This window comes from Ranitomeya imitator, chromosome 2, assembly GCF_032444005.1.
Source record: "Ranitomeya imitator isolate aRanImi1 chromosome 2, aRanImi1.pri, whole genome shotgun sequence".
In the NCBI taxonomy this organism is placed as follows: Eukaryota; Metazoa; Chordata; class Amphibia; order Anura; family Dendrobatidae; genus Ranitomeya; species Ranitomeya imitator.
The window spans coordinates 810,529,036-810,797,041 of record NC_091283.1 but is presented as its reverse complement, the minus strand read 5'-3'; the positions used below and the strand labels follow the sequence as shown (position 1 = coordinate 810,797,041).

Genomic DNA, 268,006 nt, shown 5'->3' with positions numbered 1-268,006 from the left:
GTGGCAAATACCCCTAGGGGTGCCACACTAGCAATTGGCTTAACCAAATGACCTCTTGACTTTTGTGGGCTGCAGACACATACTATGCTTATGTAGATTACAAGGCTACAGAAACCTGTTTTCTGACAGACCAAGAAATTGAACTGTTTCCAAGCTTGATCAAATAACTGCTTCTCGATTTACGATCACACAGGTCACAGGCAAAGCCTGCATCCACATAGCCTGTAAGTTTTAGATCTCCTGTTGCAGATATCCTTAAATGTATGTCTTGAGTCTTTTTCAAGTATTAAAAAACCTTCTTAACGGCATTCAAGTCTTTTTGCCATGGTTTTTCCACATATCTGCAGAGAATTCCAATTTTTGCTATGATATCCGGTCGAGTCATAGTGGCTATGTATAGAAGCGCCCACCACTACCTGTCTGTATTTCTCATTGTTAAGTAACAGATCATCTTCTCCTTCTTGCTTAAAGTAGGATAGTTCCATTGAGGTTGGTGTACCTTTAGCTTCTGACATTTTAAGCTGATTTTGAATTGAGTTGATTTTTGCAGTTTGTATTAGAAGAAAGCTTCCATCTTCTTCTGTTTGGACCATAATTTCTAGATAATATCTAGAGTCTTACAAACATCTTTTGTATAGCAGCTTTAGCCATTAGAGTCCTGAATGTGGTCTGCTTAGCAACTGGAGAAAATGTGGCATCATAATAATCTGCATCATATTTTTGAGAATATCCTTTTACGACTAATCTTGCTTTAAATCTATGAGCCCTGCCTTCAGAGTCATACTTGGACTTAAAAGCCCAGTCACTTTTGATTGCTTTCTTGCAATATGGCAGTTTAGTGAGTTTCCAAGTTTTAAGTTGATGAAGGGACGTCATTTCCTCATTAATCCACTTCAGTTTTTCATGGACAGGTAGTTGTTGCATCTCATCCCATGACTGTGGTTCTGACTCAGGTAATATTTTGACAAAATAGAATAGACGCTTAGCTGGTATACCCTTGTTTGATCTCGAAGAACTCCTGACTTCAAATTCACCTGATTTTTCTGTTGCTTCTTTAGTGGTTGAAGACCCTAACCAAACTTCTACATCATTTTCCTTGTTATTTTGAAATCGTGACCGAGATTGTTGTTGAAATTTATACAATAACTAGATGGTGGTCCGATTCTAACGCATCAGGTATTCTAGAATATGCATGTCCACGTATTATATTGCCCAGCCAGGTAGTATATTGCCCAGCCACGTAGTATATTGCCCAGCCCCGTAGTATATTGCCCAGCCACGTAGTATATTGCACAGTCATGTAGTATATTGTCCAGCCACGTAGTATATTGCCCAGACACGTAGTATATTGCCCAGTGACGTAGTATATTGCCCAGTGACGTAGTATATTGCCCAACCACGTAGTATATTGGCAAGCCACGTAGTATATTGCCCAACCACGTAGTATATTGCCCAGTGACGTAGTATATTGTCCAGCCACGTAGTATATTGCCCAGTGATGTAGTATATTGCCCAACTACGTAGTATATTGCCTAGTGACGTAGTATATTGCGCAGCCACATAGTATATTGCCTAGTTACGTAGTATGTTGCCTAGTGACGTAGTATATTGCACAGCCACGTAGTATATTGCCCAGTGACATAGTATATTGCCCAGTGACATAGTATACAGCACAGAGCCACGTAGTATATTGCCCAGTGACATAGTATATTGCCCATGGACGTAGTATACAGCACAGAGCCACGTAGTATATTGCACAGCAATGTAGTATACAGCACAGAGCCACGTAGTATATTGGCCAGTCACGTAGTATATTGCCCAGTTACGTAGTATGTTGCCCAGTGACGTAGTATACAGCACAGAGTCACGTAGTATATTGCACAGCGAAGTAGTATACAGCACAGAGCCACGTAGTATATTGGCCAGTCACATAGTATATTGCCCAGCTACGTAGTATATTGCCCAGCTATGTTTGTCACAGGTTTAAAAATAAAAAATAAACATATACTCACCTTTCCGAGGGCCCCTTGTAGTCCACTCTTTATTTAGAAAATTTCAATAATATAACAAGAATGGAAAAAAATAAGGGTAAATATTTTCAGAAATAGTAAGAGTAGATAAAAACAAACATAAATACAATCGTAATAAACCACAACGATAATGCTACGAGGCTGCGGATTTGCGAACCAAAATGGTTGTAAGAAGAAGTTATAAAAATTTAAAAAAAAACACACGGGGCAGTTGTGGAGAGGGACATGGGAAGGAAAGGGAAGGGTAGGGAGTCAGAAAGTCCTGCTTAAAATATAGAGATTAACTAAGCGAATTGGGAGATCAAACTCAAATCGAGACATCAACATTACAGAACAGACTATATGTGAAGAAAAAAGAGAAAAAGGGAATAACAAAAGAAAATTGTAGGGAGACAGAAATCAAGGATTACCGGTTGTGCTTATTTGGTGGTCCTCTGAAGCGTTCAACCAGGCTATCCATGCGTTTAGAGTCTTTAGGTTTTTAGATCCTGAAAGTCTAATTTTCTCATATATACCGATTTGGTTGGATTCTTTTATCCATTCTTTGCAAGTAGGGGTTTCTACATCTTTCCAATGTCTTGCGATAATTATTTTAGCTGCGTTGAGCAGATGAGGTATCAGTGTGCCTTTTTCAAAGTGTAAATTTGAAGGATTCAGATTGAATAGAATGAAACTTGACGTTAATGGGATGTCTATGTTTACGGTTTTCTTTATATGCTCTCTAGCTATCTCCCAGAAACTTTTAATTTTTGTGCATTCCAACCAAATATGAGATGGAGAACCCTTCTCTTTGTTGCATCTCCAACAAAGAGGAGAGATTGAGCTGTCTATTTTATTCAATATGTCAGGTGTTTTATACCATCTTGATATGATTTTATAGTTAAGCTCTTGGAATCTCACTGAAGATGTTAAGAAGTGGATGTTTTTGAAGATTGTCTGAATTTCTTCTGGGAGAAATGTTGTATTTAGTCCTAATTCCCATTTTTTTAATGGGATCTCCTGTGTTTGGGTTAGGTTCTTATTTATTTTGGCTATCATTTTTTCCTTTCCTATTGTGTTCATAAATAGTTTAAGGATTGGGGGATCAGGTGCTGAGGTAGAAATGTCTGGGAGATAAAGTTTTGTTACTTCTTGTAGAGTTCGAATTTCTTCATCTTTCAAGTGAAGGTTTTTAGTGAGTGAGCTAATCTTGTTCTTGCTCATACATCTGTTTTTGTACACCAAGGAGTAAATCGGCAAGTTTCTGAAGGGAGTCGAGAGCCTGATTTTCCTCTTAAGAGATCTATAATTATTAGGGATCAAATGCAAGATAGGAGTGGCTTTGCATATATTTGGAATAAGATTCATTTATTATAATGTTATTATATTTAAATCTATTAAATGGGGTGGGCCATAGGTAATGTGAGACACCATCGTGAAGATCATTCAGCTCAAGTGGAACCCAAAGTTTTGTGGGACAAGGGGATTGCATCTCAATCACTCTTGATACGTGGGTTGATAGGTTGTTAATAGTTTTTTATCCAATGTCACAGCCAAGAGACCCTGGACAGGTACATTTTACCTAATATGTGGCAATGTTATTTACACTGGATTCTTTTCATGAGCACAAACTCCACGGGAGATAAGAGGTCACAGGTTAAAGCTGAAATCTTGCTAATAAGTTTATTGCCCCCACATGTCTCCACACAGGGGCTGAGATGGATTTGGGAAGAAACTGCTATAGGCTTGGGCAGAGAGTGATAGATGCTCCTCCTTCATCTCTCATTATTATAAGAGAGAGAATATTTCGGAGACCCAGTGAAGGTGACGTGTGATCCAACATGTGGCTTCTTTTGTTATCCATCTGCCTGGCAATCTCCCGCTCAACCTGGGCGTCATCACCAGAACCGTAAGATCCAGATTATGATTATTTGTAACACAAGTTACTATTTTTTAACATTATGTGCAATATATCACATTTATGTTTTCTCTGAAATTACTAGATTGAGGGCAGAAAAGTTATTCATAGATGATATGTTGGAAGTTATACTCAGAGGCACTGCTTCTCCTTCTGTGGTTTCACTTTATACTTAGTAATTTCACTGGAAAGTGTGCGAAACAGCTCTACACCAGAGGAATAAAATGTGTCCGTAGTGCCACATATTGATGGATAGTCTGTAAATGAATATCTTAACTGTTCAATAAGTAATAAGTTAATAAGTAGTTTAATAAAAATCAGCATCGTCAGTGCTATTGCCAAAACAGTGCTGTTTACAAATGTCTTGGCAGATAAAGTGTCATGTTTTTAAACTTGAACATGCTCCTTCGTAGGGTAAATGTTGCATTTTTTTGTGCAGAAAAACTGTTTCCTTTAACTTTTCAAGCAAAGTTGATGTGATTACATGAAAACTCCTACCTACTGTGTATCTAAAGATAAATACAAAGAAAAAATGGAGTTCTATACGGAAGGCGTTTTAAAAGAACAGTATTTATTAAAGAATCATTAAAAAATCGTAACATTAACAAAATACAAAAGAAGGGAAGACCCTAGAACATACACATCCAAGTCATAAGCACCCAGAAAACGTGTATAACATCATGGTATATATAACCATCAATAATAGCACACAATACTACGATGTATTTACTGGCTCTCATATGGACAAGTATCCTTCATACATAAAATTAGCAGAGAGACCAGTATATAGTGCATATCAGGAATCGAATTTCTTACCCATGATGAAGTAAATGGTGCTTAATGACTCCGGAGAGGCCCCTGACGCGCGTTTCGCGTTGCTTTACCAAGCTAGTATTAGAGGATTTTAAAAAGATCCCTGAATTTGTCACAAAAGATAATGTGACAAAATCCCAGCGACGAGCATTGCAAGAACTTGGTAATTTGGATGACATTGTCATCAAGGCAGCGGACAAAGGAGGGAACGTCGTCATTTGGCCTACGGTCAAATATGAAAAGGAGGCTCTGAGACAGCTGAATTGCAAGGACACCTATACTCGACTGTCTCACAGCCCCATAGAAACATATAAGTTGGAATTGGATGGGATCTTACGGAACGCGTTGGATCAGGGAACCATCAATAAAAAGGTATTTGATGGTTTGGTGGTAGAATTTCCTAAAACTCCCACACTGTACCTATTGCCTAAGGTGCACAAAGATATGACAAATCCTCCAGGGAGACCTATAGTCTCCGGGAATGGGAGCCTGTGTGACCCAATCTGTAGATATATTGACTTCTATCTGAAGTCTATGGTGGAGACATTACCCTCATACATCAGGGACACCACTGACATGCTAACTAAGTTAGAGGGGATGGTTTTGGAGCAGGACATGTGGTTAGTAACGGCTGATGTCGAGTCATTGTACACTTGCATTGCGCACGATGACGGAATGGAGGCAGTCCGCTTCTTCCTGAGGAACGGCAACTGGGATGGTCCGATCTGTGATTTTGTTGTGACCCTGTTGCATTTTGTTTTGACCCACAATGTCTTCCTTTTCAAAGATAGACACTACCTTCAACGATGTGGAACTGCCATGGGGGCAGCTTGTGCCCCAGCCTATGCCAACCTGTTCCTTGGTCTATGGGAGAGATCCATATTCCACCAGGATGTGGTCTCTTCCGTGGACCGGGTGCAGTGTTGGCATAGGTATATTGATGACATCTTCTTTATATGGCAAGGCAGTGAGATTGGTATCAAGGAATTCGTGGGTCAACTCAATTGTAATCCTCATAATATTAGATTAACTCACTCCCTCTTTGAGAAAGCAACGCGAAACGCGCGTCAGGGGGCTCTCCGGAGTCATTAAGCACCATTTACTTCATCATGGGTAAGAAATTCGATTCCTGATATGCACTATATACTGGTCTCTCTGCTAATTTTATGTATGAAGGACACTTGTCCATATGAGAGCCAGTAAATACATCGTAGTATTGTGTGCTATTATTGATGGTTATATATACCATGATGTTATACACGTTTTCTGGGTGCTTATGACTTGGATGTGTATGTTCTAGGGTCTTCCCTTCTTTTGTATTTTGTTAATGTTACGATTTTTTAATGATTCTTTAATAAATACTGTTCTTTTAAAACGCCTTCCGTATAGAACTCCATTTTTTCTTTGTATTTATGTATATCCGGAGTATACGTTATTGTCCTGATAGATACATGGGTGTTGACAAACGTCTTTTCCCTATAACACACCTAGTGTGTGTGTCCCATGTTATTTCTGTGGGTGTATTTTTGTGTATCTAAAGATGCTGTTTCAAAGCAATTTTAGTGTGTTTTTGTGTTTTTTCTCGATAGGCTTCTATAGAAGGCCTAAAAACTGGGAAAAACACGTGAAAAAAATAAGTACTTAAAAAAATAGTTTTACACTGCAAAATAAAAAGCTTCTCTGTACTAACAAAATGGATTAAAAATTTGGTGCTTCAAATCTGCACATAAAATGCATCAAATGAAGGGGAAAATACAGCAAAAAAAAAAAGTGAAACATATTGATCAAAGAAGGTTTTTATTACATTTTATGGAGCGGATATCTGTAGATCTACCAGATCTCAAATTCTGAGCTCTGTATAACCCTGCCCACACCACTGATTGACAGATTTCTGTGCACACTGTGCATAGACAGAAAGATGCCATTCAGTGGCGGGGGCGGGTTATACTGAGCTCCTGAATATGGAGGACTACAAGTCAGCAGGATTAATAGTCTTCTAGTGATAATCTCTGGCTGATATGATAGTCATTTTATCGAAACTACAGAAAACAGGCCAGTAAGTGACACATTGCTGGCATCAGGGTCTCTGTCTCTACAAATTTCAAAAAAACTGACTGTCACATCCAAACATAAACTAGGTCTGAGCAGGTGCTTATCTAGAGTCACCAACTCATATACAATCAAACAAATAAAGCAGCACTCTGTAGCGCCATAGCATGCAAACATGAATAATGAAAATTGAATTGCATTACTGCACTCAAAATATGAAAAATTGAGAATGCTTAGCTCATAAATTGGCCAATTAATGTGTACCTCTAAGCCACGTTAAGGCGATTCTCTTTTCTGGGACCTAACCTAATGCCAATCCTCTTAGACTAAGGTCTTCATCTGTATGAACCTAATGTGAATCCTCTCTTAGGCCGGGGTCACACTAGCGATGAATACGGACGAGTGCTATGCGATAAAACATTGCATAGCACTCGGATCACCGTTAATCTATGGGGCAGCTCACATCAGCATTTTTAATCTCCGCCGTTTTCAACATGCAAGTGAAATCGCAGCATGCTGCGACTGTCACCGACACTTGGCTGAGTCTCGGCTCACTCGCACCAATATAAGCCTATGGGTGCGAGTGAGACAACGCAGATTACTCAGATATCATCCAAGAGTGGTGCGTTATACGCTGACCTCGGCAATGGAGGAGATGGAGAAATTCATTTCTCCGCATCCTCCGCAGCTGTCCTTCGATCCTCTTTGATCAAGAGGCTCGGAGCACAGACGCAAGACACTCGGCTCCCGCTCACAACAGAGCAGGAGCCAAGGGTCATTAGCATAACGCATCCAATGCTCTTGCATCGGATGCCATACCCTAGTCTGACCCCAGCCTTTGAATGAAATCTATAACTCTGTGGAGGGGTAAGGACCTGCTGTGATTAAAAACGCCTGAGGCTAAAGGGCGGAGTGCTCAGTCAGAAGGGTAATTTCAAAAAACTGACCTTCACATCCAAACATAAACTAGGTTTGCACAGGTGCTTACCTAGAGTCACCAACTCATATACACTCAAACAAATAAAGCAGCACTCTGTAGCGCCATAGCATGCAAATATGAAATATGAAAATTACATTACTGCACTAGAAATATGAAAAATATCACTCTACATTGTGCAGCTTTATTTGATTGATTGGTCTCTTTCTCTACGTCATGCTGCTCTTAGATTAGGTGGCATAAACCTGGTGACAGATTCCCTTTATTTCTTTCTTTATTTCCATTATTTATTTTTTTTTTTTTACCACAACATAGTTTACCAATTTTAATGACAATATGTGTTTAAAATAAAATTAATGCACATGAGAAGACAAGGGGAGGAATTAGTTGGGAGGCATTTTTCAGATTTTGTATTTATTTATAGTTAATAATGCTACGCTTTTCAGCTATTAACAGTAGCAATAAATACACCTGTCTCGTCATTCTACTTGTTTTCTGATATATTGACAATTTTTTTTTCTTTCCTTACAGCTATTATGTGATTGCAACTCAGGAAAGCTTTATGGTGGGTGGTGAGCAGAAACTCTGCGTGATCTTCTTAGATTATAAGGGAGCAGTTGACATCAAACTAGAACTGGAGACAAATAACGAAAAAGTTGTTCTACTGAAGCATAGAATAGATGACTATCAGCATTCTGAGTGCTTCACCTTCCAGGTCAGTATACATTTCTAAAGCTAGCCAAAGTTGACACAATGTACAATGCATACTATGTAAAAGTTTTCCAAACATATCTAAAAAAAAAAAATACAGGTCATCAAAAAAATTTCCCACTGACGTGTCCGGAAAGAAAATTTGTGATGTCTGAACCTGAGAATCATATTGATTGACTGACATGTAGTGTATGTTGTACTGTCCGATACCTCGGCTGCTTTAACATCTACTATATAATTGTCTAAGGGTCACTTCCGTCTTTCTGTCTTTCTGTCACAGATATTCATTGGTCATGACTCATGGCCTCTGTCTGTCATGGAAATCCAAGTCGCTGATTGGTCATGGCAAAACGCCCACGACTATTGCCATGACCAATCAGCAACGGGCGCAGTCCGGCGGCAACATGGCCGCTCCTTCCTCCCCGCAGTCAGTGCCCGCTTCATAATGCCCTCCAGTCAGCACTCACACAAGGTTAATGGACCGCGTTATTCCATGGTGTAACGCACTCCAATAACGCTGCTATTAACCCTGTGTGACCAACTTTTTTACTATTGATGCTGCGTATGCAGTAAAAAGATCTAATGTTAAAAATAATACAAAAAATAAAAAATCATCATATACTCACCTTCCGGCGCCTTTCCCGCTCCTCGCGACGCTCCGGTGACTGGTCCATGCATTGCGATCTCGCGAGATGATGACGTAGCGGTCTTGCGAGACCACTAGATCATCATCTCGCGAGATCGCAATGCACTCTGGAGACCGGAGCGCGCGAGGAGCGTCGGTAAGCGCTTCCTGGATCCAGGGGCGAATGGAAGGTGAGTATATAACTATATTTTATTTTAATTCTTTTTTTAACAGGGATATGATGCCCACATTGCTATATACTACGTGGGCTGTGCAATATACTACGCGTGCTGTGCAATATACTACGTGGGCTGGGCAATATACTACGTGGGCTGTGCAATATACAACGTGGCTGGGCAATATACTACGCGGGCTGGGCAATATACTATGCGGGCTGGGCAATATGCTACATGACTGGGCAATATTCTACGTGACTGGGCAATATACTACGTGACTGGGCAATATACTATGTGCCTGGGCAATATACTACATGGCTGGGCAATATACTATGCGGGCTGGGAAATATACTACGCGGCCTGGGCAATATACTACATGGGCTGGGCAATATACTATGCAGGCTGGGCAATATACTATGCGGGCTGTGCAATATACTACGTGGGCTGGGCAATATACTACGCGGGCTGGGCAATATACTACGCGGGCTGGGCAATATACTACGCGGGCTGGGCAATATACTATGCGGGCTGGGCAATATACTACGCAGGCTGGGCAATATACTACGTGGGCTGTGCAATATACTACGTGACTGGGCAATATACTACGTGGCTGGGCAATATACTATGTGACTGGGCAATATACTACGTGGCTGGGCAATATACTACACGGGCTAGGCAATATATCACGCGGGCTGGGCAATGTACTACGTGGGCTGGGCAATATACTACGTGACTGGGCAATATTCTACGTGACTAGGCAATATACTACGTGACTGGGCAATATACTACGTGGGCTCGGCAATATACTATGTGACTGGGCAATATACTACGCACACTATGCAATATACTATGTGGCTGGGCAATATACTATGTGGCTGGGCAATATAGTACGTCACTGGGCAATATAGTACATGACTGGGCAATATACTATGTGGCTGGGCAATATACTATGTGGCTGTGCAATATACTACGTGGCTGGGCAATATACTATGTGGCTGGGCAATATAGTACGTGACTGGGCAATATAGTATGTGACTGGGCAATATACTACGCGGGCTGTGCAATATACTGCTTGGCTGGGCAATATACTATGTGGCTGTGCAATATACTACGTGGCTGGGCAATATACTATGTGGCTGGGCAATATAGTACCTGACTGGGCAATATACTACGTGACTGGGCAATATACTACGTGGCTGGGCAATATACTACATGGGCTGTGCAATATACTACGTGGACATGCATATTCTAGAATACCCGCTGCATTAGAATTGGGCCACCATCTAGTTGTATTATATGCATCCAAAGTTTAAGCATCCTATCCATTATCATTAATATAAAGCTCCCACCAGGACAGATGAAGCTCTCTTGGCCCCTAAAGCAAAAGGTACAAAATGTGTCACCCCCTCTCTCCAACTATTCTGCATTTCAGTGAGACACCACACACTTATGTCCATGCTTTTGACAACAATCACCGCTTTTCTGGGAAAGTCCCGAAAGCTGGACGGCAAATATATTGGGAATTAGTGAAACCATGCCCCAAAACTGAGACACATATTAGTATCATGCTTGTTGTTTTATCTACATTTTTATGTATAGTTTTGCTTTTTTTTCTATTTTTCAGCAAAATGTTGCTGCATTGTTTTTACCACTGCATACAAATGTATACCAGTGTTGTAAAACTTAAAACAAGCTTTATTGACCCTTTCAAGGTCCATGAAGTACCGTTACATAAAAAAAGCTGGTTTAGCTATATGGAGCAGGCTCAAGTGCTGCGACTGCTCCATGGAAGACAGATGCCGGCTGTATTATACATCTGCCTTGGACTGCAGTATTCAGAGCTAGTTCTGATTGCTGCTGTTCACCCCTGAACTAAAGCTATAAATCATTTACAGTAGCATTTAAGACACATGGTCCTGGCCATAAGTCTGGCCACTGCCTGCACTGTAAGGATTCTCCAGTGCTATGCACACTCCCAGCCACATTCTGACTAGACTGTTTCCAGTCTAGTCAGAATGTGGCCAAGAGTATACATATCGCATTTGTGCGGTCACATCACTGCCCGTACCTGGCCATAGCACAATAGAATCCTCACAGCTCGCAGTGTGCACAATGTGAGGATTCACAAGTCTACAGTCACTTAGAATGACTGCAGACTTGTAGCTTTGGACCAGACAACCTCTTTAAATGGTCTACAAAAACTTGGCACTCAAAATTCAAAGAAAAAAGTGGTTCATTTATTATGCATCCAGACAATAATAATTGAACGTTTTCGGTCCTTACTTGGACCTTCTTCAGAACAAACTTTTTTCAGAGTGAAGATTTATACATGTAGGTACAAAAGCAAAAGAAAAAATAAATCAAATTCTGAATCAAATAATGCACAGGAAAATATATAGAAAACAATAGCCATTATTATAGCTGATGTCAAAAGGATATAGTAAATATCTGTGACGGTTGCCACGAAAACCACGTCCCTAGGGGAAACAGACCGTGAAGGTGGTGTATAAAATACATAAAGTACATTTGTGAATGGTCTAAAAGAAGGCTATAAAGTGTGAAAGGATACTCTGTTATACTGAAAAGGATATATTAGTGCTCCATGGTAGGGGTATATTGTAGTAAACAAGAGTTCATAAGCCCCTATTCAGCGGTGTGGATATCTCCTTAAATATATTGTCTCATTGGGAGATAAAATGGGCCTGGAAAGAAAACCACAAAGAATATCAGATACGGCTGTGATCAAGAAGGAAAAGAAGGAGTTATAATATGTGCACATAAATAGGTTGTATAACTCCTATATTGAAAGGGTAGTCAGAGACATCTCAATGCAGGGAGAAAAAAAGCCAACTCATACATGTAAGGCTGCCATCACACTAAGGCCGGCGTCACACTAGCGAGTTTTACGGACGTAAGAGCGCATAAAATACGTCCATAAAACACGCCTAACAAACGTCCCAATTATTCTCTATGCCCCTGCTCCTATCTGCCGTATTTTACTGATCAGTATTATACGGCTTCCTACGGCCGTAGAAAATCGCAGCATGCTGCGTTTGTCACCATATTGCGCAAAAAAAACGCCAATGAAAGTCTATGGAAGCCAGAAAAATACGGATTACACACGGACCAGCAGTGTGACTTGTGAGAAATACGCAGCGGTGTTAGAGAGAAAAGCCGGCAATTCAGTGCGGTGTACAGTAAAATCACACTGACAGCTTACAGTAGAATAGGTAGAATAAATGTGTACACATAGAATAGTTATATATATATATATGTATATATGTCAGTGAGACACATATGTATATATATTATTATTTCATACAGCGCGAGATAGCTTTAAAGCCGGTAATTCAATTACCGGCTTTTTCTTTCTCCTTCGTAAACCCGACATGATATGAGACATGGTTTACATACAGTAAACCATCTCATATCACCACTTTTTTTGCATATTCCACACTAATAATGTTAGTAGTGTGTATATGCAAAATTTGGGCGTTCTAGCTATTAAATTAAAGGGTTAAATGGCGGAAAAAATTGGCGTGGGCTCCCGCGCAATTTTCTCCGCCAGAGTAGTAAAGCCAGTGACTGAGGGCAGATAATAATAGCCTGGAGAGGGTCCATGGTTATTGCCCCCCCCCCCCTGGCTAAAAACATCTGCCCCCAGCCACCCCAGAAAAGGCACATCTGGAAGATGCGCCTATTCTGGCACTTGGCCACTCTCTTTCCATTTCCGTGTAGCGGTGGGATATGGGGTAATGAAGGGTTAATGCCACCTTGCTATTGTAAGGTGACATTAAGCCAAATTAATAATGGAGAGGCGTCAATTATGACACCTATCCATTATTAATCCAATACTAGTAAAGGGTTAAAAAAACACAAACACATAATTTAAAAGTATTTTAATGAATTAAAAACAAAGGTTGTTGTAATATTTTATTCTACGCTCAATCCTTCTGAAGACTCTCGCTCTGTAACAAAGAAAAAAAAATAAACCAACAATATACATACCTTCCGAAGATCTGTAACGTCCCACCATGTAAATCCATCTGAAGGGGTTAAAATATCTTACAGCCAGGAGCTCTGCTAATGCAGCGGTGCTCTTGGCTGCAAAACCCCGGGGAATGAAGGTAAAGTAGGTCAATGACCTATATTTACCTTCATTTGCGGTGAGGCGCCCTCTGCTGGTTGTTCCTCGAGCGTGGGAGCTTTCTTAGAAAGCTCCCAGGCTCGAGTTCATATGAGGACAACCAGCAGAGGGCGCCCTCATATGAACTCGAGCCTGGGAGCTTTCTAGGAAAGTTCCCACGCTCGAGGAACAACGAGCAGAGGGCACCTCACCGCAAATGAAGGTAAAAATAGGTCATTGACCTACTTTACCTTCATTCCCCGGGGTTTTGCAGCCAAGAGCACCGCTGCATTAGCAGAGCTCCTGGCTGTAAGATATTTTAACCCCTTCAGATGGATTTACATCGTGGGACGTTACAGATCTTCGGAAGGTATGCACTGTATATTGTTGGTTTATTATTTTTTCTTTGTTACAGAGCGAGGGTCTTCAGAAGGATTGAACGTAGAATAAAATATTACAACAACCTTTGTTTTTATTTCATTAAAAATCTTTTAAATAATGTGTTTCTGTTTGTGTTTTTTTAACCCTTTACTAGTATTGGATTAATAATGGATAGGTGTCATAATTGACGCCTCTCTATTATTAATTTGGCTTAATGTCACCTTACAATAGCAAGGTGGCATTAACCCTTCATTACCCCATATCCCACCGCTACATGGGAATGGGAAGAGAGTGGCCAAGTGCCAGAATAGGCGCATCTTCCAGATGTGCCTTTTCTGGGGTGGCTGGGGGCAGATGTTTTTAGCCAGGGGGGGGCCAATAACCATGGACCCTCTCCAGGCTATTAATATCTGCCCTCAGTCACTGGCTTTACTACTCTGGCGGAGAAAATTGCGCGGGAGCCCACGCCAATTTTTTCCGCCATTTAACCCTTTAATTTAATAGCTAGAATGCCCAAATTTTGCATATACACACTACTAACATTAGTAGTGTGGAATATGCAAAAAAAAATGGGGATATGAGATGGTTTACTGTATGTAAACCATGTCTCATATCATGTCGGGTTTAGGAAGGAGATAGCTTTAAAGCCAGTAATTCAATTGCCGGCTTTTGCTATCTCGCGCTGTATGAAATATTAATATATATACATATATGTGTCTACTGACATATATATATATATATATATATATATATATATATGACAGTATATGTGTTTTTGTTTTTTTTTAACACATGGATCCCTTGTATAGCCGTATGTCGGTTTTGCAAGCCTGCGATAAAAACACGCAGTACGGATGCCATACGGATTACATACGGAGGATGCCATGCGCAAAATACGCTGACACACCCTGCCTACGGAGGAGCTACGGACCACTATTATGGGGACTTTTCAGCGTATTACGGCCGTAATATACGGACCGTATTGTCTTACGCCGAGTGTGACGCCGGCCTAAGGCTGCCGTCACACTAGCAGTATTTGGTCAGTATTTGGTCAGTATTTGTAAGCCAAAACCAGGAGTGGGTGATAAATACAGAAGTGGTGCATATGTTTCTATTAAACTTTTCTTCTATTTGTTCCACTCCTGGTTTTGGCTTACAAATACTGATGTAAAATACTGACCATATAATAATAGTGTGATGGCAGCCTAAGTCAGGGGGTCTGACATGGATTAAACAGTAAATTTATCAAACGTCCCAAAATAGTATTTAGCACACCTCAAAATCATACTTATAAACCAATATTCCCCAAAACATCATCAGGGGAAAAAGAGAGGCATAAACTATGCGTTCATTTAAAATCGATTTTAATAGATAAACTAAAATACAGAAAAAAATGAAAAAAGCAGGGTAAAACTCAAAGTACATACGGCTGGGAACAATAAATTCCACCGGGTAATATCATGAATGTAAACAGATATAATGACAGCAAGCAAATGACAGTGAAAATACACCAGGTAATATCATGGGTGCAATCATATATAGTAGCAGCAAGCAAATCACAGTGAAGAAATATTGCACAATTATTAATTATACAGGAAACTGAGTTCCTAAAGTGCAAAATCTATAAAACCTGATGTTGTCCTATATAGCCTGCTACACATAAAGTGCAAAGTGCCTGATGCAGAGTGCATACCAATAAACTAGTCTGTGGCATATAATTGCAAGGTGCTAAATCAATGGGGCCTTTAATATCCTCCTGCCACACATAAAACTCAAATGCCTAATGCACAATGCATATCTACACGCTGACATATGGCATGTAAAACAGAATATAAACTTACATAGTCAGTTATCCTGATGGAAAACGTTCCCCAGTGACCCCGACAGCGCCGTTTCGCCTTACTGGCTTCCTCAAATAGGGGGCATATGTGTCTACACCTAGCTACTCTATCCTTATATATGTAGCAACACAGCTGTAACCGGCGTCAGTGTAATTGATGGACTGCGGCGCATGCGCCGATCTCCAGACTCCCAGGTGAAAGTATGACTTCCGTCTTCTGCGCCTGTGACACGAGCTATGCGCAGAGCCGGAAATCAAGGGATGTCACTGACTATTTGCTTGCTGTCATTATATCTGATTACATTCATGATATTACCTGGTGGAATTTATTGTTCCCAGCCGTATGTACTTTGAGTTTTACCCTGCTTTTTTCATTTTTTTCTGTATTTTAGTTTATCTATTAAAATTGATTTTAAATGAACGCATAGTTTATGCCTCTCTTTTTCCCCTGATGATGTTTTGGGGAATATTGGTTTATAAGTATGGTTTAAACAGTAAGGCCGGCGTCACACTTGCGAGTTTTACAGACGTAAGAGCGCAGAAACTACGTCCGTAAAACTCGCAAAAAATACGGCACAATTATTCTCTATGCCCCTGCTCCTATCTGCTGTATTAAACTGATCAGTATTATACGGCTTTCTACGGCCGTAGAAAATCGCAGCATGCTGCGTTTGTCACCGTATTGCGCAAATAAAACATCAATGAAAGTCTATGGAAGTCCCAAAAATACGGATTACACACGGACCAGCAGTGTGACTTGCGAGGAATACGCAGCGCTGTTAGAGAGAAATGCCGGTAATTCAATTACCGGCTTTTGCTTTCTCCTTCCTAAACCCGACATGATATGAGACCTGGTTTACATACAGTAAACCATCTCATATCACCATTTTTTTTGCATATTCCACACTACTGATGCAAGTAGTGTGTATGTTAGGCTGCTCATGTCTGCAAAACCCCAGCGAATGAAGGTAAAGTAGGTCATATGAGGACAACCAGCAGAGGGCGCCCTCTTATGATCTCAAGCAAGGGAGCTTTCTAGGAAAGTTCCCACGATCTAGGAACAGCCAGCAGAGGGCGCCTCACTGCAAATGAAGCTAAATATAGGTCATTGACCTACTTTACCTTCATTCGCTGGGGTTTTGCAGACATGAGCAGCTGCATTAGCGGAGCTCGTGTCTGCTAAATATTTTAACCCCTTCAGATGGATCTACATCGTTGGACCTTACAGATCCTCGGAAGGTATGTATATTGTTGGTTTATTTTTTTTTTTTAATTTACAGATCGAGGGTCTTCAGTGAGTGGATTGAGAGTAGAATAAATTAATACAACAACCTTTGTGATTTTTTCAATAAATTATTTTTTAATAATGTGCGTGTTTTTTTTTTAACCCTTTACTAGTATTGGATTAATAATGGATAGGTGTCATAATTGACGCCTCTCCATTATTAATTAGGCTTAATGTCACCTTACAATAGCAGGGTGGCATTAACCCTTCATTACCCCATATCCCACCGCTACACGGGAATGGGAAGAGAGTGGCCAAGTGCCAGAATAGGCGCATCTTCCAGATGTGCCTTTTCTGGGGTGGCTGGGGGCAGATGTTTTTAGCCAGGGGGGGGGGCAATAACCGTGGACCCTCTCCAGGCTATTAATATCTGCCCTCAGTCACTGGCTTTACTACTCTGGCGGAGAAAATTGTGCAGGAGCCCACGCCAATTTTTTCCGCCATTTAACCCTTTATTTTAATAGCTAGAACGGCCAAATTTTGCATATACACACTGCTAACAGTAGTAGTGTGGAATATGCAAAAAAAATGGGGATATGAGATGGTTTACTGTATGTAAACCATGTCTCATATCATGTCGGGTTTAGGAAGGAGAAAGCAAAAGCCGGTAATTGAATTACCGGCTTTCTGCTATCTCGCGCTGTATGAAGTAATAATATATATACATATACGTGTCTCCCTGACATATATATATATATATATATATATATATATAGACAGTATATATGTTTTTTTTTTTAACACATGGATCCCTTGTATAGCCGTATGTCGGTTTTGCAAGCCTGCGATAAAAACACGCAGTACGGATGCCATACGGATTACATACAGAGGATGCCATGCGCAAAAAACGCTGACACACCCTGCCTACGGAGGAGCTACGGACCACTATTTTCGGGACTTTTCAGCATATTACGGCCGTAATATACGGACCGTATTTTCATACGCTGAGTGTGAGGCCAGCCTAAAGCATAACCTGTTGCCTGGGTTTGATGCATATGGGACCTTTGTGTCCACGTGGTATGTTAGCCCGGGTTCTGTACTGAAACCGTCATAAGATAATGGAAGCCCCCCCCTGCTTTACGTAGGGATATAAGGGGGGTCACATGGCCACACAGACTCTATAGCTTAATGGTCAATTTCGCATGGTTAATTGGGGGTTAATCCTGTGGTTGTTTATGTTTAATGTATTTTCTGTGGGTAAATCCGGCTCCAATCAGCTGATTTGGCGGTCTTTTAACGGCTGACTATTAGTTGTCAGCGCGTTGCTGTGCTGTCGCCGGGATATTTATGGCCATGTCCTGGCAGATGTCAGTCATTGTGAGGTACCGTTTTGAAGAAAGAAGACACCCGTCTAGATGGAGAACCTGCTTCAACAGATTCTAGCGAGAGCTGGGGAAGAGGACGGCGCCGAATGGTTGAAGACCTGCCTCAGTACAAGGCCCGTTACCTCTGCTCCAGAATCCGTCCTTCCTCCGTCGGACCCCAGCATTGTGCGGCAGCCTCTGAGCCCACCTCAGACGTCACCGCAGAGCTATCGCGGCAGCACCAGGAAGAGGAAGCCCCGGACCGCCTACTCTCCATCGCCGGCACTATTGGTTGTCAGCGTATTGCCGTGCTGTCGCCGGGATATTTATGGCCATGTCCTGGCAGATGTCAGTCATTGTGAGGTACCGTTTTGAAGAAAGATGACACCGCCCTCCCTCCCTTAATTTTTTGCCTTGTCGTGATGTTTATATTGTGGGAAAATCGCCCAGTCTCTGGGTGGATGGTTTATTGGTTTTGGAGTATTTGGGATTATACCTGATGAATTTATTTGGTAATGTTTGTTAATTTATTAATGAGTTACCCAAAAATAAATATCACAGCCTTATTTTTCCACTAAAAAGCTTTGTCATGTGTTTATTTATGTACGAATGAGGCTTGTGTTTCCATGTATATTGTAAGTCTATTATCCACTGTGGATGAGTGTGGGATTGAGGCTGTGCAGAGTTCGTTACCTGTGTGTAAGAGGAGTCAGCGCTTCTGCTTGCTGCAAGCTGCGTCACTGTGAGTCTGCGCTGTATTGCCGGCAAGTGCTTCCTGGTTCTATTAGGCCAGTTTCACACGTCAGTGGCTCCGGTACGTGTGGTGACAGTTTCCTCACGTATCGGAGACACTGACACACGTAGACACATTAAAATCAATGTGTCTCTGCAAATGTCAGCGTGTTTTCATAGACTGTGTGTCCGTGTGCAATGCATGGCGACATGTCAGTGTTCGTGGGAGCGCACGGATCACACGGACTCATTAAAGTCAATGGGTGCATGTAAACACGTACCGCACACGGATGCCGTCCATGTGCTTTTTTTAAAGTCATAGGGTTAAAATTGAAACAAATTGTTTCAATACACGGACAGCACATGGACCAGCACACGGAAAGCACACAGACGATAAACACAGACACACGGATAGCACACGGATGACACACGGATGGCCTACGTGCACACACGGACATATGGACACGGATAGCTCCGGGACCGTTTCTTCCGGTACCGGAAATATCTGGACGTGTGAGACTGGCCTTAGGGAGGATCTATGTTATGTGACTGATGAGTCATCACGGTCACATGGTCGCGAGTGATGTCATAGCGCACATGCTCACTGCGGTAACTGTGGCTATAGTGGACATAGCAAGGACTGGCGGTTGCCCTTAACCCAGTTAGGTGCTTAGCATTGTAGGATGACCTTGTAAGACAATAAAAGTGTGTTTTTTAAGCAAAAAGGAGTATGCTTGTGTAAGCAAACTGTATAATATGTGTGGACTGAAACTTAGTTCAGTGTGTGCGTCCCAGTGTAACTATGTAGAGTATGGTTGGGACAGTGCTGTGCCCCTAGTGTTCTCTAAAGGTATGACCTCTAATTTAAAGGGATACCTGTAAAACAGGGATATATGTCCTTTATAGAAGGAATAGTGTTAGAGCAAGACCGTACTATTAAAGTAGTGATAATACTCTACCATGGAGGTGATGAGGTGCCCAGGGTGAGAACAAGAAGGAGGGATTAACGGTTGTAATGGGAGAGAAGAGAAAGAGGTGTTAATCAAGACATTTGAAGCTCTCAGCAAACAGAAGCGCTGACTCCTCTTACCGGACACAAAGGTAACGAACTCTGCACAGCCTCAATCCCACACTCATCCACAGTAAATATTATACTTACAATATACATTATCTTATGACGGTTTTAGTACAGAACCCGGGCTAACATACCACGTGGACACACAGGTCCCATATGCATCAAACCCAGGCAACAGGTGATGTTTTACTGTTTAAATGCATGTCAGACCCCCTGACTTACATGTATGAGTTGGCTTTTTTTTTCTTCCTGCATTGAGATGTCCCTGGCTACCCTTACATATTATTATATGTATTAGGAGCTATACAACCTATTTATGTAAGGACCGAAAACGTTCAACTATTATTGTCTGGATGCATAATAAATAGTGATAAGCGAGTATACTCTTTGCTCGGGTTTTCCCCTGCACGCTCGGGTGATCTCCGAGTATTTGTTATTGCTCGGAGATATAGTTTTCATCGCCTCAGTTACATGATTTATGGCTGCCAGATAAGCTGAATACATGTGGGAATTCCTTAACAAACAGGCATTCCTCACATGTATTCAGCGTATCTGGAAGCCGTAAATCATGTAACTGAGGCAATGAAAACCATATCTCTGAGCAATAACAAATACTCGGAGGTCACCCGAGCGTGCAGGGGAAAACCCGAGCAACGAGTATACTCGCTCATCACTAATAATAAATGAACCACTTTTTTGTTTGAATTTTGAGTGCCAAGTTTTTTAGACTATTGATTACGGGCTGGATACCCGACTTGTGCACCAACAGCATTTCAACAACGGAGTGCCGTATTTTTCTTACATAACCTTTTTAAATAGGTCTCAATACCTTTTAATAATACCCTTACAAGGTACATTAAAGTACATTATGTAAAAAAACCACAGAGGCTAAAAAAATCAGTCATGGACATGTGATGGACACAGCGGTGTAAAACTTTGTGCAACGTTGTGTCCATCTCATGGCATGGGCAGATTTTTAACCCCAGAAGTGAACAAGGAACCCATATAGAAGTACATTGGAAATTAAAATACGGTACATTTTTTCATGATACAGACAGAACACAGAAACTAGAATAGAATATCCCTTAAACTTGTGAGTGGTCGGGTTTCACAATGCAAATATAAAAAAATATGCTTTTATTTCATTTTTATCAGGTCCCAATAACAGGGAGAGATGTAAACTTCCATGACCTTCATATATCTGCGCTTGGAGAAAACCTCAATGTGAGAGACAGCAAAGAGGTTATGAGTTTTATTGACAGAGGTATTCCATGCATCATTCACAGTGATAAGTCAACCTACAAGCCAGGTGATACAGGTAAGTGATTCAAGGAAATCAAATATATTATTTTACTGACATATATAACACCATTAATTCCACAGCGATTTCCACACAGAAAAGATATATATATTGGTATCGTGCTAGCAAGTAGATAGAAAAATATTTAGAATTGAGAGTCCTCCTCAGTAGTTGATACAAAGTGTCTGCCCCATCCTCGAGGATGATTGATGTGTGAGTGGATTTTCGGCAGTGTCCTGCATCTGTACGGCCTCCATTATATAATGCTGTGGAGTATCTGATAATGTCTGGAAATCACTGTGAGAAAAATATTTAGAATTGAGAGTCCTCAGTGGTTGATACCTTTTAATGGCTAACTGAAAAGATGGTAACAAATTGCAAGCTTTCGAGACTACACAGGTCTCTTCATCAGGCTACGACTAAAGCAAATACTTTGTATCAGTCCATGCCTGATGAAGAGACCTGTGTAGTCTCGAAAGCTTGCAATTTGTTACCATCTTTTCAGTTAGCCATTAAAAGGTATCAACCACTGAGGACTCTCAATTCTAAATATTTTTCTCACAGTGATTTCCAGACATTATCAGATACTCCACAGCATTATATAATGGAGGCCGTACAGATGCAGAACACTGCCGAAAATCCACTCACACATCAATCATCCATGAGGATGGGGCAGACACTTTGTATTAGAATTTTGTATGGTTGTCAAACTCATAATTTTACACTAACACCTTTTCAAAGGAATCTGTAACCAGATTTTGCTACCCTATCTGAGAGCACCATAATATAGGGGCAGAGACCCTGATTCCAGTGATGTATTTCTTAGGATATGTACACACTACATATTTTAAAAGCCAGCGTACCCACGTCATATTTTAAGCAGGAGACCCTTCAGGAAAATGCCAGTTGATTTATTGGAAACAGTTGTTAGTCTAATGTCTATAAAAGCGTTTAAAACCTTCAGCGTTCAACCCAAATAAATGTAAATATAAAACATCGGCAAAACGCATTTCTATCCAATGGAAATGATCACATGATATAGCAATACTATATCCAATAGGAGAAAAGAACATAGCATCAACCTAATCTAATATATAAAGCTGAGTGTGTGTGTGTGTGTGTGTCCGGGATTGGCATCTGCACCGTTGCAGCTACAGCAACAAAATTTGGCACTGGGCAGCCCCATATATGTGCATCAGTAATAGGCCATAAACCAGATGTTAGGGGTCAAGTTCATGCCTCTGCACAGGGGGAATCTCGGGCCATCTCCGCTGCGGTCTCCCATTCTTCTCCTGCCGCAGTTGAGTCTGCTCAGCGGAGACGTCGATCCCAGCGTCTCACTCAGTCTGACTCTGTGCTAAGAGTTACTGCTGCATTTCCTGCTTCTGCCATTGAAGTTAGTGCTGGGCAGCGGCGAGCGGACGCTTCTGGGGCTAAGTCCTGCTTTTCACATTCTGAGCATGCCCAGAGTAAGATCTCTCAGTGGAGATCGAAGGTCACATGATCAGATACTGCAGCTAAGGTCCTTGTAGGTGCTAGGACTAAATCCTGCTTTGCACTCTGAGCATGCCCAGGGCAAGATCCTTCAGTGGAGATCTGGGGTCACATGCTCAGGTACTGCAGCACTCCATTGGTCCATCTTTGAAAGGTCCTAAACGTGCTGCAGCTATTTAAGGCTCGCATGGCCGCACGGCCATGCGCTAGTATCAATTCATATATGTGCTTTGCGCCAGTGTGGTTATGTATGAGTATGTTCAGGGACGCGGCTGAATTAAGCCCCTAGAATACCGGCACCTCCGGTGAGGAGATTGTATGAGTGTGTTCAGGGACCCGGCTGAAATAAGCCCCTAGAATACCAGCTTCTCCGGTGAGGAGATTGCATGTTACATAACCACTGACTGCTATCAGCTTGGCAGTAAGCTTGTGCTCCTGTGAGGCTAACAGGGCACAGTGCTTCCCTTTCACGGCTACTCTGTGGTGTAACAGAGCTACCCTATACCGCCTAACAGTGCCGCCATTCGCTAGCAGCAGGTTCCTCCTGCACGATGGACCCCGGGCTGCGAACCAACCTTTCATAATAAGCATCTCTATTTTCTCGGTGCGTTCCGCTAGCCCTAACAGTATACTTGCGCCAGGGTCTGGCTAGTAAATGGCGGACGGTCAGCGTTTACAGCGGTACATCCAGCAGCTGGAGGGTAGGTTGGCGGCTTTCGAGCGCACAACCTCAGCTGTGGATGTTACCGCAGTCGTTGTTCAGGCTGCAAGTGTAGCTGCAGCCAGTTTGTCCTCTGCCAGCCCTGCTCCAACTTTATCCCATCTCCCGCTTCCAGACAAGTTTGCTGGTGACAGTAAGCAATGACGGGGATTTGTGAGTCAGTGCTCCATACATCTTGAGTTTCTGGCTGCACATTTTCCTACGGAACGGGCGAAAGTGGGATTTATTTTATCCCTTTTGTCGGGCAGGGCGTTGGAGTGGGCAACGCCGCTATGGGAGCGCAATGATCGTGTGGTGCAGAGTGCTCCTCTCTTCCAGGACGCTCTGAAACAGGTCTTTTTGGGACCTTGTGTCACCCACGATACCGCGCTCCAATTGTTGGCAACAACCCAGAGTTCATCCATGGTCAGCCAGTTCACCGTCCAATTCCGGACTCTGGTCTTGGAGCTGGAGTGGCCGGATAAAGTCTTTATTCCGGTGTTCTGGAGAGGACTGGCAGACCATGTGAAGGACGCCTTGGCCACCAGGGAGATTCCCGCCACACTGGAGGAGCTTATTTCTATATCTACCCGCATCGACCTCCGTTTTAACAAGCGGAGGTTGGAGCGGGCCCAGTGTAGGCAGAGGTTTCGGCTGGCTCCCACCTTTGCCAGACCGCTAGAATCTTCTGTTCAGGTGTCCGACTCCCATGAGGCCATGGAGGTTTCTCGAGCGGGACCTAAGTCTCAGACCGCTCGAGTACCCATGGTTTGCAGAAATTGCCAACAAGAGGGACATTATGCAAATAAATGTCCATGGCGGTTGGGTAAACTATCGCGTCTAGTAACCGTTGGAGGAGGTTCTCTAGACACAGCGGCATTTTCCTCCAAGCTGTCCTTCAAGGGGACAATCATATTAGGCTCTTACTCTCTCACAGTTGAGCTTTGTGTGGACTCCGGAGCAGAGGGGAATTTCAAGTCCTCGGCTTTTGCTCTGCGCCATGCAATACCTCTGGTGATGCTCGCCAAACCGGTGACTGTTCAAGTAGTGAATGGGTCAACACTTCCATCTCAGATCACACACCAGACTGTCCCTTTCACGTTAGCTATGTCCCCATCCCACCAGGAGATAGTTTCCCTTCTTGTCCTTCCCGAGGGAATGGATGAGATTCTGCTGGGAATACCCTGGCTCCGTTTCCACTCCCCACATATCGAGTGGTCCTCTGGGAGGATATTGGGTTGGAGTGAATCCTGTAAGGGCAGATGTGTGAAAGAGTGCGTTCAGGTTTCCACCACTGAGATACCCGCAGATCTCTCTTCTCTCCCCAAATACTATTAGTCCTATGGAGACGTCTTCTCCAAAAAGGCTGCGGAGACCCTTCCGCCTCACCTCCCCTATGACTGTCCTATAGATCTCTTGCCTGGAGCAGAACCTCCTCGGGGACGTGTCTATCCCCTCTCTCTTTTGGAAATGGAGGCCATGTCCCAATACATCCAGGAGAATTTGGCAATAGGGTTCATTAGGAAGTCAGTGTCACCAGCAGGGGCAGGGTTCTTCTTCGTGCAGAAGAAGAATGGAGAATTACGTCCTTGCATAGATTACAGGGGTCTTAACGTTATCACCGTTAAGAATAAGTACCCGCTGCCCCTGATTTCTGATCTTTTTGATAGGCTAAGGGGAGCTAAGGTATTTACCAAATTAGATCTGCGGGTGCTTATAACCTGATTCGCATCCGTGAGGGGGACAAATGGAAGACGGCATTTAACACCAGAGATGGGCACTATGAGTATCTGGTGATGCCCTTCGGGCTCTGTAATGCCCCAGCCGTTTTCCAAGACTTTGTCAACGACATCTTCCGGGATATGCTTTCCACCTCGGTCGTAGTCTATCTGGATGATATTCTCATCTTTTCTCCACCAGAGAGATGTTGGCAGAGTCTTTGACCTCTTATGGGCAAATTCTCTCTACGCAAAGTTGGAGAAGTGTATGTTTGGGCAGGAGTCTTTACCTTTCCTGGGCTATATCATCTCCACCCAGGGATTGGCTATGGATCCTGCCAAACTACAGGCTGTGATGGACTGGCAAGAACCCCATTCTCTTAAAGCGGTGCAGCGCTTTATGGGGTTCATTAATTATTACCGCCAGTTCATTCCCCACTTCTCAACTTTGGTAGCTCCCTTGGTAGCCCTCACCAAGAGGGGAGCAAATCCCAAATTGTGGTCTGAAGAGGTCTCCAGGGCCTTTTCTTCTATTAAGTCCCATTTTGCTAGCGCTCCCATCCTACATCGTCTCGATGTTGATAAGCCATTCATAATGGAGGTGGATGCCTCTTCCGTTGGTGCAGGAGCAGTCCTCTTCCAAAAGGATGCTCAAGGTCGAAAGCATCCGTGCTTCTTCTTCTCCAAGACCTTCACACCTGCGGAGAGGAGTTATTCCATTGGGGACAGGGAGTTGCTAGCGATGAAGCTGGCTTTCTCGGAATGGAGACATCTCTTGGAGGGGGCTCGTTTTCCCTTTTAACCCCTTAGTGACAGAGCCAATTTGGTACTTAATGACTGGGCCAATTTTTGCAATTCTGACCACTGTCACTTTATGAGGTTATAACTCTGGAACGCTTCAATGGATCCCGCTGATTCTGAGATTGTTTTTTCGTGACATATTGTACTTCATGTTAGTGGTAACATTTCTTCGATATTACTTGCGATTATTTATGGAAAAAACAGAAATATGGCGAAAATTTTTAAAATTTTGCAATTTTCAAACTTTGTATTTTTATGCCCTTAAATCAGAGAGATATGTCACGAAAAATAGTTAATAAATAACATTTCCCACATGTCTACTTTACATCAGCGCAATTTTGGAAACAAAATTTTTTTTTGTTAGGGAGTTATAAGGGTTAAAAGTTCACCAGCAATTTCTCATTTTTACAACACCATTTTTTTTTAGGGACCACATCACATTTGAACTCATTTTGAGGGGTCTATATGATAGAAAATAATGAAGTGTGACACCATTCTAAAAACTACACCCCTCAAAGTTCTCAAAAACCACATTCAAGAAGTTTATTAACCCTTTACGTGCTTCACAGGAACTGAAACAATGTGGAAGGAAAAAATGAACATTTAACTTTTTTTTGCAAACATCTTAATTCAGAACCATTTTTTTTTATTTTCACAAGTGTAAAAACAGAAATGTAACCATAAATTTTGTTATGCAATTTCTCCTGAATACGCCAATACCCCATATGTGGGGGTAAACCACTTTTTGGGCGCACCGCAGAACTTAGAAGTGAAGGAGCGCCGTTTGACTTTTTCAATGCAGAATTGGCTGGAATTGAGATCGGACACCATGTCACGTTTAGAGAGCCCCTGATGTGCCTAAACAGTGGAAACCCCCCACAAGTGACACCATTTTGGAAACTAGACCCCTTAAGGAACTTATCTAGATGTGTGGTGAGCACTTTGAACCCCCAAGTGCTTCACAGAAGTTTATAACGTAGAGCCGTGAAAATAAAAAATCGCTTTTGTTTACACAAAAATTATCTTTTTGCCCACAAATTTTTATTTTCACAAGGGTAACAGGAGAAATTAGACCACAGAAGTTGTTGTGCAATTTCTCCTGAGTACGCTGATACCCAATATGTGGGGGTAAACCACTGTTTGGGCGCACCGCAGAGCTTGGAAGAGAAGGAGTGCCATTTTACTTTTTCAATGTAGAATTGGCTGGAATTGAGATTGGACGCCATGTCGCGTTTGGAGAGCCCCTGATGTGCCTAACCAGTAGAAATCCCCCACAAGTGACCCCATTTTGGAAACTAGACCCCTTAAGGAACTTATCTAGATGTGTGGTGAGAACTTTGAATGCCCAAGTGCTTCACAGAAGTTTATAATGCAGAGTCGTTAAAATAAAAAATATTTTTTTTTTCCACAAAAAAGATTTTTTAGCCCCCAAGTTTTTATTTTCACAAGGGTAACAAGAGAAATTGGACCCCAAAAGTTGTTGTCCAATTTGTCCTGAGTATGCTGGTACCCCATATGTGGGGGTAAACCACTGTTTGGGCGCACGGCAGAGCTCGGAAGGAAGGAGCGCCGTTTTGGAATGCAGACTTTGATAGAATGGTCTGCGGGCATTATGTTGAGTTTGCAGAGCCCCTGATGTACCTAACCAGTAGAAACCCTCCACAAGTGACCCCATTTTGGAAACTAGACCCCCCCAAGGAACTTATCTAGATGTGTGGTGAGAACTTTGAATGCCCAAGTGCTTCACAGAAGTTTAGAATGCAGAGTCGTGAAAATAAAAAATATTTTTTTTTTCACAAAAAAGATATTGTAGCCCCCAAGTTTTTATTTCACAAGGGTAACAGGAGAAATTGGACCACTAATGTTGTTGTCCAATTTATCCTGAATATGCTGATGCCCCATATGTGGGGGTAAACCACTGTTTGGGCGCACGGCAGAGCTCGGAAGGGAAGGAACGCCTTTTTGGAATGCAGACTTTGATAGAATGGTCTGTGGGCATTATGTTGCGATTGCAGAGCCCCTGATGTACCTAAACTGTAGTAACCCCCCACAAGTGACCCCATTTTGGAAACTAGACCCCCCAAGGAACTTATCTAGATGTGTGGTGAGAACTTTGAATGCCCAAGTGCTTCACAGAAGTTTATAATGCAGAGTCATAAAAAAATATATATATATTTTTCCACAAAAAGGATTTTGTAGCCCCCAAGTTTTTATTTTCCCGAGTATGCTGATGCCAAATATGTGGGGGTAACCCACTGTTTGGGCGCACGGCAGAGCTCAGAAGGGAGGGAGCACCATTTGACTTTTTGAGCGCAAAATTGGCTGTCGTGTTTGGAGACCCCCTGATGTACCTACACAGTGGAAACCCCCCAATTCTAGCTCCAACCCAACTCCAACACACCCCTAACCCAAACCCAACCCGATCCATAATCCTAATCACTAACCCTAACGATAATCCCAACCCTTACCCCAAAACAACCCTAATGTCAACCCTAACCATAACCCTAATCAAAACCCTAAATCCAACACACCCCTAATCCTAATCTCAACACTAACCTCAAACCTAACCCTAATCCCAATACACCCCTAATCACAACCCTAACCTTAACCCTAATCCCAAACCTAACCCTAATCCCAAGCGTAACCCTAATGCCAACCCTAACCCTAATACCAACCCTAATCCAAACCCTAACCCTAATCCCAACTCTAACCCTAACTTTAGCCCCAACCCTAACCCTAGCCCTAAGGCTACTTTCACATTTGCGTCGTTTGGCATCCGTCGCAATCCGTCATTTTGGACAAGAAACGGATCCTGCAAATGTGCCCGCAGGATGCGTTTTTTGCCCATAGACTTGTATTGCCGACGGATCGTGACGGATGGCCACACGTCGCGTCCGTAGTGCACTGGATCAGTGTTTTGGCGGACCATCAGCACAAAAAAAGTTAAATGTAACGTTTTTTTGTATGTCGCATCCGCCATTTCTGACCGCGCATGCGTGGCCGTAACTCCGCCCCCTCCTCCCCAGGACATAGATTGGGCAGCGGATGCATTGAAAAACTACATTTGCTGCCCACGTTGTGCACAATTTTCACAACGTGCGTCGGTATGTCGGGCCGATGCATTGCGACGGCCCCGTACCGACGTAAGTGTGAAAGAAGCCTAACCCTAAATTTAGCGCCAACCCTAACTCTAAATTTAGCCCCAACCCTAACCCTAAATTTAGCCCTAACCCTAACCCTACCCCTAACCCTAGCCCTAACCCTACCCCTAGCCCTAACCCTACCACTAACCCTAGCCCTAACCCTAGCCCTAACCCTACCCCTAACCCTAGCCCTAACCCTACCCCTAGCCCTAACCCTAGCCCTAACCCTACCCCTAACCCTACCCCTACCCCTAACCCTACCCCTAACCCTAGCCCTAACCCTACCCCTAGCCCTACCCCTAGCCCTAACCCTACCCCTAACCCTACCCCTACCCCTAACCCTACCCCTAACCCTACCCCTAACCCTACCTCTAACCCTAATTTTAGCCCCAACTGCTCTTCTCCTGCCGGCCGGCAGATGGAGACAGATGGTGGGCGCACTGCACATGCGCCCGCCATTTTCTTTTGCCCAGAAGATGCCGGCGGCCAGGAGGAGCAGCAGGAGGATCCAGGGACACAGGTGAGTATGATAGGGTCCCCGAATCCCCCTATTTCTCTGTCCTCTGATGTGCAATCACATCAGAGGACAGAGAATTACACTTAGCTTTTTTTTTTTTGCGGTCGCCGGTAAACAGTTAATTACCGGCGATCACAAAACAGAGGTCGCTAAAACCGACCCCCGATCATGCTCTTTTGGGTCTCGGCTACCCCCGGCAGCCGAGACCCCAAAGATTTTAGCGGGGCCGGCCGGCAGGCGCACTGCGCATGCGCCCGCCATTTTCAAGATGGCGGCGCCCACCGGGAGCCACGAGGAGCATCGGGAGAGATAGGTAAGTATTGGGGGGCTACCTGGGACCCCTTTTCTCTATCCTCCGATGTGCGATCACATCGGAGGATAAAGAAATTAAAAAGAGATCGCGTTTTTTTTTTTTTTTTGCGATCGCCGGTAAACGGTTAATTACCGGCGATCGCAAATGCGGGGTGGGTTAAAAAAACCCCGAATCATGTTCTCTGGGGTCTCGGCTACCCCCGGCAGCCGACACCCCGGAGAAAATCCGACTCTGGGGGGCGCTATTTACTTTTTCCACAGCGCCGTTAATTAACGGCGCTGTGGTTTAAATACCCTTAGCGGCCGCCGTTAAAAGGCGTATCGGCGGTCGCTAAGGGGTTAAGTCTTCACAGACCACAAAAATTTGTTATACCGGCAAACAGCCCAGCGGCTAAATTCTCGCCAGGCCAGATGGTCCTTGTTCTTCTCCCGGTTCCACGTCACCCTTCTTTATCTCGCTGGGGAGAAGAACATTCGTGCAGACGCTCTCTCTCGCTCTGTTGTGTCATCTGAGGAGGAGGAAGGGGAGCCTTGGCTTATTGTCCCTTCAGAGAGCCTGAGAACCGTAGCGCCGGTTTCGCTAGAGTCTGTGCCTCTGGGTAAGTCTTTTGTGCCCATTAATTTGCGACCGGAGGTTCTCTCTTGGGCTCATTCGTCCAGGGTGGGTGGACACTTTGGGACAAAGAGGACATCTGAGCTGCTGGCGAGGACGTACTGGTGGCCACATATGGTCCGGGATGTCAGAGATTATATTCAGGCGTGTGTCTCCTGCGCCAAAAATAAATCTCCTCGTCAAAGGCCAGCTGGGTTACTCTATCCCTTGCCGGTGGCAGATAGGTCCTGGGAGATGGTCGGGATGGACTTTGTTGTGGGTTTACCCAAGTCTCGCGGCTGTACCATCATTTGGGTCATCACCGAACATTTCTCAAAAATGGTGCATTTGGTGCCGCTACCACGGTTACCTTCTGCACGGGCCTTGGCAGCGTTGTTCATAAAACACATCTTCCGCCTACATGGTATGCCAGACAAAATTGTCAGTGACCGGGGTCCCCAGTTTGCGTCTCGGTTCTGGAGAGAGCTTTGTCGTCTTCTCAGCATTGAGTTAAATCTCTCTTCCGCATATCATCCCGAGACGAATGGGTTGGAAGAGAGGGCCAACCAGACCTTGGTCACATACCTGCGACATTTTGTTTCAGCCAGGCAGGATGACTGGGCATCCTTGCTATCGTGGGCAGAGTTTGCACTGAACAATGCCGTAGCCGAGTCTACTGAACAAACCCCATTCCTCCTCAACTATGGTCAGCATCCGCGGGTACCTGTGCCTATGCCCGTGTCTTCCGCCGACTTCAGGGTGGCAGACTGGGCTGTGGAGGCACGGGATATTTGGGACCGCACTCAGGATGCCATTTGGGCCTCCAAGGAGAGAATGAGGTCCTCTGCCGATGCACATCGGCGCCCCGCTCCGACCTTTGCTCCTGGCGACTTGGTGTGGCTCTCCGCCCGTAACATCAGGCTGCGAGTTGAGTCCACTAAGTTTGCTCCTCGCTACTTTGGCCCCTTCACGGTCCTCGAACAGGTTAATCCTGTGGTCTATCGTTTGGCCCTTCCGCCACGCCTGGGTATCACCGACACCTTTCATGTGTCCCTCTTGAAACCCGTATATATGTCCCGGTTTTCCGAGTCATCTGCTGGGACATCGGGTTCGTCTACAGACGATTACGAGGTAAACGCTATTTTGGGGTGCAAGGTGGTACGTGGCAAAAAATTTTATTTGGTGGACTGGAAGGGTTATGGTCCTGAAAGCCTGCTGAGCACATTCGGGCTCCACAGCTCATTGCTGCCTTCGAACGTAGCGAGGCCCAAGGAGGGGGGCCCTGGGGGGGGGGTAATGTTCGGGGTCGAGTTCCTGCCTCTGCACAGGGGGAATCTCGGGCCATCTCTGCTGCGGTCTCCCATTCTTCTCCTGCCGCAGTGGAGCCTGCTCAGCGGAGACGTCGATCCCAGTGTCTCACTCAGTCTGACTCTGTGCTAAGAGTTACTGCTGCATTTCCTGCTTCTGCCATTGAAGTCAGAGCTGGGCAGCGGCGAGCGGACGCTTCTGGGGCTAAGTCCTGCTTTTCACATTCTGAGCATGCCCAGAGTAAGATCTCTCATTGGAGATCGAAGGTCACATGATCAGATACTGCAGCTAAGGTCCTTGTAGGTGCTAGGACTAAATCCTGCTTTGCACTCTGAGCATGCCCAGGGCAAGATCTCTCAGTGGAGATCTGGGGTCACATGCTCAGGTACTGCAGCTCTCCATTGGTCCTTCTTTGAAAGGTCCTAAACGTGCTGCAGCTATTTAAGGCTCGCATGGCCGCACGGCCATGCGCTAGTATCAATTCATATATGTGCTTTGCGCCAGTGTGGTTATGTATGAGTGTGTTCAGGGATCCAGATGAAATAAGCCCCTAGAATACTGGCACCTCCGGTGAGGAGATTGTATGAGTGTGTTCAGGGACCCGGCTGACATAAGCCCCTAGAATACCGGCTTCTCCGGTGAGGAGATTGCATGTTTCATAACCACTGACTGCTATCAGCTTGGCAGTAAGCTTGTGCTCCTGTGAGGCTAACAGGGCGCAATGCTCCCCTTTCACGGCTACTCTGTGGTGTAACAGAGCTAGCCAATACCGTCTAACAGTGCCGCCATTCGCTAGCAGCAGGTTCCTCCTGCACGGTGGACCCCGTTCTGCGAATGCACCTTTCATAATAAACATCTCTATTTTCTCGGTGCGTTCCGCTGATCCTAACACCAGATGCTTTGCATTGCTTGTGTGAACAACGCCACATACAGACTAGTATCGCTAATTTTTTTGTGCACTAATGCCAAACAGCCAACACTGGATTGACACTGGTTGTTTCATTGGTATTTTTTGCACCTGTGTGTTTGCCATCATTAATCGTGTCCATTGCACCCAGCTAGTGCATTCGGTTGGAAGCTTCAGCAGGCAAACATCTCTGCATTTTTCTTTGTGACTTTTTTTCAATTTTGTGGAGGATTTTTAAGTCCTCTTTTTGTGTTGGAGATGACAAACATGTATATACTGAGGGGAAAATGAGAGGTGTGAGGTGAAAATGAAAAGATGTGAGTGCAAAATGAGAGGAGTGAGGGAAAATAGTGGAGTGATCAGAAAATGACAGATGTGAGGTCGAAATGACAAGTATTAGAGGGGAATGAGAGGAGTGAGGGGAAAATGAGAGGCATGATGGGAAAATGAGAGAAGAGAGGTGCTATAACTAACCACAGATATTTACTATGCCCAGGCAACACCGGGCTCTTCAGCTAGTATATATCTATATACAGTGGGGCAAAAAAGTATTTAGTCAGTCAGCAATAGTGCAAGTTCCACCACTTAAAAAGATGAGAGGCGTCTGTAATTTACATCATAGGTAGACCTCAACTATGGGAGACAAACTGAGAAAAAAAATCCAGAAAATCACATTGTCCGTTTTTTTATCATTTTTTTTGCATATTATGGTGGAAAATAAGTATTTGGTCAGAAACAAACAATCAAGATTTCTGGCTCTCACAGACCTGTAACTTCTTATTTAAGAGTCTCCTCTTTCCTCCACTCATTACCTGTAGTAATGGCACCTGTTTAAACTTGTTATCAGTATAAAAAGACACCTGTGCACACCCTCAAACAGTCTGACTCCAAACTCCACTATGGTGAAGACCAAAGAGCTGTCAAAGGACACCAGAAACAAAATTGTAGCCCTGCACCAGGCTGGGAAGACTGAATCTGCAATAGCCAACCAGCTTGGATTGAAGAAATCAACAGTGGGAGCAATAATTAGAAAATGGAAGACCACTGATAATCTCCCTCGATCTGGGGCTCCACGCAAAATCCCACCCCGTGGGGTCAGAATGATCACAAGAACGGTGAGCAAAAATCCCAGAACCACGCGGGGGGACCTAGTGAATGAACTGCAGAGAGCTGGGACCAATGTAACAAGGCCTACCATAAGTAACACACTACGCCACCATGGACTCAGATCCTGCAGTGCCAGACGTGTCCCACTGCTTAAGCCAGTACATGTCCGGGCCCGTCTGAAGTTTGCTAGAGAGCATTTGGATGATACTTATGTGACGTCCAGGAGACCGGGATACCCAGCACCGGACCAATGGGGTCTGTCTCTTGAGGGGGATGTCACGGGTGGCTTGACCCGGTGCTGTGGCCTCAGGCAATGCACAGTGTAAGGGGTATCGTGAGGGGACAGGCACTTACTTGATCAGCAGCAGGTTCTCCCAGCGGTGACGATCCCGATCCTGGATAGATGGCTATTGTCCAAATGAAAGACTGAGGCACTGAAACGTTTAACCAGTTTACTTTAACATAAAAGGATTTACAACCAGTCCTGTCACCGGAGTCTGTATGGGAACTCTGAGTTACTTTGACCCTGCCGGGGTCTTCGCCTCTTATTGTGCGCAATCTCTGTGTGGCCCTGCTGCTGTATGTGAACTAGCTGCCGGCCCAATCTGTCCCCTCCGGGTCCTGGTTCGACGGGCAACCCAAGTCCTTTTATCGGCTTACCCCCTCCGGGAGTACCGCTGAACTCTGTGTCTGTTGCTGCGTCCGGCCCTAGTGAAGCTGATATCACCTCACGTTTTTCCGGTTGCTGTATTATATATAATGAATACAGCCACGGATCCGGTATCCGTCTTTGCGCCTGTTCTGGGTAGTGATTAATGCTACCCGGTTCTCACAATGTCCTTTTTCTCTGTCCCTCTTCTCCTCAGGCCGGTGATTTAGGCCTGGAAATCGCCACAGGGCTGTTAGAAATTCAGCTGCATGACCTCTCACTATCAGCTCCTTAGCCCAACTGCCATTTCTTCTCTCAGACCAGAATGGATCAAGGGAAGTCTCTGGAGCTCCCCCTTCTGGCCGGAGGTGGTAGTGCAGTTTTGCTATCTTATTATTTGTATTTATTGTCAGTAACTATTTTTGTGGCAAATACCCCTAGGGGTGCCACATTTATTTTCCACCATAATATGCAAAAAAAATGATAAAAAAACAGACAATGTGATTTTCTGGATTTTTTTTCTCAGTTTGTCTCCCATAGTTGAGGTCTACCTATGATGTAAATTACAGACGCCTCTCATCTTTTTAAGTGGTGGAACTTGCACTATTGCTGACTGACTAAATACTTTTTTGCCCCACACTATATCAGGTGTCTGATATATATATATATATATATATATATATATATATCAGACACCTGCTTAGATTAGAAAGGGTTACTATACACTATAGACTAGAATAAAACTCATTATATCAAGGGTACATATAATCAGGAGTAAAAGACATCATATAACAGGTAACATGATATAGCCAAGAAATGGCCATAATCTATATTCAATACCATGAGACATGGTAGGCCAGCAAAAAATATATATCCTTGCAGAGACAGAATAATGGGGAGGCACAATCACCTCAACACATGTTTCACTGCATTGAGCTTAATTCAGAAGGCGTGAAATAGCCGGATTACTTAACGGTAATGCTATTTTAAGGAGTCCACGACAGCACCCACTGGAGAGATAGGGATCCGCCCCAAGGAACAGGAAACCTACAGAAGAATAAAAGAGGCGGTCCGCCTCTAGTCCTCAGTTTAATTTTCAGAGTACCTGGAGGACCGCCAGTATTAGGCAAATATTTACAATATATATTTAAACTTATTTACTCTACAAAGGAAGTAATTCAATTGGTATGTATTAATTATTAGGTGAGATGTTACTGGGTGCTGTCGTGGACTCGTTAAAAGAGCATTACCAGTAAGTAATCCGGCTATTTACCCTTCGCCACGACAGCACCCACTGGAGAGATTTACAGAGACCAATACCTAGGGGGACCACCGAGCTGAGGATAGTCCTGCCAAAGTGTAGGTCAGAAGTTGATGAAAGATCTAGCCTATAGTGGTTATAGAAGGTAGAGGGAGCCAACCACGTTGCCGCCTTACATATGTCCTCAATTGGATCGTTTCCCTTTTCGGCCTAGGAAGAAGCCATGGCTCTGGTGGAGTGTGTTTTAATGCCGTCTGGAGGTTCCTTATTTTTCATAGAGTAGGCCAACCGGATAGCGTGGCTCTTGTGACTCTATAGCCTTTCTTTCTGCCCTGGAAGGATATGAAGATAGCCCTACACTGCCTCCAACTATTAGTTCTTTCAATATATTGTAAGACTACTCTCTTTACGTCTAGAGTGTGAAACTATCCATTACAGTAAATGGCTGCCCACTCTCCCCAGTCCCACAAGCTCGCTGCCTCGGGGTAATCCTTGACGCTGATCTCTCCTTCAAACCACATATCCAAGCCCTTTCAACTTCCTGCCGACTTCAACTCAAAAATATTTCACGAATCCATTCATTCCTCAACCCTAGTCCATGCCCTCATCATCTCTCGCCTTGACTACTGCAACCTCCTGCTCTGTGGCCTCCCCTCTAACACTCTCGCACCCCTCCAATCTATTCTAAACTCTGCTGCCCGACTAATCCACCTGTCCCCCCGCTATTCCCTGGCCTCTCCCCTCTGTCAATCCCTTCACTGGCTCCCCATTGCTCAGAGACTCCAGTACAAAACCCTAACCATGACGTACAAAGCCATCCACAACCTGTCTCCTCCATACATCTGTGACCTCGTCTCCCAGTACTTACCTACACGCCACCTCCGATCCTCACAAGGTCTCCTTCTCTACTCCCCTCTTATCTCCTCTTCCCACAATCGTATACAAGATTTCTCTCATTCCAGGCCGTCAAGTGGAGGTTGTCCACTTGGGGGTGGAAGAAAGGTCCCTGAGAGAGTAGGTCTGGGATTGAGGGAAGGACCCATGGATCTGTCACTGACATTGATCGCAGGCATGAGAACCACGGTCTCTTGGGCCAAAATGGTGCTATTAATATTATTCTGGCCTGTTCCTCTCTGATTTTCCATTTGACTTGAGGAAGTAGAATTATCGGAGGGAAGGCATAGGCTAATTTGAATTGTCAGGACATTTGAAGATTATCTAGAATGTCCGGGTGGTCTGCACGGGACCGAGATGCAAATTTCTGTACTTGTCTGTTTTGTTTCGTAGCAAACAGGTCTATCTGGGGCCTGCCCCATAATAATGTTATTTTGTGAAAAATGCGAGGATTTAGACACCATTCTCCTTGATGTAGAGTGTGCCTACTTAGAAAGTCTGCCTGTTGATTTCTCTCTCCTTTGATGTGGATGGCAGAGAGGGACAACAGATGCTTTTCGGCCAGGAACAAGATGTTCTCTGCGGAAGACATCAGAGCGTCTGACCGAGTCCCCCCTTGTTTGTTTAAGTAGGCCACTGTCGTAGTGTTGTCTGAACAGACTCTGACGTGGTTTCCTTGAAGCTGCGGAAGAAATTGACGTAGTGCATAGTTTACCGCATTTAGCTCTTTTAAATTAGATGAATATAGAATCTCTTGTTCATTCCATATTCCCTGGCAGAATTCATCTCCCATATGTGCGCCCCACCCATGGGGACTAGCATCAGTAGTAAACGTGTGGGATGGTTTTATTACCCAAGGGACACCCCCTGCTAAATGCTTACTATCTAACCACCATAAAAACGACGCTAGGACCCCCTGTGATAAGGTTATTTTTGATTCGAGGTGGCCAAGGAGTTTTTTCTGTTCCTGAAGAATTTGATGTTGCAATGTTCGGGTATGGAATTGTGCCCACTGGACGGCTGGAGTACAGGATGAAAGGGAACCTAGTAAGGACATTCCTTCCCTCAGGGACATTTGGGGTTTGTGAATGGCAGCAGTTACTTTTCCTTTCCCTCTATTAGAGATATTTTTACCTGAGGGAGTAGACATCTTTGTTTTGTAGAATCTAGATTGAACCCTAGAAATGTCAGGAGGGAAAGTGGGATAAGTCTGGATTTTTTGGAGTTGATGATCCAGCCCATGTCCTGTAAAGATGAGACAGTGTCAGCCAAGCGTTTAGCACACTGAAGGGACGAATTTCCGACAACTAAAAAGTCATCCAGAGAGAGGATGATTAAAGTGTCTTTTTGACGAAGGTAGGCCATCACCTCTAACATTTCTTTGGTGAAGATCCTTGGTGCCGTGGAGAGACCAAAGGGCATGGCAGTGTACTGGAAATGATGAATCTCCCCTTCGAGTTTTACTGCGACTCTGAAGTTTCTTTGATATCTGTTATGGACAGGGAGATGGTAGTAAGCATCTTTCAAATCAATGCCGCCCATTTTACAGTTTGGATAAAGGAACTTAATGGTGGATCTAATGGATTCCATTTTAAATTTATAATTTTTAATAAATGTGTTGAGTTTTCTAAGATTTATAATTGTTCTGAACAAACCATCGGGCTTAGGGATTAGAAATAATGGAGAGTAGAACCCACTATTCTCTTGTCCCCTTGGTACTTTCACTAAGACATTTTTATCTATGAGAGTTTGAATATCAAGCTCAAGGGCCTTTTGTTGTATCGGTGAGCTAAGGGTTGTTATAATGAACGAATCGTGTGGAATTTGGAGGAATTCTATTTTAATTCCTTCTTTAATGATATTTAGGATCCACGGATTTGATGTTATTTTTTCTCATTGAGGGAAGAAAAATTTTAGCCTACCACCTACTGGGGTGACCTGTGTTTTATTATTTATTGTCTCTGCGGAAGGGGGGTCCCTTAAACATACTACCCCTTTGTTTTTCTTCTTTTGTGGCCCACCGCGTTGGTCTTTCATTTTGTCTTCTTTTACCGAATGGCCTCCTTCTAAAAGTCTTTCGCTTTTTTGAAGTATCTCATCCAGAGCTTTCCCAAAGAGAAACTCACCCTCACACGGAATTGCACAGATTTTGGTCTTCGATTGTGTATCCCCTTTCCAACTCTTCATCCACAAGGCTTGTCTGGCATTATTAACTAGACCTGCTGATCTTGCTGCAAGGCTTAGAGAGTCAGCTGATGCATCAGCCAACAAGGCTGCTGCCCCTCTAATCAATGGTATCGCGTCCTGCAATTTCTGTTTAGACGCTCTTTGTTCAATTTGTTGATCTAATTGATCAATCCAGACAAGCATAGATGTAGCAGTACATTTACTTGCAATTGCCAGCTTCAATATGCCTGTGGAAGCTTCCCAGGATCTTTTTAGTGATGATTCCGCTTTCCGGTCTAGAGGATCAGAAAGTAGGCCTGCATCCTCAACTGGTAAGGTGGATTGTTTTGAAGTGGAGGCGACCACTGCGTCCACTTTAGGTATCTTAGTCCATGATATAAGCTCATCATCACTAAAGGGGTACTTCCTTTTGGAGGCTGATGGGAGAAAACCTCTCTGGTGTTGTTTCTCCCATTCTCTCCTTATCAATGCTTTGACTGCAGGGATTACTGGGAAATCTCTCCTTTTCCTCTCCGCTAACCCTGCAAACATGATATCTTGCGTCGTCTGGTCATCCTTTGTATCTTCACAACCTATTGTGTTTCTGATTGATTTTACTAGGTTGTCCACCCCCTCAAGGGGAAAACAAGACCGACCTTCAATATCTGATGGTGATGAAGATGAGGATGATGCGTGTGAGGAGTCCGAGTTAATTACGTGATCCTCATCAGACTCAGAGCTGGACGCTGTTTTTCCTTTACTGTTTTTTTAAGGGGTACGTCTCGGGTGATAGCTTGTAACTCTTCCCTGATTATGGCCCGTATATCCTTAACGGACATAGACGGACCCTGTATGGTTTCCCTAATACATTGGTCGCAGAGTTTTTTAGGGTAGGAGTCTGGGAGACGTTGCTCACACAACGCACATTGTTTATGTTTAGATTTTTGTCTCCTTTTGGCCTGGGGGAAAAATACTGTAGAAAAAGTGTCGGCTTAATAAGTAGAGGTTTTTTAACACTCACCCAGTGAAGCTCTTTGGTACCGGATCAGGTGGCTGAAGCGCCGTTCTGGACCTTGAATCCGCGGCATCACTTTTACGGCTGACGTCTGAGGATCTCCTGCTGGCTGAATCACCTGCTGAGCCCACCGTCTTGCCTGGAGATGACATCATGTTGCATCACCTGTGCGCTCGCAACCATCCCCCATTTAAACATAAAATCCGGTCTCCATTTTTAATTTTTTTCCCTTCTTGCGGTGTACTGCGCATGCGCGGACCGCTGTGCTGTATGCCCCGGAAGTGCTATGATCACTTCCGGGTAATAATGGAGACTTGTGCCGATCTGCACATGCGTGGCCGCTTTCTTACCCCAGCCTGCGCTCTGGAGCTGCGTCCTGGCTGCTGCCGCTGCTGGAGATCGTGCGGCAGACTCCCGGACCCCCATACATCGGCCGGTGTCCCGGAGTTATCTTCCCCCGCATCTCTCAGTGCAGAGTTGTTCAGTGATACCGGGTGGCCTTTCCCGGATCCGATGGTCACTGAGCCAGACAGACGAGGGGGGAGCCATCTAACGGAAACTCCCCCGATGCTGCATCTGGACCGCATCCCCTGCCGTTCCTGTAGAGACCGCACAGGCGGATGCCTTGGCCCAGGTATGTTCTTCTGAGAATCTGGAGAATCCAGAGATCCTGTCCCCTGGGAACAGGAAACCTAAACTGAGGAGGAGAGGCGGACCGCCCCTTTTATTCTTCTATAGCTTTCAGGCTCCTTGGGGTGGATCCCTATCTCTCCAGTGGGTGCTGTCGTGGCAAAGGGTAAAAATACTCACATCTCTAGAACCCTATGTTGAATATAAATAACAAAACACAAGAAATGGAATACTCAGTGGGAATAAAATAAGAAAAAAATAGTCACTTTTGACTTGGAGACAGGTTCGCTTGATTTAGTGAAATGGTTGTCAGCCTATTGTCTATTGAAGAGCACAAAACTTCAGGAGCACTAAACAAATGTAAATATATTGGCTGAATCAATATGACAAAACTTGTAATGTCTTGTAATATGCACTTTTTACAGTGAAATTTCATGTGATAACCGTGGACAGTGATTTTAAAGCTATAAATAAAAAGGTGAGAATTTTTTTTTTAATTACTGTTCAATGTCAATTTACCTTCTATAAAAATTGCACATTTAGTGTTTTAAGCGCTGCCTCCAAACTGTTGTTTAATCAGATATTCTAATTAGGGTATTCAGTTCACCATAGGTGTGGCCAAGAGGCTCAGGGCACCATTAAGCCCCATGGTTCTGCATGCACCGCCTCTCACTGGTGACTGATAGCATTGGCTTGCCTAATGTAAGCACTATCTACAGAGAAAGGACAGGGGAGCCAGTATAAGCTATGCAACTAGACTTGTAGGGGATATAGTCCACATGAAAATTGAACCTTCAGTGTTGTAATCACTGCTTCTTTTTTGAGTAATCAAAAGTTTAATTAAATATGCTAATTAGGATGCTCAGTGCACCCTCAGTATGGCCACAAGGCTTAGAGCACTGTTGCATCCACTGGTTTTTCATGTCCCCGCCTCCCTTACTGGGTAATGACAGCCATGGCTTGCTTTACCTTTCTCTCCAGACAGTTCTCACTCCAGGTAAGTCATTGCTGTCAATCAATGATAAAGGAGGCGGAGACATGCATAACCAGTTGCTGAAATGGTGCAGTGAGCCTCATGGCTACACCAAGAAGACCTGCTGTCCCAGGCATGGCTGGACTGGCCATCTGGTAATTCTGGCAAATACCAGAAGGGCCTGTCTGGTCATGGGCCGCCTTGTCTGCTATGTTGTTAACAAAATCTGTGTTCTCAAGACATCCATATTATTAAGAGTTGTGATGGAGCACAAAGTCGCTGACTCCATCACTTACCCCAGCAGGCCACAGGAATCCTTAGAAATATTGGTCTCGTAGTAAATCTTCCTTTCCTCTATCCAGGGTAATATTAGTAATATATTCCATGTGGTGCTTGGGGACGGGGACAACATGGGCCTGTGTGATTTCAAATGCCAGGGTTGAATTTCAGTCCCAGTCCGTACCTGGTGCCAGACCATACCTGAAACAGCAAGCAGAGGGGTTGGCAGTTGTAGTATGTACCACCAGATGGCTTATACCAGTGCCACAAATCAAGTTACCATATTCTGCCAAAAGCTGTAGCTACAGTACAGTACATGATAATAGGAGAAATGGAGCTAATTATTCCGTTATTGACCTCTGGTGTGCCACTACGGGGCAAATCTTGAAAGTGTAACGGTCGTTTCAGGAAAATTTGCAGCAGAATATCTGTATTTTCTTTCAGCTCCTCCCTTCTTCCCATCCCCTCTCCATAATATTTTACGAGCACCAGCTGTCATCTCCTCTCTTTCTATATCTTCTCTATTCTCTCCTCACGATTCATTACTAATGTAGAATTAATTCTACCTTCTCAGATATTATTTTAGGAATAGTATTAGTAGAAGTAGTGGTTTTTATTTCACATCATCTATTGCGGCTCTCTCTGTAAAATATGTACAAGAAATACATAAATACTATGCAAAAAAACCTGGAGAAAAATAGACTCTGATTTGTTGCGATGGATAACATTTTAAAGAGGTTATCCACCACTGTTTTGGCTGTATCCTTAAGATAAGTCATCAATGTCTGATCGGTTGAGGTCCGACACCCAGTATCCTCATTGATCAGCTGTTATCAATGTCTGCGGTGCCAGTCACTGGCCCGAAGTACTCACTTCTGGAGCTGGTCGTCTTCTGGTAGTGGCTGCTGCAAGGTACTACTCATCTGCCTCCCATTGATTTGAATAGAAGGTGGATGTGTAGTAAGTAGTAACCTGCCACGGCCTCTATCAGTAGATAAAGCAGCTTGTCAAGTGGATATTTTTGGCCAGCCACCGATAGCAGGTAATCGGCAGGGGTGCTGGGTGTGGGACCCCGACCGATCAGACATTGATGAACTATCCTAAGGACAGGTCATCAGTCAAAACATATTGGACAACCTCTTTAATTATTTCAGTACCCCATGGGAAGAAAAACAATCTATACTCACCTTCTGAATTAACTCATTTCCGACAATGTTCATGCTGCAATTTTGGGTGGGTCAGGTAACATTGCTGCAGTCAAACAGAGGTCATTGATTAACTCCAACTCATCCATTTGCCATCGCAGTGGATGTCCACTCTGATGAGATTGTAAGGGTTGCAGCTATTTAGAGGCCACTCAAGTGACATAATAATGTCACCTGACCGACTCAGAATAGCTGTGCCTAAAATCGCTGGATCAGCACCATTGTGGAAGGTGAGCATACATTGATTTTCTTTTCTATTGGGCCCAGAAGTGATTACCCTGATGTGGTCCAGTAGTGGACAAATCCTTTAACTTTTGCTTTTACCACGTTTGAATCATCTATTCATTATATTTTTCACATAAAGGTTATTTGCACCAAAGATTTATTGCAGCGATGCAACAATTAAATAAAAGACTAAGCACCACGGTATTTTCTAAAATTTCCTAATGCTTTGTGTCTCTAGCTGCCATGCAGTCCTTTGTACAGTATCTCCTTAGTTATAGACTACAAAAACATGTGTAGTCTGCCCCTACAATAATGTGTTAGTCCTTCCTGTTACCCGCCCCCGAGGAGGCAAATGAGGGAGACATGTCTGCAGGATTATCAGACCATATTATTATTATTATTCATTTTTATAGCGCCATTTATTCCATGGTGCTTTACATGTGAATGGGGCAAATATAGACAAGTACAATAAACATGAGTAAAACAAGGCACACACAAGTACAGGAGGAGAGAGGACCCTGCCCGCGAGGGCTCACAGTCTACAGGGGATGGGTGAGGATACACTAGGTGAGGGTAGAGCTGGTCATGTGGCGCTTCAGTAGATTGGGGATCACTGCAGGTTGTAGGCTTGTCGGAAGAGGTGGGTCTTCAGGTTCCTTTTGAAGGTGGGGTTAATTTGTAGTTTTAATAAATATTCTATAATAAATGCTATGCATGACATGTTACAACATTCATATTTTCTACTATTTGTATTTTACATGTAATAATATATTTTTTTCTTTTTTTTTTAGTTGCATGAGGTTGAAATAAGAGTAAGTATAACGCACATACTCCTAGAAGTATATATGTTATATTTCTGCATAATGAATTTGCACCAGTCTTTGGACTAGTGATAATGAGACCAGTTTTAGCCCTGTAAGAACTGATGTACCCCTGGCCGGATCACTAGAGCGCACATCCCGATCACCTTCATTGTCCCTGCCCTTCTCTGATGTTGTCACTAGTTTGAACTGTCAATCTTCAGCAGCGCACCGCCCCCTGCAGGCAGGAACCTCGGAGGCTGTCGAGTGGTGCACTGCAGAAGATTAACACATGAAAACAATCATCAGAAAATGACTTACAGTTTAGGAAGAGGGGCACTAAAAACACTAACAGCACCTCTATGGGCGTGATATCCGCTGATTCGGCTGCACTGCTCAGCACTAAGGGCATGCCATTCTGACTAGTGAAGCTAATTAGAATATGTAACAACACAAGATTAAAATGCTGATTTTACATTTATGGTAGCAACTGTCCCTTAACATTGGGGTTGCTATAAATCAGTGTTTACTGAAAAAATGCAGCACTGTAATTAGTTAATAAGGGTAGATACTGCGGTCAGGTTCCATATAAGAGGTTAATTACTGTAGGTTTAATTGTAACAGCAGACATTGCCCATGAACAAGCATGGTTGGCATTGTTTCTTGAAAGCAGCAGTCATTTTTCTTTAATCTTATACAAACGCTCCGGGCTCGGTTTATCATTGTATTTTCACTAGTTCTTTAGCATAAATACTTCTCAGCTAGTGACTTTTTGTTTTGCGTCGTTTTTCATGTTATCGTTTGTGGTTTAGTTAGTTTTCTGAACTTTTAAATTAATGTGAATTTTCCAGATATTTTAGACACATTTATAAAATTTGGCGCAACACTACTCTACTCCAGTCGTCCCTAGCTGACTTATTTTAACTAATTTTTGTGACATTTTGCCAAATGTGCAACTTTTCTCATTAAAAAGTTGGAAAGCCAGTTAAAGACAGTAAAAAAGGCAATTTGGGGCTTTGCATTTCATTAATTACGGTCAGTGTGATGAATTTGGTACAAAACAAATCAGCAAAAACCACAAGTAAAAAGTAAGAAACAAAAACCTCTGCTGATGATCAATTGGTCCTTTTAGAGAACCTTTCACCAAATTTTTCACGATGAACTGGACACACAATGTAATAGTTGCTGCTAGGGTTGAGCGAAACGGATCGGACAAATTAAAAAATCGCCGACTTTTGGCAAAGTCGGGTTTCGTGAAACCCGACCTGATCCTAGTGTGGGATCGGCCATGAGGCCGGCGATCTGCACGCAAAAGTCGCGTTTCGTATGACATTTTCAGCGCCATTTTGCAGCCAATGAAGGAGCACGCAGAGTGTGGGCAGCATGATGACATAGGTCTCAGTCCCCACCATCTTAGAGAAGGGCATGACAGTGATTGGCTTGCTTTCTGCGACGTCACAGGGGCTATAAAGGGGCGTGCACGCCGACCGCCATCTTACTTCTGCCGATCTTAGCATAGGGAGAGGTTGCTGCAGCTTCATCAGAAGAAGGGATATAGTTAGGGAGGGAAGATTAACCCCCAAACTGCTTTTGTGTGCAGCAGTCCTTTTTATTGCTGCCATACTTTTCCTAAGAGCATTGTAGGGAGATTGAAATTGTACTACAGTCCTTGTATTTTTCATATATCTTCCAGCCACTTTCTGCCACTTACATTGCGTTGTTATATACACTGGGCCTGAGTCTTGGTTCAGTCTCCCCCCAAAAAAGGTGAGATTCAAATTCTCACAAAGTGGATATACTGAAGCCCTGTTAATGTGTCGTATATCAGCCAGCCACTTTCTGCCACTTAGTTTGCGTTGTTCTATACACTGGGCCTGAGTTTTGGTTCAGTCTCCCCAAAAAAAGGGTGAGATTCAAATTCTCACAAAGTGGATATACTGAAGTCCTGTTAGATTGTCGTATATCAGCCAGCCACTTTCTGCCACTTAGTTTGCGTTGTTCTATATACTGGGCATGAGTTTTGGTTCAGTCTCCCCCCAAAAAAAATGGAGATTTAAATTCTCAACAAGTTTATATACACCTTCTACCTTGTTTTACAGTACCATAAAACGGTTGTTATTTCGGTTACATTTTCCAAAAAATGAGGAAGTCTGGTGGAAGAGGCCGTGGGCGTTGGTTGCCAGCTGGTACTGATGGTGGTGGTGCATCTGGTGGTAGTGGCAAGAGCACAATAGCACCTAAGGCTGGATTTGTTGAGCCAGCGTCATTGTCTGGCTACACAAGGCCTCAAAGGCTCCCTTTTCTGGGAGTAGGAAAACAGGTTTTAAAGCCGGAGCCCCATGAAAAAGTTTTGGCTTTCCTTGCTGACTCAGCCTCTAGGTCTTTCACCTCCTCTTCAGAAAGTTCCAAATATAAAAGCAGCGAGTCGTCAGTGGATGCTCCCGGTCAGGAACTAGACGTTTCCTTGTGTCCTTCACCCAAACCAAAAGTGAAGGATGTGTCAGGCGACACTACAGGTTACTTCATGGAGCTTTTTACAAATACCGTGCCTAGGTTGGAAAGGGAAATTGTTAACTGCCCATTACAAGATGAATCGGACATGGAGTGCACTGATGCACAGCCACAGCTAGATTGTTATGCTGTTCCATTGACTCAGATCACTACATTGCCCTCGCAGTGTACTGAGCCAGAATCTGACCATGATGAGACTATGGTGCCCCGTCCCGAACGTTATAGCACCTTACACGGTGACACAAAGGAAGGTGCACATGACATTGAAGAGGAGGTGATAGATGACCCAGTTGTTGACCCAGATTGGCAGCCATTGGGGGAAGAGGGTGCCGCTGCCAGTAGCTCAGAAACGGAGGAGGATGATCCGCAGCAGCCATCAACATCGCAACAGCTGTCATCTGGCAGACCCGTATCAGTCCAAAAACGTTTGTCAAAAACAAAAACAGTTGTAGGACAGCGTGGCCATCCGGTGAAAGTAGCACAGCGTGCAATGCCTGAAAAGGTATTCCATAGAAGGAACAGTGTAGTGTGGCAATTTTTTAACCAAGATCCGAATGATCAGTCAAAAGTTATCTGTAAGAAATGCTCCAAGACCTTTAGCAGAGGGAAGAATCTTCAAAATTTAAATACAACGTGCTTGCTTAGACATTTAACCAGCAGGCACTTGCAAGCCTGGACTAACTACCAAACGTCCCGTACCGTTGGTGCACCTGCTCAGAATGAAGGTAGTCAGCAACGCTACATTGCTTCCCTCACTGTAAGCCGACCAGTTAGGACACCACCAGCAGCAAATGTGGAGGTATCGTCGCAAGGCCAAAGCAGTCAGGGAATCACAAGGTTTTTGGTAAGAAACACTGTTTGTAGGCCAACATCAAGAATACCATCACCAACCGTCTCTCAATCCGCCATGTCCACCACCCCCACCGCTAGTTCCACCATATGCAGCTATTCCAGTCCAGCTCACCCTACAAGAGACTCTCGATAGGAAAAGAAAGTACTCATCCTCTCATCCACGTACACAGGGTTTGAACGGCCACATTGCTGGACTAATCTCGTTAGAGATGATGCCTTACTGGTTGGTTGAAAGCGAAGCTTTCAAAGACCTGATGGCCTACGCAGTACCACGCTATGATCTACCCAGTCAGCACTTCTTTGCGAGAAAAGCCATCCCAGCCCTCCACCAGCATGTCAAAAACTGCATTGTTCATGCACTGAGGCAATCAGTCAGTAGAAAGGTGCACCTCACACTAGTTGCATAGACCAGCAGGCATATCCATGGACGTTACGTGTCCATTACGGCACACTGGGTTAATGTGGTGGATGCAGGGTCCACAGGGGACAGCCATAGTGGGACAGTTCTGCCTAGCCCACGGTCTAGGAAATAGTTGGCTGTAGGCATTCGCCAACCCTCCTCCTCCTCCAGAAGCAAAAGCTCGTCCACAGAGTGCAGTCGCACGACCACTCCATCCGCAGCTGCCAATGTTGCACACAAGGTGTCCCATTATCGAACAGCTAGTGGTAAGCGTCAGCAGGCTGTGCTACAAATGAAGTGTTTGGGCAACAACAGACACACCGTGGAAGTACTGGCCGAGTACTTGCAGCAACAAACTCAGTCATGGCTGGGCAGTGTACATCTTGAGGCAGGCAAGGTAATCAGTGATAACGGAAGGAATTTTATGGCTGCCATAGCCCTTTCAGAACTGAAACACATACCTTGCCTGGCTCACACCTTGAACCTGGTGGTGCAGTGCTTCCCCAAAAATTATCTGGAGTTACCAGCCCTGCTCCTGAAGGTGCGAATACTTTGCTCGCACGTCCGCCGGTCGCCCGTACACTCCAGCCATATGCTGATCCATCAGCGATCGCTGAATCTTCCCCAGCACCGCCTGATAATCGACATTGCAACAAGGTGAAACTCCACACTGCACATGGTTCAGAGGCTGTGCGAACAAAGGCGTGCTTTTATTAATTTGTGGGAGGAGACACATACACGGGCAGGCAGTTTAATGGCAGACATGGAGTTGTCTGGTGTGCAGTGGTCAAAGCTCCAAGACCCGCAGGGGTCAGTATTGGGACCTGTTCTCTTCAACATATTCATTAATGATCTGGTAGAAGGTTTACACAGTAAAATATCGATATTTGCAGATGATACAAAACTATGTAAAGCAGTTAATACAAGAGAAGATAGTATTCTGCTACAGATGGATCTGGATAAGTTGGAAACTTGGGCTGAAAGGTGGCAGATGAGGTTTAACAATGATAAATGTAAGGTTATACACATGGGAAGAGGGAATCAATATCACCATTACACACTGAACGGGAAACCACTGGGTAAATCTGACAGGGAGAAGGACTTGGGGATCCTAGTTAATGATAAACTTACCTGGAGCAGCCAGTGCCAGGCAGCAGCTGCCAAGGCAAACAGGATCATGGGGTGCATTAAAAGAGGTCTGGATACACATGATGAGAGCATTATACTGCCTCTGTACAAATCCCTAGTTAGACCGCACATGGAGTACTGTGTCCAGTTTTGGGCACCGGTGCTCAGGAAGGATATAATGGAACTAGAGAGAGTACAAAGGAGGGCAACAAAATTAATAAAGGGGATGGGAGAACTACAATACCCAGATAGATTAGCGAAATTAGGATTATTTAGTCTAGAAAAAAGACGACTGAGGGGCGATCTAATAACCATGTATAAGTATATAAGGGGACAATACAAATATCTCGCTGAGGATCTGTTTATACCAAGGAAGGTGACGGGCACAAGGGGGCATTCTTTGCGTCTGGAGGAGAGAAGGTTTTTCCACCAACATAGAAGAGGATTCTTTACTGTTAGGGCAGTGAGAATCTGGAATTGCTTGCCTGAGGAGGTGGTGATGGCGAACTCAGTCGAGGGGTTCAAGAGAGGCCTGGATGTCCTCCTGGAGCAGAACAATATTGTATCATACAATTATTAGGTTCTGTAGAAGGACGTAGATCTGGGTATTTATTATGATGGAATTTAGGCTGAACTGGATGGACAAATGTCTTTTTTCGGCCTTACTAACTATGTTACTATGTTACTATGTTACCTCTGTCAAGTCCTTCAGTGTTTTGAGGAATGCACAGGGCTGGTAAGTGCAGACAACACCATCATAAGCATGAGCATCCCACTAATGCGTCTGCTGATGCAAAGTTTGACGCACATTAAGGAGCTGGCGTCTTCAGCAAAGGAGGAGGGATAGGGAAGCCTTGATGACAGTCAGCCATTGTCTACTGAGGGAACTCTCCTGGACGAGGTGGCGGATGAAGAGGAGGAGGAGGAGGATGGGGATGAATATTTATGGGAGGAGGATGCTTCTCAGGGGGCAATAGAAACTGTTGGCGTTGCAAGGTCAGGTACACAAGTGATTTGCAAGAAAGTGCTCCTCAACCCAGCACAAGCAGTGAATTGACACCTGGAACATTGGCCACATGGCTGAGTATGCCTTGCACATCCTAAAAAGGGACCCTCGCATTATCAAAATGATGACCGATGACGATTACTGGTTGGCCTGCCTCCTGGATCCACAATATAAAGGAAAATTACAAAATATCATGCCGCATGAGAACCTTAAGCAAATATTGGCTACCAAACAAGCAACTCTTGTAGACTGTTTGGTTCAGGCATTCCCTGCACACAGCGGCGGTGATGGTTCTCACACCAGCCGTAGGGGGCAACATGGCAGAGGTGTTAGAGGTGCACAAATCCGAAGTGGCGTTGGATAGAGAGGTTTTATGACCAGGTTGTGGAGTGATTTCGCAATGACCGCTGACACGACAGGTACTGCTGCATCGATTCAAAGTGACAGGAGACAGCATTTGTCCAGTATGGTTATGAACTAATTTTCCTCCCTTATCGATGTTCCTTCTCACAGGTCATTCCCCTTTGATTACTGGGCATCTAAAATAGACACCTGGCCTGAATTGGCTGAATATGCATTACAGGAGCTCGATTGCCCTGCTTCTAGTGTGCCTTCAGAAAGAGTCTTCAGTGCTGCTGGTTCAATACTGACCGAAAAAAGGACACGTCTGGCTACCCAGAATGTTGATGATCTAACCTTCATTAAAATGAACCAATCATGGATTTCAAATTATTTTGCCCCACCTTCCCCTGCTGACACGTAGCTTGCCTGAAAAAGGTCTTGCTTTTGGCCTCCTCTTACTGACTTCTCAAATTCCTCCATTTGCAGCTGCTGAATGTCCACCATAGGCCATTTTTATACCTCCCTAAATGGGCTGACTCCCCCCACAGGGCCGTGGTCACCACCTGGTGCAAGCACCCGTGCGAGTGCCGTTTGCCTGGACAGGTGGATGCGCCCACTCTTGGGCGACGGCACTGGCACAGGGTCCCTCACAGTACAATGAAGTGTTTCTGACGGTGGTGGTGCCCCACCAACGTCAGACACACCATCGTAATATGAGGGGCCCTGTGTCAGTACCGCCGCCCACGAGAGAGTGTTCCCCCCAGCTCAAACAGTGCTCTACCACTTGCAATACTTACCTCTCTTGTCCTCCACTGAACAAAGCAATGCCGCCTGTTTAGACCTGTTACCAATTTTGAACTGCATTTAGCCTACTTTATCATTAGGGCCTACTAACTGTGTCTGTGTCTGCCACTCATTACAGTTGTCCTCCAATGAACAAAGCAATGGTACATTGTCCCAGACCACTACATTCCCCTTGCACTCTACACAGCTAGAATCTGACCCTGCTGAAAATCAGGTCCCCCTTCCTGTTGTGAATTCCGCTCTTGGGCTCCCTCCGTGGTTGTAAGTGGCATTTTTGTGAGTTCTGCTCTTGGGCTCCCTCCGGTGGTTTTAAGTGGAATGGCTGCTCCTTGGATTTAGTAGTCTGCAGCTGCTTCCACTAATTGTCTTTCTGCTCGGCTTTTATTCCTGGCTCTTCCCTTCAGCCAGTGCCACTTGTCAATGTTTCCTGGCTGGATTCACATCTCTGCTTGGATTTCCCTGGTTTCCTGACCAGTTCAGCAAAGATAAGTCCTGGCTTGCTCATTTCAGTCCACATGTTGTGGACTTATTGTTCTGTGCATTCTATATTTTGTCCAGCTTGTCAATATGGATTATTTCTGTTAGCTGGAAGCTCTGGGAAGCAGATTTACCCTCCACACCTTTAGTCAGGTGTGGAGATTTTTGTAAACTCTGTGTGGATTGTTTTGTAGTTTTTATACTGACCGCACAGTATCCTTTCCTGTCCTATCTATCTAGCTAGACTGGCCTCCTATGCTAAAATCTGATTTCATTTCTGCGTATGTTATTTTCCCCTCCTTTCACCGTCAATATTTGTGGGGGGCTATCTTTCCTTTGGGGATTTTCTCTGAGGCAAGATAGGTTTCCTGTTTCCATCTTTAGGGGAAGTTAGATCTTAGGCTGTGCCGAGGGGTCTAGGGAGCGTCAGGTACCCCCCCCACGGCTATTTCTATTTGCGCTGCTAGGTTCAGGGTTTGCGGTCAGTACAGATACCACCTCCTTCAGAGCTTGTCCCATGTTGTTCCTAAACCACCAGATCATAACACCTTCCCTTATATTATACCACCTTACACGGGGACAAAGAGGAAGGTGCAGATGAAAGTGCAGGTTCCTTCACCAGGTGGGGGGGCATACTCGTTGGCACTGGCACAGGGCCCCTCATAGTTCGCAAAAGTGACTCTGGCAGTGGGAGGCACCACACGCCGTCAAACACACCGCCGTACTATGAGGGGCCCTGTGCCAGTGATGAGTGGGCCCCCCCTGCTTGCTCAGGATCACAACACTTGCAAAGTTGAAATACCTACTGTTAGGGCTAGCGGAACGCACCAAATAATAAGACAGATAGAGTATGGTGCGTTCGCAGCCCGGGGTCCTCCGTGCAGAGATGGAACCTGCTGCCAAGTAATGACGGACTATATGGCGGTAATCATAAGTATACACACGTGGGTTAAACTTCACCCAGCGTGAAGGAAGCGATCCTGTTGCGTCACAGGACCGCGATACCGCACATAGAGCGCGAGCAAGTAGTCAGCGAACTCAACCCCAACTAGGATTGAAGTCCGATTAGACCCTTGCTGGCACAACACCGCAACTGGGTGTGTAAGGAAACTATATAACGATATTAAGGCACAAGAGTGCATGCGGTCCCGCACTGACGAACGCCACTAACCACCCAGGCTTGGGTAAGGAAAGCACAGAGGAAGTGCACGGCGCCGTACTGGCGGTCACAGCAACTGGACGCTGTAATGTGTGATTCGTGCTGTAGGATAAGTCGGGCGCTAGATAGCAACCATACACCTTCCGCGAACAGACATTCAATAGGGTAGGGGTATCCAAGGACGACTTGCACTCACAACATACACACATTAACAATTGTACACTAGCGCATGGCCGTGCGGTCATGCGCAGTTTATATAGTTGCAGCACAGGAAGTGGCCACAGAAACTTTGCCCTTCCAAGACCTGCCAAGAGGACCAATGGAATGTGCTGCAGAGCCTGAGCACATGACCCTCGATCTCCAACGGGAGATCTTGCCCTGGGCATGCTCAGTGTGTGCAGACAAGGAATTAGTCCCAGAAAAGTCCGCTCGCTGCTGACCAACACTGGCTTTAATGGCAGAAGCTGAAGAAGAAAGCAGTAACTCTCTGTACAGAGTGAGACTGAGCAAGACGCTGGGACCGACGTCCCTGCTGAGCAGACTCCACTGCGGCTGGATAAGAATGGGAGACCGCAGCGGAGATGGCTCGAGATTCCCCCTGTGCAGAAGCGGGAACTCGAGACCCAACATTACCCCCCCTCCTAGGCCCCCCCCCTCCTTGGGCCTCGCCACGCTCGAAGGCAGCAATGAGCTGTGGGGCCCGAATGTTTTCAGCAGGCTCCCATGACCTGTCCTCTGGGCCATAACCCTTCCAATCCCCCAGATAGAACTTTTTGCCGCGTACCACCTTGCACCCCAAAATAGCGTTCACCTCGTAATCGTCCGTAGACGAACCCGATGTCCCGGCAGATGACTCGGAAAACCGGGACATGTATACGGGTTTCAAGAGGGACACATGAAAGGTGTCGGTGATACCCAAGCGTGGAGGAAGAGCCAAACGGTAGACCACAGGATTAACCTGTTCGAGAACCTTGAAGGGACCCAAGTAGCGAGGAGCAAACTTAGTGGACTCAACTCGCAGCCTGATGTTATGGGCGGAGAGCCACACCAAGTCGCCAGGAGCAAAGGTCGGAGCGGGGCGCCGATGAACATCGGCGGAGGACCTCATTCTCTCCTTGGAGGCCCGAATGGCATCCTGCGTGCGGTCCCAAATGTCCCGTGCCTCCACAGCCCAGTCTGCCACCCTGGGGTCAGCAGAAGACACAGGCATGGGCACAGGAACACGCGGATGCTGGCCATAATTTAGGAGGAATGGAGTCTGACCGGTGGAGTCGGCTACGGCATTGTTAAGTGCAAACTCTGCCCACAGTAGCAAGGATGCCCAGTCATCCTGCCTGGCAGAAACAAAATGTCGTAAATATGTGACCAAGGTCTGGTTGGCCCTCTCTACCAACCCATTCGTCTCGGGATGATATGCCGAAGAGAGATTCAACTCAATACTGAGTAGACGACAAAGCTCTCTCCAGAATCGAGACGCAAACTGGGGACCCCGGTCACTAACAATTTTGTCTGGCATACCGTGTAGGCGAAAGATATGCTTAACGAACAAGACAGCCAACGCCCGTGCAGAAGGTAGCCGTGGAAGAGGCACCAAGTGCACCATTTTGGAAAAATGGTCGGTGATCACCCAGATAATGGTGCAGTTACGAGACTTGGGTAAGCCCACCACAAAGTCCATTCCGACCATCTCCCAGGGCCTGTCCGCCACCGGCAGAGGATAAAGCAAACCAGCTGTCCGTTGCCGAGGAGTCTTGTTCTTGGCGCAAGAGACACACGCCCGAACATACTCTGCGACATCACGAGCCATATGCGGCCACTAGTATGTCCTCGCCAGTAACTCAGATGTCCTTTTGGTACCAAAATGTCCACCCACCCTGGACGAGTGTGCCCAAGAGAGAACCTCCGGTCGCAAACTGGATGGAACAAAGGTCTTGCCCGGGGGCACAGACTCTAGCAAAACCGGGGCCACAGTTCTCAAGCTCTCGGTGGGGACAATAAGCCGAGGCTCCTCCTCCTCTGCAGATGACACAACGGAGCGAGAGAGAGCATCGGCCCGAATGTTCTTCTCCCCAGAAAGAAAATGGAGGGTGAAATAAAACCGGGAGAAGAATAAGGACCATCTGGCCTGGCGAGAATTCAACCGCTGGGCTGTCTGCAGGTACACCAAATTTTTATGGTCTGTGAAGACTTGGAAGGGACAACGTGCTCCCTCCAAGAGATGTCTCCACTCCGAGAAAGCCAACTTCATGGCTAGCAACTCCCTGTCCCCGATGGAATAATTCCTCTCTGCTGGTGAGAAGGTCTTGGAGAAAAAGAAGCAGGGATGCTTCCGACCTTGAGCATCCTTTTGGAAGAGGACTGCTCCAGCACCAACAGAAGAGGCATCCACCTCCATGATAAATGGCTTATCAACCTCGGGGCGATGTAGGATGGGAGCGCTAGCGAAGTGTGACTTTATAGAGTTAAAGGCCTTGGAGACCTCCTCAGACCACAATTTGGGATTCGCCCCCTTCTTGGTGAGGGCAATCAAGGGAGCTACCAAAGTTGAGAAGTGCGGAATGAACTAGCGATAATAATTAATGAACTCCATAAAGCGCTGCACCGCTTTAAGAGAATGGGGTTCCTGCCAGTCCATCACAGCCTGTAGTTTGGCAGGATCCATAGCCATTCCCTGGGCAGAGATGATGTAGCCCAGGAAAGGTAAGGACTCCTGCTCAAACATACACTTCTCCAACTTGGCATAGAGGGAGTTTGCCCGTAGGAGGTCGAAGACTTTGCAAACATCTCTCCGGTGGGAGTCAATATCTGGAGAGTAGATGAGAATATCATCCAGATAGACTACGACCGAGGTGGAAAGCATATCCCGGAAGATATCATTCACAAAGTCTTGGAAAACGGCTGGGGCATTACAGAGCCCGAAGGGCATCACCAGATATTCATAGTGCCCATCCCTGGTGTTAAAAGCCGTCTTCCATTCGTCCCCCTCACGGATGCAAATCAGGTTGTAAGCACCCCGCAAATCTAGTTTAGTAAATACCCTTGCTCCCCGAAGCCTATCGAAGAGCTCAGATATCAAGGGCAAAGGATACTTATTTTTAACGGTGATGGCATTAAGACCCCTGTAGTCTATGCATGGACGCAATTCCCCATTCTTCTTCTGCACGAAGAAGAACCCTGCCCCAGCAGGTGACACTGACTTCCTAATGAATCCTCTTGCCAGATTTTCCTGGATGTACTGTGACATTGCCTCCGTCTCCGGGAGAGATAGCGGATAGACTCGACCCCGGGGAGGCTCAGCACCAGGCAAGAGATCAATAGGACAGTCATAGGGGCGATGGGGCGGAAGGATCTCCGCCGCCTTTTTGGAGAACACGTCTGCATAAGCCCAATACTGCTTGGGGAGAGAGGAGAGATCTGCGGGTACCTCAGTAGTAGCAACCTGAACGCACTCCCTCTGACACCTACCCCCACAAGATTCGCCCCATCCCAGGATTCTGCCAGAGGACCACTCGATATGAGGAGGGTGGTACCGTAGCCAAGGTATTCCCAACCGGACCTCATCAATTCCCTCAGGAATGATGAGCAGAGATATAATCTCCTGATGAGATGGCGACATGGACAGAGTAAAAGGGATGGTCTGGTGTGTTATCTGTGAGGGCAGTGTCGACCCATTCACCACTCGTACCGTTACTGGTTGAGCTAGCATAACCAGAGGAATTGCGTGACGTTGGGCGAAGGCAGAAGACATAAAATTGCCCTCCGCCCCAGAATCCACGCAGAGCTCTACCGAGTGGGAGAATGAGCCTAATAGTAATTGTCCCCTTAAAGGACAATTTAGAGGCAAACGTCGCCGTGTCTAGTGTACCTCCACCTACTACCACTAGACGCTGACGTTTCCTCGACCGCTGAGAACATCTGGTGGCTAGATGTCCTGACTGCTGGCAAACATGACAGACCTTGAGTGCACAAGCGGTCCGGGACTTAGATCCCGCTTGTGACACTTCCCTGGCCTCATGTGACTCAGGAACCAGGATCGGAGATTCCAGAGGTTTGGCGAAGGTAGAAGCCAGCCGAAACCTCTGCCTACACTGGGCTCGCTCTAACCTCCGCTCGTTAAAACGGAGGTCAATTCGAGTGGAGACAGTTATTAACTCCTCCAGTGTGGCAGGAACCTCCCTAGTGGCCAGAGCGTCCTTAACGTGGTCAGCCAGGCCCCTCCAAAATATGGGGATAAGAGCTTTATCCGACCAATCCAGCTCAGAAGCTAAAGTGCGGAATTGGCAAAATGACTGACCAAGGACTCACCCTGAGTTAATGCCAGCAGTTGGAGCGCAGTATCATGGGTGACTTGAGGTCCTAAAAAGACCTGTTTCAGAGTGCTCAGAAACAGCGGAGCACTCTGCACCACATGATCGCCACGCTCCCACAGCGGCGTAGCCCATTCCAACGCCCTGTCCGACAAGAGAAACACTATAAATCCCACCTTAGCCCGCTCTGTGGGAAAACGTGCAGCCAGGAGCTCGAGGTGAATAGAGCACTGACTCACAAATCCCCTACAAAATTTCAGAAAATTTTTCTGGCAGCGGGAGGCGAGAAAATGTCGGAGCAGGGGTGGCAATGGACAGGGTTGCTGCAGCCACGCTAGCAGCCTGTACAGCAACTGCGGTAACATCCACAGCTGAGGTTGCGCTCTCAAGAGCCGCCAACCTACCCTCCAGCTGCTGGATATACCGCATGGATTGCTGTTTGTCCGTCATTACTAGCCAGACCCTGGCGCTAGTGTAATGTTAGGGCTAGCGGAACGCACCAAATAATAAGACAGATAGAGTATGGTGCGTTCGCAGCCCGGGGTCCACCGTGCAGAGATGGAACCTGCTGCCAAGTAATGACGGACTATATGGCGGTACTCATAAGTATACACACGTGGGTTAAACTTCACCCAGCGTGAAGGAAGCGATCCTGTTGCATCACAGGACCGCGGTACCGCACATAGAGCGCGAGCAAGTAGTCAGCGAACTCAACCCCAACTAGGATTGAAGCTTTCTAGGTAAGTTCCCACGATCTATGAACAGCCAGCAGAGGGCGCCTCACCGCAAATGAAGCTAAATATAGATCATTGACCTATTTTTAGCTTCATTCCCCGGGGTTTTGCAGCAAGGAGCAGCCTGCATTAGCGGAACTCCTTGCTGCAAAATGTTTTAACCCCTTCAGAAGGATTTACATCGTTGGACTTTACAGATCTGCGGAGGGTAAGTATATTGTTGGTTTATTATGTTTTTTTACTTACAGAACGAGGGTCTTCAGTGACTGGATTGGGCGTAGAATAAAATACTCCAACAACCATTGTTTTTATTTCATTAAAATAATTTTAAATATTGTGTTTGTCTTTTATTTAACCCTTTCATTCAATTGGATTAATAATGGATAGGTGTCATAATTGACGCCTCTCCATTATTAATTAGGCTTAATGTCACCTTACAATAGCAAGGTGGCATTAACCCTTCATTACCCCATATCCCACCGCTACACGGGAATGGGAAGAGAGTGGCCAAGTGCCAGAATAGGCGCATCTTCCAGATGTGCCTTTTCTGGGGTGGCTGGGGGCAGATGTTTTTAGCCAGGGGGGGGCCAATAACCGTGGACCCTCTCCAGGCTATTAATATCTGCCCTCAGTCACTGGCTTTACTACTCTGGCGGAGAAAATTGTGCGGGAGCCCACGCCAATTTTTTACGCAATTTAACCCCTTAATTTAATAGCTAGAATGGCCAAATTTTGCATAGACACACTACTGACATTAGTAGTGTGGAATATGCAAAAAAAATGGGGAGAAGACATGGTTTACTGTATGTAAACCAGGTCTCATATCATGTTGGGTTTAGGAAGGAGAAAGCAGAAGGCGGCAATTAAATTACCGGCTTTCTGCTATATCGCGCTGGATGAAATATTAATATATATATATATATATATATGTGTCTCACTGACATATATATATATATATATATATATACCTATTCTATGTGTACACATTTATTCGACCTATTCTATTCTAAGCTGTCAGTGTGATTTTACTGTACACCGCACTGAATTGCCGGCTTTTCTCTCTAACAGCGCTGCGTATTCCTCGCAAGTCATACTGCTGGTCCGTGTGTGATCCGTATTTTTGGGGCTTCCATAGACTTTCATTGGCGATTCTCGGTCGCGAAACGCTGACAATCGCAGCATGCTGCGATTTCACTCGGATCCTGAATACGGCCGAGAAAATATCGGATGATGGGAGCTGCCCCATAGATTAACATTGGGACGAGTACTATGCGATTTTTTATCGCATTGCACTCGTCCGTATTTCGGTCTAGTGTGACCCCGGCCTTAGAGGAAAAGTATAAGAGAAACACGTCACCACTTCTGCATTTATCACCCAGGCCTGGTTTTGGCTTACAAATACTGAGGTAAAAAACTGACCAAATACTGAACGTGTGAACGTGCCCTAATAACTCCACAGCGGAGAGGCAAAATTAAAAAGTTCTGCAGCCACTATTACATCCTGTGTTCAGCTCTACATGGAAAATTTTGTCAAAGGACATCTGATCTCTTTCCATTCACTGGGAAAGGCTTAAAGGGGATGTCCAGGCTGGGGGCTCAAGTGTGCGGTCTAAGCCTAGACAAGCCCTTTCGTAAGCTCTGACTCCCAAGGCTGACAAAGTATTAGGGAAGGATCATCCTTCCAGTTGAAAAGGAGGGAAAATGGTCCCAGAATACTTAGATAATTAAGGAAAACTCAAAGCAAAATGCACACAAAATATCTGGGGTAATATGTGAAATATAATAGAGTAAAAGATACCCACGCCTCTGTGTGTGCTTACATGGATAGTTCAACAAGGACAATCGGAAAATACAATCAACAACAGAAAAATCACCCGAAATAAGTCCAGTGATAGAATAAAATCCAAAATTGTATTTAATAAATACCAAAATGATAAGAATTCAATATGTTTTTCAGTTTTCATTGCAATGTGCGACAGGATAGGATCAACTGGAAGGTTTGATCTGGTTCTTTTTTATAGAACCCTAAGCAGCTTGTAAGTAATAATAATAATAATTTACCTCTTTTCTATAGGACCCGAATGAACACCGTATAGCACAATGGCTGGATGTGACCACAAAGCAAGGATTTGCTGAATTCAGCTTTCACCTGGCCGATGAATTAACTTTTGGAAGTTATAAAATTAAGATACCTGATGGTTGTGATAAAGATTTTAAAGTTGAAAAATACGGTAAGGTGATGTGAAAATAAGTTAAAAAAAATGGATACAATAAAGATAACATATAATTATTGTGTATTCCAATTATCACAAAACTGACTAAAGGACAATTCTGTACTTTTATGTACTTTATGTTTGATACAGATGCACTTGGAGAGAAGAAATTGGGCTATTCTCCGTAAGACGATGTATTATGCACATATTCTCCATAATAAATACAGTACCTAGAGAAGAATGCAATGTCTTTCAGAACCCATAAAGTCCCAATTGTTCTTCCCAATACCAAAACTGTTCTGCCATACAGGGTCAATACACAGATCTCAAAATAAAGAGCTTTTCTTCCATGCCATGATATCCCACCCGCCTATCCCCATCCCCTTCTGAAAAAAATAAATAAATGAAAAAGATTAGCAAAAGTTTTTCAAAAATATCAATTGGGTTATGCAGGAATAAACTGTCAAATTGGATGTTTGTTCTAATTCCTGACCGGGCCCAATCACTTCAATGGGATGAAGGTGTAGCGATTTGTAATATCAGGTACAGCCACTAATAACAATATAGGGCTATGCCTTTAAGCAATTAAGGGGTTAAAACCATCCTTCTTCAATCAGCAGATTGGTGAGGGTTAGTGTTAGGGTGGGAGCCGAAATTCCACCATTCTGATATTATTCACCTATACTAAGGACATGGCCACAATTTGAAACTTCTGAATGAACCACTTAAAGAGGTTATTCAAAGTTGATGGACTTTCCTTACGGCACTACCAAAACCTGTCAGATGACAAATGGCCCCCAACGATGAAGTCAGGGGCGGCACAGGTGCCAACTACTGATAGAAACAGCCACCCACACACCTACCAAATTATGGAGGGGTTGGCTGCCTAGTTGAAAAACTGCACATAAATGAGGCTTGAGTAGAACGTCAGTCACACAGGTATGTGCGATGCAAAGTGTCCGGCTCACAGCCTATTGATGACACCCATAGTATTATCAGCACTATATACATGCACCCCAGTGCACCCAGCCAACAAAAAGGGGCCTTGCTGCATTCTGCAAAAATGATACAAATTTCAATAAAAGATGAAAAAAATAAGGAATACGATAAATACATTAAATGAGGTAATGGTTGATATTTTGGCCAAAATAGATAAGCTAGCAACTAGCATCAAGGGTCCTAATACTTGGCCAAAATATCAACCAATACCTCATTTAATGTATTTATCATATGCATTATTTTTTTTCATCTTTTATTTAACTTTTTATCATTTTTTTTGCAGGAATATAAAATTCCTGATCCATATGTTCCCCTACAAAATCTGTATGAGGATTCTAAGAATAAACTATGAATTTAACTAGTCTGGATAACCCAATAAAGTTTCTAAAAAAAAAATTACAATGCTGTTCAAAAATACACAATACACAGTAAGAAATATTTTGTACTACACTTTTTTAAATAAACATTTGAAAAACAAAATAAGCAAAAAAGCAAATGATGTTGCACAAAGGTTACATGCGGATAAAAATGAGAACTGGAGCATTGTATAATGGGTTCAACTTATCACATAAATTTGAGGCACCAGATATCACACGGTCATTGTATAGCACATGGCCATACCTAAATCTAAAATCGGTCCTGCTTTTCTGCTCTGTTGGTTGTTGTAAATATCTTGGCAAGTAGTAATGACTCAGGTATTAATAATGGCGTACTGCCTTGAGCAAAAAGTGTTATAAACAATAGTCAGAATTTTTAACAATTGACATTTCTACCCCATTTAGCTACAAAAAGATTTGAGTTAAATATCAGTGCTCCATCCGAAGTTGCCACGACAGACAAATCTTTTCATCTGGAAGTTTGCGGCAGGTAAGAAACACAATAATGTCACTGCACGACTCCAAAATCTCATACTTACCAATATAGTCACTACCGGTAGTAAAGTAAATCTCACATACAACACGTTCACACTCCAGGCCAGAAGGGGGAGTTCTGAACCCGGATTAAGGGGAACTTCCTTATATTCTGGCTGGAGGGGAAGTTAGTGAGCAGGCTGGGCCAGACAGGGTAGAGAGCAGATGGACTTGTAGAGTCAGAAAGTCTGAAGGAGCCGTGTAGTCCGAGGAACTACAGCTCCTGGAGCAAGAGAATGGAAAGATCGAACATCTTGAAGAAGGAAAGCAGGAGGAAGAAAGCACAGGAGAGAAACACCAGTGGAGCAGAGCTGAGAAGAGGCTACCTCTCTGGCTAGTGCATATTCCGGCAGCCGGAAGACCGTGGCCATGCTGAACTCTATAGTGGCATAGCTGAAACCGGCAGGACAGTTGGATTGTAGATCACCTGTCTGCATTTATACCCAGGAGACACAGTGATAATTATAGGGCCTGGGTCATGATAGAGACCCTGTAAAAAAGGCACGGTTTACCTGTCATATGGGTTGTGTCCGTTCCTTTAAGGGGGACAGAGAGGAACTGTGAGGACCTTATGTGAAGCCTTAGGCAGTAAGGAACCACATCACCACCGCACTTGGAGGAGGGTGTTGATCTCCACCTGGTAAAGGGGACTCTGGATTCGCTTCCAAGATGGCCAGACCCTGCCTGCCCTGTGATCTGGTACCCTGGACTGTGGTTGCCTGAAGCTACAGTAAACCGGGTAAAGAGTGCAAACCTGTGTCCTCATTCTTCACTGCACTTCTCACCACCTTCACTTATACACCGGGAGCCCTGGGGACCTTCTTCACATGTGGGAAGTTATACCACCTAGCTGCCATAACATCATCCCAGGGGACCCCTTCAAGCAGCGTTGGTCCCTACTGACCGAATACCACAGGTGGTGTCACGAACAATAGACTTTATTTACCACAAAGACCTATCCCCTTTTTCATGGGCGCCCATGGCCATGGACCAGGTCGCCGCCGTGACACGTCCCCTTATAGCACTGGACCCGATACCGAGTACCCCACGGCCCTGGTGGGTGACTCATTAACAGTATGGGTGTCTTGAGAACACCAAATCAGTTAACAACGTAGCAGACAAGGAGGCCCATAACCAGACAGGCCATTCTGGCATTTGCCAGAATTGCCAGATGGCCAGTCTGGCCCTTTTTGGGATTGATGTATTTCCTACTATATATTGTGTCAGAATGACTGCATAATCCTAATATTACAAAGAACTTTTTTACAGAGTCCAGCTAAGGAGTGAGAGACCTCATGAGTCCAAGTTTATTCAGTTCCACAACCCCAGTCTGACTGACAGTACTGCACGGTGTGAGATCTCAGCAGCAGCAGGTAGTAAGGACTCTGAGGATCTGTCAATCAGCCAAAGTGGGTGGAGATTATGTTTAAACTTTTACAAATTATTATACAGCTATTCTGACATTGATTCTCAAAGTAAGTACACTGACTCCATCAGGTCTGAGAAATGTATTTAAAATGTATGCAGTTTGTATTGCAGACAGATCAGGTTTAATGTTACAGATAACTAGTTTCAGAGGCAGATCTCATTCAGATGATTTTCATCAGTATTTGTAAGTCGAAATTAGGAGTGTCTCCAAAGCACAGAACAGGTGTCAATTTTTCATTTATGTTTTTTCTTTCTATTGTCCACCCCTGGTTTTGGCACACAAACACTGATAAAAAATCAGTGACTATTGAGCGACTTTTATTTTTTTAGGGTCGAGTTGGCCTTCGCGAAACCCGACTATCTCAAAAGTCGAGTCGAGTGAAATCGGCCGATTATCGCGAAAAGTCGGGGATCGACCAAAACACGAAACCCAACGCAAGTCAATGGGGAAGCATTGAGTGGAGGCTGTTATGAACTGGTGGTTCAGAAACACAATGGACCTGGTGGTTAAGAGCACACAAAGTGACCTGATAGTTACTAATAACATAGGACGAGCTCTGAGACGTGGGAACTCTGCTGACCGCAATCCCTAATCCTATCACACCACACTAGAGGTAGCTGTGGAGCGCTCCTGACCAGACCTAGGCGCCTCGGGCACAGCCTGAGAAACTAGCTAGCCCTGAAGATGGAAAAATAAGCCTACCTTGCCTCAGAGAAATTCCCCAAAGGAAAAGGCAGCCCCCCACATATAATGACTGTGAGCAAAGATGAAAATACAAACACAGAGATTAAATAGATTTTAGCAAAGTGAGGCCCGACTTACTGAATAGACCGAGGATAGGAAAGATAGCTTTGCAGTCAGCACAAAAACCTACAAACAACCACGCAGAGGGCGCAAAAAGACCCTCCGCACTGACTAACGGTACGGAGGTGCTTCCTCTGCGTCCCAGAGCTTCCAGCAAGCAAGACAAACCAAAATAGCAAGCTGGACAGAAAAAATAGCAAACCAAGAAACACAAGCAGAACTTAGCTTATGCAGGCCACAAGGACGATCCAGGAGAGAGCAAGACCAATACTGGAACATTGACTGGAGGCCAGGAACAAAGAACTAGGTGGAGTTAAATAGAGCAGCACCTAATGACTTAACCTCGTCACCTGAGGAAGGAAACTCAGAAGCTGCAGCCCCACTCACATCCACCAGAGGAAGCTCATGGACAGAACCAGCCGAAGTACCACTCATGACCACAGGAGGGAGCTTGACCACAGAATTCACAACAGTTAGGCCTTCGAAGCCTGTCTGCGGTCCCTCCTTCCACTAGGCCTCCACTGACCTGTCTACTGCTGCCCGTGTACCCCTGGAACCAATTATAAAGTGCCTACAGCCCAATTTTATTATGTTAGGCCTTCGAAGCCTGTCTGCGGTCCCTCCTTCCACTACGCCTCCACTGACCTGTCTACTGCTGCCCGTGTACCCCTGGAACCAATTATAAAGTGCCTACAGCCCAATTTTATTATGTTAGGCCTTCGAAGCCTGTCTGCGGTCCCTCCTTCCAATAGTTCTCCACTGACCAGACCAATGCTGGCCGTGTACCCCTGGAACCCAGCTGAAAGTGCATGGAGCCTACTTTTTTTCTTTGTTTTATATTTATAAAGCCCAGATGAACTACTCTGTACCACGGTTCAAGCTACCCAGTCATCACTTCTTTTGCGAGAAAAGCCATCCCAGCCCTCCACCGGCATGAAAAATTCTGCATTGTCTTAGCACTCAGGCAATCAAACAGTAGAAAGGTGCACCTGACCTGACAAGAGACGCATGGACCAGTAGGCATGTCCACAAAAAGTTACGTGTCCATTACGGCGCACTGGGTTAATGTGTTGGATGCATGGTCCACAGGGGACAGCCTACAAAGTCTGTCTGCAGTCCCTAATTCAAATTGTCCTCCGTTGACCACAGCACTGCTGCCCGTGTACCCCTGGAACCTATTTTAAAGTGCCTACAGACAAATTTTGTTATGTTAGGCCTACTACGCCTGTTTGTGGTCCCTCCTTCCAATACTCCTCCACTGACCACACCACTGCTGCCCGTGTACCCCTGGAACCTATTTTTAATTGCATAGAGCATCCTTTTTTTAATAGTAGGCGTACAAAGTCTGTCTGCGGTCCATAATTGAAATAGTCCTCCACTGACCAGACCAATGCTGCCTGTGTACCCCTGTAACCTTTTTTAAACTGCATGGAGCCATATTTTTGGTTTAAGGCCTACTATCTGTGTCTGTCAGCGCCACTCAATACAGCTGTCCTCCTTTGAAAAAAACTGAGCGTCAATAGTCTGGTTTTCAGCCTCTAGGAATTTGAAAACTGCATTGGGGCTACTACTTCGGTATTGCCTACTAACGGTGTCTGCCGCTCCAAGATGTTCCCCAGGTTTCCTCGCCATTGCTTCGGTCTTCTGACTCTCATTTAGTAGTTGTTGCAAACTACACTGCATTAGGCCTACAAATTGGGTATGGGGTGTAGAGACGGTGTGCTCCACTCCAAGGTGTTCCCCAGGTTTCCTCTCCATTGCTTCGGTCTTCCGACTCTCGTTTAATAGTTGTTGCAAACTACACTGCATTAGGCCTACAAATTGGGTATGGGGTGTAGAGACGGTGTGTTCCACTCCAAGGTGTTCCCCAGGTTTCGTCTACATTGCTTCGGTCTTCCGACTCTCGTTTAGTAGTTGTAGAAAACTACACTGCATTAGGCCTACAAATTGGGTATGGGGTGTAGAGACGGTGTGTTCCACTCCAAGGTGTTCCCCAGGTTTCGTCTACATTGCTTCGGTCTTCCGACTCTCGTTTAGTAGTTGTAGAAAACTACACTGCATTAGGCCTACAAATTGGGTATGGGGTGTAGAGACGGTGTGTTCCACTCCAAGGTGTTCCCCAGGTTTCGTCTACATTGCTTCGGTCTTCCGACTCTCGTTTAGTAGTTGTAGAAAACTACACTGCATTAGGCCTACAAATTGGGTATGGGGTGTAGAGACGGTGTGTTCCACTCCAAGGTGTTCCCCAGGTTTCCTCGCCATTGCTTCGATCTTCCGACTCTCGTTTAGTAGTTGTAGAAAACTACACTGCATTAGGCCTACAAATTGGGTATGGGGTGTAGAGACGGTGTGTTCCACTCCAAGGTGTTCCCCAGGTTTCGTCTACATTGCTTCGGTCTTCCGACTCTCGTTTAGTAGTTGTAGAAAACTACACTGCATTAGGCCTACAAATTGGGTATGGGGTGTAGAGACGGTGTGTTCCACTCCAAGGTGTTCCCCAGGTTTCGTCTACATTGCTTCGGTCTTCCGACTCTCGTTTAGTAGTTGTAGAAAACTACACTGCATTAGGCCTACAAATTGGGTATGGGGTGTAGAGACGGTGTGTTCCACTCCAAGGTGTTCCCCAGGTTTCCTCTTCATTGCTTCGGTCTTCCCACTCTCGTTTAGTAGTTGTTGCAAACTACACTGCATTAGGCCCACAAATTGGGTATGGGGTGTAGAGACGGTGTGTTCCACTCCAAGGTGTTCCCCAGGTTTCCTCTCCATTGCTTCGGTCTTCCCACTCTCGTTTAGTAGTTGTTGCAAACTACACTGCATTAGGCCTACAAATTGGGTATGGGGTGTAGAGACGGTGTGTTCCACTCCAAGGTGTTCCCCAGGTTTCCTCGCCATTGCTTCGGTCTTCCGACTCTCGTTTAGTAGTTGTAGAAAACTACACTGCATTAGGCCTACAAATTGGGTATGGGGTGTAGAGACGGTGTGTTCCACTCCAAGGTGTTCCCCAGGTTTCCTCTCCATTGCTTCGGTCTTCCGACTCTCTTTTAGTAATTGTTGCAAACTACACTGCATTAGGCCTACAAATTGGGTATGGGGTGTAGAGACTGTGTGTTCCACTCCAAGGTGTTCCCCAGGTTTCCTCTCCATTGCTTCGGTCTTCCGACTCTCGTTTAGTGGTTGTTGAAAACTACACTGCATTAGGCCTACTAGTTGGGTTGGGGCCTTCTATCTGTGTCTGCCGCTCCTTGCTGTTCTCCTACAGTGAACAAAGCTGTGCCGCCTGTTTACTACTCTTGCCAATTTTGAACTGCATTTAGACTACTTACAGATTTGGGCCTACTCTCTGTGTCAGCCTCTCATTCCAGTTGTCCTCCACTGAACAAAACAATGCCCCCTCGTTAGTCCTGTTAACAATTTTGAACTGCATTTAGCCCACTTTATTCTTTGGGCCTATATCTGTGTTTCCTCCTCATCCTGCCCATTGCCCAGCCAGTGATAGATGAGTCTGCTGGTACACTGACCCATAATGCAACATTCCCCGTGCACGCTACACTGAAAGATTGTGAGCCTGCTGAAAGTCAGGTCCCCCTTCCCGCATACCATACCACATTACACGGGGACAAAGAGGAAGGTGCAGATGAAGGTGCAGGTTCCTTCATCAGGTGGGGGGAGGAATACTCGTTGGCGATGTCACTGGCACAGGGCCCCTCATAGTATGCAAAAGTGTTGCTGCCGGTGGGAGGCGCCCCCGCCGTGCAAACACACCGCTGTACTTTGAGGGGCCCTGTGCCAGTGCCAATGCCAACGAGTGGGCCCCCCCTCTTGCTCAGGATCACAGCACTTGCAAAGTTGAAATACTTACCTCTCCCTGCTCCACTGCCGTGACGTGGTCCAGATGTCCTTGGCCCACTAATTGCTTGAACCAGCCCTACCCCCCACAACTTTAGCCAAATGACCCCCAATTTCAAATGCCTTACAATTATTATAAACTAAATTATGATTGACAAGCTTCAGTGGCAAGAATCGATGTTTTTGCCAATACAATGGGCTCTGTACATGTTTTCCTGGCCTCTACTCACTGCCGACTATGCTCCCCCATTGACTTGCATTGGGTTTCGTGTTTCGGTCGATCCCCGACTTTTCGCGATAATCGGCCGATTCCACTCGACTCGACTTTTGAGATAGTCGGGTTTCGCGAAACCCGGCTCGACTCTAAAAAGGTCAAGGTCGCTCAACTCTAGTGCTCACCGTAAAATCCTTTTCTCCGGGCCACTCATTGAGGAACACAGCACACACCCTTGTTTTTGGCTTGTTGCCTATGATGAGTGTTTTAGTCTTTGACATGTTGTTACTATGGTTAAATCTTGTTAATCTCCTACTGCTCGTCTACGAACTGGTATTATCCGGAGCCAGTAGGCAGTGTATACTGCAGAGGATGAGCTAACCCTTTTTGTATTTACTTAGTGTCAATGTCACGGGGCTACCGCGACAGAGTGATTCCAGAGAACCGCAGCGCTCTGAGCCTCGTTCACACACGATGAACAGAAGCTCTTCTCCTGAATTCTGACCTGGCTGTCTTGTGCCAGCAGGGCAGGAGTTAAACCTTGTTACTGAAGTTACTGAGAGCTATGTCTCTCAGCTGATTTGGTTTTGGTAATCTCCGCTCCTATATAGACTCAGCTTTGTCTACAACTGTTGTCAGTGATCAGTTTTACTGCCTGGCTTGGAGTGAGAAGGAGCATGGTATTACGAGCTTGGAGGTTTAGTTACAGAGATTGGTGTCTGCTGTTTTGGTTGCATGTTATACCTGTTTTCTTTCCTAGTTTTTTCCTTCTCTTCCCTTCTCTGTGTTTCCTCTGTTGTTGTGTGAGCATTTGGTGAGTTTGAGACATTTAGTTACCTTGTCTGTATACCCTGTTTAATTGCCGTATTTATACACTGGTGCAGTCCACCTCCCTTGGGGGGAGAGGGGGCCACTGATAGGGCCTGCACAGGAGACAGGGATACGCTGGCGGCTCAGGCCTCCTAACCATTATAGGTACCCCTGAGATAAGGGAAAGCCAGGGCCCCATTATAGTGGCAGGGAAAGGTGCGGGTCCCAGTACGCAGTCCTGCCCCTTTATCGCCGTAAACGGCGTGACAGTCTACCTCCTAGTGGCAGCCGCATACACCCATGGTCCTGTGTCACCCAATGAGTGGCTCGGAAAAAAGGATTTTACGGTGAGTACACAAAAATCCCTATTTTGAATTGTTAGATCAAAGAGACTGTGGTTCTCTGTCCAGACATTTGGACCTCTGTAGTCAGTAATTTCCATTCACATCAAGATGACTTATAAATTACTTTGATAGATGAATACATTAACACTGGACAGTGAGTTTATTATAGTGAGGATAAAACTTCTGAATTAGATTCAGCATGTACAGAATAACTGAACAACCCATGAAAAGGCATTAGCGTCTATAACTTGTGTCTTAATTTCCAGGTATACTTATGGTAAGCCGGTAGAAGGGTTTGTAGATCTTTCGGTGTGTTTACCCCGAAAAGAAGACACAAGTGAAACAAATTGCTTCTATCTTAAGGGAGAGAAGGTGCGTAAATGTTTGTAAAAAAATATATATATATTTGTTATTTTGTATTTGCCTTTCAAAGGAATGTGCCATAGTAATAAGACCTATTTTAAAATCGGATTTTTATCTTAAATCTATGGTATTTTTTAACATCATATATAGCTTAAAAACTCAGAAATCTTGCAATTTTCACACTGGTCACTAAGTCTAAATTGAAATTCATATTACTTTTTGTTTAGTTTTTTATTACATTTTGTTCCGCAGCCAAATGGATATAGGCGGTTTTAAACTCGCTCTAACTCGCTGGCTTTTACATTAGAGCTTTGTAGGAAAGCTCTGATCTGAGCAAAGATCATTGTGAAGTGACGGTGAGGATGTAGATTGTGATCATTTCCTAATGCTAATAGTGGATATTATATTATTTACTCTACATGCAGTCATGACCAAAAGTTTGAGACGCACCAATATTCAAGGCTTCTGAAGCCTTTTTCCCTGGCATCTAGATATCCACTTCTGGGCCAAATCCTGACTGATTACCGCCCATTCTTGTCTAATCAGTGCTTGGGCATTATCACATTTGTTTCTTTTTTTATTTTTCCACTCGCTTTTTGAGAATTCACAATTGGTTCTGAATAGGATTGAAATCTGTGGAATTTCCTGGTCATAGACTAAAATTTCAATGTTTGTTCACAGAATCACTTAGCTATCACTTTCTTTGTGACATAGTCTCCATCTTGATGGAAAAAAAGCATTGTTCATTACGAAATTTCTCCTGGATTGATGGGAGAAGTTGCTCTTGGAGGAGGTTAAGATCCCATTGTTCATTCATGGCAGTGTTCTTAGGTAAAATTGTAAGTGAATCCACTCCACGGATGAAACGCAAACCCACATGAGTGGTCTCAGGATGCTTTACTGTTGGCATGACACATGACTCATGGTAGCAGTCACTTTTTCTTCTCTGGTCTTTATTCTTCTAGATGACCCAAATAATCTGAAGGGCTCTTTATCAGAGAAAGTAATTATTAGTGACGAATGAGCACTAAAACACTTTAGTCCTCGTTACTGTAATCAATCAGGTCGGATACTCAGATGGGTTCGACTCAGGTAACGAGTATATTCAGGTCGCTACATTGTTGTCAGAGTATTATGCCACTTTTACGGCATGACATTTAGGGCAGAGGTGTCAAACTGCATTCCTCGAGGGCCGCAAACAGGTCATGTTTTCAGGATTTCCTTGTATTGCACAAGGTGCTGGAATCATTCTTTGCAGGTGATTAAATTATCACCTGTGCAAAACAAGGAAATCCTGAAAACATGACCTGTTTGCGGCCCTCGAGGAATGCAGTTTGACACCTCTGATTTAGGGTGTGTGCACACATTGCGGATTTGCCTGTGGATCTGCTGCAGATTTCCATCCGGTTTACAGTACCATGTAAACCTATGGAAAACAAAATCCTTAGTGCAAATGGTGCGGAAAATACCACGCGGAAATGCTGCATTGTGTTTTCCACAGAATGTCAATTCTTTGTGTGGATTTACACCTTCTCCTCAATAGGAATCTGCAGGTGTAAAAACACAGATGAAATCCGCACAAAAACCGCTGGAAATCCGCTGGAAATCCATGGGTCATCCGCAGGTAAAACGCAGTGCGTTTTACCTGCGGATTTTTTCAAAAACTGTGCAGAAAAATACGCACATGAATCCGCAATGTGGGTGTCAGGATCCTGTCAGCACTGGCGCACTGCCACGGCTGAACAAGGTGACTCACCCACACTGCTGGAGAGCCCAGAGTCAGATACTACAAGGAAAACTCAGACAGACGGGACCTGCACAGCGTGCTGAGTATGGTAGAGAACAGAAGGACCTACGATCATGTGACCACAGGGGGCGGGGCTTAGCGTCCTGCTGCTGGGGATGAGTGCAGGATTTTACAGGGAATCTGAAATAGAGGAGAGGGGAACTCAGGTCGGACAGGCGGGGGTCATACACGGAGAGGGCGGCGCGGTACAGAAGGGGCGAGCAGAGAATAGTCAGAATGTAGCCAGAGATCAGAAGACCAGAACGGGCAATAGATGGTACAGAAACAGCAGGCAGGAATCACAACAGGGACAGGACCAGATCAGAAACCAAACAGACAGACTTTAGTACTTGCACAAAGCAGAGGCACACCGGAGTCAGACACACTCAGCCAAGGGTCAGAGTATAAACAACAAGGATTGACCTCACAGTGAGGCTATAAAAAGCCTCCCAGGATCCAGAAAGAGGCCATTCCAGTTAACCCTGCAACTACCTGACCCGAGAGCACAGTAAACCATGACAGTGGGCACATAGCCTTAAACATCCAAAACCAAAGAGAAAATTTAATAGGAAAAAAATGTTAGAAAACATTCTGGATTACGGCTTGTATATATGGCAAATTAATAAAGGGAAACACAAAAACACTTCCTCCCCTCCTTAGGCTATGTTGCTGCATTTTTGCACTTTCTCATTGCTTTCAATCATGAAAAAACATTCACCGGTAAAATTATTTTAACATTTTACTACCTTGTCTGGGCATGTGGTGTGTGTGACATGGTCAGACACATCCTGTTTAATTTATGAAGGAGAGATTCTGAAACTTACAATTCCTATGTGGACAATGCAAGAACTGGCAAAGATTAGAATAAAGAAAGACTCTGTTACACCCTGTATTAGACATAAATGGGGGCCTCATACAAATTCTGATAAAATTGTTAGACAGTTGGAAACCTAGACTCAAAAAGCCTATGAACTAAGTGCAGGGGCTGTCAAAAATTAGAATTAGGGACTGCAATATGCCCTGAAAGACACGTAGAGGAGAGCCTCAGAAAACCTTTTTTTCCCATTATTAAAAGGTCAGTCTCCTATACTGATAAAGCCTGTGCACTAATGCAAGGCCTCGCAAAAATGTAAAGGAGGGACTGCAATGCACCCTAAAAGACACATAGAGGAGGGACTCAGAAAACATATTTTTACCCATTATTAGGGAGCGGGACTCAGAAAACCTTTTTCTCCATTATTAAAAGGTGGGACTCCTAGACTGATAAAGTCTATGCACTAAGTTCATGGTCTAGCAAAAATTTAAACTGCAATACACCAAGGAAGACACAAAGATGATGGGTTCGGTATACATTTTTTGACAGTTTAAAAAAGCGTGGGACTTCAACACTGGTAAAGCCCATGCAAAAAGTGCAAGGCCTATCAAACATTTCAAGGTGGGACTGCAATACACCCTGGAAGACACACAGAGGATGGCCTCTGAATATTTTATTTTTTACAATTTTAAAAAGGTTGTGACTTTTAAATTCTAAAAAGATTGTGATGTGTCCCTCTCTCACAACTATTGCCTTGGGCCACGTTACATGTTGCCTTCTTTTGTGAATGGCTGTCTGCAGATGATTACAACAAACCTGAATTTGTTCAAGAATTCATGGAAAACAACTATCATGTTGTGGCCTGTGCAAGAGATTTGTGTAACCAGAAGCAACAATCATCTCCATCTGATGATACTGATATGCGATAAAGAGAAATAGAACAAGGTGGGAAAAAGCAAGAACTTGACTTTATGCTAAAGTTGTTGACGTGCTGAGTGAAGATTATGTGGAAAGTGAAAATCTAACCACCAGTGCCGTTTTAAAAAATTAAAAACACCCCAAAACAACAATGGCCTGGAAATGGTCACATTCATTGCAACTAGTAAAGAGCAGAGGCTCAGAGCAGTTCATGGGAAGAGAGCGAATAGCAGTGCATCAGCGGACTGGCCCCGGAAGAGGAGGACCTACACGCGCAGGAAGTGTGTGGTGAGTCACTGTTCATGGCCATTTAAAAAAGATTGCACATTACACTAGTATGAACTAAATGAAAAGCCTGTAAAGAAGGGATTGTAATACACTCTGAAAGACATGTGGCCTCAGAATAATTTTTTGCTAATTTAAAAAACAGTGGGACTGTAAAGCCTGTGCACTAAGTGCAATGGCTGCCACAAATTAGAAAGAGGGAGTGCAATGCACCCTTAAAAATATGTAGAGGAGGGCCTCAGAATAATTTTATGGACAATTTTTAAAATATTGGGACTCCTAGACCCTCTCCCTTGACAGGCACAGATTACCCTGGTCCACGGCCACGGCCTATGTGTGCACCACCATCAGCAGAACATCTACTTCTCCTTCCCTTACTGCACACCTTGTGCATTATAAATTAGTTACATAATAAATGCCTACAAAATTTATGGTATTATTTGGGAAAATAAAATATGCAGCACTGAAAAGGACTTTTGTTTTAAGCTTGATACAGCAGTATGTCTATGAAAGGAATGGAAGACAATAAACCCTGACTGTATGCCTCTAATGTCACAGTATCACTCGTCGAGGAACTCTCCCTACAGTTAATGCAATTTACAGTAGTATTAATAGGGAAAAGAATAGATGTAGCCCTAAAAGGACACTTGGCGCGTATTGGAAGAACATGAAAAAAGCAGAAGAAAAAAGGCAAATTGGACATAATTTCATGCAAACCACAAAAATGGGCTAGAGAACCCTCAACTTAATATTTGGTTGCACACCCTTTGGAATAAATAACTGCAATCAATCACTTCCTATAATCATCATAAAGCTTCTTACAACTCTCAGCTGGAATTTTGGACCACTCTTCCTTGGCCAACTGCTCTAGGTCTCTCATATTTGAAGGGTGTCTTTTCCCAACAGTAATTTTAAGATCCCTCCACAGGTGTTCAATGGGATTTTGATTCATATTCATTGCTGTCCACTTCAGAACTTTCCAGCACTTTATTTACATTCATTTCTGGGTGCTTATTGAATTATGTCTGAGGTCATTTTTTACCTGGAAAACCCATGATCTAAGACGCAAACCCAGCTTTCTGACACTGGACACTACATTGCGACCCAAAATCCATTGGTAATCTTCAGATTCCATAATGCCTTGAACACAGTCAAGGCATCCGGTGTCATAGGCAGCAAAATAACCCCAAAACATCTTTGAACCTCCACCATATTTCACTATAGGTACTGTGCTCTTTTCTTTGTAAGCCTCATTCCATTTTCGGTAAACAGTTAAATGATATGCTTTACCAAAAATCTCTATCTTGGTCTCATCTGTACACAAGATGCTTTACCAAAAGGATTTTGGGTTACTCACGTACATTTTGGCAAAACTGCAGTCCAGCTTTTTTATGTCTCTGCATCAGCAGTGGGGATCTCCTAGGTCTCCTGCCATAACATTTCATTCAAATGTCGACAAATAGTTTGCTCTGTCAGTGATGCACGCTGAGCCTGCAAGACATCATGAATTTCTTTGGAACTTGATTGGGGCTGCTTATCCGCCATCTGTTTTGCAACAATTTTTCAACAATTTTGGTTTGTAAGATTTTTGATTATTTTGGGCACAGTGGAAAAAGGAACATCAGATCTTTGAAGACGGACTTATAACGAACCTTTAGATTGTTGATATTGTTGAACACTTATAGTTCTTAAGTCCTCAAACTATTCTCTTCTCCTCTTTCTGTTCTCCGTGCTTAATGTGGCACATAGACACAATACAAGGACTGAGTCAACTTCTCCCCTTGCTCCTCACTGCATTTTACCTGCGGATTTACCACGGATTTTCCGTGGAATTAGGCCAGGTTCACACTAGAGAGGAATACGGACGTATGAGAAGCGCAAAAACAACGCATTGCACACGGACCAATGTTTCTCTATGGGGCAGCTCCTATCTAGCGTATATTTCTCGGCCATATTTTACGGGCTGAGAAAATCGCAGCATGTGCATTTGTCAGTGTATTGCGCAAAAAAAATTTGCCAATGAAAGTCTATGGGGCGAGAAAAATACAGATTACACACGGACCATGTGTGTGATTTGCGAGAAACACGCATCGGTGTTGTATAGAAAAGCTGGCAATTCAGTGCGGTGTACAGTAAAATCACACTGACAGATTACAATAGAATAGATAAAATAAATGTCATTGAGACATATATATATATATATATATATATATATACATATATATATGTATATATATATATATATATATATATATATATATATAATACAGAGCTAGATAGCATAAAAGCTGGTAATTCAATTGCCGGCTTTTGCTATCTCCTTATCAAATCCAACAGGATATGAGACATGGTTTACATACAGTAAACCATTTCATATCCATTATTTTTTTTACATATTCCTCACTAATAATTCACAGGTCTGCGACTAAAAAGCTGTTTGATTATTTTCATCTAATTTCTATGTATTTTGGTGTGCTGAAAACGAAAAACATATTGAAAAAAATCCTGGACGTCAGGATTTGCCACAAAATGCAAAATTCTCTTCAAATTTAGTATATTTTTCTCAATTTTTGGTATTTTTTTAATGGTTTTTTTTAGGGTTTTGAAAGTCAAAATTATTATTAATTAATTCACATCAATGCATTGAAGATATACAATGCCAAAAAATATAAGTTTCAAAGAAAAAAACTTTCAGAGTGAACTAATGAAACCAGCATCAACATGTTGCAAGCTGAACGAGCAGGCTCTGACATGCTCGGGCTTGATTCAATTGTTTTATCTTGGTTCTCGCCTGTTCACACTTTTTCATCTCAGTTCGTGTTAGCTCATCATATTCAACCGTGTTTCCCAAAATTAGCATTATGTCTCAGCGGAAGTGTATTAATTCGCCTGACAGTTTCTGTTACATTTGTGGTGAATATCCTCAAAAAGAAGGGTGGTTTGCATTTAAAGAGGTCGTAGAGACATTTTTAGGCAATAACAAAGACCCTGTCTACAAAAAAATCATCGGAGGAATGCTGAAAGCATTTCAAGCTTTAGGTTGCCTGATGAGTTTGCAAGTGCATTTCCTCCATTCCCACCTTGACAACTTTCCTGAATATTTGGGAGCTGTGAGTGAAGAGCAATGTGAACGATTCCACCAGGACATTAAAGAGATGGAAAGAAGATACCAGGGAAGATGGAGCATTACAATGATGGCAGACTACTGTTGGAAGCTTCAGAGAGACATTCCAGATGCTACTCACAAGCGTAAATGTACCAAGAGAAGCCTCACAGGGAAGAAGAATTGATTTTAGTGTGTGTTAGTGAGCTCATTGCAGTTAAAAAATGATTTTCATGAAACATTTGTAATAAAAAATAAATTTTTATGAGTCTATTTTCATTTATTGTGAGGTATTGTCTTATTTAACATAGTTACTTAAATTGTCAGGAAACGTGATGTCCTATGACAAAACAGAGGTCATTTTCGGATTCAGCGCACTTAAAAACATAAAGATTACGTGGAATAACCAAGACAGCTCTTGAAAAAATTTTTTTTGCAGACCTGTGTATAATGTTACAAATGTATGTGTGTAAAATCTTGGAGCTCTAGGTATTAAAATAAAAAGGTGGTGCAGCTTGCTACATGAGTGGTGTACTCTGCTGAGTAGCACAAAATGCTACTAGGCCCAAAAGGATTTCCTGGGCTAGATGCAGTTAAAAATTAGTACTTAGATAGACAGGCGGTGTAGCTTGCTTTATGGGTGGGGTACTCTGCTGACTAGCAGACACTGAAGCTTTGGAGCAGACCTCTGAATCCCAGGCCATAGTATGAGTAAACAACTCTGCAGACGACCCCACCCACCTGGAATTGACGATGGCAACGTCATGTAAAACACAGCAAGGGGACTCCAAAAAGAGTCTCCATTTTTTCCAAAAATTCGGCCACAGACACCACTTAAGTGGCATCAATTTTGCCAGAGTTTTTTTTTAACGGTTGGTGAGGTGATTTTCAAAAATCATCAAGCTTTTAGTCTCCCCAGGATGACACAGGGGTAGAAAAGTACATACGGATCCAGGATTTGTTCATCCTGATGAACGTTAGTCTGTCTACATTGTCACTGGACAGCCGAGTGCCCTTATCTGTCAGCACACCACCAGCAGCGCTGAACACACGTTCAGAGAGAACGCTGGCTGCGGGGCACGACAAGATCTCCAAGGCGTGAGTGGCGAGCTCTGGCCATTTTTCAAGATAGGAAGCCCAAAATGACCAAGGGTCCAGTTCCACAGTCATGGCATCGATGTTAGCTTGGAGATACTCCTGTACCATTCTCTAGGCGTTGGCTATGCGTCAGACTTCTTGTCTCCTGTGGCCTTGCAAAGGATGGTCTTAAAAAATCTTGAAACGATTGGAAAACATTGCTGTTACTACCAGATACGATGTTACTGTTACGGTTTGAGTGATGACTCGATAGTCCCACGGTTGGCAAGTTAGAACTCAGAGATTCACTACGTGCACCACTGGTGTTTTTTGGAAAAGCAGATGTAAGATTCTGTAACAGTCTCTGCTGATACTCCTGCATGCGTGAATCCCTTTCTATGGCAGGAATTATTTCAGCAAATTTACTTTTGTACCGGGGATCTAAGAGTGTGGCAACCCAGTAGTCGGTATTACTTCGGATTCTGACAATCCGAGGGTCATGTTGCAGGTAGTGCAGCACGAAGGCACTCGTGTCTTGCACATCCAGGAGGACCAAGTCCTTGTTGTCTTGGTGGCGGCGAGGTGAGAATCATGCTTCCTTCCTCTGCCCTCTCCCCCCAACCTCGCACAACAGAAATTTGATCAAGGTCTCCCTCATCTGATGAGACTTCCATGCCCAACGCCAGTTCGTCCTCCACTTCTTCCTCACCTCCTGCACCTTCCTCAACAGTTTTGCTACTACCATGCGCCCTCTGTAATCCCTCTCCCCCAGCCTCCAATGCCAGCCACCTTGGTGCTGCCGACCGTCTGGACCTTGGAGATATTGTCCCTTCCGCATACGACTCCTCCAGTTCCTCCTCCTCCTCTTGTTCCACCACCTGACTCCGAATACTGTTTAAAGTGTGCTCCTGCATGTAAATCACCGGAATAGTCATGCTGATAATGGCATCGTCAGCACTAAACATCTTAGTCGCTATTTCAAAACTGAGCAGAAGGGTGCATAGGTCACTGATCTAAGACCACTTCTGCAGCGTGATTTGCCTCTGGATATCGTTGGCCCAGGCTATACGTCATAACGTATTGCACCAGGGCACGTCGGTGCTGCCACAGTCGCTGCAACATGTGCATAGTTGAATTCCACCATGTGGGTACATCGCATTTCAGCCGGTGAACTGGCAGGCCCAATGACTTCTATAGAGATGTAAGTCGTTGAGCTGCAAGATGCGAATGGCGGAAGTGAGCACACAGCGACCGTGCCCTCTGCGGAACCCATCTAGTCCAGGATAGTTGGATAAAAATTGCTGGACAACCAGGTTCAAAACGTGAGCCATACAAGGCACGTGTGTGACATTGCCCCGGCGAAGGGCCGCACCCAGGTTTGCAGCATTGTCGCACACGGCCTTCCCTGGCTGCAGGTTGAGTGGAGACAACCATTGATGGAACTCTGTCTCCAGAACGGACCACAACTCCTCAGCTGTGTGACTCACATTTCCCAGGCATTTCAATGTAAATGCAGCGCCCCAGAGTCCTGGTCATTGCAGTAATGTCATTCTTCCACCAGGGGGAGTGATGTTACGACTGATGGCACCAAAGGAGTTCACCCTACCAGGTATCACAAAACACACAACACACTTCACACTCCAGTCCACCAGGGGAAGCAAAGGTTCTATCTACTAGGCCACTCCTCACATTAGGGTAAAACTGGTGGGTTGGATAGAAAGTTAGGCAGAAGGTAGTAGGAGAAGCTGACTGGAGGGAGTAGGAGTAAGAAGGGAGAAACATCAGAGGCTCAGCAAGACAGAAAGACACGGAGCTGCACCTGTCCCACGTGCGGCAGCATCCTAAGAAAGGATAAGAAAGGAATTGCATTGTAGGGAGTGAGAAACGAAGTCATAGCACAAGGAGAACAAAAACCAGAAGGAGTCCTGTCCTGTGAGAGACTGTCTCCTTCTGGAGCGTGGACCGGTGGCCGGAACACAGAGGGAGTAATAGACTCTACGCTTTACTTCAGAGACCGGCAGGGCAGTCAATTCCAAGTTGGCTGTCCGACCTTAATACCTAAGAAGACATAGGTGGCAAATTGTGGAGGCCAGGGCGTCTCTAGAGTTCCTGTAAAAAGCCTCAGGCCATCCGTCATATGGGTTTGTCCGATCCATACCATCTGGGGGACAGAGAGGAAGACATAACATCTACAAAAGTTGTGAGGACCTTACCGAGTTGCTCAGCAGGGAGGTACTACAACACACGGCGCTAGTAGGAAGGCGACTGATTTCCACCTGGATAAGGGGACTCTGGAATTGTCATCAGACCGGCTGGACTCTGCCTACCCTGTCATCCGACACTCTGGACTGTGGATGCTGAGGCCTTCAGTAAAGGTAAAGACACTGCACCCATTGTGTCCTCGCTATTCACTGCACCTTACATCATCCTCCATCATCCTCCATCACCATCTATACTTCTGGGAAGCCATGGGGAAACACTTCGCCTGTGGGAAGGTATTCCATCTAGCTGCCATCACATCACCCCAGCGGACCCCTAAGCAGCATCGGTCACCCTGACCAAATACCACAGGTGGCGTCATGATCTCTGCCTTTTAAGTGGGCGCCCCTCATAGGGCCACGGTCCGGGTCGGGCCACCGTGACATCCTCGCTGAAGGAACTGAAGGACCCGGTACTGAGTACCCCATTGCCCTTACGTGGGGGCGCCGCATAAACACCGCCTGTTACCATTGAGCCCTGGTGACAGCATAGTAAGGAGGTGTGCAGGATTCCTTCTGCGCAGTTAGAACGCGGGTGGCATTATCAGACAGGCTTTGGGTGCAGGTGGAGGACCGAGAGGAGGTTGAGGAGGCAGAAGCAGTGGAGGAACTTCTAGATACAGAGGATCGACGAGCAACTCCTGGGGACGGCAAGACTTGGACAGCAGCCCCTTCTCCTGATGTCACCATAGTTACCCAGTGCCCAGTCACCGACATGTAACGTCCCTGTCCATGTCTACTCGTCCAAGTGTCTGTGATTAAATGCACCCAGTCACACACAGAGTTTCTCAAGGAAGTGGTGATGTTGTGTGTGACATGTGTTGTGAATTCTGTGGCTGAATTCACTCCTGTGGTCACAAGTGGTACTGCAGCTTCTGAGCTTCCTCCCTCAGGTGTTCTGGTGAGCTCGTTAACTGCTTCATTACTTAACTCCGCCTGATGCTGCTATCCTTGCTCCTTGTCAATGTTTCAGTGTTGGATCTGAGCTTCTCCTGATTGTTCCTGTGACCTGCTGCTCTGTATAGCTAAGTGCTTTTTGCTTTTTTGTTGCTTTTTTTCTGTCCAGCTTGTCTTTTGTTTTGCTGGAAGCTCTGAGACGCAAAGGGTGTACCGCCGTGCCGTTAGTTCGGCACGGTGGTTTTTTTTGCCCCCTTTGCGTGGTTTTGCTTTAGGGTTTTTTGTAGACTGCAAAGTTCGCTTTACTGTCCTCGCTCTGTCCTAGAATATCGGGCCCCACTTTGCTGAATCTATTTCATCCCTACGTTTTGTCTTTTCATCTTACTCACAGTCATTATATGTGGGGGGCTGCCTTTTCCTTTGGGGAATTTCTCTGGGGCAAGTCAGGCCTATTTTTCTATCTTCAGGCTAGCTAGTTTCTTAGGCTGTGCCGAGTTGCCTAGGTAGTTGTTAGGCGCAATCCACAGCCGCTTTTAGTTGTGTTTAGGATAGGATCAGGTGTGCAGTCTACAGAGTTTCCACGTCTCAGAGCTCGTTCTTGTATTTTTGGGTGTTTGTCAGATCACTGTGTGCGCTCTGATCGCTAAGCACACTGTGTTTCTGGATTGCCTTCATAACACCTGTCATTAGCAAACATAACAGTACAAGGAGCCAAACTAATGATTCTCAATAGAGGGAAAGAAAAAGTTCTGACATCATTTTTTTTTTTTTTTTTTCTGCTCTGTGTTCACTTTTTTTTTCCCCTAGACATTTGGGTGATTCTGGACACAGGTGTGGACATGGATATTCAGGGTCTGTGCTCTTCAATGGATAATCTCGTTATAAATGTACAAAAAATTCAAGATACTATTGATCAGAAATCTATGTTAGAACCAAGAATTCCTATTCCTGATTTGTTTTTTGGAGATAGAACTAAGTTTCTAAGTTTCAAAAATAATTGTAAGCTATTTCTGGCCTTGAAACCTCATTCTTCTGGTAATCCTATTCAACAGGTTTTGATTATTATTTCTTTTTTGCGCGGCGACCCTCAAGACTGGGCATTTTCTCTTGCGCCAGGAGACCCTGCATTGAGTTGTGTCGATGCGTTTTTCCTGGCGCTCGGATTGCTGTACGATGAGCCTAATTCAGTGGACCAGGCTGAGAAAAATTTGCTGGCTTTGTGCCAGGGTCAGGATGATATAGAAGTATATTGTCATAAATTTAGGAAATGGTCAGTACTCACTCAGTGGAATGAATCTGCGCTGGCAGCTTTGTTCAGAAAGGGTCTCTCTGAGGCTCTTAAGGATGTCATGGTGGGATTTCCTATGCCTGCTGGTTTGTATGAGTCTTTGTCTTTGGCCATTCAGATCGGTCGACGCTTGCGCGAGCGTAAATCTGTGCACCATTTGGCGGTACTGCCTGAGGTTAAACCTGAGCCTATGCAGTGCGATAGGACTATGACTAGAGTTGAACGGCAGGAATACAGACGTCTGAATGGTCTGTGTTTCTACTGTGGTGATTCCACTCATGCTATTTCTGATTGTCCTAAGCGCACTAAGCGGTCCGCTAGGTCTGCCGTCATTGGTACTGTACAGTCCAAATTCCTTCTGTCCATTACCTTGATATGCTCTTTGTCGTCGTTTTCTGTCATGGCGTTTGTGGATTCGGGCGCTGCCTTGAATCTGATGGATTTGGATTATGCTAAACGTTGTGGGTTTTTCTTGGAGCCTTTGCGGTGTCCTATTCCATTGAGAGGAATTGATGCTACACCTTTGGCCAAGAATAAACCTCAATACTGGGCCCAGCTGACCATGTGCATGGCTCCTGCACATCAGGAAGTTATTCGCTTTCTGGTGTTGCATAATCTGCATGATGTGGTCGTGTTGGGGTTGCCATGGCTACAAACCCATAATCCAGTATTGGATTGGAACTCTATGTCGGTATCCAGCTGGGGTTGTCAGGGGGTACATGGTGATGTTCCATTTTTGTCGATTTCGTCATCCACCCCTTCTGAGGTCCCAGAGTTCTTGTCTGATTATCAGGATGTATTTGAAGAGCCCAAGTCCGATGCTCTACCTCCGCATAGGGATTGTGATTGTGCTATCAATTTGATTCCTGGTAGTAAATTCCCTAAAGGTCGATTATTTAATTTATCCGTGCCCGAACACGCCGCTATGCGCAGTTATGTGAAGGAATCCCTGGAGAAGGGACATATTCGCCCATCGTCATCACCACTGGGAGCAGGGTTCTTCTTTGTAGCCAAGAAGGATGGTTCGCTGAGACCGTGTATTGATTACCGCCTTCTTAATAAGATCACTGTTAAATTTCAGTATCCCTTGCCATTGTTATCTGACTTGTTTGCTCGGATTAAGGGGGCTAGTTGGTTCACTAAGATAGATCTTCGTGGTGCGTATAATCTGGTGAGAATCAGGCAAGGAGATGAATGGAAAACTGCATTCAATACGCCCGAGGGTCATTTTGAGTATCTAGTGATGCCGTTCGGACTTGCCAATGCTCCATCTGTGTTTCAGTCTTTTATGCATGACATCTTCCGTGAGTATCTGGATAAATTCCTGATTGTTTACTTGGATGACATTTTGATCTTCTCAGATGATTGGGAGTCTCATGTGAAGCAGGTCAGAATGGTTTTTCAGGTCCTGCGTGCTAAATCTTTGTTTGTGAAGGGATCAAAGTGTCTCTTCGGTGTGCAGAAAGTTTCATTTTTGGGGTTCATCTTTACCCCTTCTACTATCGAGATGGATCCAGTTAAGGTCCAAGCCATCCAGGATTGGATTCAGCCGACATCTCTGAAAAGTCTGCAAAAGTTCCTGGGCTTTGCTAATTTTTATCGTCGCTTCATCTGTAATTTTTCTAGCATTGCCAAACCATTGACCGATTTGACCAAGAAGGGTGCTGATTTGGTTAATTGGTCTTCTGCTGCTGTGGAAGCTTTTCAGGAGTTGAAGCGTCATTTTTGTTCTGCCCCTGTGTTGTGTCAGCCAGATGTTTCTCTTCCGTTCCAGGTCGAGGTTGATGCTTCTGAGATTGGAGCAGGGGCGGTTTTGTCACAGAGAGGTTCTGATTGCTCAGTGATGAAACCATGTGCTTTCTTTTCCAGGAAGTTTTCGCCCGCTGAGCGTAATTATGATGTGGGCAATCGAGAGTTGCTGGCCATGAAGTGGGCATTCGAGGAGTGGCGTCATTGGCTTGAAGGAGCTAAGCATCGCGTGGTGGTATTGACTGATCATAAGAACTTGACTTATCTCGAGTCTGCCAAGCGCTTGAATCCTAGACAGGCCCGTTGGTCGTTATTTTTTGCCCGCTTCGACTTTGTGATTTCGTACCTTCCGGGCTCTAAAAATGTGAAGGCGGATGCTCTGTCTAGGAGTTTTGTGCCCGACTCTCCGGGTTTATCTGAGCCAGCGGGTATCCTCAAGGAAGGAGTCATTGTGTCTGCCATCTCCCCTGATTTGCGGCGGGTGCTGCAAAAATTTCAGGCGAATAAACCTGATCGTTGTCCAGCAGAGAAACTGTTCGTCCCTGATAGGTGGACTAATAAACTTATCTCTGAACTTCATTGTTCGGTGTTGGCTGGTCATCCTGGAATCTTTGGTACCAGAGAGTTAGTGGCTAGATCCTTCTGGTGGCCATCTCTGTCACGGGATGTACGTACTTTTGTGCAGTCCTGTGGGATTTGTGCTAGGGCTAAGCCCTGCTGTTCTCGTGCCAGTGGGTTGCTTTTGCCCTTGCCGGTCCCAAAGAGGCCTTGGACACATATTTCAATGGATTTCATTTCTGACCTTCCCGTTTCTCAAAAGATGTCAGTCATTTGGGTGGTCTGTGATCGCTTTTCTAAAATGGTCCATCTGGTGCCCTTGGCTAAATTGCCTTCCTCCTCTGATTTGGTACCTTTGTTCTTTCAGCATGTGGTTCGGTTGCATGGCATTCCTGAGAATATTGTTTCTGACAGAGGTTCCCAGTTTGTTTCAAGGTTTTGGCGAGCCTTTTGTGGTAGGATGGGCATTGACCTATCCTTTTCCTCGGCTTTCCATCCTCAGACTAATGGCCAGACCGAACGAACCAATCAGACCTTGGAAACATATCTGAGATGTTTTGTTTCTGCAGACCAGGATGATTGGGTGTCCTTTTTGCCGTTGGCTGAGTTCGCCCTTAATAATCGGGCCAGCTCGGCTACCTTGGTTTCTCCATTTTTTTGCAATTCTGGGTTCCATCCTCGTTTCTCTTCAGGACAGGTTGAGTCTTCGGACTGTCCTGGTGTGGATTCTGTGGTGGATAGGTTGCAGCAGATCTGGACTCAGGTAGTGGACAATTTGATCTTGTCCCAGGAGAAAGCTCAACTTTTCGCTAATCGCAGACGCCGTGTGGGTCCCCGACTTCGTGTTGGGGATCTGGTTTGGTTATCTTCTCGTCATATTCCTATGAAGGTTTCCTCTCCTAAATTTAAACCTCGTTTTATTGGTTCGTATAGGATTTCTGAGGTTCTCAATCCTGTGTCTTTTCGTTTGACCCTCCCAGACTCCTTTTCCATACATAATGTATTCCATAGGTCGTTGTTGCGGAGATACGTGGCACCTATGGTTCCATCTGTTGAGCCTCCTGCCCCGGTTTTGGTGGAGGGGGAATTGGAGTATATTGTGGAGAATATTTTGGATTCTCGTGTTTCTAGACGGAAACTCCAGTATCTGGTTAAATGGAAGGGTTATGCTCAGGAAGATAATTCCTGGGTTTTTGCCTCTGATGTTCATGCTTCCGATCTTGTTCGTGCCTTTCATGCGGCTCATCCTGCTCGGCCTGGGGGCTCTAGTGAGGGTTCGGTGACCCCTCCTCAAGGGGGGGGTACTGTTGTGAATTCTGTGGCTGAATTCACTCCTGTGGTCACAAGTGGTACTGCAGCTTCTGAGCTTCCTCCCTCAGGTGTTCTGGTGAGCTCGTTAACTGCTTCATTACTTAACTCCGCCTGATGCTGCTATCCTTGCTCCTTGTCAATGTTTCAGTGTTGGATCTGAGCTTCTCCTGATTGTTCCTGTGACCTGCTGCTCTGTATAGCTAAGTGCTTTTTGCTTTTTTGTTGCTTTTTTTCTGTCCAGCTTGTCTTTTGTTTTGCTGGAAGCTCTGAGACGCAAAGGGTGTACCGCCGTGCCGTTAGTTCGGCACGGTGGTTTTTTTTGCCCCCTTTGCGTGGTTTTGCTTTAGGGTTTTTTGTAGACTGCAAAGTTCGCTTTACTGTCCTCGCTCTGTCCTAGAATATCGGGCCCCACTTTGCTGAATCTATTTCATCCCTACGTTTTGTCTTTTCATCTTACTCACAGTCATTATATGTGGGGGGCTGCCTTTTCCTTTGGGGAATTTCTCTGGGGCAAGTCAGGCCTATTTTTCTATCTTCAGGCTAGCTAGTTTCTTAGGCTGTGCCGAGTTGCCTAGGTAGTTGTTAGGCGCAATCCACAGCCGCTTTTAGTTGTGTTTAGGATAGGATCAGGTGTGCAGTCTACAGAGTTTCCACGTCTCAGAGCTCGTTCTTGTATTTTTGGGTATTTGTCAGATCACTGTGTGCGCTCTGATCGCTAAGCACACTGTGTTTCTGGATTGCCTTCATAACACCTGTCATTAGCAAACATAACAGACATGCTGGTGTAGCGCAGGCACAACTTTCTTTGAGAAGTATTGGCGCCTGGGCATCTGGTACTGGGGCACTGCGACGGACATAAGGTCTCAAAATTCCTCTGTCTCCACCAGGTGGAAAGGCAGCATTTCTGTAGCCAACAGCTTGCAGATGGTGAAATTCAACCTCTTAGCTTTGTCATGGCTAGGAGGAAATGGTCTTTTACTTGTCCACATCTGAGGGACTGAGGGCTGGCTGCCGTGCTTTTGACGGAGTTGAGTAGGGTGTCCCCGAAAAACTGCTGGTCTGTGTGGAAGGTGCAGGCGGAGATGTTATGTTGCCTTGATCAAAATGTGGTCTTGATGTCAGAAAGCGCTCAACACCAGCAGGTGTTTCCGTGTTTCCACTTGCAAATGTCCTGACCACCTGCCAATCACATTGGCTGTTGCGGGTAAAGAGGTGGAAGGTCTGTGTCCAAAACCATGTGCGACTGCTGTCACCACAGTCACAGAGGATGAAGAGGACGCGGAGGCACTTGATGGGGCAGACGGTGGTTGACCCGGCCCACTAGGCCGCATTGTAGCACAGTGAGCTTCCCATTGCAACTTATGCCTCACATCCATGTGACGGTTCATTCATGAAGTACTCAAACTAGTCATTTTTTGGCCTCTACTGAGATTTTGGAGACAAATCTTAAAGACAACATGAGTTGGGTCATCCTTTGCGATATCAAAAAATGCCCAGGCTATGCAAGGCTTAGAGCTCATGCTACCTGAAGAGCCACCACGACTTCTGCTCAGAGGCACAGTTGGGGTTGAGGATGCAGTTGTTGACGTGCTTCCAGTACTCCTTCTCTGTCCAGGAAGGCGCAACCTAACATCGTCGTCAGACTCGTCACTAGCATCCTCCTCCTCTGCTGACCTCATGGACTGGAGGACTGTGGGTTGACAGTAAGTGCGGTCTCCAACCTCGTCATCATCATCCTTTGTGCTCTCACACCTGTCATCCTCAGAGCCAAACTCTTCCTGCCCTGACCGAAAAGTCAAGTTTTCGTTCCAATCAGGTATCTCAGTCTCATCATCATGTTCCTCATTGTCTCCACCAACAGGAGTTACAGTTTGGGAACGAGGGTCTACATTATGCTCAGAACTTTCTTCATCTGGGCCTGGATCTGACTCGCAAAGATTCTGGGCATCAGTGCAGATCCTTTCCTTGTCTGGATTCACAGCAGCTCTGGAGCAGACCTCTGATTCCCAGGCTATAGTATGAGTAAACAGCTCTGCAGACTCAACCATCTGTGCTACCCCATACTCAGACGGGTGGCTGGAGACTTGGGAGCTGTGAGGAAGCAAGTGCGATTGGGTTGACACCTCTGAGGACTGGAGTAGTTATGATTTTGAAGTTGACATGGAGGAGAGCCCACTTGAACGAGCACTTGATATCCGTTCAAGCACCTGCTGTTTTTGCTCCTCATCTGGAATTTTTATCTATGCTTGTAGCGATGGTCATAAGAAAGGGATCATATCAGATTGTCCACGAAAAGAAGTAAACATCTTACTTTAGCTGGAAGATGGTCTTTCTTCTGCAGATGTTACTGTTGCTTTACCACCTACCCCACAGACACAACTTTTTTCCCTTTCCAACACGCCTATTCCCCTTTCCACCAGCAGCAGGCCTTTTGCCTCTCATTTTGGTGCTTAACTAATTGGCAACTCTGTATCTGTAGTTGTTGGCACAAAAAACGATGGATGAAAACCGAGCAGAACTGAGTGGCCAAACTGTGGTACTAGGCCCAAAAGGATTTACTGGGTTAGATGCAGTAAAAATTTAGATACAGAGGCGGTGTAGCTAGCTTCACAGGCGGGCTACTCCGCTGACGTGCAGACACTGCTCCTAGGCCCAAAACTATTTACTGGGTTAGATGCAGTCAAAATTTAGATGCACAGGTGGTGTAGTTAGCTTCACAGACGGGCTTCTCCGCTGATGTGCAGACACTGCTCCTAGGCCCAAAAAGATTTACTGGGTTAGATGTAGTAAAAATTTAGATACACAGGTGGTGTAGCTAGTTTCACAGGCGGGCTACTTCGCTGATGTGCAGACACTGCTACTAAGCCCAAAACGATTTCCTGGGTTAGATGCAGTAAAAATTTACATACACAGGTGGTGTAGCTAGCTTCACAGGCGGGCTACTCAGATGACTACCAGACAATGCTACTAGCCCAAAAGGATTGGCTGAGCTAGATTACACCAAATGCTGTGATAAACACTTGCACAGCACTGGCACTGGCAATATCCTAAGTCATATTGCAAGACTCGCTAAAGGGTTGATTGTGACTTGTAGGATCACTACTTCCAACAGGTGGCGCTATAGAGTTCAAGTGCTCTTTCTCTCTGAAGAGGCAATTTACAAAAAGGGGAAAACAATGTAAACATTGCTGTTACTACCAGATACGATGTTACTGTTACGGTTTGAGTGATGACTCGATAGTCCCACGGTTGGCAAGTTAGAACTCAGAGATTCACTACGTGCACCACTGGTGTTTTTTGGAAAAGCAGATGTAAGATTCTGTAACAGTCTCTGCTGATACTCCTGCATGCGTGAATCCCTTTCTATGGCAGGAATTATTTCAGCAAATTTACTTTTGTACCGGGGATCTAAGAGTGTGGCAACCCAGTAGTCGGTATTACTTCGGATTCTGACAATCCGAGGGTCATGTTGCAGGTAGTGCAGCACGAAGGCACTCGTGTCTTGCACATCCAGGAGGACCAAGTCCTTGTTGTCTTGGTGGCGGCGAGGTGAGAATCATGCTTCCTTCCTCTGCCCTCTCCCCCCAACCTCGCACAACAGAAATTTGATCAAGGTCTCCCTCATCTGATGAGACTTCCATGCCCAGCGCCAGTTCGTCCTCCACTTCTTCCTCACCTCCTGCACCTTCCTCAACAGTTTTGCTACTACCATGCGCCCTCTGTAATCCCTCTCCCCCAGCCTCCAATGCCAGCCACCTTGGTGCTGCCGACCGTCTGGACCTTGGAGATATTGTCCCTTCCGCATACGACTCCTCCAGTTCCTCCTCCTCCTCTTGTTCCACCACCTGACTCCGAATACTGTTTAAAGTGTGCTCCTGCATGTAAATCACCGGAATAGTCATGCTGATAATGGCATCGTCAGCACTAAACATCTTAGTCGCTATTTCAAAACTGAGCAGAAGGGTGCATAGGTCACTGATCTAAGACCACTTCTGCAGTGTGATTTGCCTCTGGATATCGTTGGCCCAGGCTATACGTCATAATGTATTGCACCAGGGCACGTCGGTGCTGCCACAGTCGCTGCAACATGTGCATAGTTGAATTCCACCATGTGGGTACATCGCATTTCAGCCGGTGAACTGGCAGGCCCAATGACTTCTATAGAGATGTAAGTCGTTGAGCTGCAAGATGCGAATGGCGGAAGTGAGCACACAGCGACCGTGCCCTCTGCGGAACCCATCTAGTCCAGGATAGTTGGATAAAAATTGCTGGACAACCAGGTTCAAAACGTGAGCCATACAAGGCACGTGTGTGACATTGCCCCGGCGAAGGGCCGCACCCAGGTTTGCAGCATTGTCGCACACGGCCTTCCCTGGCTGCAGGTTGAGTGGAGACAACCATTGATGGAACTCTGTCTCCAGAACGGACCACAACTCCTCAGCTGTGTGACTCACATTTCCCAGGCATTTCAATGTAAATGCAGCGCCCCAGAGTCCTGGTCATTGCAGTAATGTCATTCTTCCACCAGGGGGAGTGATGTTACGACTGATGGCACCAAAGGAGTTCACCCTACCAGGTATCACAAAACACACAACACACTTCACACTCCAGTCCACCAGGGGAAGCAAAGGTTCTATCTACTAGGCCACTCCTCACATTAGGGTAAAACTGGTGGGTTGGATAGAAAGTTAGGCAGAAGGTAGTAGGAGAAGCTGACTGGAGGGAGTAGGAGTAAGAAGGGAGAAACATCAGAGGCTCAGCAAGACAGAAAGACACGGAGCTGCACCTGTCCCACGTGCGGCAGCATCCTAAGAAAGGATAAGAAAGGAATTGCATTGTAGGGAGTGAGAAACGAAGTCATAGCACAAGGAGAACAAAAACCAGAAGGAGTCCTGTCCTGTGAGAGACTGTCTCCTTCTGGAGCGTGGACCGGTGGCCGGAACACAGAGGGAGTAATAGACTCTACGCTTTACTTCAGAGACCGGCAGGGCAGTCAATTCCAAGTTGGCTGTCCGACCTTAATACCTAAGAAGACATAGGTGGCAAATTGTGGAGGCCAGGGCGTCTCTAGAGTTCCTGTAAAAAGCCTCAGGCCATCCGTCATATGGGTTTGTCCTATCCATACCATCTGGGGGACAGAGAGGAAGACATAACATCTACAAAAGTTGTGAGGACCTTACCGAGTTGCTCAGCAGGGAGGTACTACAACACACGGCGCTAGTAGGAAGGCGACTGATTTCCACCTGGATAAGGGGACTCTGGAATTGTCATCAGACCGGCTGGACTCTGCCTACCCTGTCATCCGACACTCTGGACTGTGGATGCTGAGGCCTTCAGTAAAGGTAAAGACACTGCACCCATTGTGTCCTCGCTATTCACTGCACCTTACATCATCCTCCATCATCCTCCATCACCATCTATACTTCTGGGAAGCCATGGGGAAACACTTCGCCTGTGGGAAGGTATTCCATCTAGCTGCCATCACATCACCCCAGCGGACCCCTAAGCAGCATCGGTCACCCTGACCAAATACCACAGGTGGCGTCATGATCTCTGCCTTTTAAGTGGGCGCCCCTCATAGGGCCACGGTCCGGGTCGGGCCACCGTGACATCCTCGCTGAAGGAACTGAAGGACCCGGTACTGAGTACCCCATTGCCCTTACGTGGGGGCACCGCATAAACACCGCCTGTTACCATTGAGCCCTGGTGACAGCATAGTAAGGAGGTGTGCAGGATTCCTTCTGCGCAGTTAGAACGCGGGTGGCATTATCAGACAGGCTTTGGGTGCAGGTGGAGGACCGAGAGGAGGTTGAGGAGGCAGAAGCAGTGGAGGAACTTCTAGATACAGAGGATCGACGAGCAACTCCTGGGGACGGCAAGACTTGGACAGCAGCCCCTTCTCCTGATGTCACCATAGTTACCCAGTGCCCAGTCACCGACATGTAACGTCCCTGTCCATGTCTACTCGTCCAAGTGTCTGTGATTAAATGCACCCAGTCACACACAGAGTTTCTCAAGGAAGTGGTGATGTTGTGTGTGACATGCTGGTGTAGCGCAGGCACAACTTTCTTTGAGAAGTATTGGCGCCTGGGCATCTGGTACTGGGGCACTGCGACGGACATAAGGTCTCAAAATTCCTCTGTCTCCACCAGGCGGAAAGGCAGCATTTCTGTAGCCAACAGCTTGCAGATGGTGAAATTCAACCTCTTAGCTTTGTCATGGCTAGGAGGAAATGGTCTTTTACTTGTCCACATCTGAGGGACTGAGGGCTGGCTGCCGTGCTTTTGACGGAGTTGAGTAGGGTGTCCCCGAAAAACTGCTGGTCTGTGTGGAAGGTGCAGGCGGAGATGTTATGTTGCCTTGATCAAAATGTGGTCTTGATGTCAGAAAGCGCTCAACACCAGCAGGTGTTTCCGTGTTTCCACTTGCAAATGTCCTGACCACCTGCCAATCACATTGGCTGTTGCGGGTAAAGAGGTGGAAGGTCTGTGTCCAAAACCATGTGCGACTGCTGTCACCACAGTCACAGAGGATGAAGAGGACGCGGAGGCACTTGATGGGGCAGACGGTGGTTGACCCGGCCCACTAGGCCGCATTGTAGCACAGTGAGCTTCCCATTGCAACTTATGCCTCACATCCATGTGACGGTTCATTCATGAAGTACTCAAACTAGTCATTTTTTGGCCTCTACTGAGATTTTGGAGACAAATCTTAAAGACAACATGAGTTGGGTTATCCTTTGCGATATCAAAAAATGCCCAGGCTATGCAAGGCTTAGAGCTCATGCTACCTGAAGAGCCACCACGACTTCTGCTCAGAGGCACAGTTGGGGTTGAGGATGCAGTTGTTGACGTGCTTCCAGTACTCCTTCTCTGTCCAGGAAGGCGCAACCTAACATCGTCGTCAGACTCGTCACTAGCATCCTCCTCCTCTGCTGACCTCATGGACTGGAGGACTGTGGGTTGACAGTAAGTGCGGTCTCCAACCTCGTCATCATCATCCTTTGTGCTCTCACACCTGTCATCCTCAGAGCCAAACTCTTCCTGCCCTGACCGAAAAGTCAAGTTTTCGTTCCAATCAGGTATCTCAGTCTCATCATCATGTTCCTCATTGTCTCCACCAACAGGAGTTACAGTTTGGGAACGAGGGTCTACATTATGCTCAGAACTTTCTTCATCTGGGCCTGGATCTGACTCGCAAAGATTCTGGGCATCAGTGCAGATCCTTTCCTTGTCTGGATTCACAGCAGCTCTGGAGCAGACCTCTGATTCCCAGGCTATAGTATGAGTAAACAGCTCTGCAGACTCAACCATCTGTGCTACCCCATACTCAGACGGGTGGCTGGAGACTTGGGAGCTGTGAGGAAGCAAGTGCGATTGGGTTGACACCTCTGAGGACTGGAGTAGTTATGATTTTGAAGTTGACATGGAGGAGAGCCCACTTGAACGAGCACTTGATATCCGTTCAAGCACCTGCTGTTTTTGCTCCTCATCTGGAATTTTTATCTATGCTTGTAGCGATGGTCATAAGAAAGGGATCATATCAGATTGTCCACGAAAAGAAGTAAACATCTTACTTTAGCTGGAAGATGGTCTTTCTTCTGCAGATGTTACTGTTGCTTTACCACCTACCCCACAGACACAACTTTTTTCCCTTTCCAACACGCCTATTCCCCTTTCCACCAGCAGCAGGCCTTTTGCCTCTCATTTTGGTGCTTAACTAATTGGCAACTCTGTATCTGTAGTTGTTGGCACAAAAAACGATGGATGAAAACCGAGCAGAACTGAGTGGCCAAACTGTGGTACTAGGCCCAAAAGGATTTACTGGGTTAGATGCAGTAAAAATTTAGATACAGAGGCGGTGTAGCTAGCTTCACAGGCGGGCTACTCCGCTGACGTGCAGACACTGCTCCTAGGCCCAAAACTATTTACTGGGTTAGATGCAGTCAAAATTTAGATGCACAGGTGGTGTAGTTAGCTTCACAGGCGGGCTTCTCCGCTGATGTGCAGACACTGCTCCTAGGCCCAAAAAGATTTACTGGGTTAGATGTAGTAAAAATTTAGATACACAGGTGGTGTAGCTAGTTTCACAGGCGGGCTACTTCGCTGATGTGCAGACACTGCTACTAAGCCCAAAACGATTTCCTGGGTTAGATGCAGTAAAAATTTACATACACAGGTGGTGTAGCTAGCTTCACAGGCGGGCTACTCAGATGACTACCAGACAATGCTACTAGCCCAAAAGGATTGGCTGAGCTAGATTACACCAAATGCTGGGATAAACACTTGCACAGCACTGGCACTGGCAATATCCTAAGTCATATTGCAAGACTCGCTAAAGGGTTGATTGGGACTTGTAGGATCACTACTTCCAACAGGTGGCGCTATAGAGTTCAAGTGCTCTTTCTCTCTGAAGAGGCAATTTACAAAAAGGGGAAAACAATGTAAAATATGTTTAGCTGTCCTTTGTAGTTATAAAAAAATGTAAAAAAGAGACATGTATATCTATTTTTCTTTCCATTTTTCCAATAAGCAAAAATAGTCAAAAATATCAGAACAAGAAAAAAATTGAGAGAAATTAAAAGGGAAAATGTGCCTGAAACTTCACAATAGAATCATTTTGCAATGTACAATGTTAAATATAACAACAATGCCCATGTGATCTTCCCTGTTAATTAACATTTATGAATGTTTTCTTTGTAGACTGACAGCAAAGGATGTTTCTCCAGATATATTGATCTTAAAAATTTTTATTTCACAACTGAAGTATTCAAACATTATTTTCAAGTCAAATCAAAACTGACAGAAGGCACCACAGGTAAGTGATCGGTGGGATACCCTGCAACAGTGATGACATTTTTAACAATAAAATTACCTTCACATAAAAATGAGTCGGTGACCCTCAAATCCATTTTAATTTACCTATACAGTAATATCAGAATTTATCCCGTATAAAAAATCAATCCAGCAAATCATCTGGAAAATAACTTTTAATAGGAATACAGTTAATGAACCTTGGGTATGGCTAAGAGCTCGGTGCACAGTTAAAGGGAACCTGTCACCTGAATTTGGCGGGACTGGTTTTGGGTCATATGGGCGGAGTTTTTGGGTGTTTGATTCACCTTTTCCTTACCTGCTGGCTGCATGCTGGCCGCAATATTGGATTGAAGTTCATTCTCTGTCCTCCGTAGTACACACCTGCGCAAAGTAATCTTACCTTGCGCAGGTGTGTACTATGGAGGACAGAGAATGAACTTCAATCCAATATTTCGGCCAGCATGCAGCCAGCGGGTAAGGAAAGGGTGAATCAAACACCTGAAAACTCCGCCCATATGACCCAAAACCAGTCCCGCCAAATTCAGGTGACAGGTTCCCTTTAAATCCTCTCATATTGTATGTTTAGAGCTGTCTTGCACTTTTGAGTGACAATGCAAATTTCCAAGAGTGAGTGCTGCCTGAACTTTACTTGTGTATGCGAACATTTGCACGAATGCTGCCTAAATCGGTCCGGCAGGTGCGAAAAACTAGCCTACCCACTATGTGCACCCAAGCAATGACACTGTGTCACGTGCTGCCCAGGCTCAGGCATTGTCAGTGTGCATGCACACCCTTGCGGGCTTAGTTCAGGCAGTGCTCACTCTGGCAAGCTAGAACTGTCAATCTGAGGCTGATGGAATCCTGAACATGTAAATGCTGCACCGAGCTCTTGGTTATGCCAAGGTTGCACTGAAGACCCCTCATTTGAATTAAGTTATTTTCTCAGGCCCTGTACTTTAACCCGTTCACCACATGCGCCGTACTAGTACCGCGCATGTCGTGTCTCCCCCTTTGATGTGGACTCCGGCACTGAGCCCACATCAAAGTCGCGACATGTCAGCTGTTTTGTACAGCTGACATGTGTGTGCAGTAGCGGCAGGTGGAATCACGATCCACCTGCCGCTATTAACTAGTTAAATGCCAATGTCAAACGCTGACAGCGGTATTTATCTACCGCTTCCAGCCACCAAGGTGGCACCGAAGACCCCTCATTTGAATTAAGTTATTTTCTCAGGCCCTGTACTTTAACAGGTACACTGCTTGTATGATTTACAGGGCTTCTCACAAAATTAGAATATCATCAAAAAGTGAATTTAAGTTCTTCAACAAAAAGTGAAACTCAAATATTATATAGAGTTGTTACAAACAGAGTGATCTACAGTATTTCAAGTGTTTATTTCTGTCAATGTTAATGATTATGGCTTACAGCCAATGAAACCCCAAAAGTCATCATCTAAGTAAAGCGTTCAATAAGGTCCCTTAGTCTGTTTCAGTAGGCTCCACAATCATGGGGAAGACTGCTGACTTGCCAGATGTCCAGAAGGCATTAATAAACAGACTCCACAAGGAGGGTAAGCCACAAAAGCAGGCCCAGATTAATAATCTGCTCAACTGGACATTTTCCCGCTGGGCCGAGATGTGGCTCTCCTTGTGGGCCATGGGCTGGCGGCACACGCTCTTCTGGCCGCTCGCCCGCTGATGCAGCCACCGGCCTGTTTTTCCTGCCGCCGGCCCTTCAAATCTGCTGGCACAGCAGTTTTACAGGTGCATGCGTGCAAGCAGCAGTCAGTGCTTGTGATGCACATAGCAGGGGTTAAGAACGTCCTGACGTAGATACGTCAGGACGTTGTTTGTGGGCGGGAAGAGCACGCTCTGCTCTCTCGCCCCTAGTTTCAGCAGTTGGGTCGAGTGTGAACATTATCAGGGACACACAGGGAGTCCCAGGAGCCTGGGAGGAATGGTGAATCTCCGGCAGAGCCGCTTCATCTACCCATCATGTACATCTGCGATGTGTGCACTGTGCAACACATGGTGGCATTTATTGCAGCGGATCAGGTGCAGTTTCTCTTTGAGATGTTAACCCTTTCCCTTCCAGCTGAGTTAATAATGGCAGTTGTCTTCTGTATCTGGAGGCTTCTTATCACAGAACAGGGTGGTCCGCAGCCATGAGGGGTCTGCTGTCATATCTGCCCTTATATTATGTGGTTGTTAACCCTTTATTGTGAGGATCTTTGTGTACGGAGTGGCCGCTGTCTGTACGAATAAAAATAGGTTTGATCTACTATGGTGGCCCTTAGGATGTGGCCAGGTAAGACGTACGCATGGATGGATGGTCAGACGCACGCATAAATGGATAGAGGGACATGCACATGGATGGATAGATGCATGGATGGATGGATATAGGGACTTACGTATGTATGGATGGTCAGATGCATGGATGGACGGACACATGTATGGATGGATGGATGGAAGGACTTATGGATGGATCGACGGATGGATGGATGTAGGGATGTACGTATGGATGCATGGTCAGACGCTTGTGCAAAGCAAAAAGTGGCTACTTTGAAGAACCTAGAATATAAGACATAATTTCAGTTGTTTCACACTTTTTTGTTAAGTATATAATTCCACAAGTGTTAATTCATAGTTTTGATGCCTTCAGTGTGAATTTACAATTTTCATAGACATGAAAATACAGAAAAATCTTTAAATGAGAAGGTGTGTCCAAACTTTTGGTCTGCACTGTATATATATATATATATATATATATGTGTATATATAATATATATCTAATATATAAAGCTGAATGTGTGTGTGTATGTGTGTATGTATGTATGTCCGGGATTGGCATCTGCACCGTCGCAGCTACAGCCACAAAATTTTGCACAGTTACACATCTGGACCCTGAGAGCATCATAGGCTATGTTGTGAGGCGAAATTTTAACCCCGCGCGTTACTATTCACCAAACAATTTTGCCCCTATCTACATAATGGGGAAAAAGTGAAAGGAAAAGTGTTGGAGGCATCGCAGCTACAGCCACAAAATTTTGCACAATCACACGTCTGGACCCCGAGAGCGTCATAGGCTATGTTGTGAGGTGAAATTTTAACCCCGCGCTTTCCAATTCACCAAACAATTTTGCCCCTATCTACATAATGGGGAAAAAGTGAAAGGAAAAGTGTTGGAGGCAAATTGACAGCTGCCAGATGTGAACAAGGGGGACTTAAAGAGTGAGAGCGATGGCACAAAAGAGTATATACCATACAGTTGCTAAGGTGGGGCCCCGACATGGGATACTCACCACACACGAGGATATGAACACACACACAAAATGCGCCACACACTACCACGTGCTTGAACACATATACCACCCTTAGCACACATTTCACCACACATACACCAACCTCGCCACATAATAGTCGAAACACAAAAGTCGCCGCTCAAAACTCGCCACGCGCAAAACTCGCCACGCGCAAAACTCGTAACGCGCAAAACTCGCCACATGCAAAACTAGGCTCACGCAAAACTCGCCACACGTGCAAAACTCACCTCAATGAAAACTCGCCACACGCAAAACTTGCACACGCGGAAAAATTGCCACATGCACAAAAGTTGCAACACATGCAAAAGTTGCCTCACACAAAACTTGCACATACTCAAAACGCACCACACATAAAACTCGCCACGCGCAAAACTCACCATGCGCAAAACTTGCTGCACACAACTTACTACACTAACCTGTCACATCCAACTCGACACACAAAAAATTGCTACACGCATGTCGCCACACAAAACTCATCTCACAAAAGTCGCTACATGCATGTCGCCACACGCAACTCAACACACACAACTTGACACATGAAACTCGCCCTAGAACACACACAAGTCTGGTATTATCCTTCAAAAATAAAAATCTGATTAATAAGCAGACAAACTACAAGAGCAACAACTGTACCATATAGGAAATACGGCAGCTTTCAGTCACATGACCTGTCTATTATGTGTATGTGTGAGCTAATATATACTGCCAGCGGGGAGGGCTTCCTCTTGGCTGGGGATTTATCAAGCTGCCAATTTAGCTTACAAATACTGAGTTAAAAATACTGAGCAAATAACGTGTGAACGAGGTCTATTACAGGAGGAGATGACACACAGATATATACTATATACAGGAGGAGATGACACACAGGTATATACTATATACAGGGGAGATGACACACACATATATACTATATACAGGGGAGATCACACACAGGTATATACTATATACAGGAGGAGATGACATACAGGTATATACTATATTCAGGAGGAGATGACACACACACATATATACTATATACAGGGGAGATGACACACAGGTATATACTATATACAGGAGGAGATGACACACTGGTGTATACTATATACAGGGGAGATGACATACAGTTACATACTATATACAGGGAAGATGACACACAGGTATATACTATATACAGGAGAAGATGACACACAGGTATATACTATATACAGGAGAAGATGACACACAGGTATATACTATATACAGGAAGAGATGACACACAGGTACATACACAGGGGAGCTATATACAGGGGAGATGACACACAGATGTATACTATATACAGGAGGAGATGACACACAGGTATATACTATATACAGGAAGAGATGACACACAGGTATATACAATATACAGGAGGAGATGACATACAGCAGGTGTATATATTATTTAAAGGGGAGATGACATACAGGTATATACTATATACAGGAGATGACATACAGGTGTATTACTATATATAAGGGAGATGACAAACATGTATATACTGAGGGGAAAATGAGAGGTGTGAGGTGAAAATGAGGGGTGTAAGGTGAAAATGAAAAGGTGTGAGTGCAAAATGAGAGGAGTGAGGGAAAATAGTGGAGTGATCGGAAAATGACAGATGTGAGGTCGAAATGACAAGTGTTAAGGGGGAATGAGAAGAGTGAGGGGGGAATGAGAGGAGTGTGGGGGAAAATGAGAGGTGTAAGGGAGAAAATGAGAGATGTGAGGGGGAAAATGAGAGGCGTGATGGGAAAATAAGAGAAGTGAGGTGCTATAATTAACCACAGATGTTTACTATGCCCAGGCAACGCCGGGCTCTTCAGCTAGTATATATATCTATATATATAATTGTCTAAGGGTTTTTCCGTCTGTCTGTCTGTCTGTCTGTCTTTCTGTCTGTCTGTCCTGGAAATCCCGCGTCTCTGATTGGTCGAGGCCGCCAGGCCTCGACCAATCAGTGACGGGCACAGCGACGATGATGTCACAAAGGACGTAGACATCCCTCGTCTCTGATTGGCCGAGGCCGCCAGGCCTCAACCAATCACTGACGGGCACAGCGACGATGATGTCATAAAGGACGTAGAAATCCCACGTTTCTGATTCAGCGACGGGCACAGTATCGACGTAGATGTCATAATGGTTGCCATGGCGACGATGATGTCATAAAGGTTGCCTCGACCAATCAGCGACGGGCACAATCTGCCGCGAATTCTGGAATCATCATTGTCCATATACTACGGGGACATGCATATTCTAGAATACCCGGGCCACAATCTAGTATATATATATATATATATATATATATATATATATATATATATATATATATATATATATATATATATATATATATATATATATATACACTGCTCAAAAAAATAAAGGGGACACTTAAACAACAGAATATGACTCCAAGTAAATCAAACTTCTGTGAAATCAAACTGTCCACTTAGGAAGCAACACTGATTGACAATCAATTTCACATGCTATTGTGCGAATGGAATAGACAACAGACAGAAATTATTGCCAATTATCAAGACACCCTCAATAAAGGAGTGGTTCTGCAGGTGGGGACCACAGACCACATCTCAGTACCAATGCTTTCTGGCTGATGTTTTGGTCACTTTTGAATGTTGGTTGTGCTTTCACACTCGTGGTAGCATGAGACGGACTCTACAACCCACACAAGTGGCTCAGGTAGTGCAGCTCATTCAGGATGGCACATCAATGCGAGCTGTGGCAAGAAAGTTTGATGTGTCTGTCAGCATAGTGTTCAGAGGCTGGAGGCGCTACCAGAAGACAGGCCAGTATACCAGGAGATGTGGAGGGGGCCGTAGGAGGGCAACAACCCAGCCACAGGACCGATACCTCCGCCTTTGTGCAAGGAGTTATTGGAGGAGCACTGCATAGCCCTGCAAAATGACCTTCAGCAGGCCACAAATGTGCATGTGTCTGCACAAACGGTTAGAAACTGACTCCATGAGGATGGTCTGAGTGCCCGATGTCCACAGATGGGGGTTGTGCTCACAGCCCAACACGGTGCATGATGCTTGGCATTTGCCACAGAACACCAGGATTGGCAAATTCACCATTGGAGATGCCTTGGAGAGCGATCTCCTGCCTGCAACATCCTTCAGCATGATCGATTTGGCAGTGGGTCAGTAATGGTGTGGGGTGGCATTTCTTTGGAGGGTCACACAGCCCTCCATGTGCTTGCCAGAGGTAGCCGGACTGCCATTAGGTACCGAGATGAGATCCTCAGAACCCTTGTGAGACTATATGCTCGAGCGGTTGGCCCTGGGTTCTTCCTAATGCAGGACAATGCCAGACCTCATGTAGCTGGAGTGTGTCAGCAGTTACTGCAAGATGAAGACATTGAAGCTATGGACTGCATTGCACGTTCCCCAGACCTGAATCCGATTGAGCACATCTGGAACATCATGTCTAACTCAATCGACCATCAGACGCCTCATCAGGAGCATGCCCAGGCGTTGTACAGTAGGGAGGGCAAACAGGCACGTGGAGGCCACACACAATACTGAGCATCTTTTCCTTGTCATGAGGCATTTCCACTGAAGTTGGATCAGCCTGTAATTTGATGTTCCACTTTGATTTTGAGTATCATTCCAAATCCAGACCTCCAAGGGATATTCATTTTGATTTACATTGATAATTGTTATGTTTTATTGTTCTGAACACATTCCACTATGCAATGAATAAAAATTTGCAACTGGAATATTTCATTCAGAGATATCTAGAATGTGGTATTTTAGCGTTCCCTTTATTTTTTTAGCAATGTATATATATAATATATATCTACTATATAATTGTCTAAGGGTCACTTCTGTCTTTCTGTCCTTCTGTCTGTCTGTCTTCCTGTCTGTCACGGATATTCATTGGTCGCGGCCTCTGTCTGTCATGGAATCCAAGTCGCTGATTGGTTGCGGCAAAACAGCCACGACCAATCAGCAACGGGCACAGTCCGGAAGGAAATAGCCGCTCCTTCCTCCCCCCAGTCACTGCCCGGCGCCCGCATACTCCCCTCCAGTCACCGCTCACATAGGGTTAATGCCTGTGGTAACGGACCGCGTTATGCCGCGGGTAACGCACTCCGTTACCGCCGTTATTAACCCTGTGTGTCCCCAACTTTTTACTATTGATGCTGCCTATGCGGCATCAATAGTAAAACAATGTAATGTTAAAAATAATAAAAAAATCAAAAAACCTGCTATACTCACCCTCCGTAGTCCGCCGAGCTGCTCGCGCCTGCCGCCATCTTCCGTTCCCAGCGATGCATTGCGAAATTACCCAGAAGACCGCTAAGTCAAGCGCCCTTGGATCACAGGGGGTGAGTATGTAACTATTTTTTATTTTAATTCTTTTTTTTTAACAGGGATATGTGCCCACACTGCTAAATACTGCGTGGGCTACATGGCTGCTATATACTACGTGGGCAGTACTATATACTACATGGCTGCTATATACTACGTGGGCAGTACTATATACTACATGGCTGCTATATACTACATGGGCAGTACTATATACTACATGGCTGCTATATACCATTTGTGGACAGTACTATATACTACATGGCTGCTATATACTATGTGGGTAGTACCATATACTACATGGCTGCTATATACTACGTGGGCAGGACTATATACTACATGGCTGCTATATACTACGTGGACAGTACTGTATACTACATGGCTGCTATATACTACGTGGGCAGTACTATATACTACATGGCTACTATATACTTCGTGGACAGTACTGTATACTACATGGCTGCTATATACTACGTGGGCAGTACTATATACTACATGGCTGCTATATACTATGTGGGCAGTACTATATACTACATGGCTGCTATATACTATGTGGGCAGTGTTATATACTACATGGCTGCTATATAGTACGTGGGCAGTGTTATATACTACATGGCTGCTATATAGTACGTGGGCAGTGTTATATACTACATGGCTGCTGTATACTACATGGCCTGTGTTAGATACTGTGTGGGCTGCGTTATATACAACGCATCGGGTATTCTACAATATGTATGTATATAGCAGCCACATACTATATAGCACAGGCCACGTACTATTTGTATGCTCTCTGGTCTCAGTCTACCACCCTACCCGTGCCCTCCGCTCCGCTGATGACCTCAGGTTAGCATCCTCAATAATCAGAACCTCCCACTCCCGTCTCCAAGACTTTACACGTGCTGCGCCGATTCTTTGGAATGCACTACCTAGGATAATACGATTAATCCCCAATCCCCACAGTTTTAAGCGTGCCCTAAAAACTCATTTGTTCAGACTGGCCTACCGCCTCAATGCATTAACCTAACGATCCCTGTGTGGCCTATATTAAAAAAAAAAAAAAAAAATTAATTAACTGGTTCATGCAGCTTTACATGAACACCCAAGCCTTACACTATGGCTGGTCCGAATAACTATAGCAATTGTTACCATCCACCTCTCGTGTCTCCCCTTTTCCTCATAGTTTGTAAGCTTACGAGCAGGGCCCTCACTCCTCTTGGTATCTGTTTTGAACTGTATTTCTGTTATGCTGTAATGTCTATTGTATGTACAAGTCCCCTCTATAATTTGTAAAGCGCTGCGGAATATGTTGGCGCTATATAAATAAAAATTATTATTATTATATTATTATTATTATATACTACATGGCTCCTATATACTACGTGGCCTGTGCTATATAGCATGTGGCTGCTATATACATACATATTTTAGAATACCCGATGCGTTAGAATTGGGCCACCATCTAGTATATATATATATATATATATATATATATATATAGTAGCATGGATAAAGGGTGTGTAGACGACGGGAGGTATGTGTCACATAGGTGGCTTGTCACTGTGATGTAGCCCGGAGTGTTTTCTTTATTGCATATAAACATGCATATATATATGTGTTTCAGGACCTGTGGTGATGTCAAACCACATGTCTAGTCATGTGATGGGTTCCTGGGTGTGGTTAGCTCCATATAAGAAAGGCTAATGCTTTACACAAGAGATTTGTGGAGGTGAAACCCTCCTGAGTGTGTTAAGGCTCCAGGACTGAGCCTGAAGGACTGGACACTTGCTTTTCTTTCCGTGAGCCAAAGGCTATTTGCTTTCTGTTATTTTGCTATGTGGTTTATGAAGCAATAAACCCTGTGAACTTTTAAAGGAACGTGCCTCCTGAGTGTCAGCCATCTCACCTGAGTGAGTGAAATCCCTACAATATATATTATGTGTGTGTTTTGAAGAATATTTTGTCTTAAATCCATGTGTAAATGGCAGGGAATTGCTGTATGTAAAAGCTCATGTTAAAATCGCATTGCATACGCTTGTCATACAGATACTCCATTTTAAAAATCGCACAGAAATCGCATGACACTCACATGGCACTCACATAGCACTCATCCGTTTTTTCGGTCCAGATATCGGACCGTTTTTTTCCTTTCATATGGGTATGAACCCTTAGAGCGGGGTCTCCCTTTCTCATAACCATGTCTTTTTAGGCATTTTTAGGTTGTGTCTGAGCAGCTCCAGCCTGTGGAGGAGGACGATGATTACAAGAAGGAAGCAATATGTATGCTGCGCTATGACTAACAGACAATTTGATGACGGTGCCCCCGGCCCCCAGGGATGGCAGTGTATCATTGTGCATGTGGCCTGCTTTGGCTTGTGTGCCAGGGCTGATTTTCAGTCCTGCACAAAAGGTCATTGCTAAAGAAGCTGGCTGTTCACAGAGTGCTGTATCCAAGCATATTAATAGTAAGTTGAGTGGAAGGAAAAAGTGTGAAAGGATTGTTAAGAAAAGACCATTCAAAAATTTGGTAGAGATTAACAAGGAGTGGACTGCTGCTGGAGTCATTGCTTCAAGAGCCACCATACACAGACGTATCCGGGACATGGGCTACAAGTGTCGCATTCCTTGTGTCAAGCCACTCATGACCAATAGACAACACTAGAAGTATCCTACCTGGGTCAAGGAGAAAATCAACTGGACTGTTGCTCAGTGGTCCAAGGCGTTGTTCTCAGATGAAAGTAAATTTTGCATTTCATTTGGAAATCAAGGTCCCAGATTCTGGAGGAAGAGTGGAGAGGCACACATTTCAAGCTGCTGGAGGTGTTGTGTAATGTTTCCACAATCAGTGATGGTTTGGGGAGCCATGTCATCTGCTGGTGTAGGTCCACTGTGTTTTATCAAGACCAAAGTCAGTGCAGTCATCTACCAAGAAATTTTAGAGCACTTCATGCTTCTGTTGTCGACAAGCTTTTTGGAGATGGAAATCTCATTCTCCAGCAGGACTTGGCACCTGTCCACACTGATCTTGGGATGCCACAGGTTGAAAATTACCATTTTTTTGTCTCAGAAACTCTCCTTACAAAACTCCCAGTCTGGGAAATACCTAACCCTTTTCTGTAGAAACTCATGAGTGTCTGTGCTATGCAGAACAGTTGCCTTGACTTGTTCCTCTGGTTTCACCAGTGCCTCTACCTGCCTGCTTCCATGCTGCCGATCCCTCCCCCACAGTGCTCCTGGCCTCTCAATCTGCAGATTCTCAGGATGGGTCGGTTACTTCGTAAATCACTTATCTTCCACAGCCACACCCTGGTCCTACTGACTTGGTAACTTGACAACAATAAGTTGACCTATTGGTAACTGTGCCTTATCATCATCTTCCTCCTTAGACAATATTTGTCGCTCCCCACCATCATCTTTTTGTGGCTGTTCTAAGATTTGTGCATCACTAAACAACATGTCCTCCTGTCTCTCTTGGAACATGCAGGGTGAGGGGCCACAATTAAGAAATGATGTATAGATCTCCTATGAGTGTCCTTATGAGGGATTACTAGTCTCCTGAGACTCACCATGGTGGGAGGAAGGAGGATCAGGGCGAGGATGAAGTGATCCAGACTTTTGGTTGGTGAGACTGGACCGTCTGGAAGACCTGGTGGTGCGGCCAAGCATGCTGGAAGCATCATCTGCTTTCCAACCGAGCTCCTGTTCACACTGCTCTGGCTTCAGAAGTTGTGTACTGTGCCTCCCTGTAAAGGAAACTATGCATTGTGTATGGGCGTGTTTCTTGCGCTTCAGCAACAGGTGTAGTTATACCTGCCCCACATCCTCGGCATCTGTATGCACCATCATCAGCACTTTCACTTCCCTGTACCTTACTGCATGCATTTTCTAATTGCCATGTCTCTTGAAATCCGTTTTTTAATATAAATACAGAATTTGATTACCCGCTGCAGTCAAAGTTTTTTTCTCTAGTAACCCCCCACGACAGCACACCTGGAGGATGTTACCCCTTTCCTAATAGGGACAGGAAATGACAAGAGGTTAAATAACCCCTCCCTCATCCTCCCCTCAGTGTTCTTTCCTGTCCCTACTTGGGATGAAGAGGTCATCCCAGGTGCACTGTGCCGGCAGCGGTCACCGGGGGGAATAGAGATACTTTGGCCGGGCAGCTGGGATCAGACTTACGTCCATTCCCCGTCGCTGTTCCCGTCTCCTCCGACTCGGGACTCCTTCGCCACCATTCCGCACCTGCTGGTAAGGTCTGGGGCGTTCTTCGGCTGGAGGCCTCTCTGAGCTCTCCAGCCCTTCTCCTCTTCCGCACGCGCGCGTGTGGGCACTTCCGGTCTGAAGCCGGCGGCCGGATATGACGTCAGACGCCGGCCGGCTTCACTGAATAGGAGGTTCCTCATGCGTTCCAGGCTGGAACGCTAAGCAGGCAGCGTGGAAGACGTCGGCGTTCTCCTCCTACGTTCTTCCGGACACCGGAGGAGGAGGTCCTCATCCAGGAGAATATTTTCGTGGGCCGAAGAACATGTTCTCTCCATATCTGCCCTACATATAAAAGGAGAGATAAACGTACAAGCCGACTTCCTGAGCAGGACAGAGGTCCATCCAGGGGAATGGAGCCTAAACCCGGAAGTCTTTCAGATACTGGTCAAAAGATGGGGACAACCAGAAGTGGACTTGTTCGCGAACAGTCAGAACGCAAAGGTAGACCAGTTCTTCTCGCTAGATCCGATGAATCCGGGGTTAGCTGTGGACGCATTGGTCCAGCCATGGACATTCTCACTAGCATATGCTTTCCCGCCATTGCCAGTCCTACCAAGAGTCCTGCAGAAGATAAGGGCAGAAAAACTCAAGGTGATCTTGGTGGCTCCACTTTGGCCCAAAAGAAGTTGGTTCGGGGCCCTCATCAGCCTAAAAATAGATGGACCAATAGCACTTCCACCAGTCAAAAACCTTCTCTGCCAGGGGCCAATACTCCATCCAGATCCCGAGAGGTTACACCTAAATGCCTGGCTTCTGAATTCTCAATTCTGAGGACCAGAGGGCTATCAAAGACAGTAATTAAGACGCTACAAAAAAGCCGTAAAACAGTTACTAATTCTATCTACCAAAAAATCTGGAAGACTTTTATCACATGGTGTGCTCCTGAACAACCTAACCCAGACAGACCAAACCTAGCCAGGATCCTGGATTTCCTACAAGATGGGCTGGAAAAGGGTCTCAGACCCAGCACCCTCAAGGTACAAGTGGCAGCCTTGAGCTCTTATTTTGACCAGTCTTTAGCTGATCATAGATGGGTGAGAAGATTCATGACTGCGGCATCCCGCATATCTCCAAGACCCATAAATATAGTTCCATCCTGGGACCTGAATATAGTCCTGAAAGGACTTACACTGCCACCGTTTGAGCCCTTGTCATCCATAAGTATGGATAAACTCGCCTGGAAGAACACCTTCCTGGTAGCCATAACAACAGCCAGAAGAGTTGGTGAACTACAAGCCCTGTCAATCGATGAGCCATACATGAAGATTCTTCAGGACAGGCTTATCCTGCGATTAGACCCATCCTTTCTCCCAAAGGTCGTCTCTGATTTCCACAAGTCGCAGGAGATAATTCTTCCGTCGTTCTATCAAGAACCAAAGAATGAGGAAGAGGAACATTTCCATACTTTGGATGTTCAAAGAATGGTACTCTATTATCTTCATGCATCAGAGAAGATTAGGAAAGATCAGAATCTGTTTATTCATCTTCTCGGCCAGAATAAGGGGAAGAAGACTTCCAGATCCACAATTGCAAATTGGATCAAAAGAGCAATCCTGGAGGCTTATCAAATTCAAGGCCTTCCACCACCAGAAAAGCTCACAGCTCATTCTACTAGAGCAACAGCTGTCTCCTGGGCCGAGAAAGCCAGTGCTTCCATCGAGCAAATATGCAGAGCGGCTACGTTCTCCAAACATTACAGGCTTGACCTGATGTCAAAAGAAGACTTAGCCTTCGGAGAAAAAGTCCTTAGTGCTGTAGTCCCTCCCTAAAATTACTCTTGGGTACTGCTCCAGGTGTGCTGTCGTGGGGGGTTACTAGAGAAAATAGAATTATTCTTACCGTTAATTCGGTTTCTAGTAACCCACCACGACAGCAGGAGTAATCCCTCCCTTTGCTTGATATATGTTCTGAAAAGAATAAATATAATTTGAAGCATTCATTCTCCTGTGGTCCTTTATAATAACACTGAGGGGAGGATGAGGGAGGGGTTATTTAACCTCTTGTCATTTCCTGTCCCTATTAGGAGAGGGGTAACATCCTCCAGGTGTGCTGTCGTGGTGGGTTACTAGAAACCGAATTAACGGTAAGAATAATTCTATTTTTTTAGTTTAATACCACCATTATGTACCACAGAGCACGTAACACTGTTTGGATGAGTAATTTACTCAAGAATAATTTCACAACCCTTTTTGTGAGTGTTACTTACAAACAAAATGCACCACAGACCACGTAATACTATATGGATGAAGAATTGAATGCAGCAAACATTTACAAAACTTTTTGGAAGTGTTAGATATCACATAAATGTACCCCACAGCACAGAATACTGTATGGGTGAGTAATTTAGAGCGAAAAAATGTTAAACGCTTTTTTGTAGTTTTAGATAACACATAAATGTACCCCAGACCATGGAATACTGTATGGCTGACAAATTTAATTTTGAAAAAAATGTAAACACTTTTTTGAGTGTTATACGTATATCACAAAAATGTACCCCAGACCACGGAATACTGTATGGCTTTAAAATGTATCCTTGCAAAGTGTTTTAGTGCTTTTTTGTACTGATAGATATCACAGTAATTAACCCCAGACCATGGAATACTGTATGGGTGAGTATTTATTTTAACTCAGAAAATTTTTTAAATGCTTTCTTTGAGTGTTAGATAACACAAAAATGTAACCCAGAGCATGGAATGCTCTATGAGTGAGCAACTGAATCCAGAAAAAAAATCAACACTTTTTTTGAGTGTTATATAACACCAAAATGTCCCACAAAGCACATACTCAATGGATCGAAGAATATATAAAAAAATTCACACACAAAAATGCTGAAGCTGTATATTTTGCAAGAGACTGAACAGCCCTAATCCCTGTCTACAGACTGTATTCTGCCACTGTCCTTGCTCCTGCAACTGTCTCTCCCTCCCTAGACAAAATGCAAATGATTAGGCCTTAGAAGGGCTGTGAGCATGATGGTTCAGCTTCAGCACCAGTATCAACACTACAGGACTTTGATTCGTTATAATGTGCACTCACAGGCTTGGACAAGCACTCTCTGCCTCCAATATGAACTGTCACAGAGCTGTGCACTGCCATCAGCCTTTTGATGAGATTCTCCGGTGGGTCCAGGCACTGACACCTGCTGGCATACTGGCCAGCAGTTGCCTAGGGCCCCCACTGCACCAAGGGCCCCCACTGCACCAGGGGCCCTCAGCCAGTGGCTATGGGGCCCCTGAGTCAAGGGGGCCCGCCCTGTGCCAGCGTAGCAGCAGCTGGAGACAGGATCCTGTCCTCGCTGCTAAAGCAAAATTAATATTCACTCTACCATTTCTCTTTAATAGCGGGCAGCGTTAGCCGCAGGCTGTAGCGAACACTGCCCACATGTAAATCCCTACCACCGCACGACACACGCGCGCGCGCACACACACACAAAGCACAGCACCACATAAAACTTAGCAAAAAGTCCATGTGTGCACATAGCCTAAGAACATCTTCTCTATTAGCACCAGTAGGGTATTTTGGAATGGAATTTTTTGACCAAACAACACCTATATGGACAAGCATGGACTGGCCGACAAGAGAACAGGAGAATCCTCCGGTGGGCCACCACCCTCTTATATGAGCAGTACTTGGCACAATATGCTTTAATCACTATGTACAGACAAAGGCGCCATCTTATTCATTTAACAATCTACCCAGTTCATTGTTAACTAAATTTATGACTGAGGATAACGTCACATTTGCATGTAGCTATAAAGTGGGGTCCTGAAGTCGGTTACTGTTGGGCCCCAGTCCGACACTGGCTGCGCCTGTTCCTTTATAACCCATGATTATGTCACATGGCTAGCCAATCACAGTAATGCCACAACCAAGACGGCTAGGGTATTACAGTGATGCGCAGGCAATCCCCACATGCTTATTAGCTGTGTAACAGGCGCCAAACATTCAGTTTTAAATCGAGCACCGAGTAACATAGTAACATAGTTATTAAGGTTGAAGGAAAACTTTGAGTCCATCTAGTTCAACCCATAGCCTAACCTAACATGCCCTACCATGTTGATCCAGAGGAAGGCAAAAAAAAACAAGTGGCAAAGAGTAAGCTCCACTTTGGGGAAAAAATTCCTTCCCGACTCAACATACAGCAATCAGACTAGTTCCCTGGATCAACGCCCTATCAAGGAATCTAGTATATATAACCTGTAACATTATACTTTTCCAGAAATGTATCCAGTCCCTTCTTAAATTTAATTAATGAATCACTCATTACAACATCATACGGCAGAGAGTTCCATAGTCTCACTGCTCTTACAGTAAAGAATCAAGTAACAAGTACATCCAAGCACCCAGATACTCGAGTGATAACCGTTCATCCCTGCTAGTTTTGTATCCTCTGGAACTCTTTGCTCTACGCATGTGTATAACAACTTGGGCATTATGACTTTACTGGTAGGTTGTGGCCATGATCTTAGTTAGCCATTATTTTTTCTAAAAAAACACTATTGAAAATTCCATCTGTTCTATCAGAGTGAAGCATTTCTTCATTTTTTGTGCTGGCGATAGGACTAAGAGAAAAACAGATTTGTATTATAAATCGTTACAGGATCTGCCATATACCAAAAGTATAGTAACAAATTCCTCAAATGTTGCTAATGGTAATACATGATCAAAGTTTACTCTCTCTCCCTCCAAAAATATGTATTTATTCTATAGGTCATAGTGAAGAATCATCAGCTGTTGTGGACGCCATACGAAGAGAACCAATTGAATTTATGGAATGTAAAAATTATTACGTTAGAGAATCTACATACCATTGCAAGGTAAGGTAAAATGAAGCGAATAATTTTATATTTTAAGAGAGAGAAATGCTTTTTTATATGGTTATGATGTAATACATAATAATAATAATAATAATTTGTATTTATATAGCGCCAACATATTCCGCAGCACTTTACAATTAAGCGGGGACATGTACAAACAACAAATTCGGTACGAGTTAAGACAATTTAAACAGTGACATTAGGAGTGAGGTCCCTGCTCGCAAGCTTACAATCTACAAAATATTTTATAACTGTAGAAAAAGACATGGAGTGTACATCCCATTATTCGTACTGTGATCTAATGCAGCTAGGCAAAAATTTACAAACTGAACATGAGTTTCTTAGTTTAAGATTCTAATCAGACTGTATGAAGCCCACTGCCATATCACGGTGAACCTCTCAGCGTGTATCTAGCCTGAAAGGTGCGGGGCAGTGCTCAACTCTGTCACAGAGAAAGTGCACCAGCATGGTGGACGACCTGGTTCCCCACAGCACCCATACTGCGAAGCCACATATCCCAATAGCCATAGTTTGACCTAATGCCGCCAGGCGAAAATTTACAATCTGAACATCAGGTTCTTACTTTAACATTTTGATGAGACTGTATGAAGCCCACTGCCACATACAAAATATACTATACAATATGTTTTTTCACTTATGAATGATCCAATAAAAATATGACATAATCATAATGTGGAAATTTGTTATCTTGGAATCCTCTACAAATATCAGTATTAAGGGGCTTTATAGCATTATTAAACCTCTTTGCTATTGCTCAGAGCTTAAAGGGTTTATCCAGGTTTTTATCCTATTCTTTGTGTGTACCTATGCTGCAAAATGCTGACAGTTTGTAATATACACCCTGTCAGCATTCTGCACTGTTACCTAGATACCACACTTCGGGATGTGAACAGCTCTCTCCTAATTCTGGAAGAGCTGGTCACATCCTGTCTATAGTTTTCCTGTCTGGCAGAGACTGGACGTAACCTCAAAACATGCCCCAAGTCTCTGACAAACCCTCCCTCTTCCTCCTGCTTCAGCATCCCTGTGTCAGCAGACAGTGTGAGCCAGCAGTGGCAGGACTCAGCTAATTGGACTAACCAGTCCGATCAGTGAGTGATCATGTGACAACGGCTCGAATCAGCAAGTAGAGCAAAATCCTAACAGGGTGCATATTATACATCTTTAGGACTCCACATATCAATGTTAACTCTCAGAATTACAAACGTGTAAATGACACCTATAATTAAGGCCTCCTTCACACATCCATGTTTCCAGTATGTGTGTTATCCATTATTTTCATGGATCCCACACATGTGCATTATAGCCTAACCTTGTGTTCACGCAAAACGCACTGAGACAGATTTGTTTTTTTTCTGGCAGCACAGATGACAAGAGCCTATACAAGTCTATAGGTCCGTGAAAATCGTGTATAACACACTGATGCCATCGGGGGCTTTTTCTAAATCACGTATTTCAGAGATTTACATGGAAACCCTGGTGTAAGGGCTTAGCCTTACTGCAATCTTTGGGAGGCAGAATGAACAATCAGCAGCATGTCAAAAATTGTTTTTATTTCTTTTTTTTCGCCATTTCTCTTGCCTCTTGCAGTATAAGTGATTAGACAACTTTATTCTTTGGGTCGGTGCGTTTCCAACAATACCAGATTTATATTTTTTTTATGTTTTGCTGCTGTCACACAATAAAAGAAGCTCTTTTTTGCAAAAACTAGTTTTTGCATAGCCATATTTTGAGAGCTATAACTTTTCCATATTTCTGCAGACAAAGTCATGTGAGGGCTTGTTTTTTGTGGGACGAGATGATGTTTTAATTAGTACCATTTTTGGGCACATGACATTTTTGATCGCTTTCTATTCCTATTTTTGGGAGGCAGAATGAATAAAAATTAGCAATTCAGGAATTGTTTTTTTTTTTTATGCCGTTCCGCGTGTGGTAAAATTGATAAGGAGCATTATTCTTCGGGTCAGTATGATTACAGAAATACCACATTCGTATCATTTTTTTATGTTTTGGCGCTTTTACGCAATTAAAACTATTTTAAAATAATAATTTTTGCATCACTTTATTCTGAGAGCTATAACTTTTTTATTTTTCTGATGAAGCTTTATGATTGCTTGTTTTTGCAGGACAAAATGACATTTCATGGTACCATTTTTTATTTACATTTGTCTTTTTTTATTGCATTGTATTCCACTTTTTGTTTTTCGGTATAAGGAAAAAGCATAGTTTTTTGCCAAGGTTTTTTTTCTTACTATGTTCACTGAAAGGGTTAAATAGCGGGACAGTTTTTATAGGTCCGTCCATTCCAGGCACAGCAATACCAAATATCATAAAGCCTACAAAAAAAATCCTCTAGGCCAACAGAGGACGCACCCCTAAGCCATAATATATGAACCACCAAACAAGCAAGGGGATGGATCAATGAGTAATATCCAAAAAGTGTAAACTAGTTCACAGTGTAATTGTGCACAAAATCCATACCGAATAGGGGTTTATAGTTGTTCAATACAATACTTTATTTAGGAAAATATAAATTCACACAGACAAAATAAGGAGTGAGTAAGAAATAACAGCTAAAACAGTCAGCACCTGCAATATGTAATGCTATACAATCATAAATGCAAAAATCAGAGTGCTAGGGAGGCCATGCTGAAAAAATGAATGGTCTTCATAGCCCAACAACAGTCTACTAGACACCCAGAATAACAAGTAACAGAAGCATTAATGCAACCCAGGGTAACCGGTAATGAGTCTCAGCCAGTCATGGCTATATACTAGTACTGTACCTTGGGACATGATGACAAGAGAATGCAGGTGTGCTGACAGGGCAAGATGGAGCTCTGATTTTTGGATTTATGATTGTATGGCATTACATATTGCAGGTATTGCGTCAGGACATTTGTGTTGTCCACCAGTGCACTTTTTTGCCATCTAGGTACACTGACTTTTTTAGCTGTTATTTCTTACTCACTCCTTATTTTACATAGTAACATAGTTAGTAAGGCCGAAAAAAGACATTTGTCCATCCAGTTCAGCCTATATTCCATCATAATAAATCCCCAGATCTACGTCCTTCTACAGAACCTAATTGTATGATACAATATTGTTCTGCTCCAGGAAGACATCCAGGCCTCTCTTGAACCCCTCGACTAAGTTCGCCATCACCACCTCCTCAGGCAAGCAATTCCAGATTCTCACTGCCCTAACAGTAAAGAATCCTCTTCTATGTTGGTGGAAAAACCTTCTCTCCTCCAGACGCAAAGAATGCCCCCTTGTGCCCGTCACCTTCCTTGGTATAAACAGATCCTCAGCGAGATATTTGTATTGTCCCCTTATATACTTATACATGGTTATTAGATCGCCCCTCAGTCGTCTTTTTTCTAGACTAAATAATCCTAATTTCGCTAATCTATCTGGGTATTGTAGTTCTCCCATCCCCTTTATTAATTTTGTTGCCCTCCTTTGTACTCTCTCTAGTTCCATTATATCCTTCCTGAGCACCGGTGTCCAAAACTGGACACAGTACTCCATGTGCGGTCTAACTAGGGATTTGTACAGAGGCAGTATAATGCTCTCATCATGTGTATCCAGACCTCTTTTAATGCACCCCATGATCCTGTTTGCCTTGTCAGCTGCTGCCTGGCACTGGCTGCTCCAGTTAAGTTTATCATTAACTAGGATCCCCAAGTCCTTCTCCCTGTCAGATTTACCCAACGGTTTCCCGTTCAGTGTGTAATGGTGATATTGATTCCTTCTTCCCATGTGTATAACTTTACATTTATCATTGTTAAACCTCATCTGCCACCTTTCAGCCCAAGTTTCCAACTTATCCAGATCCATCTGTAGCAGAATACTATCTTCTCTTGTATTAACTGCTTTACATAGTTTTGTATCATCTGCAAATATCGATATTTTACTGTGTAAACCTTCTACCAGATTATTAATGAATATGTTGAAGAGAACAGGTCCCAATATCGACCCCTGCGGTACCCCACTGGTCACAGCGACCCAGTTAGAGACTATACCATTTATAACCACCCTCTGCTTTCTATCACTAAGCCAGTTACTAACCCATTTACACACATTTTCCCCCAGACCAAGCATTCTCATTTTGTGTACCAACCTCTTGTGCGGCACGGTATCAAACGCTTTGGAAAAATCGAGATATACCACGTCCAATGACTCACCATGTATTAGGGTTGGCGGAACGCACCAAATATATTATTTATTAAATGGAATTGGTGCGTTCGCAACCTGGGATCCACCGTGCAGGAAAGTACCTGCTGCTAAATAATGGCGGCTCTATATGGCGGTATATACCAACTCTGTTAGCTTCACAGAGTAACCGCGAGAGGAAAGCTCTGTGCCCTGTTAGACTTTCACAGAGGCACAGGCCAACTACCCAGATGTGAGCAGTGAGTGGTCATGCATGCATACAAAACTCCTCGCTGGAGATGCCAGCATTCTAGGAGCTTATTTCAGCCGGGTCCCTGAACACATTCAAACACATGACCACATTGGCGCAAAGCATATAACATAAGACGATACTAGCGCATGGCCGTGCGGCCATGCGTGCCTTAAATAGCTGCAGCACATATAGGACCTGTGAAAGAAGGACCAATGGAATTGCTGCAGCACCTGAGCACGTGACCCCAGACCTCCACTGAGAGATCCTGCCCTGGGCATGCTCAGAGTGCAAAGCAGAACTAGTCCTAGTACCTGCAGGACCTTCCATGAGAAGGACTAAAGGGAGTCGCTGCAGTACCTGAGCAAGTGACCCTAGACCTCCACTGAGAGATCTTGCCCTGGGCATGCTCAGTGTGTGTAAATAAGGACTTAGTCCCAGAGAAGCCTGCTCGCCGCAGATCAGTGCAGGGTACAATAGGAGAGCCAGGAAAGGCAGTAGTAACCCTATGCACAGAATCAGCCTCAGCGAGATGCTGGGAGCGACGTCTCCGCTAAGCAGACCTCACTGCGGCCGATGCAGAATGGGAGACCACAGCAGACACGGATCGAGATTCCCCCTGTGCAGCAGAGGAAACTCGACTCCTAACATTACCCCCCCTCCTAGGGCCCCCCCTCCTTGAGCCCCACTACGCTCAAAAGCTGTAATAAGCAGCGGAGCCCGAATGTGCTCCACAGGCTCCCAGGTTCTATCCTCTGGGCCGTGACCCTTCCAGTCCACCAGATAAAATTTCTTGCCACGTACCACCTTGCACCCCACAATAGCATTCACCTCAAACTCATCCGTGGATGAACCCGATGTCCCAGCAGATGACTCAGAAAACCGGGACAAATGAACGGGCTTTAAGAGGGAAACGTGAAAAGTATCGGTGATACCAAGGCGTGGAGGAATAGCAAAACGGTAGACCACAGGGTTGACCTGTTCCAGAACCTTAAACGAACCAATGTAGCGAGGAGCAAACTTAGTGGACTCAACTCGCAGCCTGATGTTACGGGCGGAGAGCCACACTAAGTCGCCAGGAGCAAAGATCGGAGTGGGGCGCCAGTGTGTATCAGCCAAAACCCTCATTCTCTCCTTGGAGGCCTGGATGGCATCCTGTGTGCGGTCCCAGATGTCACGTGCCTCCACCGCCCAGTCTGCCACCCTAGAATCGGTGGATGACACAGGCATGGGCACAGGGACACGCGGATGCTGGCCGTAATTAAGGAGAAAAGGAGTCTGACCAGTGGAATCGGCTACGGCGGCGTTCAAGGCAAATTCTGCCCAAGGTAGCAAAGATGCCCAGTCATCCTGCCTAGCAGAGACGAAATGTCGCAAATATGTCACCAGAGTCTGGTTGGTTCTCTCCACCAACCCATTCGTCTCGGGATGATATGCAGAGGAGAGGTTCAACTCTATGCTGAGTAAACGGCAGAGCTCTCTCCAAAACCGAGACGCGAACTGGGAACCCCGATCGCTGACAATTTTATCAGGCATACCATGTAATCGGAAAATGTGCTTAATGTACAACACCGCCAAGGCCCGTGCAGAAGGTAACCGTGGAAGCGGCACCAAATGCACCATCTTAGGGAAATGGTCGGTGACAACCCAAATAACGGAGCAGCCACGCGTCTTGGGTAAGCCCACCACAAAGTCCATCCCGACCATCTCCCAGGGCCTGTCTGCCACCGGTAGAGGGTAAAGCAACCCAGCAGGCCGTTGCCGAGGAGACCGATTCTGGGCGCAAGAAACGCACGCCTGAATATAATCCCTGACATCTCGGGCCATGTGCGGCCACCAGTATGTTCTCGCCAGAAGCTCAGATGTCCTCTTGGTCCCAAAATGCCCACCCACTCTGGAGGAGTGAGCCCAGGAGAGAACCTCCGGTCGCAAGTTAGCTGGCACGAAAGTCTTGCCCGGGGGCACAGACTCTAGCGAAACCGGAGCTACAGTTCTCAGGCTCTCAGAAGGGACAATAAGCCAAGGCTCCTCCTCAGATGACACTACGGAGCGGGAGAGAGCGTCGGCACGAACGTTCTTCTCCCCGGAGAGAAAATGGAGAGTAAAATGGAACCGGGAGAAGAACAGGGACCATCTAGCCTGGCGAGAATTCGGCTGCTGGGCCGTCTGTATATACACCAAGTTCTTGTGGTCAGTGAAGACTTGGAAGGGAAAGCGAGCTCCCTCCAAGAGGTGTCTCCACTCTGAAAAAGCCAACTTCATGGCTAGCAACTCCCTGTCCCCGATGGAATAATTCCTCTCCGCTGGTGTGAAGGTCTTGGAGAAGAAGAAGCAAGGATGCTTCCGACCTTGAGCATCCTTTTGGAAAAGGACTGCTCCAGCACCAACGGATGAGGCATCCACCTCCAAGATAAATGGTTTATCTACATCGGGGCGATGTAGGATGGGAGCGCTAGCGAAGTGTGACTTAATCGAGAGAAAGGCTTTGGAGACCTCCTCTGACCACAACTTGGGATTTGCTCCCTTCTTGGTGAGGGCAACTAAGGGAGCTACCAAAGTTGAGAAGTGTGGAATGAACTGGCGATAGTAATTAATGAACCCCATAAAGCGCTGCACCGCTTTAAGAGAATGGGGTTCCTGCCAGTCCATTACAGCCTGTAGCTTGGCAGGATCCATAGCCAAACCCTGGGCAGAGATGATATAACCAAGGAAAGGCAAGGACTCCTGCTCAAACACACACTTCTCCAACTTGGCGTAGAGGGAGTTTGCCCGTAAGAGGTCGAAGACTTTGCGAACATCTCTCCGATGGGAGTCAATATCTGGAGAGTAGATGAGAATATCATCCAGATAGACTACGACCGAGGTGGAGAGCATATCCCGGAAGATGTCATTCACAAAGTCTTGGAAAACGGCTGGAGCATTACAGAGCCCAAAGGGCATCACCAGATATTCATAGTGCCCATCCCTGGTGTTAAAAGCCGTCTTCCATTCGTCCCCCTCACGGATGCGAATCAGGTTGTAAGCACCCCGCAGATCTAACTTTGTAAATACCCTTGCTCCCCGTAGCCTATCAAAAAGCTCAGATATCAGGGGTAATGGGTACTTGTTCTTAACGGTGATGGCGTTAAGACCCCTGTAGTCTATGCATGGACGTAAGTCTCCAGTCTTCTTCTGTACGAAGAGGAACCCAGCCCCTGCCGGTGACACTGACTTCCTAATGAATCCTCTTGCCAGATTCTCTTGGATGTACTGAGACATTGCCTCCGTCTCCGGGAGAGATAACGGATAGACTCGACCCCGGGGAGGCTCAGCACCAGGCAAGAGGTCGATAGGACAGTCATAGGGGCGGTGAGGCGGAAGGGTCTCCGCAGCCTTTTTGGATAACACGTCTGCAGAGGGCCAATAGTGCTTGGGGAGAGAGGAAAGATCTGCGGGTACCTGTGTAGTAGCAACCTGAACGCACTCCCTCTGACATCTACCCTCGCAGGATTTACTCCATCCCAAAATTCTCCCTGAGGACCACTCAATGTGAGGAGAATGGTAGCGAAGCCATGGTATCCCCAACAGGACCTCATCAATTCCCTCAGGAATGACTAATAGGGAGATTATCTCCTGATGTGATGGAGACACAGAAAGCGTGAAAGGAATGGTTTGGTGGGTAATCTGTGAGGGTAGTGTCGACCAATTTACCACTTGAACGGTTACTGGCTTGGCGAGCATCACCAAGGGTATTGCGTGACGCTGGGCAAAAGCGGAAGACATAAAGTTACCCTCTGCCCCAGAATCCACGCATAGCTCGACCATAAGAGTGGATGGGTCTATGATAATTGTCCCCTTGAAGGACAACGTCGCCGTGTCTAGTGTACCTCCTCCAACTGCCACTAGACGCTGACGTTTCCCCGACCGCTGAGGACTCTTGGAGGCAAGATGTCCTGACTGCCGGCAAACATGACGGACCTTATGTGCACGGGCGGACAGAGACTTGGATCCCGCTCGTGTCACCACTAAGGCCTCATGTGACTCGGACGCCTGGACTGGAGATTCCAAAGGTTTGGCGAAGGTGGGAGCCAGCCGAAACCTCTGCCTACACTGGGCTCGCTCCAACCTTCGCTCGTGAAAACGAAGGTCTATGCGAGTAGATACGGCTATGAGCTCCTCCAGTGTGGCGGGAATCTCCCTAGTGGCCGTCCTTCACATGGTCAGCCAGCCCCCTCCAAAATACGGGAATGAGGGTTTTATCTGGCCATTCCAACTCGGACGCTAATGTCCGGAAGCGAACAGCAAAATGGCTGACCATGGTTGAACCCTGAGTCAAAGCCAGCAGTTGGAGCTCTGTATCACGGGTGACTTGAGGTCCCAAAAAGACCTGTTTCAGAGTGTCCAGAAACCGAGGAACACTCCGCACCACATGATCGTTGCACTCCCACAGCGGCGTATCCCACTCCAACGCTCTGTCCGACAAGAGAGAGATTATGAATCCCACCTTTGCCCGCTCAGTAGGGAAACGTGCAGCCAGGAGCTCGAGGTGTATACCACATTGGCTCACGAAACCCCTACAGGACTTACTGTCCCCTGAGTATCTCTCAGGCAAAGGAAGGTGAGATAGGGTTGGAACAGAGGTGGCAGTGGGTAAAGCTGCTGCAGCCACGCTAGCAGCCTGAACAGCTATTGCGGTAACATCCACCGCCGAAGTTGCACACTCAAGAGACGCCAACCGGCCCTCCAGCAGCTGGATGTACCTCTGCAATCGCTGTTCATCCGCCATTACTTAGCCAGATCCTGGCACTAGTATACTGTTAGGGTTGGCGGAACGCACCAAATATATTATTTATTAAATGGAATTGGTGCGTTCGCAACCCGGGATCCACCGTGCAGGAAAGTACCTGCTGCTAAATAATGGCGGCTCTATATGGCGGTATATACCAACTCTGTTAGCTTCACAGAGTAACCGCGAGAGGAAAGCTCTGTGCCCTGTTAGACTTTCACAGAGGCACAGGCCAACTACCCAGATGTGAGCAGTGAGTGGTCATGTATGCATACAAAACTCCTCGCTGGAGATGCCAGCATTCTAGGGGCTTATTTCAGCCGGGTCCCTGAACACACTTAAGCACAATCTCCTCGCCGGAGGTGCCAGCATTCTAGGGGCTTATTTCAGCCGGGTCCCTGAACACATTCAAACACATGACCACATTGGCGCAAAGCATATAACATAAGACGATACTAGCGCATGGCCGTGCAGCCATGCGAGCCTTAAATAGTTGCAGCACATATAGGACCTGTGAAAGAAGGACCAATGGAATTGCTGCAGCACCTGAGCACGTGACCCCAGACCTCCACTGAGAGATCCTGCCCTGGGCATGCTCAGAGTGCAAAGCAGAACTAGTCCTAGTACCTGCAGGACCTTCCATGAGAAGGACCAATGGGAGTCGCTGCAGTACCTGAGCATGTGACCCTAGACCTCCACTGAGAGATCTTGCCCTGGGCATGCTCAGTGTGTGTAAATAAGGACTTAGTCCCAGAGAAGCCTGCTCGCCGCAGATCAGTGCAGGGTACAATAGGAGAGCCAGGAAAGGCAGTAGTAACCCTATGCACAGAATCAGCCTCAGCGAGACGCTGGGAGCGACGTCTCCGCTGAGCAGACCCCACTGCGGCCGATGCAGAATGGGAGACCGCAGCAGACACGGATCGAGATTCCCCCTGTGCAGCAGAGGAAACTCGACTCCTAACACCGTGGTCCAGCCTATAGCTTACCTCTTCATAAAAACTGATTAGATTGGTTTGACAGGAGCGATTTTTCATAAACCCATGCTGATATGGAGTTAAACAGTTATTCTCATTAAGATAATCCAGAATAACATCCCTCAGAAACCCTTCAAATATTTTACCAACAATAGAGGTTAGACTTACTGGCCTATAATTTCCAGGTTCACTTTTAGAGCCCTTTTTGAATATGTTTTTGTCTGTGTTAATTTATATTTTTCTAAATATAGTATTGTATTGAACAACTATAAACCCCTATTCGGTATGAATTTTGCGCACAATTACGCTGTGAACAAGTTTACACTTTTTGGATATACTGTAACTCATTGATCCATCCCCTTGCTTGTTTGTTGGTTCATACAGCGATACCAAATATGTGTACTTTTTTCATTTTTTTTTCTCATAAAAATACTTGTAAGGCTTGTAACTAGAGAAGGGCTAACCCAAACAGTAGAATTCGGGGGTCCATATCGAACACTAGTGTCTGTGCATGGACCGTGAACATGAACTTCTCCAGGAAGTTCATGTTGCTGCTCGGATTCAGCAGCTTGAACATCCATTGTTTGCCACTCAGTCATCTGTATGACAGCGCAGCAAACATGAGTTTTGATATATGATTATTACAACTCTCAGCCGTCAGTTTTATCATGGCTGGCTATCAAGAGTATATATATATATATATATATATATATATATATATATATATATATATATATATATATATATATACTGTATATATATATATATATATATATATATATATATATATATACAGTATATATATATATATATATATATATATATATACTCTTGATAGCCAGCCATGATAAAACTGACGGCTGAGAGTTGTAATAATCATATATCAAAACTCATGTTTGCTTATATATACATATAATTTAACAAAGTGTGGGGTCCCCCCATTTTTGACAACAAGCCAAGCTACAGCAGACAGCTAGGGGCTTGTGTTATCAGACTTGTAAGAAGTCATGGATATTGCCTAAATATAGCAGCCCACAGCCACCCCAGAAAAGTGCATTAGATGTGCCAATTCTGGTGCTTTGTCCATCTCTTTCAAGTGTCGTAATATTTGTGAGGTTGATGTCAGCTGCTTTCTGGAGGCTGCCATCAAGCCCAGAGGTTACTAATGGAAAGGCATCTACAATGCACCCCGATTACTAACCCCATAGTTGGATTGTAAAAAGCCAGAATAAATCCTTTAATTGAAATAATGACACAGACACCTTTATTTGAAATAAAAATAAAAAGCACAGTTATACCAACCTTACACCTAATTCACTAAAGCCCATGTCACCTGTAAAAACAATAAACAACCATAAGGCCGGCATCACACTCGGCGTAAGGCAATACGGTCCATAAATTACGGCCGTAATACGCAGAAAAGTCCCCAAAATAGTGGTCCGTAGCTCCTCCGTAGGCAGGGTGTGTCAGCGTATTTTCGCATGGCATCCTACGAATGTAATCCGTATGGCATCCGTACAGCAAGATTTTCTCGCAGGCTTGCAAAACCGACATAGGCACTTACAATGGATCCATGTGCTCCCAAAAACATAAAAACATATGTACTGTCTATAATGTATATATATATATATATATATATATATATATATGTCAGTGAGACACATACTGTATATATATATATATATATATATACTGTATATATATATATATATATATATATATTAATATTTCATCCAGCGCGAGATAACTTAAAAGCCGGTAATTCAATTACCGGCTTTTGCTATCTCCTTCCTAAACCCGACATGATATGAGACATGGTTTACATACAGTAAACCATCTCATATCCCCAATTTTTTTGCATTTTTTTGCTAATGTTAGTAGTGTGTATGCAGTAATGCTGCATTAGCAGAGCTCCTGCCTGTAAAATAATTTAACCCCTTCAGATGGATTTACATCGTGGGACATATCGACGGAAGGTATGAGATATTGTTGGTTTATTATTTTTTATTTGTTACAGGTCGAGGGTCTTCAGGTGGATTGAGAGTGGAATAAAATATTACAACAACCTGTGTGTTTATTTCATTAAAAGACTTTGCAATATTGTGTGTGTGTTTTTTTAACCATTTCATGCTATTGGATTAATAATGGATAGGTGTCATAATTGACGCCTCTCCATTATTAATCTGGCTTATTGTCACCTTACAATAGCAAGGTGACATTAACCCTTCATTACCCCATATCCCACCGCTACACGGGAATGGGAAGAGAGTGGCCATGTGCCAGAATAGGCGCATCTTCCAGATGTGCCTTTTCTGGGGTGGCTGGGGGCAGATGTTTTTAGCCGGGGGGGGGGGGGGCAATAACCATGGACCCTCTTCAGGCTATTAATATCTGCCCTCAGTCACTGGATTTACTACTCTGGCGGAGAAAATTGCGCGGGAGCCCACGACAATTTTTTCCACCATTTTAACCCTTTAATTTAATAGCTAGACAGCCCAAATTTTGCACATACACACTACTAACATTAGTAGTGTGGAATATGCAAAAAAAAAATGGGGATATGAGATGGTTTACTGTATGTAAACCATGTCTAATATCATGTCGGGTTTGGGAAGGAGATAGCAAAAGCCGGTAATTGAATTACCGGCTATTAAGCTATCTCGCGCTGGATGAAATATTAAAATATATATATATACAGTATATATATATGTGTGTGTCTCACTGACATATATATATATACCTATTCCATGTGTACACAATTATTCTACCTATTCTATTGTAAGCTGTCAGTGTGATTTTACTGTACACCGCACTGAATTACCGGCTTTTCTCTCTAACACCGCTGCGTATTTCTCGCAAGTCACACTGCTGGTCCGTGTGTAATCCGTATTTTTCTCGCCCCATAGACTTTTATTGGCGATTTTTTTTTTCGCAATACGGTGACAAACGCAGCATGCTGCGATTTTCTACGGCCGTAGAAGACCGTATAATATGGATCCGTTAAATACGGCTGATAGGAGCTGGGCCATAGAGAATCATTGGGCCGTGTGTTATGCATATTTTACGGATGTATTTTCTGCGCTCATACGTCCGTAAAACTCGCCAGTGTGACGCCGGCCTAATACTCATCTTTATGCCTAACCCACTGATGGCCATGTCACTTGTAAAAGACAGAAAATAATAAACAACCAAATCTTTCACCCATCCGACGTGAAGATTATCCATATTTGTCCCACGAAGATCCAGAAGATTTGGATAGCGATCACACCATTGATGCAACCGCTATTCACACCAGCTGGCTCAAACTGAGACAGGAGTAGGGTTCAGGTTCTGATACCCGAAACAGAACTTTTTTTTAACATGTCTGGCCAAACTTGACGGACTCGAACATCCACAGGTTCGACCATGACTAACCGTAATGTTTTCATTTTAAAAAAGATATTGGGCTTGTTTTTTGTGCCCTGAGCTGACATTTTTATTGGTACCATTTTGTGGTAGATGCAATGTTTTGATCACCTCTTATTGCATTTAACTGTAATGTTGCAGTGGCCCCAAAAATTTTATTCGGGCATTTTTGATTGTTTTTCTCCTTACGCCGTTTACCAATAAGATTATTTTATTTTTTGATAGGTCTGACATTTACGAATGCAGCAATACCAAATATGTGTATTTTTATTGTTTTATTTTCAATGGGTCAAAATCGGGGTAGTTTGAACTTTAATTTTATTTCTTTTTTTCATATTTTTAAAACAACTTTTTATTCAATAGTCCCTTTAGGACACTTGAAGCTGCAATCACTTGCTCACCTGTGCTATACAGAGCAGTAGTTCAGCACTGCTCTGTATGGCACCAACATTATTCTAATCATATATTACTACCAAAAGGCTGAACGAAAAGCTCCAAACTGACAGGCTGTGTTCCTATATCTTGGCACCTACAGTGGCTTGAAAAAGTGTTCAGCCCTTTTGGCTTTTTACCTATTTTGTTATATTACACGCTAAATAAAAAAAACAAAACTTTACAACTTCCAAATTAGAATGCAATTTCCTAAACACTAATAAAGTGTTGGATCGTGAATCCTATATAAATAATCTCACCAGATAAATTATGCAGAGCACACTTATATTCCCATATAGTGTAGATCATGGAGATTATTGAGAAAATCAAAAGAAGCATGAAACTATTATTTATACAGTAAAGTACTTTATTAATATAATATCAAAAGTGTAAACAATACAAAAATGTGAGACTTGTAAAAAGACAGACAGACGGGCTGTACAGAGAAATAGGCTCTCTTAGACCCAAAGTTAGGGAGATATAATTAGATATACTGTACATATGCATATTGTTATATAGGTACACAAATGTATGACAAATGTCTATATAGAAAATGAGAGCTTATTAAATAAGTATATATATACTAGATGGTGGCCCGATTCTAACGCATCGGGTATTCTAGAATATGTATGTATGTATATAGCAGGCACATATAATAAAGCACAGGACACATAGTATATAGGAGCCATGTAGTATATAGCAAATACTATGTGGGCTGTGCTATATACTATGTGGCTGCTATATACATACATACATACATACATACATATTCTAGAATACCTGATGCGTTAATACAGGCCACGCAGTATATAACACAGCCCAAACAGTATATAACACAGCCCACATACTATATAACACAGCCCACGCAGTATATAGCAGCCATGCAGTATATAACACAGGCGACATAGTACGTAACATAGGCCACGCAGTATATAACACAGGGCATGTAGTATATAGCACAGCCCACGCAGTATATAACACAGCCCACGCAGTATATAACACTGCCCATGTAGTATATAGCACAGACCCCCCCAGTATATCACACAGCCCACGTAGTATATAACACTGCCCATGTAGTATATAGCACAGCCCGCGCAGTATATAACACAGCCCACGTAGTATATAGCACAGCCCCTGCAGTATCACACAGCCCCCGCAGTATATCACACAGCCCCCGCAGTATATCACACAGCCCCCGCAGTATATCACACAGTCCCACAGTATATCACACTGCCTATGTAGTATATAGCAGCCACGTGGTATATAACACTGCCCACGCAGTATTTAGCAGTGTGGGCACCATATCCCTGTTTAAAAAAATAATTAAAATAAAAAAGTTATATACTCACCCCCTAGGATCCAGCGAACCTCCGCACATACGCGCGCGGCTGCCGCCATCTTCCGTTCCCAGGATGCAATGCATTGTGAAATTGCCCAGAAGACTTAGCGGTCTTCTGGGTAATTTCGCAATGCATCTCTGGGACCGGAAGCTGGCAGCAGGCGCGAGCGCATCGTCTGACGACAGAGGGTGAGAATAGCAGGTTTTTTGTTTTTTTTATTTTTTTTTACATTAGATCTTTTTACTATTGATGCCGCTTAGGCACCATCAATAGTAAAACGTTGGGGACACACAGGGTTAATAGCAGCGGTAACGGAGTGCTTTACCCACGGCATAATGCCAGCATTAACCCTGTGTGAGCGGTGACTGGAGGGGAGTATGCGGGCGCCGGGCACTGACTGCGGGGAGTAAGGAGCGGCCATTTTTCCGCCGGACTGTGCCCGTCGCTGATTGGTAGTGGCTGTTTTGCTGCCACCAATCAGCAACTTGGATTTCCATGACAGACACAGGCCGCGACCAATGAATATCCGTGACAGACAGACAGAGAGACAGACAGACAGAAAGACGGAAGTGACCCTTAGACAATTATATAGTAGATTAACATTCAAATAATGCTGAACCATAGATGCAAAAGCGGTCTAAAGACAGACAAATAGACATAGTAAGCTATCAGGAGAGCTCTCCCATTGTGTTAAATCCTAAAATAGCCAACATCTATAGGGATTGTTAGCCCAATAGAAGACGGGGGGGTTATTTTAGATAGCCTTATAAGGTAGAAGAGTACCTGAGGCCATGACTCCTGTGCAGAGGGGCATATAGTCACTACAGCACCTTGCTGAGCTTCACCTCAAAGCCCAGACCTTAATCCAAATCAGAATTTGTGGTCAGATATGAAGATTGCTGTTCACCAGCAGAAACCATCGAACTTGAAGGGCCTGGAGCAGTTTTGCTTTGAGGAATGGGCAAAAATCCCATTGGCAGGATGTAGAAAGGTCATACAGACTTATTCAAAGTGATTTGCAGCTATAATTGCCACCAAAGGAGGCTCTACAAAGTACTGACTTTAGGAGGGTGAATAGTTATGCACACAGAAATTTTCAGTTATTTTGTCCTATATGTTGTTTTTTTCACAATAAAAAGAAAAACAAATATTCACAGTGGTAGGCATGTTATTTATACGAACTGATGCAAACCGTCAAAATAACATTGAAATTCCATGTTGTGAGGTAGCAAAACACGAAAAATGTCAAGGGGGGTGAATACTTTCCCAAGCTACTGTATGATGACCATTTCTGATTGCATTATAGTGCTCACAGCCTCACATCAACTACATCCTTGTAATATTGTATGGATTCCTTTCACCAGAGGTGATAAAAGCTGAGGCTCTCTTGGAATTGTGGGGATCAATTTGGGGGATACTCATGGAGATCATTTTTGGGCTTTATGTCAAAAGGATATGCTGCTTGAAATGAGTTTGCTCAGTTGATTTATTTACTCACCCTCAGCTTCAAGCCAAAGATGAGATGGGACAACCCAAAGTAAATGAAGCTATAACCCTATATATACATACAAATGAGAATTCTAAAGTGACACATGTAAAACTGGTGACGGATTCCAATGGAATAGCAGAATTTACACTCAGTACCTCAGATTGGGAATCGGATATATTTATAAAGGTAAGTCAGTCAGAAGATCGTTATATAGAAATGCATTGAATTTATATGAAGAAGAACAGAGCAGATACGCTCCATTAACCCCTTCATGACCCAGCCTATTTTGACATTAATGACCTGGCCGTTTTTTGCAATTCTGACCAGTGTCCCTTTATGAGGTAATAACTCAGGAACGCTTCAACGGATCCTAGCGGTTCTGAGATTGTTTTTTCATGACATATTGGGCTTCATGTTAGTGGTAAATTTAGGTCGATAATCTTTGTGTTTATTTGTGAAAAAAATGGAAATTTGGCTAAAATTTTGAAAATTTCGCAAATTTTCAAATTTTGAATTTTTATTCTGTTAAACGAGAGAGTTATGTGACACAAAATAGTTAATAAATAACATTACCACATGTCTACTTTACATCAGCGCAATTTTGGAAACAAAATTTTTTTTGCTAGGAAGTTATAAGGGTTAAAAGTTGACCAGCGATTTCTCATTTTTACAGCAAAATCTACAAAACCATTTTTTTAGGGACCACCACACATTTGAAGTCAGTTTGAGGGGTCTATATGGCTGAAAATACCCAAAAGTGACACCATTCTAAAAACTGCACCCCTCAAGGTGCTCAAAACCACATTCAAGAAGTTTATTAACCCTTCAGGTGCTTCACAGCAGCAGAAGCAACATGGAAGGAAAAAATTAACATTTAACTTTTTAGTCACAAAAATTATCTTTTAGCAACAATTTTTTTATTTTCCCAAGGGTAAAAAGAGAAACTGGACACCAAAAGTTATTGTACAATTTGTCCTGAGTATGCCGATACCTCATATGTGGGGGGGGGGAACTACTGTTTAGGCGCACGACAGGGCTCAGAATGGAATGAGCGCCATTTGACTTTTTCAATGAAAAATTGGCTCCAATCTTTAGCGGACACCATGTCGCGTTTGGAGAGCCCCTGTGTGCCTAAACATTGGAGCTCCCCCACAAGTGACCCCATTTTGGAAACTAGACCCCCCAAGGAACTTATCTAGATGCATAGTGAGCACATTGAACCCCCAGGTGCTTTACAAATTGATCCGTAACAATGAAAAAGTACTTTTTTTTACAAAAATTTTATTTTGGCCTCCATTTGTTCATTTACACATGCACAACAAGATAAAATGGATCCTAAAATTTATTGGGCAATTTCTCCTGAGTACAGTGATACCTCACATGTGGGGGTAAACCACTGTTTGGGCACACGGTCGAGCTTGGAAGGGAAGGAACGCCATTTGACTTTTTGAATGAAAAATTAGCTCCAATCGTTAGCTGACACCATGTCGCGTTTGGAGAGCCCCTGTGTGCCTAAACATTTGAGCTCCCCCACATGTGGCCCCATTTTGGAAACTAGACCTCCCATGGAACTAACCTAGATGTCCGGTGACCACTTTAAACCCCCAAGTGCTTCACAGAAGTTTATAACGCAGAGCCGTGAAAATAAATAATCATTTTTCTTTCCTCAAAAATTATTTTTTAGCCCGCAATTTTTTATTTTCACAAGAGTAACAGGAGAAATTGGACCACAAAAGTTGTTGTCCAGTTTGTCCTGAGAACGCTGATACCCAATATGTGGGGGGGAACCACTGTTTGGGCACACGTCGGGGCTCGGAAGGGAAGTAGTGATGCTTTGAAATGCAGACTTTGATGGAATGGTCTGCGGGCATCATGTTACGTTTGCAGAGCCCCTGATGTGCCTAAACAGTAGAAACCCCCCTCATGTGACCCCATTTTGGAAACTAGACCCCTCAAGGAACTTGTCTAGATATGTGGTGAGCACTTTGAACCCCCAAGTGCTTCACAGAAGTTTACAACGCAGAGCCGTGAAAATAAAAAAATCATTTTTCTTTCCTCAAAAATGATGTTTTAGCAAGCAGTTTTTTATTTTCACAAGGGTAGCAGGAGAAATTGGACCCCAATAGTTGTTGCCCAGTTTGTCCTGAGTACGCTGATACCCCATATGTGGGGGTAAACTATTGATTGGGCACACGTCGGGGCTCGGAAATGCAGACTTTGATGGAATGGTCTGCGGGCGTCACGTTGCATTTGCAGAGCCCCTGATGTGCCTAAACAGTAAAACCCCCCACAAGTAACCCTATTTTGGAAACAAGACCCCCAAAGGAACTTATCTAGATATGTGGTGAGCACTTTGAACCCCCAAGTGCTTCACAGAAGTTTATAACGCAGAGCCGTGAAAATATTTTTCTTTCCTCAAAAATGATGTTTTAGCAAGCAGTTTTTTATTGGACCCCAATAGTTGTTGCCCAGTTTGTCCCGAGTATGCTGGTACCCCATATGTGGGGGTAAACCACTGTTTTGGCACACGTCGGGGCTCGGAAGGGAGGGAGCACCATTTGACTTTTTGAACGCAAGATTGGCTGGAATGGTGGCGCCATGTTGCGTTTGGAGACCCCTGATGTGCCTAAACAGTGGAAACCCCTCAATTCTAACTCCAACACTAACCCCAGCACACCCCTAACCCTAATCTCAACTCTAGCCAAACCTTAATCACAACTCTAACCCCAACACACCTGTTATGAGAGGCAATTCAGTACCAGAATGAACATAGCGGTCAGAGCATATACAGTGATCTGACAATAACCCAAAATCATAGAACGAGCTCTGAGACGTGGGAACTCTGCAGACCGCAATCCCTAATCCTCTACAAACAACACTAGAGGCAGCCGTGGATTGCGCCTAACTCTGCCTATGCAACTCGGCACAGCCTGAGAAACTAACTAGCCTGAAGATAGAAAATAAGCCTACCTTGCCTCAGAGAAATACCCCAAAGGAAAAGGCAGCCCCCCACATATAATGACTGTGAGTTAAGATGAAAAGACAAACGTAGATATGAAATAGATTCAGCAAAGTGAGGCCCGACTTTCTTAACAGAGCGAGGATAGGAAAGATAACTTTGCGGTCTACACAAAACCCTAAAGAAAACCACGCAAAGGGGGCAAAAAGACCCTCCGTACCGAACTAACGGCACGGAGGTACACCCTTTGCGTCCCAGAGCTTCCAGCAACAAAATAGACAAGCTGGACAGAAAAAATAGCAAACAAATAGCAAAGAAGAACTTAGCTATGCAGAGCAGCAGGCCACAGGAATGATCCAGGGATAAACAAGTCCAACACTGGAACATTGACAGGAAGCCAGGATCAAAGCATTAGGTGGAGTTAAGTAGAGAAGCACCTAACGACCTCACCAGATCACCTGAGGGAGGAAACTCAGAAGCCGCAGTACCACTTTCCTCCACAAACGGAAGCTCCCAGAGAGAATCAGCCGAAGTAACACTTGTGACCACAGGAGGGAGCTCTGCCACAGAATTCACAACAGTACCCCCCCTTGAGGAGGGGTCACCGAACCCTCACCAGAGCCCCCAGGCCGACCAGGATGAGCCACATGAAAGGCACGAACAAGATCGGGAGCATGGACATCAGAGGCAAAAACCCAGGAATTATCTTCCTGAGCATAACCCTTCCATTTAACCAGATACTGGAGTTTCCGTCTTGAAACACGAGAATCCAAAATCTTCTCCACAATATACTCCAATTCCCCCTCCACCAAAATCGGGGCAGGAGGGTCAACAGATGGAACCATAGGTGCCACGTATCTCCGCAACAATGACCTATGGAAAACGTTATGTATGGAAAAAGAATCTGGGAGGGTGAGACGAAAAGACACAGGATTAAGAACCTCAGAAATCCTATACGGACCAATGAAACGAGGTTTAAACTTAGGAGAGGAAACCTTCATAGGAATATGACGAGAAGATAACCAAACCAGATCCCCAACACGAAGTCGGGGACCCACACGGCGTCTGCGATTAGCGAAACGTTGAGCCTTCTCCTGGGACAAGCTCAAATTGTCCACTACATGAGTCCAAATCTGCTGCAACCTGTCCACCACAGTATCCACACCAGGACAGTCCGAAGACTCAACCTGTCTTGAAGAGAAACGAGGATGGAACCCAGAATTGCAGAAAAATGGCGAAACCAAGGTAGCCGAGCTGGCCCGATTATTAAGGGCGAACTCAGCCAAAGGCAAAAAGGACACCCAGTCATCCTGATCGGCAGAAACAAAGCATCTCAGATATGTTTCCAAGGTCTGATTGGTTCGTTCGGTCTGGCCATTAGTCTGAGGATGGAAAGCCGAGGAAAAAGACAAGTCAATGCCCATCCTACCACAAAAGGCTCGCCAAAACCTCGAAACAAACTGGGAACCTCTGTCAGAAACGATATTCTCTGGAATGCCATGTAAACGAACCACATGCTGGAAGAACAATGGCACCAAATCAGAGAAGGAAGGCAATTTAGACAAGGGTACCAGATGGACCATCTTAGAAAAGCGATCACAGACCAACCAAATGACTGACATCTTTTGAGAAACGGGAAGATCTGAAATAAAATCCATAGAGATATGTGTCCAAGGCCTCTTCGGGACCGGCAAGGGCAAAAGCAACCCACTGGCACGAGAACAGCAGGGCTTAGCCCGAGCACAAGTCCCACAGGACTGCACAAAAGCACGCACATCCCGCGACAGAGACGGCCACCAAAAGGATCTAGCCACTAACTCTCTGGTACCAAAGATTCCAGGATGACCAGCCAACACCGAACAATGAACCTCAGAGATAACTTTATTGGTCCACCTATCAGGCACAAACAGTCTCTCCGCTGGACAACGATCAGGTTTATTAGCCTGAAATTTTTGCAGCACCCGCCGCAAATCAGGGGAGATGGCAGACACAATTACTCCTTCCTTGAGGATACCCGCCGGCTCAGACAAACCCGGAGAGTCGGGCACAAAACTCCTAGACAGAGCATCCGCCTTCACATTTTTAGAGCCCGGAAGGTACGAAACCACAAAGTCAAAACGGGCAAAAAACAGCGACCAACGAGCCTGTCTAGGATTCAACCGCTTAGCAGACTCGAGATAAGTCAAGTTCTTATGATCAGTCAATACCACCACGCGATGCTTAGCTCCTTCAAGCCAATGACGCCACTCCTCAAATGCCCACTTCATGGCCAGCAACTCTCGGTTGCCCACATCATAATTTCGCTCAGCAGGCGAAAACTTCCTGGAAAAAAAAGCGCATGGTTTCATCACTGAGCAATCAGAACCTCTCTGCGACAAAACAGCCCCTGCTCCAATCTCAGAAGCATCAACCTCGACCTGGAACGGAAGAGAAACATCTGGTTGACACAACACAGGGGCAGAAGAAAAACGACGCTTCAACTCCTGAAAAGCTTCCACAGCAGCAGAAGACCAATTGACCAAATCAGCACCCTTCTTGGTCAAATCGGTCAATGGTTTGGCAATACTAGAAAAATTGCAGATGAAGCGACGATAAAAATTAGCAAAGCCCAGAAACTTTTGCAGACTTTTCAGAGATGTCGGCTGAGTCCAATCATGGATGGCTTGGACCTTAACAGGATCCATCTCGATAGTAGAAGGGGAAAAGATGAACCCCAAAAATGAAACCTTCTGCACACCAAAGAGACACTTTGATCCCTTCACAAACAAAGAATTAGCATGCAGGACCTGAAAAACCGTTCTGACCTGCTTCACATGAGACTCCCAATCATCCGAGAAGATCAAAATGTCATCCAAGTACACAATCAGGAATTTATCCAGGTACTCTCGGAAGATGTCATGCATAAAGGACTGAAACACTGATGGAGCATTGGCAAGTCCGAATGGCATCACTAGATACTCAAAATGACCCTCGGGCATATTAAATGCAGTTTTCCATTCATCGCCTCGCCTGATTCGCACCAGATTATACGCACCACGAAGATCTATCTTGGTAAACCAACTAGCCCCCTTAATCCGAGCAAACAAATCAGATAACAATGGCAAGGGGTACTGAAATTTAACCGTGATCTTATTTAGAAGGCGGTAATCTATACAAGGTCTCAGCGAACCATCCTTCTTGGCTACAAAAAAGAACCCTGCTCCTAATGGTGACGGTGACGGGCGAATATGCCCCTTCTCCAGGGATTCCTTCACATAACTGCGCATAGCGGCGTGCTCAGGCACGGATAAATTAAACAGTCGACCTTTTGGGAATTTACTACCAGGAATCAAATTGATAGCACAATCACAATCCCTATGCGGAGGTAGGGTATCGGACTTGGGCTCATCAAAAACATCCCGGTAATCAGACAAGAACTCTGGAACCTCAGAAGGGGTGGATGACGAAATTGACAGAAATGGAACATCACCATGTACCCCCTGACAACCCCAGCTGGACACTGACATGGATTTCCAATCTAATACTGGATTATGGGCTTGTAGCCATGGCAACCCCAACACGACCACATCATGCAGATTATGCAACACCAGAAAGCGAATAACCTCCTGATGTGCAGGAGCCATGCACATGGTCAGCTGGGTCCAGTATTGAGGCTTATTCTTGGCCAAAGGCGTGGCATCAATTCCTCTCAATGGAATAGGACACTGCAAGGGCTCCAAGAGAAACCCACAACGCTTAGCATACTCCAAGTCCATCAAATTCAGGGCAGCGCCTGAATCCACAAATGCCATGACAGAATACGATGACAAAGAGCAGATCAAGGTAACGGACAGAAGAAATTTTGACTGTACCGTACCAATGGTGGCAGACCTAGCGAACCGCTTAGTGCGCTTAGGACAATCAGAGATAGCATGAGTGGAATCACCACAGTAGAAACACAGCCCATTCAGACGTCTGTGTTCTTGCCGTTTAACTCTGGTCAAAGTCCTATCGCACTGCATAGGCTCATCGTACAGCAATCCGAGCGCCAGGAAAAACGCATCGATATTACTTAATGCAGGATCTCCTGGCGCAAGAGAAAATGCCCAGTCCTGAGGGTCGCCGCGCAAAAAAGAAATAATAATCAAAACCTGTTGAACTGGATCACCAGAGGAGCGAGGTTTCAAGGCCAGAAATAGCTTACAATTATTTTTGAAACTCAGAAACTTAGTTCTATCTCCAAAAAACAAATCAGGAATAGGAATTCTTGGTTCTAACATAGATTTCTGATCAATAGTGTCTTAAATCTTTTGTACTCTTGCCGAGAGCTGATCGACAAATGAAGACAGACTTCTAATGTCCATCGCAACACCTGTGTACTGAACCACCCTAATGTCTAGGGGAAAAAAAAGGCAAAACACAGTGCAAAGAAAAAAAAATGGTCTCAGAACTTCTTTTTTCCCTCTATTGAGAATCATTAGTACTTTTGGCTTCCTGTACTGTTATGAGAGGCAATTCAGTACCACAATGAACATAGTGGTCAGAGCACATACAGTGATCTGACAATAACCCAAAATCATAGAACGAGCTCTGAGACGTGGGAACTCTGCAGACCGCAATCCCTAATCCTCTCCAAACAACACTAGAGGCAGCCGTGGATTGCGCCTAACTCTGCCTATGCAACTCGGCACAGCCTGAGAAACTAACTAGCCTGAAGATAGAAAATAAGCCTACCTTGCCTCAGAGAAATACCCCAAAGGAAAAGGCAGCCCCCCACATATAATGACTGTGAGTTAAGATGAAAAGACAAACGTAGATATGAAATAGATTCAGCAAAGTGAGGCCCGACTTTCTTAACAGAGCGAGGATAGGAAAGATAACTTTGCGGTCTACACAAAACCCTAAAGAAAACCACGCAAAGGGGGCAAAAAGACCCTCCGTACTGAACTAACGGCACGGAGGTACACCTGTTGTGGATTCTGTTTTTGGGCTCCCTCTGGTGGTTACAGATGGTACTGGGTGGCATGTGTTCTCTGCTGTCTCTGGTGTCCACCTGTTCTATCAGGATATGGGAGTTTCCTATTTAACCTGGCTTTCTTGTCATTTCCTCGCCGGCGATCAATGTTATCAGTGTGTCTTGTTACCTCTGCTTTCCGCTTCTGTAATCATCTGGACAAGCTAAGTTTTTGATTTTCCTGTTCCACGTTTTGCTTTATTTTTGTTTTAGTCCAGCTTGCAGTTATGTGATTCCTTGTTGCTGGTTGCTCTAGTGGGCTGATATTACTCCTCATGTTCCATGAGTTGGCACATGAGTTCAGGTAATTTCAGGATGGTTTTTTGTAGGGTTTTTTGCTGACCGCGCAGTTCACTTTTGTATCCTCTGCTATCTAGTTTTAGCGGGCCTCATTTTGCTGAATCTGTTTTCATTACTACGTATGTGCTTTCCTCTCATTTCACCGTCATTACATGTGGGGGGCTGCTATTTCTGTGGGGTGTTTCTCTGGAGGCAAGAGAGGTCTTTGTTTCTTCTAATAGGGGAAGCTAGTCCTTCGGCTGGCGCGAGACGTCTAGAATCATCGTAGGCACGTTCCCCGGCTACTGCTAGTGTTGTGAATTAGGTTCAGGATCGCGGTCAGCTCAGTTTCCATCACCCTAGAGCTTGTTCTGTTTTTTGTGTGCTTGTCCTTTTGTGATCCCCTGCCATTGGGATCATGACAGTATCGCCGGCCCAAAAGTGGTAATCGTATTGGCTGAAGTAGGAGGAAAAGTAGTCTGAGGAAGTGTTTTTTTTTTTTTTTTTTTTTCCTTCCCTCAGAGTTTGCTGCCTAGCCTTAATTGCAGCCTGGCTGTGTCTTACCTCCTCTTAATCCTTGAATGGCTCTGACCTCAGCTGTTTATCATGGACGTCCAGAGTTTGGCTTCCAGCCTGAATAATCTTGCTGCTAAGGTTCAAAATATACAAGATTTTGTTGTACATGCTCCTATGTCTGAACCTAGAATTTCTATCCCAGAGTTTTTTTCTGGAGATAGATCTAGTTTTCTGAATTTTAGGAACAATTGCAAGTTGTTTCTTTCTTTGAAATCTCGCTCCTCTGGAGACCCTGCTCAGCAAGTCAAAATTGTAATATCTTTCCTGCGGGGTGACCCTCAGAATTGGGCATTTGCATTGGCACCAGGGGATCCTGCGTTGCTCAATGTGGATGCGTTTTTTCTGGCATTGGGTTTGCTCTATGAGGAACCTAACCTAGAGATTCAGGCTGAAAAAGCTTTATTGGCTCTCTCTCAGGGGCAAGATGAAGCTGAAATATATTGTCAGAAATTTCGGAAATGGTCGGTGCTTACTCAGTGGAATGAGTGCGCTCTGGCTGCAAAATTCAGAGATGGCCTTTCTGAGGCCATTAAAGATGTTATGGTGGGGTTCCCGGCGCCTACAGGTCTGAATGAGTCTATGACTATGGCTATTCAGATTGATCGGCGTTTACGGGAGCGCAAACCTGTGCACCATTTGGCGGTGTCTTCTGAACAGGCACCTGAGACAATGCAATGTGATAGAATTCAGTCCAGAAGTGAACGGCAAAACTATAGGCGGAAAAATGGGTTGTGTTTTTATTGTGGTGATTCAGCTCATGTTATATCAGCATGCTCTAAACGCACAAAAAAGGTTGATAAGTCTGTTGCCATTAGTACTTTACAGTCTAAGTTCATTCTGTCTGTGACTCTGATTTGTTCATTATCAGCCATTTCCGTCGATGCCTATGTGGATTCAGGCGCTGCCCTGAGTCTTATGGATTGGTCATTTGCCAACCGCTGTGGGTTTAGTCTGGAGCCTCTGGAAGTCCCTATTCCTTTGAAAGGAATTGACTCTACACCTTTGGCTATGAATAAACCTCAGTACTGGACACACGTGACCATGCGTATGACTCCCGTTCATCAGGAGGTGATTCGCTTCCTGGTACTGTATAATTTACATGATGTCTTAGTGCTTGGTCTGCCATGGTGACAAACTCATAACCCAGTCTTGGACTGGAAGGCGATGTCTGTGTTAAGCTGGGGATGTCAGGGGGTTCATGATGATGCACCTCCGATTTCTATCGCTTCATCTACTCCTTCTGAGGTTCCTGTATTTTTGTCTGATTATCGGGATGTTTTTGAGGAGCCTAAGCTCAATTCGCTTCCTCCTCACAGGGATTGCGATTGTGCTATAGATTTGATTCCTGGCAGTAAATTTCCTAAAGGTCGTTTGTTCAATCTGTCAGTGCCAGAGCATACTGCTATGCGGGATTATGTTAAGGAGTCCTTGGAAAAGGGACATATCCGTCCATCTTCATCTCCTTTGGGAGCAGGTTTTTTTTTCGTGGCAAAAAAAGATGGTTCCTTGAGGCCTTGTATAGATTACCGTCTTTTGAATAAGATTACGGTCAAATATCAGCATCCTTTGCCATTGTTGACTGATTTGTTCGCTCGCATTAAGGGGGCTAAATGGTTCACTAAGATTGATCTTCGGGGTGCGTATAATCTTGTGCGGATTAAGCAGGGTGATGAGTGGAAAACCGCATTTAATACGCCTGAGGGCCATTTTGAGTATTTGGTGATGCCTTTTGGACTTTCTAATGCTCCTTCTGTCTTCCAGTCCTTTATGCACGATATTTTCCGTGAATATCTGGATAAATTTATGATTGTGTATTTGGATGATGTTTTGGTTTTTTCTGATGACTGGGAGTCCTATGTTCAGCAGGTCAGGAAGGTGTTTCAGGTCCTGCGGGCCAATTCTTTGTTTGTAAAAGGTTCAAAGTGTCTCTTTGGAGTCCAGAAGATTTCTTTTTTGGGGTATATTTTTTCCCCTTCTACTATTGAGATGGATCCCGTCAAGGTTCAAGCTATTTGTGACTGGACGCAGCCTACATCTCTTAAGAGTCTACAGAAGTTCTTGGGCTTTGCTAATTTTTATCGTCGTTTCATAACTAATTTTTCTAGTGTTGTTAAGCCTTTGACGGATCTGACTAAGAAGGGTGCTGATGTTGCTGATTGGTCTCCTGCGGCTGTGGAGGCCTTTCAGGAACTTAAACGCCGGTTTTCTTCTGCTCCTGTGTTGCGTCAGCCAGATGTTTCGCTTCCTTTTCAGGTTGAGGTTGATGCTTCTGTGTTGTGAATTCTGTGGCTGAGTTCACTTCTGTGGTCACAAGTGGTATTGCAGTCTCTGGGCTTCCTCCCTCAGGTGTTTTGGTGAGCTCGTTGGCTGCCTTGCTATTTAGCTCCACCTGAGGCTGTCTTCCTTGCTCCTTGTCAATGTTCCAGTGTTGGATCTGAGCTACTGCATCTTTCCTTGGGCCTGCTGCTCTGCTAGATAAGTGCTTCTAGTTTGTTTTCTGTTTTTTCTGTCCAGCTTGCTATTAACTTTTGCTGGAAGCTCTGAGAAGCAAAGGGGTGCACCGCCGTGCTGTTAGTTCGGCACGGTGGGTCTTTTTGCCCCTTTGCGTGGTTTTCGTTTTAGGGTTTTTGTAGACTGCATAGTTCTCTTTGCTATCCTCGCTCTGTCTAGAATATCGGGCCTCACTTTGCTGAATCTATTTCATTCCTACGTTTGTCTTTTCATCTTGCTAACAGTCATTATATGTGGGGGGCTGCCTATTCCTTTGGGGTATTTCTCTGAGGTAAGTCAGGCTTGTATTTCTATCTTCAGGCTAGTCAGCTCCTCAGGCAGTGCCGAGTTGCATAGGTAGTGATAGGCGCAATCCACTGCTGCTTATAGTTGTGTGAGGATAGATCAGGTACTGCAGTCTACAGAGATTCCACGTCTCAGAGCTCGTCCTATTGTTTTTGGTTATTGCCAGATCTCTGTATGTGCGCTGATTACTGCACGCTGTGTTGCCTGATTGCCAGCTATAACACTTCTGAGATTGGAGCGGGGGCGGTTTTGTCACAGAGAAGCTCCGATTGCTCGGTGATGAAGCCATGTGCGTTCTTTTCTAGAAAGTTTTCGCCCACTGAGCGGAATTATGATGTTGGTAATCGGGAGCTTTTGGCCATGAAGTGGGCATTTGAGGAGTGGCGTCATTGGCTTGAGGGTGCTAGACATCATGTGGTGGTCTTGACTGATCACAAAAATCTGATTTACCTTGAGTCTGCCAAGCGTCTGAATCCTAGACAGGCTCGTTGGTCACTGTTTTTCTCCCGTTTCGATTTTGTGGTTTCATACCTGCCAGGTTCAAAGAATGTGAAGGCGGATGCTCTTTCTAGGAGTTTTGTGTCTGATTCCCCTGGAAATTCTGAGCCCACTGGTATCCTTAGGGATGGGGTGATTTTGTCGGCTGTCTTCCCAGACTTGTGACGTGCTTTGCAGGAGTTTCAGGTGGATAAACCTGATCGTTGTCCGCCTGAAAGACTGTTTGTTCCGGATAATTGGACCAGTAGAGTCATCTCCGAGGTCCATTCTTCTGCGTTGGCAGGTCATCCTGGAATATTTGGTACTAGAGACTTGGTGGCCAGGTCTTTTTGGTGGCCTTCCTTGTCGAGGGATGTGCGTTCTTTTGTGCAGTCTTGTGAAATTTGCGCTCGGGCTAAGCCTTGCTGTTCTTGGGCCAGTGGATTGTCACCTTTGCCTATCCCGAAGAGGCCTTGGACGCACATTTCCATGGACTTTATTTCGGATCTCCCTGTCTCTCAAAAAATGTCCGTCATCTGGGTTGTGTGTGACCGCTTTTCTAAGATGGTTCATCTGGTCCCCTTGCCTAAGTTACCTTCCTCCTCTGAGTTGGTCCCTCTGTTTTTTCAGAACGTGGTTCGTTTGCATGAGATTCCGGAGAACATTGTTTCAGACAGGGGATCCCAGTTTGTGTCTAGATTTTGGCGGACATTCTGTGCTAAGATGGGCATTGATTTGTCCTTTTCATCTGCATTCCATCCTCAGACGAATGGCCAGACGGAACGAACTAATCAGACCTTGGAAACTTATTTGAGGTGTTTTGTTTCTGCTGATCAAGATGACTGGGTTACCTTTTTGCCGCTTGCCGAATTTGCCCTTAATAATCGGGCTAGTTCTGCTACCTTGGTTTCTCCTTTCTTTTGTAATTCGGGGTTTCATCCTCGTTTTTCCTCTGGTCAGGTGGAGCCTTCTGATTGTCCTGGAGTGGACATGGTGGTGGATAGGTTGCATCAGATCTGGAGTCATGTGGTGGACAATTTGAAGTTGTCCCAGGAGAGGGCTCAGCAGTTTGCTAATCGCCGTCGCCGCGTGGGTCCTCGACTTCGTGTTGGGGACTTGGTGTGGTTGTCTTCTCGTTTTGTTCCTATGAAGGTCTCTTCTCCTAAGTTCAAGCCTCGGTTTATCGGTCCCTATAGGATCTTGGAAATTCTTAACCCTGTGTCGTTTCGTTTGGATCTCCCGGCATCGTTTGCTATTCATAATGTGTTCCATCGGTCGTTGTTGCGGAAGTATGAGGTACCTGTTGTTCCTTCGCTTGAGCCTCCTGCTCCGGTGCTGGTGGAGGGAGAATTGGAGTATGTTGTGGAGAAGATCTTGGATTCTCATGTTTCCAGACGGAAACTTCAGTATTTGGTCAAGTGGAAGGGTTATGGTCAGGAGGATAATTCTTGGGTGGTTGCCTCTGATGTTCATGCTGCTAATTTGGTCCGTGCATTTCATAGGGCTCATCCTGGTCGCCCTGGTGGTTCTCGTGAGGGTTCGGTGACCCCTCCTCAAGGGGGGGGTACTGTTGTGGATTCTGTTTTTGGGCTCCCTCTGGTGGTTACAGATGGTACTGGGTGACTTGTGTTCTCTGCGGTCTCTGGTGTCCACCTGTTCTATCAGGATATGGGAGTTTCCTATTTAACCTGGCTTTCTTGTCATTTCCTCGCCGGTGATCAATGTTATCAGTGTGTCTTGTTACCTCTGCTTTCCGCTTCTGTAATCATCTGGACAAGCTAAGTTTTTGATTTTCCTGTTCCACGTTTTGCTTTATTTTTGTTTTAGTCCAGCTTGCAGTTATGTGATTCCTTGTTGCTGGTTGCTCTAGTGGGCTGATATTACTCCTCATGTTCCATGAGTTGGCACATGAGTTCAGGTAATTTCAGGATGGTTTTTTGTAGGGTTTTTTGCTGACCGCGCAGTTCACTTTTGTATCCTCTGCTATCTAGTTTTAGCCGGCCTCATTTTGCTGAATCTGTTTTCATTACTACGTATGTGCTTTCCTCTCATTTCACCGTCATTACATGTGGGGGGCTGCTATTTCTGTGGGGTGTTTCTCTGGAGGCAAGAGAGGTCTTTGTTTCTTCTAATAGGGGAAGCTAGTCCTTCGGCTGGTGCGAGACATCTAGAATCATCGTAGGCACGTTCCCCGGCTACTGCTAGTGTTGTGAATTAGGTTCAGGATCGCGGTCAGCTCAGTTTCCATCACCCTAGAGCTTGTTCTGTTTTTTGTGTGCTTGTCCTTTTGTGATCCCCTGCCATTGGGATCATGACATACACCCTTTGCGTCCCAGAGCTTCCAGCAACAAAATAGACAAGCTGGACAGAAAAAATAGCAAACAAATAGCAAAGAAGAACCATTTTTGAAAAATCCGCAGGTAAAAGGCACTGCGTTTTACTTGCGGATTTACCGTGGATTTCCAGTGTTTTTTGTGCAGATTTCACCTGCGGATTCCTATTGAGGAACAGGTGTAAAACGCTGCGGAATCCGCACAAAGAATTGACATGCTGCGTAAAATACAACTCAGCGTTCCCGCGCGGTATTTTCCGCACCATGGGCACAGCGGATTTGGTTTTCCATAGGTTTACATGGAACTGTAAAGCTGATGGAAAACTGCTACGAAGCCAAATCCGCACCGTGTGCACATAGCCTAATTCTAAGGGTATGTGCACACGATGTGGAAAACGCTGCGGATCCACAGCGTTTCCACCACTGCGGGTCCGCAGCAGTTTCCCATGAGTTTACAAAAAACGCTGCGCACATGCTGCGGAATAAACTGCGTGGAAACGCAGCGGTTTACATTCCGCACATTTCACTTCTTTCTGCGGATTCCGCAGCGGTTTTACAACTGCTCCAATAGAAAACCGCAGTGAAATCCGCAGAAAAACCACGGTAAATCCGCGATAAATCCGGATTTTGGAAGATGGCGGCGCCCAGGGAGAAGACGGACGGACACCGGGAGGCCCGGTAAGTATAAGGGGGGGAGATCAGGGCACGGGGGGGGTGGCATCGGAGCACGGGGGAGCAGGCAGGAGGAAGGCGGGAGCGGAGCACAGGACGGAGGGGAGCGGAATAGATGGGAGGGCTGGGGGGGCGATCGGTGGCGGTGGGGGGGGTACACCAGTGTTTCCAGCCATGGCCAATGATATTGCAGCATCGACCACGGCTGGATTGTAATATTTCACCAGTTTTTTAGGTGAAATATTACAAATCGCTCTGATTGACAGTTTCACTTTCAACAGTCAATCAGAGCGATCGTAGCCACGGTCTAAACTGGGCTAAACTACCACTCCCCCTGTCCCTGCAGATCGGGTGAAATTGGAGTTAACCCTTTCACCCGATCTGCAGGGACGCGATCTTTCACCCGATCTGCAGGGACGCCTATGTGGCGTCATGGGTTGGATTGGCACCGACTTTCATGACGCCTACGTGGCGTCATGGGTCAGGAAGGGGTTAAAGGAGCAATTACAGTTACTACAAAAAAATTATCTAATCAATATATTTCAAGGATACTGAATTTAAAAAGAAGGGACACAATGTTCAGAAGTTCACGGTAACCTTTCTGTTTAATAATTATTGGGGGTCTAAGCCCATGTTCCAAACTTATTTTGGGCATGCTCGTAGATTATGTTTGTGTCGCCGCAGCTGCATGATTTGTGGCTGCTAGACAGCCTGAATACATGTGGGGATTCCCTAACAACAGGCAATCCCTGCATGTGTTCAGGTTATCTAACAGCTGCAAATCATGCAGCTGCGGGAACACAAACATAATCTACGAGCATGCCCAAGATACTCGGAGAACACCCGAGCATGCTCAGAAATCTCGCTCGTCATCACTAGTAGAGACATATTGGAAATTAGTAGATGAATAACAGAAATTTAGGCAGTTGGTTCCTGCATGGGCGGCACTCCCATTTAATGTTGGGTATAAGGAAACAAACTAACCTTATTTGACAAACTAGGACCAGAATAACAGTGATTGACTATAAAATCCCAGATTTCTTCTTTAACATGCTATATTGCACATGGCACTTAGTATGTGGATCGTAAAATGAACTTAGGCTCAAAATACGTCAACAAAGCTGCATATGAGCACATTATACTGTATAAACGTATATTAGTCAGCAAAAAAAACATCTTACACGCTGAAATTTACTTTTTAATAGTGGATTACATGTAGTCTACTGACATCTAAATATAAGACTATACATTTGGCAAAGTTATTTAAGAGTTTCAAACATATAAATCATTGTACTGTCCCTCCAAAATTTTCTGATGTTAGTACTAAGATACATAAATGTTGTAAAGACCCTGCTGTGACTTCTTTTCTCAGGCACGTTGTTCATCTGATGCTCAGGATGGTGATGTTGAGGATGACTCTTCACCCGGACGTATATTGTGGCTTTCACAATATGAGCCTAAAACTGAAAGCTCACTGAAAGTGCAAAAGCATCCGAGCGATTCATTCTGTAACCCTGATCAAACAATCACTGTGGAATATGATATCCATAGGAAAAACCTCAATGCTGACACCGATCATCTTGACTTTTTCTACATTGTAAGTATCCTTTTTCTTGGAATTATAATTGAACATTTTGTAAATTTGGACATTATAGTTTTCTTGTTTACAGGATCCATAACAAGTATGATGGGATTCTTATGATCCAGCCATGATTTATCATAGTAACATAGTAACATAGTTAGTAAGGCCGAAAAAAGACATTTGTCCATCCAGTTCAGCCTATATTCCATCATAATAAATCCCCAGATCTACGTCCTTCTACAGAACCTAATAATTGTATGATACAATATTGTTCTGCTCCAGGAAGACATCCAGGCCTCTCTTGAACCCCTCGACTGAGTTCGCCATCACCACCTCCTCAGGCAAGCAATTCCAGATTCTCACTGCCCTAACAGTAAAGAATCCTCTTCTATGTTGGTGGAAAAACCTTCTCTCCTCCAGACGCAAAGAATGCCCCCTTGTGCCCGTCACCTTCCTTGGTATAAACAGATCCTCAGCGAGATATTTGTATTGTCCCCTTATATACTTATACATGGTTATTAGATCGCCCCTCAGTCGTCTTTTTTCTAGACTAAATAATCCTAATTTCGCTAATCTATCTGGGTATTGTAGTTCTCCCATCCCCTTTATTAATTTTGTTGCCCTCCTTTGTACTCTCTCTAGTTCCATTATATCCTTCATGAGCACCGGTGCCCAAAACTGGACACAGTACTCCATGTGCGATCTAACTAGGGATTTGTACAGAGGCAGTATAATGCTCTCATCATGTGTATCCAGACCTCTTTTAATGCACCCCATGATCCTGTTTGCCTTGGCAGCTGCTGCCTGGCACTGGCTGCTCCAGGTAAGTTTATCATTAACTAGGATCCCCAAGTCCTTCTCCCTGTCAGATTTACCCAGTGGTTTCCCGTTCAGTGTGTAATGGTGATATTGATTCCTTCTTCCCATGTGTATAACCTTACATTTATCATTGTTAAACCTCATCTGCCACCTTTCAGCCCAAGTTTCCAACTTATCCAGATCCATCTGTAGCAGAATACTATCTTCTCTTGTATTAACTGCTTTACATAGTTTTGTATCATCTGCAAATATCGATATTTTACTGTGTAAACCTTCTACCAGATCATTAATGAATATGCTGAAGAGAACAGGTCCCAATACCGACCCCTGCGGTACCCCACTGGTCACAGCGACCCAGTTAGAGACTATACCATTTATAACCACCCTCTGCTTTCTATCACTAAGCCAGTTACTAACCCATTTACACACATTTTCCCCCAGACCAAGCATTCTCATTTTGTGTACCAACCTCTTGTGCGGCACGGTATCAAACGCTTTGGAAAAATCGAGATATACCACGTCCAATGACTCACCGTGGTCCATGATCATGATCCGTTATCTGACAAATATATGTTAATTCAAAGGCATTTGCTTAATTGCAGGAAAGCCTCCCATTTTTTTCTCATTTTTTGGTAATTTTTAATTGTTACATTATTAGTATTATTGAAAGAACTACCGTATGTTTTTTTACATTGATCATATTTAGCAGTTTTGTATAATACAAGCTTACCATTCAGTTCCAGAAATATACTTATCTCTATATTAGCCCTTACAATAGCATTTTATAGTTTGTTGTTTGATTGACACATTGCTTTTAGCATTTCAGCAAGTGTTCCCTTGAAGAAGCGAAGGATGGTAACGCAAGCAGATACATTGATCAGAGAGTAGATGTGTAAGACAAGATACAACTCTCCCACAAAGCTTGGTCCACAGATTTGGTCAGATACATATTAGAGAACTTAATTGCAAACATCCTAAAGTGGTCCACGATGACCAATAGATACTTGAAAGCTTGTAACGACCCTTCCATAGCAAGATAGTCCATTAGCATGAATGCTATGAGGTTGGAATCTGGGTGACTATAAAGTCCTTCTTTGGTCCCCTTCTTGCCAAATTACAGTTTTTGCACTACTTTCCAACATTGAGAATGACCTTCTATAACTTAGGATGATAGCAAAACTTCTGAAACTATCCGGCAATCTTTGTAGTACAAAGAGTCCCTTCTTTTCAAACATCTCAATTCCATACATTTCTAGGCAATACTATATGCTAGATGGGATTTCTTTCTTTTGTCAATTTTGTAAATTTAAACTGTCAATTCAACACGCCTTCGTAGATGGTTAACCAATTCCATTGCTTCACCAATTGCTTTACTATTTTTCATATGCCATCTTCATCTTCTTTATGTCGTTATATCCTTGTCACAAGCCACTGCATCCAAGCTTCAATGTGAAACTACTGTTTTTAATCGCCACTCTTAAAGAAGCACCACCATTGACGTTTTTATCCCCTGCATATATTTCAGTCATCCCATTATACGTATATTACAATTGCTCATTTTACCCTTCTACCCAGCTAATTCTTCTTCTAACTCATCTAAATGAGACCTCACTGAAAGGATCAGATGTACGCTTACAGATTCTAGACACTATTAACAACAGTGTTATTGTTGCTGAAGACTTATTTGAAAGATAATGAGTTGATCTTATTGACAATAAAGACATAAGAGAAAACTGACAACAATCATACTACTTCTGAAAAAAAATGGCCAAAATCAGCACAAGCCAACATTGCAAGATACAATTAAACCCTCATACAAAACCATGGCATTCGACTAGAAAAAAACAAGGATAAACCATCTTGAGAAGACAATTCTCAGCTCTCAGAAATGGGAGCCAATAAATGTATAAAGGCTGCAGATTAAGACATGAAATAAATGCGCAAAAGTAGCAGAGATACTGTACTAATTGGGAGAAAGGCAATCAACTGTAAATGGAAATTTATAGTAAAATACAATGCTTACAATTGAAGCAGAAAAAACAAGCCTGGTTGCTAAGAGATTTGCCAAAAAATATGAAGAAAATGACTCTCACTTCTACACAGTCCATTGATTTCCACTATACTCTTTGTTCTTCAACCTCAATTTCATTTTGACATGTCTACTTACAACTTACATTACTGTATGTCTACTTATGCTGCCATGAGAAGTTGGCTTCAAATATGGTATTGTTCATGGTGTTGACTGGAAACCCTTAGTCTAATAAACAGTATAAGGCTGGTTTCACATTTGCGTTTTGTGACGCTGCGTTTGTACCGCATATAAATGCATGCGTCATGTTTTCCTATATTTAACACTAAAAACGCATGCGTTTTTTTTGTACGCGTTTGGCCGCGTTTGACGACGCATGCGTTTTTTCGCTGCTTGCGTCTTGCCGCGGAAATGCAACATGTAGTAATTTCTAGAGGCGTTTATTTGCCACCAGGAAACGCATGCGTTCGATTGCACACGGTTTGCGTCAAAAAAAGCATTGCTGTCTATGTAAACGCATGCGTTTTTAAGCACATGCGTTTGGTTGCATTTTTTAACACATGCGTTTCAATAGAGAGAAACAAGTCTAGACACTGATAAGCTACGCCCCACCATCAAGGTGATAAAGGGATCCAATCCCTAACCCTAACCCTAAACCTAACCCTAACCCTAACCCTAGCCCTAACCCTAGGGATCCAATCCCTAACCCTAGCCCTAACCCTAACCCTAGGGATCCAATCCCTAACCCTAGCCATAACCCTAACCCTAACCCTAACCCTAGGGATCCAATCCCTAACCCTAACCCTAACCCTAGGGATCCAATCCCTAACCCTATCCCTAGCCCTAACCCTAACCCTAGCCCTAACACTAATAGGAAAATGGAAATAAATACATTTTTTTAATTTTTCCCTAACTAAGGAGTTGATGAAGGGGGTTTGATTTCTATTGATAAGGGTTTTTTCTAATGGATTTTTATGATTGGCAGCTGTCAAACACTGAAAGACGCTTTTTATTCCCAAAAAATATTTTTTCCTTACCACATTTTGAGAGCTACAATTTTTCCATATTTTGGTCCACAGAGTCATGTGAAGTCTTGTTTTTTGCGGGACGAGTTGACATTTTTAATGGTAACATTTTCGGGTGTGACATTTTTGATTGCTTTTTATTACGATTTTTGTGAAGCAGAATGAACAAAAACCAGCTTGTGAAATTTCTCATCATGCGTACCAAAAGCACAAACGCAGGAAAAAACGCATGTAAACGCGTACAAACGCGGCGTTTTTTTTAGCCGCATGCGTCAACGCATGCGTCTAAAAAACGCAGCGTTTGTACGCGTTTACATGCATTTTTTCCACCACTTGCAGATGCGTTTAAAACGCTGCAGATTTAAACGCAAATGTGAAACTAGCCTAACACAATTCCAATAACTTAGCTGTAACTACTCTTTGACTAGTTCTTATTCTTCAAATATGGAGCTTGTGTTAACATCTTTCTCTGAAGTTTCACTTTTTGTAGTTTTAGTTTAAATTCCTTTCCTATTTTGCTGTACTTCAAACATCTGCTTCCCCACAGATAATGTCTCCCCTTATGCAATCTCCTGGTGAAATATTGTCTTCCCCACAGTAGTTTCCATGGTATCACCTCATCTTTCTCTTTTTGTAGTGTAAGAATGTCTTATCAATTCTCTCAACATCCCTTTCAAGTATTCCATATGCGCATCCATTGACTTATCTTTCTTTAACACTACCTCTGGTGTTTGAGTTCATTATGCCTTTGTCTGCATCAACTGATTTCTTAAGCCCAGGGCAAATTGATCTGCCATGCAAAATCTGCATCCCGATACACTCTTGGATTTCTGTTGTCAGTCTTCAAGATACAGTAGCAGAAATATTTATTACAGTTCAACACCGCAGTTAAATCGCCAAACCTGAGAGCAGATAAGGTGGAGGTGTTTCTCTGCTCCTGTCATCACAATATGCTTTCCAGGTTATCCCCCTTGTACCCTCACTCTTGTTTCCTTAGACAGTTAGACTCTTCAAAACCTTCTCCCTGCGAGTGGTGGTCGTGTTTCGCCATCCAGGCAAAACCAACGAGTACCTTAATCACTTTGCCACCTGGCTTTCACACTTTCTATCCTGTGACATTCCTACTCTCATCATGGAGGACTTTTACATCCCCGTTGATAATCTAATCAATCAAATCTGTCACTCATCTTTTTTCTCAAATCTCCTCTTTTGGCCTTTCACAGCTTACTAACTCTTCTACACATGAGGATGGGAATACCCTGGACCAGGTCTTTTTACGGCTCTGCTCTGTGTATGACTTTACTAACTACCCTCTCCGACTTTCTGAACACAACCTTCTTTCCTTCTCTGTGAAGAACTTTCTCCACTCTCAGGATGTCCCCATTTACTGCACATACAGAAATGTACAAGCCATCAATTCTCTTCAGTTTATGAATAATTAAAATTTCCTCCTTTTCCTGTCCAGACATAGCATTGTCACATTATAAGAATACATTGCAGAGAACCATGGATGAAGCAACACCTGCTGCACGCAAAGCGACCTAGCAAAGATGACAGCAACCCTGGCACATGCTGCAAACATGGTTTCTCCAGAGTTGCTCAAGATTTGCCAAGCATCAGTGGAAAAAATCACTTTCCACAGAAGACTTCATTCACTATAGATTCCTGCTCAAAACATATAACTCTGCTCTCCGTATGACCAAACAAATTTACTTCATCACCCTCATCACATGACTAGTTGACAATCCAAAACGACTCTTTGAAACTTTACCCCTCTCCTCTTGTGTCCTAACGTACAGGTCCCCCATCACTAACCTCACTAATCTAATGATCTGGCCACTTAGTTCTAGAAAAAAAAATCAACCATATCCTGCAGGACATTTTTGCAAAATACCCTCAGAGCCTTGATCCACTTCCCTTCCACACCTCAAGCTCACTTTCCGCCTTTGAACCTGTTATGGAAGAAGAAAATACCCAGCTAATTGCTTCTTTTCACCCTACAACCTGCACCAGTGATCCTATTTCCTCATCTCCTACAGTCTCTTGCCTCAGCTATCAATGCCCACCTAGCTAAAATATTTAACCTCTCTCTTCCTTCCAGTATCTTTCCCTCTTCATTCAAACAAATGCTGTCATAACCCCTTTATTAAAAAAAATCTTTCAACCAGACCTGTGATGCTAGCTAAAGTCCTGTCTCTAATCTTCTTTTCATCTCTAAACTACTGGCACGCTTGGTCCAATCTTGTTTAATCCCCTATTTCTTGGATAACTCTTTTTTTCATCCTTTCCAATCTGATTTCTGCTCTTTACACTCAACTGAAACTGCCCATACTACAGTCTCTAACAATCTACTAATGGCTAAATCTAATGGTCACTACTCCCTGCTTATTCTCTCTACTGCATTTGACACTGTGGATCACCAGCTACTCCTCACTATGCTCCACTCTATAGGCTTCAAAGAAACTGCTGTCTTTTGTTTCTCCACCTATCTCTCTGATCTCTCCTTCACTGTACCTTTTGCCAGCTAATCTTCCTCTCCTCTTTGCCTGGTTGTCAGAGTTCCTCAAGGCTCAATCCTAGGTCCTCTACTCTTCTCTCTATGCACTGCCCCTATTGGACAAACCATCAGCAGGTTGGGTTTCCAGCACTATTTTTATGCTCTCTAATAGCATGTATTTCCTCTATCTGAAACTGAATCTCTCCAAAAATGAACTTTTTGTGTTCCCCCTTCCCTCTAATAACCTACCTATACCCAATATTGCGACTGCCAAATGCGGTTTAAACTCTGTCGCTCTTAATCATTTTCCTCTGAACTACTGCATCTCTTTATTAAACTGTCTCTCTCTAACCAAACTTTCTTGTCTCCAATAAATCCTGAATATGACAGCAAGGGGTCATATTTATGTCCAGCCACAACACTGATGCCTCCACATTGTGCCAGTCTTTGCACTGGTCGCCTATTCACTACAGAATACAATACAAACTTGTCTCTCTGATGTATTTGCGCATGCACCACCACAGGCTCAATTTTCCTGAAGACTGCTGGGATATCAATCTGAGCAAGAGCCACCCTCGGTTAGGATGTAGTTGGCCCAAATTTTAAAACAGGCGGAGAAGCCGGGGCAGAGCTGGAGACCCAACCCACAGTCCCACCTCATTGTCCCGCCCAAATGTACCGTAAGCTTATGAAAGGCATACTTCTAATGAGCAAACAATGCAGATTTCGTCACTGAGTGAATCTATTGAATCTGTATAACAGCGCCATTATGTCCATACCTTTATTTTAACATTCATAGTCCTGATAACTGTTAAACTGATATACTGTGGGTGAAATAATTATTTGATCCCTTGCTGATTTTGTAAGTTTGCCCACCGACAAAAACATGAACAGTCTATAATTTTAAGGGTAGGTTAATTTTAACATTGAGAGATAGAATATCAAAAATAAAATCCAGAAAATCACATTGTATAAATTACATACATTTATTTGCATTTTGCAGTGAGAAATAAGTATTTGATCCCTTTGGCAAGCAAAGCTTAATACTTGGTGGCAATACCCTGGTTGGCAAGCATATCAGTCAGACATTCTTTGAAGTTGATGATGAGGTTTGTGCACATGTCCGAAGGAATTTTGGTCCACTCCCCTTTGTAGATCATCTCTAAATCATTAAGATTTTGAGGCTGTCGTTCGGCAACTCGAAGCTTCAACTCCCTCCATAAGTTTTCTATGGGATGAAGGTCTAGAGACTTGCTAGGCTACTCCATGACCTTAATGTGCTTATTTTTGAGCCATTCCTTTGTTGCCTTGGCTGTTTGTTTTGGGTCATTGTCTTGTTGGAAGACCCAGAAACGACCCATTTTTAATTTCCTGGCTGAGGGAAGGAGGTTGTCACTCAGGATTTTACAGTTCATGGCTCCATCCATTCTCTCGTTGATGCAGTGAAGTAGTCCTGTGCCCTTAGCAGAGAAACACCTTCAAAATATAATGTTTCCACCTCCATGCTTGACAGTGAAGACGGTGTTCTTTGGGTCATAAGCAGCATTTCTCTTCCTCCAAACATGGTGAGTTGAATTAATGCCAAAGAGCTCAATTTTTGTCTCATCTGACCACAGCACCTTATCCCAATCACTAACAGAATTGTCCAGATGTTCATTGGCAAACTTCAGACGGGCCTGCACATGTGCCTTCTTGAGCAGGGGGACCTTGCGGGCTCTGCAGGATTGTAAACCTTTACAGCGTAATGTGTTACCAATGGTTTTCTTGATGACTGTGGTCCCAGCTGCCTTGAGGTCATTAACAAGCTCCCCCCGTGTAGTTTTACGCTGATCTCTCACCTTCCTCATGATCAAGGATACCCCAAGAGGTGAAATTTTGCACGGTGCCCCAGATCGATGTTGATTGACAGTCATTTTTGGATTTCTTCCATTTTCTTACTATTGCACCAACAGTTGTCTCCTCACCCAACGTTTTGCTTATGGCTGTGTAGCCCATTCCAGCTTAGTGCAGGTCTATGATCTTGTCCGTGACATCCTTGAAAAGCTCTTTGGTCTTACCCATGTTGTAGAGGTTAGAGTCTGACTGATTGAGTCTGTGGACAGGAGTCTTTTATTAAGGTGACTATGTAAGACAGCTAGTGAATAAAAACTTAGCACTCAACTTAAATATATATGCTGAAAATGTATTGTAGTATACACGAAGGCGTTTCCGTCTGAGACCTTCATCAGTTACGTATCACTAATGTGCAGTAGACAGGTATAAATTTGTTGTTCAGTATGTGTTTAGCCTTAGAAATATCCATTATTTGGCACCCATAAGCTGGAGAAACAAGGAGTAATAGTTCCTTAAGTAGACGTGCTTCCAGACACAGCATCCACTTTTAGTCTTCAGCGTTGGATGCCGTGTCTGGAAGCACGTCTGCTTAAGGAACTATAACTCCTTGTTTCTCTAGCTTATGGGTGCCAAATAATGGATATTTCTAAGGCTAAACACATACTGAACAACAAATTTATTCCTGTCTACTGCACATTAGTGATACGTAACTGATGAAGGTCTCACCAGACTGAAACGTGTATACTACAATAAATTTTCAGCATATATATTTAAGTTGAGTGCTAGGTTTTTATTCACTATTTGCATGATTTGGGAACCTAAACCTTAGCACCTCCCTCTAGTTGTGCTCACGCTGTTTTCTCTATGTAAGACAGCTGTCTTTAATGTAGGTAACAAGTTTATTAGGAGTGTCTAACTGGTCTATAGAAGCCAGAACTGTTAATGGTTGGTAGGGGATCAAATACTTATTTCTCACTGCAAAATGCAAATACATTTATGAAATTTATACAGTGTATTTTTCTGGATTTTATTTTTCATATTCTATCTCCCAATGTTAAAATTAACCTACCCTTAAAATTATAGACTGTTCATGTCTTTATCAGTGGGCAAACTTACAAAATCAGCAACAGATCAAATACTTAATTACCCTACTGTATAAGCAAGAGTAACCTCTTGAATACGTTTTTTCAAAGCTATATCTAAGCTTATTTTCATTATAGACAAAGGTTCCATTTCCTACCTCAGCTCTAGGTCTTTTTTCCTCTGGCTAAGTTTAACTAGTTTGTTTGAGCCCAATAGTTGACTCCCCTAGCTGTCCCACTGCCTTTAGTGATAGAAGTACTCCAATCATGAGAACACTATATTTCTTACTCACATGTTACCTGCTTTCTATGTTTTTACAGGTTGTAGACAAAAATGGAATTTTCTCTTTTAACGAACATGAAGTAAACATTAAAGACCATGAAAAAAGGCAAAGTAAGTAAAATGATTTCCTGCCAACAAAAACAAATGAACAGAACTTAAAAATCATGAAAAATGGATCCTGCTTAATTCCTGGAGGCAGAACAGACACTAATTCTTCTTGAGTATAAACACTTTCTGCAAACCAAATGTTCCCATCCATATGGGACAGCAAAATTAATAATCATGTTTATGCCTCTATTTTATTAATTCTGTCACTGTCTTATGTACAGTTGTAATTAAAAACTATTCAACTGTCATTACAAATAGAAAACAATTGAACAATAAGAGATACCGCGCTACAAGTGCCCAAGACCTAACTTAAAATAAATAGGCGTGTATGGATAGGACCATAATACCTTCCTAGTACCCTCTAAATGAGGTCAGTACGCCTAGCCTGGATATACAGTGCGGGATATAAAATACTTAAGTCTACCTGCGAAATAACCTGTTAAAATAGTAACTCCTATGCCATAAACTGATGCCGCAGTAGTGAATAGTGTCTGCTGAGTGGCAGATACACTTACCTGCCCAGCATGTGGAGGTGCATGAGAGGAGTCCGGCGGCTAGTCTCTATGCACGGAGCCGTAGAACTGTGCCCCCATGTAGCGATGCTCACTAGAGCTAAGGGTGAGCGTGCGTGCCCCGGTGCCCGTGATAGCAAGTGCTTGGCGGGGACAAGTGGAGCTCCGTGCAGCGCCAGAGACGTCCCGGCCGGAGGCGTCCCTGGATGCACGAGAAACAAAAAATGGCCGACGCTGCTGCGCAGCGTGTGACGTCACTGGCCTATGGAGCAGGGTCAGTCTAACCAACGCGTTTCGGAGTGTACCGCACTCCTTCGTCAGGGTGGGACCTCTATTTTATGTGCTAGTATAGCGCCAGTGTATTTTGTTATTTAATTGTCATTACAAATAGGTTTATTACCAAAATGTACACATTTTCTGATGTTTGCAGTAAACTAATCAAACAGGACACTAAATACTACAACAAACTAATATAACAAGTGGTTTGTGCAAATTCAACACAAAATGCCACTTTTATTGATTGTTTTAGTTTCAGAATTATACAACCATTCATGACAGGAGTCTTTAGTAATCTGTGCAGCCTCTTTTGCCAGTATCTGGCTGCTTCCCTGATTAATCTTAGTCTATTCCTCATGTGCAGTGGCCTACAGTTCACTGATTTTCAAAGGTTTCCATGCTGTAAATGCCTTGTTCAAATCCCACCGAAGATTTTTTATAGTGATTCAAGTCAAGTGACTGTGATGGCTTCTCCAGAATTTTCCAGGCTACTTCTGAAACCAAGCCCTGGTGGAGTTTGAGGTATACTTGGGATCATTGCTCTGTTGCAAAGTCTAATAAAGCACCAGCCTCAGCTTTGTCACAGAAGGTATGATGTTTTTAACTGAATCTACCTTGTGCTCCGCACGCTGCAGTCTTCCAGTTCCAGACGAAGCATAGCTGTGCAAGAATATCACCAAGCCACTGACATGCTTCGCTGTAGGCAGGGTTCTTTTCAGAATTTTACTTCTTTCTTTTGCCTCCAGATATCCAGCGGATTCATAGGCCTGACAAGTTCCCAATGTATTTCATTACTCCTCAGAGTCGAATGTTTGAACTATTGTGACTTATTTATATGTTTTTCATCATTTTATTGCAAATTATTCTTGGATTTTTGAATCAGTAGAGGAGTACATCTTGAATAATGGGTATGGAGACCTTTAGTTTTTAGAATGTGTCTTACTGTGCAGCCTGAAACCTCAGTATCTGCTGAAGCCAAATCTTGCCGCAGATCTTTTGTAATCACTGGAGGGTTTGGAACACTTAGATCCTCAGGAATCTGCTAGCAGCTGTATGACAGCTTCCTCTTTCTGACACATCCAGGTAGTATAGCAAGTGTTCCTTTACATTTCAACTTGCAAAGCATGCTTCTCATGTTTTTCTTGTCTGTCTAAAACTGGTTTCACACTTGCGTTTTTGAACGCATGCGTTTTTTTAAAAAAACGCATGGTACAAAAACGCATGTAAACGCATGTAAACGCTGCGTTTTAAAAAAAAAAACGCAGCGTTTACACGCGTTTACATGCGTTTTTGCATGCGTTTGCTTTTTTGGGGGATTTTCAAAAAAAAAAAAAAATTAAAAAAAAAGGTTACCAGACACAACCAATGGGAATAGAGAGGGTGTACATGATTGGCACTCAATATATAGACCCTAGGGGTACAGAAATTTTCAGAGCTTGCTACGGTTTCCGGTGTCATGATGGATCTTTCAATGGAGAACTTTTATTTCAAACTGGAGTTCAGCTTCAAGATTTTCCTTGCCTGTGTTTTTGCTTGGGAGCAAGACCGAAACCGCCAAAGATGGATAAGGAGACAGCGTCGGCGTTTTTGGAGGCACCCCATCATTGAAGTGCGTGAGACCCGTGGAGCATATCACACGCTCTATGCGGAGCTGAATGCCAACCCGGAGAAATTCCAGGATTACACCAGAATGTCTCAAGATTCTTTCCGGGATTTACTGTCTCGTGTAGAAGGTTCCATACGGCGACAGGACACACGGCTCCGTAGAGCAATTCCACCCGAGGAACGTCTGTTAGTGACATTACGGTACGTTCAAAAACTAAACCAATGACAGTCCAATTTTTTGGTTATGACATGTATTTTTTGTTGTTTTTTTTAACCTTTTTCTTATTGAAAAACACCATTAAGAGCCGACTTTAAATGTTTTTTTTGTTTCCTTTTCTTCTAGATTTCTGGCCACAGGAGAGAGTTTATCTTCCCTGCACTTCCAATACCGCCTTGGAATCTCAACCCTGTCCGGAATTGTTGTGGACACCTGTCGTGCGTTATGGAATGTACTCCGTGAGGAGTTTATACCCGTACCCACCGTGGACATGTGGCGGGAAATATCAAAAACATTTTTGAACGTGTGTGATTTTCCAAACTGTTTAGGGGCGGTGGATGGGAAGCACATCCGCATTGTTAAACCTGCCAGAACCGGATCTGAGTTTTTTAATTATAAAAAATATTTTTCGGTAGTGCTCATGGCAATAGCGGATGCGGAGTGACGCTTCATCGCCGTGGACATTGGAGCTTTTGGCCGTGGCAATGATTCCCAGACCTTCAAGAGTTCGGATATGGGCGGTCGGGTATATGGCAACAATTTTAATTTTCCCCCTCCAGAGCCTCTCCCCAACACTCAAGGCCCACCGCTGCCATTTGTTATGGTTGGGGATGAGGCCTTCCAGATGTGTGAAAATCTCCTGAAGCCCTATTCTAGTAGGGACTTGGACCACACTCGCAGAATATTCAACTACAGACTGACCAGGGCCAGAAGAACCGTAGAGTGCAGCTTTGGCATTCTGGTTGCTAAATGGCGCATTCTTGCAACAACCATCAATCTAAAAGTGGAAACAGTGGACGAGGTGGTCAAAGCCTGTGTGGTTCTACACAATTATATAATGGCTAAGGAGCGACCCCACATTGAACTTGATGAACCAGTTTCACACCCATTGCCAGATTTTCAGCATCACCCGATGCGGTCAACTGCAGCCGTTGGTCTTATGCGGGACCAATTTGCGGCCTATTTTGTGTCCGATATTGGATGGGTTTCATGGCAGGACAATGTTGTTTAAATGTCCTGTTGTATGTTAATGTTTACCAATTATTAAATACTGATACAAATTTTTCTAATTAATAAACTTTTTTGTGTTCACCAGGTCTCCTGTCTTTTTCCTCTCTAAAAAATGGTTGAACAAAGATGGGCAGTAGATATGTATATCATAATTTGTAATCCAAAACCAGGAGTGGGTGATAGTTGATGAGGTAATAATTAGATTTTTTTAATCATAATTGACCTCTGTTGCACTCCCTATTTTGGTTTACAAAGAATGATATAAACACGCATACTTATAATAATGTAACCAGATTTAAATTTATTTATTGGTAATCTTCTTGACGTCATTGCGTAAAGACTGGCACGCTCTCTATACCCGTCAAGTCAAGTGTAAGAAATAATGAATTCATGATGAACATATACATGATCATGAATTCAAAATTTCTTACACCTGCCCAGGTGAGGATAGATAGTTAGCGTGTGCCAACCATTGTCCCATCAGTTTGACAAACATTGTCACATAATGTGCTATATAGAATATGGTGAATATACAAGTCAGTAATCAACTAAACAGGTCAGGTGTCTATTTTGACATCTGACCGGTTCAGTTGAGTTCTGAACTTGATTGCCACCATTTTCTCTTTGTACAGTGACACTACACTAGTTAAAAATTAAAAATAAGAGTATGGAAATAACTACTATTTTTTTGGCCAACTCATATCTGTATACTAAAGAAACACATATAGATGTTGTCTGGTATTTTATACTACTGGAGATATGTGTAGGCCAAAAGAATAAGTGTGTGACGAAGTTTATTGGTGTGTATTGAGAGCGGTGAAAGACACAATAAACCAAACATAATTGTTGCAAATAAACTTTTTTTTATTGAGGAAAAACAAAACAAATTTATTTTTTGGCACCGCGCCGGGTTGAACCACGCCGGCTTGGGGTTGAGTGACGTAACTGGGGGATATTCAGAACTGAAGCCTGGCTCACCGTGGAGGAGGCAGAGGTGGCAGGAGAATGGGCAAGAAAACTTGAAGGGTCTGGAAGTTCGGGGATGGGGCTTAAAACATGAGGGGCTTGAGACACACTGGAAGGTTGAGACACATCGGTAGGTGATGGGGGAGGAATAATCAAAGTTTTTTGTTTTTTATGCGTTTTGCCAGTTTTCCGTTGGGTTTTCCGGGTTGGGGGAAGTCTTCTTGGGCTAGGTTGTAAAGTGTGGGCGGGAGACACGTCAGGACCCGGCTCCACAATTACACAGTCAGTCTCCATTGTGGAGCTCTCGGCAATGTCTGAGTCCAATGGGGGGAAAGATAAAGTCCCGCCTGGGTCCTGGTGCCTCGTTGGCGGGGGGGGAAACAAAAACCCTCCCAGGATCCTGGTGCCTCGTTGGGGGGGGAACATAACACCCTCCCAGGGTCCTGGTGCATCGTTGGGGGGGGGGAAACAAATCCCATACCAGTGTCCTGCTGCATTGCTGGTGGGGGGAACATAAAGCCATGGATGGGTCCTGCTGCATCGGGGTGGGTCCTGCCCGGAAAGGTATGGCTTGGTCGTGCTGCATCATGGGGGCCCGGTGCGATACGCCATGGATGGGTCCTGCTGCATGGGGGGGTGTCCTGCCCGGAAAGCAATGCCTCGGTCCTGCTGCATCGGGGTGGGTCCGGTCCGATATGCCAGGCCTCGGTCCTGCTGCATCGGGGTGGGTCCGGTCCGATATGCCAGGCCTCGGTCCTGCTGCATCGGGGGTGGGCCGGTCCGATATTGCATGGATGGGTCCTGCTGCATCGGGAGGGTGCCGGGCCGATAAGCCACGCCAGGGTCTTGCGTCATCGTGGTGTCAGCGGAGGATGTCCAAGCCGGAGCAGCGGTCGTCACGGTGGTGGCGGTGGGATGTCCAACAGCACTCGTCATCGTGTTGGCGCTGTAGTGGAGTACACCTGTAGAGGGAATAGAGGTGGCCGTGCAGTGGTATGCAGCAGAGGTAGGAATGGTGTTTACTTGTGACAGTGACGGCACAGTTGGATATGCCGCCACATTACGACTCTGACTCTGCTGCATAGCCTGCACAAAAGCAACATTGCAGGCCTGCATCACACTCAGCTGAAGATCAGGGCTAAGGTGTTCCGACATGCCCTGTTCGATTTGATTAAAAAAATGATGAGCTGGCTTCTGGAGGTCGGCTTTCACTTGATCAACGCTTTTGGCGACATCCTGGATGCAGCACTCTAACAGGTTATGGGACACATCCATTCTGTCACCTAAAGCCTTGATAGCTTCGTGTAAAACCGAGCTCAAGTGCAAAAACTCGGGCATGAGGGACCTATCCGAAGCCCTCTGTCGCTGCCGGGATGAGCCCGCAAAAATGGGTGCAGCGAAAGAGGACTGCGAAAGGGGAAGACCTGATGGGCCAGCCCCCTGGTCTCCAGTGAGTGTGGAAGACCCACCTGGTGCTGCGCTGCTGGATGGCTGGGACGGGTCCGTGGCTGCCGGCTGAAGGACCGCTCCAGAACCTGTGGCGACAGTCGTGCAGTGTGTGCTGTGAAAAAAGAAAACAGAAAATTAATACCAAACTATAACAAGACGGTACATCCTGTGGAATTAAAAAAATGACAGATTATGTCAATGCAATACAACCGGAGGCATGTGAGAAATACTTACGTTCTCATGAGAAGGACCGGTCTCAGGAAGGCCAACACACGGTGATATTTGTAGAGCCGGTGCCTTGCTCCGGAACCTCTAGCTGCACTCTTCTCTGCACGCAGGTCCTTGTTGAAGCGGTCCTTCATGGAACGCCAACGTGTTCTTACTTTGTCCACTGTGAAATAACAATAAAATATAATGGTCAGAATAAGGACTTTTGGCCGTGCTCTCGTGACTGTGTGTGATGACAGAAACTACGAAAAGTTTCTTTCATCACACACAGTCAAGAGAGCATGGCCAAGGTCTGTTGCTTCACACTACCGTGCAATACTTACCAAATGCATTACGGACCCGTGGCGGGGAATTCTCCCAGCCATCCCAGAACGCTTGGGCCACCTCACTCCACAAACGACGGAGAACACTATTGACGGCGTGCTGTTGATCCCGGCTGTCCCACAACGGGACTCGCTCCTGGACCAGACTGACCAGCAGGTCATTATCAATCCGGTCGTCGTCCCGTTGTGAAACCTAAAATTAAAAGAAAATCATTTAAGTTTGCTCAACCACATTTGGAAAAAATAAGACACGAAGATGAGAAAGGGCAGGAATATGAAAGACAACTTTCAGAAAAGGATGATACAAGAAAAATGTAAAGAAAAACAAGGGTACAGAAAGGAAGTTAAAAGAATATTACAATAAGGACAGTCTGCCTGGTATACATACCCGCTGCCGTCTTCCACCTGGACCTTGACTCCGCTGCTCAGTACCTCTCTGTCCCTCAGTTGAAGTGCTCTATAAAATAAAAAATAAAAAATTGCCTCATGTGTCGATGTGACAGTCAATACTTACCAAGCTGACGGACAAAAAAATTACCTCGCTCACGTGATCCACTTCTGATTGCCGTGGCTGGAACTCCTCATCAGACGAAGAAACCGGAGAAGACATTCTGATGTGTGTTGAAAGAAAAAAATAGAAGAAATTAGGACATGTAGATCCAAAAAATTGAAAATGAATGCATTGGCTAGGATATACTCACATTGCTCTGTGTCTTGTCCAAAAATGCGTCCGGGCAGGGTGCTGTCTTCTTTGGAGTCTGATGAGAAGTGACCAGAAACTTCCCCCAACCTTCCTTTTATAACCCTGCTGCTATGGGGGAAGCTTATCAGTGTCTAGACAACCTTATCTACAGTTAATTCAATCTTGCCAAAAAAAAAGCATGCGTCAAAAAAACGCATGCAAACGCATGTCCAAAAAAACGCATGCGTCCCCATTGACTCCAATACATTTTTTGTCCCAAAAAAACACATGTAAACGCATGCGTTTTTTTGGTAAAAAAAAACGCCCCTCAAAATACTACAGTTGCATTTTAGAAAATGAACGCATGCAGTTAAAAAACACATGCGTTCACAAACGCGTGCAAACGGGTACACCTAAAAACGCATGCGTTTTCAATGTTAAATATAGGGGAAAAAAACGCATGCGTTTTTTTTGTAAAAAACTCTGCAGACAAAAACGCAAGTGTGAAACCACCCTAAGGCAATTACCTCTTAACTCTCTCGACAACCCAAGAATACTAGTCAACTGGAGGCCACTAGTATTACAGCAGAGAAGCTCTAATAACTACTAAAGCCTCTTGTCATGTAGATAAAAAATAGCAATTGTAATTCCTTGCTTCCTCCATGGTTCTTGTTACCTTTTAATGGCTAATAACAAATAGCAAGCTTTTAAGACTACTAAGGTCACTTTTTCAGATACGGTTTCAAGGAAAATTCACATACTTATTACTGCACTATTCCTGAGTCCTGTTGTCTAGGAAATATAAAGAAATATAAGGAAAGTGAAGTGACGCATAACTATCAATATGGAATGTGAAGAAACTGTTGTAGAAGTAAATATTGGAGAACTTCATAAATAAGGAATTTGGGTATTTTATTGTCCACTGATGGAGGTCCGGTCAGGCGTTCTGATGCCCCAACGCGGTGTAAGGAGCACATCCACTATTTGATGTAGAATTATGTTAATCCATGTGTGACATTTATTCCATCCCTCACTGTGTCACATTCTGTCATTAGCTTGTTCTCCAAAAGTAAGTTTTCTTTCTGTGATTTTAAATTATCTTTCAATACGTATAACATCATTATTAGGCTGGAGTCACACTAGTGTATAAAACAATTGGTCCAATGTTGATGCAGAAAAGTAGGATGAGTGTCATCCTAGTGTCATGCAATTCCAATGCCAATTTTCTCAACTAGCATCCATATGACATCCGTATGACATCTGTTTGCAATGCATTTTTAACATCATCGTTTACATACTGTAATTTAAAGCTAGTTTTCCAACTAAAAAAGCAATCTTATATACAGATACAGTATAGATAGATAAATACAATACATAGAATAGATATATACAATAGATAGATAACCAGCCTATTAATATCAGCTCACAGCTGTCTGCTTAGCCTTTACTGGTTATTAAATAAGGGATACCCTAAAAAAAGAATCACATGGGGTTGCCTCTGTTTTTTATAACCAGCAAAGACTAAGCATATCAGCAGCAGCCTGATATTAATAGCCTGGGAAGGTCCATGGATATTGGCCACTTCACAGCCTAAAAATACCAGCCCTCAGGGACCCCAGAAATGTTGCATAGCGAGAACTGTTGTGAATTCTGTGGCAGAGCTCCCTCCTGTGGTCACAAGTGGTACTTCGGCTGATTCTCTCTGTGAGCTTCTGTTGGTGGAGGGAAGTGGTACTGCGGCTTCTGAGTTTCCTCCCTCAGGTGATCTGGTGAGGTCGTTAGGTGCTTCTCTACTTAACTCCACCTAATGCTTTGATCCTGGCTTCCTGTCAATGTTCCAGTGTTGGACTTGCTTTTCCCTGGATCATTCCTGTGGCCTGCTGCTCTGCATAGCTAAGTTCTTCTTTGCTATTTGTTTGCTATTTTTTCTGTCCAGCTTGTCTATTTTGTTGCTGGAAGCTCTGGGACACAAAGGGTGTACCTCCGTGCCGTTAGTTCGGTACGGAGGGTCTTTTTGCCCCCTTTGCGTGGTTTTCTTTAGGGTTTTGTGTAGACCGCAAAGTTACCTTTTCTATCCTCTATCTGTTAAGAAAGTCGGGCCTCAGTTTGCTGAATCTATTTCATCTCTACGTTTGTCTTTTCACCTTAACTCACAGTCATTATATGTGGGGGGCTGCCTTTTCCTTTGGGGTATTTCTCTGAGGCAAGGTAGGCTTATTTTCTATCTTCAGGCTAGTTAGTTTCTCAGGCTGTGCCGAGTTGCATAGGCAGAGTTAGGCGCAATCCACGGCTGCCTCTAGTGTTGTTTGGAGAGGATTAGTGATTGCGGTCTGCAGAGTTCCCACGTCTCAGAGCTCGTTCTATGATTTTGGGTTATTGTCAGATCACTGTATGTGCTCTGACCGCTATGTCCATTGTAGTACTGAATTGCCTTTCATAACAGTACAGGAAGCCCAAAAGTACTAATGATTCTCAATAGAGGGAAAAAAGAAGTTCTGAGACCATTTTTTTTTCTTTGCACTGTGTTTTGCCTTTTTTTTCCCCTAGACATTTGGGTGGTTCAGTACACAGGTGTAGCGATGGACATTAGAAGTCTGTCTTCATTTGTGGATCAGCTCTCGGCAAGAGTACAAAAGATTCAAGACACTATTGATCAGAAAGCTATGTTGGAACCAAGAATACCTATTCCTGATTTGTTTTTTGGAGATAGAACTAAGTTTCTGAGTTTCAAAAATAATTGCAAATTATTTCTGGCCTTGAAACCTCGCTCCTCTGGTGATCCAGTTCAACAGGTTTTGATTGTTATTTCTTTTTTGCGCGGCGACCCTCAGGACTGGGCATTTTCTCTTGCGCCAGGAGATCCTGCATTGAGTAATATCGATGCGTTTTTCCTGGCACTCGGATTGCTGTACGATGAACCTAATTCAGTGGATCAGGCAGAGAAAAATTTGCTGGCTCTTTGTCAGGGTCAGGATGAGGTAGAGGTATATTGTCAGAAATTTAGAAAGTGGTCCGTGCTCACTCAATGGAATGAATATGCGCTGGCAGCTATGTTCAGAAAGGGTCTCTCTGAAGCCCTTAAGGATGTCATGGTGGGATTTCCTATGCCTGCTGGTTTGAATGAGTCTATGTCTTTGGCCATTCAGATCGGTCGACGCTTGCGTGAGCGTAAATCTGTGCACCATTTGGCGGTATTACCTGAGCTTAAACCTGAGCCTATGCAGTGCGATAGGACTTTGACCAGAGTTAAACGGCAAGAACACAGACGTCTGAATGGGCTGTGTTTCTACTGTGGTGATTCCACTCATGCTATCTCTGATTGTCCTAAGCGCACTAAGCGGTTCGCTTGGACTGCCACCATTGGTACGGTACAGTCAAAATTTCTTCTGTCCGTTACCTTGATCTGCTCTTTGTCATCGTTTTCTGTCATGGCATTTGTGGATTCAGGCGCTGCCCTGAATTTGATGGACTTGGAGTATGCTAAGCGTTGTGGGTTTCTCTTAGAGCCCTTGCAGTGTCCTATTCCATTGAGAGGAATTGATGCCACGCCTTTGGCCAAGAATAAGCCTCAATACTGGACCCAGCTGACCATGTGTTAGGGGTCGAGTTCCCGCTTCTGCACTGGGGGAATCTCGAGCCACTTCCGCTGCGGTCTCCCATTCTTGTCCAGCCGCAGTGGAGCCTGCTCAGCAAGGACGTCGGTCCCAGCGTCTTGCTCATTCTCACTCTGTTCAGAGAGTTAGTGCTGCTTCTCCAGTCTCTGCCATTAAAGTCAGTACTGGTCAGCAGCGAGCGGACTTCTCTGGGACTAAGTCCTTGTCTGCATGTACTGAGCATGCCCAGCGTAAGGTCTCCCGTTGGAGATCGAGGGTCATGTGCTCAGGCTCTGCAGCACATTCCATTGGTCCTCTTGGCAGGTCCTAGAAGGGCAAAAGTGCTGTGGCCACTTCCTGTGCTGCTCCTATATAAACTGCGCATGACCGCACGGCCATGCGCTAGTATTGTCTTGTTATTATGTGTGTGTGTAGATGGATGTATGTCGAAGGATGAAAGCTCCTAAATATCCCTCCCTAGTGTTGTTGACTGTTCGCGGATGATGGTAGCTATCTAGCGCCCGACTTGCCATCTACACGATACACACATCTCAGCGTCCTATAGCTGTGCCTGCCAGTACGGCGCCGTGCGCTTGCCTTGCGCTTTCCATACCCGAGTCTGGGTGGTTAGTGGCGTCCGTTAGTGCGGCATCGCTCGCACTCTTGTGCACATATTTGTCCTAAGGTTCTCTACACACCCAGTTGCGGTGTTACGCCAGCAAGGGTCTAATCGGGCTTCAATCCCTTCTGGGGTTAAGTCCGCTGACCACTTGCTCGCGCTCTAGTGCGGTACTGCGGTCCTGTGAGTTAACAGGATCGCTTTCTTCACGCTGGGTGAGGTTTAACCCACGCGTGTATACTTTAGTGTACCGCCATATTGTCTGCCAATTACTAGCAGCAGGTCTCCACCTGCACGGTGGACCCCGGACTGCGAACGCACCTTTATCATCTGTCTTGGTGCGTTCCGCCAGTCCTAACAGAATACTAGCGCCAGGGTCTGGCTAGTAAAATGGCGGACGACCAGCGTTTACAGCGGTACATCCAGCAGCTGGAGGGAAGGTTGGCGGCTCTTGAGCGTACAACCTCAGCTGTGGATGTCACTGCTGTAGCTGTGCAGGCTGCAAGTGTAGCCGCAGCCAGTTTGTCCACTGCCACCCCTGCTCCGACTTTATCCCGTCTCCCACTACCTGACAAGTTTGCTGGAGAGAGCAAACATTGTCGTGGATTCGTGAGCCAGTGCTCTATCCATCTCGAGCTCCTGGCTGCACGTTTTCCTACAGAGCGGGCTAAGGTGGGATTTATTGTCTCGCTGTTGTCGGGCAGGGCGTTGGAGTGGGCTACGCCGCTGTGGGAGCGTGATGATCATGTGGTGCAGAGTGCTCCGTTGTTTCTGGGCACGCTGAAAAAGGTCTTTCTAGGACCTCAACTCACCCATGATACAGCGCTCCAACTACTGGCATTAACTCAGGGTGAGTCCTTGGTCAGCCATTTTTCCGTCCGATTCCGTACTTTAGCTTCCGAGCTGGAGTGGTCGGATAAAGCCCTTATCCCCATATTCTGGAGGGGCCTGGCTGACCATGTTAAGGACGCTCTGGCCACTAGGGAGATTCCTGCCACACTGGAGGAGTTAATATCTATTTCTACTCGTATAGACCTCCGTTTTAACGAGCGGAGGTTGGAACGAGCCCAGTGTAGGCAGAGGTTTCGGCTGGCTCCTACCTTCGCCAAACCTTTGAAATCTCCAGTCCAGGCATCTGAGTCACATGAGACCTTGGAGGTGACACGAGCGGGATCCAAGTCTCAGTCCGCTCGTGCACATAAGGTTCGTCATGTTTGCCAGCAGTCAGGACGTCTTGCCTCCAAGAGTCCTCAGCGGTCGGGGAAACGTCAGCGTCTAGTGGCAGTTGGAGGAGGTACACTAGACACGGCGACGTTTGCCTCAAAGTTGTCCTTCAAGGGGACAATTACCATAGGCCCATCCACTCTCACGGTCGAGCTATGCTTGGACTCTGGGGCAGAGGGTAACTTTATGTCCTCCGCCTTTGCCCAGCGTCACGCAATACCCTTGGTGATGCTCGCCCAGCCAGTGACCGTTCGAGTGGTAAATGGGTCAACACTACCTTCACAGATTACCCACCAAACCATTCCTTTCACCCTATCTGTGTCTCCATCACATCAGGAGATAATCTCCCTATTAGTCATTCCTGAGGGAATTGATGAGGTCCTGTTGGGGATGCCATGGCTTCGCTACCATTCTCCTCATATTGAGTGGTCCTCTGGGAGAATTTTGGGATGGAGTAAATCCTGTGAGGGTAGATGTCAGAGGGAGTGCGTTCAGGTTGCTACTACACAGGTACCCGCAGATCTTTCCTCTCTCCCCAAGCACTATTGGTCCCATGCAGACGTGTTCTCCAAAAGAGCTGCGGAGACCCTTCCGCCTCACCGCCCCTATGACTGTCCTATTGACCTCTTGCCTGGTGCTGAGCCTCCCCGGGGTCGAGTCTACCCGTTATCTCTCCCGGAGACGGAGGCAATGTCCCAGTATATTCAGGAGAATCTGGCAAGAGGATTCATTAGGAAGTCAGTGTCACCGGCAGGGGCTGGGTTCTTCTTCGTACAGAAGAAGACTGGAGACTTACGTCCATGCATAGACTACAGGGGTCTTAACGCAATTACCGTTAAGAACAAGTACCCATTACCCCTGATATCTGAGCTCTTTGATAGGCTACGGGGAGCAAAGGTATTTACAAAGTTAGATCTGCGGGGTGCTTACAACCTGATTCGCATCCGTGAGGGGGATGAATGGAAGACGGCTTTTAACACCAGGGATGGGCACTATGAATATCTAGTGATGCCCTTTGGGCTCTGTAATGCCCCAGCCGTTTTCCAAGACTTTGTGAACGACATCTTTCGGGATATGCTCACCACCTCGGTCGTAGTCTATCTGGATGACATTCTCATCTACTCTCCAGATATAGACTCCCATCGGAGAGATGTTCGCAAAGTCTTCGACCTCTTACGGGCAAACTCCCTCTACGCTAAGTTGGAGAAGTGTGTGTTTGAGCAGGAGTCCTTGCCTTTCCTTGGATATATCATTTCTGCCCAGGGTTTGGCTATGGATCCTGCCAAGCTACAGGCTGTAATGGACTGGCAGGAACCCCATTCTCTTAAAGCGGTGCAGCGCTTTATGGGGTTCATTAATTATTATCGCCAGTTCATTCCACACTTCTCAACTTTGGTAGCTCCCTTGGTCGCCCTCACCAAGAAGGGAGCAAATCCCAAGTTGTGGTCAGAGGAGGTCTCCAAGGCCTTTCTCTCGATTAAGTCACACTTCGCTAGCGCTCCCATCCTACATCGCCCCGATGTAGATAAACCATTCATCTTGGAGGTGGATGCCTCATCCGTTGGTGCTGGAGCAGTCCTTTTCCAAAAGGATGCTCAAGGTCGGAAGCATCCTTGCTTCTTCTTCTCCAAGACCTTCACACCAGCGGAGAGGAATTATTCCATCGGGGACAGGGAGTTGCTAGCCATGAAGTTGGCTTTTTCAGAGTGGAGACACCTCTTGGAGGGAGCTCGCTTTCCCTTCCAAGTCTTCACTGACCACAAGAACTTGGTGTATATACAGACGGCCCAGCGGCTGAATTCTCGCCAGGCTAGATGGTCCCTGTTCTTCTCCCGGTTCCATTTTACTCTCCATTTTCTCTCCGGGGAGAAGAACGTTCGTGCCGACGCTCTCTCCCGCTCCGTAGTGTCATCTGAGGAGGAGGAGGAGGAGCCTCGGCTTATTGTCCCTTCTGAGAGCCTGAGAACTGTAGCTCCGGTTTCGCTAGAGTCTGTGCCCCCGGGCAAGACTTTCGTGCCAGCTAACTTGCGACCGGAGGTTCTCTCTTGGGCTCACTCCTCCAGAGTGGGAGGGCATTTTGGGACCAAGAGGACTTCAGAGCTTTTGGCGAGAACATACTGGTGGCCGCATATGGCCCGAGATGTCAGGGACTACATTCAGGCGTGCGTTTCTTGCGCCCAGAATCGGTCTCCTCGGCAACGGCCTGCTGGGTTGCTTTACCCTCTACCGGTGGCAGACAGGCCCTGGGAGATGGTCGGAATGGACTTTGTGGTGGGTCTACCCAAGTCGCGTGGCTGCTCCATTATTTGGGTTGTCACTGACCATTTCTCTAAGATGGTGCATTTGGTGCCGCTTCCCCGGTTACCCTCAGCACGGGCCTTGGCGGTGTTGTTCGTTAAACACGTTTTCCGTTTGCATGGTATGCCTGATAAAATTGTCAGCGATCGGGGTCCCCAGTTCGCATCTCGGTTTTGGAGAGAGCTCTGCCGTTTACTCAGCATAGAGTTAAACCTCTCCTCTGCTTACCATCCCGAGACGAATGGGTTGGTGGAGAGAACCAACCAGACTCTGGTGACATATTTGCGACATTTCGTCTCTGCTAGGCAGGATGACTGGGCATCTTTGCTACCTTGGGCGGAATTTGCCCTGAACAACGCCGTAGCCGATTCCACTGGTCAAACTCCTTTTCTCCTTAATTACGGCCAGCATCCGCGTGTCCCTGTGCCCATGCCCGTGTCCTCCACCGATTCTAGGGTGGCAGACTGGGCGGTGGAGGCACGTGACATCTGGGACCGCACACAGGATGCTATCCGGGCCTCCAAGGAGAGAATGAGGGTTTCGGCTGATACACACCGGCGCCCCGCTCCGGTCTTTGCTCCTGGCGACTTAGTGTGGCTCTCCGCCCGTAACATCAGGCTGCGAGTTGAGTCCACTAAGTTTGCTCCTCGCTACATTGGCCCGTTTAAAGTTCTGGAACAGGTCAACCCTGTGGTTTACCGTTTGGCCATTCCTCCACGCCTTGGTATCACCGATACCTTTCACGTTTCCCTCTTAAAGCCCGTTCGTTTGTCTCGGTTTTCTGAGTCATCTGCTGGGACATCGGGTTCATCCACGGATGAATTTGAGGTGAATGCTATTGTGGGAAGCAAGGTGGTACGTGGCAAAAAATTTTATTTGGTGGATTGGAAGGGTCATGGTCCAGAGGATAGAACCTGGGAGCCTGTGGAGCACATTCGGGCTCCGCAGCTCATTGCTGCCTTTGAACGTAGCGAGGCCCAAGGAGGGGGGGGCCCTAGGAGGGGGGGTAATGTTAGGGGTCGAGTTCCCGCTTCTGCACTGGGGGAATCTCGAGCCACTTCCGCTGCGGTCTCCCATTCTTGTCCAGCCGCAGTGGAGCCTGCTCAGCAAGGACGTCGGTCCCAGCGTCTTGCTCATTCTCACTCTGTTCAGAGAGTTAGTGCTGCTTCTCCAGTCTCTGCCATTAAAGTCAGTACTGGTCAGCAGCGAGCGGACTTCTCTGGGACTAAGTCCTTGTCTGCATGTACTGAGCATGCCCAGCGTAAGGTCTCCCGTTGGAGATCGAGGGTCATGTGCTCAGGCTCTGCAGCACATTCCATTGGTCCTCTTGGCAGGTCCTAGAAGGGCAAAAGTGCTGTGGCCACTTCCTGTGCTGCTCCTATATAAACTGCGCATGACCGCACGGCCATGCGCTAGTATTGTCTTGTTATTATGTGTGTGTGTAGATGGATGTATGTCGAAGGATGAAAGCTCCTAAATATCCCTCCCTAGTGTTGTTGACTGTTCGCGGATGATGGTAGCTATCTAGCGCCCGACTTGCCATCTACACGATACACACATCTCAGCGTCCTATAGCTGTGCCTGCCAGTACGGCGCCGTGCGCTTGCCTTGTGCTTTCCATACCCGAGTCTGGGTGGTTAGTGGCGTCCGTTAGTGCGGCATCGCTCGCACTCTTGTGCACATATTTGTCCTAAGGTTCTCTACACACCCAGTTGCGGTGTTACGCCAGCAAGGGTCTAATCGGGCTTCAATCCCTTCTGGGGTTAAGTCCGCTGACCACTTGCTCACGCTCTAGTGCGGTACTGCGGTCCTGTGAGTTAACAGGATCGCTTTCTTCACGCTGGGTGAGGTTTAACCCACGCGTGTATACTTTAGTGTACCGCCATATTGTCTGCCAATTACTAGCAGCAGGTCTCCACCTGCACGGTGGACCCCGGACTGCGAACGCACCTTTATCATCTGTCTTGGTGCGTTCCGCCAGTCCTAACACCATGTGCATGGCTCCTGCACATCAGGAGGTTATTCGCTTTCTGGTGTTGCATAATCTGCATGATGTGGTCGTGTTGGGGTTGCCATGGCTACAAGCCCATAATCCAGTATTAGATTGGAAATCTATGTCGGTGTCCAGCTGGGGTTGTCAGGGGGTACATGGTGATGTTCCATTTCTGTCAATTTCGTCATCCACCCCTTCTGAGGTTCCAGAGTTCTTGTCTGATTACCGGGATGTATTTGATGAGCCCAAGTCCGATGCCCTACCTCCGCATAGGGATTGTGATTGTGCTATCAATTTGATTCCTGGTAGTAAATTCCCAAAAGGTCGACTGTTTAATTTATCCGTGCCTGAGCACGCCGCTATGCGCAGTTATGTGACGGAATCCCTGGAGAAGGGGCATATTCGCCCGTCATCGTCACCATTAGGAGCAGGGTTCTTTTTTGTAGCCAAGAAGGATGGTTCGCTGAGACCTTGTATAGATTACCGCCGTCAAATAAGATCACGGTTAAATTTCAGTACCCCTTGCCATTGCTATCTGATTTGTTTGCTCGGATTAAGGGGGCTAGTTGGTTCACCAAGATAGATCTTCGTGGTGCATATAATCTGGTGCGAATCAGGCGAGGAGATGAATGGAAAACTGCATTTAATACGCCCGAGGGTCATTTTGAGTATCTAGTGATGCCATTCGGACTTGCCAATGCTCCATCAGTGTTTCAGTCCTTTATGCATGACATCTTCCGAGAGTACCTGGATAAATTCCTGATTGTGTACTTGGATGACATTTTGATCTTCTCGGATGATTGGGAGTCTCATGTGAAGCAGGTCAGAACAGTTTTTCAGGTCCTGCGTGCTAATTCTTTGTTTGTGAAGGGATCAAAATGTCTCTTTGGTGTGCAGAAGGTTTCATTTTTGGGGTTCATCTTTTCCCCTTCTACTATCGAGATGGATCCTGTTAAGGTCCAAGCTATCCATGATTGGACTCAGCCGACATCTCTGAAAAGTCTGCAAAAGTTCCTGGGCTTTGCTAATTTTTATCGTCGCTTCATCTGCAATTTTTCTAGTATTGCCAAACCATTGACCGATTTGACCAAGAAGGGTGCTGATTTGGTTAATTGGTCTTCTGCTGCTGTGGAAACTTTTCAAGACTTGAAGCGTCGTTTTTCTTCTGCCCCTGTGTTGTGTCAACCAGATGTTTCTCTTCCGTTCCAGGTCGAGGTTGATGCTTCTGAGATTGGAGCAGGGGCTGTTTTGTCGCAGAGAGGTTCTGATTGCTCAGTGATGAAACCATGCGCTTTTTTTTCCAGGAAGTTTTCGCCTGCTGAGCGAAATTATGATTAGGGCAACCGAGAGTTGCTGGCCATGAAGTGGGCATTCGAGGAGTGGCGTCATTGGCTTGAAGGAGCTAAGCATCGCGTGGTGGTATTGACTGATCATAAGAACTTGACTTATCTTGAGTCTGCTAAGCGGTTGAATCCTAGACAGGCTCGTTGGTCGCTGTTTTTTGCCCGTTTTGACTTTGTGATTTCGTACCTTCCGGGCTCTAAAAATGTGAAGGCGGATGCTCTGTCTAGGAGTTTTGTGCCCGACTCTCCGGGTTTGTCTGAGCCGGCGGTTATCCTCAAGGAAGGAGTAATTGTGTCTGCCATCTCCCCTGATTTGCGGCGGGTGCTGCAAAAATTTCAGGCTAATAAACCTGATCGTTGTCCAGCGGAGAGACTGTTTGTCCCTGATAGGTGGACCAATAAAGTTATCTCTGAGGTTCATTGTTCGGTGTTGGCTGGTCACCCTGGAATCTTTGGTACCAGAGAGTTGGTGGCTAGATCCTTTTGGTGGCCGTCTCTGTCGCGGGATGTGCGTGTTTTTGTGCAGTCCTGTGGGATTTGTGCTCGGGCTAAGCCCTGCTGTTCTCGTGCCAGTGGGTTGCTTTTGCCCTTGCCGGTCCCGAAGAGGCCTTGGACACATATCTCTATGGATTTTATTTCTGATCTTCCCGTTTCTCAAAAGATGTCAGTCATTTGGGTGATCTGTGATCGCTTTTCTAAGATGGTCCATCTGGTACCCTTGTCTAAATTGCCTTCCTCCTCTGATTTGGTGCCATTGTTCTTCCAGCATGTGGTTCGTTTACATGGCATTCCAGAGAATATCGTTTCTGACAGAGGTTCCCAGTTTGTTTCAAGGTTTTGGCGAGCCTTTTGTGGTAGGATGGGCATTGACTTGTCTTTTTCCTCGGCTTTCCATCCTCAGACTAATGGCCAGACCGAACGAACCAATCAGACCTTGGAAACATATCTGAGATGCTTTGTTTCTGCCGATCAGGATGACTGGGTGTCCTTTTTGCCTTTGGCTGAGTTCGCCCTTAATAATCGGGCCAGCTCGGCTACCTTGGTTTCGCCATTTTTCTGCAATTCTGGGTTCCATCCTCGTTTCTCTTCAGTACAGGTTGAGTCTTCGGACTGTCCTGGTGTGGATACTGTGGTGGACAGGTTGCAGCAGATTTGGACTCATGTAGTGGACAATTTGACCTTGTCCCAGGAGAAGGCTCAACGTTTCGCTAATCGCAGACACCGTGTGGGTCCCCGACTTTGTGTTGGGGATCTGGTTTGGTTATCTTCTCGTCATATTCCTATGAAGGTTTCCTCTCCTAAGTTTAAACCTCGTTTCATTGGTCCGTATAGGATTTCTGAGGTTCTTAATCCTGTGTCTTTTCGTCTGACCCTTCCAGATTCTTTTTCCATACATAATGTATTCCATAGGTCATTGTTGCGGAGATACGTGGCACCTATGGTTCCATCTGTTGATCCTCCTGCCCCGGTTTTGGTGGAGGGGGTATTGGAGTATATTGTGGAGAAGATTTTGGATTCTCGTGTTTCTAGACGGAAACTCCAGTATCTGGTTAAATGGAAGGGTTATGCTCAGGAAGATAATTCCTGGGTTTTTGCCTCTGATGTCCATGCTCCCGATCTTGTTCGTGCCTTTCATGTGGCTCATCCTGGTCGGCCTGGGGGCTCTGGTGAGGGTTCGGTGACCCCTCCTCAAGGGGGGGGTACTGTTGTGAATTCTGTGGCAGAGCTCCCTCCTGTGGTCACAAGTGGTACTTCGGCTGATTCTCTCTGTGAGCTTCTGTTGGTGGAGGGAAGTGGTACTGCGGCTTCTGAGTTTCCTCCCTCAGGTGATCTGGTGAGGTCGTTAGGTGCTTCTCTACTTAACTCCACCTAATGCTTTGATCCTGGCTTCCTGTCAATGTTCCAGTGTTGGACTTGCTTTTCCCTGGATCATTCCTGTGGCCTGCTGCTCTGCATAGCTAAGTTCTTCTTTGCTATTTGTTTGCTATTTTTTCTGTCCAGCTTATCTATTTTGTTACTGAAAGCTCTGGGACGCAAAGGGTGTACCTCCGTGCCGTTAGTTCGGTATGGAGGGTCTTTTTGCCCCCTTTGCGTGGTTTTCTTTAGGGTTTTGTGTAGACCGCAAAGTTACCTTTTCTATCCTCTATCTGTTAAGAAAGTCGGGCCTCACTTTGCTGAATCTATTTCATCTCTACGTTTGTCTTTTCACCTTAACTCACAGTCATTATATGTGGGGGGCTGCCTTTTCCTTTGGGGTATTTCTCTGAGGCAAGGTAGGCTTATTTTCTATCTTCAGGCTAGTTAGTTTCTCAGGCTGTGCCGAGTTGCATAGGCAGAGTTAGGCGCAATCCACGGCTGCCTCTAGTGTTGTTTGGAGAGGATTAGGGATTGTGGTCTGCAGAGTTCCCACGTCTCAGAGCTCGTTCTATGATTTTGGGTTATTGTCAGATCACTGTATGTGCTCTGACCGCTATGTCCATTGTAGTACTGAATTGCCTTTCATAACAGAGAACCCGGCTGCTGTGACTGCGCAGCATGAAAGCCGGAATGATGATCGGTAACATCACTGATCATCATTCCGGCTCTCGTGCTGCCCTACTTGTGACCCATCAGCTGTCCACTGAGGATGGGTGTGGATTATTTTTTTTATATAAATGAGTAAAAGAGGGAAATTGTTTGACAGTTACTTTCCATTACTTATCCCAGAGCTTGATGTCAACAACAAATGCTGACATCAACCCCACAAACCCATTACCCCGATTTCCAACCCATCAGAGCAATTGGAAAGGCAAATAACTAAAATTGGTGCATTTAATGTAAAAGACCACATAACCATGGACCTTAGCAGCCTATAAATATCAGCCCACGCCTGTCAACTTTTCCTTTGCTGATTATCAAAAATGGGATGACCCCACATAATTTTTTTAGGGTCCCCACAATTTTGATAACCAGCAAATGCAATGCAAACAGCTGTGGGCTGATATTAATAGGCTGGGAAGGTCCATGGTTATCTTGCCAATCCCAGCCTGATAATATAAGCCTGCAGCTGTCTGCTTTCCCTTAGCTGGTTATGAAAAATAAGGGGGACCCTACATAATTTTTAAAAATGTGTTTATTTATTAAATAGGTGAAATAAGGCTAAATACCCTTTGTCACATGAAAGGCATTAAAGGGTGTTAGTTTAGCCCATGTAGGGGGCTTGTGACCTTAAATTGCAACATTACACTTATCTATTCTATCTAATCTATCTATTCTATCTCTCTATTCTGAAAGTTCGGGCTGTGAATTTACTGTAGTTGGCTGATGAAATGTTGGGTTTCCTTTGAGATGTGTGGGTAAAAATCACATGGCACACGCATGATCCTTTTTTCCTCGCATGAATTAACTTGCATTGGCGAGTGCAATCCGATTCTTGCATCCAATAACAGCATGCTGTAATTTTTGTTCTCAGTCTGATCTGAGCTGAGAAAAAACTCACAGATGAGCACTGACTCCTTTAATAATCTTGGTCAGAGTGCAATATGATGTTTTCTCCCATTGCACTCTTCCGTATTATACTACAGTGTGAATGAGCCCTTATTATTATACTTTTTATATTAAGATGCTGAATATTTCTGAGGATACAGTAATCAGAAAAAGTGGAATTTAAATTGTTCTTATTCAATTGAGTTATTGCAAACAGCAGAAAGTTTGTAAATGTTGCTAATAAACCAAATTTGGAGGGAGAGGTTGAATAATTTTGATTGCAACATAAACACTGATCCTGATTATAAACGTGAGAGAAATAAAAATCCTTTACAATTTTCCTTACATGGGTAGGCCAAGCTTTCATGTCTGTTTCAAGAGGGTCATGGGGATAAGTAACTGTCATTTATAGAATCCCTTGTGGACGATTGATTGCCCAACTGATTTATTTTCATTTTTCACATTTTTAGAGCTGCATGGTTCATTCTCTCTCAGTTTCCACGTGGGAAATTTCTTCCCTACACTCGAATTTCTGATTTTCTCCATTCTGCCCAATGGAGAGACTATTGCTAGATCTGCTTCTTTCTATGTTTCACCGTGTATAGAAAATAAGGTAAGAAGCTTAACTGAACAGATTACTTGCTTTCCAAACAAGGACAAATCAGAATACTAGGTCATAGCAGGACAAGACAATATAGCAAAAAGAGGGTAATGAACCACTCACTGAAAAAATGGGTGCCCAAAGAATTATATATAAATAGCAAAAAGGGAAACCTAAAATATAACGTTTAATAAATACTAATTAAAAAACTATACAACACAACATATAATGACAAACTCGTGTATTTGACCAACAGGTCAATCAGACAGGGAACTGATAAACAGTCCAAAGAGAAAAGATCAGTAGTCAATTTGGAACCCTACACAACCTTCAGGGCTTATTATCATAATATGCAGCCAGTCAAGTAAAGCAGAGGAAACCAACATTACAAATGTATGCTACTGTGAAAGAAATATAACTTGAGGTTCTATATAAGGTGAACGGGGAAAATACCGCTATCTCTCACCAATAAGAAACCTTCAAATACACGGGGATACACATAGAGCTATTGGAACAATCTCACCCAAATGTGATGCTGCAGCATATTGAAATGTGTTCCCCATGAGAGGCTCCCTGGAGATTTTTTGTATCGGTTGAGCACTCCATCAAATCCTGACCACGTACTGACTGCCGTGTCCCCTGAGGATTCTTCCCTGAGATGAAACGCGTTGGGAGGTGGTCTTTAACGCAGGAAGTGGTCCGGGAGTCCAACGGATCCTAGATGGTCGGAACCTGATCCATAGGACTCTTATCCTGACATGGGGAACACATTTCAATATGCTGCAGCATCACATTTGGGTGAGATTGTTCCAATAGCTCTATGTGCATCCCCGTGTATTTGAAGGTTTCTTATTGGTGAGAGATAGCGGTATTTTCCCCGTTCACCTTATATAGAACCTCGAGTTATATTTCTTTCACAGTAGCATACATTTGTAATGTTGGTTTCCTCTGCTTTACTTGACTGGGTGCATATTATGATAATAAGCCCTGAAGGTTGTGTAGGGTTCCAAATTGACTACTGATCTTTTCTCTTTGGATTGTTTATCAGTTCCCTGTCTGATTGACCTATTGGTCAAATACACAAGTTTGTCATTATATGTTGTGTTGTATAGTTTTTTAATTAGTATTTATTAAACGTTATATTTTAGGTTTCCCTTTTTGCTATTTATACATAGCAGGACAAGCCACAATGTCATCTGAGTAGATATTTCAGGAAAATAGCAAAAAGAAAAAGGAACCAGAATGGTCAATATTTATGTGCACATATTTTGGTTTAATTGTCAGAATTAAAGAGTACCTTTCACCAAATTTGTCATGTTGAATTAGATATATTACGTAATAGTGGCTCCATGGAGGAATAAAATATATATATATAATTTTTTTTATTTCATCTTTCTGTTGCGGTGATATTAGCAATCAAATATTTTTCACCTAATAGGTTAACTTTAATGGAGTCCAAGTGGGTGTTATCATACAGTTTTCACTAGGGGCGTGTACTTCTGCCTCTTGTATGTAAATGAAGTAGGACCTGTGATGATGTCATTAGGTTCACATGACCAAAGTTCACTGGTCCTGCCAGCCATAGTATGCAGCCTAGTATGCTGCAGAACCTCATAATACACCTCAGCTGCTAGGAAATCTGATAATATCCTGTCAATAAGTCTACTGCAAAATGATGTCGCAAAATGAACGTTCACTCATATACCCCGTGTCCATCAGTGCACTCTGTACTACTTCCTTCAATTCTTTTCTACCAACTACTTTTATGGAGACTTTCACATCCACCAATGTGACAATTTTTATATTTTCATCTAGTTAATGGCTTCAAACTACTGTACTGTGTAATGTATCTTCAGTGATAATTTAGTAAGCACACTCTGTTTGGCAGGGCCAGTCAACCCCGGTGATGTGAATCTGTAGACAATCTCACAGGTTCTTCAGCACTTCTATGTTGCTTGCGGCTTATGATTGGTCAGCATCATAGAAGAGGCAGAATTACATATCCAAGTGAAAACTATCTGTGACATAAAAAAACAAACAAGATAAGATAAGGAAAAAATTTTCTCCGCCCATATGACCGAAAACCGGTCCCGCCAAATTCAGGTGACAGGCTCCCTTTAAAGGAGCTTATTTTATTGTTTGTGCCCAACACTATAGTAAATGTATATCATAATCAGTCCTATGAATGCCCCAATCCCTTCTTAAGTGGCTGCAAAGCCTTATCCAGGTATCTCAGACAGTTGTATTACAAGTCTCAGCATGCAATGCTTTTTGAGGTTCAAAGGGTGTCTTTGGCAAGTACTAGAGACAGTTTACACTTCAAAACATATTGGCCCCAATCCATCAAAGTTTTTACCCTATTAAAATATCATAAAACATTTGGAAAAGTTGCAAAAATTTTGTTCAATGCAAAGTTGAGGAGGAAAGTCTTGCAACTTTTGTCATTTTCATGCAAGTTTTTGGGCATCTTTATCAAAATGAGTGGAACTGGTGTGGAGCTGGAGTGGGATACAGAGTGGCTAGTCACCAGCCTGTCAAATTCTTTAAAAGTGTGGCACTTCTTTCTCCAGAAATATTGTTTCAGTCATTGACAGTGTTAAGTCCTTCTCAGTCCCTGGCTTACTAGAGGTAGGGATCCTGAGTAAATGACACGCAAACAAGGTATTGTGTGATCATATACAGGGGAAGCCCAGGAGCACATCTCTCTCTCTGGGCTTTGCCCTCCCTTTATATAGAAAAGAATTATTCTTTTACAGACATGCGCACAAGCGCTCATATTTCACTATCTCTTACATAAACAATCTATACCAGTCTTTATCAGTAGAAAGTTACATCATCTGGAAGGTGAATGAAAGGCTGCTATTGAAAGAAGGAATGCACACATGATTACTTCCATAAAAGGAAATGTCAAGTCAGCAGAAATGTATCTTGTTGTAAGCGAGATTTCTCAGGAAGAAGACAAGATGGATTGCTTTAGTTCAGTCTGATCTCCACAATTCCCCCCTTTGACATTTTCTTTTATTTATTTTATTACCACAGGGCCAAAGACAAAGCCTTTATTTGGTATTACACATGTACATGCTTGTATTCAATAAGAGAATCAAATCTAGTATTAATTTTCCGTTTAACTCTCGCAACCTTTTCTTTGTTTTGCAATAAGTACAGATATTACAAAGGGATAGCAAAATAAGCGCAATAATCAGTATTAGCAAAGGATAACATAAGAGAAGAAGGAAAAAAAAACTTTATACTCTTGCATCTATTACACAAAGTTTATCTGTGCATACTGAGATACTCTTGAGCACAATCTGGAATAGTACGTATATGACTACAATAATCATAACTATATGTATTATGCTCTGCATAATCCCAGCAACCCACCCACCGATTCCTCTGAACCAGTTGGCTGGGTTAAGAAAAGAAAAGGTATCTGACCACCAGCTATCCTTATTCTGGTCATTGTCTTTGTCATACTCATAGTACTATTCGGGTCTATATAATGACAGCAGGTGGGTCCGATGATTTGACACATACCCCCTTGTGAGGCAGTTAGGTAATCCAATACCAGGGTATGTTGGTTAGTGACTATTATAAGCTGATTCTGTACAGCTATACTAGTGTTTAGTATATCCAATATATCCCAGATCTGATCATCTAGATAATCCGTGGCTCTAACTAATTTATCCCACATCTGTGTTAACATAGGATAAATAAAAATGGTACTAGCAATTTTGTTAGGAATTCCCATTTGTACTATATGTGGCCTCCCCGAGGGACGTGGTGAGTTATCTGCAGCTCTTTTATACAGTGTGTGCTTGGGCACGGCTTGCATATTCACTTGTTTATTTGAAATTATGAATGTAGCCGGGGTTAGGCGTCCTAATGTACAAGTACCCTTTATACCTACGGGAAGCCATTTATATGCTCCTTCTCCGCATATCCAAAATGTACCTTCAGGCAGATCCCATAGAGCTGAATGCTGCAATACCAATCTGTGAGCCAAGTCCACAAATCTAGATACATTCTGAAGCATACACCAAGAGGGTTTTTGTCCCAAGGGGCTACAGTACCCGGCTGCGGGATTCCCACATACAGGCATTCCTTTGATATACTCATCGGATTTATTACAAACCAGGTTCCCCAGCTTACTTGTACAACTGTTTGCATCACCTTGGGGGAACAATTTAGAATGTTTCCATTTTCTATTATGTATGTATCTTTCCAATACTACAGGTTTGAAAGCATCAGAGGGGGGGACGGTTGTACTGAAACTAAGCTGTAGATTTTCTGTGGGGACCTGTCCTAAATTAGTTAATCCAGTCTTATTTCTAGGTACCCATTTTCCTCCCCTAAATGCTAAATATTGTAGATGTGTACTACTCCCTGAGAGATTACCCTGCCACCAAGGAAATTCTACCCATCCCACAATTGGTATGGCGATTGTAGTATTCCACAGCCTAGCATTACCAATTTGGTTGTTGGCCAGGTTGTCTGAACAATTAGGCCAAGCGAATATTTCTTCTGCTAATACGGGAACTGCTAGAAAAGGTATACTTGTGGCTGATACCGGCGAATGGGTACAGATCCAACAATCTGTCAGGGTTTGTGTATTGTTTAACAAGTCATGCACTAATTTTCTATGATGTTGTACGAATCTATTGTTCAAAGGGGCTAGAGAATTCAGTCTTTCCCACGCCTCCGTTGAGGTTATCATTATTAACATCAATATCATGAGTTTATACTGCTTTTCTTGCAATGGCTTGCATGTATCCATGATGCCTTTCCTTCAAGCTTGACTGATGTAGGTGTTGTCAACAGGACTTGGAAGGGTCCGTCAAACCTTGGTTCTAGAGCCTTTCTGGTGTGTCTTTTTACATAGACTTGATCACCTGGTTCCAACTTGTGACTTCCTTCTGTGTTGTCAGGATCTGGAAGGGAAGCAAAAACTTGTGCATGCACCTTAGTTAATTGTTTCTGAAGATTTTGCACATAAGAAGTCAATGACTCAATATTTAACACAAGTTGCTGTGGAAAATAACATCCTAAATTGGCAGTCCTGCCAAACAAAATTTCATATGGAGACAGTTTAGTCTTACCCCTTGGGGTATTGCGTATTGAGTAAAGGGCCAGTGGAAGGCATTCTGTCCAAGGCTTTCCTGTTTCAGCCATGGCTTTCTGTATTTTTAATTTTAAAGTTCCATTCATGCGTTCCACCTTACCAGAACTTTGAGGATGGTACGGAGTGTGTAACTGACTTTCAACACCCAACATTTTCAGTACATTTTGAAATATTTCTCCAGTGAAATGAGTACCCCTATCTGACTCGATCACTTCAGGGAGACCGTAACGGGGTATCAGTTCGGCAACTAGCTTTACAGCAGTGTTTTTAGCTGAAGCCTTCCGAACTGGATAGGCCTCTGGCCACCCCGAGAACATGTCCACACATACCAACACATACTCATACCCATTACTTTATGGCAGCTGGATAAAGTCTATTTGTAATCGCTGAAACGGGTAGAGAGGTCGGACGTGGTGCTTCATAGGGGTCTTTGTTGTCTGTCCGGGATTATGTGTCAGGCATATAGCGCATTCAGCACAATAGTCTCTTGCATAGTTGCCAAAACCTGGAGCCAACCAGACTTGCTTTGCCAGTAGTGTCATTGCATTTGCAGACACATGAGTAGGGTGGTGCAGTCCACCAACTACAATCGGATACCAGGCTCTAGGTAGACATATTAGTCCATCTTTCTTCCAAATTCCCGCTTGTTCTTCTGCCCCTTCCTTTTTCCACCTGTCCCTCTCCTCTTCTCCTGCATCTTCCTGTGCTTGTCTCAGTCTATCTTCAGTATTTTCTGTGGGGTTTACAGTATGAACCTGTTGTAAGGGTTTGACAGCTGCTGCTTTGGCTGCTTTATCAGCCCTATCATTTCCCCTAGATTCCCTAGTGTCGAGTCTCACATGTGCAGCTACCTTGATTACTGCTACTTCTTTTGTTTCTTGTGCAGCCTCTAAGATCTGTTTGATCAGAGAAGCATGTTTTACAGGTTGTCCTGACGCTGTCATGTAACCTCTAGCTCTCCAGATTACTCCAAAATCAAACACAATACCATGTGCATACCTAGAATCAGTGTATATATTAGCTGTCTGGTTCTCAGCTATTTTAAGAGCTTCAATCAATGCTGTTAGTTCTGCTTCTTGTGCAGACTGTTTCGGTGGAAGTGGTTCTGCTTTGAGAGTTTCAGATTCTGACACAACTGCATACCCTGTATGGAAGTTACCTGTGTCATCTGCAAACCTACTACCATCTATAAACAGCTCTAAATCTGGATTTTGAAGTGGTGTTTCGGATACATTGGGTAAGCCTACTGTTTCTTGTAAAATGAGCTCTGTACAATCATGTGTGTCTGTAGGGAAAAAATTTGCGTGTGGATCAGTGTCCTTATTCCCCCCTTCAGACTCGAGAGGTAGCAGTGTAGCTATATTGAGTGTCTGAAGCCTAGCAAATGTGATAGTAGAGGGGAGCAACAAAGAACACTGAAGCCGCAAATGTCTGGCCATGGAAATGTGTTTTGGTTGGACCTGGTTTAATATCCCATAAACATCATGTGTAGTTTGAACTGTGAGTGGATACTCTAGGACAATTTCTGATGCTTTGTCCAACAATAGTGAGACAGCAACAACTACACGTACACAGGTTGGCGCTGCTCTAGCTACGGGATCTAACCTTGCTGAAAGATATGCAATTGGTCTTTGTTTCCCTGCATGCTTCTGGGTAAGAACTCCTGTAGCATGGGAATCAACTTCTGCAGCCATAAGCTGAAACGGTTTGGTGTAGTCTGGTAGCCCTAACGCTGGAGCTGAAACAAGGGCATCTTTTAATTGTTGGAACGAAATCTGACCTTCTTTTGTCAACAAATAAGGTTCACTTTTTACACAGTCATACAGTGGTTGCATTAGTTGACTGGCATGTATAATCCATTGTCTACAATGAGACACTATTCCTAAAAATGCTCGTAGCTGTTTATGATTTCTAGGCTCATTCATCTGTCTTATTGCTTCAGTTCTTTGTGGTGTAAGATGCTTTTTACCTTGAGAAATGCAATGACCTAGAAAGACCACTTTGGTCTGACAAACTTGTAGCTTTTGTCTATTCACTTTACACCCTTCTTTTTCTAAAAAACATAGTAAACTCACAGTGGACCTTTCTGCAGTTTCTAGATCTGGGCAGCAAAGTAGTAGGTCATCCACATACTGCAAAATTACTACCTGTGGTTCGGGTTCAAACCTCTGAAGGACTGTTTGTAGGGCATTTGAATAAAGAGTAGGGGAGTGTATCATTCCCTGTGGAAGGCGTGTCCACGCCAACTGTTTGCCCTTAAATGTAAATGCAAACAAATGCCAACTATCTTGGTGTAAAGGAACCGAGAAAAATGCATTTGAAAGATCTATTACAGTAAATACTTGAGAACTGGCTGGTATCTGTGATAGTAACGTATGAGGATTGGGTACAACTGGGGTGATTGGATCTAGAACTTTGTTTATTTCTCTTAAATCATGTACCATACGATATTTGGGCATAGAACTCTTATCAAGAGTTCTCTTTTTGACTGGATACAGAGGAGTGTTAGCAGGTGATTGTATCTCTACCAAAACTCCTTTCTCTTTATATCCCTCTATCTGTTTTGTAATCGCTAGTTCCTGCTGGGCACTCACAGGGTATTGTCTGAGCTGTGGGAGAACAGTTCCTGGTTGCACAGATAGTTTTACAGGAGAGATATGCAATAGTCCCACATCGGTGTCACCCTGTGCCCACAGTGTTTCTGGGACCATTGAGAGGTCTAGATCTGTGGTGTACTCTTTTTCTTCAGCATAATCCTCAAAAGCCTGAATTCTAACATATTGTTCTAATGTTTCTGCATCATCAGGGATAGTCAGTATAACTGTGCCATCTTCCCTAAAATTGATGTTAGCTTCTAATTTCTTTAGGACATCAGTTCCTAACAAACATGTTGGGGCACCTCTGGCATACAAAAATCTGGATGCAAAACATTTAGGTCCTAATGAGACCTCTAGGGGCACAGTATATGGCAGTGTTCGAATTACCCCATCATAACCCTCAGCAAAAGTTGTTTGTTCTGAAATATCTTCCGGATTCGGAAGAAAATCTTGATTCAAAATTGAGGAAGTTGCACCTGTATCTATCAAAAATGGAATCTCTCTCCCCCCCACATTCACCTGTATCATAGGTCTTCTAGCTGGTAGGGAAGTTTGTAACACATCGAGTCAATCTGAATCTGGTATGGGACCATCTATGATGGTAGATTTCTGCTGGTTGTCCGTTTGGGGAGGGTTATTTCTGGGAACAAATTTGCCTGACTTTATATCTGCCAACTTCTTCCTGCACTCTCTTTGGAAATGACCTGGCTTTTTACAGTAGTGGCAAGGAAAGTTGTGTCTCACTCTTCCTCCTGTATTAGCTTGTGCTATTCTAACAGGCTTACGATTCTCTCTCATATCCATGACTATTCCTAAACATCGTTGTTTCACAATATTTGGTTGTTCAATTGTTCTCCAATCTGGAGTAGAGGATTTAAATTTTTCTCTGATTTTCGGATCTAGCCCCTCTATTAATTGTTTTGTAAAAAGTCTCCTTACTGAAGCATCAGTCAAATCCAATCCTTCATCCCTAAAGCTATTTTCTAATTCTTGACTATATTCTTCAATACTTTGCCCAAATTTCTGCATAATCACACCCGTAGATCCCCTTTCCCTCTGTTTTTCTCTCATGAAAATTATTAATGCCTCTGTGAACTGGGTACCTGATGCTTCTGTCTGTAAGGCACCCCCTTCTGCCACTGGTCTATTGGGCTGTAGGTGTGTCAATAATTCCTGAAAAAGTCCGGGGGACATTTTCATTCTACATAATTCTTCCCCGTCCGCCCAGACCCCAGCATGAGTCTGCATGATTTGTTGTATGTATTGTGCAAATCGGATGGGATATTGAGTGGGATCAGGCGCATTATGCAGGAGGGACATACCTTCAGCAGGGGACCAAGGAAAATACTGTCGGGTCTGGTGATATCTAGTTCCCATTACCCCGTCAGCACCAGGTTCCCTAAAGGGTCTTGGTACTACCCTAACAGGGGCAAGTACAGCGCCATGTCTAGGTGTACCACAGACTAGGCAATCATTTCTCCAATCTGGATTTTGTTGTCCACAGTGTGAACATACCCATCCTCCTACCCCACCAAGATTGGGATACAAGGCTGGAAATTGTTTTCCTCCTTCTGCTCCTCCAGATGGTACAAATGATTGGGCTTTTGGATCTAGGTAAGGTGGTGGGATTATGTCACAACTTTTTCCCTTCCCCATAATCCATTTGGAAGTGTCTGGATCATACTTCCAATTCTCCTCTTTAGCTGTTTTTGAGACCTCTATCATACAGTGTATGATTTCTTCCCACCCATTGTCTTTGATAATTCCACCTCGTTCTTTACTCAGTTTTTCCCATTCTGTACTGAACATAAGTGCTTCTGAAATTCCCAATTTTTCTCTTACCCTTCTAATCTGACTTCTGACTGTCTTCCCACATCTTTCCTGTATGATATCTGCTGCTTCCACTTGTCCTAAGACGGTTTTTGTCTGTTTATTTCCCATTTTTCTTTTTTTTTTTTTTTCTTTCAATATTAGCTATTTCTACCCCAGGTGACGTTTGGACAATCACTTATCCTAGGTGATGTCTCGTTGCCTTCTCTCCTAGGGAGCTAAAATATTGAAGGGCTGATCTGCTCCATTCTTTCTAATGTGCAGAATGTACTTAAGTGCTATTATGCACGCAAACAGACCCAGCAACACCATACAGATCACAAAACTTTCTGTGTCAGTTAGCATACTTGTCCCAGGCTCATGGACCCGCGTCCTGGGCTCATTCTATCAAACCTTATCCAGAAATGAAGGAGGTTAAGCACTTAAATGAGAGTCAAGCATGGGCGGAGGTCTCCCCGAAAGGACGCAACCACATGACCCAGTTAGGCTGACTTCCGTGTATAAGGCTTATACCCCAACTATTTCGGCTTATTTTTCTACGCACTTTTGCTCTTCTTTCACAACATACCACAACCTTCACACTGTTCACACACTGCCAGGGACAGGACTCATAAATCTATACAATATAGTAACCCGAGTTTTATAGGTATCTACTCACTACTAGACTAACCCAGCGTGACACGGCTCATAGAGATCTTTCGGATAATACAAGGCAGATAAAAGAGAACTAATAATGTCTCTTACCTGGCCAGGTTTTTCAGTTCATTTGCCGTCCATTATCCCAGATCTCCGTTGTCCGTATCTGCAGGTGAATCTCGAGCAAATACTCTCATCTCGGGTCCCTGTTAGGTGCGCCAAAGAAATGTTAAGTCCTTCTCAGTCCCTGGCTTACTAGAGGTAGGGATCCTGAGTAAATGACACGCAAACAAGGTATTGTGTGATCATATACAGGGGAAGCCCAGGAGCACATCTCTCTCTCTGGGCTTTGCCCTCCCTTTATATAGAAAAGAATTATTATTTTACAGACATGCGCACAAGCGCTCATATTTCACTATCTCTTACATAAACAATCTATACCAGTCTTTATCAGTAGAAAGTTACATCATCTGGAAGGTGAATGAAAGGCTGCTATTGAAAGAAGGAATGCACACATGATTACTTCCATAAAAGGAAATGTCAAGTCAGCAGAAATGTATCTTGTTGTAAGCGAGATTTCTCAGGAAGAAGACAAGATGGATTGCTTTAGTTCAGTCTGATCTCCACAACAGGAATAGCATTTCTGTCAAGGTGCACAGGAGTGCACATCACTAATACGAAGAGATGAATTAAGTTGTGTGTGCCACTTATAAAGAATATGTCAAATTAACTACTATCCTGCAAATAAAGGATTCATTTTCTGCTAAATAGCCTTAAGTAGGTGTTCAGGGAAAAAATTTACTTTATTTCTCCCTGGAGCCGCTTTCAGTCATGCAGGTGTGCCCAAAGCAATTACAGTCACCACTCACAGCACTGAGAGCAGAGGCTGTAAGAACGCCCCGGCACTGAATGACAGTCAGCCGTGAACTGTTGCACAGATGTTGCAAAATTGGATTCAAATTTACAAAATTTTCTTTCTTTGTTATAAATTTATTATAAATAGATGAAACTTACCTTTTCTGAAGAACAAGTCCGACCAGGGGACCATGTAAACCTGAAAATCTCAGCAGATGGTGGATCCCTTTGTTCTGTGAGATCTGTAGATAAAGGATACTTGCTCGAGAAACCTCATCATGACAGTTATCTGTTAAGGATTGTGGTAAGTTCGATAAACACATATATTACTTTATTTTTGAACTTTGCTTTTTTTCTGATTAGAAATTAATGGGGGTACACTAGATTATATGACATTGCAGAAAACTCGCAGTGATATACAACATATGGCTTACAGGATGCTGTAGGTAAAGTATGAGTGGACGAAAGGGTCTGTAAAGAAGTAGAGAGCACTTAAAAATAAGCACTAACCACAGAATAAGATAGTTACCAATAATATCAGTGTTAGAACTGGCGGAACGCACCAAGAAAGGTGATATAGATGCGTTCGCAGTCCGGGGTCCACCGTGCAGGTGAAAACCTGCTGCTAGTAAATACAGACTATATGGCGGTACACTAAAGTATATACACGTGGGTTCAACCTCACCCAGCGTGAAGGGAGCAATCCTGTTGCGTCACAGGATCGCGGTACCGCACCTAAAGCGCGAGCGAGTAGTCAGCGTACTTAACCCCAACTGGGATTGAAGTCCGATTAGACCCTCGCTGGCACTACACCACAACTGGGTGAGTAAGGAAACTAAGTTTAAATATATAAATGCACAGGAGTGCGAGCAATGCCGCACAGACGGACGCCACCAACCACACTGGCTAGGGTATGGAAAGCGCAAGGCAAGCGCACGGCGCCGTACAGGCGGACACAGCAAGAGGATGCTGTAATGTGTGTATCGTGCAGATGATTAGTCGGGCGCTAGATAGCTACCAACATCCGCGAGCAGACAACAACTCTAGGGAGGGATATTTAGGAGCTTTCATCCATCGACATACATTCATCTACACACACACATATAACGTTATGAGACAATACTAGCGCATGGCCGTGCGGTCATGCGCAGTTTATATAGTTGCAGCACAGGAAGTGGCTACAGTACTTTTGCCCTTCCAAGACCTGCCAAGAGGACCAATGGAATGTGCCGCAGAGCCTGAGCACATGACCCTCGATCTCCAACGGGAGATCTTACCCTGGGCATGCTCAGTACGTGCAGACAAGGACTTAGTCCCAGAGAAGTCCGCTCGCTGCTGACCAGCCCTGACTTTAATGGCAGAGACTGGAGAAGCAGCAGCAACTCTTCGCACAGAGTCAGACTGAGCGAGACGCTGGGATCGACGTTCCTGCTGAGCAGACTCCACTGCGGCTGGAGGAGAATGGGAAACCGCAGCGGAGACGGATCGAGATTCCCCCTGTGCAGCAGAGGAAACTCGACTCCTAACAATCAGTGCTGGATAAACAGAGTCTACAATTGTGGCCAAAGGTTTGAGACTGATGTAAATTTTGGTTTGCATTAATCTTTTTCATTGATTAAGCTCTATCGCACTGTTTGACACATCTACTATAAAGGAATGATTGGAGAAGAAAAGGAAAGATACATTATAATATCTTGGTATCATGTTAGACAGTAGATAGAAAAATATTTAGAATTGAGAGTCCTCAGTGGTTGATACTTTTTAATGGCTAACTGAAAAGATGGTAACAAATTGCAAGCTTTCGAGATTACTCAGGTCCCTTCATCAGGCGTAGACTAGAAAAAAGAATAGATGTACCTGTGGCAAGACATTTTTGTCTCCTTGATCATAGCGCCATGGACATGAGATTACTTGTATTAAAGGGTAATTTTAAATCTCAGAGAGACAGAAGAGTTTGGGAGTATAAACTGATGACGACCTTCGAAACACTCAGTGCAGGAATGAATGTGTTGCATGGATTTATGTATTTTTACATCAATTAAGGAATTTGCTCCTCAGACCATGTGGGGTCATCATAACACAGAACCAGACCAATTCAGAGGACCATAAAATATTTAGACTTCCTTATCTATGAACTGTTCCAATATTTATGGACACAACTGTTTATCACTTTCACATAATGGTAATTTAGCTTCATGTCACCTGTCTTATCTATGGCATTATTCCTGGGCTGTATTGTGCATAAATATGTGATTCTTCAGATTTTCTATTAGTCTATGCCTGATGAAGGGACCCGAGTAGTCTCAAAAGCTTGCAATTTGTTACAATCTTTTCAGTTAGCCATTAAAAGCTATCAACCACTCCAAGAGCAACTTTTCTCAATAAACCAAGAACAATTGGGTGATGAACAATGCTTTTTCCACCATAATGGAGCCAAGAATCAGAGATAAAGTCATAACTAAGTGGCGTAGTAAATGAAACATTTAAATTTTGGATCCATAGCCAGGAAACTATCCAGGTCTCAATTCCATTGCATGCCTGTCAAAAAGTGGGTGAATAAACAAGGACAGAAACAAGCATGGAAATTGTGATAGCCTACAAGACTGATTAGGCAAGAATGGGTTGTCATCAGTCAGGCCCCAAAGCTGTTATCCAACAAGTCAGGATGAATTGCAGAAGTCTTGAAAAAAAAGGTCAATACTGTAAATATTGAGGCCCCGATTCCTTATGGTGATAATGCCGTGAATATGGCATAAAACATCTTCAAATATTGCAGAATTTTTGCATATCATGAAGTTGCCCAAAAATGTTGTGACTTTTGACTTATACACACCAATTTTGGGCGTGAGGAGCTGGGGACGAGATGGAGCACTGCAACACCAATCAGACAAATTTATTAAATGTAATGGTGTTCCTTACACCAGCAATGTTACTCCACGCTCTGTCTAGAGTAATATTTCCAGCAACGCTCATGAAGGTACATGCCACGGATAAGATGCGCCTAATTAATTAAGTGGTGTGTGCCACTTAATGAATTAGGTGCGTTTTATTTCTGCATGCCCATCATACATATGAAACGCCAGTCTTAATGAATCGGGGCTTGAGTCTTTCCATAGACTTGATATATTTGCCAATAAAACCCTAAAAATGTAGAAACATATGACCACTGAAAATTCTATCTAAAAGATCTAAAAGCACTGATACGCTAAAACTTTGGGTAAACTAAAATATGTGTCAGTCTGAAAACTTGGCCACAACTGTAAGAAACTAAGTCTTTTGCGGGATGATATTATCAAAGATAGAACAATGATATGACCCAGATGGGGTTTTTTTACAATATACAAAGGTATTCACTATAGACTGGAATTTAACAGATGCTACATACATTACAGTTTCAATGAATGTGTCATAAAGTTTTGGTTTTGCTTTTAGGAAAATTTGAAAAAGGCTTTTGGTAGTCATCGAACCAGACCAGGAAGGATCCAAGACGATCGTGAATTTGATGTTTTGAAGTTATTTGAGGTAAGCCAAATTTGCTGAATATTATACTTAGATTGCATTTTTTGTATTTTTAGTGAGTTAAAAGGATTGTCAGGCCTTTTTTTAATTTTAGAAACCGGATCAGTCTGATGTAAAAATTCAAACTAAAATAACCCTCAAAGATCTTCCACGCTCTTTAGCCAAAAAACAAAGCGTGAAGACTAGTGGGGGACCCTCGCATGAAATATCCAGACAACAATAAATTATTCATAAATGGCATAACTTGCATTATTCTTACACCATGATGATACTTGTAGAAGGGGGCATGTGTAACACCCCAAGTAACCGGTTGTTACAGTGGCATTGCTTTCCTCTCGGGGAGGGTGATGCGATGCTTGGAAGTGAGGAAAGATCCATTTAACAGGTAACAAGTACATGCAATACTGTCCTGACTCCAGGCCAGAAGAGAGAGCTCGATACCGGGATTCAGGGGAATTTCCCTATATATTCTTCCGGAGGAGGAGTTAGAGTTTAGTCTGTCAGAGGGATAGAGGAGAGAGGAGTCAGACAGAGAGAGTCTGAGAGAGGAAAGCTGGGGCCATGCAGACACATGGTTCTACAGCTCCTGGAAAGAGCAGATTGTAAAAGACTGAGAGGGGAGCAGAAGCATAGGCGAAGTAAAGAGCTGGAGGGGAGCTTCTGAGTTTCCTCCATGCTGAAGCGCAAGAAACCAGTAGCCGGAAGACCGAGGTTGTGGGGGTAACTGTATCCCCTACAGCAGAAACCGGTGGACAGGAGATTGCAGGTCGACTACCCACCATTAACACCCAAAGGCACAACAACACATAGAGCTTGCAGTCATACTTAGAGACACCTGTAAAAAGGATCGAGTTGCCTGCCATGCGAGTAATGTCCTACTAACAGGGACAGAGAGAAAGTAAGGACCTTGTGTGAGGCCTAAGGCAGCAAGGGACTACAACACAGCACAGAGAGGAAGGCTTCCAACCCCACCTGGCTAGTGGGATTTCTGAATTGCTTCCAAGCTGGCCGGACCTCACCATCACCTGTGATCCGTACCCTGGACTGTGGCTGCCTTCATAAATTATCATTTATGAAGAATTGCTTTACTTCAGCAGTCGAGCCCACCTATGTGTTCATCCACCTGGATCCAATATCTCCTGGAGGATTTATCCACCAGCCATGGGGCAGCAGCTATTTTTCTTCATGCTTATATGGGAGTTGTGCCTTTCACAACTCCACTAAGTGAGTGTAACCCGCACTCTCCTACACTCCCACCATAGTTTATAACCCTATTGTGCGCTCTGTTTTTCACTTCTAGATTTATTCACTTGTTATTATATGGAGTATTTATTTTCAAGATTGGTGGGATACCCTGTAAGTTCTGAGAAAGAGGTCAACTCCTTTAACAAGGCTAAATGTTGCAAATGGGAAAAATCAAGTAGATTTCACATATTTTATCATATTTTAATAATATTAATAGCCAAAAAAATGTTTCTATAAAAACAATAACAGAGGGATAGTTTGAAACTGTGCATCTTGCATCTTAATGTGTGCTGCCTTGGAGATACTTTGATTGCGCCAAATATCAGTCATGTCTTAACAAACTGATGTGTCCCTGCCAAACAATTTTAGTGGGTTATGCCAATAGTTTGTCTGTGTGTGAGGGGGGTGGTATCATTTCTTGGTGTCACAAATGCATGTTGCCAACAATGTATAATAAAGATGTATCCCATGTTTATGAGAGTACTGTTGCCTGGCAAACTACTGGCGCTAATCAGGGGACCTAAGGTAGGACGTGTTTGGGGACCTATAGTCCCCATGATCCACTTCTTCATAGCCACCTATTAAATTTTATTGCAGGTCTAGTACACTTATATTGGATTGACTCCTTGTGTTTTGAACCGGCTTACATACCATATATTCTTTATTACCATGTAATGCCTTTTAGCAAATAATTTTATATAATTTATACAATGTGATTTTCTGGATTTTATTTTTGATATTCTATCTCTCAATGTTAAAATTAACCCACCCTTAAAATTATAGACTGTTCATGCCTTTGTCAGTGGGCAAACTTACAAAATCAGCAAGGGATCAAATAATTATTTCCCCCTCTGTATAACATCTACTAGGTACCTGTTTTTCCATGCTGCAATTTTCTTACATGTCTCTGCATGGTCAGTTGCATTTACAGGAAAAGAAAACAATACTAACATTGTTATGAGTCTATGACAAATTCACAATTTAATCATCACAGTTGTACATTCAAAAGTGATGTCCATGTGACTTTTTGTAGTTGCTTTTTGCCATAACAAAGCCGACATTTCAATATTTCTGTAATTTAAGATATTAAATAGAGATGATCAAATTTATCAACTGTGAGGTGAATTTCCTAAAAATCTCAAATCTTGGTGACGTCAAACAATTTGCAATTAAATTCATACAGATTGCCAAAAGAACTGCTCAGCGCCATCTTACACATTGCTGAAAAGAGCCCCCCAGAGAGCAGGTTAACATGACAGCAGACAAAGCAGCGTATGTCTCCCCATAATGCCTTGTAGCTATCACATCACGTGGTCTATCGCAGCCAATCAATAGTGACTATAACAGGCATATAAAAGATAAGGGCAGGGAAAGCATTGGTCAATTTAGGCTTTTACAGTCTTTGATTAATAACAGCCAGATTCAAGTGACAGGGAGGTGCAGAACCTGCAGAGTCAGTGTGATTTTGAATTGGTTGAAATACTACAATAACATAACAGCACTTTAATTTTTTGGGTTTATTCTTGATGCACTACAAAGAAGCAGGGAAGCTTGTAAGTCATCTCAGTCCTAATTCTCCTACTGAAGTAAAATAATGAAACCAAGGCTTGTGTACCAGAGAAAGTTTGTTTCCTGGCACGTGAGACAAATAGGCCTTAAATGATATCTATTTGATGGCAAGAGTGAGGGACAGAGAGACATCCAGAACATTGTCTGACACTGATTTTATTACTTTTCATTCCAAACTATTGTACTACTTTTACTGCAAGGATGAAAACTGTTAATTTGAAATCTGCCATTGGCAGGTGATGAGGGCTTTGCATCGCTTACTGAAGAATATGAAAGGACATTTTTTTATCTTTCATAACTCCAACTTTTGAGACATTTCAACATACTCATTTTTAGTTAAATTTCTTTTTTGAGGTGTAGCATCTGGGATTAAGACCCTACCAGGTCTGGTCACAGAATGCTAAATTTTCAAAACAAAATTGTATGTCTTTCATGAATTAAATTTTTGGGATATCTCAGCATACTTCTTAGGCTGCTTTTCACACATCATTTTTTTGCCGTCAGGCACAATCCGTCGAATGTTGAAAAAAACGGATCCGTTGAAGATTGTTAAAAACTGATGCGACGGATCTGTTTTTTTGATGGATCCAACTAGCTGATCCAGCTAATTGGATCCAAATAAAAACGGAGCATGCTCAGTTAAAAAAAAATGGAATCTGTCGCCGTTCCATTGTCCGTTTTTTCAACGAGTACAAAAAACGTTACTATGTCCGTTTTTTTCCGGCCACCGGAAAACCAATTTTCGACAGATCCGGCAAAAAACGGATGAAACGTGAGACCATCCATCGCAATCCGTCGCTAATACAAGTCTATGAGAAAAAAATGGATCCGGCGGCGACTTTTGCCGGATCTGTTTTTTTTCAGAATTCGCCGGATTGAGTCTGATGGCTAAAAAACTGATGTGTGAAAGCAGCCTTATTGTTAGTGAAATTGTTTGGGAAGCAGCATCTCGAGTGAATTTCATGGTTTTTTTTTAGTTACTGTATATAAATAGCAATTAGTTTATGAGACAGCTATTCAATGCTGATCAACAAGAGATGACAATATTAAGCAGTTATCTTGAGAAGGCTTTGGTTCTTGAAAGATTTCAGGTTCAACAGAATTTAATTTTCATTAGTAATGGCTAATTCTTCTGGTGACGAAGTGTCTACTGCCAGTTCTTCAGTAACAAATTACCTAATACAGGTTCTTCAATCAACAGTTTTATTTGTCGGTACTAAGTCTCATGAATGGAGTGGGTGAATGAATAGATCCATCAAATAAAAAAAGCACCTCTTGTTGACTGGCTAAATAAAAAGTAAGTTGGTTAATGTGACCAAGTCAATATTTTTCTTTCTTTTTTAGGAAAACAGATTACTCATTTTTACCAACACTGGCTCAAAAGACGTGGCTCCCCGTATGTCTGTAAAAAAGAAAGCCACTAAAGGTACTTCCATAAATCTAAATCATTATGTGAAGGTCGCATGGGTCAAGGTTTATCATTGTGACCACAAAACAGGAGAAAATGCTGCTCAAGGAACCTGTGAACAAACTTCTTTCTTCATTCTTTCTGTATGTGACAGCTGACACCCCACAGCAACACCCGGGAAGGATCGGTGCTATGCTATCACAATCACACGGGCATTTAACCTCTCTGATGCTGCTGTCGGTAGTGGCTTTCTGACTTTAATATAACTCTCATCATTCTCTTCTGCTTGCGCAGATCGCCGGCAGGGCAAGGGAGAATGAGAGCCATCTTCAGCACCCACCACCGGGAAAAAGCGCTTACAGTAGCGCTTCTTTCCCGGCATCCATCTGTATCCTACTGACCTGGGACGTGTGAAAGAGGCCTTACATTTGTGAAAAAATGGCAACACAAGCCAGATTTATTTATTTTTTACAAATTGCTTAATTTGTTTTCACCATCTAAGTAAAAAAAACTATACAAGTTTTGTGACGCTGCAATCAAAGTAAAAAATGTTTTCAGTTGATTTTGTCTATCTATATAATCATCTAAGGTCCACTTCCATCTGTTTGTCTGTCTGTCTGTTTGTCTGTCACGGAAATCCCGCGTCGCTGATTGGTCACAGACGGCTGGGCGCGACCAATCAGCGACAGGCACAGTCCAGCCGCAAATTGGCCCCTCCCTACTCCCCTCCAGTCAGTGCCCCCTCCATACTCCCCTCCAGTCAGTGCCCACATAGCATTTTAGCAGTCCGTTAAATGGACTGCGTTACACCGTGACATAACGCAGTGTAACGCAGTCCGTTAACACTGCCATTAACCCTGTGTGACCAACTTTTTACTATTGATGCAGCATCAATAGTAAAAATAAAAACATATAATGTTACAAATAATTTAAAAAAAATCATTATATTCTCACCTTCCAGAGTCCGCGGCAGCCTTTCCCGCTCCTCGCGACACTCCGGTCCCAAGATGCATTGCGGCAGCAACCCTTGATGACGTAACGGTCTCACAAGATTATGACTAGCGGTCAGGTGAGACCGCTACATCATCACGTTTATTGCCGCAAGGCATTATTGGGAACGGAACATCGCGAGGAGCATTGCTAAAGGCCTGGGCTGGATTCGGGGGCCGCCAGAAGGTGAGTATATAACTATTTTTTATTTTAATTCTTTTTTTAACAGAGATATGGTGCCCACATTGCTATATACTACATGGGCTGTGTTATATACTACATGGGCTGTGTTACATACTGCATGGGCTGTGTTACATACTGCATGGACTGTTATATACTATGTGGCTGTGCAATATACTACGTGGCTGTGCTATATACTACATGGGCTGTGCTATATACTATGTGGCTGTGCAATATACTACATGGCTGTGTTATATACTGCATGGGCTGTGCTATATACTACATGGGCTGTGCTATATACTATGTGGCTGTGCAATATACTACGTGGCTGTGCTATATACTCTGTGGCTGTGTTATATACTGCGTGGGCTGTATTATATACTGCGTGAGCTGTGTTATACTGCGTGGGCTGTGCTATATACTACATGGGCTGTGCTATATACTATGTGGGCTGTGTTATATACTGCGTGGGGTGTGCTATATACTATGTGGCTCAGCAATATACTACGTGGCTGTGCTATATACTACATGGCTGTGTTACATACTTTGTGGCTTTGCTATATACTATGTGCATGTGCTTTATACTACGTGGCTGTGCAATATACTACATGGCTGTGTTATGTACTGCATGGGCTGAGTTATATACTACGTAGCTGTGCTATATACTACGTGGCTGGGCTATATACTACGTGGCTGTGTTATATACTATGCAGCTGTGCTATATACTATGTGCCTGTGCTATATACTACGTGGCTGTGCTATATACTACGTTGCTGTGCTATATACTACGCGGGCTGTGTTATATGCTACGTGGGCTACGAGACTCTTTCGCCCGGGGCCCTCAAAAACCTGCAGCAAAAACCTGCAGCTGGCCCTGGCTTCACTTATTGGTCCCAGCTGGCCACGAACAATTAGCGACAGGCACAGTCCGGCCACGAATTGACGCGGGATTTGAACCACGCTTCGCTAATTGGTCGCGCCCGGCTGACCGAATCCTGTGTATTCATTGCATTATTCTGAAATCTTCATAAATATACTACATACATATTTTAGAATACCTGATGCGTTAGAATCGGGCCACCATCTAGTTACTTAATAAACGTCAGAAAAAAAGGCAGAATTTAATTATTTTATTATTTCTTCAAGCTTGGAAGTTTTGTTTCTCTTTTCTAGTAAATAGTAAATTTAATGATATCATTCAAAATTACAACTTATCGTGCAGAAACAAACCCTCATATGGTCATTTTGACAGAAAAGTAAAAAAAACTATGTCTATTAAAAGAAAAAGAGAAAAAAACAAAAATTTAAAAATCAAATTGTTGCTGGGGGTTTAAGAAGCAAATGACATTTATTTTTAATGCAGTATTTGCTTTTCTTAGATGTTGCTAAACAAATCCCGAAACGTTTTACGAGAAGTTACTTTCCAGACACCTGGCTGTTTGAGGTAGTTCCTGTGGGGTGAGTATGCCATCACGTTATTACATTAATGTCTATACCTGTGGCACTTGCACATTATTATATTTAGGCCCATTCACACTTTCAGTATGTGATCAGTATTTGTAAGCCATGCTGGATATGCAATCTTGGTTATCATAACCGATCGGTCTCCAGCTGAATCTGTTGGGTAAAAGTGTTGCGTCTATTTCTAAGGCTACCATCATGAATATGCTCTGATAAGTAATATTTATGATTTACCATATATGATTTGTCCCTGTCTTTCCCCAATTGTAGACAGTATTTTGGTATATCATTGTATGACTATTACAACACATCAGTGGATGTGCCCATACACACATTATTATCTATGATAGGGGCAATTGTAGAGACAGCTGCTAAGGAGTGGTGGCGCCATTGTCGTTCATCAGTAGGGTGCCAACCTCCACGGATAGGCAGTTGCAGATATCTAGGATACAACCTAGTGAAATTTAGCGAATGTTTATTGCCTATTATTTTTACATATTTTATCAAATTTTCTTAGATTATTTTACCTGTTTCTTGACTTTTTTTACATGAATTTTTTTAACGTTTACCTAATAAAAACATTCATTAATTCGTCGCAACATTCATCTTGTCTTACAGCTCAGATGGACATGCTGTACTGAATCGAACAACTCCACACAGTATCACTAGATGGGTAACCGATGCCTTCTGCTTGGGCAAGAATGGTTTATACAGTGTCACCGATGTTGAACTCACCACATTCCAACCTTACTTCATTGACCTGATTGTCCCCTCCTCTGTGTTACAAGGAGAGAAATTTACAATAGAAGCCTTGGTCTTCAGCTATGAGAAGGAATGCATTTTGGTAAGAAACATTCTGAATATTTTTTTAATGTTCAAAAAAATTGTTTGCTTTTCTCATTGGTTGACAGATTTCCAGAGGAAAACTTTGTAGCTGAACTTTCAACTTGGCAAGTATACAACATGTTTGCCCAGCTCAATGGAAACTCCGCAAGTGCAATCGGCCCTGACATCAGCCCTGGTTTGCCTGATGTCTACATTAGCCTTGTTTTATTTCCATAGTAAGAGGTCACATTATTTGTCATATTGCAAGTGTTTCTCACTAAATTAGAATATTATAAAAAAGTAAATTTATTTTGGTTCTTTAATACAAAAAGTGAAACTCATATATGATATAGAGTCATTACAAACAGAGTGATCTATTTCAAGCGTTTATTTCTGTTAATGTTGATGATTATGGCTTACAGCCAATGAAAACCCAAAAGTCATTATCTCAGTAAATTAGAATACTTTATAACATCAGCTTGAAAACTGATGTTGAAATCTGAAATGTTGGCCTACTGAAATGTATGTTCAGTAAATGCACTAAATACTTGGTCAGGTCTCCATTGGCATCAATTACTGCATCAATGCGGTGTGGCATGGAGGCGATCAGCCTGTGGCACTGCTGAGGGGTTATGGAAGCCCAGGTTGCTTTGAAAGCAGCCTTCAGCTCACCTGCATTGTTGGGTCTGGTGTCTCGTCTTTCTCTTGACAGTACCCCATAGATTCAACACTGTATACAATGAGACCAATGTACAACACGTTACTGTGGACAGTGAGATCTATATACGACACATGTCACTGTTTGGCTATAGTGGCATTGTGGGATCTGTCAAGGGTATACATCAATTTTACCCTTGATGAACACTGCAAAGCCCAGCTTAGAAAAAGCACGGGTCATACTGATAACTGTGGATGGTGGGAGATGGGAGAGGTAAAATATACAATAACCAATAAAACGAGAGAAATAAACAGTGGATAGAACTGAATTTTAGTCCTAATTAATACAGGCCATACATTTTGCAGTGCGGCTATAAAGTTATTTATTACAGTCCTGGATAAACTGCTTCAAAATCTAGTAGAAAACCTTTCCATCGTTGTGGTGTCGCCAGTTGAGGAAAAGTGATTTTAGGTTTTATACTACAACTCATAATTTTGCTAAGTTTCTCAATGATTTAATGCTCAGGTCTCCAAAAACTTTAACTGTGCAAAATAAGAACGTTTTATCTTTTTTGCATTTATGAAGCGTGCATTTATTTGCTTTATCATTATAACAGATTGTCGCATCTCTGACTGACTCAGAAGATCTGATCACAGCCCAGGACAAGGAGCAGGCCCGATGTGTCTGTGAAGGGCATTCGCACAGGTTCACCTGGGATGTTTCAGCTATAAAACTAAGTACTGCAATGATTCATTATTTTTATGTATAAATTACTTTTTTTTATCAATCAAAACTATTAGATTTTTGCTTTCTCAAATCCGAAAAAAATATTGGAGAGACAGTGGAGTATCAATGCTTTTTTATGGGAACCCTATTACCGCACTTTAGAACCATGTCAATGAGCCCTTAGTGGTAGTTTAAGATTCCTGTAGCTCAAAAGCTCAGATGCTTGATATTTCGGCTCTTGAGTTGAGCACCGAAATTATAGATAATTTTCTTTATACGATATGTCCCTTACTTTGGACTCCACATTCACTTTTCAGAGACACTAAAGATTCATGTTGACAGTGGGTCCTTGGACGTGGAAGGAGATTGCAATGAAGATGTTCTTTTGGTGGGAAAGGATCTCAGAACAGACTCTGTAGAGAAAACCGTTGAGATCAAGGTGAGAGATATTAACCACAATGCACATATAATGTGCTACAACATTTTAAGGCTATATAAAGAGGGCCTGAACACTTAGTAATTGTAAACCCTCGTAGAACTATGTTGGATTGCCAGTTACCATATATTTACCTGGAAGGTCAATTGTGTGGTAATATAAATGCTCATAGATTTTGTAGCTATGAGCACATTTCAACATATGTTCCGGTAGTGTCGATCTTACAGGGAACCTGTCAATTTCCAAAAAATTATTTATCTGCAGACATGATGGTAATTGTAACGCAAGGACAGGGAGATGCCACCGTGCGACGCAAAGAGAGGGGGCAAGGGTGCTGGTAAAGGTGAGCTTTGACGATGGGGAGAGGAGAAGATGGTGACCCCTCAACACTCATCTTATGCTGACGCCTGCGCTCCCTATCACTCTTGATGGGTGCTTTCCCCCCTTGCCATCCCGTGCCTAAGCCCTGGCTGACCCTGGGCCTTAGCTCTAAATAGTGAGCTGCGCAGCAAAACACTAGTCTTACTACTAACATAAGACAGCACAGGGAGAAACAGACAGGGGAAACACACAAACAAAGGATATCCACAGGAATCAAAAGGATCACAAACACTCCAAAAGCTCTACTCCTTCTCCAGGAACACAACAGTAGTAAGTAAGGCACAGGATAGAAAAAACTATTGATGGCATGTGAGGAAGACAAACCTAGTTTAAATAGTGAATGGGGAGTGAAGGAGCAGCTGAGACAAAAGCCAAATTGAATTTCAGCAACTTAAGCCAAGAGCTCTTCTTAACCCCCTCCATACCAAAAGAAACAATAAACCTGAAGCACTCCTGTGAATTGTGGCATAGACTCCAAACAAGTGTGAAAGGTTCACTTTAACAGGTTTGTGTCATCAGGAACCTTTATTCCCAGCGCTGGAACTCACCGCTATCTTGAGAAATAGAATGGCAGCTGCTCATGTGCGGCTCTATGGATTATCTATGGGAGCTTACTTGGCGGAAGCCATAATGTAACATGTAGTGCTCAAATAATATAGTATACCACTAACATAATGACTTAATGACGTTGCCAGATAGTTGCTCAAACAGTACAGTAACAAAACAATAAATTGTAGAATAGGTACAGACATCAAATATGAGATTAATGCACAAACTCTAGTTGTTCTAAGTAGCCAAAGCATCAGGACCTGTAGAGCCAACGTCAGGGTCAGCGGTGACAACAGATTGCACCTTGCGTGAATACAACAGTTGCAAACTTTCTATGAAAAAATGCAGTAGGTTAAACATATATGAACTGTACTTGAAGTTATTTTTTTCTCTTTAGCCGAAAGGATATGAAGATGAAAGGACAAAGACATTCCTTCTTTTCCCAGCAGGTAATTAAAATAGGAGCATGAGCAGAATCAGAGACAAATGAAGATGCTGCACAAACAATGAGTTAACACTGATGTGGTTGGGGTTTAGATTCTGCATTCACACATTCATCTGCAATAAGGGACATGAGACAAACATGGAGATTAAGTCCTCCCTTCCTCTAGTAATTTCGTGATCTAAAAAAAATGTCTCTCTGCAAATATTTCCCTAAAGTGCATTGTCACACAGTGGTGTAATGTTACAGGACATGTATACTGCCCATGTAGCATCTATTAACATACAAATTTAATGGGGGTGGCTGATTCCCTTTACCTCTCCCATAGAGATCACCAACCAACAGTTACAGTCTATGGCCCACAGCTTGATGGTTACAGTCTATGAAACACAGCTTGATGGTTACAGTCTATGAAACACAGCTTGATGGTTACAGTCTATGAAACACAGCTTGATGATTAAAGTTTATCACGCACAGCTTGGTGGTTATAGTCTATGGTCTACAGCTTGCTGGTTACAATATATAGCGCACAGATTGGTGGTTATAATTTATGATTCACAGCTTGATGGTTACAGATAATTTGCATAATCACAGTCAGTGGAAGTTCAGAAAGACAGTGGTAAACCTCTCTAAGCAATAGAACTCTCTAGGTTAGTGAACAGAATTATTTGTGGGTTTGCGTTGTCCTTTTCTGAGACCAGACCTTAGTATATTTTTCTGTTGTAGCTGTGTGAAGTCTTGTTTTTGTTTAATGAGCTGAGACTTTTATTGATATCATTTTGGAGTACATATGATGTTTTATTGCTTTTTACTGTATTGGTTATTTTTGGGGTGGAGATGTGACAACCAAAAAATGGCAATTCGGACATTCCCCCCCATACAACATTAACTGTACATAGCAAAATATTTTATAGGTTAATAGCTTGAGAGTTTATAGATACAGTATGCTGATACAATATGTATATTTTTGTATTTATTTCTTAAATTGTGGATAGGAGAGGGGATCCGTTTAAGTGCATTTTTTAATATATTTTTTTGTTTACTTTTGCATTTGTTTGACTGCTTGATCTATATAATGCAATACTATAGTATCACACTACTACAAAATGATGACCTCATGGGAGCATGAGCATGGCAGCCACAAGGACCTTTACCCGTCTTATGGATTCCATAGTCACTGACTCAGACCCTGAAATTATGGCTCTGGGGGACTGATAAGTGCCAGAATTGACACGTCAAATGGATCGTGCCACCTAAATGCCAGTGTCAGTAATTAACAGCGGCATTTATGGGATTAATCAGCTCCCATCTGAGCTAGGTCCAGTTGCCTTTGGTAAAGGTAGTTGCCAATGGTAAAACACAGCTAGCATCTGCCCTATGTGGTGGTCTCGGATCCTGTGGATGTTGGGAAGCAGTTAATCGCACAATGTTGTGCAAATGAAACATTTTAATGGTAAGTTTGTCCTTGCACAGAGCACATCATTTGTGCACTACACCTAAATAAAATAGTAGCATTCAGTATAACTCTACTGCTGAACTAGGAATTATCAGCTCCAGTTCACCGATGTTCAATGGGCACCCTACTTAAAAGTGGTGTCCAGTACTCATACAATCCCTTTGCAATCATTATGTTTCTTCCAAATAAGAAACATAATGACGTCTAGAGGAGGTGAGAGTGCAACCACAACTCTGACTATCTCCAGATATGAGCTACATCCAAAGGATGGGGAAGTGAAGCTGCCGCTCTTTAGCCTCAGAGATAGCATGACATAACAATGTCACAAGAGCCTTGGGAGAGCCAGATTCTATACCACAGCAATGGCGCTGGCACCAGAGGTGAGCATATCTGTTATTGTTTTACTTGAAAGAAACATAGTGATTGAGAAGAGGTTGTCCAAGTAGTAGACAACCACGTTAAAGGCATGATAGATATTAACCTCAATGGAATTGTCCTATGTATATTTAATATTTTAATATATTTATATATCAGTCAAGCTATCCCTGCAGTACATGGGCAGTCTTATCAACAGAAAAAATCTAGGCTGGTTGTAGGTTCGTCTGGCAAAATCAGTGCCCAAGGATCTGAGGAGGCAAAGTCTTGGCACCACCCATATTAATATGTTCATGAAGAGACTAGGGAGGACGAGACCTGTAGTCTCCCTGCTTCAGCCCATTGTAAAGCACCACACCCTACTAAAACTCCCAGCAGGAGTCCAGTATGAGGACTGACCCTGATAAAATTCTAACTTTAGTTTTATTTCTACTCTTATAAGACAGCAGTGAGGACATTGCTATTAACATCGATGTTCCGGCGAGACTGGTCCCAGGCTCTGAACGTGCGCACATCATAGTTATGGGTGAGTCCTTTTTCAACAATAGCAATCTTGGGAAATCTTACATTTAAGGAAAATATAATGCTACTGTATATACTCTTCTTTATTATTTATATAATATCTTGCTAGGTGATCTCCTGGCCAATGTTATTCCTAATTTGGACGAACTGGTCTACTTGCCTGATGGATGTGGAGAACAGAATTTAGCAAAGTTTGCGAGATATGTTTCCACAATGGAGTATCTCGAGAGTACAGAACATTTGACACCTGAAAAAAAAGCTGAGGCTATAGAAGTGATGAATAAAGGTGAGTGACATGATTAAAGCATGATATCATAGTATGATTGTCGTTCTTCTGTCATTTCTCCTCAAAATGTACAAAAAGGGGACAATTGAGTGTTATTATAAGGGTGCTTTCACATTGCGCTTTGTCACACGATAGTTGGCCCCGTCGAGGCTTACTCCCAAACCCCACTGCAAAATGGACATATACGCATACTGGAGGCAGATATAGTACTCTAGACTCTGTATGGGTGTCCATCTCCAGTAGACGTATACGGCCAAAAATGATGTACGACAAGGCACATGTTCACTTTGTTCGCACCATTATAGTCTATAGCCACATCGGCGCATACAACCAAATTCTGTTTTGCTCGGGGTTCGGATGTAAGTCCAAATGGGGCCACCTGCGTGTGACAAAATAAAACAATGTGAAAGCATCCTTACGCTTCTCAATGAAACATGTCTCACAGTTTGATAGTGTCCAGCCAGTAATGACCATGTCAAACTGCCACACAGTACTGGCAACCAGTTGTCAATGTCGCCTTACATTTTCAGGAGTAATAACAAAGAAACAACACAAAACTTGAATTTTTATTATTAAGAGAATAGAAAAGTATTTATGGCAACAGATGTAACAGGAGAGCTGAAAGGTCTATTTTATAGTACATTGTGGCATAAATCTTTTGGCAGAAATTCATGTTTTGATTGAGAAAGGCATGAATTGTATAACAAAATATATTATTTGTATGACTGTAAAATATTTTCTGTCCACAGGCTACCAAAAACAGCTCACACATAGGGTAGATAATGGATCCTATGCAATGTTTTATGGTGATGGAAATATTTGGTAGGTATGAAAAATGAACATTTATTCTAAGCTTACATTAGGACATTGGGAATGAAAGTTATTCTGTGTCTCACTCCTTTAGTTTTTGTATTTTGAGCTCCTCACTTGGTTCCCATTGCGTTAATGGGAACGCGCTAACGGACAGCGTTGCACGGCGAAATTAACGCCGTGCAACGTGTCCATTAGCGCGCCCATTCACGGCAATGGGAACGCGCAGCACTAGCACGTGCCATGTTCGGCACGCGCTAGCAACGCGCCGGTGTTTCCTGGCGCGCCGGGGACGCTGCTTGCAGCGTCCGAGGCGCGCCCGCGGTCCGTTTCCCGCTCTCGCAGATCGGGGATCTGCGAGAGCGGGGACGTTACCGCGACCCCGGGACGCGGCCACATTAAAAACATTGCGTTAGCGCAACCCGCTAGCGCTAGCGCTAAACGGGTTGCACTAAAGCAATGTGACCCTAGCCTTAGAACAGTGTAATAATATAATGAAGTTATTTATAATCAGTGTCACTGTTTCCAAAAACTTGGCTTGATCACGTCAGACATTTGTTATATACGACAAACGTATTGCCATGATGAACACAGCCATGTAATATACAGTTGCGTACTAGCTCTGAACTGCAGTACATGCCTTTTTTTGTAAAATCCAACTATAGAAAAAAGAGTAGTCAATTAAGTAGAGATGATCGAATCTTTTGAAATTGAAATTCTCCTGGTTCAGCAAATTTTTCCCCAAAATTTGATTCATTGCAAATTGCCAGTGCTGCTAAGCCTTTAATTGCCCAAAAATGATGTGTAATACTTTGAGGTCTCCTAAAACTGTATCAAACCCCTTTCGAGCTCTTCAATGTTAAAAATCTCAATGTGACTTCAGCATATAAATGGATGGTAACCGCTGGGGTAACCAAAAGCCTGTTTAGCAACACACAGCACTTACAGTCTTTTTAATTAACTTTTTAATTAAAAAAAAGTCCAAACAATTATTTTCTTGGGGGGACAGATACCTGCCTTGCAAGTGTTTATACATTGGCAGTGCAAACAGAAGAAGTCATATTTTTTTCACAAGGGTGGCGAGCAAAAATTATGAATTATCATTCGGGAGTATCAAGAGGTTTGACTTTGCTAAATGAAAAAACAATACATTTTTCCAAGATTTTCAGATAAGCAGACAGCAATACATTTTCTGGATAGATATATTCTTTACAAGCCGTGCAAAAATTATCCCTATTTTCCAATTTTCTAAATGAAGAAACATTGGTGCATTTTCAAAAGTTGAAAAAAATATCCCTTTATTTAGGTAACAAAACAAGTGAAGAAGCTATCCATTCTAAACCGAGAGTGAAAAAAATATCTCTTTTTGACATCTGCAATAACTTTGCTATTAGAAAAATTACTAAGCAATCACAATGGTATGTTATCAAGCCATCCAAAAATTATCCATTTATTTACTGATCAGAAGCAGAATAGCTATTTTCAAAGGGACTCAGTATTGACTTGTCAACAAACCATGAAAAAATATCCATATATTGGGTGCAGTTTCATATTTGTGTACTTTGAGAAGAGTGCGCTTCCCAGCAACAGTACAGTACAGCTATACAACTCCCTCTACAAGCATGGGTAGATGTGCTGGGCAAGTGTCTAGCTAAAGTGGCAGCAGCAGTTGCCCTTGTAGAATATGATGAAGCAGTCAAAAAGATGTTCGACAGTTTAGGTCCAGCTCTGGCAGTATTCATCATTCGGCTCCTGCGCTGTGACTAAATAATTAAAAAAAATGGCTTGAGTTCCCCTGTATATTTGATAACCAGCCAGGCAAAGCTCACAGCTGGGGGCTGCAACTCACAGCTGTCAGATTTAGTAAGACTGGTTGTCAAGAACAGAGGGGTTCCCACACTGATTTTTTTAATTATTTAAATAAATAATTAAAAAAACGGTGTGGGGTCTGCCACATTTTTGATAACCAGCCTTGCTAAAGCAGTGTCATGGGGAGCCTAGGTAGGCTAAAGCTAATAACCCGGGCCCCTGCGATCTCCCTAAGACTAGGGAAACCCTGTCTGTCCCTCTACCAGAGATTACACTGATGGTGTGCTTGTCTGGGCCGCCAGGCCTGAACCCTGACTCCTGATTCAGTACTAAACTGAAACCTCCACCCTCCACCCAGTGATATCTTAACACCAACCTTTACAGAAAGCACAGACAGGGAAAACCAAAAAACGCACCACGCCGCAAACACACTCAGGAAAACACTATAATGTGCACAGGGCAAAACAAAACACAAATAAAGGAAGGAGAAATATGACAAAGGATCATACACTACCACTTCAAGACAACCACTCCGAACCGAGATCACCAGGCACAAGACTCAAGCTATAATCGGCGACGTCCAAAGTTCAGAAGAACTATTTAAAGGCCACGGGCGTGACCCAGCCTCCAATCCGAGTACCAGCTAGATTAACCCCGGACAACCTAGATAAAATCTAGCTGGCGCCACTGAGCGCATAGTGGACGAATGCCGAATTACCGCTGTCTGTCGGACGCCCTAGTGTGAATAGCTTCCGACATGACAAGCAGACAGTTGGGGGCTGGTATTCTTAGACTGGCAAGGGGCCATGGATATTGACCCCCCAACCTAAAATTAGCAGCCCGAAGCTGCTCAGAAAAGGTGCATCTATGAGATGTTCCAATTCTGGCACTTTGCCCAGCTCTTTCCAATTGTCCTGTAGCAGTAAAAAGAGGGGTTCATATTTGTGGGGTTGGTGTCACCTTTGTATTGTTCACCGCAGTGAAATTCTCCCAGTGAACTGCGGTGATCTCGCCTCTGCACCGTGAGACTTTTTCTCACTGTGCTAGCAGTGATCTCACTGGAGGGAGGTCACCACAGTACAGGGGCCCGGCTGGGAACACAGTCTCAGTGACCGACAGCATCCTCGATGACGTCACCACTAGTCACTGATGCTGCACTCGCAACAGCTCATTCACCAGTGGTTCTCAGCCAGGACAGTTACATCTTGGCACCATCCAGATTGAAAACTGTTTATCCCCAACACATGGATTATAGCGTGGGACAGAACAAAGGACAGCTAAGGGAAATTGTTTTTGATTTTTGTTTTATTACAGAAGACAAGGAATTCAGTGGAACTAGGTGTTAGGTGAGTATAACTGTGTTTGTTATTTTTTTCAAAAAATTGAAAAGTATGTTTTGTTTTATATCAAATAAAGGAGTTTATTCTGGGTGTATTATTTATAATACAGCTATAGAATTAGTAGTGGATAGGTGAGGTGTCTTATAGACGCCTCTTAATTACTAAGCCGTGGGCTTGATGTCTCCGGACAATACAAAGGTGACATCAACCCCACAAATATGAACCTCCCTTGCCACTGCTACAAGGAAAAGCTGGGCAAACCACCAGATTTAGGGACGGGCAGCTAAACGATGAGTACCATTTGTACTGTTTTTTTTCTCTGACCATGTTCTAAAACTTGATGATTATTTAAAATCCTGCAATGTGCTATGTAACTGGGCTGGTACTGTTACCATTTATTTAATATGTGTGAGCTTTTTACTATTATGGCTATTGTTTTCTACTATTGGGGAGTCTGAATATACCTTTTCTATTATTGGGGAGTTATAACATACCCTATAAACATTTTTAGATTGGGACATTCTCCCTTTTGTGTTCAGACTGACATATGTACTTTTGGTGTGCAATATCACACGGTGTATAGGTGATTACAGCAATATTAGCCTATAGAAGTGTATATATATATTTTTTTCTCTCTTTTAAAGAGTTTTTTTTTATTATTTGAAATATCTAAGATAAAATCAATATATTTTCTTACACTTGTGTAATAGAGAGTAGGAAATCCATTATTATCTCTACTCACAGCTCGCACCCCCAGTTATTAGGGAGCAGGATTCACATTACTAGAATCCTGATAAGATTTATTGGTATATGAAGAATCTAGAATATACCTTGCAGGTGCCATTTTAGCACTTTAGCACATTAGCACTTTACTATATTTGTGGTGTTGGTGGTGGTGTTTTCTTTAAGTAGTCCCCATTAGGGTCATAAGGGAGAGCCGTCGTCGAGTGGGGGCGCCATGTCGACTTTAGGGTGCCAACCTCCGCGGTTAGGTAGGGTGAGTTAGGGAGAGAACACCCCCCTCACCTCAGATACCTCTATCCTTTTTAGTATTAATTTATATGGTTAAGTAATACTGTCTCCTGACTCTTTAGGTCATTTTACCTATTATCAATTAAAAGTTATATTTTAGGGGCATTTTTTTGTCTTTTTTGGTTGTTAAATAAGTATATGCTCCGATTCTATTTTTTGTCGGGTTGGCAAACCACCAGATTTGGCACATCTAACAGATACCCCTTTTCTGGGCAGCTGCAGGCTGCTATTTTTAGGCTGAGGGGGCAATATGCATGGCGCCTTACCAGCCTTAGGATACCAGTCCCCAGCTCTCTGCTTTAGCAAGGCTGGTTGTCAAAAATGGGGAGACCCCATGCCATTTTTTAAAATTATTTATTTAAATAATTTTATAAATCTGAGTCGGTACCCCTCTATTCTTGATAACCAACCTTGCTGACAGCTGAGGGTTGCAGCTCGCAACTGTGAGTTTTGCCTGACTGATTATCAAAAATACAGGGGAACCCATGCCTTTTTTTCAAATTATTTACAGTGTGGGCACCGGCTGATCAATACTGCCATCAGCCGCTCTTGCTCTCACTGTTATTAGCGGCAGCATGCATTGGCTGATGGGAGCAGTAATCCCATCAGCCGCCAGCAGTGACCAGAGATAAACTTTATACCTTCGATCACAGCTTCGGGCTCACTCTGTCTTTTGACAGCGTGGGAACTGCGGCTGTCTGACTGGCGGTGATGATGTTACCGCCGATCAGAAGCAGTGTTTGCCACACATGCACATGACAGCATGGCAAACACTGGTAGTTTGAGCCCCCCATTCAAGTACAAGGTTCGGGTCTGAGTACTGTTCTGGTACCTGAACCCGAACGTTTTGTAACTGTACAGCTGCCTTGCGCAGGCGTGTACTACGGAGGACAGAGAATGAACTTCAATCCAGTATTGCGGCCAGCATGCAGCCTGCGGGTAAGGAAAGGGTGAATCAAACACCCGAAAACTCCGCCCATATGACCCCAAACCAGTCCCGCCAAATTCAGGTGACAGGTTCCCTTTAAACATTAGATTGGGAAAGGAGTTTACAATCTATGTTAAAAAAAAGTCACCTTCATATGTAGCTATTTTAGTGTTTGTATATGTTTATTAGTTCAATTATGTCAAAGGAAATGTTTAAGAATGATTATAAATATCAGGGGAGAGAAGAGACCACCGTGATGTGTCCCATTTTGAATAGGGAAATGTTTTTGAGAGGACACCGTTCACCAAGACATTAGCTTAGAGGGGTAATATGTAGATAGCTAATCAATTTCAACAATTTTAAGACCTAAAACTTTAAAATATTATTCCATAATAATACAACTTACCAGATTAAAAGCTATCTTCATATCAGCTGTAAGAAGCCTCATGGGGGTAGACTTTAATTTGGATTCAAGGATCAAATTCAAATCCTTAATGTGCCTCACTACTTACCGTGAACCCTGCTTGGTCAGATAGGATAGATATGATGTTCTAATCCTGCACAATTCCTTTAAATGAGCAATGTTCTCTTTGAAGGGTCACTGCATTTGTAGTCAAGACTTACAATGGGGCTAAGAAGTTCATTCCAATTGATGAGAAAGACATTCAAGATTCCGTGGATTGGCTGCAGAGCAAACAACTGCCTAATGGCTGCTTTGAAGTCGTAGGAGATTTCTATAACCTTTACCGACAGGTAAATATTGATTATAATTATAAGTATTAGCACACAAAGGTACACAATTCATATACATTCCTACAATGCACAAAAGTTTTAGGCAAGTTTTGAAAAAGTGCTGCAGAGTAAGAATGCGTAAAACAAAAATAGAAGTGTTAACAGTTTATTTTTATCCATGAACAAAAATCAACAAAAATGCAAAGTGAATGTTGACACAAAAAAATCTAAATCAAATCAATATTTGGTGTGACGGTGTACCACCTTCTTCTTTCACAACAGCTTTAATTCTTCTAGGTACACTTGTATTTGCACACAGTTTTTGAAAGAACTTGCCAGGGAAGTTGTTCTAAAAATCTTGCAGAACAAACCAGATTTGGGATGTAGGCTGGCTGTAGGGTAACCTGATTAAATTTGCTGATGACACAAAGCTAGGAGGGGTAGCTAATACTAGAGAAGAGAGAGAGAGGATTCAAAAAGATATAAATAAACTGGAGCAGTGGGCAGCAACTAACAGAATAGTTTTTAACAAGGAAAAATGCAAAGTACAACATCTGGGCAATAAAAATGAAAAAAGCATATACAGAATGGGAGGAATATGGCTAAGCTACAGCACATGTGAAAAAGACTTGGGTGTAATAGTAGATCATAAACTGAACATGAGTGTGATGTAGCAGCAAAAAAGGCAAATTCAGTTCTGGGATGTATTAACAGAAGCATACAGTCTAGATCACGTGAAGTCATTATTGCCCTCTACTCCTCTTTGGTCAGACCTCATCTGGAATACTGTGTCCAGTTCTGGGTACCACATTTTAAAAAAGACATCAACAAACTGCCAGGGGGGGCCAAAAACCATGGACCCTCTCTAGGCTATTAATATCTGCCCTCAGTCACTGGCTTTACTACTCTGGCGGAGAAAATTGCGCGGGAGCCCACGCCAATTTTTTCAGCGATTTAACCCTTAAATTGCTGAAATCTATTAAATTTAAGGGTTAAAGGCAATTTAAGGGTTAAATCGCTGAAAAAATTGGCGTGGGCTCCCGCGCAATTTTCTCTGCCATAGTAGTAAAGCCAGTGACTGAGGGCAGATATTAATAGCCTAGAGAGGGTCCACGGTTTTTGCCCCCCCCCCTGGCTAAAAACATCTGCCCCCAGCCACCCCAGAAAAGGCACATCTGTAAGATGCGCCTATTCTGGTACTTGGCCACTCTCTTCCCATTCCTGTATAGCGGTGGGATATAGGGTAATGAAGGGTTAATGTCACCTTACTTTTGTAAGGTGACATTAAGCCAGATTAATAATGGAGAGGTGTCAATTCTGACACCTCTCCATTATTAATCCAATTGCATTAAATGGTTAAAAAAAACACACACACATTATTAAAAAGTATTTTAATGAAATAAAGACACAGGTTGTTTTAATATTTTATTGTACTGCCAATCCACCTGAAGACCCTCGCTCTGTAACAAATAAAAAATAATAAACCAACAATATACATACCTTCCGTAGATCTGTAACGTCCCACGTTGTAAATCCATCTGAAGGGGTTAAAATATTTTACAGCCAGGAGCTCTGCTAATGCAGCGCTGCTCGTGGCTGTAAACCCCAGCGAATGAAGGTAATGTAGGTCAATGACCTATAGTTACCTTCATTCGCGGTGATGCGCCCCCTGCTGCATTAGCAGAGCTCCTGGCTGTAAAATATTTTAACCCCTTCAGATGGATTTACAACTTGGGACGTTACAGATCCTTGGAAGGTATGTATATTGTTGGTTTATTATTTTTTCTTTGTTACAGAGCGAGGGTCTTCAGGTGGATTGAGTGTACAATAAAATATTAAAACAAACGGTGTGTTTATTTCATTAAAATACTTTTTAATAATGTGTTTGTGTTTTTTTAACTCTTTCATACAATTGGATTAATAATGGATAGGTGTCATAATTGACGCCTCTCCATTATTAATCTGGCATAATGTCACCTTACAATAGCAAGGTGGCATTAACCCTTCATTACCCCATATCCCACCGCTACATGGGAATGGGAAGAGAGTGGCCAAGTGCCAGAATAGGCGCATCTTCCAGATGTGCCTTTTCTGGGGTGGCTGGGGGCAGGTGTTTTTAGCCGCGGGGGGGCAATAACCGTGGACCCTCTCCAGGCTATTAATATCTGCCCTCAGTCACTGGCTTTACTACTCTGGCAGAGAAAATTGCACGGGAGCCCACGCCAATTTTTTCTGCGATTTAACCCTTAAATTTAAGAGCTAGAGCGCCAAAATTTTGCATATACACACTACTAACATTAGTAGTGTGGAATATGCAAAAAAATGGGGATATGAGATGGTTTACTGTATGTAAACCATGTCTCATAATATGTCTGGTTTTGGCAGGAGATAGCAAAAGCCGGTAATTGAATTACCGGCTTTAAAGCTATATCGCCCTGAAGGAAATATAAAAAAAACAAAAAAAACCCATAGACTTTCATTGGGTTTCGAGTTTCGGCCGATCCCCGACCCCGACTTTCAATAGGATCGGCCGATTTCACTCGACCCGACTTTTGAGAAAGTCGGGTTTCGTGAAACCCGACTTGACCCTAAAAAACTAAAAGTCACTCAACCCTAATAATTACCACCTTACCTAGGAGTGCTCCACCATCAAAGACCACTCCAAGGGAATGGCGTATAATAGTCTGTAAGGTCACAGAGGAACCCAAGGTTACCTGTAAGCAACTAAAGTCTTCTCTTTCATTAACTACTATAAATGTTAATTTGACCACAATCAGGAGGACACTGAACAACCATAGTTTACACAACAGAATTGCATGGAGAAAGCCTCTACTCCCCATAAAGAACATTGATGCCAGAAGCATTTTTGAACAATTTTTTTGTGGATGGATGAAACCGATCTAAAGCATTCTGTTTTAAATGAGAAACATCATGTTTGGAGAAAAACAAAATACTGCACTATGCGCTACAGTAAGAAACCCTCATGCCGTCAGTGAAACATGGTGGTGGGTGTATCAAAGGTCAGGCCTGTTTTGCTCTTTGTGGACTGAAATGGCTTGCCATCATTGCTGGAACAAAAAATTCAGATTTTTTTTTTTATATAATAAATTCTAAAGGAAAATGTCAGGACATTTTGTCCATGAGCTGAATTTAATAAGAATATGGGTCATGTAGCAAGATAAAAGTTAATTTCCTCCAGGCAGTGTGGGTCTAAGTGCCTGCAGGTTCAAAACGCTATTAACCCCTTAAAAAATTTCATCAGACCAAAGAATATTCCATAAAAAATATTTTTATTCAAATATAATCACAATAATATCACCAAAGACATATATACTTGGAAATCTTTATTAAAAAAATAAAACAGATTAAAATAAATAATTGTAAAAAACTCATGAAGTCTATATATGCATATACATATCTATCTCAACAAAATGAGATTTTAATGGGGATTTGATATTTTAATATTTACACAACCCCTGTATGTACAGGACAGGGCAGACCCAAACTGATTGGCATAGAATATATATAAAAAAATAAAAAATCTATTGTTAGTGTAAATATAATCTAACCCGCAGCAAAATAAATTGGGGGATGACGAAGCGGTGAGCGAAACGTGCGTTGGAGTGGTGTGTGCGGGGCAGTGGCATCCCGATACTGGTTGGTATATTATATTGCACTATAGCAGTGATATATTTGGCAGCATATGTGATCTAAAATATAATTACACTATGGTGATTGATTTTTTACACTGATCAATTGCATTTATTAAGTTTTGCATAGGATCGATTGTACTAATAAACACTTTATTATTATTAAATAGTTTGTGTTATACACATGATATATATATATATAGATATATTTTTTCACAATTTTTTATCACATTAATTATTTATATATATTATATAATTGATCACATATCATATATTTTCAATTTATTTTGCTGCGGGTTAGATTATATTTACACTAACAATAGATTTTTTATTTTTTTATATATATATTCTATGCCAATCAGTTTGGGTCTGCCCTGTCCTGCACATACAGGGGTTGTGTAAATATTAAAATATCAAATCCCCATTAAAATCTCATTTTGTTGAGATACTGTAGATATGTATATGCATATATAGACTTCATGAGTTTTTTACAATTATTTGTTTTAATCTGTTTTATTTTTTAATAAAGATTTCCAAGTATATATGTCTTTGGTGATATTATTGTGATTATATTTGAATAAAAATATTTTTTATGGAATATTCTTTGGTCTGATGAAATTTTTTAAGGGGTAAATGGTGTATATATACTTTTTCATTGACCACATATAGTATTATTTCTGGTATCTTTTTCTATATAGGTTGTTGCTTTTCAAAATGCTATTAACCTGTAGATTAACCCCATATCTGCAGGTTAATAGTGTTTTTTAGGTGACAGGTTCCCTTTAACCTCAGAATCTACGCTGATAATGCAGGACTGGCATTATCCTTGCAGTTTCTATGTTTTTAATTCAGACAGACTGGGGACTAACTGTTTAACCTTCAGCTGTGTAGGGTCTTACATGGGCCTCTTTCTAGCTATTTGCTTAATTTGTTCTTTTATTACCAATCCTGCATATATGCACACATTGATACACACATATAGGATACACACTGTAACAATGCTACTCACTTAAGAGTGAGATGATGTATCACAGGAACCATTTCTATTTAAAAGTCTGGCTGATTTATTTCACTCCTCATAAACTGCATCCCAGGAAAACTTAAACACAGCCCTTGTCTGGCACAAAGTGAAACATGAAGTAAAAGGTCCAACAATAGTGAGGGTTTTCACTCTTGGGTTAGAGTCCAGTTTCTTATTCCTTTAGCAAAGACACACAATCCTGGAGATCTGTACATCTCCACACACAGAAATATTTGTGAGACAAACAGGTCCCATTTTACAATATGGACCACACTCAAAGGTGGAGATATGGTGGACAGCCATCCCACCCCAACTCTTCAGTTCCTCACATTAAACCCTAGCCTGTCATGACCGATTAGCCCCTTTTACTAATATGTGTAGAGCATTACTCCAGGTTTACATCACAGAGGACAACCACCTCTGTGATACATATCTCCCATCCACTATGTGTCTTGCAGCTACCTTACAACACACACACACACACACACACACACACACAGATTGTTTTAGGCTTGTCTGATCTCCCAAATAAAAAGTAAAGTATCTCAAACATTTGCCCTAATTTATGTCAATAACTCTGTTGATGATCTCTCTAAAAAAATCTTCACAACTGGCTGAGTTCTATCTCCTGGAGCAAGGCACACACCTCCATAAACTAGATTGCCTAATCGTTATTCCTTCTTCTGCTTAACTCTTTTTCAAGTTAACACAGCAACTTGTGCTCCAGAAACTTTACTGTTCTCCTTTCCAATGCCATGTAGTGAGTTTTCTCCACCCCTGCAGCTTTTCTTGGATTCTGCTTGTGCAGCGCCCCAGAGTCCTGGTCGCTGCAGTAATGTCGCTCTGCCACTAAGGGGAGTGATGTTATGTCTGATTGCACTAAAGGAGTTCACCTGACCAGGTATCACAGTCACACATTACACTTCACACTCCGGCCACCAGGGGGAGCAAAAGGCACTATGTATTAGGCCACTCCTCACACTGGTAAAACTGGGGGTTGGATAGGAAGTTAGAACAGAAAGCAGCCTGGGAGAGCTCCAGGGAGGACCTGTCAGGGGTGCGTTCCTGGCAGGTACCTAGCAGAAAGACAGAACGTGATGGAGCCGTGCCTGCACTACCTTGCGGCGGCATCCTTAGAAAGGACACGAAGAGAAGGATATTGTGGACAAGTGAGAAATGAGAGCAAAGCACAAAGGAGAGCCAGTAGGAGTCGTGCCCCGAGAACAGCAACTTCCTACTGAGGCGCGTAGCCAGTGGCCGGAACACCGAGGAAGTAACTGACTCCAAGCATTACTTCAGACAGCGGCAGGACAGTTGGTTTTAGGTTGGCTGTCTACCATACATCACCATACGAAGACATAGGGGGCAAGCGTGGAGAGGGGCGTCTCTAGGGTCCCAGAATAGCTCTGAGCCTTCCCGTCAAACGGGTGCGTCCTATCCAGATAAACTTGGGGGACGGAGAGAGAGAGGGAAAGAACGAATACGAAAGTTGTGAGGACTATCCCGAATGCTCAGCAGGGAAGAACTACAACACACAGGCGCTAGTTGGTAGGCACGGATTTCCACCTGCAAAGGTAACTCTGGATGTGCCTTTTGACCGGCCAGACTCAGCCAGCCCGGTTAGCAGTGCTCTGGATTGGGGATCCCGAAGTCATCAGAAAAAGGTAAAGAGACTGCAACCCTGTGTCCTCGTTATTACCTGCGCTTCACATCATCACCACCTACACTACTGGGAAGCCCTTGGGATATACTTCACCTGTGGGAAGGTATACCATCTAGCTGCCATAACACCACCCGAGCGGGCCCCAAGCAGCGTCGGTCACCCTGACCGAATACCACAGGTGGCGTCACGAAACCTTGGCCGACTTTCATCACTTCTTTCATTGGACGCCCCTTAGCAGGGTCACGGACCGGGTCCAGCCACCGTGACAACCCCAGAACCGAGACAGAGAGGACCGGTGCCGAGTAACCCGCGGCCCTTCGTCTGGGGGCGCTCCAACTTGGCGTCACGAACAGGATGTACTTAAGCCTGAAGAATCAGGTCATGTGTGCCTTGAAACTGTGTTGGAATCGTGCTTGAACTGTGATTTATTGCAAAGACTGTGCATTGTTAACTGTTGCGAAGATTCCCGCCAAAACCGCCGCCATTGCCGCGCCACGAGTAGCGCAGGAGAAGGAGGGCGTGCCATGGGAGGAGATCGCGAAAACGGCGCCGAAAGTAGGGACCGCCCCCTCCGACTACGGCTGCAGGATGACGAGCTCAGGAATGCAGGAGCTCAAACCCCCAAAAATGGAGGGGCCGCGTGTGTGTGCTGCCGCAGATCAAGGAGCAGAGACAGTGACCAGCGGGTGCCAGGACGATAGCGGAGTGACCCGGGGTCATCCATGCCCACCGGAGGTGAACCAGAGCCTGCCGCTACTGGAGGCGTCAGACCTCCCGACCTCGGACGTGGGGTCGGCAACGGCGAAGAAATGGAAGTCGGAGCTGTGCAAGAAGATCGCACAGGGAGAGCCGTGGTCAGGGCCGCAGCAGACTCCAGTGTCCTCATCAGCGGGACCGACCGACATCGGTGGAACCACATCAGACGCAGGTACCAAAAACGACCTTGCCTCACCGACCGATCCAGCTCCAGTGACCGCTCCCCATCCCATCTATGACCGGTCTTCCGCTGCCAAGATTGTGGTGGCGGCCCTTTACGCCATGAAGGGGATACTGCCCCTGCTACCGACCTCTATGGGCGAACCATTAGACGTGAGTCACGAGGGGGTGTTCTTTGAATGGGATGCTCCAAGGATCCAACCAGACGGGTCCAGACAGGAGGGTTCTTATGTCGTCGGGCTCACCTGGGAGCAGTATAGACGATGCTTAATCTCGCAGTGGAAAGACCGGGAACGAACAGAACAGACTGCCCGACCAGGGGTACAGATGCCCCTCATCAACTGCTGCCTTGAGAGTGCGGTGAAACAAGGGATAGTACTGGCCTTCCACCTGAGAAGGGGGTGTGGCTTTATACTGGAGCCAGGGCTGCCGACTGAAGTCTTTGTGACTAGCTGTAATGTGGAAGCCCAGTCCCACAGCGTACCTCCTACCCGAAATTTGTACAGGGGGGACCATGTGACTTACACTCGCCACTGGAGTGAGCAAGGATGGTATGCCAAGAGAGTCAAACGATGTGAGCCTGTGGCAGCCCCATCTACTGTCCCAACCGAAACTAGTGACGGTACTCCGCCGACCCAGCGGGACCCAGTACTACTACCCCGGCGTGTGATGTCCTGCTTGCGGAGTCTGCCACTAGCACTGCCGTCCGCACCCAGACCACTAATGACTTGATTGTGCCTGAGAGACAATCCAAAGACGTCAAGACAGTCTTGGATGAGAGCGCAGAGCCAGACCTTCCCCGGACAGGAAGTGTTCATTACCGGCTGATGTCTTGTCGTCTACTATAGCACTAAACCTCGGAACCCCGACACATGTATATAGTTGACTGTTTCCTGCTCTTTTTGCTGCTAAACCCATCCTGGGTTATTTCTTAAAGGGATCCCTTTGTTGACCCAGGATCCCTATTGTTTTCTGTTTTTTCCTTTTTGTACGAGTTTATCATTGTTTCCAAAAACTGCCGAATCATGGACGGTGAATGATTCACAAACTGGTTTTGTACATAGTTCTCACCTTCTTAAAGGTGCTCTCTACTGCTTTTACAAGGAAGGGAGACTTTGCAAAGAAACTATTACGTGAAGGTTTCTTGTGTCTTAAAGTTTATTAGTGACTTGATGATTGTTTGAACTACCTCAAAGAAGACTGATTTTTCCTCTTAAAGGGAATGTTACTTGTTGCCTTTTGATAATGTTGCTTTAAGTAGTAAGATAGTAGTAATAATGTTTACATAGTAGATGACATGTAGCTAGAGAGCTAGAAAGTGAACCCGTAGGGGATAGTGAGTCTGAGAACCATAGAGAGATGGTTGATAGATGGTTACTGTGAACCTAGAAGAAGAAGAGGCAGTAGGCCCGGACGAATAGCCAGGCGGTCCTGCATATGTGTGAAGTCAGAAGAAATAAAGAAAAAGTTCAATTTGTATTGTAACGTTTTATAGTAAGCCTTTAGTGGGTTCAGCTTATACGCCCTTAAAGGAAAAGTTAAATTACTGTTTAAACATTTGCACTTAGTAGAATACCCGGTTGGGTAATAGGAATTATTTATAGTCAGTAGATTAGAATGTTATTTAAAATATTTAAACATGTTTCCGTTTGTAACGTTCAAGTGACCTCACCTCCCATAAAGGGAAGCATTGTAATATTTATATTGTTCAAAGCATTTAAAAATTTTGTATGTCTTTTTTCTAACATCATTGTTGTTCTTCTTTTCCCAGTCCGGGAGTACTGGATTTAACCGGGGAGGAGTGCAGCGCCCCAGAGTCCTGGTCGTTGCAGTAATGTCGCTCTGCCACTAAGGGGAGTGATGTTATGTCTGATTGCACTAAAGGAGTTCACCTGACCAGGTATCACAGTCACACATTACACTTCACACTCCAGCCACCAGGGGGAGCAAAAGGCACTATGTATTAGGCCACTCCTCACACTGGTAAAACTGGGGGTTGGATAGGAAGTTAGAACAGAAAGCAGCCTGGGAGAGCTCCAGGGAGGACCTGTCAGGGGTGGGTTCCTGGCAGGTACCTAGCAGAAAGACAAAACGTGACGGAGCCGCGCCTGTACTACCTTGCGGCGGCATCCTTAGAAAGGACACAAAGAGAAGGATATTGTAAAGAAGTGAGAAACGAGATCAAAGCACAAAGGAGAGCCAGTAGGAGTCGTGCCCCGAGAACGGCAACAGCCTACTGAGGCGCGTAGCCGGTGGCCGGAACACCAAGGAAGTAACTGACCCCAAGCATTACTTCAAACAGCGGCAGGACAGTTGATTTTAGGTTGGCTGTCTACCATACATCACCTACGAAGACATAGGGGGCAAGCGTGGAGAGGGGCGTCTCTAGGGTCCCAGAATAGCTCTGAGCCTTCCCGTCAAACGGGTGCGTCCTATCCAGATAAACTTCGGGGACGGAGAGAGAGAGGGAAAGAACGAATACGAAAGTTGTGAGGACTATCCCGAATGCTCAGCAGGGAAGAACTACAACACACAGGCGCTAGTTGGTAGGCACTGATTTCCACCTGCAAAGGGAACTCTGGATGTGCCTTTGGACCGGCCGGACTCAACCAGCCCGGTTAGCAGTGCTCTGGATTGCGGATCCCGAAGTCATCATTAAAAGTTAAAGAGACTGCAACCCTGTGTCCTCGTTATTACCTGCAAACATAGACTAAGTGTGAACAGGTGCTGAACCTAGAGTCGCCAACTCGTATATAGTTAAGTAAATAAGGCAGCACACTGCAGCGCTAAAACATGTAAACTTGAAAACACGAAATTTGAACTGCATTACTGCACTAGAAATATGAAAAATGAGAGCTTTTAGCGCATAAAAATGGCCAATTTTATGTGTACCTGGTAGCCCCTTTACGGCATCTCTCTTATACCAGGTCCTAAACTTGCCTTACCTCGCTGAGAATAAACGTCTCCATCTGAATGCGTACATGTGAAACCTCTTCTTAGACTAAAATTCTCTCTCTCTGTGGAGGGGTATTGGACCTGCTGTAATTAAAACACCTGAAGCTAGGAGGCGGAGTGCACGATCAGAAGGCTAAAGAATACATTTCAAAAACCTGACCGGCACATCCAAACATAGACTAAGTGTGAACAGGTGCTGAACCTAGAGTCGCCAACTCGTATATAGTTAAGTAAATAAGGCAGCACACTGCAGCGCTAAAACATGTAAACTTGAAAACACGAAATTTGAACTGCATTACTGCACTAGAAATATGAAAAATGAGAGCTTTTAGCGCATGAAAATGGCAAATTTTATGTGTACCTGGTAGCCCCTTTACGGCATCTCTCTTATTGCCGTAAAGGGGCTACCAGGTACACATAAAATTGGCCATTTTTATGCACTAAAAGCTCTCATTTTTCATATTTCTAGTGCAGTAATGCAGTTCAAATTTTGTGTTTTCAAGTTTACATGTTTTAGCGCTGCAGTGTGCTGCCTTATTTACTTAACTATATACGAGTTGGCGACTCTAGGTTCAGCACCTGTTCACACTTAGTCTATGTTTGGATGTGCCGATCAGGTTTTTGAAATGTATTCTTTAGCCTTCTGATCGTGCACTCCCCCTCCTAGCTTCAGGTGTTTTAATTACAGCAGGTCCAATACCCCTCCACAGAGAGAGAGAATTTTAGTCTAAGAAGAGGTTTCACATGTACCCATTCAGATGGAGACGTTTATTCTCAGCGAGGTAAGGCAAGTTTAGGACCTGGTATAAGAGAGATGCCGTAAAGGGGCTACAAGGTACACATAAAATTGGCCATTTTTATGCGCTAAAAGCTCTCATTTTTCATATTTCTAGTGCAGTAATGCAGTTCAAATTTCGTGTTTTCAAGTTTACATGTTTTAGCGCTGCAGTGTGCTGCCTTATTTACTTAACTCGTTATTACCTGCGTCTCACATCATCACCACCTACACTACTGGGAAGCCCTGGGAATATACTTCACCTGTGGGAAGGTATACCATCTAGCTGCCATAACACCACCCCAGCGGGCCCCAAGCAGCGTCGGTCACCCTGACAGAATGGCGTCACGAAACCTTGGCCAACTTTCATCACCCCTTTCATTGGACACCCCATAGCAGGGTCACGGACCGGGTCCAGCCACCGTGACAACCCCAGAATCGAGACAGAGAGGACCGGTGCTGAGTAACCTGCGGCCCTGCGTCTGGGGGTACTCCACTTGCAAGCAAGAAATCTCAGTGAGTGCTATAGCGTCAGACAAATGTGCTCCACACACTAACGTATTCCATCAATGGCACACAACACACCAGTGTAGTAGATGGGTGGTAAATGCAACATGATAATGGTCAGTCAGGTAAAAGGATGAACAATGGGCTTGAATCAAGCCATGCCCCCGAAATTGTGATGCAGCATACTAAATGAGAGGGGGAGCGATGAAAAGCAGATTCTCTCAGGTAATGTGACGTAACCAGCAGATCCTAGAACTACCTAGAGAGCTTCAAAAACTCTGGCTTGGTCTATGTTCATACATTGTGTTTTTGCTTTTTTTTTTTACAGCATTTTTAATGCAAATTAAAAGCTGCTTTTTACAGTAACACCAAAAGCTATGAGATTTCAAAAATCTCAAGAACATGCTTGTTTTTTTCCTGACTGAATTAGAAAACTGCAGAGTTTTTTTTAAATCTGCAGCAAAACAATTATTTCATCATTCTTCACACATAGAAAGCAAAAAGAAACTGCAAAAATGCTTAATTTAAATTCCGTAACATTTTTTTAGCGTTTTGCAGAATTTTCTTTATAAAAATAACTAAATCTATTTTTTTTTTTTAAATATTAAACAAATGCTGTAGGCAAAATGACAGAAGAAATCTATACAACAAAAATCCTGTGAAAAACACTGCTAAAACGCTGAAAAATGGGCATTTTGAATGCCAAGACAGCAGGTTTTGGCTGCTGAAAAAAAATGCTGCAAAAATGCAACGTGTGAACATAGTCTTACAATGGGTTCACTATCTCCCTAGGTTGCTTCAATTAAGAAAATGTTTGGACTCACCAGAGCACCCGCTTATCTATATAGTCCTGACAAATCCTAAATATATGCACTGCGATGATAAAACTAAGTTTTCCAAACTTTTTGTTAACTATAGGAAGATAACAAGATTGCGTGCACGGCATACGTCACTATCGCTCTTCTTGAACATCACAACATTTATAATGTGAGTAATTTTATGCTCAGGTGAAAAACTGTTAACTTATGAAAAATATAACTTTCTAAAAAAAAGTCTTAGGCTATGTGCACACGTTCAGGAATTCATGCAGAAAATTCCTGTGGAAATCCGGACATTTCTGCCAGATTTCCGAATGAAATCCGCATGCGTTTTTTTGGCGCGTTTTTTGCGCGGTTTTGACGTGGTTTTTGCGCGGTTTTTCCCAGACACTTCCCAATGCATTAGACAGTGGGAAAACCGCGAAAAAACAGCAAAAATAATGAGCAGGTTCATTATTTTTCCGCAATGCGTTTTTCATGCGGAAAAACGCACATCATGTGCACAGAAATTGCGGATTTCATTAAAAATGATAGGATGCTTAATGTATGCAGATTATTTGCGGTTTTATAGCGTTTTTATAGCGCAAAAATGCTAAAAAACCGCAAATAATCGGCAACGTGTGCACATAGCCTTAAATAGATATTTCCACTGTGTATATATATATTTGGCATATCCACAGGAACCCGACCTTCCATTTCCAGAATGGGGCTGATTTTCACACTGCTGACACAGGACAAGTGGCCGCTCATGCACAGTTTTTATTAATTTCTATAGGAGTTCTGAAAATTGCCTGGAAATTTAAGAGAACTTGTATAAATTAATGGCAAGAGATGCAGTTGATTGGTCATCTCTCCTCTGTCAGAGCCACTCTGCAGTGCCAGCAATAGGTGTTAACGTACTTTATACTATATATCTGTAATATGATGTCTATGAAAATTATGCATTATTGTTTATATCATGTTTAGGGAAGTATTGTGGAAAATGCCCTGAGCTGTCTTAGGAAGTCAGTGGACAGTGTTAAATCGCTGCATACCCAGGCACTTCTGGCGTATGCCTTCACCTTATCAGGAGACAGCGAGCTGAGACAACAGACCCTGGAGAAACTGGAGCAGAGCATTGTAAAAAACGGTGCGAAGATGAAATTTATGTACAAATTTACTATTAAAGATGCACTAAGATCAAAGTTTTTATCCAATTAATATATACAATCATCATATTAAATAACACTGTGTACATTTTGCCTTTCTACCCAGCTAATGTTTCTCTTTTCTCTGCTCTATGTAGAAACAGGAAGTCTCTTGTCCCTGCATTTATCATTCCCCTCTTCAACTCCTGATCCAGCTGCTACCCCTGCCTGGGACTTTGCAGTGATTCATGATTCATGCAGGGAAAACTGACCTTCTGCTTTTACATAGAGCTTAGAAGAATTCAGCATGTCCGATTTTAATCACGGGATGTGATAGACCTAATGGAAAAGAGAAGAATTGTAAATATGTGAACAAGTTACTGGGATGCAACACGCAGCTAGAGATGAGGCAAGAGTAACCAACTAAGCTATTTATTTTCCTAACATGGAAATGAAGGTGTCAATTAAGGAGACAGTTTTTCGGGTACAGGGTATAAAGTCACACAATATTAGCAGTCATGTCAATAACAACAGTTTAACAATTCAAGGTCTTATTCTCTATTCTATCTAACTGTCTCTCAGTATGTACAGCCACTTTAATTTTCTGCTCCTTTAACTTTCACTGGCGGCACCTACTACAACAATAGGCCCATCACTACAGTAAGTCTTTCAAACGTTCTCTATTATTATACTGGCACTAACGGGGGTCACCGGTACTTCATGCTTTGCCGCAAGTCTTTAGTAGCCAGTGTCTTAATACCTTATATGAGCTTTTCGCACTGACCGGCCCCAGTCCCGTCCACAGCTCTGCCCTAGCCCACACCCTGTACCATGCATCTACGCTGGAAGTAATGGCTCGGTTCACTCATATCTCCTGGTCAAGACAGCACATGTCCTGCTTGTCTTGGTCCCCGGCCACTCCTCGGTCGTTCTGCCTCTGCGTTTCACTGCTCAGACCACCTTCCTCCCTCACTAGTTGGCGCCAACAGCCTTCCCACATTGGCACTCCACCCTTTTATATTTGGTAACTGCGCCAGAACTACTACCTGACCTGGTGCTCTATTCAAATCCATTCCCCAAGGAATGCGTCTTCCATCTTCCAATTCTATCTTATTCTGCTTAATCAGTAGACAGCGATATTTGGACACTAGTGCCGTGGAACTTTGATGAACCTTATCTTCGACTCTCCACCCCCTTACAAGCACACAGTGCTATATAATATAATGACTGCAATATATAAAGAGGATAAAAATTTTGATAGGAGTGCTTCTTTAAAAAAGCATTCCCATTAACTTTTTCCCTTTATACCTGTGCATATGTGTGTATATTGAACTGTCAGTGTGTTGACATGCTCACCTATCACTGTCTTTTCTGTTGTTGCCAGTCCTCTTCTGAGTCACATGACATCAATCTGACTATCCGGATCACACTGTGCTCTGTGAAAGCCACAATTCTCTTTTAAAATGTAAACATTTGGAGCCTCATTCTGGCTCTTCATAGACTAGCACTGTATAATCCACTTCTGTGACATACAGAGCGCAGTCTGACCTTGACAGATTGAGACTCGTGACTCAGAAGAGGATCGGAATCACTCAAACTGATGATGTTGCTGTCAGAGGTAACATCATCCTGCTGTGGCTGATATGAGTGATGTGCCATATAATCCATAACACTATTTTGCCCCCACTAATATGCTTGGTGGAGGCAAAAGAGGTCAATTGTGATCTTTGTTTGATAGCACTACTGCCGTGACAGCCAATGCCAGTGGTGATGCTCGGGCTCCAACATTTTTAGCAATGGTATGGGTTTTTTTTTAAAAATATGCCATCAACTGCCATTGCCTCTTTTTCTTATAACATAAATTTTGTATGACACTACTATTAAATCTTGACAAGCAACGCCAATTATTCAACACTTGACAAAAAATGATAGGATGCTTAATGTATGCAGATTATTTGCGGTTTTATAGCGTTTTTATAGCGCAAAAACGCTAAAAAAACGCAAATAATCGGCAACGTGTGCACATAGCCTTAAATAGTTATTGTCACTGTGTATATATATATATATATTTGGCATGTCCACAGGAACCCGACCTTCCATCTCCAGAATTGGGCTGATTTTCACACCGCTGACACAGGACAAGTGGCCGCTCATGCACAGTTTTTATTAATTTCTATAGGAGTTCTGAAAATTGCCTGGAAATTTAAGAGAACTTGTATAAATTAATGTGTAATGCTACATAGGCAGGTACACATACAGAAAGCAAAATGTGGCAGCAAGTATAGTGTAGATGAGGCATATATGATTGTCAATTTGAATTAGTAAGCCAGTTGTGCAAACACAGACCTGCAGTTAATTGCCTACATTTTATTTTGCTATTTTTTTTTTAACAAAAATCAACCCCTTTCCTCAAAACTGCGAAATAAGAAATGTTAGGTTTGTACATGTCCAATAAAACAGTATTTAATTAAGTCACTCATCTCTGTTGGCCATCATCAAAACTACAGCTTTACCTCCAGCTGGCTTGAATCTAAATACAGGTTGTATTCAAGATAGTGTTCTCAGAAATGTATGTATCACGTCTGTGTATACACTGTAGTTCACTGATAACAATTATTTAATAGGCTGTTACCATTAGAACTCTGTTACCAGCTATCTGTGCATAGAGAGCAGTAAACACACACAACGTGGCCCCATAGTAAAAATAAAAGTTGATACATAAATGTAGGAAAATATCACCAAATTACCGTAAGTAAAAAAAAAGAAAACGAAAAAAAAAAAATGAAAAGTGTAAAAGAAATTAATACAATTTTCCCTGATATAAAAAGTGCACACCTCCTTAAATTAACATATTCCAATTTTGAGACAAAAGTCATTTTGAATAGTTGGTCGATGCAACGCAAACATGTTTTTTAGGGTAACTTGTGTAAGCCACAACATGCAGGACGGTATATGCTGAAATATGGCTACTAAAAAAATAAAATAAAGTAAATTATTGATTTTTAGCTGCTGCTCTAATATTTATAAATGTTCTATGAATTCTGTAAAATAGGTGGACACAGACATGTTGAGACCGCTTCATATGTTGTTCTGACCTTGCTTTCTGAAAATATAACAACCAAGAAGAATCTGGAACACATTGAGGATATTATTCTTTGGATGGTGAAAAAGCAAAATCCACGGGGCGGCTTCGCTTCTTCTCAGGTTACCATTTTTCAAGTACTGTTCTTTTTTCTTGCAGCCGACAAAACCATATATCATTCTTCAAATCAGATTATTAGTGACTAGTGTTGAGTGATACTTTCCGATATCCAGAAGTATCGGTATCGGATTGGATCGACCGATATCCAAAAAATATCGGATATCGCCGATACCGATGCCCGATACCAATACAAGTCAATGGGACACAAATATCGGAATGTAAATAAGCCCTTTCTGTCCTTCTACATCCTCTTCCAGAGGGGGGAAGAGTGTGGGCAGTGCGTGGGCGGACACTGTGAGTGTCTGTGTGTGCGGACGGGGTCTGTGCGGGCCTGCCAGGGATGTGTACCTGCCTGCCGGGGCTTTGTGCGGGCCTACCGGAGCTAAGTGTGGGCCTACCGGGGCTCTATGGGGCCTGCCGGGGCTCTATGCGGGTTGCCCAGGCTCTATGCGGCATCTCGGGGCTGTATGCGGGCTGCCGGGGCTCTCTGGGGTCTGTGCGGCGTGCTGGGGCTCTGTGCGGTGTGTGGAGTCTCTGAGCGGCGTGCGGGATCTCTGTGCGGCGTGCTGGGGCTCTATGCGGGCATCGTCCGATGGGACTACAAGTCCCATCAGACGATGCCTGCTGCACTGACAGTGATTGACACATTAGCCAATGATGGGACAGTAGTAGTCCCATCATCCGGCTAACGTGTTGAATGAAAAAAAAAATACTACATACATACTCCATACATACTCCATACATACTCCATACAGTACATTCATACATTACATACAATACATACATAGGCATACAGTACATTAAACATAGAGATTCCTCCGCCGCTGTAAAAAAATAGTCCCTAGTCTTACTTATGGCATTGCTGGGTGAGAAATTTTCCCACGCAGCAATTGCCATAAAGTGAGCCTTTGTCCTAAGGTAACCTCTCAGTGATGCACTGCAGGAGCCATTGTCTCCTGTCAGTGTCACTGAGGGTCCTATAGAGCAGTGACATCACTCGATATCACTATAGGGGAGATCATCGTGGGACACTCGTTATTAATTGGACTACGGCGGACAGGTAGTATACGGTTTATTATTTTACATTTTTTGCAGGCGCAGAAGTATGGTAAGTATGGTTAAATGAAGAACATTAAAATACTTTTTTCTGAATGTGTGCGTGTTTTATTAACCCTTTCTTACTATTGCATTAATAATGGATAGGCGTCTTATTGACGCCTCTCCGTTATTAACCCGGCTTAATGTCACCTTACAATAGCAAGGTGACATTAACCCCTTATTACCCCATATCCCACCACTACACGGGAGTGGGAAGAGAGGGGCTATGTGCCGGAATTGGCGCATCTGGGGCGGCTGCGGACTGGTATTTGTAGCCGGGGGGGCCAATATCCATGGCCCCTCTCTAGGCTATGGATATCAGCCCGCAGCTGTCTGCGTAGCCTTTGTGGCTTTAAGATATAGGGGGACCCCACGTCATATTTTGGGGGGGTCCCCCTATGTTAATAGCCAGTAAAGACTACGCAGACAGCTGCGAGCTGATATTCATAGCAGGCTACAAATATTGGCCCCCGGCCGTCGGCTTTCTCCTTCTGGCGCAGAAAATTGCGCGGGAGCCCACGCCCTCTTTCACTCTTGCGTCGGTACGGGTCCGTCGCTATGCGTCGGGCCAACGTACCGACGCACATTGTGAAATTTGTGCACTACGTGGGCAGCGGATGCAGTTTTTCAACGCATCCGCTGCCCATTCTGAAGTCCGGGGAGGAGGGGGCGGAGTTTCTGCCACGCATGTGCGGTAGAAAATGGTGGGCGCGATGGCCAAAGAAACGTTCACTTGAACGTTTTTTTGTGCCGACGGTCCACCAAAACACGACGGATGCGTTGCACGACGGACGCGACGTGTGGCCATCCGTCGCAATCCGTCGCTAATACAAGTCTATGGGTAAAAAACGCATCCTGTGAGCACATTTGCAGGATCCGTTTTTTTCTACCACATCCGTTTTTTTCCGCCGGATCTGTTTTTTCCGCCTGATAGCCACATGTTTCATCCATTTTGTGCAGGATCCATCAAAAAAGCTGTTTTCGCCGGACGGAAAACACATACAGGGGAACCTTTTTTCTGTTCGGCGAAAAAACGCACAGCGACGGATCCAGCAAAAAACATATGAAACGTGTGGCCATCAGGTGCAATCCGGCGCTAATACAACTCTATGAGAAAAAAACGGATCCAGCAGAAAAAACGGATCCTGCAAATGTGCTCGCAGGATGCATTTTTTACCCATAGACTTGTATTAGCGACGGATGGCCACACGTCGCGTCCGTCGTGCAACGGATCCTGTTGTGATTTCTGTTGTCAAGCTCCCTCCTGTGGTCATGAATGGTACTTCGGCTGGTTCTGTCCATGGGCTTCCTCTGGTGGTGGTGAGTGGGGCTGCGGCTTCTGAGGTTTCTTCCACAGGTGACGAGGTTAATTCGTTAGCTGGCTGCTCTATTTAACTCCACCTAGATCATTGCTCCATGCCACCTGCCAATGTTCCAGTATTGGTCTAGTTCACTCCTGGATCGTTCTTGTGACCTGTCTTCCCAGCAGAAGCTAAGTTCCTGTTGTTTTTCTCTGGTTTGCTATTTTTCTATCCAGCTTGCTATTTTGATTGTTGTCTTGCTTGCTGGAAGCTCTGGGACGCAGAGGGAACGCCTCCGCACCGTGAGTCGGTGCGGAGGGTCTTTTTGCGCCCTCTGCGTGGTCTTTTTGTAGTTTTTTGTGCTGACCGCAAAGCTACCTTTCCTATCCTCTGTCTGTTCAGTAAGTCGGGCCTCACTTTGCTAAATCTATTTCATCTCTGTGTTTGTAATTTTCATCTTTACTCACAGTCATTATATGTGGGGGGCTGCCTTTTCCTTTGGGGAATTTCTCTGAGGCAAGGTAGGCTTTATTTTTCTATCTTTAGGGCTAGCTAGTTCCTTAGGCTGTGTCGAGTTGCATAGGGAGCGTTAGGAGCAATCCACGGCTATTTCTAGTGTGTGTGATAGGATTAGGGATTGCGGTCAGCAGAGTTCCCACGTCTCAGAGCTCGTCATATATTATCAGTAACTATCAGGTCATTCCGTGTGCTCTTAACCACCAGGTCCATTATTGTCCTGACCACCAGGTCATAACAGGATCCGTCGTGTTTTGGCGGATCGTCGACACAAAAAAACGTTCAAGTGAACGTTTTTTCGGCCATCGCGCCCGTAATTTTCTACCACGCATGCGCAGCAAAAACTCCGCCCCCTCCTCCCCAGACTTCAGAATGGGCAGCGGATGCATTGAAAAACTGCATCCGCTGCCCACTTCGTGCACAAATTTCACAACGTGCGTCGGTACATCGGCCCAACGCATAGCGACGGACCCGTACCGACGCAAGAGTGAAAGAGGCCTTAATGAGCGTTGATTTAAAAAAAATAGCGGAAAAAAACGGCGTGAGCTCCCGCGCAATTTTCTGCGCAAGAGGGGGAAAGCCAACGGCCGGGGGCCAATATTTGTAGCCTGCTATGAATATCAGCTCGCAGCTGTCTACGTAGCCTTTGCTGGCTATTAAAATAGGGGGACCCCCCAAAAAAGTGACGTGAAGTCCCCCTAAATTTTATAGCCACAAAGGCTACGCAGACAGCTGTGAGCTGATATTCATAGCCTAGAGAGGGGCCATGGATATTGCCCCCCCCAGCTACAAATACAAGTCCGCAGCCGCCAATTAATAACGAGTGTCCCACAACGATCTCCCCTATAGAACAGTGACATCGGGTGATGTCACTGCTCTATAGGACCCTCAGTGACACACTGACAGGAGACAATGGCTCTTGCAGTGCATCACTGAGGTTACTATAGTTCAAAGTGGCACTTTATGGCAATTGCTGTGTGGGAAAATGTCTCACCCAGCAATGCCATAAGTGAGACTAGGGACTATTTTTTACAGCGGCGGAGGAATCCCTTCCTCCTGTCATTGTGTTTCTGGGGCCCCTGGAGAGCGGTTGCATCATCTGATGCTGTTGCTCTCCACGGGAGATCGTCGTGGGACACTTGTGGATTTCTGCGGACAGGGAGTATATTGGTTGTTTGTTTTTTTCATATTTTTTACAGGTTGACACTGGCTTCGGGGATGAAAATGACAAGTAATGGTGAGTATGAACTCTGTTTAATGTACTGTATGTCTATATGTATGTATTGTATGTAATGTATGAATGTACTGTATGGAGTATGTATGGAGTATGTATGTAGTATTTTTTTTTTTCATTCAACACATTAGCCAGATGATGGGACTACTACTGTCCCATCATTGGCTAATGTGTCAATCACTGTCAGTGTAGCAGGCATCGTCCGATGGGACTTGTAGTCCCATCGGACGATGCCCGCACAGAGCCCCGGCACTCCGCACAGAGACCCCGCACGCCCCACAGAAACACGCCGCACAGAGACCCCACACGCCACACAGAGACCCTGCACGCCGCACAGAGCCCAGAGAGCCCCGGCAGCCCGCATACAGCCCCAGCACGCTGCATAGAGCCCCGGCACACAAGCACAGAGCCCCGGCACACACACACAGAGCCCCGGCACACATGCACAGAGCCCCACGGTCACACACAGACACCACCCGCACACACACGCGCAGTCTCCGCCCACGCACTGCCCACACTTCATTATACTGCATAATTGCACTATAGGAACTTCCGATTCCGACTTCCGATATCCCAAAAGTATCGGAACTCAGTATCGGAAATTCCGATACAGCGAATATCGGCTGATCCCCGATATTTGCAGTATCGGAATGCTCAACACTATTAGTGACTCTTCGTAATGATTCAAGGAGAATGTATCAAAAGGGTTAAGTCGTTGGTTACCTAGGTTCAACCAAGGGAAGGAAGAAATCTTGAATAAGGCCACGTTCACACATTCAGTATTTGGTCAGTATTTTAAATCAGTATTTGTAAAGCAAAATCGACAGTAAGTGAAAAATGCAGAAGTGGTGATGTGTTTCTATTATACCTTTTCTCTGATTGTTTCACTCCTGGTTTTGGCTTACAAAATACTGATGTAAAATACTGGCCTAATACTGAATGTGTGAACGTGGCCTAAAAGAAAGAAAAGAAAGGGTGAATCTTTTAGTTTTTCAATTTTTCTCTCCAATTGATCAAGAGAAATAAAAAAAATAAATAAAAAAAAATACATAAGCTATAAGTTAATAGCGTTATAAAGTGAAAAGAATTTTTAGAGACTCAAAGTGATGATCAGACTTCTTACAATGAATCGATGCATTTATATAAGTCATCAATTTTGCTAAAAATCATTTTCTGAGGTGACTATTTCACAGTTTCACTGCTTTGACAGTAAAGAAGTCTTGTCACCTCTGGAAAATGAAGGTTGTATCTTCTATGCTCAGTAAGTAGGGTTGAGTGAAACGGATCGGACAATTTCAAAAATCGCCGACTTTTGGCAAAGTCGAGTTTGGTGAAACCCGACCCGATCCTAGTGTTGGATCGGCCATAAGGTCGGCGATCTGCGCGCCAAAGTCGCGTTTCGTATAACGCTTTCAGCGCCATTTCTCATCCAACGAAGGAGCATGCAGAGTGTGGGCAGGTCTCGGTCCCCACCATCTTAGAGAAGGGCATGGCAGTGATTGGTTTGCTTTCTGCGGCGTCACAGGGGCTATAAAGGGGCATGCACGCTGACCACCATCTTACTTCTGCCGATCTTAGCATAGGGAGAGGTTGTTGCAGCTTTATCAGAAGAAGGGATATAGTTAGGGAGGCAAGATTAACCCCGAAACTGCTTGTGCTGTAGCGATTTCCACTGTCAAACACCACCTTTTCTTTGCAGGGACAGTGGAGTATTTTCTTTTGTGCATCAGCTCTGTAGCTTCTTAGGCTGCCTTATAAGGCTCCCTGATAGCTGGATTGCTGTTAGTAAGCCGCTGTGCAAACCAACTGCTTTTTTAAAAGCAAAAATTCTGTTGCTCCTTTCTGCACAGTTATCTTATTTGTCCACTCTTTTGTGTGCATCAGTCCTTTTTATTGCTGCCATACTTATCCAGAGATCATTGTAGGGAGATTGAAATTGTATTACAGTCCTTGTATTTTTTGATATATCTTCCAGCCACGTTCTGCCACTTACATTGTGTAGTGTAATACACTGGGCCTGAGTTTTGTTGCAGTCTCCCCCCCAAAAAAGGGAGATTTAAATTGGCACAAAGTGGATCTACGTCAGTTCTGTTATTTTGTCATACATCTTCCAGCCACGTTCTGCCACTTACATTGTGTAGTGTAATACACTGGGCTTGAGTTTTGTTGTAGTCTTCACCCTAAAAAAGGGAGATTTAAATTGGCACAAAGTGGATCTACGTCAGTTCTGTTAGTTTGTCGTACATCTTCCAGCCACGTTCTGCCACTTACATTGTGTAGTGTAATACACTGGGCCTGAGTTTTGTTGCAGTCTCCCCCCCCCAAAAAAAAAGGAAGATTAAAATTGGCACAAAGTGGATCTACGTCAGTTCTGTTAGTTTGTCGTACATCTTCCAGCCACGTTCTGCCACTTACATTGTGTAGTGTAATACACTGGGCCTGAGTTTTGTTGCAGTCTCCCCCCCCCCAAAAAAAAGGAAGATTAAAATTGGCACTAAGTGGATCTACGTCAGTTCTGTTATTTTGTTGTACATCTTCCAGCCACGTTCTGCCACTTACATTGTGTAGTGTAATACACTGGGCCTGAGTTTTGTTGCAGTCTCCCCCCAAAAAAAGGGAGATTTAAATTGGCACAAAGTGGATCTACGTCAGTTCTGTTATTTTGTCATACATCTTCCAGCCACGTTCTGCCACTTACATTGTGTAGTGTAATACACTGGGCTTGGGTTTTGTTGCAGTCTTCCCCCCAAAAAAGGGAGATTTAAATTGGCACAAAGTGGATCTACGTCAGTTCTGTTAGTTTGTCTTACATCTTCCAGGCACGTTCTGCCACTTACATTGTGTAGTGTAATACACTGGGCCTGAGTTTTGTTGCTGTCTTCCCCCCAAAACAAGGGAGATATAAATTCTCAAAAAGTTTATATACACCTTCTACCTTGTTTAACAGTACCATATAACGGTTGTTATTTTGGTAACATTTCCCCAAAAATGAGGAAGTCTGGTGGAAGAGGCCGTGGGCGGTCGTTGCCAGCTGGTACTGATGGTGGAGGTGGTGGTAGTGGAGCATCTGGTGGTAGTGGGAAAAGCAAAATAGCACCAAAGGCTCGAGGTATTGAGCCAGCATCATCGTCTGGCTACACAAGGCCTCGAAGGCTCCCTTATCTGGGAGTAGGAAAACAGCTTTTAAAGCCGGAGCAGCAGGAACAAGCTTTGGCTTTCCTTGCTGACTCAGCCTCCTCTTCAGAAGGTTTGAAATCTAAAAGCAGCGAGTCGTCAGTGGCTGCTCCCGGTCAGGAAAAAGTTGCTTCCTTGTGTCCTTGACCCGAACCAAAAGTGAAGGATGCGGCAGTCGACACTACAGTTTACTCCATGGAGCTCTTTACACATACCGTGCCTGGGTTAGAGAGGGAAATTGTTAAAAGCCCATTACAAGATGAATCGGACATGGAGTGCACAGATGCACAGCCACAGCTAGATTATTATGCTGTTCCATTGACTCAGATCACTACATTGCCCTCGCAGTGTACTGAGCCAGAATCTGACCCTGATGAGACTATGGTGCCCCGTCCCGAACGCTATAGCACCTTACACGGTGACACAGAGGAAGGTGCACATGACATTGAAGAGAAGGTGATAGGTGACCCAGTTGTTGACCCAGATTGGCAGTCATTGGGGGAAGAGGGAGCCGCTGCCAGTAGCTCAGAAGCGGAGGAGGATGATCCGCAGCAGCCATCTACATCGCAAAAGCTGTCATCTGGCAGGCCCGTATCAGGCCAAAAACGTGTGTCAAAAACCACAACAGTTGTAGGACAGAGTGGCCATCCGGTTAAAGCAGCACAGCATGCAAAGCCTGAAAAGGTATTCCATAGTAGGACGAGTGCAGTGTGGCAATTTTGTAACCAAGATCCGAATGATCAGTCCAAAGTTATCTGTAAGAAATGCTCCAAGACCTTTAGCAGAGGGAAGAATGTTCAAAATTTAAATACAACGTGCATGCGTAGACATTTAACCAGCAGGCACTTGCAAGCCTGGACTAACTACCAAACATTCCGTACCATTGGTGCACCTGCTCATAATAAAGCTAGTCAGCAACGCTACATTGCTTCCCTCACTGGAAGCCCACCAGTTATGACACCACCAGTAGCAAATGTGCAGGTATCGTCGCAAGGCCAAAGCAGTCAGGGAATCACAAGGTTCTAGGTAGGAAACACTGTAGGTAGGCCAACATCAAGAATACCATCACCAACCCTCTCTCAATCTGCCATGCCCACCACCACCCCAGCTAGTTCCACCATATGCAGCTCTCCAGTCCAGCTCACCCTACAAGAGACTCTCGATAGGAAAAGAAAGTTCTCATCCGCGTACACAGATTTTGAACGGCTACATTGCTAGACTAATCTCGTTAGAGATGATGCCCTAACGGTTGGTTGAAAGCTAAGTTTTCAAAGCCCTGATGGCCTATGCAGTACCACGCTATGACCTACCCAGTCGACACTTCTTTGCGAGAAAAGCCATCCCAGCACTCCACCAACATGTCAAAGAACGCATTGTCCATGCACTGAGGCAATCAATCAGTAGAAAGGTGCACCTCACAACAGATGCATGGACCAGTAGGCATGGCCAGGGACGATACGTGTCCATCACGGTGCACTGGGTTAATGTGGTGGATGCAGGGTCCACAGGGGACAGCCATAGTGGGACAGTTCTGCCTAGCCCATGGTCTAGGAAACAGTTGGCTGTAGATATTCGCCACCACTCCTCCTCCTCCTCCGGAAGCGAAAGCTTGTCCACAGAGCGCAGTCGCACGACCACTCCATCCGCAGCTGCCAGTGTTGCACACGAAGTGTCCCATTATCGAACAGCTAGTGGAAAGCAGACTGTGCTACAAATTAAGTGTTTGGGTGACAACAGACACACCGCGGAAGTACTGTCCGAGTACTTGCAGCAAGAAACTCAGTCATGGCTGGGGAGTGTACATCTTGAGGCAGGCAAGGTAGTCAGTCATAACGGAAGGAATTTTATGGCTGCCATAGCCCTTTCAGAACTGAAACACATACCTTGCCTGGCTCACACCTTGAACCTGGTGGTGCAGTGCTTCCTGAAAAATTACCCTGAGTTACAAACCCCGCTCCTGAAGGTGCGAAGACTTTGCTCGCACATCCGCCGGTCGCCCATACACTCCAGCCGTATGCTGAACCATCAGCGATTGCTGAATCTTCCCCAGCACCGCCTAATAATCGACGTCGCAACAAGGTGGAACTCCACGCTGCACATGCTTCAGAGGCTGTGCGAACAGTGGCGTGCTGTCATGTATTTGTGGGAGCATACACATACACGGGCAGGCAGTTGGATGGCAGACATGGAGTTGTCTGGTGTGCAGTGGTCGAAGCTCAAAGACCTCTGACAAGTCCTTCAGTGTTTTGAGGAATACACACGGCTGGTAAGTGCAGACGACACTATCATAAGCATGAGCATCCCACTAATGCGTCTGCTGATGCAAAGTTTGACGCACATCAAGGAGCAGGCTTCTGCAGCCGAGGTTGAGGGAAGCCTTGATGACAGTCAGCCATTGTCTGCTCAGGGAAGTCTCCTGGACGAGGTGGCAGATGAAGAGGAGGAGGAGGAGGATGATGGGGATGAATATTTATGGGAGGAGGATGCTTCTCAGGGGGCAATAGAAACTGGTGGCGTTGCAAGGTCAGGTACAGGGTTTTTGCGGGCCTCAAGTGATGTTGATTTTCAAGAAAGTGCTCCTCAACCCAGCACATGCAGTGAATTGACACCTGGAACTTTGGCCCACATGGCAGAGTATGCCTTGCATATCCTAAAAAGGGACCCCCGCATTATCAAAATGATGACCGATGACGATTACTGGTTGGCCTGCCTCCTGGATCCACAATACAAAGGAAAATTACAAAATATTATGCCACATGAGAGCCTGGAGCAAATATTGGCTACCAAACAAGCAACTCTTGTAGACCGTTTGGTTCAGGCATTCCCAGCACACAGAGGCGGTGATGGTTCTCACACGAGCTGTAGGGGGCAACATGGCAGAGGTGTTAGAGGTGCACAAATCCAAAGTGGGGTTGGACAGAGGGGTTTTATGATCAAGTTGTGGAGTGATATCGCAATGACCGCAGACACTACAGGTACTGCTGCATCGATCCAAAGTGACAGGAGACAGCATTTGTCCAGTATGGTTACCAACTATTTTTCCGTCCTTATCGATGTTCTCCCTCACAGGTCATTCCCCTTTGAATATTGGGCATCTAAAATAGACACCTGGCCTGAATTGGCAGAATATGCATTACAGGAGCTCGCTTGCCCATCTGCTAGTGTGCTCTCAGAAAGAGTCTTCAGTGCTGCTGGTTCAATACTGACCGAAAAAAGGACACGTCTGGCTCCCCGAAATGTTGATGATCTAACCTTCATTAAAATGAACCAATCATGGATTTCTAATTATTTTGCCCCACCTTCCCCTGCTGACACGTAGCTTGCCTGATGCCTGAAAAATGTCTTGCTTTTGGCCTCCTCTTACTGACTGCTCCAATTCCGCCATTTGCAGCTGCTGAATGTCCACCATAGGCCATTTTTTTACCTCCCTAAATGGGCTGATTCCCCCCACAGGGCCGTGGTCACCACTTGGCGCAAGCACCCGTGCGAATGCTGTTTGCCTGGACAGGTGGGTGTGCCCAGTCTTGGGCGACGGCACTGGCACAGGGTCCCTCATAGTACAATGAAGTGTCTCTGATGGTGGTGGTGCACAACCAACGTCAGACACACCGTCGTAATATGAGGGGCCCTGTGCCAGTACCGCCACCCACGAGAGAGTGTTCCCCCCCAGCTCAAAGAGTGCTCTACCACTTGCAAAACTTACCTCTCCCTGTTCCACCACTGTGAAGTCTGTGCTGTTAAATCCTTCAATGGCACTGCCAATACAAATTTATTGAAATGATAGATGATAGTAAAAATATACAGGGGCCCTGGCCTCCATTTAGACCCCTTAATACTTTGCGCCAACTACCACTGTCTGCAACTCAGCAGAGGAGCCCACCCCTGTACCTCGCTATGCCACCAGTTTATTTATGAACAATTCCTTGGCAGACATTTAGACCACTTTAGTATTTTAGCCTACTAACTGTGTCAGCCACTTACAACAGTTGTCCTCCGCTGAACAAAGCTATGCCACCTGTGTACTCCCGTTACCAATTGTGAACTGCATGTAGCCTATTTACTTATTTAAGCCTAGTGACTGTGTTAGCCTCTCATTACAGTTATCCTCCTCCGCTGAACCAAGCTATGCCACCTGTGTTCTCCTCTTTTCAATTTTGAATTGCATTTAGCCTACTTTTTTTATTTTAGGCCTACTCTGTCTGTCTGCACCACTCATTACAGCTGTCCTCCGCTGAACAAAGCTATGTCGCTTGGTTAGTCTTGTTAGCAGTTTTGAACTGCATTTAGCCTCCTTTTTTTATTTTAGGCCTCTGTCTGTCTGCGCCACTCATTACAGCTGTCCTCCGCTGAACAAAGCTATGCCGCCTGGTTACTCCTGTTAGAAGTTTTGAACTGCATTTAGCCTCCTTTCTTTATTTTACGCCTCTGTCTGTCTGCGCCACTCATTACAACTGTCCTCCGCTGAACCAAGCTATGCCGCCTGTGTACTCCTCTTACCAATTTTGAACTGCATTTAGCCTACTTTTTTATTTTAGGCCTACTCTGTCTGTTTGTGCCACTCATTACAACTGTCCTCCGCTGAACAAAGCTATGCCGCCTGGTTAGTCCTGTTAGCAGTTTTGAACTGCATTTAGCCTCCTTTTTTTATTTTAGGCCTCTGTCTGTCTGTCTGCGCCACTCATTACAACTGTCCTCCGCTGAACAAAGCTATGCCGCCTGGTTAGTCCTGTTAGCAGTTTTGAACTGCATTTAGCCTCCTTTCTTTTTTTTAGGCCTCTGTCTGTCTGTCTGCGCCACTTATTACAACTGTCCTCCGCTGAACAAAGCTATGCCGCCTGGTTAGTCCTGTTAGCAGTTTTGAACTGCATTTAGCCACCTTTTCTTTATTTTAGGCCTCTGTCTGTCTGCACCACTCATTACAACTGTCCTCTGCTGAACAAAGCTATGCCGCCTGGTTAGTCCTGTTAGCAGTTTTGAACTGCATTTAGCCTCCTTTTTTTATTTTAGGCCTCTGTCTGTCTGTCTGCGCCACTCATTACAACTGTCCTCCACTAAACAAAGCAATGCCGCTTGGTTAGTTCTGTTAGCAGTTTGAACTGCATTTAGCCTCCTTTTTTTATTTTAGGCCTGTCTGTCTGTCTGCGCCACTCATTACAACTGTCCTCCGCTGAACAAAGCTATGCCGCTTGGTTAGTTCTGTTAGCAGTTTGAACTGCATTTAGCCTCCTTTCTTTATTTTAGGCCTCTGTCTGTCTGCGCCACACATTTCAACTGTCCTCCGCTAAACAAAGCTATGCCGCCTGTGTACTCCTCTTACAAATTTTGAACTGCAAATAGCCTCCTTTTTTATTTTAGGCCTACTCTGTCTGTCTGAGCAACTTATTACAGTTGTCCTCCGCTGAACAAAGCTATGCCACCTGTGTACTCCTCTTACCAATTTTGATCTGCAATTAGCCTACTTTTTTATTTTAGGCCAACTCTGTCTGTCTGAGCCACTTATTACAGTTGTCCTCCGCTGAACCAAGCTATGCCGCCTGTGTACTCCTCTTACCAATTTAGAACTGCATTTAGCCTACTTTTTTATTTTAGGCCTACTCTGTCTCTCTGAGCCACTTATTACAGTTGTCCTCCGCTGAACCAAGCTATGCCGCCTGTGTACTCCTCTTACCAATTTAGAACAGCATTTAGCCTCCTTTCTTTATTTTAGGCCTACTCTGTCTGTCTGAGCCACTCATTACAACTGTCCTCCGCTGAACAAAGCTATGCCGCCTGGTTAGTCCTGCTAGCAGTTTTGAACTGCATTTAGCCTCCTTTCTTTATTTTAGGCCTACTCTGTCTGTCTGCGCCACACATTTCAACTGTCCTCCGCTAAACAAAGCTATGCTACCTGTGTACTCCTCTTACAAATTTTGAATTGCAATTAGCCTACTTTTTTTATTTTAGGCCTACTCTGTCTGTCTGAGCAACTTATTACAGTTGACCTCCGCTGAACAAAGCTATGCCGCCTGTGTACTCCTCTTACCAATTTAGAACTGCATTTAGCCTACTTTTTTTATTTTAGGCCTACTCTGTCTCTCTGAGCCACTTATTACAGTTGTCCTCCGCTGAACCAAGCTATGCCGCCTGAGTACTCCTCTTACCAATTTAGAACAGCATTTAGCCTCCTTTCTTTATTTTAGGCCTACTCTGTCTGTCTGAGCCACTTATTACAGTTGTCCTCCGCTGAACCAAGCTATGCTGCCTGTGTATTCCAGTTACCAATTTTGAACTGCATTTAGCCTACTTACTTATTTAGGCCTACTAACTGTGTCTGCCTCCCATTACAGTTGTCCTCCACTGAACAAAGCTGAGCCGCCAGTTTACTCCTGTTTCAAATATTAAACTGCATTTGGCCTACCTGTTTGGTTGGGCCTACTAACGGTGTCTGCCGCTGCTTGTTGTTCTCCTCCACTGAACAAAACTGAGCCTCAATTTTCATCCTGTTTCGGATATTAATCTGCATTTGGCCTACTTGTTTGGTTGCGCCTACTAACGGTGTCTGCCGCTCCTTGCTTTTCTCCTCCACTGAACAAAGCTGAGCCTCAATTTTCATCCTGTTTCAAATATTAATCTGCATTTGGCCTACTTGTTTGGTTGGGCCTACTAATGGTGTCTGCCACTCCTTGCTTTTCTCCTCCACTGAACAAAGCTGAGCCTCAATTTTCATCCTGTTTTGGATATTAAACTGCATTTGGCCTACTTGTTTGGTTGGGCCTACTAATGGTGTCTGCCGCTCCTTGCTTTTCTCCTCCACTAAACAAAGCTGAGCCTCAATTTTCATCCTGTTTCAAATATTAAACTGCATTTGGCCTACTTGTTTGGTTGGGCCTACTAATGGTGTCTGCCGCTCCTTGCTTTTCTCCTCCACTGAACAAAGCTGAGCCTCAATTTTCATCCTGTTTCGGATGTTAAACTGCATTTGGCCTACTTGTTTGGTTGCGCCTACTAACGGTGTCTGCCGCTCCTTGCTTTTCTCCTCCACTGAACAAAGCTGAGCCTCAATTTTCATCCTGTTTTGGATATTAAACTGCATTTGGCCTACTTGTTTGGTTGCGCCTACTAAAGGTGTCAGCCGCTCCTTGCTTTTCTCCTCCACTGAACAAAGCTGAGCCTCAATTTTCATCCTGTTTCAGATATTAATCTGCATTTGGCCTACTTGTTTGGTTGGGCCTACTAACGGTGTCTGCCACTCCTTGCTTTTCTACTCCACTGGACAAAGCTGAGCCTCAATTTTCATCCTGTTTTGGATATTAAATTGCATTTGGCCTACTTGTTTGGTTGGGCCTACTAATGGTGTCTGCCGCTCCTTGCTTTTCTCCTCCACTGAACAAAGCGGAGCCTCAATTTTCATCCTGTTTCAGATATTAAACTGCATTTGGCCTACCTGTTTGGTTGGGCCTACTAACGGTGTCTGCCGCTGCTTGTTGTTCTCCACTGAACAAAGCAGTGCCGCCTGTTTAGTCCTGTTACCAATTTTGAACTGCATTTAGCCTACTTTATTATTTGGGCCTATATCTGTGTTTCCTCCTCATCCTGCCCATTGCCCAGCCACTGCTAGATGAGTCTGCTGGTTCATTGACCCAGACCACTACATTCCCCTTGCACTCTACACAGCCAGAATCTGACCCTGCTGAAAGTCAGGTTCCCCTTCTCGCATACTATACCACCTTACACGGGGACAAAGAGGAAGGTGCAGATGAAAGTGCAGGTTCCCTCATCAGCTCATCAGGTGGGGGGGCATAATCGTTGGCGACCTCACTTGCACAGGGTCCCTCATAGTACGCAAAAGTGTCTCTGCCGGTGGGAGGTGCCCCTGCCATCAAACACACCGCTGTACTTTGAGGGGCCGTGTGCCAGTGCCAATGTGAACGAGTGGGCCCCCTGCTTACTTAGGATCACAGCACTTGCAAAGTTGAAATACTTACCTCTCCCTGCTCCACCACCGTGACGTAGTCTGCGTTTCCTGGGCCCACAAAAACTTGAATCAGCCCTACCCCCCCACAACTTTAGCCAAATGACCCCCAATTTTCAATGAATAACTATTATTATAAGGTAAATTAAGATTGACCAGCTTAAGTAACAAGAATTGATGTTTTTGGCATTAAAATGGGCACTGTAGGTGTTTTCCTGTCCTCCACTCACTACCGACTTTGATTCCCCATTGACTTGCATTGGGTTTCGTGTTTCGGTCGATCCCCGACTTTTCGCAATAATCAACCGATTTCACCCGACCCGACTTTTGAGAAAGTCGGGTTTCACGAAACCCGACTCGATCCTAAAAAAGTAAAAGTCGCTCAACTCTATCAGTAAGTGCTCCCATGTTTTTTGAGTGAGCTAAACGTTGAACAGATAATAATAATAATAATAATCTTTATTTATATAGCGCCAACATATTCCGCAGCGCTTTACAGTTTAACAGTTTCAAACACAACAGTCATAGGTAACAATGTTAACAATACAGTAATAAAGCCAAATAAGACGACCCTGCTCGTGAGAGCTTACAATCTACAATGAGGTGGGGGAGATACAAAGTACAGGTGTGTATTTACAATGATGTATTTACAATGATGGTCCAGCCATCTTCAGGGGGTGGGGGGTAGATGGAGATAGTGAATGGGCTACACACACACAAACATAAAGTGACTGATTAGGGAACGTGATAGGCCGCTCTGAACAAATGAGTTTTGAGCAACCGCCTAAAACTATGCGAGTTGTGGATGGTCCTAATATCTTGGGGTAGAGCATTCCAGAGGATTGGCGCAGCACGGGAGAACTCTTGGAAGGCAAAATTAATAACAGATAATTATTATTGTATTTTCATGGGACATTTTTAGACTACGGTAATCTTTTGTGTCTTCCCTTAGACGTCTCTTCTGAAACCGTAATAAATGAAATAACAAATTTAATCTGTTAAATTACTGTTGTCTGAAGGCTTCTTTGATCGACTTACTCTTATTTTTTCCCAAGCTACCCATCATATACATGTTGAAATCCAATTTTTTCACTCCTTCTTTACCCCCAAATCTTTCAAGGGATAGGAACTCTAGTGTGTTCATTGGCTTATCCCAGTGTGCACATTAAGTTACTGTCGAAATTTTGCCTATAATTTTACAATTTGTTTTTCAACTGATGTCTTTTTCTTTATTTTGCATTTGGTTCTGTAGGACACAACCATCGCTCTCCAAGCTATGGCTAAATATGCCAAAGTCATCTACCGCAAAAAGGGAGATTTAACAATAACAATTCGTTCAAAGTCTGGATTCGAGAAGATCGTTCATGTAGACAAAGACAACAGTCTGTCTGTACAAAAGGTTAATCTTCCAGAAATCCCTGGAGAATATACTGTCAGTGCTACAGGCAAAGGTTTTGTCTACTTTCAGGTAGAAATTACTAATTAATATTCCACCAAAATTAAACTACCAAAATCTGAAATCAATATTTTTGGAAAGACATTATGATGAGGTTTTCCTCCAAAAATGTTTAATTCTTGATATTTTAACCATTTATTCACAGTCACATTTACATTGCAATGTTCTACCTAAAGAAAGTGAAAAAGGCTACTTTTCTTTCAATGTGAGCACTGAGCCGTCTCACTGGACTCATGCATCTAAGAAAGAGTTTAATATCCATGTGGACGTTGGGTAAGTTGAAAGATGTCCGGAATTAGTTGTCAGAACACAAAATGGTAATGTGACAACGTCTCTTATCTATACAAGCTGCTCAGCCAAAAAATACAGAAATTTCCAATAAAGCATAAGTCATTTTTTAAAGGGCTTTATCCACCATGCAATTAATATTGGCATGTCATTAGGATAGGTCATTAGTTTCTGATTAGTACAGTGACCCACATTATCCTTTGAATTAAGGTCCTGCAGCACTAGTTAAGTCAATGTAGTGCAACTTCATACACTTGAACCATTTCAATTTCTTCACAAGATTGACATAAAGTAGACCTCTAATGATAATATTGTTATGGTCAGTGGTGTAACTCGAAACTTGTGGGTCACAATGTAAAATCTCCAACAAGGCCCCCATTTTTTACGCATCTTTAATAATATGTGGCATCTCTTGTAAGCCAAAGACATCTGTTGGACATCTCTAGGCTCCATGGTCCAGGTGCGATTCCATCCCCTACACCCGCTATAGTTATGTCCCTACATAGAGCTCATCCTAGCCATATTCCATAACATTACATCAGGGGTGGGGAACCTCAGGCCCCAGGGCCATTTATGGCTCTTGATGACCTTTTATCAGGCCCCCAAGCAGATTCTCAGGGCCAGCATTCTTGGGCAAGGAGCCGTATTTTGATTGCCACCAGCTCATTAATTTCTTCTTGCTCTGTTAGCACACATACACACAGTGTTCACTACTGAACACTGAAGGGCGTTCAATGAAAGATTAAAGGGAAGGTGCCATCAAAAAAATTTTTTTGGCAGAAATTGTAAAAATGTAAAGAATTAATGATTACATGTTCTTAAAAAATATTATCATTTGTTTATAATTTAGTAAAATATGAAAAATAATTTGAAAAGTTTTGGAATTTCCACTTTTAAACACTATGGGGAGCAGCTGCTGAAATTTCAGAAAAACCTAGTGTACAAATAGCTCACATTACAGCACTGCAGTAAATATGGGCGGAGTCTGCTGACCTGTGTGATGTCTCCTCTCCTCCCCTTATGGGTGTTTGCTAAGGGATTAGAGAGGATGAGATTCAGGGACCCAGTGAGCAGCCATTTTGTTGGTGACTGCAGAGTATGGCTGCCGTCACACTATCAGTATTTGGTCAGTATTTTACCTCAGTATTTGTAAGTCAAAACCAGGAGTGGAACAATCAGAGGAAAAGTAGAATAGAAACATATGCACCACTTCTGTATTTATCACCCACTCCTGGTTTTAGCTACAAATACTGAGGTAAAATACTGACCAAATACTGATAGTGGACGGCAGCCTTAGGCTACTTTCACACTAACGTTGTTGGCTGTACGTTGTAATGCGTCGTTCAGGAGAAAAAACACATCCTGCAAAGTTGTCTGCAGGATGCGTTTTTTTCCCCATATACTAACATTACCGACATTACATGTAACGTTTGTTTGTGCGTCGAGTCCGCCATTTTTGACCGCGCATGCACGGCCGAAATTCCGCCCCATCCTCCCCATACCTTACAATGGGGCAACGGAAGCGTCGTAAGACTGCTTCCGCTGCCCACGTCGGACATTTCTTTCACAGCATGCGTCGGTACGTCGACCCGACGCACTGCAACGGGCCCGTACCGACGCTAGTGTGAAAGCAACCTTATACTGACAAGTAGACAGTCACCGAGGATGGCAGGCAGCAAGGATTCTTGGAGATATGTGGTGGAGGGAGCAGGGTGACAGCAGCACAGAGTATTTCAGGAGAGCAGTGTGCTGGTCTATGGGGGGGCCCCCTGTTCAGTGTGCGGAGCAGCCAGGGATTGTACATAGAGCGCTGTCTTTTATACACATGGATGGACCGTCTGCTCCACAGAAATCCAGGAAACATTTCTGCGGATTGATGGCTTGGTCTGATCCAGACTTTGCATGCAGACCCCATTCCCCTCCTCAGATCCTGTCTTCTCCATCCTGTCCTGGCGATGTGTGAAAGCGAGGCGACAGGCGCAGTCTGGGGTGACGCTGGGAAGGAAATGTAGCCATATAGTAACGATAAAAATGAGACCCCTCTCTTCAGCTGCCTCACCAGCCTTCCCCTGACTACACCTAACTGGAGGTCATGCTGCCCCCTCTATTACCCCAGACCCGCGTGCAGGTGCTCAGCCAGAACCACCATAGAATGGGTCCGCTTTCTGAAGATAATACTGCCATAGTGTTCTCACATAATACCGCCATATAGATCACACATAATACCACCAGTGTTCTCACATACCGCCATATAGATCACACATAATACCACCAGTGTTCTCACATACCGCCATATAGATCACACATAATACTGCCAGTGTTCTCACATAATACCGCCATATAGATCACACATAATACTGCCATAGTGTTCTCACATAATACCGCCATATAGATCACACAATACCACCAGTGTTCTCACATACCGCCATATAGATCACACATAATCCTGCCAGTGTTCTCAGATAATACCGCCATATAGATCACACACACAATACCACCATATAATTCTCACAATACTGATCAAGCATAATACCACCATACAGATCACATAATACCGTCATATAGATCTCACGTAATGCCATAATACAGCATGACGCCCGCAGCTCCTGTTATCGCACGCATTGAGTTGTGTGTGCAATGGGGAAAGATATGCAGGGGGGAGAGGAGTGCATAGAAGAGGATTAGATACACGGTTCACCAGACAGTATCACACAACAGAGGATTAGATACACGGCTCAGCATAATATCACACAGTATAGGATTAGATACACGGCTCAGCATAATATCACACAGTATAGGATTAGATACACGGCTCAACATACTCTCACACAGTATAGGATTAGATACACGGCTCAGCATAGTATCACACAGTATAGGATTAGATACACGGCTCAGCAGACAGTATCACACAGTATAGGATTAGATACGCGGCTCAGCATACTATCACACAGTATAGGATTAGATACACGGCTCAGCATACTATCACACAGTATAGGATTAGATACACGGCTCAGCAGACCGTATCACACAGTATAGGATTAGATACACGGCTCAGCAGACAGTATCACACAGTATAGAATTAGATACACGGCTCAGCATAATATCACACAGGAGAGGATTAGATGCATGGCTCAGCATAGTATCACACAGTATAGGATTAGATACACGGCTCAGCAGACAGTATCACACAGGACAGGATTAGATACACGGCTCAGCATAATATCACACAGGAGAGGATTAGATGCATGGCTCAGCATAGTATCACAGTATAGGATTAGATACACGGCTCAGCAGACAGTATCACACAGGAGAGGATTAGATACACGGCTCAGCATAATATCACACAGGAGAGGATTAGATGCATGGCTCAGCATAGTATCACACAGTATAGGATTAGATACACTGCTCAGCAGACAGTATCACACAGGACAGGATTAGATACACGGCTCAGCATAATATCACACAGGAGAGGATTAGATGCATGGCTCAACATAGTATCACAGTATCGGATTAGATACACGGCTCAGCAGACAGTATCACACAGGAGAGGATTAGATACACGGCTCAGCAGACAGTATCACACAGGACAAGATTAGATACACGGCTCAGCATAATATCACACAGGAGAGGATTAGATGCATGGCTCAGCATAGTATCATACAGGAGAGGATTAGATGCATGGCTCAGCATAGTATCACACAGGAGAGGATTAGATGCATGGCTCAGCATAGTATCACATGAGAGGATTAGATACACGGGCCAGCAGACACTATCACACAGGAGAGGATTAGATGCATGGCTCAGCATGGTATCACATGAGAGGATTAGATACAGGGGCCAGCAGACAGTATCACACAGGAGAGGATTAGATACAGGGGCTAGCAGACACTATCACACAGGAGAGGATTAGATACTTGGCTCAGCACAGTACAGTGATAGATGCAGGGTCTGATGTCCTGTGAGGAGCTACAGTGAGGCAGGGTCGGAGCAGCACAGAGCCTCCCCCATCCCCCTCTGTTACCTCTCTGCAGCTCCAGATAAGAGGACATCAGACGGCAGCACTTCACCCTCTCTAGGGATTACAACCACACACCAGGCAGCAGAGGACAGGGAACAGCCGCTGACAGTGTGAGGGGAGCAGCTCTCAGTCACAGTGGAGCTCACATGTACACTCCACTGTGGGCTGAGACAAGATGGCGCCGATCTCCTGCCTCTGCTGTGATGTGGAGACAGCCCAGGGGGCGTGGCCACATCAGAGCAGAGAGCAGTTTATAATTGTAGCTAATGGGTCGGACGCCGACCGCAGCCTCCTATGTCCAGGGCAGCAGAGTGTAAGTGTCCTGCTGGGACTCTTACACTGCTGCAAAGCAAAATGGCTGCGCCCAGTGGCTGCAAAAATAATTAATAATAAAAAATATATTAAAGTAAAAAAAAATTATTTTGTATAAAAAATAATTGTTTATATAAACAATCATTTTTAATACAAAAAAAAAATTGCGGCACCTTCCCTTTAAGTCCTGAAACCAGTGCTAGAGTCAGGATGTACTTTGTGGGCCCCCGAAGGATGGTATAAATATCCAAATGGCACTTGGCAGAATAAAGATTCCCCACCCCTGCATTACATGATGACAATACTCCTTTAATGGGTTTGTAATCGAAACTACCAACATTATACAGGAGGTCCCCTCTGTAGACTAGAGTAGGTAAAAGCAGCTCCTGCCATCATGAGCTCACCTTATCCATGCTTTATATACATACATGACTGCTACGTAATACTACAGTAATACCTCCCCTTCGGTCACTAGACCTTCTCCACAAAGGGATTGTCCACTAAGAAATTAAAACTAAAGCAACCTGCTATCCTAGAGGCTCTTTTGACTTTTCTTCATTCCATTCTTATTGTCTGTATATAACAAATTTTTCTTTCTCATTTTGTTAGGTATTTAGGAAAACGAGAAAACACCAATATGGCGCTGATTATAGTGACGATGGTGTCTGGATATGTTCCCGATAGAGAAAGTGTGAATAAGGTGAGAAGCCTGACGGGGGATTCAGTTGGTTGTGAAGTAGTGAAATGAATATGCAGTAATAATCTTTGTTATAGCCTGTATAATAAAATATTGGTCCTTCATGCAGAAACTCATTCAATTATATTCCAGCTTTATTTTTATTTTTTGGGGCAAAACTTGGCATAAAATAAGTGATCAGAATGATTGTAGGGGGCAACACAGTTGCATGTCAAAAGCTCTTAAACACTTTAGATAGCTGTCGGCCTATAGATAACTCTCCCAACCCGTCCATACACAGGGGGAAAGCTTGTCTCCTGAGTTCTCGGTAGGAGAGCCACCACAAAAACGATGCTGAAATTTAGGAGAATGGATCCTTCTCTCCCCTAACATCATCTGCTGAGGGAGCGTTGAGAGGCCCAAATTATTAGATTGTTGGCTGAACCTCCCGATACTGGAGGTTTTGGCCAATCTTATTTTCAATTTGTATGAGATCTTTAAGACTTCTTCTTACAAGAAAAACTTGAAAAAAATCTGTGTTTATCAAGTGTGGTAATAAATTTGAAATTAGTCCTGTTATCAATTAATACTTCTGTGGATGAGAGACAATATCTTCCTGGTTGCAATGTCTTAGCTTCCACTATGGAAGGCACAATCATGATCCACACAAATATTCTACTGTTGGTCGGTAGTAAGGATTTTAACCCCATCAATGATTTTCTTTAATAATTGTCACTAGAAGACCGGAAGTGTTGCCAAAATTATCAGAATGAAAATATCACATGATATTGCGGCGCCCCAGGGGCCCTGGTCGTCGCAGTGGTATTGCTTTCCTCTCGGGGAGAGTGAAACTAAGCTTGGAGGAAAAGAAAGATAACTGCATCCATCCTGTATCACAAACATGCAACACATTTCACACTCCAGACCACCACGGGGAGCTTCTGCTCCTATTTATTTGGTCACTCCCCATATATATATATATATATATATATATATATATATATCTGGTAGTCTGTAGGGAAAGTTAGAACGTTTCAGACCAGAGTCTGAGGAGGATGGAAGGTTAAAGGAGCTGTGCATGCCCTCAGAGCTGCAGCTCCTAGAAAGAGACATTCAGAAGGCAGAACTGTATTGCAGCGAGCGTGAAGGAAGTCGTAACAAAGGAGATGATACCAGAAGGGGACCAGCCCTACACAGGCTGCCTCCTTCTGAGGCGCAGAAGCCCGGTAGCCGGAACACCGAGGGAGTAAGGACCTTTATGCTTTGATCCAGAGACCGGCAGGACAGCTAATTGCAAGTTACCTGTCCGCACCTACACCCAGGAGGCACGGTGACACCTACAGAGCCGGGTTTTTTAAGAGACCCTATAAACAGGCTCAAGTCACCAGTCATACGGGTATTGTCCTATCCTATATGGGGGACAGAGAGAGAGAGACATTACATCTGTGAGACCCTTACGTGAAGCCATAGGCAGTAAGGGACTACACCACTACAGAGCAAGGGAAGGCTACTGATTTCCACCTGGACAAGGGGACTCTGGACTTGCCTCCAAACCGACCGGACAGTGATCTGGTGCCCTGGACTGTGGATGCTGAAGTCTTCAGTAAAAGTAAAGAGACTGCAACCTTGTGTCCTCGTTCTTCACTGCGCATCACACCATCTACACACCAGGAAGCCCTGGGGACATACTTCGCCTGTGGGAAGGTATACCATCTAGCTGCCATAACATCACCCCAGCGGACCCCTTAAAGCAGCGTCGGTCACCCTGACCGAATACCACAGGTGGCGTCACGAACAGTCCCCTTAAAGACTTTTCCCCTTTTACACAGATGTCCCAGGGCCAGGGACTGGGTCAGCCACCGTGACATCCCCCTGTGACCCGAAGGACCCGGTACCGAGTACCCCACGGCCCCATGGGGGCACTGCAATATAATGTCAGAGTATTAGATAGTGACGCATTTTAGAAATAGAAAGGAGTTGTATGAGGTCAGGAAAAAGGTCTATTTTACCACATCTACAAAATGTACCTACAGTAAAATTGCTGCTCAGTTTACAAAGCAAATATATTTTACTAATCTTAGATACTGTAACACATTTAAGGAAGAAAAGTAATACTTTTACCACATTTGAAGGATAAGATTATTTTATTTAAAAAAAATGATAATTTCACTTATTGAAAGGTTAACTTAGGAAACATTCTAACACTAAGCAAAAGTTCAGAATTGCTGTATAACTACTTTATTTTTATGGCAACGTTCAAACTTATGTTGTTGGGCACTTTGATGCAAAAATGCTATAAAATTACAGTTATTTTGCTTATAACCTTAACATGTTGCAAAACGTAATAATAATTCTGTATCACAAAAGTTATAAAAAGTTTTGAAGAATTTTTCATTGCTATTAGAGATGAGCAAATAGATTGGATGTGAATTGCATTGTTGTCGAATTTCGGTAAGAATTCACTGGATACGGAGAATTCAAACAATTTATGTTTCGATTTGAGTGAATACCAAAAATGCCCACCACTATTTTACAGAATGGAGAAGAATACAGCCTCCATATATCTTGGGCAGATTTAACCTCGGGCTCACAGTGGGTGGGCTTCCCTATAATATCTTGTAGCTGTTACATCACATGGTACGGCACAGCCAATTAGAAGGGACAATCATAGCCAGTATAAAAGCTGAGACAAGAATGCACAGCAGCCACTTTGTGGTGAATCTGAATAATGAGAAGACATCACAGCCCACAGTTTAGCAATAGAATTAGGGAAAGAAACCCAGAAACTCTGAAGAAACTGTACAGATTGTCTTTAACAGAGAATAAAGCTTACCATCCATCTATCCATAGCTATACTTGTCGAGATTATATTAACATTACTAAGGTTATGTTTGGGTTACTCAACATGAAAGAGGTAAGATACAATCATAGGACATCTCAAAGAAGTATACACATTTTTTAGGGTCGAGCACCTACAATTCAAACCAAATTTATTCATCAATAATTTTTTTCTTTTAGAAAAATTCACCAAAAGTGATAAATTTGAATTTCTAACGATTTGCTCATCTCTAGTCACAATCATTGCTAATTGATATTTTTGCTGAGCTGACATTTTCATGATCTTTTTTTTTTGTTTAGCTGAGGATAAATCCTTTGGTGGAAAGAACAGAAATATTACCTGAAAATGTTACCATTTACCTAAAAAAGGTGAGACAGAATTCTTCTTATAAAGCATCGGATGTCATTGAAACAGTTTTGATTATTGAGGCCTGGTATATTCATAGATTGTTGCTTTAAAGGGAATATGTAGAATGAAAGTAATGCGTTGTTTAAAGTTTTTATGTCACATGTATTTATTTTACATTTTTGATAATTTTTCTCAAATTTCTCATGCCATGACCCCTGAGCCTCACAATAGGCTGACACTTTCTATTGCATATTGATGGCTCCTCAGCAGTCATCTTGTTTCCATGACATGCAGTAATATATAAGGCAGCACCTGTGTTAGGAAGCTGGAAGATTCACCACTGACGCAAGGTGATGGTCACAGCCCACCTTCTCCCCCTTCCTCTGCACAGAGACCTCTGCACAGCACACACCACTTCCCCATAGAAGTTAATGGGTTCTCATCAGACAGTAGTGTTCTGTGTCCTTGTAGCTGTGATATGGCATCTCAGAGCAGTCGCTTCAGCAAAATGTACAAGCGCTCACAAAATAAAATCCCTACAAATAGAAATCTGGAGGAGTTATGACAGTGGCCACTGTTCAATAAATATGTTTTCTTTATTTGAAGGAGCGTTTGTGTTTCCTATTCAGTCACACTAACTGCAACTATATTATAGTTATTAGAGATAAGTTAACTAGTAAAAACTCACCTTGCTTGCTTTTTATCAATGGGCAAAGTATGCATTATGGGGTCATACTCACCACTTAAAGGGAATGTCATCAGGTGTTTACTATGTAATCTCACAGCAGCATGATGTAGGGGCAGAGACCCTGATTCCAGGGATGTATCACTTAGTTTATCGGCTGCAGCAGTTGTGACAGAATCAGTTTTCTCTGCTGCAGATCTAGCAGCGCTCTGAATGTTGAGCCCTATAGAACCCCGCCCACAACCCTGTTTGGCAGCTTTCTGTGTACACTGCATATTGACAGTAAGCAGCAGTTAAGGGGGTGAGGTTGGACTAGGAGGCAAGAGACATCTAGTCCTCTAGTAATAATCTCCTGCTAATAAAATGCTGATTTTATTGAAACAGCAACACAGCCTAATAAGTGACACATCACTGGGATCAGTGTCTCTGCCCCTACATCATGCTGCTCTCAGATAAATAGCAAAACCTGCTGATAGATTCTGTTTAAGATAAGGGAAGCCATCCATGTTAGAAAATTTGTCCATGGATAAAACGCCAACAATCTGAACTTTTTGTTATTCACATATCTCTTAATTATGTGGAAACTATGTCATAGCCTTGTTGAAAAACAAAAAGAAACTGTTTACCAGTAACTTCTTTTTCTAAGTTTTTGCAATTTGTTTTACCTGTCCTATGGTATTTTGTAGAACTTTCAAACAAAATACCTAAAATGACACCATCTTGGCACAGCGATCCCATTCTGGTTGGTTTTCTAGTACCGACCACTTCCATAGCACCGTAAAAAGATGTATACCCACTCAGCCAATTAGGCATGTATCAGTCTTTTTTGTATGCAGATGTTACATTTTTCACGTTTGATTCATTTGCAGATCTCCCATGAAACTGTAAGCTTGGACTTTTCTGTGGAACAAGAAGCTCTGGTGGAGAATCTGCAGCCTGCCACTGCTGTCGTGTTGGATTACTATGATCCAGGTATGTGATATAAAGAATACAACTTATTTACAGTATTGTGCCTAATTTTTAGTCAGTTTAGGAAAAAAAAATGCTGCAAACAAAGAATGCTTTAAAAAAAACAAATGGGCTAAGAGTTTATTTTTTTACCAATTACAAACGTTATTGAGATCTAAATCCAATCAATATTTGGTGTCTCAGCCCTTTGCCTTCAAAACAGCATCAATTCTTCTAGGTTCAATCGTCACCTGTACACAGTTTTTGAAAGAACACGACAGGGAGGTTGTTCCAAACATCATGGAGAAATAACCACAGATCTTCTGTGGATGTCTCAGGTACAAATCCTTCTGTCACTTCATGTAATCTAAGACAGACTCAATTATGTTGATATCAGCGTTCTTTGGGGACCATATCATCCCTTCCATGACTTCTTGTTCTTCTTTACGCTGAAGATTGTTCTTAATGACGTTAGCAGTATGTGTAAAGCCTACATCCACAGGAGATCTGTGGTTAGTTCTCCAAGATGTTTGGAACAATCTCCTTGCCAATTTCCTTCAAAATCTGTGTACATGTGTACTGAGAAGAATTGATGCTGTTTTGAATACAGATGGTGGTCGCAATAAATGCTAATTTGATTTAATGGATAAAAATAAACTATCCACACTTCAATTTTTCAAGCATTCTTTGCAGCATTTTTCACAAACCTGCCTACATCTTTTGCACAGTACTGTGTTCAGTACATTGAATTTTTCAGAATACTGTTCACTTGATTAGAATGTGTTACAATAATTTTAATAGACTCTCTGCTGTTTCACTAGCTTGGGAGTTTTAATGCATTAGTGGCCTCTATATGCAAATAGAGCAGTGATTCCAAACTACGCGCCAGTGTTATGTATTGATCAGTGTATCACTTGCTGCAGCTGAATACTATAGAATAATTATTAGTATCGTGTTGGGAGCCCAATCAACAGCATAATACAACATGTAGGCCTAATAAAAATTCCAAACATTTGTCAAAATAATACTCTTAAACAAGGTAAATACCACCATATAGTGCTCAAGTAAAGGCGGCATATCTAGTACCAGTATCATATGTATAGTTCCCTATGATAGTGCTATATAATGTCTAAATAATTAATATTCAGATTCTCCAGAAGTCCAAGGCACCAGATAATTTCCAGTTCTCTGAACATAGGGAGGCAAGGGCGATAAGGCATCTCGACAGGCCATAAATCTGCCGCCTTCTAAATTCTTCTGAAAACGGTGTATGGACTTCGTGTCTGCGATCCATCAGATAACCCACTTTAATTACTTGTCTAAAGCAGGAGGTCCCAGCTGCATCGGGGACATGTAGAGTTTCTAAGAGTGTGAGGTATTTTACTTTCAATTTATCATGAAGCCATGATTCAATAATCAATATGAGGGTGATATTCACCAATATTAATTCTGCCCTGGCACCAATAGCCTATTTTCTTGGAGTGACTAGATATTTCTACCCAAATTTGTCATGTTTTTTGCTCCTGAATTATAATCAATATATATTTCTATTGCAGATGAGCATACAGTGGTGGAGTATCATGCCCCGTGGAATTCAGGTAAGGAATCATCTCTGAATATTTTGTCATTGGTTTGAAAATCAGTGGTTGATTGTCTTTGCGTGCAAATTAAAATGCTAATTACTCAGGAATGCAGGAATTTTATTTTGTCCTAATACTGCTGCTCCTCTCCCCGTGTGTATTTTTTATGGTTTGAGACACCCCTGTTTTTATAATAGTTTGTCCTATCTGTCTTTATTTGAAATAAAATTGTGTATCTTATCCTATTAGTGTATTACACTCTTGATCTATTTTGCAAACTAATTGCTGCATGATCTCTATGGTTCTTTATACTGTAATAGATGACATTTTTATGACTTGTCCATGTTCAGTTGTAGCTCACTGTGCATTATCTCCTACCGAGAGAGAGGATTGTGGATTTGCAAGAATAACGAAGGAGCAGTGTGAACAGAAAGGCTGCTGCGTCGACTCCAGCATCCATGAGACCAAATGGTGTTTCTTCCAAGGTACGACTTCACATTTAATGTTCTCCGTACTCTTAAAACTTTATTTTTCTCAGTGCATCACTTTCATCAGTTCTTGGTGTCATATCAGAACCCTTTATAAAACACTGATATAGTTTTATGTAGAACATTCTGTGACCCCCTAAAGACAGCTCATATACATGTACAGCGCCTGTGCACCATCACTACTGTATATGTATCGGGCTCAGGAACCGAGCCTGCTCCATGAAGCACAGGTGAAGTCTCTCTTACATAACTGGCACCCAAAAGTAACTGAGATAGCTATGATCACATCAGTTCAACCTCCTAAACACCATCATCAAGTATGACAGTGGCATTTAAAATGGCGGCCGTCACTTCTACTGGCCATAGACCCTCCATGCGATGCAGTTGCGGACTGTTGAAGCCACATATCTGCTATGTTAAAACTCCTATAAAACACAGACTGTGACTGAACTTTATATGAGATTATCATTTTCACAGTACACTGTAGTGCCGTGCATAGGCAATCAAGTGATCTTGGGTTCACGTCCCCTAAGAAAATTAAATAACATTTCAAAAACAGAAATCGCAAACTATAAACCTAAAAGACAAAAAAAAAGTTAATTATTTGATGTTGCCTGATTTATAATTGCCACAGCTAATAAAATTTCTAAATATTTATCTTGTAAGGTGAACACTGAAAAAGAAATGTAAGACTCCAGAAATGCTATTTTGCAGTGATTTTTTCCCAAAAATATAATAAAGTTTTCAATCCGCAATCAAAATAATGTATATACCCCCAAAGTATTGTCAATATAAAACTACAGCTTGACAAGCAAAATCAAGTCTTCACACAGCTCCAACATCAGAAAAATAATAAATAGATATGTGCTATGTGGTTGTTTCCTGAAGAAGAATAAAAACCGCATGGTAATAATTTCCTGTGAATTGACGTCTTCAATAATCAGCAGCGCGGGAGGTATCCACAAATTCCCCATATCTTCAGTCTCATCAGAGAAAATTATAACATTACAGGTCTTAGAAATCGGTAACCCAAATCAAATTTTACATTCATAAAGTTCAGTTTTTTTTAAATCACTAAAATAAAATACATAGAAAAAACTTAATACATTTTGTATAGCTGTAAGCGTACTGACACAGAGGATGATCTTGTCAGGTCATGTTACTGCATAATAAACGCCGTAAAAACAAAAACCAAAAATTGATGACAGAATTGTGGCTTTTTCAAAATTTCACTGCACTTGGAATATTAGAATAGTTTTCCCTGTTTTCAGCACATTTTATGGTTAAATGAACGCTGTCCTTCTTATTTACAACTCATCTAACAAAAATTTCATCTTCATACATATACGGTATATTGGCAGAAAAGTGAAAAAGTTATAGCTCTTCAAAGAATGGGAGGAAAAATTGAAAGCAAAAATATGAAAAATCACCGATTCCTTAAATGATTAATGAGATTGATTTAGAAACTCAATTGTCAAACACCATACTGTAATTCTATGGAGGGCTTAATTCCTCATGTAGAGCCACTACAGAATAGTCTTGGAACAATTTTTATTTACCTGGCTATGCCGTTCTCAGTGGCAGCTGATCATTCGCTGTCTGCACAATTCTGTACAGTGTTTCTTTCGCTACTACAGAATTGTAAAAGCTGCAGACAATAGGTAGCTGCCGATTGGCATCAGCAGTCATGTGATCATGTTTGTCATGAGACCATCGGGGGGGAACACAAGGCTGAGATGTGAAATGCGGCTCCATGCCAGGAGGTTAGTATCCTTCCTTTTTTTTTGCAGCACCAAAGGGTCATACATGAAGGGTGTCCAGTTATGAGTGAAAGGTTCAGATCAATATAGATACCTACATGCTAGATAATATAAATGACCTATCAGATTCAGCTTGGGAAACAAAGTCTAGAATATTCCAGAAAGGTCTAATGTAAATAGTTATTTTGACCTACAAAATTTTTCTATTTTTCACAGGTTTTAAGAAGATAGAAAACCATTAACCAAAGTTCAATAACTGCATATTGCCCAAGTGACCTCTTCTATTTGTAACAGACTAGGAAAATTATACGAAGAGCGGGAAGAATGTTCAGACATATACACCATCACATTGTGTGGCTTTTAAATAGTCAATAAAGTGAACGTGTCCTTCTAACCTGAGTCTTGTCTTACGTCAGTCTGTTGTGAACTTTAAAAAAGGAGCAAAAATAGATTGTATATACAAGGGTACATTTTTACAAACGTGAAATTTAACTCGTCACAATTCTCCCTTCTAAAAAAGTTCCTCTAAAATCATAAATGGAAGACAGAGGAGGTGGACCTGCAGCAGTATTTCCTCCACTGTGTCTCTGTGAGACCAGAGCTGTGAGAGAATGGTGGTGGAGAGTCGAGAATGACTGGACAGAGTTAAATTGTCCGACTCTACAACTCCACACCAGAATAAGCCCATCCACCAAGAACAGTTGTAGAGAGAAAATTCACATAGTGATACAGAAAAAGGTAAAAGACAATATCTTTGGTTGCACTGTATGTAATACATACCTACACTGTTGTATACTTAGCGAACTGACTACCTCTGTATTGCGGACACTAGTTTAACCCCTTAACGACCGCCGATACGCCTTTTTACCGGCGGCAGTTAAGGGTACTTAAATCACAGCGCTGTTAATTAACAGCGCTGTGGAAAAAGTGAATAGCGCCCCCCAGAGACCGATTTTCTCTGGAGTCTCGGTTGCCCGGGGTAGCCAAGACCCCAGAGAACATGATTTGGGGAGGTTTTACCGACCCCCGGGTTGCGATCGCCGGTAATTAACCGTTTACCGGCGGTTGCAAAAAAACCGCAATTTCCCATTTAATTTCTCTGTCCTCCGATGTGATCGCACATCAGGGGACAGAAAAATGGGGTCCCCGATAGCCCTCGATACTCACCTGTCTCCCCGGTGCTCCTCGTGGCCCCCGATGGGCGCCGCCATCTTGTTCCAGCCCAAAAATTGTGCGCGCATGCACAGTGCGCCTCCGGGCCGGCCGGCACCCGGAAGAGCTTTGGGGTCTCGGCTGCCGGGGGTCTGGCTACACAAGGCCTCGAAGGCTTCCTTATCTGGGAGTAGGGAAACAGCTTTTAAAGCCGGAGCAGCAGGAACAGGTTTTAGCTTTCCTTGCTGACTCAGCCTCTAGCTCTTTCGCCTCCTCTTCAGATGGTTCGAAATCTAAAAGCAGCGAGTCGTCAGTGACTGCTAGAGTTGAGCGACCTTGACCTTTTTAGAGTCGAGCCGGGTTTCGCGAAACCCGACTATCTCAAAAGTCGGGTCGAGTGAAATCGGCCGATTATGACGTAAAGTCGGGATCGACCGAAACACGAAACCCAATGCAAGTCAATGGGGCAGCATAGTCGGCAGTGAGTGGGGGCCAGGAAAACACCTAGAGTGCCCATTTTAATGTCAAAACCATCAATTCTTCTTAATGAAGCTTGTCAAGCGTAATTTACCTTATAATAATTGGAAGGAATTTGAAATTGGGGGTCATTTGGCTAAAGTTGTGGTGGGTAGGGCTGGTTCAAGTAATTAGTGGGCCCAGGAAATCTGGACCACGTCACGGCAGTGGAGCAGGGAGAGGTAAGTATTTCAACTTTGCAAGTGCTGTGAACCTGAGCAAGCAGGGGGGGCCCACTCGTTGGCATTGGCACTGGCACAGGGCCCCTCAAAGTACAGCGGTGTGTTTGCACGGCAGGGGCGCCTCCCACCGGCAGCAACACTTTTGCGTACTATGAGAGGCCCTGTGCCAGTGACGTCGCCAACTAGTATTCCTCCCCCCACCTGATGAAGGAACCTGCACTTTCATCTGCACCTTCCTCTTTGTCCCCGTGTAAGGTGGTATGGTATGCGGGAAGAGCAACCTGACTTTCAGCAGGGTCACAATGTTGTTGTGTAGCGTGCACGGGGAATGTTGCGTTATGGGTCAATGTACCAGCAGACTCATCTATCACTGGCTGGGCAATGGGCAGGATGAGGAGGAAACACAGATATAGGCCCAAATAATAAAGTGGGCTAAATGCAGTTCAAAATTGGTAACACAGGAATAACCAGGGGGCATTGCAGTGGAGGACAACTGGAATGAGAGGCTGACACAGAGAGTAGGCCCAAATCAGTAAGTAGTCGAAATGCAGTTCAAAATTGGCAACCGTAGTAAACAGGCGGCACAGCTTTGTTCAGTGGAGGAGAACAGCAAGGAGTGGCAGACACCGATAGTAGGCCCCAACCCAACTAGTAGGCCAAATGCAGTCTAACATTAACAACTACTTAACGAGAGCCTGAAAACGGAATTTCAGGACAGGAAACCAGGAGAACAGCAAGGAGCGGCAGACACTGTTAGTAGGCCCCAAACCAACTAGTACGCCAAATGCAGTTGTTCCATTTAACCACAATTTAATGAGAGCCTGAAGATAGAAGCTCAGGAAAGGCAACCTGGAGAACACCTTGGAGTGGAACACACCATCTCTCTCCACCCGATACCCATTTTGTAGGCCTAATGCAGTGTAGTTTTCTACAACTACTAAACGAGAGTCGGAAGATCGAAGCAATGGCGAGGAAACCTGGAGAACACCTTGGAGTGTAACACACAATCTCTCTCCACCCCATAGCCAATTTGGAGGCCTAATGCAGTGTAGTTTCCAACAACTACTAAACGAGAGCATTAAGATCGAAGCTCTGGAAAGGCAACCTGGAGAACACCTTGGAGTGGAACACACCATCTCTCTCCACCCTATACCCATTTTGTAGGCCTAATGCAGTGTAGTTTTCTACAACTACTAAACGAGAGTCGGAAGATCGAAGCAATGGCGAGGAAACCTGGAGAACACCTTGGAGTGTAACACACCATCTCTCTCCACCCCATACCCATTTTGTAGGCCTAATGCAGTGTAGTTTTCTACAACTACTAAACGAGAGTCGGAAGACCGAAGCAATGGCAAGGAAACCTGGGGAACACCTTGGAGTGTAACACACCATCTCTCTCCACCCGATACCCATTTTGTAGGCCTAATGCAGTGTAGTTTTCTACAACTACTAAACGAGAGTCTGAAGACCGAAGCAATGGCAAGGAAACCTGGGGAACACCTTGGAGTGTAACACACCATCTCTCTCCACCCGATACCCATTTTGTAGGCCTAATGCAGTGTAGTTTTCTACAACTACTAAACGAGAGTCTGAAGACCGAAGCAATGGCAAGGAAACCTGGGGAACACCTTGGAGTGTAACACACCATCTCTCTCCACCTGATACCCATTTTGTAGGCCTAATGCAGTGTAGTTTTCTACAACTACTAAACGAGAGTCTGAAGACCGAAGCAATGGCAAGGAAACCTGGGGAACACTGTTGTGAATTCTGTGGCTGAATTCACTTCTGTGGTCACAAGTGGTATTGCAGTCTCTGGGCTTCCTCCCTCAGGTGTTTTGGTGAGCTCGTTGGCTGCCTTGCTATTTAGCTCCACCTGAGTCTGTCTTCCTTGCTCCTTGTCAATGTTCCAGTGTTGGATCTGAGCTACTGCATCTTTCCTTGGGCCTGCTGCTCTGCTAGATAAGTGCTTCTAGTTTGTTTTCTGTTTTTTCTGTCCAGCTTGCTATTAACTTTTGCTGGAAGCTCTGAGAAGCAAAGGAGTGCACCGCCGTGCTGTTAGTTCGGCACGGTGGGTCTTTTTGCCCCTTTGCGTGGTTTTCGTTTTAGGGTTTTTTGTAGACTGCATAGTTCTCTTTGCTATCCTCGCTCTGTCTAGAATATCGGGCCTCACTTTGCTGAATCTATTTCATTCCTACGTTTGTCTTTTCATCTTGCTAACAGTCATTATATGTGGGGGGCTGCCTATTCCTTTGGGGTATTTCTCTGAGGTAAGTCAGGCTTGTATTTCTATCTTCAGGCTAGTCAGCTCCTCAGGCAGTGTCGAGTTGCATAGGTAGTGATAGGCGCAATCCACTGCTGCTTATAGTTGTGTGAGGATAGATCAGGTACTGCAGTCTACAGAGATTCCACGTCTCAGAGCTCGTCCTATTGTTTTTGGTTATTGCCAGATCTCTGTATGTGCGCTGATTACTGCACGCTGTGTTGCCTGATTGCCAGCCATAACAGTACAAGGAGCCACACCAATGATTCCCAATAGAGGGAAAAAAGAAATCCTGACAGCATTTTTTTTTCTTAGCTCTGTCTTCAGTCTTTTTTTTCCCCTAGACATTAGAGTGCTTCAGGACACAGCTGTGGACATGGATATTCAGGCTCTGTGCTCCTCAATGGATAATCTCGTTGTAAATGTACAAAAGATTCAAGATACTATTGATCAGAAATCGATGCTAGAACCAAGAATTCCGATTCCTGATTTGTTTTTTGGTGACAGAACTAAGTTCCTGAGCTTCAGAAATAATTGTAAGCTATTTTTGGCCTTGAAACCTCATTCTTCTGGTAATCCTATTCAACAGGTTTTGATTATTATTTCTTTTTTGCGCGGCGACCCACAGGACTGGGCGTTTTCTCTTGCACCAGGAGATTCTGCATTGAGTAATGTTGATGCATTTTTCCAGGCGCTGGGATTGCTTTACGATGAGCCTAATTCAGTGGATCAGGCTGAGAAAAATCTGCTGGCTTTATGCCAGGGTCAGGATGATGTAGAAGTATATTGTCAGAAATTTAGGAAGTGGTCAGTACTCACTCTGTGGAATGAATCTGCACTAGCGGCTTTGTTCAGAAAGGGTCTCTCTGAAGCTCTTAAGGATGTAATGGTGGGATTTCCTATGCCTGCTGGTTTGAATGAGTCTATGTCCTTGGCCATTCAGATCGGTCGTCGCTTGCGCGAGCGTAAATCTGTGCACCATCTGGCGGTATTGTCTGAGAGTAAACCTGAGCCTATGCAGTGCGACAGGACTATGACTAAAGTAGAACGGCAAGAACACAGACGTCTGAACAGACTGTGTTTCTATTGTGGTGATTCTACTCATGCTATTTCTAATTGTCCTAAACGCACTAGGCGGTTCGATAGCTCTGCCGTTATTGGTACTGTACAGTCCAAATTCCTTTTGTCCATTACCTTAATGTGCTCTTTGTCATCGTATTCTGTCATGGCGTTTGTGGATTCAGGCGCTGCCCTGAATCTGATGGATTTGGATTATGCTAAACGTTGTGGATTTTTCTTGGAGCCTTTGCGGTGTCCTATTCCGTTGAGAGGAATTGATGCTACACCTTTGGCCAAGAATAAGCCTCAGTACTGGGCCCAGCTGACCATGTGCATTGCTCCTGCACATCAGGAAGTTATTCGCTTTCTGGTACTGCATAATTTGCATGATGTGGTCGTGTTGGGGTTGCCATGGCTACAAACCCATAATCCAGTATTGGATTGGAACTCTATGTCGGTAACCAGCTGGGGTTGTCAGGGAGTACATGGTGATGTTCCATTTTTGTCTATTTCGTCATCCATTCCTTCTGACATCCCAGAGTTCTTGTCGGACTTTCAGGATGTATTTGAAGAGTCCAAGTCTGATGCCCTACCTCCGCATAGGAATTGTGATTGTGCTATCGATTTGATTCCTGGTAGTAAATTCCCTAAGGGTCGTTTATTTAATTTGTCCGTACCTGAACACACCACTATGCGCAGTTATGTGAAGGAGTCCCTGGAGAAGGGACATATTCGCCCATCGTCGTCACCATTGGGAGCAGGGTTCTTTTTTGTAGCCAAGAAGGATGGTTCGCTAAGACCGTGTATTGATTACCGCCTTCTTAATAAGATCACTGTTAAGTTTCAGTATCCCTTGCCATTGATTTCTGACTTGTTTGCTCGGATTAAGGGGGCTAGTTGGTTTACTAAGATTGATCTTCGTGGTGCGTATAATCTGGTGAGAATCAGGCAGGGAGATGAATGGAAAACGGCATTTAATACGCCCGAGGGTCATTTTGAGTATCTGGTGATGCCGTTCGGACTTGCCAATGCTCCATCTGTTTTTCAGTCTTTTATGCATGACATTTTCCGTGAGTATCTGGATAAATTCTTGATTGTTTACTTGGATGACATTTTGATCTTCTCAGATGATTGGGAGTCTCATGTGAAGCAAGTCAGAATGGTTTTCCAGGTACTGCGTGCTAATTCCTTGTTCGTGAAGGGATCAAAGTGTCTCTTCGGTGTGCAGAAAGTTTCATTTTTGGGGTTCATCTTTTCCCCTTCTACTATCGAGATGGATCCGGTTAAGGTTCAGGCCATCCAGGATTGGACTCAGCCGACATCTCTAAAAAGTCTGCAGAAATTCCTGGGCTTTGCTAATTTTTATCGTCGCTTCATCTGTAATTTTTCTAGCATTGCCAGACCATTGACCGATTTGACCAAGAAGGGTGCTGATTTGGTTAATTGGTCTTCTGCTGCCGTGGAAGCTTTTCAGGAGTTGAAGCGTCGTTTTTGCTGTGCCCCTGTGTTGTGTCAACCTGATGTTTCTCTTCCGTTCCAGGTCGAGGTTGATGCTTCTGAGATTGGTGCAGGGGCGGTTTTGTCACAGAGAGGTTCTGGTTGCTCAGTGTTCAAACCATGTGCTTTCTTTTCCAGGAAATTTTCTGCTGCTGAGCGTAATTATGATGTGGGCAACCGAGAGTTGCTGGCCATGAAGTGGGCATTCGAGGAGTGGCGTCATTGGCTTGAGGGTGCTAAGCATCGCGTGGTGGTTTTGACTGATCATAAGAACCTTACTTATCTTGAGTCTGCCAAGCGCTTGAATCCTAGACAGGCCCGTTGGTCGTTATTTTTTGCTCGTTTTGATTTTGTGATTTCATACCTTCCGGGCTCTAAAAATGTGAAGGCGGATGCTCTGTCTAGGAGTTTTGTGCCCGACTCTCCGGGGTTATCTGAGCCGGCGAGTATCCTCAAGGAAGGAGTCATTGTGTCTGCCATCTCCCCTGATTTGCGGAAAGTGTTGCAGAAATTTCAGGCTAATAAACCTGATCGTTGTCCGGCCGAGAAACTGTTCGTCCCTGATAGGTGGACTAGTAAAGTTATCTCTGAACTTCATTGTTCGGTGCTGGCCGGTCATCCAGGAATCTTTGGTACCAGGGAGTTGGTTGCTAGATCCTTCTGGTGGCCATCTCTGTCGCGGGATGTGCGTGCTTTTGTGCAGTCCTGTGGAATTTGTGCTAGGGCTAAGCCCTGCTGTTCACGTGCCAGTGGGTTGCTTTTGCCCTTGCCGGTCCCGAAGAGGCCTTGGACACATATTTCGATGGATTTCATTTCTGACCTTCCCGTTTCTCAAAAAATGTCGGTCATTTGGGTGGTCTGTGATCGCTTTTCTAAAATGGTCCATCTGGTGCCCTTGGTTAAATTGCCTTCCTCCTCTGATTTGGTGCCTTTGTTCTTCCAGCATGTGGTTCGTTTGCATGGCATTCCTGAGAATATTGTTTCTGACAGAGGTTCCCAGTTTGTCTCGAGGTTCTGGCGAGCCTTTTGTGGTAGGATGGGCATTGACCTATCTTTCTCCTCGGCCTTCCATCCTCAGACTAATGGCCAGACCGAACGAACCAATCAGACCTTGGAAACATATCTGAGATGTTTTGTTTCCGCTGACCAGGATGATTGGGTGTCATTTTTGCCGTTGGCTGAGTTCGCCCTTAATAATCGGGCCAGCTCGGCTACCTTGGTCTCTCCATTTTTCTGCAATTCTGGGTTCCATCCTCGTTTCTCTTCAGGACAGGTTGAGTCTTCGGACTGTCCTGGTGTGGATTCTGTGGTGGACAGGTTGCAGCAGATCTGGACTCAGGTAGTGGACAATTTGACCTTGTCCCAGGAGAAGGCTCAGCTTTTCGCTAATCGCAGACGCCGTGTGGGACCCTGACTTCGTGTTGGGGATCTGGTTTGGTTATCTTCTCGTCATATTCCTATGAAGGTTTCCTCTCCTAAATTTAAACCTCGTTTTATTGGTCCGTATAGGATTTCTGAGATTCTCAATCCGGTGTCTTTTCGTCTGATCCTCCCAGACTCCTTTTCCATACATAATGTATTCCATAGGTCGTTGTTGAGGAGATACGTGGCACCTATGGTTCCATCTGTGGAGCCTCCAGCCCCTGTTTTGGTGGAGGGGGAATTGGAGTATGTTGTGGAGAAGATTTTGGATTCTCGTGTCTCTAGACGGAAACTCCAGTATCTGGTCAAATGGAAGGGTTATGCTCAGGAAGATAATTCCTGGGTTTTTGCCTCTGATGTCCATGCCCCAGATCTTGTTCGTGCCTTTCATGTGGCTCATCCTGGTCGGCCTGGGGGTTCTGGTGAGGGTTCGGTGACCCCTCCTCAAGGGGGGGGTACTGTTGTGAATTCTGTGGCTGAATTCACTTCTGTGGTCACAAGTGGTATTGCAGTCTCTGGGCTTCCTCCCTCAGGTGTTTTGGTGAGCTCGTTGGCTGCCTTGCTATTTAGCTCCACCTGAGTCTGTCTTCCTTGCTCCTTGTCAATGTTCCAGTGTTGGATCTGAGCTACTGCATCTTTCCTTGGGCCTGCTGCTCTGCTAGATAAGTGCTTCTAGTTTGTTTTCAGTTTTTTCTGTCCAGCTTGCTATTAACTTTTGCTGGAAGCTCTGAGAAGCAAAGGAGTGCACCGCCGTGCTGTTAGTTCGGCACGGTGGGTCTTTTTGCCCCTTTGCGTGGTTTTCGTTTTAGGGTTTTTTGTAGACTGCATAGTTCTCTTTGCTATCCTCGCTCTGTCTAGAATATCGGGCCTCACTTTGCTGAATCTATTTCATTCCTACGTTTGTCTTTTCATCTTGCTAACAGTCATTATATGTGGGGGGCTGCCTATTCCTTTGGGGTATTTCTCTGAGGTAAGTCAGGCTTGTATTTCTATCTTCAGGCTAGTCAGCTCCTCAGGCAGTGTCGAGTTGCATAGGTAGTGATAGGCGCAATCCACTGCTGCTTATAGTTGTGTGAGGATAGATC

The 268,006-nt window shown here is 44.1% G+C and overlaps 1 protein-coding gene across 1 annotated transcript; it reads left to right on the top strand.

The window, feature by feature from the left end:
* Positions 1 to 42,583: 42,583 nt before the first annotated feature.
* Positions 42,584 to 259,075, top strand: LOC138666840 (alpha-2-macroglobulin-like protein 1). Its single transcript, XM_069755018.1, has 32 exons — positions 42,584 to 42,634; positions 59,772 to 59,928; positions 61,692 to 61,776; positions 69,534 to 69,639; positions 71,174 to 71,254; positions 94,377 to 94,491; positions 111,107 to 111,213; positions 128,060 to 128,230; positions 187,977 to 188,132; positions 191,261 to 191,350; positions 195,506 to 195,587; positions 198,119 to 198,197; positions 198,819 to 199,044; positions 200,300 to 200,420; positions 200,727 to 200,848; positions 202,173 to 202,224; positions 204,491 to 204,574; positions 204,680 to 204,856; positions 205,606 to 205,678; positions 211,372 to 211,528; positions 218,304 to 218,930; positions 223,933 to 224,001; positions 224,799 to 224,961; positions 228,012 to 228,163; positions 244,688 to 244,903; positions 245,037 to 245,164; positions 250,119 to 250,209; positions 253,324 to 253,392; positions 254,927 to 255,029; positions 256,562 to 256,603; positions 256,936 to 257,070; positions 259,050 to 259,075. Exons 1-32 carry the CDS (start codon positions 42,584 to 42,586, stop codon positions 259,073 to 259,075), a joined length of 4,113 nt encoding a protein of 1,370 aa, XP_069611119.1.
* The last annotated feature ends 8,931 nt before the right edge of the window (positions 259,076 to 268,006 follow it).

Bases quoted from the DNA above. Each gene is read 5' to 3' on its own strand.
- LOC138666840 (XM_069755018.1), top strand. From the start codon at position 42,584: ATGTCTGCGGTGCCAGTCACTGGCCCGAAGTACTCACTTCTGGAGCTG. The intron at 198,198-198,818 runs GTGAGTATGCCA...CTTGTCTTACAG, and splicing joins TTTGAGGTAGTTCCTGTGGG to CTCAGATGGACATGCTGTAC. The intron at 228,164-244,687 runs GTTACCATTTTT...TTGGTTCTGTAG, and splicing joins GCGGCTTCGCTTCTTCTCAG to GACACAACCATCGCTCTCCA.